General features: G+C 40.2%; 5 protein-coding genes and 2 long non-coding RNA genes across 11 annotated transcripts; 5 read left to right on the plus strand and 2 right to left on the minus strand.

Annotated features, from left to right (window-relative positions):
• The first annotated feature begins 65,895 nt into the window (after positions 1 to 65,895).
• Positions 65,896 to 98,461, plus strand: RAP1B (RAP1B, member of RAS oncogene family). 2 transcript variants are annotated; one of them, XM_064419457.1, is made up of 8 exons: positions 65,896 to 66,038; positions 84,907 to 84,991; positions 86,328 to 86,396; positions 89,099 to 89,155; positions 90,245 to 90,385; positions 92,267 to 92,410; positions 94,180 to 94,295; positions 95,717 to 98,461. In XM_064419457.1, the coding sequence occupies exons 2-7, from the start codon at positions 84,935 to 84,937 to the stop codon at positions 94,264 to 94,266; spliced, it is 555 nt and encodes a 184-aa protein (XP_064275527.1). In that variant the 5' UTR covers positions 65,896 to 66,038; positions 84,907 to 84,934; the 3' UTR covers positions 94,267 to 94,295; positions 95,717 to 98,461. The 2 variants fall into 2 exon arrangements, with proteins under 2 accessions (XP_064275527.1, XP_064275529.1); XM_064419459.1 differs by lacking the exon at positions 65,896 to 66,038 and adding an exon at positions 73,233 to 73,421.
• Positions 98,462 to 103,092: 4,631 nt separating this feature from the next.
• NUP107 (nucleoporin 107) lies at positions 103,093 to 124,846 on the plus strand. 2 transcript variants are annotated; one of them, XM_064419455.1, is made up of 28 exons: positions 103,093 to 103,226; positions 103,899 to 103,984; positions 104,944 to 105,033; positions 105,790 to 105,905; positions 106,752 to 106,887; positions 107,445 to 107,548; positions 108,031 to 108,158; positions 108,506 to 108,554; positions 109,750 to 109,821; positions 110,295 to 110,383; positions 111,151 to 111,229; positions 112,166 to 112,279; positions 113,152 to 113,242; positions 114,525 to 114,601; positions 115,125 to 115,184; positions 115,529 to 115,674; positions 115,784 to 115,832; positions 116,934 to 117,003; positions 117,451 to 117,569; positions 119,193 to 119,231; positions 119,666 to 119,816; positions 120,850 to 120,956; positions 121,853 to 121,955; positions 122,131 to 122,291; positions 122,472 to 122,597; positions 123,244 to 123,357; positions 123,638 to 123,805; positions 124,503 to 124,846. In XM_064419455.1, exons 1-28 carry the CDS (start codon positions 103,219 to 103,221, stop codon positions 124,608 to 124,610), a joined length of 2,760 nt encoding a protein of 919 aa, XP_064275525.1. In that variant the 5' UTR covers positions 103,093 to 103,218; the 3' UTR covers positions 124,611 to 124,846. The 2 variants fall into 2 exon arrangements, with proteins under 2 accessions (XP_064275525.1, XP_064275526.1); XM_064419456.1 differs by lacking the exon at positions 103,093 to 103,226 and adding an exon at positions 103,515 to 103,545.
• Positions 124,847 to 125,600: 754 nt separating this feature from the next.
• On the plus strand, positions 125,601 to 131,823 carry SLC35E3 (solute carrier family 35 member E3). Its single transcript, XM_064419464.1, has 5 exons — positions 125,601 to 126,062; positions 126,151 to 126,261; positions 127,780 to 127,938; positions 128,852 to 128,934; positions 129,332 to 131,823. The coding sequence occupies exons 1-5, from the start codon at positions 125,673 to 125,675 to the stop codon at positions 129,516 to 129,518; spliced, it is 930 nt and encodes a 309-aa protein (XP_064275534.1). The 5' UTR covers positions 125,601 to 125,672; the 3' UTR covers positions 129,519 to 131,823.
• Positions 131,824 to 138,485: 6,662 nt separating this feature from the next.
• LOC135300220 (uncharacterized) lies at positions 138,486 to 148,162 on the minus strand. Its single transcript, XR_010362091.1, has 3 exons — positions 147,882 to 148,162; positions 139,527 to 139,600; positions 138,486 to 139,389 (listed from the first exon to the last, which is right to left on the minus strand). It is a non-coding gene; the product is annotated as an uncharacterized LOC135300220 (long non-coding RNA).
• On the plus strand, positions 147,216 to 165,241 carry MDM2 (MDM2 proto-oncogene). Of its 3 annotated transcripts, none has more exons than XM_064419460.1 (11): positions 147,216 to 147,362; positions 147,888 to 147,960; positions 150,546 to 150,620; positions 150,985 to 151,118; positions 151,280 to 151,329; positions 152,572 to 152,639; positions 152,784 to 152,877; positions 155,451 to 155,611; positions 156,595 to 156,750; positions 158,087 to 158,164; positions 159,664 to 165,241. In XM_064419460.1, exons 2-11 carry the CDS (start codon positions 147,892 to 147,894, stop codon positions 160,231 to 160,233), a joined length of 1,455 nt encoding a protein of 484 aa, XP_064275530.1. In that variant the 5' UTR covers positions 147,216 to 147,362; positions 147,888 to 147,891; the 3' UTR covers positions 160,234 to 165,241. The 3 variants fall into 3 exon arrangements, with proteins under 3 accessions (XP_064275530.1, XP_064275532.1, XP_064275531.1); XM_064419462.1 differs by lacking the exon at positions 147,216 to 147,362 and adding an exon at positions 147,543 to 147,591; XM_064419461.1 differs by lacking the exon at positions 147,216 to 147,362 and adding an exon at positions 147,724 to 147,800.
• Positions 165,242 to 166,834: 1,593 nt separating this feature from the next.
• On the minus strand, positions 166,835 to 194,689 carry CPM (carboxypeptidase M). Its single transcript, XM_064419463.1, has 9 exons — positions 194,588 to 194,689; positions 194,239 to 194,407; positions 179,349 to 179,446; positions 172,038 to 172,210; positions 170,393 to 170,577; positions 169,965 to 170,135; positions 168,987 to 169,139; positions 167,811 to 167,959; positions 166,835 to 167,178 (listed from the first exon to the last, which is right to left on the minus strand). The coding sequence occupies exons 1-9, from the start codon at positions 194,603 to 194,605 to the stop codon at positions 166,939 to 166,941; spliced, it is 1,356 nt and encodes a 451-aa protein (XP_064275533.1). The 5' UTR covers positions 194,606 to 194,689; the 3' UTR covers positions 166,835 to 166,938.
• An 87-nt stretch (positions 194,690 to 194,776) lies between these two features.
• Positions 194,777 to 207,467, plus strand: LOC135300221 (uncharacterized). Its single transcript, XR_010362092.1, has 3 exons — positions 194,777 to 194,883; positions 196,682 to 205,477; positions 205,846 to 207,467. It is a non-coding gene; the product is annotated as an uncharacterized LOC135300221 (long non-coding RNA).
• The last annotated feature ends 17,512 nt before the right edge of the window (positions 207,468 to 224,979 follow it).

The following is a 224,979-nucleotide window of genomic DNA, read 5'->3' on the forward strand; positions in this document are numbered from 1 at the left end:
GTATCACTTTTCTTTCCACAGACCATATTTAAATATAGGGCCATTGGCTGATCATCTCTGCTAAGAGTTCTGAAAAGGAGTATGTCTTATAATCTTTTGTTTTCTAGTCAGTGGCTTGGCCATGTGAGTGGTGGTTTGATGTCATTCATGAGAACTATCAGTTGTCAGTTCTGGTCAAATCTGAATAGACTTTGTTGGTTTTTAATCTGGAATGGCATTTGCTGCCAGGTTTTGTGATGAAAGTTGCCATCTGCAGATGTGCTGGGTGTCATCATCATCAGTTGCAATGAGCTGTCAGAATCTAACCCTCAATGACAATATCAGGTGAAGAGGTAAAGTTGTAACTGTTGTATACTGAAAGTTCTGTTGATGTAAGGACCAACATTTCTGATGACCTCAAGAGAAGGAAAAAAATTAGCTTCTTCTGAACAGAACGATGGTGAAAGCATTAACCTAAAGAGGGGTGTCATAGTGAATTAAAACCAACAGCCATGGTACTTAGTTGTTTTTAAAGGTTACTTCAAGTAGATGTTCCATCAGTTCTACTATCATAGCCAAGTTGAAATTCTCTCAGCAGACAAAACAGTCCTTCATCCATATCAGGATGTAAAGCTGCAGGAGAGAAGCCACGTTAGCAGTAGGTAGGTTTGCAAATATCCATTTAAAATAGAAATGTGCAGGGAAAATCTCTTTCTTTTGAAGAAAAGAAACTTATGCTACAAGTTTCCGTCTGTGTTTGTATTTGCATATATAAAAAAGTAGAGTTAATATTTTCAGAATATCCCACTGGTCCTAGTGTTCAATTTTTTTTTTAATGGGTGAATATCTCTGACTACACAGTGTCCAGCATAGCAGCATGGTAAAGACAGACTGTTTGTGACTAATTAACAACCATTTGCAGAACTTCTGGGGCCACTAAGGCAAGCAGAAAACTATATCCCACCTTATATTTGAAGAAAATTTGCCTCCAGTGTGGCATTAATTTCCCACAGAGCATTTTCTCTGGTGGAAAATATCTGGACATTAAATATTCCATATGCAATCACCTGATGACAAACAAATCTAAATTTTCCAATGGAAAAGTATGAAATTTTCCAAATATTTTACATTTTTGTTGAAAAAAAAAAAAAACTAAAACCAAAACCAGGAGATTTCAGTCTGCTCTGGTCTTATCAGAAATTAAACTTTATAAAAATAATACCAGGAAGATGTCTGAGAATCATTTGGCATGTTAATTGACTACAAAGAGGATCCAAAAAGTGAATCCAGCTTGACTGCATTATCACAGCTGATACATTATTCTTAGGTTATAGAATGGTAATTTTTGAGATTTTCTCCATTTTTCAGTCTCTCCTTTAAGTGTGGGTCATGCTGGCAGCTTCTGTGAAGTTGTTGCTTTTTCAAACTTAGAAAAATTATTTGACATTTAATGTTTGATTTTTTTCCCCTCTGCTCCTTCCCATAGTCATCGTCCAATAAACAATTTGCTGTTAAAGAAGGTGTTACATTGGTTTCTGTCATAACATGCTGCATCTATCCTAACTTCAACTTTAAAATGTAATTCTAATGTAGCAGCCCTTATGCGTGATTTTCCTCCTAATTTACATCTGCATTTGCTCCACCCTCGGTGCTCACTGAACACTGAAAGCATCATATTAAGAAAGCTTAAAGAAGCCATATTTATCACAATTTTTCTGTCTATAAAATAATTAATCTTTAACAAATTATAGGTTTCTAATCCGTTTCTTACATACCTTGAGAAGCATGGCTCATGTCTCAGACATAGTTCTCATTCTGTTTTGAATTGGACTATTTAAGGAGCACCGATTAAATCCCTAAAAGCTTTTATTGGCATGCTATCATTTCTGCTACACTCAGAAGTTTTCTTTTCTTCCTGGGCACTTTGGGTAATCCCAGTGGCAGAAAGGCTTATTGGAAAAAGGATGCATGGCTGAAAACAAGACCAGGGCCCACACACCGCACAGACAGCAGGACCATCTACCGTGTTCCAGACTAAAGGTTCCATATCAGCAAGAGCTTTTATCAACGTTTCTTATCAGAAGAACTCATAGGGTACCCCACTATTATTTTGAAGGTAATCTAACTGTTTCCAGGAAATAGTGGCAGAAGCACCACATTTTTCTGTGTTCCTGGGAAGTAAAGTGATTCAGAGTTTCAGAGTTCTTCCTACCTCCTCACCAGGGCAAATCAAATCTTTAATCTCTGGGTGGGAAGAATGTAGATTTTATGGCATGACAGTTTCTCTGAAGACTTGAGTGCTGACTTTCTTTTCAATATTGGCCTGAATCCATTAAACCATACATGAATGCACAATACTAGAAAATTTCCACTGCAGTCTGTTCTGTGGCTGAATCAGTGCAGAAAGATTGAAGTCAACAATTTCTTCTGTTCTGTTTTGGTCAATAATTCTGCTGCTCCAGATTCATTCCTGATACAACTCCAACATTGCAATGTGGATAGATGCTGTATTTTTATTTTTTCCCCTGAATTAAATCGTCTAACCAAGAAGATGACAAATCTTCAAAAGTACTTTGTTTAAGCAAGGCTGAAAATATCCCTTAACAAAGACAAATTGAAGAATTTTAATTTAAAATTTAATGCAGTTTTACTGACAACTGATTGTTATGTCTATTCTGGGTTAAGACAATAATCATAAATCAAGGTGAAAGACAAGATCAGTTATTGGAAACACTTATTTTTTCTGATACACCTTCGAGGGCTTCTAGGTAATGCCTAGAATGCCTAGTCCAACAATGGTCTGTGACAACTGTATGATGATTTGGGCAGGTGAAGGAATGGCAGTGAGTGAAAACTGCCCGATTTCTCCTTTAAGTGCTCCTCTATTTTTGTGTTTTATTACTGCATTGCCTCTGGCTTCAAGAGCCAAGCAGAGCCAGCTGGAGTGGGCAGGCAAATTTACAGATGTTAACTCATGCCTTTGGCATTTTCTTTCACCAAAGTCAAGGATATCATCTGCAACATTCTAAGGGCTGATGTGGTTTGGAGATGAAATATAAAACTTACCGGAGGATCCAGTGTACTGATTAATAACCTAGGACATGGTGCTTTAGAAAGCACACTGTGATTTTTTATGTTTTCATGAAAAGATATGAAAACCACTGTCCGCGTTGCCGAAGGGACTCCACACGGTGGGACTGTCACCACTAGGTGGCAGGAACCTGATGCGGCAGAAAACATCTCAAAAAACGCTAAAGATTGGTGCTTTGCTGAACAGCGGCCACCCAGTGAGTGCAAAGGCTAGCACGGCCCCACCACCATGCCAGCCGTCAGCACAGGACTGCTCTGGTTTGCACACCAGTCTTCTGAGTAACGGGGAAAGGAGGATGTGCTTGGAGCAGAACCTCAGTGTTGCCTCCCCCCCCCAAGCAAAATGAAAATCCATTGCTAATAAGTAAGGGGGTTTTCTCTATTTCTGCAGCATTTAAAGTATTTAAAGCACAAATTTTTTTTCTCCCACTTGGAGCTGCAGTGATGTGGACAGCTAGGACCACATCATAAAAGTAAGGTTAGCTGGCTGCCATTGTGGCCCATTCCCTGTGGCTGTGGCCACACAGCTCACTCAGTGCCACCTTGTGTTTAGACCCTAAGGTTTAAAGTGAAGTATCTGAGCAGCTGTTTGCCCCCAGGTCAGCACTGACCCTGCACTGCAGCTCTGGGGAGAGAGAGCTGCTCTCATGCTGTCCTCTGAGCAGACTGTCAACCTGGAAGGCTCCAAATTATTGCTTTCCAAATAGGTATTAAAGATCCCAAGATAATTCTGTTAAAACAAGTGATCCTCAAGATTTCTTTAGGGATATGCACTCTAGCCTACTGCTGATTTCTTACTCAGATTTGCTAGTATCTAATCCATTTCTTTAAGCAGCATTTCTAGGTAAATATGGTAACTGATCTCTCCTAAAATACAGAAAAGCTGGGCTTGCTGTTTATGACAAAGGAGACTAAGAGCCACAGAAATACATTTTGGTTAGGTTTGCAAGTCTCGATTAAGCTTCTGTAACAATTTATTTCTACATTATAGAGCACTTTAAAGAGAGAGAATATCTGCTTTAAATGTGGTATCATATATGCAGAAGGCACTCAAAATAAAGATAATTAAGGCCCTTATGCTAAAGCACCTATGCTTTAAATGAGATTAAGTGCAGGATAAGATGACAATAAACAAAGGGCTGGATGAAAAGCTGGCAGTGGTGAACAGTCAGACTTAATAATATGACCATATCTTATTTCCTCCTCAGATTTTTTTAATACAGTAAATTTATTGTAATAGGATTTCTGGACAGCATCCACATGAAAGCCTGCACAGAGGTTAGCAACAGAAGACTGCAAAAAAAAAAAAAAAAATTGAGGCATGTCAAAAGATTTTAAGGAAGTCTGAGGCTGCAGGAAGAAAAAAGATCAGAGACTGTTCCTTTAAAAGTAGGTTTAACAATTCCCAGTTCTTACACAGACAGCATACTTCAATATATTACTCTGAGTTCCTGAGTCATTTGTGTCAAATGTGAATTTGGTTTGGTTTCCTGGAAGTGTGATGCTACACCCAAACATTGCAGTCAGGAGGTTATGCGTATGAAGCCAGTCAGAAACTGCGAGGGTAAGAAAGAGTCCCTTACAGGAAACTTGATTTTTTGGCAGAAAACAAATTTCTCAGTTTTGGCCAGTGAGGTAAGAAAGGGGGGAAATATGTTTTTATGTATAACATAGAGGAAAGCAAACTATTTCTGAGAAAAACCTTCATTTTGCTAAAACCTGAGTTTTCATTAGTACAAGCTTCAGTCATCAATTCTCAAACATTTCTAAAGCATTTTGTGTATTCTCACATTGCAAGTCCCTTGCCCAAGAAGTACTAAAATTTACATGCAGTTGTCAATTTTATGCCATTTAGCAACAGATTTGTTGTGGATGCTTAGAGCCCCTGAAGCTTGCACAGGGCAGGAGCTTGCTCAAGGGCCTTTGCTTGTAGCAGGATTTCAGCTCAAGCAGAGATGTTTCACCATCCTATTCCCCTGTCTGTGGAGCAGAGCTTGGTCTCACCCTATTTCCCATTGGAAGTACCCAGCCTTTGTGGGACACCCAGTGTCCCTGGTCCCATGGCAGTGCCAGGGGCAGGAAGCAGCCCAGGGAGCAGACCTTGAAACACTACCTGCAGGGTGAATTACTGGGGCTCAGTGTTTGCAAAATAAATAAAAATAAATAATAAAAAAAAAAAATAAACAACCTGCCAGTTCACATCAGGGATGCACCATCAAAACTCTGCAAATGCAAAATATCCAATAATCACACTCTTCCTTTCTAAAGAGGGGTGGGAATTTCTGCTGTTTCACAGACAATTGGTGTGTGCTATTTTTGAGATCAAAAGAGAGAGGCACTCGTTACATCCAGACCCTGGAAAGTGCAGCCCTGGACTTCCTCATAACAATCTGCTTTTCCCCTCTCCAGCCCCACCCTTCACATGCCCCAACCCAGAGTGCACAAAGATACAGCATTTCTTTTCTGCTCAGCTTTCCTGAGCAAAATGGCACGTTTGTTAGTGTTGGATCACTAACAAATCATTACATTTGGATCTGTGTTACAATGAAAGGAACTCATTTTGACCAAATCTTCCCAGGACAATCTCTGGGTTATTAGATCTTTTGTCTGTTACAGCTAAAAATCTATCTAGAGATCAGCAACTGGAAATCTGCTGTCCCAGAAGAAGGAATAGGATCATTAGTATTTTATATTCCTTAAGGAAAGTGTTTTCTTTGGTGAGAAGCTTGCATGATAGTGCTGTTTAAGGTGCTACACCAAACATCTGTACTCATTTCCATTAACTGTGAGTGCACTGGATCAGTATTCAAACACTGTAATTTGTTCTCTGTGATACCAGCAAGCATCTAAAACTGTCTGTAAAACCTGGGTGGTTAATGTGAACCAGGCATTTTTAAATAGATCAGCTGGCCCACCCATGATTGTAAGCCTGAACATAAGGCAGCATGTTTTACAAGGTCAGTTCCAATTAAAGCTCCTCTCCCAACCCAAATATCTTTAATCTCCAAAGACTACTTGTATGCATCATTTCACTTATGCAAGTCTGTTTTGTGATGACTTCCAATTACTTCCCTGCCCACGTAGCTTTCTCACCCTCCTCCGTCACGGTTGTGAGTACACACGCAGGGATGTAAGTGGCCCTTGTGTACTACAGCTGCTTTCCTCAGGTGCTCCTTTGTAAGGCAGCCTTCACAACGTGATTTAACACTTGAGAACAAGCTGGCATGTGGGGGAAGGGGAAGGAACTGCTCAGACGATGATGCTTAGTAGATCATGTTCCTGCTATTTTAGTTACTAGTTTCACTTTTTCTCTCTACAGTGTATGCACAAGTATAAAGTTGCAAAATTACTAAAAAGAGCCCAGGAGAGGGGTTTTTGATAGTAAAAATAAAATGAGATTTTAGTCTTAAACATGGATTAGTGTCAAAACTCCTGATCTATACTGGAGAAAGGCTCAAACGTCAAGGGTAGATCTTGATCTTAATTTTCTGCATGGAAATCTGAAGTAGCTCCACACTTTGTTGAATGTTTTGGTGGAAACCTCACTGAGAACACAGTGTGAATCAAAGTGCTCAATCCAGAACCAAGAAATGGAAATTTGTTCCAGCCCATTTTAATTAAAAAATAAGTTTTAAAAGTGTTAATATTTTAACATTTTTAAAACGTATTCTAACTGTAACAGCAAAGGTCAGTCAGGACACAGACCTCTGTAGTATTTGAACAGAGAATAAAGGCATCTGCCTCCAAACTCTACCACAATATACTGATTTCTTTCTTACTTTTCAACAGGCATAAGAAATGATGGGCTTCTGCAATTGTTCTATGCCAGGAAAGGGGAGTGATTCTGTCTGATTCAAAATCTGAATGCTTTGCATCAGCCCCATAGGACAAAGGAAGGTGGGAAACAGGCAGTCTCCTGACCTGACTGCCCTCTCTCTGGGGAGCTCTCGTCCAGCACCAAGCTGCCACGTACCCCTTGGTGAATCAGAAGAGGAAAGGCAGGGAGGGAACTGGCCAAGCCTGTGGTGCTCCCATCCCATCTGTCATCCAGTCCAGTGGGACAGTCACTCCTCAGGAGAGCAGAGCAAGCAGAGCAGCCTTTGGGCTATAACTGGCTTTTTTGAGACATTTCTGCTCAGCCTGGGTGTGCCCAAAAATCAGACCCAGTGGAGTTACACCAGTGTGCATGAGAGCAAATTATGACCCTGGCTTTTTAGTTTCATTGTTTTGTGTTGGTGATGCAATATGACTAATTTGTTAGGAATAATAGTGCTGCACTCAAATCTGCCCCTCTCAGAAATAGATTCCATGCAGGCTCATTAAGGGTGACTGTTTTAGAAAAACAAATGCAATTTGCCTTAGTTCCTGAGAGCAAAATAACTTTAAAGTAACAGATATTCCTTTCAAACTACACCATCTTGCTGGTGTATTAGGTGGCATCATGCCTCATTTAAATAGCGCTCCTCAAAAAAAAAATCTACAAATATATAACAAAATGGTCTCCCTTAAACAGATATTGCCTACTGAGGCCTGGAGTTTGATGGTGTGGGACTGTCAATGCAGTATTATAGAAATAATTGGGGTCTGTGTACTCCCATTTGGGACTGGGGGTGAGCTATGAAATTCCTCATCTATTTCTCTCAGACTGTTGTGTCAAGTATGTGAATTTCTGGAGAACTTTTCTGTCATTGGCATAGAAAGATGCAAATATCTGTATTAGTTCACCTCACCCGAAACACAAGAGGCCAAAAAGGTTTTACCTCTGTGTGTGTCCTCCAACAGGTTTAGTCTCCATGATTTCTACAGGTATACAAATCTAGCCTTGGATGTTAAGCATAGGTTTCCTAGGAAAGCTGGTGATTGGAAGAACATGAATAAGAGTGTCATAAAATGGCAAATTAATAAAATGGTCCATAAAATGGAACAATATTCACTTCAAGATAGAAGGAATTCCTTTGAATATGGAATTTTTTTTGGGAATGCCTAAGAAATTTTCTATTGACCTTATAGCAGTTGATCTGAAAATTCTGCCTCAATGCTTCCCATAATTTTTCAATTTGAAAATTTTGTAAGGTCATATTAAAAAAACAAGAGATACTAGTAAAGATACCTTGCTAATTTGGTATATTTATTACATATGCCTGCATAATTAATTTAGATTTTGAGGAGAAAAAGAATAAGTGTATGCATTTGAATGAAACAATACAGCATATATTTATCATCAAAATTTGCTGCATTGAGTATATTTTTTCTACTTCTTACAGAACATCTCCAAATCACATCTGATCTCTGCTGGAATTCATACAATGAGTAAATTAGCAGACAAACTGTAACTGGAGTGTTATCCCCAAAAATCACATTTTTTTGGAGACCATGTCTGTGCTTACTTTCTGCAGGAGCTGCCCATGTCCTGAGGAGTCAGAAGTTATACTTGTTATGACTAAGGTAGGCCTTTGGAGCAGATGTTTGTATTGATCTGATTTCGAGGACACACATCACTGTAGTGACCAAGTCACCTTAGGCAGCATATTTCAGGACTATGTATAAAGAATATTGATTTTTGGATGCCTGTTTCTAAATGGAGAAAATGCAACATCTGCATCTTTCTTCTCCCTGAACTTGCACCTGGTATTTCTAATTCCTTCCATGCAGACTGGCTATAAAGTATTTTCTTACATTATTCCCTCTGCATGTTTCTAGTTCTTGATCCCACAGAAGTCAACAGCACGATCGTCATGTGCACAAGATCAAACCTTGAAGATGTAGATTAAGACCTTAAGGTGAAGGAGATAATCATGCACTACTCCTGCTTCACACTTTCATACTGAAAGCCCCTTTCTGTTAGTAAACTGTGTAACTTTCTGTTAGTAAGCTTTGTCCAGATAAAATACTTTGGAAGAAGCCATGCTGTTGCAAAGGATCAGACAGAAAATATCTGTCCCTCACACATTACCCCTACAAGCTCATTCCTGATTCCCTGGGCATCATCATAGAAACAGAAAACAGAGTGAAAAAACCAAATGGTCCTGTGAGAAGAAAGAAAATGTATCACAGCCTAATCACTTAAAGATTTGTGCTGGGTATCGTTGTCACTTTGGACACTGGTATTCACTGGTATTTTCTACTGAAAATTATTTTCTTCACACATTTTTGCAAGTGCAGCTTCCAAACATGAGCATGGTATAAGCTCAGGTTTAAATTAGCAGAAAGTTGTGATCTGGAGGCTGTTGTGTGATGGTGCCCAGTGACACTTTTGAATTAAGATGGCCACTGCAAGGAGTGAACATTGCTCTGCTTCTCTAAGCAACATAGGAGTGGCCAGACTAAATAAAGTTCAAAGAGTGGGCCCAGCTCACCATACAGAGGCATATAGCATATTTAAATTTACACCTCAAATTTTTATCCAAACAGCTCATCTAAGCTATGCTGATGAATACAGGATACTTGCATTAAAATCTTCACCTCGTTGACAAATAATAGGCTATTTTAAAAGTCTTGCAATTGTAGCACTCCAGTTAGATGATGTATGACTAAGTTAGGTGATTATGGAGAGAGAATATTTATACTAGTTGATTGGTTATGTTCTCTATTAGTGTAGGAAACCCATCCATTATGCTTTAGCAAGACATATGGAAGGTTTTAAAAGTGCCTTTGGCATTGGGACCTAATATGAAATATATTGCAACATAAATTTCTTTCATAAAATCTATCCTGGTTTATCACAGCATCATTAGGAAATCAGCAGAGATTATTTTTGTGAGCAAAAGGTGCGGAATTTGGCCCAGCTTTTGATTGCCTGAAGGGATCTGTGCAATTGCTACTGCATTTAGTGCTGTTTGTGACTAAATGCAAGTTGCTTTCTATGGGAACTTGAATTGTGCCCTGTGTATTATTTACACGTGTTGAAAGAAGCATTGATGCATGACAGGAGCCAGTATAAAACTACCAGGGGAAGGCTATTAAGACACACTGAACTCATTAGGTACATTTATCTTGTATTATTTTTAGTAGAAGTCCAGATGACTGTGTATCCCCATTACATCTCCCTGAGCTTCCAAAAACATTTTAAAAGACCTAAATTATCAAATTATTTGTCTTTCAAAAACCAAGTAAGTTTCCTTGACAATCTAACATAACTCTGAGGGGCCATGGAGCTGCCTCTGTAGCTCAGTGGCTGCAGCAGTAGGAAGACCCAGACCAAATCACACTTTCAGGCTGCATATCCTGCTTTCCCAGCTGAATGCCCTTAATTAAGGCAGAGTTACTCTGTGTGTAAGGAAACCTCTGCAGCAGAAGAGGTAGTACAGTAAAATAAGTTGAAAGCTGGTCCCCTGCAGAGGATGTGTGGAGTCAAGCATCCTCAGGCAGCAGAAGATATCCAGCCTGGGTTCACCACATCTTAGGAATGTGTCTCTTCAAGAGAAAGAAAGGAAGCAGAGACGTGGCACCAAGAATTCTTGAGCAGAGACGTGTGTACCACAGCATCCCTTAGGAGGACAGACTCCCTAACTGCAGTAGCTTTTATAGCTCCACTGGCCAGGTACCTTACTGTCCCTCATCTCCATGAACTGCCATGGCTCAGAGCTGTGGCTCCAGTAGGTGACAGCTGATAATTTATGAAGCATTTCATCTTGGCCTGTAGCAGGGATTTTTCTATACTGCAGTGAAAGTCAAAACTCAGTTCTACACCATTAATATCTACACAGACATCCCAGCTGAACACAGTCCTCTGCACCAGTACTTGCTCCACTGTGGCACCACACTTCCACAGTCATCTTCCCCACCACTCGAGTGTGAAGCACCCTCAGGGTGCCAGCTAACCATCATCTTCTCCCAGCACCCTTTCCTCTTCTCAAATGCTATTTGCTACATTACATTCAAAAGCAAAACAGGCAAGAGCACCCTGACTGATTTTGCTCTATCCCACTGGCCCCTGACATCTTTTCACTTGGAAAACAATGAGATACTGGCTGTGGCTGGGGAAACTGGGACCTGCTGGGTGAGTTACACAGCAATTATATCTATTTCAGGATAATTCAGGTACACCTCATTACTCCTGGTGTATCATTGATTTTATTACAATTAAATCCTGGAGGTTTCAGGCTTGGCTGAAATGTCAAATATCAATTAAAACAAAAAAAAACAATCTCAAACATTCACAAAATAGATGTTTCCTGGAGTTAAAGCTAAAGAGGGCTTTAGCAACTCTTCTGCCCTCTCCTGCTTTTTGATCACCACCTCCAATGAACATCACACTGAAATCTGCCTCTCGTAGTATAAAAATGTCATCCAAAATGGCTGCAAATCACTAATACTTCAACCTTACCATCTAAATTTATGCACCTTAGCTATACAGAGGGAGAGATAGATATGCTGTGCCAGCACAGGTCAAGGATGACGTGCTAGGCAAAATTATAGTAGTAAAATTATAGTACATAATAGGAGGTGCTTCTCAGGAGTCAGACCAGTTTTGACACAGAGAAAAAAATAAAGTGGTGCAGCTGGTACATTTCTGTCCCTCCTTACTAGTGCTGGTGTCTGAGCTCTGTGAACTAGTTGTGTTGACTGGGGCTTGTCTGTGAATTTAATGCAAAAAGCCATGCTGGCTGATGCTAAAAGCCAGGCTCTGGGCTGGAAGATCTCATAATCCTGTTCTTACCTCCTTGACTTTTTTGTCTTGGGTGAACATGTCACCCAGACCCTTCACTGGGATCCATTTGTTGTGTCAACTGACCCAAGAAGGGCTCATTACACCAGTGCCACTATCATGCTCACACAGGAGAATCTGTTTGTTTCCAGTGCACAGATGCAATCTATTGTCCACACCCTAGGAACAGCTTCTCTCCCTTCTTCTGAGCCTCCACGGAAGAAAGAAACAGTACTTTCTTAAAAGACATGTTTAACATCACTGATTAGGCTTGAGAGATCTAGAGGGTGAACATTTAAAATACTTATCTTGTGCTCATCTTGTTAGACACTGCTTGAAAACCAAGAGTTTACTAGCTGTGTTTGTTGTGTTCTCATTTAATTAGGGACTTAGCTCAATGTTCCAGTATCAACAGAGCCAGCAAATATTTTAATGAAATTGGCATGCTCATTTCTTCATTGCTTTGCTATAGGGGGAGAAGACACTCCTGTGTCTGTCTTTCCATTTAATATTTTATAAAAAAGCAATTGAGTCAAGTTACTTAAATTGTGCATGTGTGTGTTGAAAGAGGGATGGTAGAAAGCAAGGCAACAGGAGGCTAAAACACCTTGTGTCTGCATTATATGAACACAGCTGGATTACAGCAAATTGATGTCCTAGGCAAAATATAACACAGAGTTCCCTGAGGCTTTCTCTGCTCCCCCAAGGACATGCAGCATCTCCACTGCTACAAAGAGCTGCACTGACAGGGGAGTTTTCTTCTCTGGCAGGCAGAGACTTACCTACCACCCACTTCTGGCACTATCCTAGCACCCATGGGGACATCCGACAGCATTTTCCTGGGCCAGGGCAGTGTGGCCTGAGATGTGATATTTCTCCAGCAACACCTTCCAGCAGCAGTGCAGTTACTCTTGGCTTTTAGGGTTTCCACTCTGATTTGCCTTGGGCTCGTCTTCGGGAGCCAGTGGGCTCAGGCATCATTGCATCCATTATGCACTCATCCTTCACAGATATTCCTTCTGACCATGAGATCTAGAGATATGTATGAGCTTCTGTTCAGATGCAGTCATGCAGGTCCCAGACAGGGAGACTGAGATTTAGACCCAGCAGAGCCACCACATCTGGCATGGGGGCAGCTGGGAGCATTTGGTGTGGATCCATTTCACAGAGAGTGAGATGTACCCCAGCTATGAACAGAAAGTACAGGCAGCAGCCCTGGCTGACCCTTGCAAGGCTGGGCTTCCTTCCTTCATTCCAGCATCCCCCTGGCACACTGAAAGATAGGGAATGGAAGGCTGCTTCAGATGTAGAGCATCCATTTGTATTTAATAGCTAGCATTGATTTCCAATTTCATATCTGCTGCACAGTAGCCACTGGTCACATTAAAATTCATCATCATCCTCACTGCACCTTCCAATTCAGGCTCTACCATCACCCTTAATGAATCAATCCATGTCAGCATGCAATGCATAATTTTTTAACTATTCTCAGTGACTTTATGAAGTTAAATCAGCTGGACTTTGAACAGCCTGATTTTAGTTTGGGGGCTAGGAAGATTTTAGTGGGGCTAGGAAGATTTTAATGTAAAACAAACAGTTCAATGACGTGTTCAACCTGTATTGAAAAACTTGGTATTGGATTACTTTCTGTCCTTAAACCACACATGTTTAAAGCATGATAGAATTTATCCATCATCATGAAGCTTTGTTGCTCCTTAAAGCAACATGGAAAACACCAATCATCTGTGTTATTCTTTGCCAGTGTTTAGGTGCAGCTCTCTGCATTGGTCACCCTTTCTCCGCACCATGAGCATGCACCAGCCCAGTCTGCCCAGGAGCTGGGTATTTTGGAAGGATGAAGGGATCCCAGATTTATTTGTTCCAGAAAGGGAAGCAAATATTTTATTTCATGGCTCTGTTGCTTTGCAGCCAGCATTGGGATTTGTTTCTGTGTCAGAGGCTTGCAGACTTTGCTATCCAGTGGCCCTGCTGGTAGCGTCACCAGAAACACTGGGAACATCAGTGATGCAGAAGAAGGGGGGCTGAGGCTTTTCCAGCCTGCAAAAAGAAAGGTGGATCAATAGAGGCTGCTGCTGACTTTGTTTCACATGACCTGGAACCACCCTGCTTTTTTCACCTTGTTACAGGGCAGTGCTGAGGCACGTGTCAGTGTGCGGTCTCCTCAAAGGCTTGTGCAGCCCTGTGTAAGGAAAAGGCTCAAATCTTCATTGCAAAGGATTGTGAAAGACTCTGACAACTGACAGCAGCAAACTCACTTGGTTGCTTGGTGCCACGTGTAAATGAGGTTTTTTTGTTTGCAGAAGGGCAGCTCTGCTTGTATCACGCTCTCCTTCAAGAGATTAATTCTCCCTAGACTTAATGTTAGCACAGTGAGTCCAGAGATACTACTCATCAATTAAAAATTCAATAAAAATAAGCTGTCATTACCATAATCCTTCAGACTGGGAAACGTGGAGTCGAGAGCTGTACAGTCCTGGCCCATGACAAAAGCCCCAAAGACTGCCGGCTGTGGTGTTAATTGATTGGTGTCATTTATAAGTAATCTAACAACCCTGAATAATTTATTTTGCAGTGGCATGTGAAAATATACAGCTGCACAGATATTTGCACAGCTTCAGAAGAAATAGTGCTAAACAGGGTGTAAGGCAAAGATTAAGATTCAGAGATCTCCTTAGGAGCATTTTATCACGTGCTCTGCTCTCCAGTGCTTTTATTACCGCAGTAGTATATAGATCTGACAATGGAAATGTATAGACCTGGGTGGTCAACACATACAGGCTCGATATTCTCTTTCACAGCAGATTGCCAATAATGAACTTTAAAAGCGAGGGAGGTGGATGCCAAGCAGGAAATACGCAGTGCTGAGGACAGCCCTGCCGAACCACAGTAAAAATTGACTGCTGTGTTTCCACAACAAGGATGCTGATGATGGGAAATAGTCTAACAATTTAATCTCTCTCCAGACAAAATGGAATAAAAATTCTTGCCATTGACTGAGCAGGTTTTCCAGGGGTCACCTCGTAGGGAGTGAGTCCCATCAACGCACATTGTTTTTACAACTGCATGCAAAGCCCCCGCTGACACACTTTGAAATCAAGAAGAGCCATCCCAGAGAGCCCGACGGACTGAAGAGGCTGGCAGCCAAAGCCAAATCTCTTCCCTTATGGATGCACAAATGAGAAGTTCATGTGAGCTCAGGCAAAGCTGTCTGCCACTACAGTCAAATGCTGACATCCTGGGCCTATTTCAAGTCCACATCACCCCTCATCCAGGATGAATCCTACCTCACAAGCCAAACCCTGCTCCTTTTCATTTCTCTTAAGGGCAGAAGGCTTGTCCCTAAATTCCATTCTGCTGGAATGATTAACTGCATTTCTGGGAGTTGCTTTGAAAAATTGTGTATGTGCATTGTAACTGAACCCTAATCCCATGCATGTTTGCAAAAGAACATGGAACTCAACCCCAAAACACTCATGATGAAAGGATGGGCTCCTTACAACATCATTTCTGTGCTGTTGTATCAAATTTTAAAAGCAGAGAATTTTATTCTTGAAACCAGATTCATGTGGCTTGCTTAAAATTGCATTTGTACAAAACATTTGTATTTTAACAAGTGTGGCAGGGCGGGGGATTTCTTTCTGAACATAAGCTTTTGAAGTGAAGTGTTCATCCGGAAATCCTAACTTTCATTTCACAAAGTTTTTGGTTCTTCAATCTGCTCTTGGAACGGAGCCTAAAAATACAACCAAATATAGCTAAATGCCTCAGAAAGCAGAATGGCAGGAAAAAAAGCATGTAAACTTTTATTTTAAAACTCTTTTTTCCCTTCCTCCTGACGTTGACCCTGCTTTGGGGCCCAGAGAGTGAACCTACTAACCCTGAGTACGATGAGCTCTGCCATCTCCATAAGACTTTTCCATCTGCGCTGCATTTTGAGAGCTATGCTTGTTTGAGGGGAATGCCGACTGCAGGCAGCAAATCCCATCTTGCTCCAGAGAAGTCAACAGAGAGCTCTCCCTGACTTCAGTCAAAGCTGGATAGCATCCAAAGAGAGTGAGGGCAGCAGGGAATATACTTGTTATCATTATTCATGTTGGTTGTGTAAACAGTGCTCACTTGTGACTGAGAATATGTGACTTTTTTCCTATAATTTTAAGGGCGAAAAGACATTTACCAAGAAAATAATCATTACTGCACACTGCTCATTTTTTCCATTGGTCTGCATGTAAAAGCATGCATTGGTGCAAATACAACTGATCTGGTTAAGTGTTTTAATACACCAGGCAGTAAATTGTTTGGGATGAAAGAAATTCATTATCCACAGTTTGCAGGGCTGAAAGTCTGGCTGTTTTAATATTACTGCCGAGTAAAAAATTTAAAAGTGCATGCTGTGGCAAGCTGAATATGTCTTTAGATTCTAGTCTAGTACACTAAACATATTAATTAGATTACTGTTCATTCTTTCAGTAGTGCTGAACCCCCGACATGGCTAGTAGAATAACTAAAGGTTATCAGCCAAAGAACAGCCAATTTTCCCAAGATTATTTTTCCATTAATTTAATTCACAATGGGAAAAACTCATGGTTTCCTCCTAGGATAGGGATGGGCGAAGCATAATTGGTAAAGACAGAATATCTCAGGAGGTCACAGATGAGCCAAGAGCTGATGTATTTGCACAGGAGGCAGGGAGTGTCTCGGGCTGTGGACTGCAGCTCTGTGTGTGCTCCCACTCCAGGCCAGGCAGGTTAGACCCTCTCCTCCCCTGCAAACAGAGGGCTCCTGTACACAGCAAACACAGCCAGCCTTACACAGACCTTTGGTGTTTGGACAAGAGATTCTGGGATAAAACTAAAGCACCTTCTCAACTGGGCTTTCACATCAGCTTTTTTCTATAGGACCTTTAATTTTGTCCACACTACCCTCCAACTTGTGCATGATAAAGGAGAGAGAGACATTTTATTTACTTATTTGTTTGATTTCACCCCTACTTTGGCAAAGCTTCATGATTCAAAAAACTCAGCTTGCAATATCTGAAGCAATTCCTCTTCGTTAATACCATGGGAGTAACATCTCGGGAAATTAAATGTTTCCCACCTGGGCTTCTGTATGTGGCTGCTGCCAGATCCCCTTTGAGCCCTGAGGTCAAGACATTGAAGAGAAATCATTTCCAGTTCATTTAAAAGCTTTGTGGGGTGGGATGGCCTGTGGTTAAGCATACACCTCTTTTTATAAAGTTAGTTTTGCAAATGTTCAGTTAGTTGTCTTCAAAAGAAATTAACTTCTAAGATTTTTTTTCCCCCCTTAAATAGCCCCAGTCTGTCTTTTTAGAAAAGGCTGCTGGATTATATGGTTGTAAAGCTATGGCATTGCTGTGCACAGCTTGCACTAGAGATGAGATAGAACTGTAGAATTAAGGATTTTGACTGCCTTGGAAAAATTGTATCCCTGTCAATAAGGCCCCAACACAAGAGCTCCCTCCAGCTCCCTGCCTTGTCCTCTGCCAGAATTTGCCAGCCCTGCAGCAGAGGTGTTTAGGAACCCATGGCTGCCCTGCAGCGCTCTGAGGCAGCAGGGAGGGAGCTGGCCCAGTGCTGACTGCAGGTGACACCAGCAGCCCTGAGGGGCCACAGCGGCTCGGGGCAGTGGGAGAAGCCTCAAGGGAACTGAGGCGGGAGCAGGACCCCATTGCAAGGCACGGCCTGCTGCTCAAGCAGCACAGTCACCACTCCAGCTGCCAGCATCAGTTCTGCACTGGAGGGAGCTGCTCTCATGGCTGAGAGGGTCTGCCTGGCCCTCAGCTGCCCCAGTTTGCTGGCTGCTGTGTAACACAAGCTGCAGATGAAGATAAATTAGCAGCATCGCATCCACAGCAGTACCCACAGCACCAGCCCACCTTTCTCTCCTTCCCAGGATGTCATCCTGCCTGGTTCTCCAAGCTCACCCAGGAGCAAAACTAAAATTAAGCACCCTACAAACATTCCCAGGCAGCCCCTGCAATCTTCTGTTCAGGAAAACCCTGCATTTTGTAGTGAACTCAGTGATGCTGCCCGAGCTCAGCATGTCCCTGAGTGAAGCCCTCTGCTGCCCCACAGCAGAGCTCAGGTGGGTTTGCTGTCCCTGCAGCTAAAGGCACCTTGGCAGAGATGCTGCAGGAACCTGAGGTCACTATATATTGGTGGCACTCCCTTGTGCAGCTCTAGAGTTACTGCCTGGCCCTGTGCTGGGCTGCACGTTCACATGGGGGGTTCACACCTTGTGAGTGGGACCAAGGGCTGGACAGAGAGTGTGTCTCTCATCAGTAATTGAGTTTCACATCTCTTTCACTCCCTTTCTAACTGAAGGGGCTGTTTTGCGCTTGCACAGAAAATGATAAAACCAATGAAGTGAAAAGCCATTAATTTGGATGTATCTTGTCTCAGTTTTTGGGTGCCTACACAGAGGTGCTGGACTGTGACTGATATTCATGGCCAGGAGCTGGCACCATTCCAACACGCATCAGTTTGGTGCCTCACAAACCCTATCTGGGAAAACAGGAAAGAAAACCCAAATTTAGAAACAAAATTAGGGGCACACAAATCTAGTGGTGATGGCAAAACTGAAGGAGGCTGTGTCTGCTGAGGACTGCACTGGTGCTAAGCCTGGGGCTCACAGAGATGAAAATTTTGTCATTGGCTGTTTCACTAGTCCTAGTTTGGGGGGGTCCTTGGTGAAAATCAAAAGGAAAGCCTGAAAACAAACAGGTGCAGAAGTGCTTCACATATGTGCCTCAGACAGATTTTTTTCAGACCCATCCTGAGAAACTGGGTTTGGGCAGGCAGGGGTAGAGGAAGAAGGGCGTCCTGTCCCTGCTCATGCAGTGTGTTCTCTAAGCTCTGCTCTTCTATCTGCTTCCCTGAGTGCACTCAGAAGTGCAGAAACCTCAGTAATTTTGGTGTCCTGACCTGATATCACTGCCAGTTTTATCTCCAGCCCCTTGCTCCAAAGGCTTTGGCATTTGCTATTGCCAAAGGATGACTGTCCTGTGCTCTTCTCCTGGTCTGTCCAGCTGGACAGAAGGTTGCAGGATTTGTTCCTTCATGGAGAAAACAATAAGGAGTTGAAAATGCAGTGCCTGTTTGCTCCGTTAGTGCCAGCAGTGCCCCAGGGCGATGCCATTTCACACAGGAGAGCTGTGTGAAAGCATGGCCCTGCTTCAGACTGGAGCTGCAGCCCTGGCTCTTATCAGGTATTGACTACCTACGAGGACAATAGCACAAGGAATTTTGTTTGCTGAAGTAATGACAGACTTTATTATAGAGCAACTGTACCATACCAAACATGTTTAATAATTAAGCAATGAGATATGACAAGAGGCAAATTCCGGCACAATTTTTACATGCCTTGGATTGTACGATAAGGCTGAAGGCCAAGAAATTTTAAACAGATGCTCAAACTATTTTGCATTTGAATCACCTATTCTGCCTACTTTTCCACACTCTTTAGCACAATGGTGCTATTCTGTCATAAATATTATAAGCATTAAATTTCTTATGGTCTGAGACCTTGGAATCTATTTTCCAAGTGATATATGTGTATCACTGGCATGCAGAATATGGAATGCACCCCTTTGTCCATGATTAAGTCTGGAATTGATTTTCAGACCACAGTTAACAGGTCTGAAAAATAGGTTTGCTGATGGAATTGCTGACAGATTAACTACGTCGATGCAAGGGAACATCAGTTCAGTGTCATGGTTGCTAATGCTCAAATATTTTTCCTTATGCCTTAAAAAAAAAAAAAGGTAAGAACTTGAGATTTTGAGACAATGCTTGTTCTTACATGCAACAAATTTGATAAGAGTTCTGTTTACTTCATACTTGTCTCTCTCCTTTAGAACTTGAACACATAATTATGAAATGCAATAATTTCCACAGAAGAACTACACTAATGCAGCATCAATTCTGAGAGTTCAATCCTGTAAAATCAGGCAAAGACAGACTGAAGAGTCTTACAACAAATTTAAAACAAGATCTTTGTGGTGTTTTGCAAGGACTTTCTTTATGTAGAGAACATAATACTGAGTAGTGTGACGTGCTGTACAGCAAATATTTGTTTTTAAGATAAGCATGGAGGCTTGAAATGTCTTACGAGCTAATTGAAGTAAATAAGGCTGAGCTGAAATTCAGGGTCAGATGTGTGTGGCAGAGATGGGGAAGCTGCCCAGATGTTTTGCCACTTCTTTTCTGAAGATCAAACCATTGGTTGACAAGATACTGTAGCTTCAGGCTGCTGACCCCTCCGCAGCTCTGCTTTGGGTAATTCATACCTGCTGGAATAATATAAGCCATTCCTGGCATTAATAGGTTTACTAATATTAAGAGAGTGTGTACTTCATCAGGACAATTAAAAGTAGAATCATGCTCTTTGGAATGGCCAGAATATGTTGCTCTGAGGAAAAAGTGCAAACTTAAAAACTAAATGTTGAATATTCTGTAATGTAGTGTCGTGGTTTGACCAGGAAGTGAGTTTCTGGGAAAGTTGTGGTCAAACCAAGCACAGGAAGTTCCAACTGTGTTTCCTGGGGAGGCCCATGGTGCAAGAGGGAGACTCCTCTCTCCTGGTGAACTGGGGGGAAGTTGTGTGAAGGAGGGTATTGGACTGAGAATTCAATGTTAGAGGGGATTGGGTGTTAGAGGGCTGGGGGGAGGAGGAGAGTTTTGGAGGTGTTCCATTGTGGATTGCTGTGTGTGGGGTTTTTTTTTCCTTTTTTTCGCTTTTGTCTCTATGTTGTAGATTAATAAAGTGTTGTCTTTTCCCTCCATTCCCAAGTGGGAGCCTGCTTTGTTCTGTTTCGGGGTCACATCTCACAGTAACCATTTTGGAAATATACTTTTCATGGGGGCACTGGCACTGTGCCGGGGTCAAACCATGACCATCACTCACATGTCTGTAATGCTCATTAGAGACACCAAAAAGTAATTGTGATTCCTGCCCTCAAAAGCTTCTGCTTCAGCAGAAACCTGAAGTTTGGGGTGCACTGGAAACTCATAGGAGGCAAGCTCATCTCGAGGCAGAGAGCCATCATGCAAAGACCAGCTCTGGCCATGTGGGAGGGTGGGTGGACACAGACCAAGCTGGATGCTCACCGAGTGCCGCCTCAGCACTGCTTTGAACTCAGCACAGGTGAAGATCTGATTACTATACACAGGGGCAGGGGTGAGGAATGAAGGCATCAATTAATATGTGATCATCTGACTGTGTGGTTTGTGTGGTTAGGTATTTGCACATCTTCCTGTGTGCTCAGCCAGCTGTGTGTGTATAACATCTGGAGCTGGGAGGTGGAGTACAGCTGGGACATGGCCCTTTCCTGGTTCCTGCAGATAATCAGCTTTTGCCCTGAGGCACTACACTTTGCTGAAATCTGCCTCAAATCCAATTCTAAACAGACTGTAAGATCATACTGTAACACTGCCTGGCCAGGACAGCATATAACTCAAGATATGATGTGTGCCTTGCAATGCATTTCACTGGGATAGTGAAGAAAGAAGTCAGTTACATTAAAAACAACCACAGCCATGTCTTTCTATGTGGCTATTCTTTATATTTTATTGAGATATCTAGACTCTTATCATTTTCTTGAATAAGTAAGGGCTGTTTCACAGAAGCTTCAGGAAAATGGCTGCATTTTAATACAGTCTAATTGACTTTTATGGTTATCTCTGAGGATTCCTAGTCGTAAAAGCTAATTAAATTATACTGATCTACATATTCAAGAACCATTCTATTGCTCACCCTTGAAAGAAAAAAAAAGAAAGCCAACCAAACTGGAGGCTTATACTCATGATTAGAACCCGTCAGTTTGATTTGCTCACTATTAGAGTTTATATTTAACTTTCTTGAACAAGTAACTGTCCTTACAAGTTTGAAGAATGTTGGTTAAGTGATTTCAGATCTCTCATTCTGCAAATGTAGAAAGATCTGTACACTCAATTTACAATTCTACATTCGTCTAATAATTCTCAAGAGAAAAGGTTAAAAAAAAGGCAAAATAAATCATCTGAATCTGCGTGATAGAGTCTTTATAAAGTAGACTTTTTGTATTTTCTCCATTATCTTCATTATCTTTTTTTTAGGTGTCCATTTTTAATTTTTACCTTTTAGTTCCATGCACCTCGTAAGAGATCCTGACTTATTTGTATTAACAGTTAAACAGTGTACCAATCCTAATACTGTAAAAAAATTGCTATTTTTTTATCTGAACTCCCATTATTTTTCTGCATTTATTACCGGTACATTGCCAGATTTCCAAGATATTTACAAACAAACCAGATGAGTGCTGAGTAAGATTTTATGAAGCAGGCAATATTTTTCAAAGTCTTAGTAGAAGTTTAAAACTATCTTTCAGCATGTAAATACCTTTCAAAACACAGCCTAAGGCAATAAGAAAAATTCTGCCTTAGAATTATGGCCATTTGCCCTGACAAAAATTGCAGAAACCAGTTCCTAGAGTTAGTATCCACATATTTCAACCCTTTTATTTAGAGACCTTTTGACAAAATGCACCATACTGATCTCTGTCTAAATGCCTTAATCCAGCTAAAAGCAGCACAGTGCACACTAAAGAATTTTGAAGAATTGCCCAGCAGCAGCTGAGACTCCAGCAGCTTGTACCCACCATGCCAGGGGATGTGAAATGCTCTAGACACCAGCAGTGAAGTGGCAACATCCTCATTTTGGTTTTCTGTTGTGAACTGACTGAACAGCTCTGACCATCTCTTTCACCTTCTGCCTGTCTGTCCCCACTTCCCTCAACTTCTATGGCTCCAGGTATTCAGGGGACTACTGTTACCATCTTGTTTGTGTCTGAGAATTGCCTGGCAATGCAACGCACAAGCATTGTCTTTTCTACCATTTCCCCTTTCTGCTGACCCACTCTTTTTTCCTAGCTCCAAGCAGCTTTTAAAAACACTCCTAACATGATTTTTAAAATGTTCATTTACTAAACATAGAGTAGTAAAGAGAAGACAGCAAAAAACCAATGTAATTTGCACCAATAAGTATCAGCACCATCAAATCCCTCTGCAAAGCCCCTCAGAGCTGTGGGAATAATGAACATGAAAATCTAAAGATCTCTTCCAACTAGAAAAAAAAAAAAAGAAAAAGAGGAGCCAATTTGTCAAAAAAATGGAAAAAAACCCCACCTTTTTCTACAATGTAATGCAAAAATTTACCAGTGGTTTGCAAAGCACCATGAACTTCAAAAGAAAAGAACGAGAACAAAAGGAGATAAGGCTTCTGCTGGTTTGCTAATTTAACCAAACTGTGAAAGGAAACAGTGAGGGGCCAGCCTAAAGATTAGTCTCTGCCTGTATTTCATACTGTTTAAGACCTTACTGAGCAAAAGGTGCCACTTCTTTAACAGGAGTTTTTAACCAGCTATTAGCCATGTTAGGCTGAAGAACTGGGGGTCTATGTTTCTTCAGCAAGGACAGACCAAAGCAAGAGCATTGTGAGACAAAGAATAAGGACTCCCATTGAAACATGCACCTCTCACATTCTTGTCAGCATGTACAGCACCACAGTGGCACCACAGCCACCTGCTCTGCAATGCTTTTTCTACTCTGAATTACGTAAAATGCAGGATTCTGAGCATTGTCTGAGATATTACTGGCAAAAGCAAACATTTCCAGATTCAAGAGGCACCTGTTTACAGAGATCCTGCACAGCAATGCCTCCCTGAGTGCAGCTGCAATCCAGCTGGGGACTTGCAGTCCCATGCTCCTGCCAGGGCTTCCCCAGGATGCTGCTGGGCCAGCACCTGCCAGGGGGACAGGCAGGGCAGGACTCACCCCAGGCAGGGAGCAGGGCAGCCAGGGGCAGCTGGGTTCCACCAAGAACCCAGATCACTGGCACTCTGTGGAGGAGAGGCAGGTCCAAGGGCCAGCCAGCCCAAAGGTCCTTGAGGGTCAAGAGAGTCCATGACTGGGCATAGCTGTAGGCCAGCATCACAGCTCAGATGTGTGTAAAAGCACGGGCTAAAATGGGGCCCATGGGGAGAGGTTTGGTCCCTGGAGAGGCAGGGCAGGGCCAGTGAGGCTGTTAGTGCACCCACAGTGGCTATCAGTCAGGAAACCTTGCTCACTCTGCTCTCCTTAAGGATCTGGGGCTTTTCCTGTGGTCTTCATGCCTTTCCTGTCTTCTCAGGATTTCTGTATTCTTTCTTGCTGAAGTCCTTGTAGGCACCCAGATGCACAACAGAGGTTATCTCCTGCACTGTCCTCTTGCATCAGCACACCCTTGGGCATTCCCACTCCAGCCCCAGCGTGGCTTCAGTAGGGGTGGAGGTCCTTTCCTTTCCACATGAGCTGGTGGCTTTTTTTAGGTTTATCTTGGAGGAAAAGCAGCTGATTATGCTCACAAATTTTAACCCAATCCAGAAAAATATTAACAGGGGTCAAACAGTCTCAGGTACGTATGTCTGTGTTGTATTTACGTAACAGCAAGCCCTTCAGGTTCTAATAAACAGTAACATTTCAAGGGTCGGGTTTCAGTAGTGAATTTGTGCACATAAAAAGAAAATGTATCAGCTCTGCAAGAGGTCTGGTAAGTGTTTGTTTTGACCTGGGAAATCTGACCCCCAGGTTTGTCCTCAGCAGGGCTGGGCTACAGGTGCTGCTCACAGTTGCAGCAGTGTGCGCTGTGCCTCTCCAGAGAATCTCAGTTCTGATCAGGCAGGCCAATAAATATGGCTGATAGATTTTAATTGACTCGTTTCACAGACCCATTATGTCCGTGTTCATAGATGGATCACTAGGGAAGAGATTCGCAACTTTTCTTATTAAACATGTTTGAAGATGTTTGCCACCACTTCACCATAATTCAGAAGGAAACTGCTCCAGATGGAGCTATCCCTTTTTAGCAAAGCTGCTCACCTGTGTCTGTTTGATCTAAGGACAGTTATCTTGCATTAGCACACAGGATCTGATAAAAAAGGGTGCACAATAAGATTAGAGCCCGTGGTGTTGACAGTAACATGGTCCATCCACAAAAACCTGAACAGTGCTTAGTGAGGACCCAGAGGCCATTCCCCACCGATCATACTCTGCTTTAATCTCCCACCCACCCTCACCCACAATGCTGCTTCACTGTTATGTCCTTCCCACAAGGCACCACAGTTTCTGTAACAATTGATTTTTGTGACTCGAATGCATTTCTGAATGCAAAACCGGATTGCAAAAGCACTGCTGAGGCAATGGCAGTCTCTGCTTTGGATTCCTGCACAGAAACTTCTAATGCACCCCTGAGAAGAAGGGGAAGTGTGCCCTTTTAGCACAAGGGCTGTAATAGAAAATGTTATTATTTTCTAGGAAAATGAAAGTTTTACAAGTCATCCATTTACTGTCTGATTGTACAATGTCTGAGTGACAAGAGAGTACCAGTTTTTAAAAAACAACTCATATTTTGAAACCACCCTCCTATTGGAATTGGGGTGTATTGGTCACTTAAATGGGCTTTAGGAACCTAAATGCCCTTTAGGGTCTAGTCCTTAGATACTTCTTGTCAGATAATGGCCTGCCCACAGGGATGAATGACATAGGTTTGACACTAAATTAATTAATCCTGAAACTAAGTATGAAAGTGATGGGGAGGATTCCGTGCAATCCTCCTTCATCATCCAGGTATAACAAGTACATCAAACCATGGTTCATCTCTCAGGACCTCAGTAGCCCTTATTAAAACTCTGGTACTGATCATAAGGATATTTCTATGGAGAGATCTAAATTTAAAAAAGAAAAAAAAAAAAAATATATATATATATATTGACCACTACCACAGCTGATCTGTAGTGTGCCAGAGACAAGAGGTGTTCATACCAGGAATTATGGCCTTTGCACCAGGCCTTCTTTAAGTAGCACATGAGAAAGCAGCTCTGTCTCTTAAAACCCTATAGTTTAAAGGTAGGAAAAGATGCAGCAGATAGGCAGAAGAGAAGACAAGAGAACAAGTTTCAGGAAATGAAAAGCCAAATATGTGTCAGTCTAGTAGGTCTCATGCAAACTTATGGAGATAATATGGAAAAAGGAGAGAGTTTTAAAGGAGAACTGAAGAGACATTATGAGGCAGGCATGCAGAGGTTTCAGGGAGAGCTTCTCTTGAGTGTTTGGGACAGCGTGAGACAGAGCATGCAGGCATGAGTTAGAAGAGCCAGCAGGAGGCCATGGGTATTGGCACAGCCAAAGACACAAATGGGCTCCTCAGTCCTGAAGGAGGTGGTAGGCAGGGAAGGATAAGCTGTGCTTCTCCCTGCCCCCCAGCCAGGCACAGAAGGAAGGTACCAACAGAGACACTCCCTTAGAGCATTACAAACACTGTCTGTTAACAGCAAAAAAGCCCCCCTTAGTTTTGACCTGCTGCGAGTCAAAAATAGCTGTAAAACTGAAATGGAAACAGATGGACAAATAACTGCTGAGGAAGAGGACTCCATAAAAGCAGTATAAACACAGTGTTTTCCAATGTTTCCAAACCAGCTTTTTCTCTGCCTACAATTCAATAAGAAGGTACTGGATGTACCTTCTGATGTTTGTAAAGATTTAACTACAACTTGAGAATTTTATTCCCCCATTTTTCCTTTTGTTGTTTGTTGGTACTTATTTTCACAGATCTTCCTTTCCTCCACACTGGATTTTCTAACATTCAACAGCCACTTCTTGCTTCAGCTGCACTTCTTTTATATCAGTGTAACCACCTTTGCATGGTCCCTTGGTGTTTGTTCTCTGCTTTGTTTGGATTAAAACAGAAGGACTTGCTCTTGCAATCCTGTCAATTGCTACTTGAATATTTACAGTACCTACTTGTAAATTCCTGAAAGTTTTAGTGAGTTTTGCATAATTGTTCTGATTATTATCTCTATTGTCCTTTATAAGGGAAAAGTTGTGTCAGAGTCATCGCTATTCCACATTCTTCTAGCTCCAGAAACAACCCTGAAGTCAGGCCAGAGAGATGCCTGGATTTGACCCTGTTAGTCTGATTATCCATGTGTTTGCCAGATGTCCAGGTTAAAGCACAGCCCAGATCATTGAAAGTGCAAGTAGGAGGGAACTAGAATTGCAAGGAAGAGTAAACCTCACCGTGTCACACTAGGGACACCACATTCAGCACGTGTTTTCAACACTCTTGCAGAAACAGAGATAATCATCTCCCTGACACCAAAAAGGTCTGTGTTTGCTCTGAGGAGCTGCTGTGCAGGGCTGATGTGTTGGCAGGATGCTGTCCTGAACAAAGTTCTCTTAAAGTTCAGGCACAGACAGATCAAAAAAAATTGACAGCTGTCCTGACTACACTACTACTCTCCATACAAAGATTGTCAGCAATTTTTTCTCTTAATTCTCTTTGTATTAGTGACCTTACAAGACTATTGGAACATACAAGCAAAAAAATAATCCCATATTATCATTAAAACTTGTTTCTTCATGACTCTTTTGGACTAAATGATCTCTACCATCTGTGCAGTGCAGGGATATTTTTAGCAATTGTAAACTGTAGTGATGGGCCAGAAACATGCAGTGCAGTACATTTCAGTCAGAATCTGAATTTGTGCTATTTGGGTCAACCACATGCAATGTGAGAATTTGAAATGTCACCTATATAAACGATGTGTTTGTCCTCTGCTAAAAATCATATTATGTAGATTAAAATACCACAGTTCCTTTTTAAAAAAAATGTCCTGATCCATAATTGAGGTGACATGGCCATCAGGAGGCAAGGGCAGTGTGGTAGGTCAGGAGGCTGGCTGCCACAAGCTCTGTCCCATTAGTTCACCATTAGTGGGTTGTGTGAGCTCTCTGGGAAGTGTACATACAAAGGCTCATAAAAGGAAGTCCACTCTCGTCATTGTGTGTCTAAGTACTGATGTTTAACTAATGTTGCTTCAACTACAGGAGATATTCCAAAGAGTAGTATTTAAAAATGGCTTAGTCACTTCATCGTTTTTTGACCTATTGACTATCCTTTAATGTATAACCTACAAATATGCAAGAGAAGAAAAAGCATGAGTCAAAAGTAGGTGGTGGCAAGATCCTTCATCATGTTTCAGTCCCCTTATGAAGTGTGGACAACACAGCCAAAAAAAAAAAATCCACAGAACTGGCAGCAGCAAATACTCCTTTGGGTAAAGTACAGCTGAAGACAGTGGTAAAACCTGGATACTTGTACCAATACTGTCCTAGCAGAATGCTAGGAAGGGTTCTGGTGGGGAGATGAAAAGCAAGCATGGCTCTGTCATGTTTAAGCTGCAGTACCTTTGAAAATCCAGTAAATGCCACTGAAGGTTTGCAAAAAGGTGAGCACCCCCAGGCTTCTGGAATTTATATCATATTTCTTGGAGATCCAGCACAGTATTTTATCCCAAATTTTGGAAACAACTGCCATACAATATTGACAAACAGCTGAATTATTTATTTCAAAGAATAAAGAAGAAAATTATCCAGATGGTATTGAAAGGAGACTGAGAGTCAGGAAGGCTGGGCTTTGTCCTAGTTCTGTCTTTAAATGGCTGTTTAATTTTGTAATTCTCTTAGCATATATGCACATTGCCACGTCCATCTTTTAAATTACAGTGCTCTGCTGATGAAGCTTATATCATTTCTAAGAATGTAATTCTGATACCTGGATGACAGGAGCTCTGAGCATGCATTGCATTATTGCTGCCTCATGCGGTCTGAGGAGATTGTCGCTGAAATATTAAGCAATAATCTGATTGATTCTGCTTATGACTTCTTGAACTGAACCATTACCCAAAGTAAGATGTGTTCACTGATTTGATAAGAAGCCTTGGAGAAGGTCCTAGATCTGTCTTTACTTCCAAACATCTTTAAAAGACAGATGTTTATACTTAGGGATGTACCAAACAATTCACCATTCTTCTGACTGTGAGTCAAAGAACAGATCTTTTGCTAGGCTCTTCTCAGAGCTTGTCCAAGCATTGTCCTTTCAGTTATGTTCTCACCATCTCTGTCCCTCTGTTGGCAGGCCAGGAGAGAGTCATCATTACTTCCATCTCTAAAACATAGTTCACTTCCAGAAGTGTTATCCAGTAGGCTGTCAGAGACTTTATCTGGGCCTTTCTTACAGATGATGATCTCCTGAATTTTTTATTGAAGGTCTTATTTTTAAATTTACGTATTTTATATATTATATATTTTATAATATATTTATATCTTATACCCTCCAGTGGGGTGCAGCCTTACACACAACATTTGTTTAATAGAGTGAAAGGCCCTTTTTATCACCTGCAGTATTCCTTCTTACTTCAGCAGTAATTTTACTTCAAACAAAAATCAAAATTTGCCCTGCATTTAGAGCAGGGTCTTGACTTAGCTGCTAGTAGAGGCATCATTTTTCAAACAAATATTTACATTTGTGTTTTATTTGTGGTTGATCCTATGGGAAAAAATTAAATGTGTTCTTTTCCCAATTAAATCTGAATGATTCATATTTGAGGTTAAGAGTTCATTCTGTGATTTTCACTTGCTTTGCTATATTTTTATTGCTGAATTTGCTATGTTGAAGAATTGTGTGTGTCAGAAATAGTCAGCAAGCAACTTAATTAGGCAGGAGTACACATTTCTGAATATCACATGGATGGTCCAGAAGTGTGCACAGACAGCTTCAGAAGAAAGCCAGCAGCATCAGAAATGTTCCTCTGAACAACTGGGAACTTTAGGGACAGATAAAAGGGGGTTATATTTAAAAATAACTCCTCCTAGCTAATCATTCTACCCATATGTTGAAGGGCTGCTGCTTTGTCATTTCCTTATGTTTGTTTAGTTTATGTGGTAGTATATGCAGTGGGTAGATAGACTGTGGGTTGTTTTTCTGACTTCAAAACCCTGGAGTTTCACCTAGAATTTAAAAATAGAATATTAAAGTTACTGTAAATGGGCAGTTCTACTGATCTTGAACAGTAGAGTCTTTCACACTTCTGCTCCCAAGTAAGATGATTAGACCAGACACTCTTGACATTGTGAGTTTATCGATGCTCACAGGGATCCTGTGAAGGCAGAAAACCAAAGTGCACAATCCATTTATATAAAGTTACCAAGAACAAAGTGCAGTTCAGGGAACACAGACAATCTAGGCTCCTTAACCACAGAGCTCATGACAAAATCCTGCTGGGGCAGCAGGAAAACCCTGTGTACAGAAGTGTAGCAGGTGTGGGCCGGCCTTACCTTTGTGCCACACATCACCTCTGTTTTCCCAGCTGCAGATGCTTTTGCCTCCCTGATGCTTTTATACTGAGCTATTAATATTTGTTGATATATTCTCCATTTGAAAATGTAACATTTTGTAGTTTCATTTATTTCTAGAATTCCTTACTCTTGCTACAAGAAATGTATTTGTAAATGGATATTACATTGACTGCCTAAGCAATCAGAGCTGTAATTTTGCTTTCAGTGAAGTTTCAGTTTTCCACAGATACAAGAACCTATCTGTATTCATGACTGCTTTTGATAATTAAACCAAAACAAGAATAGCTGCCATTAATGTAATGCAGTTTTCCAAATCAATATTGTGGCCTCTTCCTCCCTGATCTGCTGAAATACAATTTCAGAAATGCAGAACACATGGCTGTTCATGGGGAGGGAGGCACAGAGTTCCTAACATTCCCTTACTGTTTGGAAAAAGTAACATGCAAGTTGGTGGGCCTTAAAGGAGAGAGGCTGAGGGGAGCTGGTGGAGTTAAGCAGTTTTATAAAGCAAAGGATATCAGCTTAAGCCACAGTAGTGCCTGTACTAGCTCCATGCAGGGGGAAGGCATTATCAACCTCCTCCTTGCTTCCCCATTAGTTATTTTTGGCTCCTTCATTCCTCTTTACCAAGAATGCTGGATTTCCATCTCCATCCCAAGAAGAACAGCAGCAAAACAATGTGCATGTCTGAGAGTGCTCCAAAGAACGAAGCTCAAAGATAGAAACTGTTAGGCTATTTTAGCAGAATCAAAGGTTTCCAATTTAGCAACTGAGTTTATGTAATAAAATATTACACTGGCAAAGACATTCCTTGCAAATGTCTTTTCCAAGCTTTCCCAAAGTCAGCTCATGCTACGTGTATTTCACCTTGTCATTAGGACATCTTGCGAAGTTCAAGATGCAATATGGTTGTTTCTGAAACAGTGAGGCCTCACATTGCAAAGCACAGTGCTAGAGAAACACATAGGGGCCTAAATTCCATCAGAGCCCCAAATTCGACCAAACACTGTAAAGCTACATTGGCTTCACCTATTTCTTGGTTGTTGGGTTGTTTTTTTTAAGTAAAAGAATTATGATAAAACAAAAAATTAATAAAATATTTCAATCAAAATTTTCAGAAAATATTTTAAATGACATGGGCATGTTTTTTTCCCACAAGAATGAATCTTCCAAATTCTGTGTAAATCATATCATGCATCTGGACTTCTGGATATTTTCAGCATCCTCTAGTCCAAAAATCTCATGGATAGGTGGGGTTCTCTCAACATTAATGTCTACTTTGGGGATGCTTTCATCTGATTAGTGACCTAATATTTCCGCATAGCCAATCCCAATGGGAGAAGAAAAAAAAATCTAAAAAATTTTCTTATAAAAATAATTGTAATTTTGTCCAAACCCAGACATCTAAAACAGAAATACATCAAGCCCTTTTAAAGAACCTATGTGTTGATATTACAGATAGCCCAAGGTCCCCAGTTCAGACACAGACCTTTGTATTGTAGATGACTCAAGCTGGGTGAGATGTATTCTTCCCCATATGTCTTTTTGATTCTACAGGCTCTCTTGGAAGCAGACTAGGCAGTAGACAGTAAAAATACTGAGACATTTTTGTTCCGTATACCAGAAAGTTTGGTATTCCCCCAGCAGTTCTACTCACCATATGTCTTTACATTTGTTCTGTGTCACAAAATTGACTTCTTGTTTCTTGGTTAAATACAACATTTTTGAGAAACTGACATATGGTGGTACCACACCACTCTTCAGAACTGGGATTCTATGGAGAGCAATGGGGAATTCTGTTTAAAAGCTGGTGTTAAAATCTGTCCTCAAAAAATCTCTGCTAAATGGGGAAAAGAAGAAGGGTTTTTAATCAAAAGTACCTCTTCTTAAAATATTGGCAAATGACTTAACTACTATGAGTTATTTGTATCAGAAAATGCTTATAGCAGCTGTTGAGTATGGCACTGAAGTGGATTTGATTCTGTGCATCCAAATGCTTGAAAATTCTTTACACATAGACAGATGTTTAAGATGCAAATGTGTTAGAGCTGAACCTGTCAGATCTAAAAAAAAAATCTTGTTTGCTTGCTGTTTTCTCCCTCTTTTAAATAACATTCATTTCATTATTATTTTTATGTTCCAGGGTAAGGAGTAAATAATGTAATGGCAACCAGCTGTCTCACTGGCAGTGCTCTGCCTGCCCCCTGAGGCTTTGATGCAGTCAGTAGGTGTCCCACACTGTGAGAGCCAGCAGAAGAGAGATCTGGGGAGGGCACATTTGCACAGCTCCAAAAGGTTGAGATTATCTTATAAATGTTTTCTGGGTGTCACCATATTCCTCTGGACTAAGTAACACAGGTCAAACCGTATCACATCCAGGGGCATTTTGGTAAGAAATATCTACACATTTTCTCCGTCCTCTGGCATAATGCTACCTACATCCCAATACTTCAGATAATTAGTGTCATCTTCAGAGCCCTCCACCCGCTGCCTTAGCCACCCTCTGTCTGAGCTGAGGAGGTCTCAGCTGCAGGATTCTCCATCTGCACCGATCACACCAGACCTTGGGTTCAGAGTATCTGATCTCGTTTCACACAAGCTCCCGAAGCTCTGCTGGCATGCCAGCATTGCTGCTGAATCACCAGTGTGTCTTAGTCAGCCTGCTTAAAATGGCACAGCTCCGAATTGTCTGACTGCCTCCTCCAAGCTGCATCTGACTGTGCTGGCACCCCTCACTGGTTCCCAGCTACTGGCTGGTCCTCTTTGCTCGTTTCTAGCTACTGGCCTCACCTGTGAACTGGCACCCCCACGCTCCTTCGGACATCTGTATTCCAAAGGCCTTGCCCCTTCCCCTGGTGAGGTACCAGGGCTCTCCTGCACTCGCACAATCAGGCTGCAAACCCTTCAGGGCAAGGGCTTACTAGGTGTTAGGCACTGACCTCTCCCTGTACCACACCATGTACATTTACAACACTATCAATTATTTAAAATAGCGCTGCCTTCAGCTCAGCCACACGCTGAGTTAAGCTCCATAGCCTTTGGGTAGTTTGCGGCAATTTTGTTTTTCCTCCTCAACGTTTACAAATCTCTTGCTGCTCTGCAGCACTTGTCACTATTTGCTAAGGGAGATTATATGGTGTATTATCACTTGAGAGGAGTGTTTTTGGGGAGATAATGTAAGCTTCCTTCATAAAAATCCAGCTACACCTTCATAGCAATGGAAGCCAAGACCTTACCCCCAGAGGGGCCTTGACTTCATTAGCACTTTCATTTAGTTCAGACAAGTAATTATTAATATCAACATCCAATTCTAGCAAGTCTAGCTGGATGTGCCACAAGGTGACAAGATGTAATAAACATAAAACAAGATAGACTTAGAAGAAGGGAAAATTTTCCTTTCACTTAACAAGGGAGACAAGGCAGCAACAGCAACAAATGGCAATGCACAAGTAGCTGCTTTTTTTTTAATGTAATTTTATTCCTGTACACTAAAATATTTTTAATGTTTTTTCTCTTGAAGTGTTTGGGACAATTTTAATTATTTACTCAGGTTAATTAAGAAATTAAGTTCTGCCTCCTGAAATATAAATACCAGGATGTTATGTGACAGAAATCTATTTTTATTTAGCTCAGAAATAGCCAGAAATAAATGCAATGCCTTTCCCCCTAAGGTCTGCCAGCAGCCAGGATTGTCTCTTGGTGAACTATCAATTACCCCTTTCTGTACATGGTAAACAATGAACTTGGCTAATCATGCCATATATCACATTCAAGGTCACCAAGAGCTTCACCATCAGCCTGAGGAGGTGACTTTACAAGTAAAGACTCACTGCCAGCCTCCAGAGTCACTGCTTCTTCACAAATTCCTCACACTTTCTAAATATCCTCCCATCCATCATGTCCCTATGGGAGGCATCACAACAACAGGAGGATAATTATTGCCAGTGCTGCTCTGAGGAGCACCTACCAGCACACACAGAGGATCCTACAGCACAGGGTGTAGGGAGATGGGGAAAACTCTCACTCCTACATCTTTTTCTAGGAACAAATCTTAAAGTCCTGGAAGAGAAATTACAGCTGGAGGAGAAATTACAAATTTCTCCTGGAGAAGAAACTACAAACTTTTACACATTCATCCCAGGAATCTGACTCTGGGATGCTATGGTAAGAAGCCCAAAAGAAGAACTTAACCAAAAAACAGAGCAGAGACTGCAAATGCTGAACGAGACAGAAATAATTCTGAAATTTTTTGCTTGTCCACAAATCATATTAAAAAGCTACAGAAGCATAGACAAAATAAGGCTTCTAAAGGCAACACCATAAAACTACCCTTTTTCTGGCCCATGGCTCAGATAGGAAGCCTGAGGCTAGAAGTACATTCTGTTCTTCTCTAAGTTTTAACGAATCATCATAGTGCATTTGCCATTTTTCTTATGGCTGATCAAAAAGATCCAGTAAAAACTGCCCACATTTTTTTTTTAATTCTTTATTCACTGAAGCCAGTGTTTTACTCATGGTCCAGCAGCTCAAGAAAGGGAAGCAATAGAGGAAGAGAAGTATAAACTTATGATTTATGTAGATTGCTGGTCTCTTCCATGCATTCTCCAAATCTCTTCTGTTTGCCTATTATGCATAGTCTGGCTTCTTGCTGGCCTTCTAAAAGATGTACATTTCAACAAGGAATTTGAGCAAAGGGAACAGTGACCTTAGTGACACCTTAAGGCACCAGCTGCAATAATCTTCTCAGATGAGCAAAATATACCTGCATACAACTTGATTTATATTCTACAGGATAACACCCTGCTTTCAGAATGACCTCTTACGTGAGTAGCTGAGCATCCTCTAACACTCAAAGTGGTTTTGTGTTAAAAGCAGCTTTCAAGGCAATGAATGCTGACCTTGTAGAGGTGACAGGGCTACTGCTGTGGAACACATGCAATAGCAACAGTCACCTGAGCAAACCACCTCATGTGGGTAAGGCTGCATGCCTAAGGCTTGGTATAACCCCATAGCTGCAGCCAGCATGGAAGTTGGTTTACAACCTGTCTTTCCAACTGAGTTAATAAGCTTTTCCATTCATAAGATACCATGAATGCTTTTGTCTTTGTTATAAAATCTGAGGTAAGAATAATTTTTCTCAGAGGCATAATGTGAGGTTAGCTGTGCACTGGGAATGCTTTCCTCAAGAACAAATTCATTCTTTTCCTGATTAGGGGTCCATTAAGAAACAACTGGATTTCAGTGACTTTAAGAACAAGACAATTGCACCCCTCCTACCAAAACATTATCTACAGGAGGGTTTCTATGTGCCCCATTCCTCTTCAGACAAAGTGATTTTACAGCATCCAGACTAATGTTAACACAGTTTGCAAGTGAAGCAAAAAGTGGTGGAATGGACAAAAGACTACTCCAGGTGCCAGCCTGTGCTGTCATATCTTTACCACTGTATGAAGGATATTAAAATTAACACAGGTAGCTCATAAGTATGTCATGTCTGCCTTGAGGAAATATTTATAGCCTGTGTAGACATATCCAGTTCAAAAGCCAAAAAATATGTGGAACAAATGTCTATAAAGGCACTCTTTTGCTACTCTTTTTTCTCTTTTGCATATTAGCAAGCTAAGCTTCCTTTGTGGAAATTCTTATTATAGTCTTGCTTAGAATAGACTGGCAAGTGATGGGCTGAGTCATATTGGGTCCGATCTCCCTTATATGGCAGCAAAAAAGGAGTCACTCTGTTGAAGTTCCCTGGCATAAAACTAGGCTAAGTGGGATCAGAATTAGGCTCACCAAATTGTGCAAGGGTGTTATAGGTGCTGCTGGTGACCCATGTATTTCGGAGTTAATCCCCATTTAATTCTTCACCTTCAGAGTGACAATAACAGTCTCAGAATTGAAGAGGAGCGCAAATCCACCTGGAAAAGTGTACAACAAAATGATCTACGGCCTGGGAAACGGGTTTGCTTTAATATAGGATGTATGAGAGTCTCTCAAACACACAAGTGATATGTGCAACCCATAATGGCAATGAGACTAACAGCTCAAGAAAGAGTCACAAGATAATCCCTGGAATAATTTTACTAATGCATTACACTCTTTTTATTCTGACCCTCTAGGCTGCCATACAACTATTTAAAACTACTGGGGGATTACTTGTGATTTCTCTCTTAAGCTGGCTCATGAATCTGATGATCTGACTGGCTTAAAAGGCCAGTTGTTCCCTGACATGTAAGCAACATTATAACAATATTGAATAGCAAATAATCATTTTCAGAAAATTCCTGAGCATTTATAATTGCTTCATTTCTATGAGTTTTGTTGGCAAAGATTGTACAAACTACTTTCCGGGGTATATTCATTTCCAACCATTTTTATTGCAGTCCCTGCTGTTCTTCTTCATTATTTTTATCCTCTCTGGGCTATACACCACTTTGCTGAATCCAATGTCTTTTCTTAAAAGCCAGTTTTCCTTGCTAAGTTGTTAATTTTTTTTCCCTGCTGGCTTTGATGTCTTTCTTCAGTTTCTCAGTGCATCCTCAGAACCCCAATTCATTTCAGGCTTTTATTTCTGTTGATGACTGCTCTTTAATTTACTACTACATATGCCAGCAATTTACAACTGTCTGATTTCCTTAATTTGAATTTTTCACGCAATAATAAATAAGACACTAAGTCGATGTAGTGCTATCAACCTAAGGTGAAAAAAAAGGGGGGTGGGGGAGGGAGGACACAAACCAACATCTTCAGTTGTTTTATGATTCTAAGTCTTTGTGTCGTTTTTTGTCTTGTAATCTAAAGGTAAGGACAAAGATATGCAAATTAGAAACAACAACAACAATAACACAAGGAAAGTCCAGTGTATTTGGAAACATTAGTTGGTTTAGCAGTAAAGCTAATATACTCATACTTTTCAAAATAGATTTAAAATTTCAAGCTAAAATGCTCAAGGCCATTTGAAACTCACTTTCAAGAATGGTTTGAAGGTGAACCCAGTCCAACAATACAGCACTTGCACAGGGCAAATGTGGGAGATCACAAAATAGGGAGAAAGCATAGCAGAGAAGGAGGAGAAAAGAGTAGAATGTGAGAAAGGGAGGACAAATTACTTATAGAATTATCCCATGGCTTCTTAAGTGCCCCCAGAATATAGTGTACACCCCACCTTCCCTGTTTAGCTCACTACATGACAAAAAAACTTTTCCTTTAAGAGCTTGTTCCCCTGAAGTTAAACTTCTTGTAAGGCTCTGACATACAGAATTGTTCTGCTCAGAGCACAAGGATCAGGCTTATATTTAATGTTGATGTAAACTACAAAGGCAGTGTTTTTAGTATGTGGTTAAAACAAAGAATGGAGAATTTAGCATGTCTAAATTCACAAAGAGAAAACCGGAACATACTTCTAAGGAAAAAACATGTCGGACACCGTTCTCCTTGTCATGTTCATAAACCCATGATTTCTGTGTGATTCCTTTTAAGTTCAAAGCACTGAGTTTTTTTAGTAAATGAGACAAGGGGGAAATGGTGAAAACAGTTTCCCTGAGGAGAACTATTCCCCAGTTCTTAAAAAGTTTGAACATTTCGAAACCTTAGGGAGATAAAAGCATTTTCTAATACATTTGTGCTTTTCTTCCTGGTATTTTTTATTTTTTATTATTTTTACTGAATGCAATACAGCAAGAAGGAAGCTAAGAGCTAATTCAGATCCGTAGCTGAGCTCTTGAGTTGGCTGACACCAGTCTCCTCTCAAAATGTTTTGAAACGTTTCCCACCATTTTCAGTGGTGTGGCATCATACTTCTTGGTGTCCTCATGTTGGGCCCCCATTCAGGTGTTCCAGGGCTTTGTAGGTGTTTTGTACCTGTTGTGTGGACTATGGAAGAAAATTTGGCAAAAAAAGAGCTAAGAAGAGTAGTTCCAGTTATGTCCCAGAGTTTTTTTTAATATGTTTCCATCTGAAATATCCTGGAAATGTTTATATATAGCAATAGACTCACAGATAGCAGGCAGGAAGGGAGCTTGGGAGGTCCTCTAATCCATCCTGTTAGCTACAGCAGGATAGACCATACCTATGCCACTTCCCACATATGCTCCTCCAGCTTCCTCTTAGAAATCTGCTTCCTAGGACACATACTCCAAGATTTCATTATCCTTACCATTAAAAACCTTCACTGATGTCCAAACTGTGCAATGGATGGGTATTATCCCCCTTAGCACATTTTTTCTGGTCTTATCCAGCATGTACACAGAGGTCAGACAATTTCCTGTCCTCTCCCTGGCAGGCCTCAATGTGTCTGAAAAAAAACACATTTGAAGGCTGACATCATGTCACTGCTCCCTCTTCACTTCTCCACAGAAAATAACCTGCCTTTCCTCAGAGTCTGTGCCCTCCTTATTTCTTGAGCATTGATCATTCTTGTTGCTCTTCTCATGAAAATCTGCCATTAATTCTGCCTTTTCTGAAGTGGGATACCCCAAATGGATTCTGTATGGATGAGAAAAAGATCCCACCCTTGTCAAACGCTTCCTCTCCAATTCAATATGGAATATCAATACGGAAAATCTTCATCAGCCATGGCAGAAACAAACAGTATTTAAAGATCTATTAAGCTCAGCTTTCAGGAAATTGCAATTTGGCTTCATTGTGCCATTTGCAAGCATTAATAAGCATTAAAGCTAGTACCAGATATATTAGTATAGGTGACTACCCACCCAGAGGGAAGAAAAGTTATAGGTGCTGTTGGATCCAGACTTGTTTCCCTAAGTGCCATGTAAGGGCCTCCACCGTAGTGTCCCGCCACTAAGGGTCATTTGCATTGCAGAAAATCTGAGATGACAGGGAGAAAGTGCTGACCTGCTGTAACTCTGTTGGTGTTGGTACAAATTGATGCTGGGATAGCAGGATTCCACCTTCATTCTTTCCATCTTTTACAAATATCAATCCAGTTCACACACAATTAGCATAAAATTTTCTAGAGACTAACTTTCAGAGTTAATCTCCAGAGAGAATGGTCAGTAGCTTTATAACAGGGATCTTGTGCTTGGGCTTCTCTTGTGTAGCATTTAGGATTCCATTCAAGAGCAGTTCCCCTTTGTCTGCTGCCTTCATAAATAATGGATGCATCTTGCATTACAGATTAGCAAAGATTGTTAAGCTTCCTTTTTTGCATGTGCAGGATTTGGTAGCTTTTTAAATATTTATATAGTTGTGCAATTTGGTGTACCTATTATGTTTTTAAGAAAGAATTAAAATAAAAAAGACAAAAGAGGAAAATTATGATAGATCTAAAAAGCAGATACCTGACTCTCATAAACATCAGAAAATGTGATCCTTCCATCTTTAAATCTATTAAAAAATAGTTGCATTACTAACTTTTGTAATATTCTTTTAAGAAGACTCTACGGAGATTGCTGTAGGTTTCAAAGCAATTATGGTAGGAGGTCATGAAAAGCCTTCAGGAAATGCTGCCAAGGTACTGTACCATCTAAAAGGAAGAACACGGTGCTGGAAACTTTTCAAATCTGATTGAGGGTAGATAAAGGAAGACAAATTTTTAAAGTCCTCTTCACTCATTTCACTGATTTAATTTTTAATACATCTTTCATCTGAAAACACATGTTTAGTCTCAATATTCCTTTTTGGAAAAAATCCCCACAGGTAATTCACTGCGTGTTTTGGTGGGAACCATCTTTATCAAAACTGGTGACTTCTGTTTTTCATTTTCTGTGCATGCTACAGAGCTTAAATGTCTAAGCAGCAACATTGTGCTTGTTGTTGTGGTTCTCTGTATGCAGTGAAGTCCTATTTCCAGCTCTCAAGCCCATCCCTTCCGCATATTCCAGACAGGACTTGTAAGTACAGCTTATTACAGGGACAAGTTAACCAGTAATTTCATTGTGCTTCATGGCTAGGATCCCAAAATGCAGTCTGCCTAGCCAAAAAGGGTGGGCAAAAATTGAAAGACTGCATTAAATAGCCATAAAAGTTACAGGGTCTGATAATACATACAGTTATGGCAAAATCATTGCTTTCATGCTGTGGCCAACTTGCCAGTATCCAGAGCTGCGGGAGAGAAGAACAGGAATAAAGGCCTGAAATAACCTAGCTAATGAAAATTGCAGGCAATATGGTACAGAGCAACTTGGTGCCAAGGCATTTGAATGGTTTGCTGTGAAGTCAGCCAGGATGGCTGGTGCCACATTAGTGGTAATATGTCCTTCTGGAGCATGTTGATTCCTTCAGGACCACACAGCTGGGGCCTTTTGTCCGTGTTCCACATTGCAGAGATGCTCAGAGCTGGCTGAGAAGCACAGTGCAGTTGTAGTCAGGGCTCTGTAGGAGTTAGCTCAGCTCCAGCTGGACTTAGTACCTCAAACTTAGTGCCAGACTTGCTAAACTGAAGCTGGCTTTGTGCAAAGGCACATTGGTCCATGGGGTGCTTGGACACCCAAGTTGACTCTGTTCAGAGCAAGCTTCGTTCTGATGGGATTAAGTAGTTCAGGGTACAGAATGTACAAAATTGGCTGAACTTCTTCCGTGGCAAACTTACTTTAGGTATAGTATAGCTATCTAACTGACCAAACTACTACTGCCACTAACCAAACTACTGAGCCTGGTCACATCCAAACTGCCTCTGTAATCAAAATATGATTTATCCTGCATGGCAGGAAGCAGTCAATAGCTGCCAACTAACTCAACTGTTTCCCAAACTTTAGGTCTTAGTCCACACAACTCTGTGAAAACACGGCTAGATTTTCTGTCCTTGCTTTCACCAGATGGGGGAACAACAGGGTGAGGAACTCATAACTCATGAAAGAGAACCGAAAAAATGATGGTTTAGCGCACAAAGGGTGGAAACAACAGGTCTGAGTTAACAGGGACCGAGCTTTCGTGACCACACAGGGACACCACAAAAATGATCAAGAAAAGAGTTATGTGAAAGTTGGAAGGCAGGGGACAGGTACTCTATTCCTAAATGGATTAACTAAAGCATCACTGCCTAGAATAACATGTGCCTTTTTAATTACCCATTTAGCAGCACTAGGGAATGTGAAGAGAGCAAGCTAGATTGACCATACTGTTTTCCTTTGACTCTAAGGCAGACTGTTTGGACTGGAAGAGGATCAGAACTGGCAACAAGCTCTTCACTTTTTTAAGATTCATCAGGTTACACACAATGTATCCAAAAGTGGCTCATAGCCTCTCCCCACATCATAACTATGTTATAGACATATAACAGAAAAGTATGACAATATTTACAACTTTCTTATCTTACAATTTTTTGACCTCTATTCACCTTCCTTTCTGAGTTATCATTTGATTCCTCTCTTCTTCCCACCTTTCCTGTGAAGGAATGTGAAACAGAAATATTTCAAAACATAGAAACAGGGACACCAATTCAAGCAACATCAGCACAGCCCAGGCTCTAGCAGTGGACAGCAGTAAATGCCTAGAAAATAATTAGGAATGGAGAAAGCACATCATGTTATTCCCAGAATATCTACCAAGCACACAACAATTTGTGGTTCAGAGGACTCCTGAATCAGATATGGTGATTTTGCATTTAATAGCCCCCAATGGATTCATCTTTCATTAAGTTGTCTAGTCGCTCTGGAACCCACACTAATTTTACGCATCTACAGCATTTTGTGGTAAGGGTGAGCATTTGTTGATGTTGCACATCAACATTCTCTCTCCATGTTTTTTACTTAAGGTTCTTGGCTTTAACATATGAAGAAGATATTTCAGCAAATATTTCAAGAATTGACAAATGAATCTTTGACCTTGAGGTGGAGACAGATATGATTCCCCTTCAGAAGATCAGACAAATGCACCTCTGCCTCTACGGAAACAAAATAACACCACCATAACTAAACCCAACAGCAGTATGTTTTTTAACAGTGACAGTACCTGAATCTGGTTTCAGGTGCAAGCTTTTCATCATGCATGGTTGAATCCATTAGAAAAGTTATCAAGATGTAATCTAAACTTGGCTGCATAGTGTGCAGCTATATTGCTTTTTGATAAGTATTGAACTGAATTTATGCTGCAGTATGGCTAGACAGACTCCCATGGATTTTCATAATCAGCATTTCCTGTTTTCCACCATTCCTTCTTTCCAAAGGACACAGTTCCCTGTGTCATTCCTCATAATGTTCAAAGGAATTCACAACAGAAGCGTGAGTTCTATTGCATACCGAGAAAAACAAATCCTTTGTGCCATTAGGTAATGGAGCATATCTAAAATAATGCAGCACAAGCTTTAAGCTTAGCAAGAAAAATTCTTTTACCACTAGCTTACTGACAGAAAATGAAGCCGAAAATTTTGGCCAAGCATACTTCTGTATTTTCTTTAGGCCTGATTGTTGTGTTCAAACAAAGGCCTTCTCTTTCCTACTTCATAAAAATGCTCCTTGTTTAAATCCAGAGTTCATAACTTTAACTTTTTGCTAGGGAAATTGTTCTATTGGTGTTACTAATGCTGCTGAGAAGACCAAAAGGAAAAAAAAAAGTTTTCTAAAGCATTTAGGATTCTGTGCTATATTATTACAGACTGAACCAGGGGAAACACTGAAGCACTGAGCTGGCTTTGCACAGCCTAGCTGGCAATAGCCACTGCACTCTGCTGGCATACCCAGTTTTACCTGACAGCATCTGGGAATTGCTACAGAATGAGGGGCTGAGATTTGCACAGAAAGCTCTGGCAAAGGGATGGGAGCCCAAGATACCCACAGGGATGTCACCTGATTTTGTGTAGGTAGATGGGATTATGTTGTGTCAAAGGTAGACAGAAAGAAGGGAAGACCAGGGAGAATTTTACCATGGAATCTGTACAGTAACCTGGAAGAGGAAAAGGAGCTGGAAGGAGCAGAAAGAGAAATAGTAAAGATGGCAGACATTCAATATGATATGACCCAGCATGGGACTAACTAGGAACAGAAAGTGGCTGGAAGCAATCCAAAATCCTTTATAAATTCCAAAATGGTTTCTCTGAAGGTCTGGGTCAAGAAATATAATAATAAATGAAAGGGTCAAAGACTCATACTTCTGACTTTGCACCAGTATGCCCAAGTATCTTCCCCTTTACAAAATCCATCTCCCCAGTGTGCTGCTGTTTGCTGCAGTGGTTAATAGATTCTGCTTTTGCAGTTCAAGGAGGGCGAGATCTGCTTTCTGTTTCCTTCCAAGGACACGAAGGCTTCGGAAGCAGTGGACAGAGAACAGCACGGGTACAAGCAGGAGCGGGGACAGAATGGCTCCATACATTACTAGCCCAGCAAGCAGGATTTAGCAGGGAGGAGTGGGCGATGAGACCATAGGGCTGTTGTTCCAATGGCTGACTGCTTCTCAGCAAGAGAGGTGGGAGCTGCAAGCAGGCATAGGGCCACAGCTGTTCAGAGAGAACCAGAACATCCCATGTGATGTCTGTGAAGAAGAGAAAATGCCTGCAGTTGTCGCACCCCCAAGTATCCCACATGGGTTCCTGCACCCTCGGGTTGAGTGGTTAGAGATTTTGCACTGAGGAACAGACACAGGTTTTTCTTCAGCCACTACATCATGCTGTGCTGTTTGCTCTAAACTTACGTTCAAAACAGAGATGGACTTTTGAACTGCAGGTCCCTGGGGACATAGAGCTATGCACCATTACTAAATTTAGACGCTTCTGAAGTGGAAAATGGTAAAACGTTTTGCAAATAGCAAACTTTTCAGGATGTAACACATAACAGTTGTTCCACACAGCCTGGCTGTTACAAACAAATGATTGGAAAACAGGCAATCATTAGTCTCTTTCTGGAAAGATATAGATTCCTGAACTGTTCACAGATTACTTCAGATATATCCATAAATAAAGGCCTGATTTTTCATCCTGGCTCCAGTCGCTCTGAGCATTTCACACTGGCACTTCTGCCTAGGAATTGCTGCTCCCTGAGGAGGCATTTCAACCCTCTGCAGAAAGAGACGAGTCTATGTAAACTCTGCTGCATTTTTTTACAATATTCTTGAAGGAATTTCTTACACTATATTGTGATCTTTTTTCTTTTTTAAAGCTATATAGGTATCATCAAAACTGATAATCTACTACATCAGATAATTATGTTATTTATGGCTTTTATCACCTTCAGTTCAGTTCAGAGCGTTTAATTACATCTTGAATATGACTTTTCTGTACAATCTTCAAAGTTATAATTCCAACAGCCAAATATTTATTACTTCTTAATATTGGCATACGAAGGTTTAATTAGGATACCTTTTGACTTTATGTGTTTTGTTGTGTCTTTGTTTATAAAGATCTGTAAGAAATCTGGCTTTGGATTTCTTGAGTTTTCTGTGAGAGCTCATCCACTGCATCGCATCACAACATCTGCTTCATGTAAACTTCTTGAAGGTCACCGGGACTCAGCATAGCAAGCAGTAACGAGGGCTTAGCCTGGCCAGTGGAAGGCTCCTCTGCAGGACCTTTCTGACAAGGACTGCAGTCACTGCAAGTGATCTCTGTATTGCCATGGATATTCAAAACAGTAAATCCAAATTACTCTTGGGATCTACAAACCGGAATACATAAAGAGGAACAGAAAAGGCCCAGAGCTATGCTTCCTCCCTTAGTTTTCATTCATTGACAATAGAGAAGTCAGACGCAATGAAATAAAATGTGTGTACTTAGACCAGATTGCTTTGCTATTTAGATAATAGAGTTATTTAATAAAAAGAGGTAAAATCCTATAAAAATCAGCATTTTGTCTCTCTGATACAGATTGATGGTTCTGAGTAAAACTTGGATAATACAGCTGCATAAATTATGAGACAATGTAATTTAAGATAAAATGTAATTACGTTGCAAGACCATCTCTTGGTTTAAGTTGCACAGCAGGACAAGGGTTTCCTAAGACAAATTTGATAACCACCTGAGAGGGGTTTTTTTCTTTTTTTAGTTGCCTAGTTACAGAGTTTGTAAGTATCTATTACAAGGTTAGCCCATTTGTGAGGCATCTTAAATATGTTACATCTGAAACTATAGCCTTTGCAACATACCAGAGACCCAAAGGTTTCTTACAGTAGTCTCTGATATGCATCAGGTTCCAAAAACCCCTACAGATTAAGATAATTTTTGGCATACAAAAAGGTCTAGTCTAGGCCAGACAGACAAAGACCCAGTGTTTCTCCATGAGTTAGTCATTAAGCTTCTTTGTGATTCAATCCCCTTAATATGCAAAACAAAAGTACATTTCCCTCATTTCTATAAAGAGTTTTAAAATCTACAAATAAAAGAGTTGTACAGCACAGTATTATCCTAAGTAACTCAATTGCTGTATCTCAAATCTATGATTCATAGATTTCCTCTCTTTTTACTGGTACTTTATATGGGTTTGTACTTTTTGAACACATTTTCAATCTTTTCTGCTGACATGCTCCCGAATTTGCAAGGATTCCCTTTTTGGGACTCTGGTTTAGAGCCTGAATTGCCCTGATACCTGCTCCTGTCCTGAAGGTCACAAAGGTAACCTTGAAGCTGACAGCATCATCAACCAGGGCAGTACAGCTTTCCATGGCTGCAAATAGTCTGTGTTTAGCACAATGGCCTGCCAGATTGTACTCCAGGTGACCAGAAAGCCACGTGTGCAGGAGGCAGAACCAGGCAGAGCAAGGGCCATCTGGAAAGCTGGGACCAGACCAGTCCCAGCATGCAGCTGTTGAAGCTGCCTAGACGTGATTTCTTTCCTTTGAAAAAATTGAAGGGAAAGAAGGTGCTGAATAAACCAAGACATGTCCTGACAATCAGATCCTAACCAAATGAGAGGTGTAATATAATAAACTGTTCCTCTAATATAACTTTTATTGAGAAAAATCACCCAGTTACTTTCACTGTAAACTTCAGCAAGAGTCAGGTGTCAATTGGCCATCACTAATTATCATTATTCATCCTGCTCTTGGTAATCCCTGAGAAAAGCACAAGCCCAGGTCAGGTCTAGAGGCAGTGTGTGCCCTTCAAAGGGAACTGTTACCACCTGTAGGCATAATGCTAGCTCAGTTTTCTCTCATTGTATGTCTTTAAACCATAATTTAGATACCATATTGCTCTTCTCTTTTTTCCTCAAGCCAAGCATTGACCTCTGTCTTCCCTGCCTGCATTTTGCTAGATAATTAGCACCTGCATGAGCCATACTGATGGGATGAAGGTGGACATGGAGAACGGGGAGCAAAGATTAAGGCCTCATTCTTTCACCTCGGAAACTGCAGCTTGTTTCAGAAGAGCCCATAAGAGTTGCCATGGCACTCAGGGATTGCTTCTGTGTGTTGGGTTCCACTGTGTGGTGACTAACATAGAGCTTCTTTTAATTTCCTGACATTTTCACTGATGGGGCTAAACTATGAATTCTTAGATCCCTGAACTTTGCTCCTATTTTGTGGTTTGAGCTCATTTTATTGACTGATAATGATTTTATAATAAGAGAATTGTTTCTCATTAGCGGTCCAGTGACTGCTGAAGGTCTGTGCCTAATGTAGATTCCTTACTCCAGCATGGCCAGGTATTTAAATCAACTGAGCATTTTAGCTGTTTCAAGTGAAGGCTGTTTTACTGAACTAGTTTCCATTAATTTTCACTGCTCTCTGACAGCTGCTGCATCAGAGTTTCCTTTCTGTAATTAGTTACTGCAAATTTGTATATATGAGCAGTGTTTAAATATGAAAGGTAGCTGACACTGGTGGTCTTTGTACTAGTGCTGCCAAAGTGATTAGCCCAGTAGGACAATGAGCAGGAAGGAATATGGAAGACTCACAGACATGAACTCCTGCACTATGAAACGCCATGTGATGATTTTGATCAGAGCCACACAGCAATCACACGGTGTGCAACACAACACCTCCCAGGTGAGTAACACCATGGTACACCACAACCAACACTCCTCGGGAGCAGCTCCCTCACTCTCTCCTGGCCCCCTCCGTCACAAGGCTAGCTTTGCTGCCATACACATAGCTGTCCAGATATACCATTTTTGCAATGAGTAATTAACCTAAAGTTGCAGAGTAAGGCCACGGAGAAGTGAGGCTGCCAGGCCAGACTAGCCAGTAGAGCTCTCCCTGTTGACACATCTCCAGTGGACAAGTCATCATTGTCAGCAAGCAGCCAGCTCTTCCACTGGCAGTGACACCTTCACCAGGTCTCACCATTTCTTTTAAGCACTCATTTGTGGCTCCACAAGACTATCCCAGCAGTTCAGTGAAACTCTGTGTGGCTGCTCTGTGACCACCAGATTGAATTACCAACATGGACCAATAGGAGTTCTCCTTGATTTCCCAACATAATTCACTGTATCCCTCAACAACAGCTTCACCAGCACCAGTCATACAGCAGTGCAGAGGAGGGAGAAGTCAGGAAGACAAAAGAGCTGCAATTTAATTAAAGCCATAGCTGACAGCAAAGAAAACATCTGTGGAGTCACCACATTCATACTGACTGCAGAACAACTGAACCTCCCCTGGTACTTGTTTCTCTCTGCAAAATATTTGACAGAGCCTAGGAAACATCCTTAGGCTGAACGTCTAACTTTTGAGATGGTTAAAGTCAGATTAAAAAACCCAATCCAAAACATCACTTTGCTGTGAAGATACCACATCCTGGCATCTTGTTTGCTAACCAGGTTATCAGACGCTTCATTTCTGATCATGCATCTCTCTTGGCACCCCCTCACTAACAACTTTTATTTCCCCCTATCCTTTCAAACTGTATTTTGACCTTTTCATTTACTCTTGCTTCTATTGAACTTGTTTTCTCCTTTCTTTCATGTTTCTTGTCTTCTCTTTTTTCCCTTCCCTGGTTTCAGCTTTACATTTCCGTACTTTGTTTTCAGCCTGCTGCTGCCTCGTGGGTTGTCACAGTAACACCTCGTAATTAGCTGATGTACTCCTCATCTTCCTGTGGGGTAGAGATCTAATTGGCCTCTCAATTTCCCTACTACAGCTCCATGGCCAGACCAAAGACAATGCCTTGGCTGTCCCTTCCCCTTCGTGCCAGCAGTCACCATGGTCCTCCTGAGTCTTTCTTCTCCCTTACATCCACATGTCTTCAGTGAGGAAGGCTGGAAAGCAGCTGATGTAGCCTCAGAGCCAGCCAGCTTCCTGCTTTGGTAACTCATCAAAAATTTGCATCCTCAAAACCTAATTTGGAGCTGGCGAGTCTGAAGCCGAGCTTCAGCAGTTGTGCGCGTGCGATTCCAGGCTGGTGCCGCTGACTTCAGGGAGCTGCACACACCAGAACCACCCCTGGGCCCACAGGACCAAAACCTCTGAAAGATGGAAATAGAAATAATTCTGAGAAGTGAAATAAAGGGTGGCTGGAAAGGAGGCAGGAGGAGAAACAGACATGCCTCTCGGTGTTTGCCAAGAGACAGCTTGCTGTTCAATCTGGTTTGTAACCATTAGCCTACAAAGAGGTACTTCCCAGCTCGGCTGTGTAGCAGCACTGAGGATTCAGTGCTCCCCAAGTTGCAAAGGGTCTGTGCACAGCCTGTTGTAACCAAACAGTGTGTTTGGTTGATGATATGTTTCCTCCAGGTACTACCACACAGATAAATATCCCAGATTATTTAGCTCCATTAAAGAAAGCAATTACTGTCTTCATTCAGTTGCACTGGCAGGCCAGAACCACTGTAAAGGAAATTCATCTCCAGGATGTCTAAATGGCAGAGATGAACCCTGTACAATACAGCTTACTACAGCAGCATTACCTGCACTACCTTTTGTTACATTCTGCTTACACCATACAATATTGAGTAACTTGATATTCCTCCAAGTGACATTTAAATTTAAGCCCAGAAGAAAGCTTTGATTGTCATCTTTTATGAAAACATTACATGAGAATTTTAGGCCCCTATGTCACTTGATGTAAATCAGCTCTGTCTATAAAAAGCTTCTAAACTATCCTCAGACCTTGTAAGGGCTATGATTTTCTCATCTTTTGGGGTAATTATTGTTCAGCCATTTATGTGTGACTATGATAAACACACTTCTTTGGAATTAGTCCACTTAAAAACACATTGCCATGATCAGCTTGCCCTTTTTAGCCCTTCTCGATCCTCACTTGGTAATTTCTCCTAAGTTATTTTAATAATGTTTATCATTATAAACATTCTTAATAAGATGGTCTAGCTTTCCCTTCTCACTGCATGAAACACTGCTGCTGGAGTTTGATTTGCATGACCTAAATGATTTCTGCAATCACTGCTCTTCAGTTGTTTGTCCTGGAGGGACAGTGAAGGATTATACTCTTTTAAAAGCATTTCTATTTAGCAAATGCCTCATTTGCAATAAGATATCAGCATTTACCACATTCACAAAGCAGCTAATAAATTTCATTTCTGTTTCAATTTTCTTGCTTCACAGAAGACCAGAGAAAAAGATTGCATAATTGAGATCCCAGAGCAGGTAATAATTCCTTGCCATTAGCCCTCCAACTGCAGGGCTAATGGTAAGGACATGTAAGCCTGCTCAAAACAGTCAATCAGCAGCTTGCACTATCCATCCCGGCACAAGGACTGCACATGAGGATCTCATACCCCACAGCATAAAAATGAAGGGAAGACCACTCTACTGAAGCCTTGAACTTCTGTCCCTCATGCTACTGTTCCTTTCTGCCTCAGTTTCCCTTCATTTAGAAATAAAATAAAAATCAAACCCAGGCATTTAGCACCACAAATATTTTAAGTTTGAAGGTGATATTTCTTCTATTTGACAGACTGATCCAATCAATAGGAATCTCATTATACAATTAAACTGCTCCTAGTTCAGACCCATATTTTGGGACTGGGGAATAGAAAAAGTGTGAGGTGAGGTGAGGTGAGGTGAAGGGGTGTTGTTCAAGTCTTTTCTAATTGATCTCCCAGATGGGCAGTTTTCAGCACCACTAACTAATGGAGGTAATATTCTCTGGGCCAGGAGCTATTAACTCACTGCACAGAGGCACTGAGGAAGAGTTTGCTGAGAGGAGGAAGGGTCTGATGTTCCCTGTCAAGCTGCAGCTATTGTAATACAAGAGGCATAATTCTCCTCATAACAGTATGCTAAATGAGACTTTGAGTTGATAAATGATCATGGCAGAAAAAGAACTAGCAGTGAAACCATTTATAATTCACTGTATACCTTCCAGTACGGCAAAGGATTCTCAAATAAACTTCATAGCAGTGGTTGCTGCTAAAAAGGAGGCATTCACATTGCATTATTGACTGTTTATTCATACAGGTCTTCACAATAACCACTAAATGTCATGTCAAAAGCAACAATAATAGATTTCCACATCTTTTTGAAACTGACCGTGTCTTTCTTAAAATAGGGCATGTCTTGGCCATGTTTCTGTAATGCCTAGGACATTGATATTGGACCTATTAGACCTCATCATAGTAGAAGGCATAATTATTTTATAATCCTTATAAGTACAATATAACTGTATAAAAATTGTCTTATCTCGGCTTCCATATCTGGTGACGCAACAGCATCCAGCTCCACAGTTCCTTCATTAAACAGTTCTGTTTCTGGCAAAGAGAAGGAACTTCTTTGGAGAACATTTGTTTTTTTAATCTGTCATTGAATCCAAGAGAACCTCTCCCTCAGCACCCCCAGCAGCCTAGACTATTGCTCCTTGGAGCACAGCACACTCTCCTCCGCACTGCTGGCCTGCTTTTGCGTGGATAAAAAGGCAGCTGAGCCAGCAGACACTTCTTGCATTCTGAGCATTCTCCATCACCCACCACAAGCACTGAGAGCAGCTTGGCTGCTGGCTGCAGCAGGAGCAACACAGAAGGCCATTAAGAGAACAGCCTTTGAGGCGCCTTACAGTCACACTCACACACAAGTGCACACAAGCACACAGGAAAAGTAACAGTGGCCCAAGAGAGATAAAAGTAATTTATAATGCTTCCACCTTGCAGCATCACAGCAAATTCAAGGGCAGACAGCTTCCTAAAATGTGGCAAATGGCCATAATTGGAAGTCTCACTACTAGCAGACTGTTTCTCTGCTAAATTTGTATTAAAGAGGAAATCACAAAATCTGTTGTCAAGAAAGAAGAATCCCCTACAGAGCCAACACTCTCAGAGCAGGTGAGGTTCACAGTAAATTGATATAGCTCATGCAACATCAGGCAATATGAGGTGCCATTTACAAAAAAATATATATTTGGCAGATAACTTTGGGTCTGTTGGCTGAGGCAGGAAAAGCAATCAATACACGTTGGCAATATTTACCCACTTAGAGTGCTGCCAAATGTGAATTTGCAAGAATATATCAGCTGCTTTGAACTGATCTTCGACTTTGTCTCTTCATAGACAAATGTGAATTGAAACTAGAGTGATCCACATTACAGAAAAAGAGATATGGCAGTAATGCACAGGGTCACCCCTATTATTTGTTCTTGCTGTAAGAGTCACTGCAGAAAAAATTAGGTCAGATACAGTTTCCAAAGGGATTAAGTGAGGTAAATCAAACTGATAACAGAATATGAGTCTGAAAAAATTCAGTGTGTCAGACTAGATCACCCTCTACCTGGAAAAAAATATAGATGCTTTTTAAAATTTGAATAAAAATTTGGGATTTTACAAGAAAGAGCCCACATCTGGTGTATTATCTGCCTCCTGATCTCTCACACTCCCTTCTCCATCAAGCCATAGCTTTTAGATGCACCGCTTCCCTGCCCCCAAAATACAGACTAAGGCTTCCATTGCTGTTATGTGATGTGTTGTAAATGAAGAGTAAAAAAACACCTACAAGACAGTAAAACATCCTGTGGCAATAAAAACTGGGACAAATGTTACTTTTGGTTATTTGATTTGATTCCTGATGGTTATTACAATCCAAATGCTATGAAAATTTCACTGAAAAACAGTAATTATTCCAAATATCTGGTCCTAATTAAAAATGTCAGAAATGTCCCACCAAGTCAAACTAATGACACATCCTATTCAGTATTTTGTCTCCAATGGAAGATGTCTTCAGTGGAAGATGTTGCTCATGTTGAGCATGTGAGTCTAGACACTTTTTGCATTCCATTCTTTTACATCTCCCAACAAGAGAATTGCTGTTGTAGCACATCTGATGGTGCATTGCCTGGTGCTCTTAGCATGTTTACTGACATTTTATCTGCAAATCTGCCTCATCTCTTTTTGTCCTGCTGATATATTCCACCTTCCCAACCTCTCATATCCCTTGTGTAACACAACAAAGCCTTCCCACTCTCCATCATCTTTGCAAGGAAGGTTCAGCTGACTCGGAGACTGACCTTGGACCATGAATGACAGCATGTGGGTCCCTTCCCAGAACAATGTCTTCCTTCTTGTTCTGCAACATTTCTTCTTCCAAGAAATAGTTTGAAACTGAAGAACTGGTTTTTGTGGAAGAGTAAAGGCAGAAAAGGAAAATTAGCCATTTGCAAGTTGCCAACAGAAATGTGGCTCTCCAACGGTCATACAGAATTATTTTAAAATTAAGCCACAAGCTTGAGACATGGAATAAATCAAAGGAAAAACGAAGTTGTTCTAGGGTTTTTGCTAGCATTTTTAATTGTGGAAAGAAATGAGAAAACTCTCAAATGGAATCTCTTTGATAGGACTGCATTAAAAGATAATTTCCATTCCCCAGATGCATGATCTAACTCCTAATGAAAGGTGTGTCCTGAAGAACAGAATTTGGCCTTATGTGAATCTAATGAACCCAACATCTTTAGCAGGCCTCTCAAATACTCCTTTGTTCTGCTAAGTGTTCTACTGCACTGTTTACATGAAAGAAGCTGTACAAAAAAAATGAGTCAGATTAAATGCTGTAGGGCCAGATTTCATCTGACCTTCCCATGATACCCTAGTAAAAAATTAAAGAAAGATCTTGCACAGAGGGAGTGTTTCTTTTTACTGCATGAAGCAGCAGGTATGCTCCCTCACTGGGGAGGAAACAAGGACTCAGGTCTAACTTCCCTCTGCAAGGGAGGAGATACTGAAAAGTTGAGACCATTGACATTTTCCCCAACAACAGCAAAACTAGGAAGAATACTGTCCAAGGCATAGGCTTATCTTTCAATAATATACAGTCTATAAAAGGATTGTGGCTTTCCCTGAAACTGTGCCTGCAGGGCAGAGCTGCATGCAGAGTGTGGGGCTGAAAGACCTACAGGGGTGGTTGATATAATTGTTTAAATTGGAAACAAAATTCAATATAAAATTAACCTTTTAATAAATCACAAAGCTCTACTGTCCCACACAGATGATGAATTCTAAATAATTAACAGCTTCTCTAAATAATTAACAATTTCTCTTACAATGCAGATTTATTTTTAATTTTTCCTGCAGTTGTACTGATATCAGCTTCTACTGCATTTGCTCTTAATGCCAAATCTGTTTATGTCCCTGGAGCACTAAGCTCAAGACAAACAAAACAACAGGAGCACCTATAGGTGTCATGTAACATTCTGTAAGAGCTGCTCCTAGGTACGAGCTCTGTTCAACAGAAGGGCAAAACAGATTGGGACAATGAAGTAAAACAGACTTTGGAGGTGCTGTGTGATCCCTGAGGAATAGAAAGTATTTTAAATGTGATTTTTTATTTGTTGACAGAACCCTTTAAATGTGCATGGTAGAGAAGGAGAAAAGTTTTCAGCAGCTCAGTTAATAAATTAAAGTTCCAATTTACATGAACATTCATTATGAAGGACTGCTAACCTGTAGATATGGCCAAACTCTACTTAGTGGCAAACCTGACAGGGACTGGAGTCAGAACTCCATGGCTCCCCTCCTCCTGATCACTAACAGCCAGCTTTTAAGCAGTTTTTGAACTACTGACTCTACCCCATCTGCAGAGCAGCACAAGCACAAGGCGAGGCAGAAGGGACGGACACTGCAGCTGTAAGATCTGATCTGCCCCAGCCACCCGAGCTGGCTCACACCCCTGTGCCTGGCCTTGGCGTCCCACCCTGGGAAACTCTGCTCTGCTTTTCACTTCCGTGGGCACGGAGGAAGGCAGCCAGATGGACTGCACAGCAATGCCTCTGGATACACCTCACACATTTCCCTGACCCTCCCTGGAGAGCTCCTGCTCTGATCTCTGTCAGGACAGCAGGTGCAAGGCTCCCAACAGCCTGACCTCACAGTGAGCATAACTTTTCTACAAATGAGGGATGAACATGTGGCACTAATGCTATAAATGTACTGAGGGCATTCAGGAAAGCTTCTGTCACACTTAGGCAAATGACTGTCAAGTGACCATAATGGGCCATAGTGCCAAGCTATCTTCTGGTCCAGGTGAATCTCCTCAGCAGATCAACATCTCTGATTGCAAGAGAAAACCTTGTGAGCACAATATAGAACACACAGACTGAAGAAACACAGAAAAACTATTAGATTATTGTAACATGGCAGGAGAAAGGGATAAAGATTTCAGTACTTGAAATCCAACAGCCAGTTTCTTGCACCCATTTTGACTATCAATGTAAATATGAACATTCCTGCTGTACTCCAAAGAGTTGCTGGCTAATGTACATGCAGTTTTCATATGGGGCTTTTTCCTTAGCATTGCTGAGAATCTGTGATTCTCATACTTTACTAGCCAGTAGGATGGAGCCAGCACCATTTTACACTTGGCCCACAGGTTCCTGTGAGTAAAGAGTACTCATCATCTTCTACCATTGCACCCAGTAATTATGTTCAGGATAATTAACATCTGTATCTTAGAGACCTCCATTAACACTCTTATTTCTATTGTGAGCTATAACTATTAGGTTGGATCTCAGTCTGGTATGAACTGGCATAGCACCCTTAATTAATATCTTTTCCTCTCCATCTGAGCTGGGAAGAAGCCTTAGGAATATATGTTGTTAAGGGATACTCAAGGCAGCTGTGAGCTGTAGAAGTGAGTCTCCCAAAATGTGATTATAAATTCCTTGTGCACTCTGATCTCTGCAAGTTATAGCTTGGTTGTAAATATGTGATCAGAGCCTTGACTTGCTTAAATAGAGGACTATGTTCTGCATGGAATGAAGGTATCATTAAACTGCTAAACTTTGCACTGATAGAAACTTTTTTTTTTAAGACAGAACAAATTATTTTCAAACCTTAAAACTTCACAGACAGTATTTATGATGTAAGAATGCATGGTCTGCATCCTTCCCATTTTAATCAGTATAATTATAAGGAATTACTTTGTATCATTTTAACAAGTTCATGTATCATCATCTTGCAACCAAAATACCAGCGGCACTTCATGGATCAATGTCAGCTTGAGAACAGATGAGGTGGTTGTTGTTGTTGTTATTGTTATTCCTCTTTCTCTGTTTGTTGTAGCTATGGCCTGTTTCATGTTTGCTGCTGAAACATGACTACAGCCTACTGCAGCAGCAGATCCGTGTGCAGCCGGGGAGCTGGCAGCGGGAACGGGGAAATCAAGTTCCCACTTTCTTTTCAGCGATAAAAGCCTCAGGATAAAATGTCTGTAAAGCCGAATGCTACTGAATGAGCCATTTGGAGGAGTGGAAGCAGGCTAGGATTGAAGTCTAGTATTTATCTCTTCTTAGAGCAGATTTGTGGGTGCTTGCCCTGGAAAGAGGAGAGGCTTCAGAAGCCATCAGCGTTCACAAACCACAGAGTTAGAGCCGAAGTGTTAACGCCTTTCTGTGGTTCTGTACTGTCTTTGTAAAAAATACAGTAACTTCTCTCTGCAGATAAATGTTCACTACATCCATCTCACAGCTTGTGGGGAAGCTATTAGCAATAACAAGGAAGCTTCTGTACCTTATTTCTCTGGATTAAAGTAAGGTATGCCAATTCCAGGACAACTACTTTCTCAGGCACACATAATCCAGTTCAGCTATTTCAGTTAATTTTATCCTTGTAAATAAGCACCACTAGCAAGAGCTAGGATGTTGATACAATCCTTTTATAATATTTCTCATCACATACAATTTATACATAATTGTAATTATTATTATTACATAGCCCTGTATAATAATTGCATATGGCATAAATATGTGTAAGTATATGTATGATGTTGCTACAACAGTGTATTGTGTAACAAAATATTAATGTATATAAAGAGTTGTATAAATAAATAGTAAATATTAGTGGATATAAATATTATTTGATACATATATGCACAATGCAGTGATGGGTACTTTGACACAGAGTATCACAGTTTGAGGTACATATGAATAAAAAATTTGAGGAATAAGAAAAAGGACTTATATCAATATCCAAATTGTTAATGAAAAAGTATTTTTGATGACAAGTTAGGATAAAACTACCCAAAAAAATAAAATAGTAATCAACAATCAAGCTATATTTTCTTTTCTTTCCCCTTTAGAATGACTTTGATTTTTTTACTGTATTCAGGTAGATTCCAACATATTCAGGAACTGTCACCAGACCACTTGTCATTCATGGGGAAATATATCAGTAAATGAAACAGGACCATCTATTGCTAGTATAGTATCAGCACTTTCTATTTAATTTGGATGCAATTAATCTGGAAGGACAGCAAGGTCCCAAGAAACCAAATTTCCCTAGTTTTACACAGCAGAAATAGATGCAATTTACTGGAATAGTGGCCTCATTTATGTGGGACAGACCTTCCAGTTGGAATTTCCAAGCGCCTCAAGACTTTCATTTCACCAAGCTTCCTATAGGATATACACATATCTATTTTCTGTGCTGGGGTTACATGAGCTATGAACTGCAGGTGGAGTGACACAGCATGCACAGCCTCTGCACCTGAGCAAGGAGAACTGCAGGACATTTATGAGAAGATTGGGGTGACATATGCAGGAGGACAAGATGCTGGATGTGTAAAAAGGAACAAACACACTGAAGATACAAGAGGCAAAGAAGGTCATCTTCAAAACACTCCTTCTCAACAACATGCAGAGAGGGCAACAACAAGGTCCCAGCTCCAGTGGAGTTATCGACCAGTTTCAAATCCATGTGGTGGCTCTGAACGGCTTACAAGTTCCTCACTGCCTGGATTTGTTCTCTGTAATGACTGCAGGGACAGGGATGGTGGCTTTGAGAAGCTGCTCAACCGGAGAGTTCCTACCGGGATGCCTCTGCTGAGTGTCGCAACTTCCTAGTGCCACCCTCAGCTGCTGGCAGCTGTCGCTGGCACTAGCCAATACTCAGGCATAAATAAATGTCTCTTACTGTCTCTGCATGAGGTATTCAAACACAAAAAAGGGCAGGTAACTCCCTAGCCTATAAAGCTGCTGCGAATATATTGACATTTAACTACCATGACTTAATCAAGATTTGTAAATACATTAGAATGAGCAAGTGATACACTCAGTGTCAATTAAAACAAGAGGATGACACAGCACTGAGCTGATACTAGCCAAAGATATTTCTTGATGATCTGAAAACCACACCTATCTACTGCTGATGCTTGGGGCACATTATTTCCATAGGCTCAAACAATTAGAGATAGCCTTCTGAATGATGTTTATCTAAGGCTGCTTTCTTCACAGTAAAGACTGTTAATGCAGCAGTTGAGCAACTCCAGGAAGGCACAGTTATCCTAAGATAATCAGGAGCCTGAGGGCTCAGAGGCAGTCATCTGTGTTCTCTGCCCCAATTTCATCGGTATATTAAATTTAAAAAAACCTTCTATGTTAATACATCATGAAGGTCAAGCATTGCATTGCAAAGAAGGGTGGAAATTCAAAACTAGGATTCCCAGAGCAATTCTAACTAAATGTTTACATGTATATAGGTACAGTACATTATCCCAAATATTATTATGTTGTCACTGAAAACCCATTAGACTGCAGGAAATCATTAAGAAACTGATGTATCAAAATTACACATTTGTTTTTTTGCCTACATATATATGTTTATGAAGTGTGTGCGTAAGCAAATAAACAAATCAATTTCACTTTGAAGATGTATTTAAAATATTCTTTCATTAATTTTGTAATTTGCTTACATATTGTGCTTATATGGGAGGGGAGAATGGAGGTTCATCTGTCCATCTTCCAAATTCCATGCAACTACATGGAACCTGGTTTATGTGATACTGGTACCAAACCACAGAACACTGAGTATATAATGTTTTTAATTGTCTTTTAGGGAAATTGTAGTTTCTACATAGGTTCAGCTGGCAAGCTTTTTGCCACTGATACTCTCTGAAAGAAAATGGGGCTGAGATTTATTAGTTGTGTTTAGGATTCCTAATTATGGACCGAGCTGCCTTGGACATATACTAGCAAACCTGGAACAAGCTGTAACAAGCTGACAGGAATCTATATGACAGAATGGTTCATGACTCTGTTGTGCACAGGTAGCTTATTATAGAGCATTAAAAAATATATCCCCAGAGTGTAACTTGGACAGGCTCAGCTTTTCATCACGGGTATTGTGCATGTGGCATATGACTGAGTGCCCTCCCTACACTGTCATGTGAGAAAGCCATCTAATCACACTTGGGCTAGATTAGCAAAAAACCCTGTATGTGCAAAATTCTGAGAATTACTGGCCCTGTGAGTAGTTGACACCCAGTGATCTCTGTACATGGGTGCATGTGCCTTCACGAATAGCCTAAGCCATGCACTGAATGTTTCTGGGAACTAAAATACATTGTTATGCCTAGAACAGGGCAGATACAGGGAGAGTAGGAAATGGACTAACTTGGGAATGCCTGAAGCACCTCTGAATTTCTTCTTTAAAAGGAAGGATTACCCCCTCAGGACTCTTCCTCCATTACTGAATGCCAGAGACAGAAGAAAAATCACTTAATTGATAAAAAGCTATTCGCAAGAACTGGTTATCTACAAGGCACTGCTCTTTCTCTGAATCTGCTGTTATGTACCAGAATTGTTAAATAACAATCTAATCTAAGAGAGATTTCAGGCAAAAAAAGCTACAGTCCTCACTTTAAAACACTGAAGGAGCATTAAAAAATAGAGTAAATGCTGATCTCTGAGCATAAATTTGAGTATTGTAGTGGATGAAAGAAAATTTAAATATCATTTTGAAGTTGATTACATCACACAACTCCACCCCAGAACTAACTTGAAGTCTTTAAAATACATCTTAAAGCAAAAAGGGAGTCAAGATAAAAGATAAAGAGAAGAAGGGGGAAAGAGAAACTTGCTATTTTATAAAATAATGGGATTATGTAGAATAAAGGATAGACACAATTATAGGAATTGGAGAAAGACAGCAAGAAACCCATTACTTGAATTCATTGTGGCCTCACTGGGGTCTGAAACTCATATAATTTGATTATTTTTTTAAGGGAAGAATGGAAAAGGAAAAATGTAGAAAACAACATAAATTCGAAAAAGCGGGGAGGAAAACTAACAATTCAGGTGTCAACACTGTTTAAAAAAATAGAATTTTTATTTTATGTCACATCATTAAAATCATGGCCCTGTGTCTTCTTTAATTTGAATTGAATTTGGAAATGGCACACCATGCACACAAAGGGGCTGCACAACTGGCACAGCCCGTGGAGTATCACCTTAGCATGTGAAACACAGCACCAGGGCAACAGGAGTATCATTTTCATGGGAGGAAATGCAACACCAGGGCAACAGCTTCCATTCTGTCCCTATCTTTGGTAGTGATTCACAGGCCTCCTCTACACCAGCCTTCTCTGAATGTTAAAATCCTGTCTGGAGTTCAAATTTTATGTTGCTTGAGGTTGAAACAGAAGATTCTGTGTAGTGCAGAGGCAATTAAAAGTCTGGGGACTTCTGAATTTCTAAGAAAGGGAGAGGACAGCATTTTAATTTCAAATGCATGTTTTTATTGTTTAAAAAAATGAACATAACAAAGATATCTCATGTGAATAGGATATTATGAAATCTTCAATTTGAAGTTCAACAGAACTGCATAGCACAGCAGACGTAAAATGAAAGTATTCATAAAATAAATCTATAGCACAGATCTTCTATTCAGACTTCCAGGACAGTTAAGGAACAAGAAGGGATTTGACCCCCGAGTCCTTCTAAAGGTGACAGCAGAAAGGAACAAATAAGTCATAGGCCTTCTAGCTGATAAACCACCCTGTGGTTTAAAAGTTGGGCTAAAGTGAAGCAAACAAGCTGCAGAGTGTGATGAGAGGGAGTGAGTGAGAAGAGGCAGAGCAGGGCATCACTGCACAGATCTGATGCCATTAACTATCACTGCACTCTACCACCCCCAAAAAAATCTCAACTTTTCCAGATCAGACTGTGAACACATATAACAGCCTGTGCCAGATGTAACGTCTTATCTGGAGATGGTTTGAATATATGCACTTACTCAAAATCAACATTTTCCTGTTTTTAGACTGGTTATTTAGAGGATACAAAATTTCACTAAAATATTTTCTTCTAACTATAATATATACCATTGGATTAGTGGTAAGCACTTTAATGAAATTACTGTTTGCAATTTATGGACTTTTTAATAAAGAAGTAAACCAGAAATTTTTATCAGCTAAAAAACCCACAATACATTCATTTTGGAAAAAAACAAAAAAATAATAACAGGAAAAAAATAACCTGCTTTTTGGCTAGCTTTAAAAGGCAAGGAATATGTTTATCCCTTGGTGTAGACTTTAACTATACTCATTAAGACCTCTCTCATTTGTAGATTGTAGTTTCAGTAACAGTTTTCATGGTCAGAGGAAAGATATGAAAGAATAAGGCCACATGTACAGAGAAAGCTAAGAACAATATTATCTAGCAAAGTTATGAAATAAATTCTCCTTTCTGTGCTGTGCATTTTGTTTTCCTAACCAAACTGAGTGCCAAAATTAATGAACTACTAATGTAAATAATTATTTTCCCATGAATGCTTTCGTCCCATTGTGTTAATTAAGGCTTGATTCTGAAGTGGACAGAAACAAAAAGGAAGCAATGAAAAGTCACTTCCACATCTATGTCAGTGTAAATTGCTGTATTAATTGGGATATAATTCATCTGCTAGGGAAAGCAGGACAAAAACACTGAGTATTTTTAGGCCTGTCATTGTTAAATATATTTGTTCCTGTCTTAATATTGACATGAACCAGAAGTGAATATATATTTTAAATGCAAGTGCTACTAAATGTTGCACATCCCTCAAGGGCTGAATTTAGGTCCTGGTATAAAGCTCATTAAAATCAACAAGAACCTTTCTTGTCTCCAGCAGTCAGAATGTGGATATAAATGAGTATGCTAGAAACAAGCAGCAATGAAAAAAAAATCAAAGAACAAAAGAAGGTACAATAATTAAAATGTTGTTACTGACATTCAGTTATAATTATAAACACGTTTTTACCAAGAAAAATTCTGTACTTTCATGTTGTTATGAAGCAGAGTGAACAGTACCCACTTTCCCCATACTTGATATCACCACCACTATGGACCCAGGGTATCTTTGATCAGGCTGTTCTATTTTGCTCAATGCATTATTCTAAAATATCTGGTAATGGCGTGGAGAAGGACATTGTTGGGAATAGTGCTGAATTATAAATGAGGAAACTGTTCGTTTACAGCTTTACACTGACACATTGTGATCAGTCATCACAACGCCATTGCACCCAGCCCTTTTGTGGAAGGCTTTGAAGAACTATCCAGGTACCACAGCAGCTGGTGATTCAGAAAGCTGTAACCTCCCTTCTGCACCATGCACTGCTAGAAGTGTTCTCCTGGAAAAGCAAGGAAGTGACTTCAGAAGCTTTGAAACTGGGAAAATTTGTGTGTGATTTTCAGCTTTTTTTGAGAGAAATAGTCACCCATATCCTGGACAGATTTTCCTCCAGGTAATTACTTTTATTCTCTAGTTTGAAGTAGATACATTATTCTTAATTTACATTTTTAAAGCACTTATGTTGCTGTGACAATCTTGTTCCTTATCTGATGAGCTGGTTGTCCAAAGCAATTTGAAAAAGGATTTTCCACAGAGGATAAAATGAAGTAGGCTTTTCCTTTTACCAAATGAATCCTAATTTTTAAGAGTTTAAATTCCAGAGCTCGGGACATTTTCTTTAATTCCTCTGCAATTCAGAGTACTGTGCTTTCACAACAGCTATGTTGTGAAACAGCTATTCCTTGCTTTATCTGAAGTAACTGCAATGATATAAAAATAGTCTCCCAAAAACAGAAGAAAATAGATTAAAAAATTAGATCCCTGTAAATAAATGCTGACATTTACAGCTTAAATTGCAGTAGTGTCCATTGCCTGTTCTTCCCCAGCTTAAAAAAACAATGGCAAATTTTGCACCTCAAAGCAGTTATCACAGGGTAGGGAAGGAGACAAATCACAAGATAAAGGGAGGGCTGTATTGTATGAACAAATAATAGGATTTTGGCCAAGGATAAGGAAAAGGGCTAGTTCAGTAAGAGATTTTGGCAGATAAATTGAAGAGTCATGGAGCATCACTTAGAGATAAGAAAAAGCATTAACTCAAGATGGTTTGGAGGAGAAAGAGGAGCGAAGTGACAGAATTTTCCTCAACAATGAGGTAAATGCATGGAAAGAGAAAAAAAAGTTGAGAAAAAAGTCTTTGTATTAAGTTTCAGTCAAGCTTGTGATTAAACCAGTGTTTAAACACCTTTGATTAGCAAACAGCAATACATCAAGAAGATGCAATGAAGAGACATTAAGAAGCAGAACTGCATAATGGAAGCTATGTCTGAAGGGAAGATGATGAACAAGTAGAACTGATGATTATCAGGTGAAAAACCTCAGGCTGAAGCTGTATCAACAGATACAAAGACACAGAGAAATTGCATTGAGTCTGGAGGGGAAGACACATCCCTGAAACATCTCAAGGTTCTATCCAGACAGACAGGTATTCCTACTCTGTGTGACTAAATCTTCTGAGTATGGAAAAATAACACATGAAAATCATGTTGAAGGATACGGAATTAAAAAAAAATCTCACATATCTATGTCGCAAAATTATGTTATTTTTCTTTAGTGTTGAAGAAGTTTTCTCTTTACTGTTTTCATGATCCAAACCACATTCTAATCTCATAACCATTCTTTGCTGGACCAGCTGAGTCGTGGAGCTAAGAATTGATCCCTTTCAGCCCATTCCCCTTAAAAGATGAGAAATTTGCTTCCCCTCTGAAAGCAAAGCATCCTATTAGGATTTACCAAATGGTGTTTCTTTTTCCTTCAAGACAAATTTCTAGAAAAGCTCACAGCTCGTTGGCATGCAGCCAGCACTGTATTCCCTGGCACCACATACCCTTTTAACTTTAGAGTTTGCTGGCACAAGCCAGCTCTGCATTCTGTCCCAGAGATGGCTGTGTTTCAGCAGTAATGAAACTGCAATACACATAGTGCCACATTCTTCACTCCAACACCCATGCAGTCCCACTGAAAACAATGCAGGCAAAGTTAGGAAAATTACTTGGAGGTGACCAAAGGCTGCCCTGCCAAGCTTTTATTAAAGAATAGTTTAAAAAATATTACTTTGTTTTCCCCAAATAATCTATCGACCCCCACCTCACTCCCTCACTAATTCCACTGAACTTTTAAACAAGATTTGTCAGTATTTTCCTCCTCATCTTCCATCAGAGCGGATCTTCTATGTTCTCTTGCTCCTCACAAGAGCCATGACATTATCAGATGGCTCACTGTGTTAGTGATGAGCAGACTGAACTACCTCCAGCTAAGCACTGGTCATTGAAATAAAAGGGTTTTGAAGTACATGCAGGCAACTGGTAAATTGGGAGACAGAGGTTACAGCACAAAGGACAAGTGTTACAGTGCTTTAGAAAGGTCTATTTGATGTTAAGATTCATGTGCATAAGCAGGTCTCTTCTGCTTTTTGTCCAGTAAACAGGCAGCTGAGTATTTGACCTTCTTCTTTTAAAATTCCAGATCAATGCTGGGCACGGGCAGGCTCACTAAAGCAAGCTGATGTGTCTGTGCTCCTCCCATTCACCCCAGCAGCACTGCGGCCACATCCGCCCATTTCACCCAAACTCCTGGCTCTCTGGGGAGCTGCTCTATCACAGGGAAACCTCAGCACTTGTGCAGCTGCCTGAGTGACGATCAGTGATTAGGCAGGTAGAAACTCTGAGCAAGCTGAGCAGAACGAGCCCTGTGAAGTGCTGGGTGACTATGCCTTGTTAGCACACCAATTGCTGTTTGCCAGTCACACTGATATGAGTAAAGCTGGTTTAAGAATTGAGCTGAGGATTAGCCAGATGATTCATAGGAAAATCCAAAATTAAGAGCCCAATTTACATTCAGACTATGTGGCTGAGAGAGCTGGGCAGAGGGAACACTTGGTCTCCTGCTTAGAATGAATCCTAATTGCCTATTTCTTCTGGTTACAGTGCTCAATCTCCAAACATGTCTATATTAAGCAAACCATATGTTTATATATGTGTATATACACTTCTTGTAAAATACTAAGTTCCAGATACCTCTATATGAAGCTCAGAACACCAGGATCTGCTCACAGAGATTTACTCAAGGTGCCCAAAGGCCACCTTCCTCTTTTCTTACTGTATAGCAAAGAGGAGGATTTGCCCCAAAGCCTATAAAACACAGAACAATTAAAGGCACACTGTAAAATGCTATTACATTAATGACATGTATCTGTTCCTGGAACACACTGCAAGTTATTTGTGATTAACCTAGTTCACTGAAGAAAGTTGTGAGGGCTGAGGATATTTATCTTTGTTCTTTTCCTCTGAATATTTCTGGGTGCTGATAACAGTATCTAGTGATATAAAAAAGTAAGAACACAAGTACTTTTCTGTCTGGTGAACTAATATGCTACACAGCTCATAACTGCATGAAATGCTCTTCTGATTTTCACTTGAAAGGCTGTATTTCACCTATTCATCTCATTAATTATTTTTGTCCTGCATAGGATGCTTTGCTGATTAAGGACTGGTTTCTATGGACTTGATTTCTCACAACAAGAGCCCTCTTGCATTATCCATCATTTACAGGGATTCATTATCAAAGGAATGCACACGGGTTTAAGCTGTAAAACACCAAGAGATTTGTCTGGACTTTGGAAGATATTTTATGACATTCAGGATTTGTGAGCAACACTGTAAAAGAAAAAATATTTTTTGAAGTGCGTTGCTTTCTGGATGCCCTGTATCTCGATGAAGTCTTCCCTGCCAAGGGCAGTTCATTTCCCTGGTCATCCTCAGACCCTGTTCTGAGCTTTAGCATCTCTCACAGATTAGCTGGAACTCATATGGTCTCTCCCTTTTCTATCTCTGTCCTACAGACAGAAAGCCGCTGCTTCCTCCACACCCACTCTCCTTGCCAGAAGCCTCACTGCAACTTCCTGTCAGTTTTGTACATCTTGGGTGAGTGTGGAAGTGCCGCGGACTTCCTCAGAGCACGAGTTTCGTCTGAAAGATTAACTCTTTGCTTGCTTATGTTCCCTAGAAACATAAATGCTCATTTATTTTTTAATCTTTATCAGATAATTACGGTATTAGCTTTTCTGTTATTTTAGTCCTAAACCACGCAAATCACGTTTCCCCCCCGATGTCACCTATATTTTCCAGTTCCAAAGGGTTTATTGGCAGGCACTGGGAATCCTGCTTTGTATCGGCAAGGATAATGATAGACTCTTCACATCCAGGGGCATAACGGTCCACATAAAACCAGCAGTATGCGGCACCTCTGAAACTAGTGGATCTCAACACCTTCTTGGAAATGCAGGAAACAGTGCAGTGGCATTTACTTTTCCAGCTCTTTACGTTCTTAATTAACTTTAAACAACCGTGATGCGCTTTCGGCGCACCCTTGAGCCGTGGCTGAGCCAGGGCTCCCGCCTGGAGCGCAAAGAGCTCGGGAGAAGGCGGCGTTCCCTCAGCGCGACCCCGGCCCCGCTGCACCCGGGGTGGGGCGGGGCGGCCGCGCGCGTGCGCAGGGGGCGGCGCGCGGGGTCAGCCCTCCCCGCGCCCGCCCCTCCCTCCGCCCCCGCCGCGCCAGAGCGAGGCTGGGCGTGCGGCGTCACGGCGACGGCCCCGAGCCGCGCCCCGGCACAGGCGGCGAGCGGAGCGCAGCGGAGCCGAGCGGAGCGCAGCGGGCGCAGCGCAGCGGGATCGGCCGGCGAGGCGGCGGCGGCGCGCGGTCGGCGGGGAGCGGAGGCGCTGTCCGGTGGGTTGTGGCGGGCAGCGCGGGCCGGGCCGGGCCGCTGTGGCGGGGAGCGGCGCGGCGTCTCCGGTACAGGTGGCGGGGCGGGGTGGGGTGGGGTGGGGTGGGGGCGGCGGCGAGAGGGGGGGAGGCGGCGGCGGCGGCGACGGCGGGGAGCGGCGCGCTCCGAGGGAAGGGGCACCAGCCCGGAACATGGCGGAAGTGGAACCGGGAGCCGCCGCCTCGTCCGGCCTCAGGCGTGGTGGGACCCCGAGGGGGTGGGGGGAGCGGGGCGCTGAGGGGCAGCCGTGGCGGCCGGGCCCAGGGCCCGGCCCTGCCCTTCTCCGCCGCCCCCCGCCCGCCGGTCCCCGGAGCAGAAGTTGGAGCGGAAGCGGAAAGTTGTAACCCCGCGGGTCGGGGCCGCGACGTGGGGCCCGGGCGGCCGCGGGGAGGGGCGGGTGACGCCCGGCTCGGCCCCGCCGCGGGCGGGGAAGGGGACGGTGCCCGGCGGCCGCCGGCGTTGTCAGCGGGAAGTCCGAGGCGAGCCCCACCTAGTCCGGCCGCGGGAGAGACGCCGCTCGCCCTTTCCGGCCGGTGCGTGGGGGCGAGGCGGGGCGGTCAGGCCGGGCGCGGCCGGCCGGGCAGCCCGCGGGGCTTGTGCCTGGGCTGGCCGCGGAGTGGGACAGGCAGGCAGCGAGGGGGCCTGCAAGTTCCCTTCCTGCTTATCACAAAATGGAAAGGAAATGACAGGGATGTTCGCCTCGTCTAAACACCCCACCATCACCCGTGTCAAAGCAAATGGAAGAATTTGACTGACACTTCCTGCGCCAAGCCCGTCTAATGAGTCTGAGGTCTTCGTACCCTTCTGTGTGCGTTGGTGAAGAGGTGGTGGGAGGAGAGCAAAGTTTGCAGAGGGGAGAATAAAACCAAATCTGACTGTTCTCGCATTGGCCCTAGATTACAAAAGAGGATGACAAACCAAGGTTTTTGCAAAAGAGAATAGCATGTTTTTACTCCTGTTTCCATCTTGAAGGCATGGGTTATGCTGCTCAGGGTAAATGGAACAAAAAAAGGAAAATCTTTCTCAGTACTGCTTTGGTATACGATAGTAAGGTAGTACAGTTCCAAGACAGAGGTATGTCACAGGTGCCCAGGTTGAAAATCATGCAGGTTGTGTAAGTGTTGTTGCATTTAGGTGTTTTGATTAGTGTAATTGTAATTTTTCACATATAACAGCTACATCTTACCCTGGCATGAGATGTGTAGACAGTGTATGACAAAGGCTTCTCAGCACTCTTTCACAGTGAAGTATATGTTGAAATTACTCTTATAAGAAAAGGAGGCAAACACTCTTCCTTTCCATGAATTATAATTAAAAGGCAGTGAAGCAATCACATTGCCTTTAAGAATAACCATTCAAAAACAAGTATTTTCCTTTGGAAAGAGTCTCTTATCCCTGTGAAAAACTTGGAACATTATTTAAGGTACTACCTTTTGGGTGACTTGCCTCTATATTAAAATCACAAGTATTTGGGAGGGGAAAAAAACCCAACCAAACTTGGTGAAGTTGAGTGTTTTCATTTTTATTATTCATTGCATCTTTTTTTACTCTTGCTCAAAATCTGTCTTGTAGACTTCATTCTAGATAAAAATGAACTGAGTGCATAGTGGGGGATAGTAGTACTATTCAAATTAAAGGCTTTGCAAAAATAAACTAATTAGGTGTGATGTTTTATTCCTTTGGTACATGTATGTTTCAGGGATGCTTCTTGTAGTGTTGTGAGCTACTTCAGGTTTAACTTAGGGCTGTAGTGTAAAACTGTGTTATTATCTGTACCTAAGTAACTGAGTTTGGAATTACACTGTGCAGTGTAAGTGCCATGTGTCTTTTGTGCAGCAGAGATGATCGTACTTGGAGCACCTGTCTGCTTAGGGGTGAAATAATCTGAAAAACAGAGTTGAAAGACCAAAAAAAAAGTAAAACCAGAACTTTTATGTGGGAGGGAAAAAAACCAATCGACTTTTTACTGTTTGTACCTGTGCTCCTGTTACTATATATGTGCACCACATAAGTTTTCTGAGTGGAATTAAAATTGTGCTATTGTGTTCCAAAGCTCTCCTGTAGGACAGTTCATCAAAAATAAATCTGAAGTGAGCCATGACAGTTCTTTTTGTGCTGTGCCAGTTTTTGCAGAGTAAAACTGACTGGCTTTTTAATTGAGAGCCTTTCTGGAGCAGAGGCAAACAGATGGGAATCTAGGTGAGGGCCTACAAAAGGAGAAAGAAATTGCTTCTGTGGCTGAGGAAGGAAGTGTGCTGAAGGCTACACTGTAGCTTGTGATCTCACAGTTAGTAAATGTGACAGGGAACTAAAATAAACAGTTGTCCACCTATCATCTGGGATGTGGGAAGTGCAAGAGTCACAGAAGTACTTGAGGACTTGATGCTTACTGCTACCGTGCCAATCCTGTCATCCACAGAGCTCTGCGAGCTGCTCAGGGTTAGGTACAGAGAGGTGCTCTTAAGGATAAGAATATCTTGCTGATAAAAACAGGCACTCTTGTCCTTGGGTGTATGCTGAGAGGGTAGGCGGATCCTTTATGAACTGGCCTGTCTAAGTAATGCTTAGATGACTTTCAGATACCTAGCTGACATTTCAGAGTGTTTGTCAGGTTAGGCTCCACTTGGGAGTTTTAATCAAAATTGCTCCCTTAGTAAAACATCACTCAGCACGAGCTGCGACAGAAGTCCGTGTTCAGCTTGTGGTTGTGAATGCTGCCACTCCTTTGCCTCAGAACTGATCCAAAAGCAGACCGAAGTGCGCTGTGTGGTGTCAGTGTGCTGGATCCCTGCTGAGTTGGGGCAGGCTTCTGCTGTGTTCTGTTGCATCTAGGTCAGGTAGAGGGATATTTTAGACAGCCTCTCCTGTTCAGAGAGATGAAAGGAGTATCTACAGTAACTACACCTTCATATTTCAAGGCAAACTTTGTTTTCCTGCTCAGATGTGGTTAAGATGGTCTGTTTCTATTTTTCTTGTATAAAGCAGGGGGGAAAAAGAAGTGCTTTTGTACTTGAATGCGATTAATAGACCTGTTTTCAAGCTGAGTTTTCAAAGTTGTTTAACAGTTGAGTGTAGTAGATCTGTAGTTCCTTAGAGCATCTAATGTATGGCTTTTTTCTTAAGGCCTGTCATCCATGAGGCAGCTGGGTGAGACAGGCATAGTAGAAGTAATATTTAAATGAAGTTATGACAGTTTGCTTGTAGTAGGCAAATCCTATTTCGAGAAAGTCAAAGACCTTGTCTGCTGGTACATGCTGTTTCTTCATGAAGCAGTTAAATGTGGTTACCTTCAAAAGCAGCAGTAGGTTATGGCTACTGGAAACTGTCGTTTCTCAAGTTTTAGAATGTGTAAAGAAACACTGGACAACTAAAAGTGAAAAAATTTTTTATTTTTATGTGTGCCTGCTCATGCATGTTGTTGTGAGCTCCTGGCATACTTCATGTTCCTCCCTGTTCTAGCAGCAAGGAAGGGGAGGAAGGCTGTAAACATCAGGTTGCAAATCTGCCTGTTAGGCAATTTTTGAAATATAAAATTAATTATTTGGGGGCTCTCTAGCTATTCAGGATGCTTCTTTTTCAAGAAGAGTGTTTTAATAGTGATTTTTAGTACTGTAGCAGTAGACTGAAAGTCACTATAAGATCCTTGAGAAATGTGTGTTATAGAATTACAGAAACTTTTTAGAGGTGAACCAGGAAGAGGAGGAGGCAATTGACAATATCTTGTACACTGTCCCAGTCAGCACTCTATAGTTACTTCAAATAACATCAAGTCCTTAGATGAATAAGTCCTGGCTATGCAACTACAAAAAGAGATTGCTGAGTACATCCACATGGTTAGTTCATTCCTGACCAAGGGAGGAAGGCTAGACCATAGTGCAGGAGTAGGACAGCCTAGCCCTTCTAATGGATTGGTGTTTGCATCCTGTGGCAGACAAGCAACATCTCATGTTTCTCCCCAGCTTGAAATTCTCTTCAGGAAATCTGTACTTTCTTAGATCACTTGGTATCATTCCTGCAGCTGTTGCAACACAGGAAGCTGGCCTAAATCTGAATGGCTTGACCAGGTCTTCTGCAAAATGGATATTGTGCCCCTGTTATTCATGAAATAATTTCCAATGTATCCCTAATTGTAGAGCTGTAAGAAACCTTATATCATTAAATTTTTGGGCAGTATTGAAGACCTGGAACAGGAGAACAGTTTATTTTCATAACTGAAGACAAAGCAAGGTTCTGTCATTAATTTTTTTTTTTTATAGAAACTCAGGAGAATGTGTTCTTTGCATCAAGATTTGTTGACATTGAAGTGACTCTTACTAGCTGTAATTATAGCAGTTATTATTACCTGATTTCAGTAGGTAATCTGGATTAAAAGAAAATATGTACTTTAGCATTTCCATTAGTATGGCTTACTCTATAACTTTTTGTGAACATTGTCTTCAGTTCATCTGAAATAATTTGTCAACACAGATAGTCCTTGCAACTTGATTTTTGTTTTTCTGCATTAGTTGTTTTAGCTTTTGAGGTCTTGTCCTATTTTTCCCACTTACAGTCTCTGTTTCTGAAAGCTAACCAATTGTGCCTTCATCTTTTTTTTTATGTCTGCAGTGAAGAAACGTTTCTTAAAAGCATGCTTCATATATCAGGAGGAAGCAAAAAAGTCAGTATCACCACCTCTCTGTCAAGGATGAGCTGCAGACACTTGTGAGTTATCTGTGTGGAGTTCCAGAGGGGAGATACAGGAGATACAAGGAGAACCTGTTACTAGGAGTGGCACTTCAGCACTACACAAGTGAAAGTGTTTTTGGTAATTGCACAGGCAGACCAGCTACTTTGATTTTTTTTTTTTTCTAGAGGTTTCATGTGTGGTCAGTATTTTTTATTTGAGATGAACAGTAGTTCAACTGGATCACAACCCAGATAACAGTGATTAAGTTGTGAAACTGTACAATCCTTGCTTGCAGTTAATCTAATTTCTATAACATCTGGTCTAATATCTCCCCTAGAAGTCATTTGTTAGAAGACTAGTGGAAGGTTGCAAACCGTTTCAGAAGGGTAAACTGGAATGTGAAGTTGAAGTAATCTCCATTGAACTGGAAGTTACCTAAAAATCTTGCTCTCTGCAATACAGTGTTTAGAACTAGATTGATTTATTTATCAGGTGACATTTACTGTTGATCCGGAGTTGTGGAAATGTTCAAAGCCAGGCTGGATGGGGCCCTGAGCTGCCTTATCTAGGGGGTGGTATCCCTGTCTGTGCATGATGGAACTACATCAACTTCCTAGGTCCCTTTCTACTCAAGCCTTTCTGTGCATGTGGCTGTGTCCAGGTGTGTGGGGGAACAGCCCAACAACGTACAGGAACCTCTTTTATTCATCTTGTACACATGAAGCAGTTTTGGGGGATTGTTAGAGTTTGCAAGGTGCAGGCAGTAACCCTCATGGGATCTTTCACTGTGAAGCTACCTACAAGGTAACATTGTGAAAGCTTGATATAGGAATTGACCCATAAACGTAGCCTACTTGGCTTCATGTGACTGCCTTTTGCATAAAATATTGCTGAAGGATTTTCTTTTGGTTGGGAGAGTGTATAAATTAATACAGCTTGCAAAATCTTGACTCTTGCACTTCTGGAGTTATATTTATATAGTTAGTATGAATAAGGATATATCATAGTGTCTTTTTGTGACTCTTCTGAGTTGTTTAAAATGGAGATTTGAAGGGCAGTAGACATTCTCTAAGTCTGGTGATTTTATTCCCATTCAGGGAATGGTCCTTCTATTATATACTGTCTGTTGTTCATATTGGTAGAAGTATACAAAAAATTCAATGTTGTTTGCATGGGTTTTATGATGAGGAGTGTCAAAAATGAATTTGTTGCAAATGTGAACTCTCCTTCAGAATTCTTACAAATATAATACCAATCCATAGATTAATTTCCAAAATAATTTTGTATCAACAAGTATACAATTTGAGATGCCTTGGACTTGTGTTTTTTGTGAGCTGTTATGTTCAAAAATCTAACCCTCTACCAAGATAAGTTATTTCAGAATGTGCCATGCTTCTAGAAAGTGATGCCAAATTGTCATCAAATTGTCACTTGGTGGAATCAAAGACACTGTAGTAGTCCTGTGGCATCGAGGAGCACTGAAGAGGCAAGAATAGCTGACTGTCATGCTGGAGGATATCACTCTTCCATTTTTCTGATACATCTTTTTTGACTTAGTAGCAGATTAGATGGTAATTCACCAAAGAAGAGACACTCTGGCACTTAATCTCTGTGGGCCTTGAGTAGGTTTGGAGACGACAGAGAGAAGCTGTAATACTATAATAAGCAAGCACTTGCAGCTAGTTTTTTATCTGGATGCTTGGTCTTCAAATGTTCTTACTTTTGGTGTACAATTTCCTACTTCCTTTTAAATCTGAATACTAGAGAGAGAAGCAAGCATTTCTGAATTACAGCTATGTATACTTGTATTTACTGTATGTCCTTATTTTATTGTCACCTTTTCACTTTTCTTTATATTTGAGCTTAAATTTTTTTTGGTTATATTTTTAATGATCCTCTGGATTTTGTCCTGATTTCCCTAAACCTTTTATTTCAGGAATTGCCCAAAGCTAAACTGAGATTCAGCCAGAGATCTTGCATAGAAAACTTGTGTGGTACCTGAAATTCTGCAAAGACTGAGAAATTGAAAATGAGGTTTTACAATTAAGTGCTTTAGGCCTTTTTGTGTGTGCTTGTGTTTGGTATCCTTTTGATATGTGTGTTGCTTTCCATCAAACTCTTAAGAGTAATCTCAGAAGAAAGAGTGGTGTATTAAGTACAAATTGGAGTGAGAAAATAAAAATATTTCATGTGGAGCCTGGAAGAGAAAGATATAGTAGATTGTCTGGTTTTATGCTTGAGGAACAGAAAAGTCCTGAAGTCCTCCTTTTCTGCTAGAAATCTGGGTCCTGGTTAGCCAGGAAACAGATGAAGAAGCACCATTAAGTGCACGTTAGTTTGAATGTAAGTAAATGCAGTAACCAATATTTTGAACAGGGTGCAGTCTTGCTAACTAGTTCTGCTTCTAGCCAGAGGCAAGATCTTAATATCCAGTTTGCAAAAACATTTTTCAGAGACAAATATGTTAATTTGAAAATATTTGTATTTACAGGTAATGCTTTTGCTACTTAATTTTATTGTGAGACTACTTCTTAAATAAGCCATAAGTTTCACAGAGGAAACCTGAAGCATCTTTTCTGAGCTGAATGCTGAATCTGCTGTGGTGGAAGTGAAAACAAGGAATCATTCACAGGCTTGCCTACAGAAGGTTGAAGTCCTAGATCACAAGAACCTAAACAGAGTAAGCATTTGGTAAACTGCAGGCACCTTAAGCAACATGGGAATGAAAGAATGGTTTCCTGAAGGATAAATTTGCTTCGCTGGGACAGTCAGGGCAGACTGAAAAGTCATTTTTCTGCTTGGGCTTTGCCCCAAATACAGATTGTTTTGAGATGCTTGTATTTAATGTGCTGAAAGTAAAACTCCTCAGTGAAAGATTAAGGATGTAGTGGTGATTGTGATTGTCATAGCCTAAATAATAGATGACTCTTAGAAGACAGACATGCAGATTTTGTTTAGAAAGGTCTGCCCATCCCTAGAATCAATTTTACATTTCAGTAACCTTTGGACATCTTCTGTTACCTTATCAATGTGTTTGATGTGTTGTGGGTTGACCCTGGGTGGATGTCAGTACTCTGTCACTCCCCTCCTCAACTATATGGGTAGTGTATTGGGTTTGCATGGCCAAGGTTTGGTAGCATGTATGCTTTAGGGCCTTATCTTCTGTGAGAAGCTGCTACAAGTTTCTTCTGTGCCTGGCAGATCCAAAGATGTCCCTGGTAGCTCCAAAGATGAATGTGCCACTAGTCAAAGCTTGGCCAGTTAGAAATGGTGGTAATGCCTCTGTGATAAGATTTAGGAAGAAGAAAGGAAAAAAGAAGTTACTGAACATTTGTAATTGCAGCCAGAGAAGAACAGGGTGAGAACATGTGGGAAGCACAACTCTGCAAACACCAAGGTCAGTAGAGAAAGAGGAGCAGGAGGTGCTCCAGGTACCAAAGCTGGGATTCCTGTGCAGCCCATGGTGATGCAGCTGTGCCCCTGCAGCCCATGGAGGACCATGAGGATGCAGAGATCCACCTGCAGCCTGTGAGGACACCCACACCAGAGCAGGTGAATTCCTGAGAGGAGACTGTGAGCCCATGAGAGAACTGCACTGGAACAGGCTCCTGGCAGGCACTTGCAGACAGATGGAGAGAAGAGCCCCACACTGGAGAAGTGCCCTGGTAGGATTTGTGATCCTGTGGGGGACCAATGCAGGAGCAGCCTGTCCTTGAAGGACTGCATCCCATGGAAAAGTGATCCATGCTGCAACAGTTTGAGGGGTTCTGTTGCCCGTGGAATGGACTCCTATTGCAGCCATTCACGGAGAACTGTTGTTTGTGAGGTGGACTCACATTGGAGTAATTAATGGTGAACTGTCCTCATGGGAGGGATCCCATGTTGGAGCTGGGGAAGGACTCCTCTACCTCAGCAATGGGAGAAAGAACCTGTGATGAGCTGACCATAACCCCCATTCCCTGTGCTGCTGGGGAAGGACGTAGAGCTTAGGAAGGAGGGAGGGGTGAGGGGAAGGTATTTTAAGGTCTTACTTTACTTCTCATTATCCTGCTCTGATTTTGTTAGTAATAAATTCAGTTAATACCTCTAGTTCCAGCCTTTTTTGCTTCTGATTGGATTTGGTGAGTGATCTCTTCTGGTCCTTACCTCAATTCATGAACCTTTCATTATATTTTCTCTCCCCTGTCCGGGGTGAAGGGTAGTGATAAAGAGTCTTTGGTGGGTGCCTGACATCCAGCCAGGGTCAACTCGCTACAGATAGAAAAAATACCTCACAAGGCTTGTGGGTCAAGAGAAGGACTGGGAAGACCTCTTGCCAGTTGTTGTCATGGGGATAAAATAGACTCAGCTTGGGGAAATCAGTTTAATTTATTGCAAATCGTATGGGATGGGATAATGAGAAATAAACCCAAATCTTAGTAACACCTTCTTCCCAGGCTGAACTTAGCTCCTAAATTTCCTACTACCTCTCCCTTAGAGGCACAGTGGCTAGGGAATGGGGGCTACAATCAGTAGTGTGTACATGTTGTCTCTGCTGCTCCTTCCTCAGTGGGACTCCACACACTATTCCCCTGTTCCCATGTGGGGTCTCTCCCATGGGAGATAGGACTCCCATTGGAGAAGTTTGTGAAGGACTGTCTGGGGTACAGTCCTTCAGGAGCAGACTGCTCCACCATGCCATTCCCATAGTGTTACAGTCTCCTTCAGGCAATTGTCTGCTCTGGCCTAGGATCCTCCCTGGGCTGCCAGTGGATCTCTGCTCCACTGTGCACTTCCATGGGCTGCAGTGGGGCAGCCTCTCACCATGGGCTGCAGGGGAATCTCTGCACGGGCACTTGCAGTACCTCCTCCTTCTTCACTTCACTTTGGTGTCTGCAGAGTTGTTGCTCTTGCACGTTCTCAGTCCTTTCTCTGCTGCTAGTGTTCCCCTAGCAGTTGACCTCTCCAACCCCCTTCTTAAATATGTTGTTCCATAGTTGCTACTGTTGCTAATGGACTCAGCTTTGGCCTGCAGTGGGTCTGTCCTGGAGACCATCTGGCAGTGGCCATGGGGGAAGCTTCTGGCAGCTTCTCACAGAAGCCACCTACCTAACAAAACATTGCCATGCAAACCAAGTAAAATTTGACTTCTAGCAGAGTGAGTCTTGAGGTATGACAGGTTTCTCCAGAAAATGGCAAGCTTTGAAGATGCAGAGGAACCAGGAATTACAGTCTAAATATGAACTAGAGTGATCTTAAGAAGATTCAAATAGAATCTTGTGGAGACTTGATTAAACAAGTTTAATCCTCATTAATTTGGTAACTCTGTACTAAAGATCTAGTCCATGTAATTGCAAGTGGTGTGGGGATGAGTGTAATTCAAATTCATTTGATTAAAATTATTCAGTTTTTTGTGTAGGTGTTCTCATGGGAGAGGACATGAACTCAAGCTTGCAAGTGTGAATTGCTTACCTTTGGGGTTATGCTCTTAACTCACAGTTCTTTCACCTCTTGAAAATTTGTGTCCCATTAAGTGAGAGTTCTGGGGGTGCTAAGGTGCTTCAGCCTCTCACAGAGCAGGTATAGAGCTATGGCAGGTCACAGCTTTGCATGCAAATATTAGCTAGAACTTGTTTTTATGTGGGCTGTTGGTTTGGTTTTTGGATTGGGTTTGTTTTGTTGGTTGGGTTTTTTTTGACGGGGGACCTAGGGATGGGGAATTGTTTTAGTGGGTGGGATTTTTTCTGTGGGGGTTTAGTTGCAATTGATTGAGCATTTTTGGGGTTTTTCTTAAATACCCTCTTCTGAAGCTTGTAGCAACTTAACAGTTGCCTAAGGAACAGCAAGTTGTCTGTGCATCTCAGTATGGGCAGAGGTGTGAAGGTCAATGTCTGTAGTTGTCATCTTCTAGTTAAGGTTTGCTTGTGGGTTGGGCATTGTCTGCAGAGCAGCCATTCCTAGGTTCAAAGTGGTACTGCCTTGCTGCCAGAAAGGGAACAGGATTTTTTTTTTTGCCCAAGTTTCACCCTCTTCAGTTAAGCCTGTCAGACCTTTTAGAAACTCATGTTCATCAGTGGATTCAGCTAATGAAGTTAATTGTGGAAAGACTGAACCTCTGTCATTGCACAAGTAGCAAAACCATGTGGCAGAAAATAGTGGTTGTTGCTGGGTGTCAGTGTATGCCTTTTTCAGGTTACCCTCAGGAAGATGTCTGAAGCTGTAACAAAAGACCCATTGGTGAAAATAGGTGTAATTTGGGTGACTTTCAGTGAGGTTTGTTGCTCATGTTCAAATACCATGTTTCTATTAGGGAAGTATTAGGAAGTATTGAGAGTTAAAACAGACGAGTTACAATTACTTGGGACTTTGCTGGTATGGTTCAGTTATCATGAAAGAGATAATTTTATTCCCGTTAATGAATGCTAGTAGTGAGTAGTCTCAATTTGCATAGAATCAGTGTCTTTTCAACAGATAAAACTTCTAATCTTAATTAAAATGGCATATGGGAATTTGTAAGACTTCTCTCTGGCTACCAACCTGATTAGTAATAGAATTACTGTAAATTGTACTGCAGAAGGATACGTTGTACATAAAGGACCTATGCTAGCTAGATTTAAATGGCCAGTAACAAAACATCATATAATGATGAAGGAAATCTTTATATCTGTGCTTTGGTGATGTGTTAGTAATCTAAACAAACCTGAATAAAACCCACACTTCTTACAGTGAAGATAGTACATTGGCATGCAAACTCTTGTGTTGCCAGGGGTGTATATGATGTGTATGTTATGGAGAAAAATAGAGGAGAGACAAAAGGTGGTCCTGGAATTGCAGTTAAACCCAGCATTGGCTTAGGTCTGTGGAAGGAAACCCGATACCAGGCATTACTAGTTCAGCAGAAAGTGTCACAATCAAAGTAAAGCTAGGATTGCCAGATACTAAGCAGATACCAGATGGAATTTGAGACTAGGTCTTGCTTCTGAAAGAGAAATTAAGATGCCTTTTTCCAAAGAAGAGTATCTTAAGCCAGCTGGCAAGCTTAAAGTAACTTTCAAACTGCACTTGAAAAAGAAATATCTTAACTCGGAAAACTTCCATGCCTTACTTGTATTCCTGCTGGGTGTTACCTTATTTTGAAGCTTGAAAGATTTATTAAATTTATTATTATTATTATTTATTAAAGAAAATTGTAGTGTAACAGTTATGGGGACAAACAAATACTTACATCTGCTTTTAATCAGAAGCATGCATATCAGGTAAGGTTGTGCATACTATGATGTGGCAATCCATTAACTTGGACAAATTGTAGAGCTAAATACTGATTCTTTTCTGTAATGACAGTAGAGCCAAATTCACAGCACCAAATTGCTGGCTCAGTTCTCGGAACTTGCTTTATGGTTGAATATCTAGCTTATGCATAGCAAGATATTGTAATGTAGTAATTTGGCATTCTCTGAATTTAATATACTTGCAGTATTTTTTAAAATCTTTGTGTTGTTTCTGTTTATTGCCTGCCTGGATTTTCTTTGAAAGCATAAAAATTACTTGCAATTCAGTTTCTTCAGGAATTCCGAGGTATAATTTTAACTCTTAAGTCAGGCTGGTAGGACATTCACAAACAACTTTTCTGGGGGATGGTGACAATTTGACAGGAATAGGGAGAAAATACAAGATCATGGCAAGCATCAGCCACAAAAAATAAGAATATACCTGATAAATGTTACAAATTGCGTTTGAAACTTAAATAGCTTCTTTAGGATAGGCTTTACAAACTACTCCACATTTGAATTGACACATTAGAATTTTTGCACAAAGTTGAAACTTTAACTCAGTAAGTGTTGAAGCATAGCATATTCTTAGTAGCAGAAGAATGTTCATTACATCACTTGCTTTGAAAATGCTTTTTATATTTTGTGTGAATCTACTGCAAGTTGCACATGATTGCTAGTCTCTCACATCAGGAAGCTTTCATCTTGAGATAGCAGTGACTTTAAGCAGGCAGTTTTTACCCTTACAACATTCATTAAATTTATGTTCAAATTTAAGATCTAGGTGGGAGTTAACTTTGACTTTAAAAAAATCTGATTTTTTTCAGCTATACTAATTATAGACAGTGGAACTAGTCTCACAAGGTCAGATGCTGTTAGCTGCTGAAATGGTCCCTGTGTGCAGTATTAATCAATGTAGCTCCCTTCAGTGGAAGGAAGAAAACTTGGTTAAGCTTTCTCTGTGTAAGTGTCCCTATGAGCTGTTGAAGGAGCAGGTTAAACCTTAGTGCCGTGTTTGTGCTGCGGTAGCTTGTTCTCGGATCTCTGGCTATTTCTCAAGTGGTCAGTATGATTTCATGTCACTGAATAAGCTTAACCACCCAGACAGCTTTTTGAAAATCCTCTGAAGATTGTCTGACATCAGTTAAAATATTTGAACATGATTGAAGAGCTATTTTTGTCCAAGAAAAATTACAGTATTAGTGCCCAGAAGAACTAACTGTTCATCTGACTAAATACATTGTCAAGACCAGAAACTATCAAAAGCAGGTAAAAACTAGAAATAAAAATTGCTTCTAGCTTTGTTTACTGAACAGTTGATAACTGTACCTACAGGAATCTTGAGTATGAAAGTATTTATTAGATCCTAATCACCTTTTCAGAATTGGTTTCTGAATAATGTTTTTTATGAATTTTTATAAATTAGTCAAAGTCAGCTCTAGAGTAGTTTAATTTCTCTTTTATAAGAGGTACACTTAACCCTGTTGAGTAAGGGTTGTCTGAATTGCTTTAATTTCTAAACCCTCTACAAGTTGGTGAAAATGAACAGGCTTCCATTTTGGGCTATGTTGTCAAAGTTCAGTTTATGTGCTGAAATTATTCCAGAGGGAGGGAACCCTCCTTAGAGTTGAGAGATAAGAATTTAGGACATCTCACTTGTAAGTGTTTGGGGAATACTAAGAACAGCACACATCATCTCTTAATTAGTTGTTTACCTGAAAAGAAGGTTCTAAAAGGAGATTAAAAACCATAGTGGAATCTGGGGTGGTTTGGCTGAGACTATTCCAGTATCAGAAATGGGAAACATCTCTGAAAAACGTAATCCTCTGAGTTTGGCTGGTCCTGTGACTGAACTAGTGAAATTTTTCCAAATGTCTGACCATTGTTATCTTGTTTCATCACAGGGCTAGTATCCCCTTTCTGAGAAAAAGACTGGATTTTTTTTTTTTTCGCTTGGCTTTTTTCCCACCACTTTTAATTGTAAGCAGGTAAACCAGTCAGTTCATTTGTTTCATCTGTCAATCTAGTGTTTGACTTTTTTCTCCTGCAGTATTTGGGATTAATTTAGGGGTGCTGTTCTCAAGGTGATTCTAACAAAGTCTCTTTTCCACAGAAGTAAATGCTCTGAGGCAAAAGTATTAGGAAAATTTTAGTGAATACAGTGGAACCAAAATGTCAGGGTCTGAACAAGAATCATGGTGTCTATAAAGCGCTAAATAATCATGATCCCTTCTGAAAATGATAAGGCTTCTGGGAGGGCCAGTTTATTTAACTCCACACCTGAACACCTAGTTCATATAAGCAAGTCTTGGGGATATCTTCCCCAAGTAAGTGACTGTACTTAGTTCCTGTCTTCGGCCTGGGGCTGAGATCCACTTACAGCTTCATGTGGCGTAATGTCAATTGAAAAAATAGGATTATTAGCTTTCCCATCCCTTAAATAACAAAGTTCAGTGAGAACCCAAAATTTGAAACTGAAGGAATTGAAAGAAAACTAAATAAAAAATAAAAAACCCACCCCACTTTCACAATTATCACATCAAGCACAATTACTAATGGTGTATGAATATTCTTGAATTCTTCAGTGCATGGTTGCTTTTTAGAAAAGCTTTACAAGCAGTAAGCGTGCAGTTTTTTTTCCATTATAGTAAGGTTATTTATTCCTCAACTTCCTTAGCATCATCTTTGGTTTGCATTTTTCTGGAGACATGCTTCAAGAAACTATTGAAGAAAATGTCCAGGAGGCACTTTTTCCTGGTTTATCTGAGAAGGACAGAAACAGAAAGCAAGTTCCATGTTCACAGTCCTTGTCAGATGTGAAACTTTTGAAATGTTGCATTTTCAGTGACTGTCCTGGTTAAGCTCTCTTTCTTCTGTTCTAATAGGCTTATTCAAAGATATGCTGCTCATCCTTCAGAGAGAATCTTTATTGGGAAAAGTGTCCGTGTGCATATCAAGTGTGTGCATGTGCTCTTCTAGTTTATCAAGTACTTTATTTTAAGTATGCTATGAAGAAGTAGAATTAATCAGTTAGCTTAATACACTGCACTAATGCACTAAGTACAAAAGGTAATGTGAACAGACTCATGAGAGAGGCACAGATACAGGGATTTTATGGACAGTTGCATCTCGGGAAGTATGGCAGTTCCTGGGATATCACTGGCAGTCAATGGAGGCAGTCTAGAATTGAGCTCTGTACTTTTGAGAGATTGTATACTTAAGACAGCATTAGAATCAAGTTTGTGATAGTGCTGTTTTTTAAAGAGTAGCTTCCCTCATTTTTTCTAGCTAAATCTTACATGAGGCATCTCCACAGTTGAGTTATGTCAGATATATCTGTGCATATAAATACTCAACTCAGCTGAGAGAAGGCAGTACCTGCTCCAACTAAATGGAAAAAAAGGCCTTATTTTTTGCATGCTTCCTGTCTTCTTGCACTTTAGTGTCTGTATAGGGGCTATAGTTGACAGTATTTTCCTGCCTAAAGATAGAGGAATGGAAAAATGAAATAGCAAAGGAAAGTTGGCATTGCTCTCCCTTCTTGCAGATCAGTTACCTTGTAGATAAACAGCCTTTAAAGCAAAATTTCTCCCTTAAAATAAACTCCATTATTCAAACAAGTTACTTTTTATATTTGCTAGGAATAAGTTTAAACTTACTTCTGTTTAACTGTTGGGTGGTTAGGTAGATTCGTCTCAAGTGTCCAATAAATCTGGGCACATCTTGCTTATCTGTTGCTCCCATGTCTTAGTATCTTTATTTCTGTTATGCCTGTTCAAGTGTAATCATTTTGTATCCCCAAAGTGATCTGGGAACTACAGACAGATACTGTTGCTGGACTTGACCCTAACTTATTCTACAAATGCCAGCCAAACATGGTGTCATATGGCTGAAACCTCCTCTTTTGTCTTCTGCTTTTTCCCTCACTCATTTGTCATTAATGAGTCAAAAGGCAATCCTGTTGGCATCCAGATGAATCTGGATACATTATTAGTTCCAGAGTCAAGCATTGCATCAACTGAAAAATAAAGTTAAGAGCATGATTGAGATTTAGGATGCCAGCAGTTTCTGCAAGATCTGATATGGAAAAATAGGTTTGATCAAGAGCAGAGCCAGATCAGGTTAGCTGGGAATTGCTGGAAAGTCAAATTCAGGTAGGGTTAGGGCTGAAGCCGAGTCTAGGGCATGCATGCAGCCATCAGGCGTACTGATCAATGAAGAAGTATGTGCTAGACTTTAACAACATCAAATAGTGTGGCAGATTGCAGTGTCCTTCGTGATCCAGTGGTTTCTTGGATGAGGAGGCAAAGACCTGCAAGCAGGAAAATTTTCTTAGGAAAACTTAGCTAGGAGTTGAGGTTTTCTTTTCTGTTAGAAAGCAGTAAGAGAAAGGTGAAGTGACGGCAGTACTGTTGCTCAAAGGCAGTGGGGTGATACATGTAAGTGGCAGCAGACTATAAGCAATAAGCAGGTGCTTCTGCTGCCTGCTGTGTTAGGGATGTCCAGGTTAGCTTTCTTAAGCTGTTCTAGAGGATACATTCATTTGTGTTCTGTTCCAAGATGTAATGGCAGATGATAACATCAGTGCAGGGGTGCCAAGCTACCTCTATGCTATATAAGTGTGTGCATATATTAAATGTTACTGTGTCCTCTTGGTGAGTTAAAGAGTAACTGTACAAATTACAAAAAATTGTCATGGTGAAAAGTTAGTATTTGTATTGTCCATTGCCCAAGTTTGGAGGGAAGGTCAGAGAAATGTTTAACCTCTACTGCAGTATGGCTTTGTCCTCAGAGATCTTCAAAAGCTTTTTACTTAGGTGTTCATTGATTAAGAAGATTGCCTTACCACACTGTATTACTGTATATATATGCTTTGTGTGCCACCACTTAAAGTAGGAAAAATCAGCTCCAGAATGTTGTACAGTGATTGGATGGTTATGGTTGAACTTTCAAATTTGGATGCTGAAAGAAGCTTCAGCTTGCATTAAATTCTTGAATTGCTGTTTCAGAGCCAAAAATGAAATTGGCAGTCTCTCACTAAAATCGAGTTAGTTTGTTTCAGGATTTGGAATTGTAGATCATTGAGTAAGAAAAAGTCAGAAATAACATAAAACAGATAGGGGGTACCTGCTGCTGAAGTTCTGTTACTTTTAAACTACTGTCAGCCTTCATTATTGATATCTCCATATTTAGTTGCTAACTTCAGTCTGAGGACTGAAAAATTCATCTTAAACTTTACTTTTAAAGACAATGAAATTGCTGCAGTTCACCCAGATTACTGTACTGGGATTTCCACTACACCCGCTATGTTTTTGCCATTCTAGTAAAATCCTTATAAAAAGAAAAGGATAACTGAATGTTTGTTTTAAATAAATAGCAATAATGTAGTTAGAGGCTTAACTTGTCATGAGTTTGAGAGATGCCTTTCAGGACAGTTGGAAACAATCCTGTTTATGGAAAGACTGGACAATTTACAGATTTGTGGATCTAACAGCATTTTCAGTGGTGCAAAATAGATGAAACTTGCAGTGTGAATGGTTCTAATGATCTGTGTTTGCAAAAAATTCTGTAGGGAGGGAAAGAGTTTTTTAAGTCACAAGTGAAAAATGTCCTATTAGATGTGAAAGTCACTGAAGAGTCTCAAAATATATTGGTAATGGAAGCCTGTGTAGACATCTCTTTTGCTGGACATCAGGTAAATTATTTCTTTAAGGCTTTCTTCTCATGTTCCTTTTGTGAGAGACAGCACAAAATGGAAAGATTATGCATTTGCAAGAAGATATAGGACCTGGTCTCTTGATTTCTCTGTTTTCTGACAATTGGTAGATTTAATCAGTGATGGTAAAGGCAGGACTCTACCGTGGTGCTTTAATTTCTGTGTAAATCATCTTAGCATTTTGTGCTCAACACCTAACAGATGGTGTTTCAGAGATTTCAGAGATGCTGTCCAATTACTGCTGATGAGAAGGGTGTTTCTTACCTTACTTTCTTCCCTGCTTACCTTTTGCAAGCACCTGAGTTGGATCCTTGCACTTTCCCTTTTCCCTGGCCTGTAGATTATTCATTAGTTGGGGAGGGTTTCATCTTTCTTTGGGGGTGGAGCGGGAAGAAAACAGGTAACTCAATCTCATGAGTGCTAGAGTCCCTGCAGGAAAGGGACCAAGTCCTTCCTCAGGAATGCAGTAACAGTCCTGCTAGCTCAGTTGCCAGCTGACTGCAAGAGGTGGTGTGGGCTTTTGAGTGGTATGACCCAAAGATGTCCCAAAATCTGTGGCCTTGTTTTGGTTTGATGGGTCAGTTTCCAAGAAAGATGAGCAAACAGATCCCGTAGTTTGCTGTTGGTAGCCACACCAGCTAGTGAAGCAGATCTAGCTTTGTATAGTCTCAAAATACTATTTTAGTTGCTTCCACTTACTCATTAAAAAAGTCATAATAGGTCTAGTGGAACATTAAACAGTTTTCAGACTAGGGAAGGGATTTTTTTTTGAAAATGATTTTTGGGGTCTTGCTGTTCTTTTTTTGTTTGTTTGATGGGAAGTGTTTGTTTGCTGGGAAGGGGAGGTTTTAATTTTCTTGTAAAAGTCTTTGTGCTTCTTTGTTAAGTGCTTGATAAAATTCGTGCTATCTCCTCTTGGATAATTATTTCTTATGAATAGTAACTGTTTGCCTTAGTAGAGTAGGGTTTATTTGATATTTATGGGAGAACCAGTAATGAGGTAGAGCAAATACTCTGATGGTTTGCACCATTTTATTGTGGCTGCATTAAGAGTTGATAGTTTGAAAAGAACCTGCTGTATTAAAGAATTTGACTTAGGAACTTTTATCAAACCCTGCTTAGTGAACTGGATTGTGGTATCATTGTTGCACTTCCTGCATATAGGTCAAGTTTCAATCAGACTGGTGTTTTGTGTGTTTTAGGTATTGAGGGTGATTTATCTCTTGCATCATGCGTGAATACAAGCTAGTGGTTCTTGGTTCTGGAGGTGTTGGAAAGTCTGCTCTGGTAAGTATGAGGCAGTTCAAGTATGGCTTTTTTAGGCTTATTGTATTTTTTTCCTCTAATTCACTCTCTATACTAACATATATTTCTTTATGTAAGTGTGCACAAATAAATGTAATTGTTAGTAATGCCCAGTGAGGCATCACAATAGTAGGTAGATCCTTTACTGGGTGCATCTGCATCCATTGGTGCATTCTGACATGCTGCTGTTGTGTGGGTTTGCTTGATCAGTCTCATGCAGTGAGGTGCAGAGCTACAGCATCATGGGGGTGTCTAGCTTTGACAGATCAGCCAGCTCTCGGTCTGTGGGAAATCAAGCTCCTTTGTGAATCTCTCAAAGGCTATGAACTAGCTTGCCCATGTAAGTCCTGTCTCTAGAAAGGTCTTCAGGGTGCTATTTGCTTAGTGTTTGATAGCAGTGTCTTTAGCACTAATATTTTTATGCAGATATAAATACAGATTGGCATGTTAGTGGGAAGCTTAATGTTTTTGCTGCATATAGCTGTGGCAGGTAGATTATTAAATGCAGGAGCTTTTTTATTTACTATTAAATTATTACAGAATGGTTTAGTCTGACCTAGTCTAGAATTGAAAAAGTTCACAAAATATTAAGTTCTCAGTCCACTTAAGAACTTTGCAACTTTCCATTTAATTGTGTACCTTACTATAAAGTAAGCTCCAGAGCTTACCCACTCCCTTGAGTCAAAAGTATTCTCTTACACAGCAGTTCATAAAGAAAAACTTAAATGACAAATTATGTTAGGTTGTGAAATAATGTTTTCGTTCACCTCTGAATTCTTTATCTCACTGCAGCATTTCTGGATTTGAATGTGCCTGCTCTGACTTGACCATTGAGTCTTAAGTTCCATTTGACTTGTGCTAAAAACGTCCTTCATGCTAGGTACACAGGAACAACCTGCTGAGTGTAGTTAAGTCTAGTAAAAGCTGGCAGTTGTTTCTTGACTAATTCCTGTGCTGGCAGATAAGTAGCAGAAGATAAAGTAGTTCTAAATACAAATGTAAGCTGTGCAGCTGTATTTTATGCTGGTCAACTAGAAATTAATACTGATTCTAAGAGTTAGGCAAACCTTGAATCGATGCATGCTTTAATTCTTACCCTCCTTGTGGCAGTGGTTAAAGGAAAGTGTAGCATTGCTTCATCTAACAGTTAAATAGGCATGCACATCTAACTTTCTGTTGTTTCTTACAATTATAGTTATGACAGTTGTTTGATTTGCTTTAAAAATGTTATGGATAACACAGTATATACCTCAAACGTGTACAATGTTTACAAAATGTCACTATGCAAGAGAATCTTACGAGTACTTTTGTGTTGCAGACTGTACAGTTTGTTCAAGGAATATTTGTTGAAAAATACGATCCTACGATAGAAGACTCCTACAGAAAGGTAGATACAAAAGATGTCTCTACTGTTACAGACACTTAAAGCTGTCAAATATTTGAGTCACTGCTTGAAAATGGGTATGCCTTGTAATGCCGTACCAAACCAGATAACTTTGAAATAAAATGTTCTCCTAAAGTGTGTTTAAAAGGAATAATGCAATACTTTTAATATTCAAGCTTTTAAACATTTAAGCATAATATCTTGCTGGCTAGTCAGTAAAAAATTGTTATTTCGTTGTCAGAGTTGTGAACAGGCATTGCAAAAAAATATTTTAAAAATTACTACTTCTCAATTTTATAATGTTTCTTATTTGTTTGTGTGTTAGTATTTGCAGGTAGATTTAGTCTTGGAGGTACTATGCTGCTTTGCTACTAGAAAAATGGCTAAAAACAACTTCACACCCTTAGAACACTGGAGGCATCTATCATACTGTACTCATAACAATTTAAATGATGGCTAGGTATGCTTCCATTAGATGGGTTGTTGTTTTATTAATAAGTTAACACAAACCTGTCATAAATGAACAAGCATTTACAGCAAGTGGCCTGTTAGTTTCTTTCTTCCTGTCTTCAGCATGTCAGGCTGAAAGGTCTGATTCTGCTTGCATCATCTTGAATCTCCATATTGCTCACTCTTCAGTTTCACCTGAGACCACGATTAAGATTCCAGACTAAGATAATTTATATCCAAACTGCTAACATTAACCATTTAGTGCAAGAGTTAATTTTTCAGCTATGTCAGTTCCTTAATCTATCTGTCTTTTTTAGCTGAATTACTTTTCATATGCATTAATACTCTGATGTTGCTCATCATGTGGCCACAAAAATGTTGGTGTCTATACAAGGGAAGCAAGATGCACAAACCCTAGCTGAGAATGGGCAAACTGCAAGACCTCCTCTTTCAGCACTGAGCTGCATTTGTATGGGAACAGAGGTGGTGCATTGAGAACTGTTGGGGCCTTCAGTCACCAGAATCTTTTCTGAAGGGGAATTAGTGAGAACAAAATAATTTGAAACCTCTTTTCTTTGACCTTATATAAACTGTATGTTGGAAAAACCCAAGTTTGTCTTAAGTATGGGGGCTTTCAGCCAAAGCTAGAACTCTTATTAAGGACACAATAGCAGAACCAAATTCTATGTTGACACTTCTGTATTAGAGAAGCAGGAATTTTTGTCCAAATCTCAGTGTTTGGTACAGGACTTTGCTGGTTCCAGCCCAGTAAATGACTCCAAAGAACCTTCACAGGCTGATCTAAAGTAAAGTGTTTCCTTTGTTATATACTTACATGCCTTAGATCATAGTAGAATCATGATATTTGCTGGGTGAATTTTTCCAAAGACTCTTTTCATGGAGCCTAAAAAAGTAATGCCATTTTAAGAAATTTTAACTACATTTTTTTTGTTGTTGCGGCTAATAAAGATTTATAATATTCCTTTCAGGTTTGTTCCTGAAATAACTAGTAATAACTCTGAGTATCCTTCTTTTCAAATCAGCCAGATTGTTGAAGTCTTGCTGAAGTCTGGACAACACCTTATGTAGTAATTTTCACCTTTTCACTGTTAATTACAATTCTAACTTGCTTCTTGCCTTCAAAATGTATTAGTTTGGCTGTTAAAATTATATGGTTTTTATGTTAAATGTAGTTTTATAATATTTAAAGTTGAGAGGATGTGACTTATTCATCTAAATAATTGAGCTTGAAGTCTTGAAACTTAGTTTACTCCCCAAATATTTCTTTATAAAGTGAATAAATACAGCTAAATTAGCTGAATAACTTCAGCTACAATACCTGTTAAAATAGTGATTATTTTTAAGGAATCACAATCCATATGAGACAGGGGGGAGGCATGAGAGATGGGGAAATACTCCTCTTCCCTGTCCCCAGCTCAAAACTAGTTACAGAACTGCTGCAAATTAAACTAGTGACATTGTATAAATGGAGACAGGGTAATCTGTTAATTAGGAATTTTACATGCAAATGGAAACAGTGGAAACTTACCAATAGCTTGAAAGAAAAAAGAATTTTTTTAGAATGTGGGTAGTCTGCTTGAAACAGATTGAGGACACTTCCATGTCCTTTGCTGCCCTCAGGGCCATTTCTTTGAGGTATGTCCAGTAGATAGAGGAACTCTGGAATGAATACAGAAATTGTTCTGTCTTCTTAAGCCTTCCATTCTTTGCAAACTTTTCTAAGCTGGGTCAGTTTTCTAATTAGTGTTCCTAAAAGCTTGTTTTGGGGACACCAATTTTAGTGGTGGTTGTTTAATTGTTTGCTGTGTTCTACTTACTCTCTTGCAGATGTACATTACTCTTAAATGAGCCTTAGTAGGCCAATCCAGTTTTCTGGCTTTCACTTGTACTTTTCTTTCAATCTGTGATGATCCCTGAAACAAGTGGAAATTAGTTATGCTAGTTGCTGATAACCATCATTACAAATTTAGCAGCCTCCTTTTAAATAATCAAAAATCCCTAATCACTTTGCAAAGTAGTAGTTGGCTGCTGACACTGCATTTGAAAATGTCACTGGGGCTCTTTGAAGGGCTTCTTCCTGCTGTTTTCAAAGTGTATATCTATACAATCTTCTTAAGCCATTATGTTGCTTTATGCATTATGAATTTACTTATAAAAATCGCATAATTCCTGGTGTCTTTGGAGGGGAGAGTTGCAAGGGGAAAAATTATAACCCCATCTTTCTCTCTTGACAGCAAGTTGAAGTAGATGCACAACAGTGTATGCTTGAAATCTTAGATACTGCAGGAACGGTACGTAAAACCAACTTTGCTGAATACTGGTATACAGTGTATTTTCAAAAAACCTTGAGTATTGCAGCAGAAAATTAATTGTAAGTTTCCCGTGAGCTCATATTCTGTAACAGGGGAAAGACATAGAGTATTTAAAAAGAGATTGTGCTCTTGTTTTAAGTTTGTTGTCCAGAAAAAAATGACGACCTACTGGCCACTGAGATTTGATTTCTGTTGCTGTAGAAAATACATGCCTTCTTCTGATGTCCTTTTTCTTTTGTGTGTGAGATGTACTGTGACATTGGGATAAAAACAGTATTGCTTCCGTCAGCTTATAGGAGCTCATAGCACAAGGGTTATGCTGACCTTTTGCATACTGGTCAGGTGTTTCTCTGACTAGTTCCAAAATGACTGAAACCAGTTATTTCCTTTATTGATTCCAGTGAGTTTAAGCTCAAGATTCTTGGAGTTTAACATGTGTTCTCTGAAGTGTGGCAGTAATCTGGTACAATAATAACTTATTTAAATTCCCTATTAGATTAATACTCTGTAAATATACAGTAAGATGGAGTGGCTGTTTTCTAGCAATAAATTGCACTTTTCATCTGACATACAGCAAGGGACAGGGAGTGATTGATCAGGCACCAGATAGCCAAGTCACCAGTGTGCAAGAGGCACATGCCATTCTACAGTTGTACTGGTAAGAGTGCACCACCGAGTCTTTATATGCAATATCATAGTTGGCACTGAGGTCATGGAAATGTGACAGCTCTATTGAGTGTCTCCATCCTCTAGTCCATCTCCTTGAAAATTAATGTGGAATTTAACATAGAAAATTTCCTAGACTACAGAATTGAGTGTGAAAAGGGATGCATTCACTTTATGATCCATTTTAAGGAACTATCAGGATATGGAGAAAATGTTGGTGTGTTAGAAGAGATTCAGGAGCAGTTTAGCTTCTGTAATCTACAGATTACAGTGTACCTTCTACTGTATTTCTCTCCAGTGAAATTACTCTAGATTTTCTAAACTAGACCTAAAGTTTATAGCAGTTTGTTCAAGTGAAATGCAAATTGAATGCAACATCTGTATCTTTTTTTGTAATTACAGGAACAGTTTACAGCAATGAGAGATCTATACATGAAAAATGGACAAGGTTTTGCATTAGTATATTCCATCACAGCTCAGTCCACGTTTAATGATTTACAGGATCTCAGAGAACAGATTCTTCGAGTCAAAGACACTGATGATGTAAGATCTCTACAATTTGTAATGCTTGAAGTTTTCATTAGCATGTTGCAGTGTACACACTGTGGTCAGGTGATCTCCAAGTTTTAAATTAAAATGTGTGAACCAGTAGATGCATAGTATAGAAATGCAACTCTTAAGGTAAACTGGAAAAATGTAAATTGTCACGTGTTATATGAAGAATTGTTTAATCTTCCTTTAAAATACCTTAATTGAAACTGGGTATAAATTTATTCATTAGACTGCAGCAAGCATTTCTAAAGCAACTATTGTTGCTTAAATTACTATGAGTGAAGTTTTCTGCTCAATATCCCTACTGTTGATGGTATTTAAAAGTATAAAATTTTAAAGTTGTAACCTTAAAACTTGCATGTTGTGTAGCTTTTGTATTTTGTCTGTCTGCTCGCAATTAATTTCGGTCATCCTATTTCTATTATGCAACTCTTAGCATTATTAAAGCTATAAAGTGAGGTTAAAACATTATATTTTCTTAATTATTAAAATAATCTTACAGCAGTTGGAGGAAGTGAATGCTTGGTCGCCTAATAAAGGAAAATAAGTATTTCAAATGTGAAAACAGTAGTAAGACTGTGTTTTTAGCAGAAACACCTTGTAGATTTTAGCCTTCAGGCAGAAAAAGTACCTTCTTGAAGAAAAAAATAAGCAATGAACAGTTTGTAAGCATGAGCATATAATTTAAACGGTGTTTATGTAAATTTTGATAACTTTGATACATTCCTTAACTGCATGTATCTGCATAGGTTTCTGCTATCAGCATTTCAGTTTCAGGGAAGTGCATTTGGACTTTTTTAATACAAACCACTTTGCACATCCTTGACCATAAGCTCTTGCAGGTCTTGCCTATGTTCAACAGGTTTCTTCTTGAAGCAATTCATTACCCATTACCACATCTCAGAAGGTTAATATTAAAGTTTCCCATCCACAACCTACCAAGTTATAGCCTTCTTTACCATGATATTAGTTTTGTACAATAAAATCAAGATAAATGTGATGATATTTAAAATCTTACTTTGTGTGTTATATTTATGCTGATTAGTATCATTTTGGAGGTATTTCCTTAGAATTGTATTTTTTTAGAAGACACTGACCTGAAAGGCATTCCATAGAATCAGGAGAAAGATAGTAAGCTTCAAGTTGCAACTTCAGTTTCCATCAGAGTTTACAGAAAAAGTTTTTCTTATGCCCAAGCTTGGGCATAACTTGATTTCTTAGTGGGGGAAAATGGTCAAAATATTATAAACCTTTTTTCAACACTTGAATCTGTGAGGATTTTAGCTATGTCCTTAAATTAGTAAAAGAAAAGAAGGAGGGAAAAATAGATGATGACTTTTTTTGCTACAAAGGTCAATTCTGTAGTTGGAAATGGTGGTATGGTAGCATGTTCCTTTCTCTGTGTGCTGTAGCTTGCTAATAAGAAGTGTGTGATATGCTGAGAGTAGAGGAATGATGAAGGGAGCTTTAGCATCCTTCATCATGCTGCCCAGGACAGGACACTGTTTCCAGGATTTTGGAATTTGTAAGAATCATTTGGTAAATTCTAAAGTAGACTTCTTGATGCCTCAAACACCTAAAAATGAAATCTCATTAAGTTCTCTAAAAAAAAATACTACATTTGCTCAATTGGCAGCATACTGAATCCTAAAACCATTCCAGTTATTGCCCTCCCAAAATGAAGTCACTTTGATTTGAAGATTGAAATATCACACTGTTAAAGCTGTTAAACTTAAGTTTCAGTTATACCAGAGCTTGATTATTCTGAAAATCAGGATCCTCTAAGGAATCAGATGGCTTTTAGGTGTGTGTTTACGCTGTGCCACTATAAAATTCTAATTGTTTCTTTGCTGGTGCTGAATTGTTTTTTAGGTGCCTATGATTCTGGTTGGCAATAAGTGTGACTTGGAAGATGAAAGAGTTGTGGGAAAGGAACAAGGTCAGAACCTAGCAAGGCAATGGAATAACTGTGCATTCTTAGAGTCTTCTGCAAAATCAAAGATAAATGTTAACGAGGTAAGGCATTTTACCTGTGGTGGGGAGACGTGTTGGGGTAGAAGAATGGGACAATGTCCTGATAACTGTTTACTGTTTGTAAAGGAAAAACTAACAAAATCATTAATAATATTCACTACAATGGACAAAACTGTACTGTGCTGGTGTGAGATGTTTATATTAAGGGATATATTAGCTTTGACGTGGAATTTTTTCAAATTATATTAATTTTAGTGTAATAAGTGTAATTTTCAAATTATCTTTGTAATAATTTAGGATAAATATTTCTCTCATGTTCCATTCCTTAGTTGCTACAATCTCTTATGAATTGCAATAAGTACTCTTATTAATTGAGATCGTACTGCTAGACTTTTTTTTTAAAGACCTTTAAGAGAGTTTAGTCACTAAAACTACTTGATTTAAGTTACTTGGTGTTAACACTATGTGAGATGGTAAATGCAAAAACTATTGAATGTTTTGTTAAAATTAGCTGCTCGGTAAAGTAAAAGGGATGCAAAATCCTCTAATATATATATACTTGTTTATTTAACAGGAGCTAGACAATTAATCAAATGCGTGAATTTTGGGGATTTGCCATAATGCTTGCCTTTTCATCCAGTGGGGGCTGCCAGCATGATGAAAGGGATACAAAAATTTTAGAAAAATAAGCTGTGTTAGTATTTACATTTCTGGAACAGCTTGAATTTTATGATAAATCTTACAGTTCATTAGGTCATCTGGAAAACATTGTTGGCAGCATCAGTGAAGTTGAAAGGGCCTCTGTGCTAGACTTGGAAGTAATCAAAACAGTATGGTGGTTTTAACACAGCTGATTTTTAAAATAAGTAATGTGTGTTTAATTAGGTGGAAATTTCTGGAAGTCACTGGCTTTTTAAAAAATTTGAATTAATCACTGTAACTGTATAAAAGTCATACATTCAATAAACTAGAACTTCAAGCAAATACTATAAGCCCTTTTTGGAACATTTGCTGCTTTGCAGCCAGTGCTTAGGAAGGTGCCAGGATGGCTTTAGCGTGAGGGCTTCCTTAGTTTATGAGACGCAGAAGTAATTGGAGCAATGTCAATTATGAATGAAACAGATGCTGTTAAAACGTTCTATGTTGATTTGTTTTAAACTAGCCTTTTAAAAAAATAATGTTCTTGTTAGAATTCTAGGAGACTCAAAGTGTGAGAGTGAATGAGTTACTTTTCTAGGAAATGTTATGCTTCCGTCATGCTGTAGGTCTAGAGAGGTGGAATTAGTTCTTTAGACTTCAGTATTTTTTAAGTTTCTGGAAAAGCATGATCTCATTCAAATACAAGAGACTATTACTGAATATGTAGTGTATGTGAGTTACCATGAAAAATGTGTAGTTAAAACTTACTACAATTTTCTTTAAAAGAATATCCTAAGAGTGACTTGAGTTAGAAGAAAGCTGTGACCTGTTTCTTGACCTTACTGCTAAACTGCAAAGTAATACTATAGAGTAGTTGATCACTGTGGCATTTTTCATGTGAGTGCAGATGAGTTTGACCCAGAGATTAAATAGCTGTGGGTTATAGATGCCTTTCCAGTTTGCTTCATTGAAACTGTAGAACCCTTGGCAGACAATTATCTTAAGCAAGAAAGAAAAAAACAGCCAGTTATTAACTAAGTATACAATTTGTAGATTTGCGGTAACTAAATATTTTCTTGAGTATGTGAGTGCACTATGTGTGAAAATTCAAGGTTTAAGGTTTTAAGAGAAGCCTCCTAATATGCATAATCAACTGATTTTTATCTTTTCAGATCTTTTATGACCTTGTGCGACAAATTAACAGAAAAACTCCAGTGCCTGGAAAAGCACGCAAAAAGTCATCATGTCAGCTACTTTAATGCATAGCTGTACTGTAGCTCTGAGCCAGGTAAACATTTTAAATTTTTCTGTGCATTATGGCTATTATTCAAAACTAGCAAAATAACAACTAAAAATTGCTAAACAGCTCTGGTAGCTGTTGACGCAGAACAGGACTGAAAATTGACTTACATTATCACAGAAATGTTTAATGGTCTTCCTTTTGCCATTTCAAAGTCAGAACTACAAATATGTGCAAAACACACTGTTCACTCTAGTCTAGGCTTTTTCTCAAGCTTTAAGATTTTGGTAGAACTCAAATTAAGAGTGTTTCCTCTGATACTTCAAGGCTTTTGGAAACATTGTTTTTTCTTTTAAGCGTGATAAAATCTACTGTAAGAGCTCAGTTATCTGGAATGCAGACAGTACAATGTTGTCAGTTTGCAGGCTGGTGTCTCTTTCTGCTTTGAACTCCTGCATATGCTTGTGTGATGTCATAGGAATTTAGCTTCCTTTCTTGAGAATCTGTGGGTATTTTGGAGGCCAAATTGTAATTAGTATATGATGTGAAAGATGAAGTGATCATTGTAACATTCCAAATATTTTACCTGAAGCTGTTGGTTACTAGATCAATTTCTTACTTGTTTGCAGTTGGCTAAATTTTTACATTACTTAACATGTGCACAAAGAATGGTGCTGAAGGATAAAGCAAGCTCTTGCTCTTTAAGCAAGGCTTTCCAGAAGTTAGTCAGGAGGCATGGATTTTTTTTTCTGCAAATTTTTTGGGGCATTTATGGGCAGGTTGTTTTCCACTTTCTATTTCCAAGCCTTAGTATGAGCAGAGGTCTGTCTTGATTGACCTGACATCAAAGTTGCCTGTTACCTCCCTTTCCTTCAGTGTTATTGAACATACAGTGGTGCAGTAATTTCCGTGCTGTGGTCCATTATTTTGTCATCCAATAGGTACTGAGGGATCCTGGTAGGACATCTCACTGTCAGAAATTGTAGGCTTTTTATTAATAATCGTATAGTACCATACATAATTCTTTTGGTATATTAAAACCTCCTCAGTTTGAACAACTTAGATCAGTTAAAAGTAAAACTAAGATGGTTCCAAAAGCACTAGCTGAGGGTGGCAGAAATGGTTGTTCTCTGACCTTAACAGGACTTTTGATTCAAGAACTTTGATCCTTTAATTGTGTTTGTTTTCAAAGCCATGGGAACTGTCATGCTGTAAGCAAAACTAGTCCCATCAATTAAATATTACTTCCACAATGCAGCCTGGATTCTTCTATGTATCCTAAGCCAGTTAAGATAGCAATTGAGATAATGTGTTATTTGTATGTGTACAGTAGGAAGTGTATGATAGAGAAGTGTTACACTTGTTTTCTGTTTGTCAAGAACTTTGCTGGCTCCTGCTGTAGCTGTTTAAAGTAAAGACCAAGGACAAATCGTTGTTACTAATGCTAATCCCTTGTTTTGTTGTTACAGGTCTGAAGAACTGTTGCCCAATTCAACAGTGCCAGCATTCCAACTTTATTAAACCTACCAACATCTTAAATGGACTTTCCTGTGGTGGTACCCTTTAAGAAATGGATGAAAGCTACATCAGTTTGCACATTCTATCACTTTCCAGTGTCATGAGAGATTTTTACTTCTAAATATTCTGTGTATGCAACTGGTAAAACCAGAGCCTACATCCAGTATTACTGATAAGAGACATTGTTCATCCACCAATGTTGTACATGTATGAAAACTGTGTACTGTATACTTCAACAATCCCCACTTTCTATTGGAGAGTACAATAATGTAAATCCTAAAAGCACCACTATTTTAGCATAATAAAAGAAAGTCCAAAGAGCTCCTATATAGACTACTCCAGATAACTTTGCTTCATCGGTATTTGTAGCTTATTGTAACTTTTTTAAAGAAATACAGGATCATCATCATCATCGTATTGTACAAAAGCGCTTTGATTAACACAACGGCTATATAGTTTTTTAATTTTAGGAAAAACCTGTGGAGACAGTGACCTAGTCTTTAAGAGTCCTTTCAGTATAACGTCTGACTAAAGACATGGCCTTTAATATCTGTTGGGAAGGAAATGTCCAGACTTTTCAACCTTTTATTGTATGTTTCCTTTTCCTTGTTTACATAGGGAACAATGTTTATAGTTGTGTGTACAGTGGGGGTCTACAACAAGAAGTGTATATTTTAAAACAATTTTTTAATGATTTAACAATTTTTTGTAAATCATTTTTGGGCTTCTGCAGCTGTAGATTCTCACTGTGAATTCCCTTGCTTGCTCATGCATAAGTGTATTTGCAATACCAAATATACAGGTTTAGTACTTTTGCCTGTTAGTGATTGTTTTACATGTGTAACGTTTTGGTTGAGATGTTAAATGGTGGAAGAGTACTGTGGATGTGAATGTGGGAAGTAATTTTAATCATGTGTAATTGGTCACAGGGCCTAAGTTGCAGTAATTAACTTTTGCTGATTTATTTAACAATGCCTTGTTGCTTTGTATGCATTAACGTTTGGGTGTAAAGATTGTGTGTATATCCAACAGGGAGCCACAGTATTTAAATTGACCAACCTAATGTTACAACTGCTTTGAGGTGGCCAAATGTAAACTAAAAGCCTTAATTAAAGTGGTGCAATTTTGTATGACTTAGCATCAGTAGTTCAATAAATTTGGATTGCCATGCAAGGGCTTGCATTACAGTTATACTACTTGAATGTTTTGTGTTTTAGTAGTGCTAGTAAATACTGATTTTTACATCTCTTGCACAGTGCAGATTCATGCATCTTAGGATGAAGAGGAGCCCCTGTGTCTTTGTTTTCTGACAAATACATGCCATAGATATTTCTTCTAATCGTATCCCATGTGTTAGCGTGAATGAATTTCTGACTGAATGAAATTCCATTTATTTCTGGACTTGGAATATGCTAAGCTCTTACAAAAGGAAATATCTAAGAGAAAAATGTCTGTCTTCAAAGGTTACACTATCAATGGCTGTTTTGGAAACTTGAAAATATGTTGCCTGTTATTTTCCTTCTTTCCCAGGAGAATTAATTGTTAAAATTTACTTAGTCCAGCAAAAAAAAAAAAATTATTTTTCTGCATGATATCTGCATGAACCAAACCTTGTTTTATTTAAAGGAAATCTGCAGAAGAGCATTATTGCAGTATGAAGTGTAGAATTCTGTCAACTTGAAATACCTGTTAATAGTGTTGGACTGAGAAGTGGAATGCATGGACTGTAGATGATTTCCTGATCTTGGCCATGCTGCTGGAAATTAATGTCACACCCAGATCCTTGGTACCTCCTGTTTCTCTGGCACAGAATTATCAGAGAGCTTGTTCTAATTCATTTCTGCAAATTCAATCAGATTAGGTTAGCTAATACTGGTAAGCTTTGAGATAGTTTATGTTGCCCAAAGTGAATTAAGAAGCCCAGCTGATCCTTCCTGCTGGTAGTTTTATCAGTCATCACCATTGTTTAATGTAGGTAATATACTTCTACTGTGCAGAGACAGATTTAAGACTGAAATTCCTTTTCATTTATCATTAGAAATCTTAAGATGTGATTATCCCCCGCCTGCTTGGTCCCCAGAGTAAAGGAGACTGGAGCACTAGATGCCCTAGTTCTTTTTTCATGAGGTACCTACCTTCTTTGGTGAGCTGATGGGAATTTTTCATCCCTTCATTTCCAACCTCTGCTTTTTCAGGGCTTGTAACACTTTTATGTCCTGGCTGTCCTTTTATTGGTCTTTTTAATGTGTTTCTTTTCCAGGCAGCTGTACAGATGGCATTGGGTGGGAGTAAGAGATAATTCTTTTGAGATCATCATAGAAAGGGCCTTGGTCTGGTCTTGGTGTCCAGCCAAAGAATACTATTACAAGGAAAATCAGCCTTTGTCCTGAAAAGCTCTGTACTGAAGTATTCTTGGTTCTCTTCTTTAGCATTAGAGGTATTCAGTTGGATCAAACCCTTAAGGAAGTAAAATTTTCAGAATCCTAGGCTTTAACATCTAAAGATTGTGCTAAAGAAGGGAAATATGTTCCCCCCTGCCCTGTATTTAGAACTTATGTCAGATGTGTCAAGGCAGCACACTGTAACCCAGGTAACACCTAAACCCCAGTATTCTTGAAAATTTAGGCAAGCTTCCAGAGAGCAGTGTCCCAGTTGTTAAAGGGAAGATGCTTGGCAAAACGTTGCTAATGAAGTTATGAAGTTAAAGAAAAGCACATTAGAATTCTCTTCATGTCTAAATAATTGTGATGTGAAAAGCTGTTCCCACTGAGGAAGTGAGCACCCAGTTCCCCATGGGAATTGGAACAATGTAAGCAGTTACCAATTGTAGAAAAGAGTCCTGTCTGCTGACATTTTTGAGCAAATTGTTACGTATCTTCAAGAAAATTCCATTGTGTACCAATGCTTAAGAATTTCACACTACTTGTACAGAAACTGAACACTTCTCCTAAAGCTTTGGATGAAAAAATGCATAACTTACATTTTGAGAATTAATGCAGGCATTTTTGCAAATTTGGTGTTAATACACATGTGTAACTGCTTGTAAAGTTAGCTTATGCTTACAGTGCACACTGCTTTTTTTCCTCTCTAATCTGAAACTGATATATGTCAGTATTTAAAGTCTGAGCCTTCTATGGAAAAAGTATTTATGTCCTGAAATACAGAAGTATTATTTAAGGGAATTGCACTCTTCATATTAGGACTCTCTCCTTGCAATATAAATTTCTCTTGTATCTTACCTTATCCTAGTGCCCTTTTTCATTCTCAAAGTATTTTGTGAAATGAATGTTACCTGCCTAATTTACAAGACTATTTTGAGGCATTGCAAGATGCTTTCAGGTGTCCAAATGAATTAAGTGTAAGCTCAAACTACTATGGCTTTCCTGCATAAGAGACTTAAATTCTTGAAAAGTATTGTGGAGTTAGATATTACAGTTCTTTCATAAGACATACAGATTCTATGGTGCTAGAAATGAAAGGTGGCAGGAGTTTGAAATTGGGATTAAAATTTTTAAGTCAAATTGCAGTTCTCTTATGGGTCAACAGTAAAAATGAGAATTTTTCTTCTTTTAAAATGATGTCAACAAACTGGATGAATCAAATATAATGCATTTTTTTGCCAAGTTTTCTAATCTTTGCCAGTTTGGAAAGGAGCTGGGTTGGGAAGAAGCTTGGCCACAATACTGTACTAGTTCTAGACAGACTTCAGTTTAGACATATCAGCAGTATGAAGTTATACTAGATGTAAATGGTCAAAAATTTCTAAGTACAGCTACATAGCACTTTTTAAATTGTAATCTGATTATACAGCCAAGTGTAGACAAAAAGCTTTTTTGGTCAATTTTATACTGCTGTCCCAACAGCATTAGACTATATTTCAGTTTATTGCTTTTATTTTGCCTGTGTGTGGGGAGGAGAATAAAGACAAATAAAAAGTTTATTAAGTATATAACAAAATGCAGTCGTAAGTTGTTCTCTAAGGTAGCATTAGAGTATCGGAGTTATTAAATTAGGTTTTTATTTCTGAATCTCAAGCATGTTATGCTTTTCTTTCAGAAGCTTATGCACAATTTGAAGATTTCTAAAACCTCATCTACGATTTCCATTTTATAAAGTAAACTCTGGAATGATACTTATATTTGTGGAAAATTTTACATTCTGAGTCTTGAACTAAAAGACAAGCAAAGTTGTTTTGTAGTCTTGATTTTGTTCACAGTATTTCAATATCTGGGCTTCAAACAACATGTAAATGTGGATTTTGCTGTTTTCTGTGTTTGGGGCTTTTGGGGGGGGGTTGTTTGTTTGTTTGTTTTAAATAACCTCCAAAGCCATTTATTTTCAGAAATTTGAGTCATCAAGCAGAGAGTGACTTCCTGTTTTCAAAGAGTTGTTCTTTAGGGAGAGATTTGTGAATCGATAAAAGAATTGTCTTTGCACTTCCACCATACTCACTTCAGTCTCAAGAGATCCTAGTTCTGCTAAACAACAAACACTACAGCTACATTGTTTTAAGAAAGTTTACTACCACCAGGATTTTTTTTCTTTGAAGTTATGACTGGGGAGAACTTCATTTGAGAATCATTGTCATTTCTAATTAATTAATGTAATGTCTTTTGTTTACCGTGAACTTGGAGGCATGGGCCATTTCTGCAGTCTTGAATACTGAGTGAAATCCTAGTGGATGTTACAGTTCCTTCTTTTGTCAGTATACTTTACCTTTTCATACCAATGTGGCATTTTAATCTTCCAAATCTAGTAGGGAGGGCTCCATAGCTTCACTCCCATACTAAGTACAAAAAAATCTCTACATGTGAAATTCCAGCTCTCATCAACTGGGTTTACTGTTTGTAATGCACCCAATAGCAACAAAGACCCTTGGCAGTACTGTCATGACTTTCAGACACAAATAAAATGAGCTACAAATTTGTCTCTTTCTTTTTCCTGTTTAATAAAACAAATGGTTTTAGCTGAGTTGCCTCAATAGAAAGAGCATGAGAATCAATTTGTTTTGGTAAGAACCTTAGTAAACATTTTGAGAGTCAACATGTATTTAAATACTAAGCAATCACACAAACGCTGTACTTAAACTCGTGACATTGGTTTCTAAAAAGTTTCCATGCATTTATATAAAAAACCTAAAATTTACATACTTCCAGGAATGTGTTTCAGCTAAGAAAACATGGGCTAAAACATGAACTTTTTGCTTCTCCTATGTAAAGGCAAGGTATAGTTTAGTTTCCAGTTTCCTTTGTACTGAGTGTAGTTGTGCTGCTGTCACATATTGCACTTGAACTTTGTTGAGCTCTTGCTTTTGGTAATTCTGAATTAACAATTTTGTATATGCAGATGGCATGTATGCAGCTTAGCAGGGCATTAAAAAATTTATTTAATTTATGAGCTATCTTAAAACATATTTTGTAAAGGGTAATTGGAGTTTTAAGTTAGTTTACTTTAAAGTTTAGGATATACTAGATCAAAATTAACCTACTGTATCCCGTAGGCTCTGTTAACTTTGCAGAAAGGCACTAGGAAGCAGAGGAACCTGGCAATAAATCCACCAGGTTTCAGTGCTAGTTGTGCTGGCTCCAGGGTCATCTTTGGGTGTCCCGTCTGTGAGTAACGAGCATTGCTACCTGCCTTGATATTATGTTAACAGCTGGAGTTAAGATCAGTGTATCACATCCAAATATGTGAAACTTCAGGACAGATTTAAGAATTCTAATGATAAATTTGGAGTCCTTTATATCACTGACTAAAAAAAATGCATTTTCTTCTGCTTCTTGGAAGCATAAGATACTTTAATGAGATTTTCAGTTATTTTTTTCTTCTTCATTTCCCCCCCATTTCTGTCTTGGTAGCTAAATATTAAATGGGATGCCAGTCGAAAAGTACTGAAACACACCTCCAGTTTTTCATCCAGTTCCCCCTGGAGCCTCTAAGGTGTTTCCCCAGTCTGCACTTAGGAGAGGCTGTACATTCTAAGGCCCCAATCGTTCAGATATTTTTACAGGTTTGTTGGGTTGGGTGTTTGGTTTTTTTTTCTTTTTCCTGAAGTATGCATCCTGCCCTCTTAATTTCTCTTCAAACTTATTTCCTTTGCTTTGTTCTCATCTGTCATCGCTTTGAATAAACTTGAGACAGCACACAAAGGAAGCATCTGCTCTGTCATCATTACATTTCTCACTTGTTTACTCTCTGCCCCGAGGCAGGGCTAGCCTGAGGGTGTGAGCTGTTAGCAAAAGATTGAACCAGATACTGATTTGTGCATTACTCTGAATTTCCCACTGCACTAGAGACGATAGCGCTACACAGTTTCAGTAAGATATATTGAGAGGTAAATTCCATTAAATATATAGTACTGAACTAGGATGTAATAATTCCTTAAACACTCTTTGAGTTTTCTATCCTCCTCAAGGTTGTTGCCTTTGCTTGTGCTTTATTGATAGTCTTCAAGATAGACGGACAACCTTTTTTGGTTGGTTTTTGGGGTGTTTTTAATCCAAAAGTACATTTCCTGAGTGATTCATCTACTCTCCATAGGTCTGCTTGCTTGTGTTGCTGTATACCCAGTGTTCATCAGCTTTCTTCTTGTGAAGCCTTCTGAAGTTAGGCTCTCTGGCAGCTTCAGTGAAACCCTGTGCTTGGGCATCATGGTGTTTGATCAGTATCTCAAGCAAGCTGGAGGACTTCAGCCCATGTCTTACACTTCTGCTGCCTTTTGCAGCTGTTGTCAGGTGTATCCTTCTGTCTAATTTGCTTGAAGTACCCCATTGTAGCTATAGCCCTAAAAATACCCAAGTACTTGCAAGTGTTTTTCAGAACCTGCCTGTCTACATGAAAAGATTCAGTTTGGACACTTTTCCTTGTCTTGGAGCGCAACTAAACGAACCACAGTCAGTTGCACAGTGGTAGAAGGTAGTAACAGTGTTATTCTGTAGGTAAAAAGTAGACTGAATTCATTTAGGGAAGGAAAGGGAGAATTTCATAATTCTGTCAGGTTTGTCCAGCCTTGAAGGGTTGAGCGATCCTGTGCGGTGCTTGCTTTACCCTTTAATGCTAGTGCCAGTAGACAGAGTCACACCGGGAGAAGGAGAAACAGGCGCGTTTGCAGCGGGGTGAGAAACTCGTCACTGCCAAGGCCGGCACGGCGGCTGCTCCAGCCAAAGTATGAAACACTTGGGGCGCCTCATTAGCCCTTTTCTGTGCGCTGAGATAACCCCAACAGCCCCTGACACTTTTACACTACGGGGTTTTTTAAGCTGTGACCCTCACGGCGGGCTGACAGAGGAGAGCGCCCTGCGGCCGCCCCGCGGCTCCCGCTCCTTCCCCCGGTCATGCCGGGCGGGGCGCGGGGGCAGCGCGGGCGGAAGGCGCCCGTCTCCTTCCGGGCCGCGGCCGGCGCTGGCGGCGGCGGGAAGGCTGAGCCGGGCCGAGCCGTGCCGGGGCAGCTGCCATGGACAGGTGAGGGGCGGCGGCGGCCGCAGCCCCGGCCCGGGGCCGCGCCGGCCGTGAGACGCGCCCCGGGGCGGGCAGCGGGCGCGCACAGTGCGGGCTGCGAAACGCAGCGGGCCTGCGGCGGCTGCTGAGCGCACCGGAGGGGTTTTGTCAGCCGGCAGCTTTAAGGCTGGCTGTTGCTTCTTGAGTATATCTGTGGATTACCCGAGAACCGTGAGCTGCCCGGGGGTCGCGGGGCCGGGCCTTTCCCGGCCTGCTGAGGCGCGGCTGCCTCCACAGCCGGGGCGTGGGTGCTTCCCTTCGGCGGGACGCCCGAGCTGTCCCGGTGCGTGCTGAACGCGGCATCCCGAGGGAAAAATCGTGTCGTGAAATCATGCCGTTCTTTCAGCTTCATTTTTCAGTTCAGAGTTGGAATTTCCTACTGTTGCAGCTTCTACTAGCCTTTCTTTCTTTTTAACAGTAAAATGTTAGTTATGGTGTAGTAGGAACAAAGTTGGGTTTTCCCTGAGCTAATTAGCAGTGCTAGATTTCTGCAGGGCTTGCTGGACAAAAGTAGTAAGATTGGAGATGATTTAACGCTTTAAGTTTCTTGGTTGTGGAGTTACTTTGGCGTGACAATGAGATCTTGCATGTCCTGCTTGAATTCACTTGCTTGTTTTCTGTGTTGCTGTTTCACAGAAATGGTTTCGAAGACATGTCATCCCCCCATGATCCTGAGATGGTCAGACCTGGACGGAAGCAAGGCTCTCAGAAGAGAGTTTCTAGTATCCTTATCCTAAAGAATTTTTGTCTTTAACTGCTGTGCTCGCCAGGTGTGTATATTTTTAATACTGCTTTGATTTCCCTGAGTGTATGACCTCAGGTGGTTGTCCACCCAGAGCACTATGTGAGCTATAGCTGACTACATTTCTGAGCTTTTGGAAAAGAAGAATAAGTTTCCTTCATTATATCTTAACTTTATGGTTTTATGCTTATTTACAGGTATCTTAATTTTCCATCCACTGTCATAGCAAGAGTAGCACACAGACATAGATTTAAATTTCCATAGAAATTTTCCCCACCTGCTGTTTTATGCCCCCCACCATGTAGTTTGACAGCTAAGATAGTGGTATTTTCATGGTTGTGATAGCAAAGGAATCCAGTACATTTGCTTGTTCTTTTGGGTTTTGCATCTAAAATAATGCTAGTGAGATATTTGCCCTGATTATATTGTGCCTAAGAATCAAGATGTTTCTAAATGCTAATAGCACAAGCTACTGAAACTTTTATACAATTACTTCTTAGTAAATCATACCTGCAGCGCTGAACCTGGTTACTGATGGGAAGAAGAAAAGTAGAGCAAGAGAGCACCTGGAACTGAGAGAGGGAACAATCTAGAAATTGCATTCAGCCTCAGATTTTCTTGTTATGGTTGATGTAGCATGAAGGAGCTCCTCATGGGGCAGAAGGATTCTCTTTGACCTGAGCTGCTGGGAGTAGTCGCAGACCTGTTGTGTTCATATTGTGAACTTCATTTTGTGGTGTCCCTTTTAACCCTCCAGCTGTTAAGGTTCTGATGAAACATTTTATGAAGCTTTCTGTTTTACTCTGAAAGACAAGATGTGTAATTTTCATAACATTTGAGTTACGGCCAAATATTTTTCCTTTCCAAGTAGTCACATTCATTTAGAATAAATCCAAAAGTGTGTTTAGGAGAGTGTTTCTTAACTAGTTTATTAATCAGTTCTTACATCCCTGGATGACACTATTGGAAACATGACTCCCAAAAGCCAGTTTCTGTCCCGAACTCCTAATTCATTACTTCACCAGCCAGGTAAGACTGCTTGCTTGTTTGCTTACTATTTAGTTAAAGGTTTTTATGTGCTTGTACTTAATGATTAATGGCAATCCATAAGAATGACAGGGATGTGTTGTAATCCAGTGAAGGCCCACAAAGTTGGTTAGTGGGTTAAGTATCTGACATATGAGGAGAGACTGAGAGCTGGGACATAGGTAGGTGAAGGGCTGGGATTGTTTATCCTGGGAAAGAGGTTGGGGGATCTTGTAAATTTATATAAGTGTTTGATGGGAGGGAGTAAAAAAAGAGCCAAGTTTTTCTTGGTGCCCTGAAAAGTCAAGAGGCAATAGGCACAACAGCATATACAAGGAATTCTGTTTAAACATTAAAAAAGACCCCCTTTTTTACTCTAATGGTAGTTGAATGCTAGAACTGGTTGCCCACATAGTCTATGGAGACTCTGTTCTTGGAGATGTATAAAGCAGGACAAAGTCCTGAGCAGTCTTTTCTAGTTGACACACCTTTGGGCTGCCTTTTGCTTTAAGGATTTGGAGACCAATTTCCAAGAAAGAATGAGTGGAGATGTACTGCTCTTTATGCTCGTATGTGTTTACAATGAGCTCTAGCAACTGAAGGTACATTGCCTATTTGGTGCACATATACAGTCTACTTTCAGGCTTCTGCACTTCATAAGTACTTGAGTCCCTGTTAAAAAATTCTTTTGGAATTTCTGGGTAGAGCAGAGTAGCTTTAAATACTTTTTCTTTTCAGAAAAACCTCTTTCTCTTTCAGGTACTGCATTACATCGCAGCTCCATGAAGCCATCAGATATGTCTGCCATCCTGGGAACAGGAGGGAAATCTCCTCTCATTTTACCAACTTCTGGACTTTTTGGCAATCTGTCAATGGTAAGATAGTTAGAGCATCTTTTTCTCTTTTGTTCCTGTGAAACATAGGTCTCCAAGTTCAGTGTTTCTGTGTTGTTTGCTCCAAAGACAAACGATGAGTGGTACGAGCTTGCTAGTACTGCTGTTGCTGTTTATTGCTGGTGTTAATTATTGCTGTGTTGTTCTTTGAGATGATGCAGCCAGAAATAATAGAGGTTCACAAGGACTTTCCAAATACACCATGTGTGTTAAGCTAGTCCTCATAACATTGGTTTGTGACTACAAAAATCCTGACTGTGCTTGTTTACAAATTCTTCAAAGATAATTGTTTTATGTTAGCAAGTTAAAACTTTGGGATTTTTCTTATTTTAGCTTTCTCTAGTGTTAGGATTCACTAGAGTGTTGAAGTTTAAACTTCAAAGAACAAACTTTTCTGATGACTTTCTAGATTACATTGATTATCTCCTATTGCAATGTCTGTGTGAAAACACTGATTGGAAAAGTTATCAGTAGGGAGCTCTGAAGTATCTTATCTCCATTTATTTTTAAATTAACTCAAAAGAAGTTAAGATATTTTTCTCCGTTATTCTTTCTCTGTTATTCTCCTTTTTAGTTGTTTTTGTGATTTGATACAGGCCATTGGTTTCTTCATAAATTACCAGCTTCTGGGGCCTAGATGATCAGTGTGTATACAGAGCTCTCACTGTGTTCTGAGTGACTAAATTTGCCCTAAACCAGGACACACTGGTGACTGTTTAAGACATAGTTGCACCTTATCTAAAGGCAGTTATTTCACTATTAGTGTTTATATACCGTTCATATAGAAGGTAAAAATTTATTTTCATTATGTTCTTGTTGTGCTTTCAGTTGGATGAAAGTAGCTGGACAATGGCACTCTCACCTCAGCAGAGAGGGATGTTTGTGAATGCAGACATGTCCAGTTTGACAGAAGATGTCACTATGAGTGCTGTCTTGTTGCGTGAGGATGATCCTGGGGAAGCTGGTGAGACAATCTGAAGTTTTACTAATAATTGATCCCAGTTCTGATTTGTGGGGTGTAAATATGTGTGTCCTTTTTTTTTAATTTTCTATATTATTTTGCTGGCATTTCTTAGCCAAAAGCAGTCTGTTTTTAAAAGTTCCGAAAATTACTCTGTTCCAGTTTATTGGAGTTTTGTGAGTTTGTGCTTTCTATGGAACCCATGCTGATGGAACAAATGTGGGAAGCAAACTGGATTAGTTTTGTGGAGACATACAAATGATTTTGCTGTTGAAATTCTTGCAGGTGATGTGTTTACAGCAAAAGTTTTATAACTGACATAGCCCATAGCTTCTGTAGATTTTACTATCTTAGCTGATAAATACTTCTGACTTTGTTCAGAAATAGATCATATCATATGTTCATATTGTTCAGAGATAGTTAATTTCATTATTGTACTCATTTAAATTTGCAAAAACTACATGCCTTGTCATCAGAATGATGTTTTCATAGTCCAGTGGGAGCTTTTTTACCAAGTTGTGCCTCACTAATATGGCTGTTTCTTCTTATATCTGTCCTAGCTACTATGAGCATGTACTCAGAATTTCTGCATTCCTTTCTGAAGCACACATCAACTACCATTTTTGATCTTGTGGATGAGTATGAAAATATATGTAACAGTCAGGTAAGTAGTTACTTGTTTTTTTATTTACTTTATTTTACATTCCTTTCCCCAGGCAGTGTTGCTGTGAAGTCACAGTGCATGTTAAATACATACTTTAAATCTTCCAGCTTATGAGTTGCTGAACACTAGCATTGAGTAGCATCTCACTTTCCTCAAACACTGCTTTGGCACAGGAATACCCATGGTGTAGTTTGCTGAATTGTCATCTGGTTGCTGTTCCACTGAAAGTGTCAAGTGGCAATAAACATTAGCAGATGTATAAATGTTTTTATTAATAAGATGGATTAAAATATACTTATTTCTCTCATATGTAAATAAACAGAATCATCATATTGTTTTATAAGTAAAATCATCATTTGAAGAGATGGTAATCAAACCCATTTGTTGGAAACATTCAGGATAATAAAAAGATTGTTGTAATGGCTTAGGAAAAATTATAAAAAAAGGGAAGTATTAACTCTGTATAAATTTATTTCTCCCAGGTGAATATATTAGGGAAAATAGTTTATCGGGCAACTCCTGGGCAGCAGAAGTTTTCCAAAACTGCCAGTGTCTTGTGGCTTCTCAAGCAGGAGATGGTAACGTGGAGACTGCTGTCCTCACTTTATAGGTAATTCCTTTGAAAAGCACACTACTACATTTTTGTGCTGAGATGACTTTCTTGAACATATTTTTTAGATGTTTTCAAATATGGAGTCAAGCAATTAAGCTTAGCTGTTTATTAAGTTGTTGTTAAGTTAAGAAGCTGTTTATAGAAGTAGGTTCAGATATATATGTCCATTCATTATCTCTTTACAAAAATGAAAGTTGTAAATAGGAGCATTCTTATTACCTTTGCAACTTTTAGCATTTTTAAGAACATTTTTGTAAAGTTTTTCAAACATTTATACGTAGGCATTTTGCTAAATTTTCTCAGCTTTTGTTTTAATCTGTAATATTTTGTATTTTTATTTCTAGAGACAGAATACAGTCTGCACTGGAAGATGAAACTGCATTTGATATCACTGTAAGCATGGACTCTTGGCATTTTTTTAAGTGATAGAAGAAGCTAAATAAGCGAAATATAGGCTAAATGTATTTTACTTTTAGAATCTCAAAGTGGCAGTCACTCAAAATTCAAAAGTGAAAAATGAGACTGATTTTTATCAGACAATTATTAAATTATTTCATCTATAGTGAAAAGTAAATCTAAATATTCCGTTCTAAAGAGAGATTGCTAGTGCAAAAATTATTGCAAGCTGTTCTTTTTTTTTTTCCTTAAATATCCTGAGTTGGAAGGGATGCACAAGGATCATTGAGTCCTACTCCTGGCTCTGCACAAGGCAACCCTAAATTCACTAGAAATAACTATTTATTTATTTTTAAAAGCTGCATCAGTAGCTGTGACATTCCCATAGGTCAGAGATAATTTTGCTTTGCTTAAAAGAATAACATGTGCTCTCAAGCTGTCTAGTCTTTGCAGTCCTGATTCTGATTTACCTGAAGAGAAATCCAAATTTTCTAGCGTTCCTGTTAGAGCTGTAGTCATCTTGTCTGTGTCAATACAGTGCTTCCAGCCTTTGCTGCCAGAATATGCTTAGGAAAACAAAACAATAAGTACAGTGATGCTGCCTTTGTAAAATTTATGACTGTAGATCTTTCTTCTCAGTTATAAAATAGCTTCCTCTACAATTCCCACTGCTAAGTTGTCAGTATTAAACACTGTTGTGCCAAAAATACCCAGTTCCCTCCTACCTGTGTTTTTTAGGAAAGCACATCTTCTGTTCTCTTTTTATTGCAAGTCTAATGAAAGCTAAATTAATGCAGGAGATGCAATAGAAGGAACAGGGCTCTGGGGTTGGTATATTTTTGGTTTTCACACTTTTTGATGTTAAATGTGTATGACATTGAAAAGTTATTTTTTCTTTTAATGTAAGGTAGCAAATGGGATTTAAGATATGCAGGCAGACAAGGAATCAGTTAATGTGTGGAATATTTCTGTGGTCATATATTTGTGAATTATATTCTTATTCTCATTTTTACGATTTTTAGTGTGACTGGATGTAAATGATCAAATAAAACAATGTATAAACAGAGGGAGGGGAAATACAGCATACTGAACTTGTAGCAAATTTCTGAATTAGTTTGCATTCGAACTGATATTTCTGGTTCTGTGGAAATTTTATTTTCCATGAAGTAATAATCAGCTTTTTCTTAAATAGGCTTTAACTGCTAGTGAGAAAACTACTGTAGACAACTTGTTTCAGAAAGATTCACTTGTTCGACAAAGTCAGGTATGATGGAAAGTTTTTAATATGGAATGAAAATAGATTAAATGTTCATAATACTAATGCTCTATGCACTTTTGGGGGTCGTTTCTAATACTTTTTTTAAACATTCACTCAAGTGTGTATTAATTGTATGCATAAAAATGATGCTCCTTAGTTGCTGAAGATGAGAAAGATTTTTCAGGCTGTTCTGCAGAGAACTGTTGAGAGCTGTTCCCATTTGCAGCATCTGTTACTGTTGATGGTGATTGATAAGCTGTTAAGTAGCACTGTATTAAGCTGCAGTATCCACTGAGAAACAGAGACGAAGTGCCAACCACCTTCATACTGCATACTTAAAATGCAAGTGGAATAGTCTTCTGGATCTGTCAGCCTTTTGGTTGCTGCTTATAACAAGTGGATCCAGAGATGAGAGAAAGGTAGTAAAAATATTATTTGTTACATGTTTGTTTTTAAAATGCAATTTAATTTTATTCCAGCTGGTGGTGGATTGGCTAGAGAGCATTGCTAAGGATGAAATTGGGGACTTTTCCGATAATATTGAGTTTTATGCAAAAACAGTATATTGGTGAGTTCAGACTTTCTTTCATTATATACATTTTCCCATCAAGCATAAAATTCACAGTCACAGAATCACTCTTGAAAAGAAGTAGTCTTTTTAGAGTGTTCATTTCATTCACTTCTTTTTTTTGAATTCTTACATCTAAAATTGAGTCGTCTTACCCATCCATTGAAGTAAATTTCACAAGTCAGTTGTGCCTTTTGGGAGGCAAGGATGAAAGGAAAAACCATCAAACTATTGTAATTTAATCTTTGTCTGGCTTTAGTTTTTGCCTAAGTTCATATCACTTTATGCTATTGACCCTTCACCAGAAGCCATTATTGTCACCTTTATTATCACTGATGGGTTTTGTGGCAGGATAACCACCTTCCGTGCTAGATGCCTAGAGTAAACCTGCTTTTAATGGCTGGTGAATACAGGTTTTTGGAATTATGTCTTTATCCTCAGTTAAATTTCTGTCCTAGACTGACTTTATAGTAATGATAATGGGAAAATCTCCTTATGCAGAAGTCAGTTAATAGTTGAATACATGAACGATTGAAATAAGAGATGCTTTTGAAAGAAATCAAATATACGTGCATTAATTCTAATATTGTATTTATGAAATGTTATGTTTGTCACAACACTAGCAGAGTCCATTGATATATCAGCCAAACCAAGTGTCTGTTCTGTAAACATACTCTATGTAACAAAATATGTCATTCAATATTGGTCTTATTAAAAGATGCTTGGTAAAAAAGCCATTTTTCTGTAAAACATTTCACTGCTTTCAGGGATAACACACTACACACCCTGAAGCAGCGACAGTCGAGTACATACTTGGGAAGTTCTCGTCCTCTGGTAACAGAGTTGGTAAGTATTATATAAAAATAAGGCTTGGCTTCAAAATGGGCTAGAGAAATATGCTATCTTCACAGATTGCTACCAATTCTTAGATGTTGTGCTATCTAAAAGTAGTTGTAGTATCTAAAAATTGCTAGGCAGAGCACCTCAAAAATTCCTTTCAGGATCACTGTGGACTTGTGTTTGCTTTCAGCAATCACTTCCATACTCCCACCCCCCTGCAAAGTACTTGTGATCTATTTGGCGAAGTAATGACTTTATTATGACTAAAATAAACTCATGTTCCTAACCAGAAAAGCTTATAAAACTCTTTGGGGAGCCCTTGCAGATAAGGGAATGCTGTCTTCATGCAGTAACCACTACAATTAAACCAAGTCTAGTGCAATACTTTGAGAACTCTATAATAAAAGCTAATAGGAGAGAAGTCAAGGAGAGAAAGGGGGCTGTCCATTAGAACAAGGTGATGAGCTGCCTCAGTGACAGCAAAGCAGCCGTAGAAGATTAATTCAATTGGGGAGTGATCTGGGGTATTGATTGGCTTTAGAAAATCTCTTTGGATTACGTAGAAGCAAGTGCAGCTGTTGTGAAAAACCTCAGATAGAAAGTGAAGGAGGAGAAACAGTCTAGTAGGCAGATAGACAGAAGGGCAAAGGATGTTTGAAGGTGAGAAGAGCTGGAAGGTAAGAAATTTGGGGCAGATAAGGCAGTGGAGTAAATTAATTGCATTGACTCTGATAGGAACAGTGGCAGAAGAGGAATAAAAGAAATTAGAGTCAAAACAGAAATATCATGCTCAATATTACATGGGTTGTACAGATTGTTGTACCAACATGAAAAAGTGACTCCATATTATAAAACAGGGCAAGACATTAATGGAAGAGACATATATGTGTAGATGTGATGACATCTGTTGTGTAGATTGAGTGATGACTTTGTTCCTTGCAGGATCCAGATGCTCCTATTCGGCAGAAGCTGCCACTTGATGATTTGGACCAAGAAGACGATGCAAGGTTGTTGAAGTATCTCTTCACTCTCATCAGAGCAGGAATGACAGATGAGGTAGTGTAAGTTGTGATTAAGTTAAAGTAGATAAGCTGTGTACTAAAATGTCTGTTTAAATTTGGCTTGTAGTGATTCAGTTTTCAATTTGTTGTCAATACTGACTGCCAAATTAGCGTTTTAATCAAACTTGCTTCTAGTTAAGTTATTTTGGGTGTAGAAGAGGTATTACAGAAAAAATGTAGTTTTGGATGTTTGAGTTGTTTGACAGTATTTTTTCATGTTGTGCTTCGATACTAAATACTGCCAGGCAAACACACAGAATGCTTTAAAGAGCTTCCTAATTGTCTCTAATCATCAATGGATTATCAGGCGTGTATACATAATGACATTTGAGTAATGAGGAGGAAAGGGGATTTGAGATTCATGCCAAAGACCTTAACTGAGGGCTATGGGTACTTGCTCATATTCTGTTCCAATGTGATGCACAAATATTCATTTTCTCATGGTAGGGGAACACGAGCATACTGCTGCAGGGCAGTGGGAGTAGAGATTTGCGGTTGGGATTGGGAAGACTTAAGTGAACTGGGAAAGTAGATGACTGCATGAAGACAACAATTTAGCATCTAAGCAAAAGAGCTATGCTTTACACTAGACTTACCAGAGTGATGCATAACAGCTGTTTAGCTAACAAAGATGAGGCTGTAGCACATTCCTTACATTGCTGTAAATACTGACTGAAAGTGAAAAAATGGTGACATTTACTTCGAAGTCTTGCAGTTGTTTTGAGTTTAAGATCCTCTGTGCTTATTTTTCATGTAGTAGAATCTCTACACAAATTAACTGTTTTAATGACATTCCCATTTTTAAAGAAGAAGCTGGAGGTTTTCCTACCTTGAAGTGTGTTGCTGAGAAAATGCATTATTTTTCAGGCACAGCGCTTATGCAAACGATGTGGTCAGGCCTGGAGAGCTGCAACTTTGGAAGGCTGGAAATTGTATCATGATCCTAACATAAATGGAGGTATCTGCTCCAAAGTGCATTTGAGACAGATATAAAAATACTAAGATCTCATAGTATCTGTTTGTAGCAAATAGAAATAGCTCTTTATTTTCACCTGATGAGCCTTTTTTGATATCTGGAATATTTTGCCATGTCTGTTGAACATGTAAAAACTAGCATGAAATTATTTTAGTTGAAAGTAAGTTAACTGTATCCATCTACACATGTTAAAGCCACTTTCTTTCTTAAAGTCAGATGTAATCACTAGGAAGTAGATGTCTCAGAGTTCTTTACAGATCTTCTCCACCTCCATATAACAACATGGGTCTGTATTTTCTTAACATCTGGCTTATGCCACCTAGCACACATTTTGTGGCTTACAGACTCAAATTGGGCTATATAGCCAGCTTCAGAAAGGTGTAGTAGGACTAGAGTTCAGCAAATGTAAATGTAGGAGAAAGAGATGCTTTTAAAATACTTGAAAATTGTAAAGTACCTTGTCCTTGGTTCCTTGCCATGGTTCCCCCTTTATAACACAGTACCTTGCTTCTCTCTGTGTTCAGTGTATTGCAGGTTGTAGCAAGGAATTCAAGAATGAATCTAAGTGTTGTTTATAGCTGGGTGTGGAAAGTTTAATGCTTTCCTTCTTTTTAAATCATGATAGCCTGTTGCTTTTATCTGCCACACCACTCTCCTAGCTTTTTTTTGAGTCTGCCTGCCTAAGCTGTTGATACACAGGTATAAATGCCCATGCAGATGCATGCAAAATAGCAGCACTGAAGCAGTGACATTTTTGAGAAGCTTGATTAAGATATAAAAATTATTTTTCTTTTTTTTTCCCCCTTGACTTTGCTTTTTTACAAAAGTAGACACAGTAGCTGTGTTACAGCCAAAAGTATTATTTTTTTAAAAGCTAGATAGCAGCCAAGTTTTTAAATTACTGTAACTTATAGATGCAAATTCACCAAACTAGTCAGAAAAGCCACCTTGCAGTCCAGTCAAAAGCATCAAAATGCTTTAGGAAGGGTTCTAAATGGATTGAAATTGGGCTATGAAATGAAAATAGACTTTTTCGTTTTTTAGATGTTACTGGATTCTCTGTTTTTAATAACATTTTCTCTCTTTTTCCTTTTCCTGTATTTTTTTGATGGGGGTTTTTTGTTTGTTTGTTGTTTGGTTTGATTTTGGGTGGGATTTTGTTTTGGTTTTTTGTCATTTTGTTGGGGTTTTTTGTGGGTTTTTTTTGGTTTTGTTTTGTTTTGTGGTTTTTGGGTTTTTTTTTTTAATTATTCTTTGCATGTAGGAAAAGAGCTGGAGCCTGTTGAAGGCAATCCATACAGGTGCATTTGGAAAATAAGTTGTTGGCGCATGGCTGAAGAGGTAAGACAATGCTGCTATTTTTTCTATTAATGCATAAATTTGAACTTTTCTGAACTCTGAAATGGGATTTTAAGTAAACACACCCACTCTTGTGTTTGCTGCTTAGGGGATTCGAATTAATTCTTCTAAGAGGATTTCTGAAATACCATATTTATGCATTGTGAGAAATCTACATAATCAGCACCACTTTTTCAGGAAACGTCTGCCTTTTTTTTCTGGTTGAAAGTAAAACCACTGACTGACTTTCATCTTGACTTAATTGAATGGGAAAGAGAAAAAAACATTGCTTTTTTTCCAGGTCGATGTAAATTTTTCAGTTAGGTTACAAGGGAATTCTAGTGAAGGGAGTGTCACTTGCTCTTCTTATTTTGGCTCTTTGTGTATCCTCTGATTTTCCAGCTTTACTTGGAATCCATTAGATGGAACATTTTGCAATGGATTAATCTCTAATAAAATGTAAAGCGACTAGAAAACTTAAATGCTTTGTAATTTAAAGTTTGGGTGTTTTTACTGTTTATTTTAGGAGCAGTTTAATAGATATGAAAGAGCAATCTATGCAGCCCTGAGTGGAAACCTCAAACAGGTATGTCAAGCCCCCAAGTTAAACAGTGTTTGGTAGTTTTGCATTTCCTTTCTCATATGTGACAATGATATCATCAGAAATAATGCAGTTACTGGTTTCTGTACTTTTAAAGATCTAGTAAACAGAACAATAGCAAACATTGCTGCTTTAGTAGACGTCCTCTTTGTAGTACTGACATGTCTTAATTAAATATATAATAGACTTTTCAGTCAAGGAACAGCTGCTGTTTAAGGTGGTTACTGCTTTGGCGCCTGAAAATCTGATTGTAAATTATTGTTGCTCTGTTTGGGTTCTGGTGTTTCTCCATCTCTTGATAATTTTTACTCTGTTTTTTTCATATGTAGCTTCTTCCAGTTTGTGATACCTGGGAAGATACTGTTTGGGCATATTTCAGGGTCATGGTGGACACTCTAGTCGAGCAGGAAATACGAACCTCAGTAGTAACTGCAGAGGAGATGGAAGAGCTCCCTAGAGAATATTTAGAAACCAAGTAAGTTTCAAGTAAAATTATGCTGCTGGTACACTCAACAAAGCATCCTGTAATCAATCTGTGGAATATTCAAGGTAATTTTTTTTGTCTTTTCTCTCTTGCTTTGAAGCTGGACTTCAGAAAAAGTTTTTGAAGAACTTCAAGCAACGGACAAAAGGGTACGTAATAATTGTCATGTTTCTCCTCCCTGCTTACCATTTTTAATTATTCACTGGGTTCTACTTTTTACTGCACTCTTTAGTTAAATGCTCAAATATGCACAATGACTATTTTGTTTCATATTTTCTATCCCCAAAAATGTGTGATTTTCAAATTCAAATAGATTTTTCTTCATGCTACTACCTCCTAACAGTGAAAGTGATACAGGTTTTGTGTTGCCCTGCCCTGTATCTGCCAAACTAACTGGGTGTGCTAAAGAAATAGATGGCTGTCAAGTGTTGTCAGACATACAAAGCAGACAGACAAATAACTATTCAATCTTTCAGTAAAATGTTCAAAATCGATTACATTCCATTTTCTTCACAGGAGATTTGTGTCCATATTTCAGAACAGTCCTTTTAAAATTTAAAAACATATTTGCTTAGACTGTGATTCTTTGTTACTTTTAGCACCCAAAATACTCAGTTCCTGTCAGATGGGGATGCATAACTTACAGGTTAATTTTGCAGTGATTAAATTGAAACTACACTTACTTTTATTTGATGGAATGGACACGTAGCTTTTATCGTATTGCTAAGACAAAGACATGCAGTCAGCAGCAGATACACCCAGCTGTATCTGCCTTTGCAATATAGTGCAATCCTCACCATAAAGCAAATTTAGATTTGGATTGCATTTCATGTATTAATGTGTTGATTCCTCTGGGGAGAAGGTGGAATTTCTTCCTGAAGTAAATTTCACAGGCCTTTTCTTTAAGGATTTATACACGTTGCTTCTTCTGCGATTTTTGTAAATCTTATCTGTAACATCATTGTTTGTTCTCCTCTTCAGAGCAAAAAGCCCTTGGTGTTGGATGTCTTCCATGAAAGTATTAACTGCACAGATCTATATTCCAGTTCTTTCTTTTAGTTTGTCAATGTTCTTGTAATTTGATGCAGAGACAGCAAGTGCCTCTTCTTTTGCTCTTTATGAACAATACCCTTTGAAATAGGATAGCTTTTTTCCCCTGAGGAACCTTTGCTTTATTTATAAGTTTGTTTTCTTCATACATTATGCTAGAATATTTATTCAAAGTTTGAATTTCCTTTTTTTGTCTCCAGAGGGTTATAGAGGAGAATCAAGAACACTATCACGTGATTCAGAAATTCATTATACTTGGAGATGTGGATGGTAAGCATTTCTCTTAAGTGATTTTTTTTTTTTTGGTCAACTGACTACATTATTTTGAGGGACCTTTCTAGAAACTTCTGTGTGAATGGATTTTTAGGAGTGCACAGTAGGCAAGCTCTGCATTAAAGCTATGCTCTAGTCAAGAACTGTAGGGACAGTTTGACCTACAAGGTAGTTTTCAAAGAAGTAATGAAATCGTGTAAATGTGTCAGGATACATGCCAGACTGTAGCTATAACCTCTTCTGAGACATGATGGAATACATACAGTACATTTTTAAGCCAAACAACAACTACATCTTTCAGAAATGGTTGCTGTTCTGTTTTGTTGGACTTCTGAGACTAAATTACATTTGTTGAATAAATGCATAATTTTGAAATATTTCTTGGGTGTTTTTTTCTTTTTCTCCATGGTATGGCTAACGCATACATTTCCTTGGTGGTTACAGGTTTGATGGAAGAAGTCAGCAGGTGGCTTTCCAAGGACAGAAGCGTGCTCCCAGGACACCTCCTTCGTTTCATGACACATCTTATTCTGTTTTTCCGCACTTTGGGTATGCAGACTAAGGTCAGTTCACTTGCACTTGATTTGCTGTCATAGCATTAGCCAGTATTGGAAGCAGAAATTCTTTTGTGCAAGTACATGGACAACACAGAATGATGGTAAATTACCACCAGGCTGAGGAGGACCTGCAGGCTTAAATAGTGTATTTGTTGATCTTGGAGCCTAAAGGAGAAAAGAGCATCCTCCTCCCTTCCAGCTGAGCTTAAAAGCTGGGTTTTGAGGATAGTGGATTTTGCTCAGAAGCCCTTTGTTGAGAAGGTCCTGGGTCAAACTTCAGTGTTAGGCTTATTTGTAGCAGCCAAGTTATCTTGAATATAACCTGTTCTTATAGACAGTTGCTGGAATGGTACCTATTGCTGCTGTAAGCTCATAAATGCTTCTGCTTGAGGTAATTAGTGCCAGCTGAAACTTTCTTAGTATCTCCAAGTGTAAAGTATAGCCTACTACCTATTTGGCCTATTTATGCTAAATACACAGAGGGGTCACATAGCTCTAATTACTCATTTCTGACAATATCACAAGTAATTTGGGGCTCTCCTTTTCTACTATTTTAAAATTTAGAAGCTGTTATGTATCAAGTAAGTTTGTGAATGTAACCTCTTTTGGGAAAACACAAATGTGTGTTTTCATTAGATGATTTAAATACAGCTCTCAGTTACTGTCTATTCTTTGGAAATTTAAGCTTCCAAACAATGCTTGAATTCCTTGTGGAAACTTGAATTCCTTGTGAAGTCAGTTAACATGTAGCTAAATAAGAGGAATGTGTGTGTGTGTATATGTATACATACTAATTTTTTATCCAGACTCAAAATTTTATAGAGTAGGTGTTTAAGCTGAAGTGCAGTAGAACTAGCCATTAGCATATGTTTGACAGAGGGGACAAAAAACGTGTAATTTCCTACATGAATTCCATTGTGGGAATTTGTAACAATTGATTCTGCCTTTACAGTTTTAGAGTAGATGAATGTATTGTGTGATTACTCAATCAACCCTCAGTAGACTTCACGGGGAAGAGGCAGAAGTGCAAGCTTTTATAATGTTTATTGTATATTGATTGTATAGAGCTCATATAGATACATGCTTAGATTGAAGGTCTTCAGTTTACACATGTAAAATTAAAATGATAATTCCTGACAGCAACAAACACTTGAGTCTTGGCTAAAGCAGTTCCAGGTGCTCAAACTGTAGTGCTTGTTTAGTATAGGCTATTCCAGATGAGTCAGGTGATATTTATACCCTGTTACATTATCATTTTCTATAATAAAACAGGGCATGTAGTACACTGCAGTAGTAATCTGTGTACCTGACATTTTGTTTATTAATTAAAAAAATACGGTAAAATAGAAAGATTTAAAAATCCTGTAAAAAGTAACATTCCAGTTAGACCAAAGACTAAGTTGCTGAAAAAGAAAATCCTTGGAACACTAAACCTTTGAATCAGAAGACATGCTTTTTTAATCATGCTCCAAGAGAAACAGTTCTTCCAGTTGAGCCTGTTTGTGTAGATTACTGAAGCTGAAATAGGCAAATAACCTTGTGGCTGTTTTAATAGTGATAGCTTGTCAAGCATCATTTATTTTCCACATTATCTGATTTAAAATTGAATTTACATTTGTTTGCAATAAGGAGGAAGTTTCTGTTGAAGTCCTAAAGACCTACATTCAGGTAAGCTTTCAGAAATATTGTTTGTTTTCTCTGATGTGATTTAGATGTAAAGGAGGAAGAAAAACAGACTAAAGGTTACAGGATGATAAGAGCAATGATGCAGCTAATGCTCTTTTCTCAAGAGATACATGGAAGCTTGCCTAATACACAAATTCTCTGTCAGCAGTTCTTAAATAAGAGACAGTTTTATTGATCCTTGTTTAGAAGCTGAGTGGAATCTTCCTGTATCAGAATAAATTAATCAGAAATTCGTTACACATTTTTGGGTGTACCCAGTACATGTTGTTTTTACTTAAGTGTAAGCACTTAGGTGTTTACACTAAGGAATATAGTATGTATATCTGTTAAATATATTTATATATTAGCAGATATCTTCTGTATATTTGCTTCTTACCTATTTGCTTCATTCTGTATGTTTGGTTCACACTGTGCAGCGGTTGGTGTCTGAGAAGCACACAGATCTAATAGCATTCTATGTCAGCCACCTGCCCCCAGAGCTCGCTGTGGCTCAGTACGCTTTATTTCTTGAGGATGTCACTGAGAGTGATCAACGCCACCACTGCCTTGAATTAGCAAAGGAAGCAGGTAAGAGACCCTGATGGTCCAGTTATCATTTTATATCCTGGGTTATGTTGTCTCTCAGTAGTTTTTGCTCTAAAACCAAGCTATGAATACAACACTCTTTCCTTACCCTATTTTTTTTTCAGGTAAATAAAATTAATTTGCTGATCACTTCTTTAAGTAGGTGTACGGGTGTGTTTTCATTAACCTGGAATTGTTTAAACTAAATATCACTGTTTCTGGGTTTTGTCCAAACACACCAGGAAATAAATGTCAGCTGCCTGTCTCAAATATATGTTCTGAGGCTTGACATGATCATATTATTTCAGAGAACTAATTATATAAGATACTCATAACCTTCCTAAATCCACAAAAATATATACCTTTTTGTGGATTTAGGAGGGTTATGAATATCTTACATTTTTGTCCAAGTTATAGTGCTTTTTCTTAGCCATGGTAGATTGTTTGCATTAATTGTAAACTTACTTCCAGGCCTGTACATGAAACTAGAAGGGGATTACAATGAAGCAGGACACTGTCCATTGCTTGGCAATGCCTCTGTGCTACTCAGAATACACAGAGAAGCAGATTTCCTGCAGATTTCGTGTCTTAACTTCTCTTCAGTTATTTTTCAATCATTTTGTTTTAAACTCAGCTAAGGTTTCAAAAATAGCACATCCTGCTTAAGCATCTGTAAAAGAACTATTCTGAGCTTTTCCTGGTACATTCCTGTCAAATCATAGTCTTGCTGTCAGAATTGTAGGAATCAATGATCTTAGCAGATATATCTATATGCCATCCTCAGCACAGATTGAAAAACTAATTAGTTGTCTTATTCTCATATTTGATATTCTGTTATATCAAATCTCATTCTTGTAAAATACCTGCAATAAATGACATAGCAGAAAAGGTTATAATTTATTCTGACAATGTGTGTTTGAACAAACTGATAAGAATTACCAGTAGTAAGGAATAAGATCAACAACTGGAGTCTGAAGTACAATTTTTGTTAAGTTTGAATTCATGATAGTTCTTACACAGCTCTCTTTGAACCCAGGTCTGGATGTTGCAACCATAACAAAAACAGTTGTTGAAAACATCCGCAAGAAGGATGCTGGGGAGTTCAGCCACCACGACCACGTGCTAGACACAGGCACAACAGAGGTGAGTGCTTTGCAGAGCAGATGGTCCAGTTTGCAACCAGCTACAGAGTCTCTGACCAGGTGCGAGCCATCTTTTTCTTTCAACAATGGTGAAAACTGCCTTGAAAAACCCTATGAGGGAAATGCACTTCCCATGTGACCAAGAGAGGATATTGCACAAATCTGTGACTCTTTTCCTTGCTCTTTGGGCGTGTGCTTACCTGTATAGAAACTTTAAGTGAAGATAGGGCCCTTGAAGGGACAGCAGCACCCTGTGCTGTAGCTGGTAGGAGGGTGTTGCTGTAGCCTCTGCGGTCTATGAGGATTAGTACTTTGGCTCTCAGATATACCTTTTAAGATGCTGAAGTGGCATTTCTGGCTACAGCAGACACTGCTTTTGCTGACAGTTTCCTTGTCACTGCTGTTGAGCATTGGTTGGCTCCAACTCAGTGCTTTAGGGACAGCAAGGTAATGTTAATAGGCTCTATTTAAAGTACTATTTAGAAAGCAACTGATCGTTTGCAAATTTGTGGTAATGTTTTTGCTATTCAGTATGAAGTTTAAGGTCCCTAAGACAAAAAGGTTGGAAAGAGTTTCCAACAAGAGTTGGAAAACTGTGGTTGCAGGCTGATGACGCCCCTGAGGATTATAGCAAGAGCTCCATAAAACATGTTGATACAGTGTATTTGTATTAAAATTTGAGGAAAATGCATCATAATCTCTAAAAAATGTTGAGAGTATGCTCTGAATATCTTGGAAACACTTAGAAATTTTTTTTTAATTATTCCAGATGGCAGAGGTTTTCTAAACTATCTTGTAATGCTTTCCAGACTTGTGTGTTTCCCTGACCAGATCTAATGTATGTTGCATGAATTGTGTGCTTGAAATGGTGATGAATCTCTGTGTTGGTTTTTACAGGCAGATCAGCTGAAAATAGACGTAATTGACTGGCTCGTATTCGATCCTGCACAGAGGGCAGAAGCACTTAAGCAAAGCAATGCAATCATGAGGAAGTTCTTGGGTACTAAGCTTCGCAAATATTGTAGACTTATTTTTAAATGTTGGTTTTGTTCTCATTGGCTCTTGGCAGTACATTTGATATAACTTTGGATCTAGTCTATTAAAAAGTGTGGGTTTGCCAGCTTAAGAAGGTATGGAAATTGCAAAGCTCTGATACCCAGTTCACATTCTCATAGCATCCAAGAAACATGAAGCTGCAAAAGATGTGTTTGTGAAGATTCCCCAAGACTCTATAGCAGAAATATATAACCAGTGGGAAGAACAGGGCATGGATACTCCACTTCCAGCTGAAGATGACAATGCTATCCGGGAACACTTATGTATTCGTGCCTATTTGGTGAGTTTCAAATATGCAATATTCCAAGTTTAGAAATACTGGTGGCTTTGCCTTGGTGGTGAAACTTCAGCTTTGTCTATTTAAATTTGATTCTTTGATTCATTAAACCTGTGCATGCAATGACATTCTGGTTATTAGATGAGTCAAAAATACCCAAACGCTGTTTCCAATGCAATCCAGGAAGCCCATGAAACCTTTAATGAATGGTTTAAACACATGAACTCAGCTCCACAGAAGCCATCTTTGTTACCACAAGCAAGTTTCACTGAAAAAGTGGCCCATGAACATAAAGAAAAGAAGTATGAGGTAGGTGGAAATCCACCTTATTTACTGTAAACTTTCATGTTCTTGCTTTAGAGGCAGTCTAGTTCAATGAAAGAAAGTAGAAGACTGCTATTTCATATTATAAATTATTTTTATGTTGAGAGAGTATGAGACAACAGAATAATAAGGCAACTGCACAATAAATTCTGGGTTTTTTAATGACTCAGCTTTACATAAAATATTGTAATAGTAAATATTATCATGTGTTGATTGTCTGTTATTAATAAATGTGAGCACTTGATTTTGCTATTAATTTTATTAAGTATTATCACCTTTTGTTTTCTGAAAGATGCTGCAGTTTTGTTTTGACTGAAGTTCTTTTTGCAGGTCTGGTCAGTAAAAATATACCCTATTCAGTTAACATAAACATTTGTTTTATAAGCATGGCAGAATAGGTTGTGTAAAATTATCTTCCTCTAGTGGCTTTGTTTCTGTACAACCCGTGTGACTCTCTGGACAGGGCATTAAGCAAGGATGGAAGTAGCTGTTAGCATCAGGCTTTTAAGTTTTAGCCACTGACTGAAGATTCTAATTTGAATTGGGGCTGCACTGCCTGTTGCAGTCTGTTTTAAAATAGCCTTGGAAATTATCCTGTTCTGCAGTAGTTTATTTTTTGTTTCTTTGCCAGATGGATTATGGCATTTGGAAAGGCCTCTTGGATGCTCTTACAGCTGATGTTAAGGAGAAAATGTACAATGTGTTGCTGTTTGTCGATGGAGGATGGATGGTTGATGTCAGAGAGGTAAAATGAATTTTTGTCATGAGGCAGACCACAAAGCACAGATCACATGTAGTTGTACCTTTGTGACATTTAGTTTCATGTGTTCCTGTTCAATTGGCTCTGGCCTTGCTGTGAGCATGTCGAGCTTGCTCCCTTAGTTACCATGCAGATCACATCTGAGAGTCCACTCCAGGCTGCTTAGGCCAGTTTTCTGCCTCTCACAGTAACAACGGCGTGGTTATGCTGCCTTGCCTGTTCAAGGTAGATTTCCACGATACTGACGTGTTGTTTTGCTCTGTAGGACGCCGAGGAGGACCCTGAGCGAGCGCACCAGATGATCCTGCTGCGGAAGCTGTGCCTGCCCATGATGTGCTTTCTGCTGCACACGGTGCTGCACAGCACGGGGCAGCACCAGGAGTGCCTGCGCCTCGCTGACATGGTCGCCTCGGAGCGCCACAAGCTCTACACGGTGAGCTGGGCAGGGCTGCACAGCCTGCCTCACACCGAAAGCTCTGTGGGTTGGTGTGGAAAAAGCTTCTATACAGAGAGGAAGACACCATATGTTCCTTAACATCATAAGTTTCTTGATTGCTTCCCATTCACTGCAGTAGTAAAAGGTTTCCTTGTGTTATGACTTAAGGAATCAAAGAGTTAACTTTGGAATATTGAGGATAATGACCAGTGTTCTGACAACCAGTTCTGAGTAGTGCAGTTACTAGTTTTTGGATGGGAGCTGTTGAATTTTAACTTCATGATCTTAATGGTCTTTACCAGCCTAAATGATTCTGTGATTCTAAGTTTAGCTGTAGAATTGTAATTGATTTCTTTATTTCCATTACATTTCAAACACTACATAAGCAGGTTTTGCTTTAGAGCATTTGTTTTAGCCATGACCATCTTTGCCTCCAAAAGCCTGAAAAGCAACCCCAAAATGAGACAGAGCTATCTTGAGCCTACGTTCAGGTTTTGGATGCTGCTTCTAACCTCACGAGTCTTTACTTAGTGTCCTTCTGAAATGCCTGATGATCACACTATCTTAAATAGAAATAAATAATCAAATAGAAAAATAGTAACTTAATTAACCACCACTTTTTTTTGTATCAGTGCTATTCATTGCAAATAAATACAACTTTATGATGTTTGTTTTTTTTATTATTTATTCTCAGGTGTTTTCAAAAGAAGAGCTCCGAAAGCTACTACAGAAGCTGAGGGAATCTTCTCTGATACTTCTGGACCAGGATCTTGATCCTTTGGGATATGAAATTCAGTCATAAGTTTTCATGCAGATACTTTCAAAAACTTCTGAGCATGGACATTCTGGTTATTAACAAAACAAACAAAAGACACCAACAGAATCATTACTTGGACATGTGTTCTCTGTGGGGTGAAAAACCCCAACCTTCAGATTTCAATTTGAACTTGAAAAAGTATGACCAACTTTAGAGATGTTATTTGTTACACAACCTTTTTCATATTTTTTTCCTAATAAAAGTGCTTGAAAAAGAGAAAATGTTTGTTCATTCTAATCTCAAATGTCCTTATATAAATTTGGTGATTGTATGAATCTCCTTAGTTTATTTGCTACATGCCAAAAAGACTGCCCATAGACTGAAAGCATTACTTAGCAGTAAAATGTGCATGGGTACAGGGGGAAGGAAAGTGAGGCTACCAGAAGGTGTATGGAGAACGTAGGGGAGGAGAAAGCACACACTTGGAGAAAAGGAAAACCAAAAAGCAAAAGTGAGGGGTTACTTGCAGCCCTTCGGAAGAGAAGGCAACTTTGTCCTGTTCTCCTGCACATGAAGGAGTTGCGAGAATGGTGATGAAATCCTGAACCAGAGGAAAGATGATCATATGTTGAAACCCCCCCGTTTGAGGCTCTGCAGTTATTTTGAAAGCTTGTTCTGCCCCCGTTTACATGTGCAAACACACGTTTAGCTGCCTTTCCTTTAACAAGACGGAGCGCAGAGGACTTTGGTCCTTTCGAGTCGGTGTCTCTTGACACCCGGCAAAGAACGTGCTTCGTGCCGTACATCTGTACGCGTTTGTGGGAATGCCCAGTCCCGTTGTGGAGCGGTACCCGTGGCTTGGAGCCGAGGTGCCGGGGCTGTTGGGCAGCAGCTGGGGGCGCACACCCTCTCACCCACACCCACAGTCTCACACGGAGTGCCGGCCCCCGGCCCTCCCCGCCGCCGGCCGGGCGGGCGGAGCCGTTCGGGGCGGGCGGGGCCACCGGAAGGCGCGAGCCCACGTGTCCCGGCGGGCGGAGCGGGGCGGGGCGGGCAGGCGGCGGCGGGCCCGGCCGGTGCGCGGGCGGCCGCCGGGCTGCCTCAGCCATGGGCTGGCTGCCGGCGCAGGGCCGGCTGGCGGCGGGGCTGCTGGTCAATCTGGCCGCCTCCATCTGCATCGTCTTCCTGAACAAGTGGCTGTACGTGCGGCTGGGCTTCCCCAACCTCAGCCTCACGCTGGTGCACTTCGCCATCACCTGGCTCGGCCTTTACCTGTGCCAGGCGCTCGGCGCCTTCTCCCCCAAGAGCCTGCAGCCCGCGCAGGTGCTGCCGCTGGCCCTCAGCTTCTGCGGCTTCGTCGTCTTCACCAACCTCTCCCTGCAGAGCAACACCATCGGTACCTACCAGCTGGCCAAGGCCATGACCACGCCGGTCATCGTGGTCATCCAGAGCGTGGCTTACGGCAAGACTTTCCCTCTGCGGATCAAGCTGACCCTGGTGAGCGGGCGGCGGGGCCGAGGGGAGCGGGGAGGGGCGACCCTGAGGGCGACGAGCCTGCCTAAAACCGCCGTGTCCCCCTGCACAGGTCCCCATCACGCTGGGTGTTTTCCTCAACTCCTACTACGACGTGAAGTTCAGCGTTCTGGGGATGGCGTTCGCCACCCTGGGCGTGCTGGTGACCTCGCTGTACCAAGTGGTGGGTAACGAGCGGCGCCGGGGGCCGTGCGCTGCTTGGGCTCCCGGATGCTGCCCCTTGCTGTCATCGCCCTAAGTAGCGCCCAGCCCCCCAGGAACCCTTCCGTGCTCCCTTATTTCTTTTTTATAAGCCCCACAAAATTATGATAATCCACTGTAACTCCTGGCAAATTAGGAGACAAACTCCTGATCCTCCTTGCTGCTAAAAATTGGGGTTATATTTATCACGTTATCTTTAACGTGAGCGTTATCGCTTTAGCGGTAAAACTCCTTTTTTTCTAGAGGAAACAGATGTTCTCCTTGCTGAAGCAAGTGCCTTGCATTTTTCCCTAGAAAAGATGTTTTCCAGTCCTTCAATCCCATGGTTTATCCTTGAGCTATTTGCATTTTATCAGTTTCCTTCTTCAGTTTTGACTTTATATATTCTAAGGTGTTTTTTTAGAGGATAGATTAATGCCTAAATGCACAATACAACCTTTCTGGACAATTATGATTTCAAAAATTGATATGTCCAAGGACTGCCTCAGCCCTTTCTACTGTAACATTGTTCCAATAGCTCACCCGATTTGCTATTGACCATGACTGTAAGAGCCTCCTAAATTAGAAACTCCTGTCATGTCAATGTGATAGATTTAAACGTGAATTTCTTTCAGGAGGTGTACTGTGCCTCAGAACAACAACAAAAAAAAGTGAGGCTCTTTGACCCATAGTGTGTAAGATGATAAATAATGGTCTCTTGACCTGTTTGGAGGCAGGAGGAGGAAAGAGTTGCTGTGTAATAACATAGTGATGATTTGATTTGTGTACTGGAGAAATAATGGTACTTGGGTAAAACTATCTAGATTAAAACATGGGAGCAAGTTTATATGCCAGAATCCATGTTGCCAGTTAATGTGATTTGAGTAAGTATTAAATGTCAGTTTTCAGCACAAGAGAAAAATGTGTCCTTTTGGGTGTAACATCTGTCTTCGTAGCCATAGATAAGTAGTATTTCTTGAAAGCATGCAACCTTAAAAATTGAAGTTTGAGTCAGTTATAATCAATATTGAAATTAAATCCATTAAATCTGGAATAAACTGACAAAAGAAAAATGTGTACTGGTTTTGTTAGCTGGTATGTAGAGGAAAATGAGAAGAAAGGATCAGAATCCAATGCCTGCTTAGGAAAGGATACTCAACTCCCAACACAGGCAGGATCTGGAATTTATACAATAAAGGGGAGCTGCTATTTTCTCCACAACCTATTTGTTCTTCCTCAAGTAAGATAATTTATCCCCAGGCTATGGGAGTTGAGGCACTCTTTTCACTGCCCCTGCATACAATTTTCTCCTGGCTTTTTCACTTGAAAGAGACAAACACATGGGGCCTGCACTGAGGCACAGGTGAGGCTCAACAGCCTGTTTAAGTAGTATTGTCCACGTGAGACTCCCTCTGTGTTAGTAGCCAGTTTGCTTTTGCTCAGGTTTTTCAGTTTATGGGGTATTTTCCTCATGTTTAACAGCTTTCTCTTTTGGTTTTAGTGGGTGGGTGCTAAGCAGCATGAGTTGCAGGTAAACTCTATGCAGCTGCTGTACTATCAGGCACCAATGTCCTCTGCTATGCTGTTGTTCATCATACCCTTCTTCGAGCCAGTCTTTGGAGAAGGGGGAATTTTTGGGCCCTGGACGCTTTCTGCTGTGGTAAGGCTTTTGTTGACTTTATTTAAATAATTATCACTGATGTAGTTAAATTTGATAATAAGATCTGTTTGTTTGTGGAACAGATTTTTGTACAGCCATTGTCTGTGGTGAGATGAGAGGGACGTGCAGGACAAAAAGCTCCTTGCTGAGTCTGCCTTGCTTCCTCTGAAAGGAGCGAGTCTGTCAGTTGATTAATTTCCCTATTCTTGTTTCTATTTAGAGGGCATCTCAACAACAGGAAAATCTATCAAAATCCAGAAGCTTCCCCTAGTGTATGAAGTGCCCTATTTCTAGCTTTGTCTGTCCGCTCAGAGAAGGACACTCTCAACTTCTCTTCTGTGGAAGGATGCCAACATTGGTTGTTCTCTAGAATTAGTAGTTTATTTTCACCAAGAAGACTATAGTTTCTCTCAGTATCCTTCTGTCCAAAAAAGAGCCAGTGACATATTCTTACTCCTGCTGATTGTGCCCCTCAGTGATGGGTCATTTCTTGTAGCATTGTATTTTATGAATGGATAGCAAGTATTCACAGTAATAAAATCAGATATTTTGCTAAAATAGTTTTTACTGTGACCATAAATAAGACTGTATCTCAAAGAATACAACCTCTCTGTGAATGAGTATCCAAGTTTTCCAAATCACTCTTAAATGTTCAGCAAGAGTAAAGGAGAAAAGGCCTGTGGCTCTATCAGTGTATATTTATGAATGTCATAAATATACATGTCACTGAGCTGCTTATACACATCACCAGTGTCTGTACTGATTCAAAACTGTTTCTATTTTTGTTCTCCATATGTTTCTCTTGCCTGATATTTTGCATTTGAAAGTAAATGAAACTAAATAAATAACCTGGAATGTATCTACAAATTGCCAAAAGCAAGTCAGATTAGTGACTGTGTCCATTAATCCACAGATAATGGTACTGCTGTCTGGAATAATAGCCTTTATGGTAAACCTGTCCATTTACTGGATCATTGGAAATACGTCACCTGTCACGTATCCTTTGTAACACTGGTTCTTTCTCCTGTCTCCAGATTAATTATGCTGGAATTCATTTGGGCTGATTTATGTGGGAAAATTGTTCAATAACCTTCCTGGTTTGAGATTTGTATAGGTGATGGCTGTTCATTCGCTGACCTTCATACCTGCAAGGAATATTAACTCACACTTTGGCTGCCTTCAGGAAGTGTTGGCATGTCCATCAGACTGCAGTGAAAAGGGCTGAAAGGCTTTTGGTGGAGGTAAATACAGCCACAGAGGTTGGGAAAACTGTATGAGTTGAGTCAACACAGTGTTCCACTGCATGCTTCGGGTGGAACTGATGAAAATTCCAAGTGTTTCTTTGTACAAGAAATAATACTGGTATTGGCTATTATCCTTAACAGATGTCTAGGTATAACATGTTTGGACATTTCAAGTTCTGCATCACCCTCCTGGGAGGGTGCCTCTTATTTAAGGATCCACTGTCTGTTAACCAAGGCCTTGGGATTCTGTGCACACTGTTTGGCATCTTGGCCTACACCCACTTCAAGCTTAGTGAGCAGGAAAGCAATAAGAGTAAATTGGCCCAGCGTCCATAGAGCAAGAGTTTCTGAAGACTGTTGTGAAGGAAAACAAGTATTTAAATATGCATTGATTTTAGAATGCACAAAATCGCCTCATCCACTTAGATCTATGGTTTTAGTTTAAGTTCCAGAATTGTTATTCTGTAACTAAACCAAACGAACTGAAGGATGTAAAATTCTGGGGTTTTGCCATCTCAGTCTGTCCTATCGTTTTCATTAAATTAAAACACTAACTTAAAAGACAAAAAGGCACACTTCAAATTGCTGTGGAAATTGTATTGAAGTAATTACATTTTTTGCATACCAAATGAGATCATGATGGCTACAGTTATAGTACAGAGAGAGAGAAAGAAAAGGAATCCTGTCTCTGTGATCAAGCCAGTGTTGCCATTGTGAAGAGATTTGGAGGCACTTTTATGCAGATGTTTTGGTGTGTAGTGATGCTTTCTCATTTTTGCCCGATGAACAATGAAGAGGGAAACATACTTTGCCCAGTCATTTTAAAAAAAAGGCTGCCACACTCATTCCTATTTCTTGTGTATGCTATCTTATGTATGGCTTCAACACAGGGATAGATTTTTAGAATAAGAAAGTAGATAAAATTACAGGTGAAGAGAAAAGCAGAAAACTTAAAGCCACAGGCCAAGCTGTGGGGAAGTAGGAAATTGGATCTAAACAGTTCATCTTAATTTTTTCTTTTAATCTGTCAGGACATTAATGAAGTAATTGACGTTTTGAAAAATGTTGTTATTGCTTTATAATTTTCTCTGTGCCAAAACCAAGACTTTACGCAAGATCTTGTAAATACCTGTGAGCCTAATAAAATCTCTGGTTTTGTGATAGTAACCAAATGTTTTGCAGCCCTTGCACACAGACACCCATGGTAAAAAATATTTTCAAGAAGGCTTTGGAAAGGTCACCGTCTTAAGGGGTGTGAAGGTTGCCCAGTTCTCTTGCCTTCAGCACCACGTCCCTTGCTCCCACGCCTTTCCCCAAGAGTTACCTTGGGTGGGATCTGCAGGTTTGTCATCATTTGTCATCTCTTGTTGTCTGGGGGAGAGGCCCAGGGGCTGTCTGGACAGTGCTGGCTGTGAGGCAGCAATTCCTCAACAGACAGTCCTGGGAAATGTATCTGAATGACTGAAGAGTGCACGGTGGGACCTGCTGCTCTAACTAAAAAATGCTTTGAAAATTATTTTATGACAGTATCAGGCACTTATTTTGACAACGTGGATGGAAGAAGCTCAGTGCTGTTCTAGTTTAAAAAAGGAAAGAAAAAATAACTGCTTTCTGTAAATCTGGTGAGAACATATGTTCACTAGATTTGCAGGGTTAGAATTTAATTGCAGTATCTTAATCCTTACATGTTGGGGTTTGTTTTGTCTTCATCTACCTCTATCAGATTTAAAGAGGGCAATTGTGTGAACAAAACCAAGCATTTAAGTTGTGCAGCCACTGACAGAAGTAATATTTTGTGCCTCTAAGTTTTTTGCAATAGAGGCAAGAAGTCTTCATGTTGGAAACAATGCAACTTTTCTCAAGCTTGTTTATTTATTCTTTTACAGAGTTACTGATTTAAGAAAAAGTTACTTCTCTGTGTAACCTAAGTTTATACGGTAACAATCTATATCATTTCAGAGTTACAAATACCTGAAAAATTTTACATCTTTACCAACTCTTTCTTGGACATTGTACTGGTCCAAGAATAAATTTTTTAATACAGTTTTGTAGATCTCTATAATTAGTTTAAAAAGACAGCCTGGTCTACTGAAAGATGTGTTCAGATGGTCAAGCTCTGGATGCATATCCTTCAATATGTACGCTGAGAAAGCCATTTGCATTAATTTGTGCTGTGCACAAGTTCTTTTGAGATGTAGATAGACTGCAAAGCAACAGCTAGAAAGCAACTGAATTACATGCCTGTATGACAAAAATATTTGAGATGAGATGGATGTAAATATATATATGAAGTGGTAGAATGAACTAAACAACCATGCCTGGAAATATAAAAGACTCCTTAAGGAGAGGAGCAGATCTGCAACAGAAAGTTAACGGCATCATTTAAAAAGTACATTATAAATATAATCTGGTGCTGGAAGGTGTGTGTGAGTCATTTAAGTGATGTGATTTTTTTTTTCATGCATTCAAGAACTCTTTTGAGATTTACTTCTTGTATCTAATAAATAAACTATCTTGAATTTTGTCATATGTTTCAAAATATGAAATCCAGGATGCTTGTGTAATTGTGGGATAAATAGATCTTTGTATGTATTGTTTCTTTGGATACCATGTGTAGGGTGGGAATAAATTTTTAATCATTTGTTTGATTCCTGCTTATTGCAGAAGAGAGGAGTTGTACTTGTCTTTTTTTTCATTTTCTGTTTGAATTACATGACTTTGGGGGTCTAGGTCTATAAGACAAAATGGTACCACATGGATTTCTGTCCATATGAATACAACAGGGAGTTTGAACTTTGTGGACTCATGGCACAAATGAGGAAAAATAAGTGCTGAGGTAAAACTGGAGTCTTACAAAACTTACTGATATTTACTTGCTTATTCTGGTTTTCACTACATCACTTGAGTGTGTTTTCCTGCTAACTATGTGTGTTTCAATCAGTTTTGGCTTTTCTGAAAGAGAAATCCGAGACTTGCCTTCTTCAGCAACGTGTAGTCATCTCCCTGTGTGAGCTGTTGCAATTGAGGCTGTACCATACATGCCCTAGTGTTTGCTTTCTGCTTTTCATTTTACTTTATAGTCATACTTTGTATGACTAAACTGTGGTAAACAGGGTAGGCTTTGCTCCTTTTCTGCCATGCAGTGCTTTGCTACATTGATGTAGTTCAAATGGAACTGAAGATACCAAGATGACTTTTAAAAATGAGGGCAAGTGATTCTGGCTAAAATGTGAGTGACTGGTACTGCTACAACTGGTGGTAAGTTACCTAATCTTGTCCCCAAAAACACTTTAGAACAACATCCACAATGTTTCCCTATTTTCCCCAAAGCAGTAGAAAGTATGTCTTCATTTAAGGGATATTCAGTGTAAAGCTTTGTCTTGCCTTTAACTTTGGTAACTTGGCTCTTGTTAGACAGCTTTTGCATTGGGTTTTGTACAACTGGCTAAGTTCTCTCAGGCTCTGGGGCAGAGTGCCAGAGGAGTTTTCCTCTGGATGGGTGAACAGCTACTCTCTCAGGCTTGAGGTTGAAGGAGCGTGGTTTGCTGCTGTTACATGTATGAAAAGGAGGTTTGTCTTGCAGGAAGTGTACAACGTTCAGGACAGAACTGCAATTCAGCAGGACTGTATCCTCTCTCTGTCTCATTTCATGAAATGAATACCCAGCAATGGTCTGGGGCTAAAGGAACATTAAAACTTTGTTTAGGCTACCCTAAAAAAAGATATTTTATTAAACCTTTAAAAAAATTAGTAGTAGTCAATACTCGGTAAATATTAATGTAAAATCTCATTTTTCTAATGTCTTCTAATATAAGAGTTTCAAAAGAGTGATTTTTAACATTTCTGAGTTGAGCTAATGTCTAACCCATATCTAGTTTGTCAAATCTGCAAAATCTGTCCAAAATGCTGGGTTTGATAGCTGGCTGTATATGTCAGTACAGCTGGGCTGCTGAGGAGAGGCCTGCCCTTGAGCACTGCTGGACACTGGCACACTGTTCAGGTGTCAGCAGTGACTACAAACATCTGGCCTGAAATTCACCAGTGTACTTGGGAAAGGAAGAGGGCTCACTGATTGGTGAGAGCTTTTTAACTTCTGCTTTTTATGTTCCTGCTTTTAACAATAGGCTTGCAGGTTAAGGTAATTCAGAGAGCAGGACTTAGTCCCTCCTATCATCTTTCACACTGAGATTTTTCTTACAAGATGTCAGTTTTGCTTCCAGTTAAATAGTTATGTCTTACCTATATTATGAAACAAATAGAGTTGGATTAAAGACTTGCAGGTGTTTGTGTTAAGGGTTTTTTTCTTCAAATTTTATTTTAGGCTTTCAAAACCCAAATTCCCTGTTTAACAAGAAAACAAAAAAGAATATTATTTTAACAAATGAAAAGCTATTGTGTATATATAGTGGAAATATGTGTTATGTTTTGCAAAAGAATTTCACTCTTTTAATTTTGAAGATGCAGCTCTTTGTTTTCCTACTGTTACAATCGAGCAGCTGAGAAGAAGCATTGGCTTTTCTCCTTCATGCAAATTCACTTTCTTCCTGCAGGTGCTCTCCCTCTGATCTCAGTGTCAGTCTTCCATTTGACAGCTCAGTTGTTTCAAAGATGATTGAGGTGTCAGCTGCAGAAGGTTAAGAATACAAAGGAAAAAACTATCAGCAGGAGCTGATATAATCTTGGGTGATGAGAAATCCTACTGTAAGGCATAGAAACATCTTACCAAACAGGCCTGTGCTAAACAGCACCGAGGGGTGTGGGTTCACTCCAAGCAAATACTGCAGAGAATGCAAGAGCTAGATTGTTTGCATTCTTACTGTGCTGTAGTAGTTGACAAATTTAGTATAAAGTAATTTTTAATAATATAAATATAAAAATATCAATACCATAAAAAAAAGGTGGATTCAGACAGTATAATATTTTTGCCAAGCTTGTTCCACAGCTTGTTCCCTTGATAGAAGGGAGCTATTGTTGTTTTTCCCCTGCTCCAGTGGTGCTGGGCTTGGTGAAGGAGGGTTTGTGTTCCTGAAAGCTGCTCTGCTTTTTTTCAGCTGTATCAGCTGGTCCAATGAAAACATATCACCTCTCCCTGTAGGGCTTGTCTCACTGAAGCTGCTGTTTCTGCTTACACCCAGCTGACGTGGATCGTTCCCGTCTTCCTTCTGTGTGTAAAACTACCTGAAAGGTCTAATGGACCTAATGATTCTGCTCTGTGATTCTGTGACCCTGGGGAGTGGAACATACTCCACTGCCTTGAGTAGCTGCAGTGTCCAGTCAGCAGTAGGGAATCCAGCCCAAGGGGTTATAGTTACAATCTACAGTACAAGGACTAAAGAAGGGAAATGTGATCCCTTTTCATTGTTTTAGTTGCCACACAGTTTCTAATATTTTCCAGTTTTAATCTTTGTAATTTCTCTTTAGGAGGTGCATATGTAAGCTCCCTTTTACTGTTCCAGTCTGTCATTTCTGTATAGTTATGATCCAGTTTATGGAATTCTGGAATTGAGACAGAAATTGTATCATTGCTTACATAAATATATTGACCTCCCCCACTGTTGCTGACTTTACATAGGGGCCCTTGTCTGCCTTCCAATCCACAAAATCTTCCTTGCCTAAAATACAGGAGGAGTCAGGTTAACCTGAATTAAGAGGTAATTAGTCAGCTCGGGAATTGCACGTGCCTTCCCAGCTGCACTTGCTCAGTATCAAACAGGCACAATGTGCTGCCTTTATAATGGATAGGCAGGAACAGACATGGGCAGATTAAACATAATGTAATTAAAGTAAATTACATATTTAGAAGAAAGTAGGAGGAACAATCCAAAGGCTCCTTGGAGGACTGGCATTGCAAAGATGTTTTCTGATCTGTGGCTTCACTGGAACATGAATACAAGCCATTCATTTGAAGGCATGTGGTTATATTCGAGGAGTTCCAAGAAGTCCAGCATGGCTGTGTGGGTAACATGCACATGCAGGATGCACATGCAGGCTAGGCAGTGTGTCTGCAGAAAAGAGCAGGATTATTTTTAGAACCATAGATGGCTGTGTCTCATCCAGGAAGTGCAGGGAGGAGATCTCTGGTTGAAGCAGAGCATAAGAATGTAATTTTTAATTACCTTGGCACAAAAAACTGTTGTGTTTTCCTTTCTTACTAAGCAAAGACTGAGAAGCAAACTTGTTTAAAGGAGCTGTGTTCTGAAGCATATGGAATAATCATGGATACTGAGATCATAGAATTGAGGTGGTTGTGATTAAAAGGAAAAAAAAAGTGAGACAATGGATTAAGAAACAACTGAGAAGAGTAAACAGCACATACACATTTAGGCAGGTTTTTAAATATAAGGTCTAAATTTAGATGCTTAACTCCACAATTAGGCAGCTCAATAACAGGGCCAGATTTGTCAGTGTGAACTTCTTCCCTTTCAAGAGTATTTGATAGAGAATGGCATTCGCTCAGCACTTCCAGAAAGGAAGCTGCATAACTGTCAAGTTTGACATTTTTTTTTTGTTTCCAACTAAATTTGGTATCCTACTCAACCAAGAAACTTGAGTCCTTGTTCTGTTTCCTTACTCTGCCCACAATGTTTTTAATCCTCTTACTCTCTGGGGAAAATAAACCAATTGTGCACTTTATTTTCTAACTAGAGTGACTGAATGGGTTTTGTTTTGCAATACACCAAAGTTGTGTATTAAAAACTTGGATTCAGATCTTCTTAATCAAGCCTCTCTCTTTGAGCTGAATGGAAAAAGCCTCTCCAGCTCCTATTATGCAGCATCAACTGTTGTGAAATACATGCTTCTCTCCAGAGAGTCCAAAGCAATATTAAGGTCTGGCATCCAAAGTGGTTTACTTGTTAAGTGCATCTCTTGTGGTGGTTAGTCAGAAACTGGTTTCCTTTTTGTTAATCCAGCTGAGAGAAGAAACTGACAGTGGTGATCAAACGCCCTCCAGGAAATTATGATACATTTTTGAAAACACACAGTCTTGCTTTTCTCACTGTTAAGGTGGTCCTTCTGATCAGGATTAACAGTGTACCAATGTTTTTCAGCTAGTATCATTCTCCAGAGATGTGATAATTTTTTTTTCTCAAACAAAGCCTAAGCAAAACTTTTCCATAAAGCATTTTCCAGTTCATTAATAACTTTGTCTCTATTGCATGGACATGTAAACTTTAATTCTATACCCCTGAACCTACAGTCTCAAAGAGTTGAGCTGACAGCAGTGTGAATGGACATGTGGGAGGTTGGCACTGAGCTGGGATTGCTGAGCACCTGCACCAAGTTAGTTTTATAGAACAGATGCCAGTTTGCAGAACCAGACCATCCAGTATTTGGATGTCATTCAAACCTCATCTTGGATGCTGAAGACAAAAATGTAAATTCAGAAACTTTGAGAAATTAGCAGATATAGTTGAAGACACGCTCCTAGCACACATTATGTGAGATGGCAGCATCAGTGGAACATCATGTTCCTGCTTAAAGGCACAAGTCCCGTGTCTCCCCCTGGACCCAGCTTGGGCTTTTGCTTCGGCCCCTTGATCTGCCTGAACTGGGAAGATTCTATGGCCCTCTGCTAGGCAGAATAGCCAGGACTGGCTGCAGACCCTACCTGAGCGGGCAGGCAAGTTTTCGTGCTGGGAAAAGGGGGAAGGGTGACACCACACGGCTAGGAGCAGGATGGAGGGAAGCGGAGCAGGCGGCAGGCGCCTCTTTCCACAGCCCGGATGTCAGTCCACGCCGGACTCAGAAGGCAGGTTTTGAAGGAGGATGTGTCACACATAAAGGAAATGGTGAGAAAACACTCTTTTCATGTACAGCTACCAGCTTCTCAGATGGAAGCCCTCACAGAGGCTCTTAGCACTCAACATATTTATGAGCCTTTAAGTGGTCTTGAAGTCTGGGAAAGTGGCTCTGCAGCCTCCTGTAGACTGGCAGTTCTCTATTCCCCTTGTCCTCCGTACAAAGGGAGGATCTTTGGAACGTAAATTGGGTGTTGATCCTATTTTTCAGTGTGCTTTATTTAGCTGAACCAGTCTGTGCTGCATCATCTATTTCTGCTTCTTTGATAGCCTATGGTAATTGACTGTGTATAACACAAATCACTGGGATATTATTTATAAAGGCTGGTTAATTTTCTAATCAGTTACTTGTCCCTAAGCAAGCCAGGATTTAAATGCTTTCAAGTTAAGTATTCTTGGCATTTCCATTGAATGTAAAAGTACAATAAGCAAGTCCCCTCATCTTCGGAGCTTCCTTTTAAAAATGAATGTAAATCAGTGTATGCAAAGATGTCTGAGGAAATTATTGTATGATGTGATGTCCTTATTGTCTGATGAGATTTAAATTTGGGGTGCTAGGAATGACTGAGATGAGGAAAAACTTATGTAAAGACTTTGCTGCAAAAGTGGTTTGGCAGGATTGGATTGTAGTAGAAGCCCGAGACACTGGGCTCTAAAGAGGGACTGCTTGCATTGGAAACTGGAACCAGAACCTAGTAAAAATTGAGAGCTGATATGCATATATTAAACATAGATATAACCATATAGTTTTCTTGGTTTTAGTGCCATCATCATTTTAGTGTTGCATAAAATAATTTTACGGCTGCATGAACCAAAAGGACTCAGTCTGTGTGCAGAGGTTGCCAGTGGTGGGTACCAGTACTGCTCCCCAGCTACTTCAGGCTTCTGTTTTTCCAGAGCCGATTGGTCTTTTCCTGTCTGTGTCAGCAAAGAGGAATGTGTGCCCATGCAGTGGTTTCCCTTGGATACAATCCTTGGGGTATCAGTTTAACATGCCAGAGTGAGAAATGAGATGTGGGTAGAGATCCTGTCACCGAGACTGCAGGGGAAAAACAGAAACTCTCCAACATCTCTGCATTGTTAGAGAATCAGGGCAGTACTTTATTCTGGCCAGCTCGTTACTTTGGCCAGGATGTGCAACAGAAATTATTTCATCCACACATGCCCGAGTTATGCAGTGAAAATCATTCCATCACAAATGGTTTTTCACCACACATTTCATATATTTATACAGACTAATCCCAAAGAAATTCACCTTCATTGGTCTTAAATTACACAACTCTTAGTATTCTGTTTCCTGTTTCTTATTGATCCTTTCGCCTTCGATGCTAATTTAGTCCTCATTCTTGGGTTCCCTTAGCGATCTTTTCCCTGACCAGGTGTCCCCTACCGCAGCGGGACGGGTCATGTTCGTTAATGCTCACTTGTCTCTGTGCATCTCCTGGCTACTCCCAGTCTGCAGATGTTAAACTCGTCAGACCCACCCGGTGAACAGCACCTTTTGAAGAGAAGCTTCAGTTCCCCTCCCCCTGGGCAAAGACGAACTGACTAAAGTTACATTAAAAATGTTAGAAGTTGTATCATTTCCAACAATCCCTTCAGCATAAATTGTGTTGTAAAGGCAGTAACTTTTGTCACAAAGTCACAACAGCAGCAGAAGGAATGAGACTTGTATTTTTACATCAGCTTTCACAGAAAAGAACACTTTCAGTTTGAAATAAAGAGCAAATGTGTTATAAAACACAATGGGCCTGCAAATTACATCAGAAGTGCCTTCTTTGGTAGTATCAACACAACTCATCTTGCAAATCTTTCGACTCCTTTGCAACACAGGAAAAGCTGGCTTTGGGGAGCTAAAGGAATTATCAGTGATATAACATGCACTCTTTTCTGCTCCCTGAGTAACACCTGAGGGAAACTTCTAGGAATGTGGTCACAGTTCTAACTGGTTTATCAACCCAGGTGACTGATACAGGATACAACATTCAAAGTATGGTTAGATGATAAGGAGAAGACCACTGAATGGCTCCCTGCCTTCAGAAGGAGTTATTTCCCATTTCCATCTCCAATTCTCTGCTTCCAGCTGTGTGTCCTTGCTGTTTTCTTTATGATGTCTTATGTGTTCTTGATAAAGCAAGCTGATACAGCAGCAAATACAAGTAAATATCCTGCTGTTGAATCAGATAAATCTGTGGTCAAAGGAGCCAAAGCCAGTTCAAAGAAATACTTGGCTAGGAATGCACAGCTCCTGGCAAGGCCATTGTTTCAACAGGGCATCAGATGAGCTTGGGGCATTCTTTCAGTGAGGTATTTGATGGGCTCAGCTGTATCACCAAACAGTACAAGGAGGCTGAGGCAATCCAACACCACACTTCTTCCAAAAACATTCTCACCATCAGTTTGCAGCCCTAGGTGAGGAAACAAGGAGGAGAATGGAACACCTCCAGCAGCGGTGTGCCCTGAAATCAGCCAAGCTTAATGTAGTCTTCCTCCTCAGTAATGCTGCTAAGATAGCTGAAGCAGATCCCACCTTTTCCCTGCCTACCTGTCTGCTGCCATTCCAGTGATGTCCTGGGCCAGTTGCTGTGTAGCTGCTTGGGACTGCCTCAGGGATCTTCTCTACAGAAAAGAAAATGCATTATTCTATAAAATAGCACATTCTCAGGTGTGCTAGGTCACTGTATCCACTTTATACCATAGGTGCACAAATAACAGAAGGGGCAGCAAGAGGATGGAAGAAATGGCTGGGAACAGATATCTCTGAAGTAACATGCCACCAACCCCTTTACAAAGGGATGCATGCTGAGTCTTCATCATCTTGCCATTAAACACAACCATTTTAGTGTGGCTGTGCAGCTAAGTAAGCCCCACAACTGCTGTATTTCTAGAGCAGAGCAGATTATGTGTCTGATTGAGGATCAGAGAAATGGTAAAACACATCCAAGTCAAAGACTCCCTGCAGCTCTACATATGCCCCATCCAATAAGAAAGAGGAAATTCATTTGGGATTAGTCTGTATAAATTAGATATCCTCTGCATTGAATGAGTTAAAGATCAGGATTGGCAATAACCTGCCAAAAAGGATAGTCTATATTCCAACAGACTCTCTTCAACAGATAGGGGGGGAAATACATGTTTTTGAAATCTTTTGAAAATTGAGAAAAAATCTTTTGAAAAATTGAGAATCTTTTTGAAACTGTATTTTGGCATGAAAACCAGATCTGTACTCCCAGATGTCTCACTGCAGTGCATTTCAGGGTATGTTTGTGTGTTGCTCGTTTTGCTTATGTGAGCAAACTGTAGCCTGTCCTCTGACAGCAAAGGCATGAGGCAGGCAGTAACATCTTACATTCCCTCAACAGTGGATTTGGGATTGTTCCCTTGAGTAGCACTACATGGTATGTTTCTCTCTAGATGTCCTACCCTTTGGCCTTGGCTCATAGGTGAACAACATGTTGTTAAGATAAATAAGGTAGGTCAGAAGTCAAAGCCCAGTGCCTGCTTATCACTCCAAGTACACAAACAAATACAGAAGAAGTTGCCAAATTATTTTTAAACTACAAAGGTGATTTAAACTAACATGCTAGGATGAATATTGCAAAACCAACTGAAGGAAGGAATACTGAAAAGTCCGTGCACTTGCTTTTTGTGGAGGCAAGAGATAACCAAGATATTAATGCTTCAATGGAACCGAACAAAGCACAGAATAGTATTTTGCATGGCTTCATCATGTGCAGTCAGAGCTTAGTTTGTGTCCTGCTCTTCCAGTGGCATCAATGGGTTTGTGTAACTTTTAAGCATTAATTCCAAGAGCCTTTTTTGGGTGCTGTATATGGAAAAAAACCTTTTCTGCGCCAGATGGCGCAACCACCAGCGAAACTCCCCTAACAAACCTGCTGCCGCGGCCGGCGGGGCGGGGGCTCTGAGTCCCAAGGCTCCCAAACTGCGGCGGTGACTGTCAGACCGGCCAATGGAATCAGGGCAGCTAGCAGAAAAACGAGTTCAGTGGCACACACAGCCTTCAAAAATTCATGAACGTTTGGCTTAATACTTCCTTTCTTCAAATACAACTTCCTGATAATGGATGTTATCCTGATTCGTACTGCCCACTGGTAGCCAGAAAGAGATTTCAATTGGTAAGGCAGCTGGACTGGGGGATTTCCCTTAACTTTACTGTTTCATATGTAGTAAAAAAAAAAATTCTGGTAAAAAACCCAAGTCATGGACTTGGACAAGAACTATCTGTTACTTATTCAAATGTCTAGTGCAGATGGCCCCATCAGAGTCCTCAGGCTAATGCCACAGATTGGAAACTGCCACCAGCTGGCTTTCAGGTGGAAGTTATGAAAAATTAAAATTCTGCAACAAAAGAAGAAAAGCAGAGTATGAAATATATGGGTATTAAAACACTTTTTAAAAGGAGCAAACCCTTTTGCTATATGCTTCTTTATTGATCCAATTCTACAAACATTTTCACGTACAACTACCAAAAATCAGGACACATAAGAGTAATTGCAGAATGGTTTGTGAGCTCTTTCTATGAAACTACTTTTTATATCTCTAGAGCATGTATGTATACATATATAAAATATACTGTGGAAATATTAACAAAAACTGAAAAGCAGAAATAACATGGAGGAGAGAAGGATACAGGAATACACAAGTACTGGGTAGAAAACACTGTTGGAGGCAAAGTGGAGAAAATCAAAGGTGAACATGAAAAAAAAGCTCAAGACAGTGCTGTTCATCCCAACCAGTGTCTGGCACCTAAACTGCAGGATGCCATAAGTTCCACTTCCTTAGTGTTCCTTACTGCAGATGTGAGAATGTAAAAAATGTGTTAGAGCTTTTTGTTTTTCTTTGGGGGAAAACATGACATTTTCCCTTGATTTCTGTGACTGTTGTGTTCCAGAGCCTTGGAATCCAGCTCAGAACAAGCAGGTAAACCATTATTGCTGTTGCAGTGGAACTGTGCTGTATCTCTGTGGGTCACAAGACTCCTCCCAGGGACACCCAGTTCTACACCAGTTCTCTGCTGAGTGCTGTGCTGAGGTTTCTATTCCTTTGCTCCACAGACATAACTGTTTCTGTTTCTGTTTCAGTGTCATGATGTGCTCCTTACTTACACGCTGTTGTTTCATGTTTGTGTTTAAACAGGTACTAATTCACAGGCAGGCAACTGGGCACATATGGGAAGAAAAAAAAAACCAAACAGACTGGGTAAGCAATGTGGGTTCTCAGAAGGATGACTTTGCAAGATAAATCAGTTTATTTCAGGAGATATATGGATCTATGCCTCATTTGGGGGAACATTTAATCTCAAGGAAACTCTTCACAGTAAATCTACTTTCTAAGTGTGTTTTGGAATATACATCCAAGGTTGATAACTTAGCCCCTGTTTGTGACGGCACCCTCAGGTCCGGCTACACCAGATACTAATGCCTCTAGTAAATTCTCTGAACTACTTGTCTAGCTACTTGCACTGTTGTTTACCTGCATGTGCTACAACTGTATGCTAAAAGTTGTACTGAAGAAGCTGTACTCTCAAACATAGAAAGCCAGCAGAAAGATAACTTTGTAATTCATCAGTAAATTGACTGTATTAGGAAAGGAAGAGGGCTGAGGCTTTTGTCCGGAATGGATGGTTCATCCTCTGTCAAGTAAAATCATACAGCAGTCAGTAAGACTGCATCCACCAAACATTAAAATGTGGAGCGGACCACAAGAAGGTCTGCAAGGAGGGTTGTTGTAGATCCTGTGCCCCAAAGCAAAGCATATATTCTTTGTATAACAGGCAGCTAGAAAGAAAGTATGGAACATGCAGAGGAGATGTGGGCAACTGGGTCAGCAAGAGTGGGACAATTCTGGGAGATAAATGATCAGGCACATAGAATGGGTCTGAGTTAAGAAGCTGGATGTGTAATAAAATCCCTTCTGGGTTTTGTTGTTAGAAACAAACAGTTCAAGTAACAGCCAGACACTTAAAATAATTTTTTGTCTTTTCTTCCTCTAACCTAGACTGCAGCCTGACCTGAATAGTGCTTCAGGCCTGACCTCATCATCAGCTGTAGTTCTCTCCATGCATAGCATTCCAAACAGACTGGATTTGCATGCTCTGTTTGCTCTCAGCTTCTCCTGGATCTAGATTGTCCCTGAATATATTTCAGTTTCAGCCTAAAAGATACCTCAGGGTTTCACATGAGTCCTATTAGCCTGTGTACACCCCACACACCCTTCTGGGCCACTCCCTCGAACAGAAATGTTTTTTGTGCTGGACTGAACAGCACATTTGAATGACAAATGAGCACCGAATTAAAAGAAAAATTCTAAACTGAATTGGCATCATCCTAGTTTGATTGCATAAGGCAGATGAGCATGATTATACTGGGGGGTTTCTGATCTAATTACATACAATCAAGTATTTCTAAGAAAGGAAAGATCACTGGATTGTTTAATTCTCACAGTTTAGTAAAGCAGGATTTGGTCACAACCTAGTCACATACTTCACCCCTGCTTAAGAAGAAAAGCCTGTTTTTTCACTCAGTGATGTGCTTAACAAAAACTATTTGACAGTAAAAGGCGTCTTTTCCTGAGATTTCTCCCTTTTAGTTCTTTAGAACTGTTCCATGAGTTTCTTTCAAAAGTGAGGACTAAAAAAACTAGAGTGGGAAAAAACACCCAACTCTTTCATTCTATGTTAAATATTGAGGAGAAGTTTAAAATAATTGGTTTGTATTCTTGCCAGTTGGCTTCCCTTCAGAAGGCATACACTATTGTTTTAATTGTGCTTGTGGCTGACTGTGCTGCTAATAAATAGGAATCAGATTTGGGCAGACAGATTACCAATGTCTCCCAGATGGATGAAGGAATAAGTACACCAATTAAACAAAAGTAGAAGAGCTGTTGTTTTCTGATGTGGGATTATTCCACCTCCAGGTGGTTTTGAAGCAGCTGCAGTTAACGTGCAGACACACCTGAACTGAGTGCCTGTGGGAGGGAGGTAAGAACTCATGAACAGCTGTCAGAAAAAAAAGAAAATTGAGACCCCCTTTTCCAGTACACCTGAAGTAATTTTACATTTTTCAAAATAAACATCTGAAGTTATGGACATGTAGGAAACTGATGATCACCTATCCAAAGCACCCACATGGCACATGAGGTGTCCTGTGCAGGGCCAGGAGTTGGACTTTAATGATTCTTTTGGGTCCCCTTCCAAATCAGAATACTCTGTGATAAGACACCACAGCCCAGGGTGTGCACCCAGACGAAGCTGCAGAATGCCTGCCGTGCCACCCAGCCTGCAGAGCAACTGGGGTTGTTGGGAAGGGCAGTGCAGCCCAGGGAAGCTCAAACATGACTCCTGAACACCAGGAACACACAAGCTGGACAGCAAGGAGAGTTTAGTGCTCCTTGTTAAACGCCTGCAACAACACTGCATGTGGTTTTTGGGTTCCCACTGCTGCTGTGAGCCATGCTCTTGATTCCTGGCTGCCTGCTCAAACCTGCTCCCAGGAAGGCTGCATCTGCTTTTCACTCAGTGGAACCTGAGTAGCATTTCTAGTACAACTTTCTGGTGGAGGTGCTGACAGACCTCCCCACTGGGATAGGTGTTAGATTAGGAAATAATAATTTCCCCAAATCAAATATGCTATTACTGGCATGAGGATTTCTTATCACTGTGCTTTTTCTTACTCAATAGGCGTTTCAAGAAAGCAGCAAAATTCTTTCTCTTGTATTTGAACAGAATTGTACTGACCCACTGTCTGGCGTGAGGGGTCACAGCTGCAGCAGGCAGCCCTGCCAGAAAGCCACATCAAGCAACACACGCTCCAGCTGCATCTTTCTTCCTTTGTCCTTTTACCTTGAGGTGCCTGACAATCTGCAGCACACAACAGATCCCAGCTTAAGTCACAGTAATAGAGATGCAGCCCAAGGCTTCAGAAAGGATACATCAGCACAGTGCAAAGCCCTGGAGGGTTGCTCTGAATGTATTTCTTTTTTTGTCTGGGAGCAGTTCACAGAAAGTATGAGATGATTCTATCTGATTAGGAGCAATTGGCTTGGAGATGAGACCTGACAAACCCTGGCCACTGATCAGCATGTGGCAAGGACCATGTTGTGTATGTGCTGGGTGCTGAACAGGCAGCTGCCATGACAGAGTAAGTAGGACATGTTGGGGGGGAAAAATTAGAAATTGGAACAAATAGGAACAAAAATCAAAAATTGAAGTGTTTTAATGGTCCACCCATTCACTTGAGTTGGGAGCTTCTGCTTTTCCTCTGGCACATGTGCCTATAGGTAGACGAGATCCATCTCAGGAAATAATTTAGCTTGTAAGCATTAAACAGTAAAATGTCTACAGTTAGAATCTGAATTTATATTAAAAAGGGTTTCATAGAATATTAGTTAACCACAATGTAAAGTGAGTATCTCCAGTTAAGGCAGCTGGGCCTTAACTACTCCAGATGTTTTCTGTAGCATTATAAGTAAAGTACACAGGTGTAGTGACATCTCCTTTTCCTTTTACAACCCTCAAATAGTGGAGAAGTCAGCTCTTGTAAGTATAAAAGCTTATTACTCATCCTTCAAGTAAAACTTTTAAATTATACTTGTCCTGAATTATCAAGCACAAGAAAACAATGACATATGTTGATCACATAACAGCACTAACTGTATTAGTGACAGACAAGTGTTGCAGCACTGCATATCAGCAAAAAGCCCCTTCCTTCCCTATGCTAGCACAGACAGCATATTTTACCTACTGGCAATCTCCCTTAACTTAAGATTAGTCTGTTGGAGAAAAGAGATAAGATTGTCCTTGAAGGTTGATAAAAAATCTAGACAGAAACTGTTGGTTTTTTGGTTTTTTTTTATCCTTAGCAGTTAATGAATCAGTAAGGGAAATAATTATTTAAATAATCTCAGACTCAAAGTCATTGGTCACAAGATGCTTAGTGGTAGAGAAGTGGAAAAAGAAAGTCATAGTTATGAGTTTGGCAAGTCTTGGACTGCAGAAAATTTATTGCTAATTTTAAAAAGCTCTTTAATTTCCACACAGGCATAGCAAAATGATACTGTGATTAAGATGAGGATCAATAATGTGATAGCTTGGAGAGAACTACATGAACAGTTTGGTTTGGTTTGGTTTCAGTTCAGTAAAATACATTTTGCATTGGAATGAAATAGTTTTTGTGTAGTCTGCATGAGGACAAGATTGAGCTGATTGTAGCTGAGCTGTTTAGTAGCCATTCACTTCCATCCTGTAGCATTTGTGTGTAGATGGAGTTTTCTCCTAAGAATGAAATTAGCTAGCTAAGGATCTCAGGAACTGGTGTGCTGGGTGGAAAAGAGCAGATATCTGACTTTGCCTGCTGCAGGACATTCTTGACTCCACTGGAAAGATATTTCTGTTTGCCTTGAAATCCCAGCACTAAAAGCAGGCTTTGCAAAATTCTGCAGCTTCTTGGTTGTCCCTCACTAGACCTTGAGCTTTACGCTCTAGAGAGATAACAAGGTAATCTTGAAAATCCATCATCACACAAATCTAGATTTAAACCGTTGCTGGAATTTTTACAAGGTGCCATGGTGGCAGAGGAGCTGTATTTGGCCAGCAGACAAGTCCAGGCAGTTATCCACTGCTTGTTTGGACAAGTTTGTTGTCATGGAAAAGTAGTATTACACTCCCTCTGCTCTAGCCTATCTTTAAACACTGCAGCACTCACGTTGTCTGACAAAGCTTTTCATTATTCAAAAATAATTTCAAAATGCCACAGGCAAAGAAAAATCCTGAGAATTAGAAAAGGCAGACAGACTAAAAACTAACCACTTCGAGTTGAAGTGTAGCAACTAATATAACTGTGAAATTAACATACTTCTAAACGCCCTACATTTAAAAGATTCAGGAAATTGTAGAATGGGAGATGACAAGAACATAGGACGACAACGCCCAATTATCTTTGGACGCAGAGTGGCATGAGCGACCGCTGGAAGTGGAACTGGTATCCAGCGGCGTCGCTCGGGATGGGGCGGACGGCCCTGCCGTGTGGGGGCCAGCCCTGTGGGGTCCCAGCCGTGTGGGGGCCCAGCAGCCCCGGCCCTGCCGTGTGGGGCCCGGCCGTGTGGGGTCCCAGCCCTGTGGGCCCGGCCGTGGTGCCGGGCGCGGCGGGAGGGGCACCCTGCCACCCTGGCGGCCTCTCCGCCTCTCGGCCTCTCCCCGGGGCCGCTTCCCGCCGCTCGGGGCGCAGGGGGCGCTGCGGGCACCAAGATGGCGGCGGGCGGCGCGCGCGGCGCGGCGCGGCCGCGGTAGAGGGTCCGGCCCGGGCCCGGCGGTCCCGGCGCTCCGCCCGCCGCGGGCCCGGCAGCGGAGCGGGCGTGGCTGGCGGTGCGTGGGGATCGGTCGCGGCTCGCTCGGGGGCCGAGGGGGGTCTCGCTGGTCGCTCGGGCGGCCCTCGGTGCTGGGGGAGGGGCTCCCGCCGGGGGAGCGGAGCCAGGCCAGGCCAGGCCAGGCCAGGCCAGGCCGCGCCGGGCGGGCGGGAGGGTGGGTGGGTGCGGGAACGCCGCTGTTCCCCGGGTGTCCGTCTCTGCGCGCCGCCGGCCCCCCGCGTTCGGCGGTGAGTCAGCGCCGGGCCCGTCGCCCGCCCCCCCCGCGGTGGCTCGGCGGCGGCGCGGCGGGTCATGCTCGGGCATGTCGGGCCGGGCCGGGCCGGCGCGGAGCTAAGCCCTGACTTGCCTCCTCCTGGCAGCGCTATATAAGGCCCGGCCCGGCCCGGCCCGGCACAGACACGCCGGAGTCCAGCGGGCGGGCTGGGCAGGCACCGAGGTGAGCGGGCCTCGGCCTGCGGCTGCCGGCCGGCCGGGTTGTGTCGCGGCGTGCCGCGTTCTGAGCTTGTTCTCCCCTCACCTGCAGGCAAATGTGCAATACCAAGATGTCCTCCCTTACGGATGCCTCCTCTGTCACCGCTTCGGAGCAAGAGGCGCTGGTCAGTACTGTTGGGCGCGTGGGTTTGTTGCATGCTTTTTGCAGAGTTTTTAGCGGCTGATTCAGAGCAATCAGTGCGCTGAGGGAGCGGTGGCTGGAGAAAAGCCAGGAAGTCCAGCCAGTGATGGTGGTCTCTCTTTGGTTCTGCAGTAGGCAAATCTTCAGCACACTTGAGAGTGCAGGGTGATGGTATAGGTCTAGAATGTTTCCTGGAAACGTTTCATGTTTTTTTTGCTTTCTTTTAATAAAAAGGATTCTATGATCCGATTTGTAATGGTAAGTATTTCAGGTGGTGATTGTTAACAGATCCTATAGCTGAAGAGCTTTGGAAAATCTCCATTGTACAGAACATACTGTTGGTGAAATAATCTGGAGATTTTCGATTTTCTCCTCTATTGGAATTCGTAAGAAGAGTCTTCATTTGTGTTTATTTTATTTATCTGTGGCTTTGCATTTCCAGGCTTTCCATAATACAGTGACAACTCTGCTGTTTTGTCCTTAGTTTTCCTGAGGATTGAAGCCTTTTACACCTGAAATGCAAGTTACAAAACTGCATATGTACAGTGATTGTTGAACTGGATTATCTTGTGTAGAAGGATAAAGCTTAAAAGTGTGGATTTGATAATAGAACTTCAGAAAAGTGAAATTGCAGAACAGCAGACTGTTCAAAATTGAATTTTTTAATTTGTGTCTTCCTTTTTTTGTCATCATATTGTGATATTACTGTCTGCTGTCAGATCTGCTGCAGAACATGGAGGAGTCAGGAGGACAGGGCTGGGGAGTAAAAGTGGGCTTAGTTGTGGATTCAGTTTTGAAACTGTGCCTTGCTATGCTTAGCTGTCAGTAGGACTTTAATAAGTTACTGTTTGCTTCCTTTATGAAACTAATGTATATGCCACATGTTCTAAATAATTCAGTTCTTAGGAGGGGGTGAGTGGACAGCTCATTGTGCATGAGCTTAGTTTTTTTTTTTCATTATGTGTAATTCTTGCAACCAATGTCTTGTTAACTCACTGAAACTTATGTTGGTTTTAGTAGATCTTTGGAATGGAATGAAGGGTAGTTCCCTATCTCCACCCTTCCCTCAAACATTTATTGCTTGTCTCATGATATTTTATTCACACTTCCCTGTTTTGTTTGTTTTTTTTTTTTACTTTCCGTGTTTATTTTTTACATTTTATTTTATGTAATATATCAGGATAGCTAAATATTAGCCTGGTTTTAGGATGGTTGCAGTGTTGTTAAAGAGGTGACTCTAGAATGCACTGCTCTGGGAGCATCAGTGGCTCCGCAGGCTTTGCTGCTGTGGCAGCCCCTGCAGCTCGTTCTCATCTGCTGCACTGGTGCTGCCTCAGCTCTGTGGGATGGTGCAGTTTGTAAGTACGGGGGAAGTGATTTTTCTTGTTTAACTTTTCCTTCCTCTGCCTTGGAAATTGTCAAGGATTGACTGCAGATTAAACTGGCACAGTGACTGGGTGGGAGGCCATTGCAGAGGGGGGAGTGAGTGAAGAATGAAGGAAGGGATGGGGTGTGCTTGTCCCAGCTAAGAAAAGCCTTCACAGGAAAAGCAGCCCAGCTGGCAAATGCAAAACCAAAACCTCAGAAACTGTCACAGAAAGAGACTAAGAAAGCAGTGGACCGGTGTTTTATGATGTGCACTCTGGACCTAACAGTCACGGAGGTCTGTTTCCATCATCCCTCCCCTTTGGGAGTTGTGGTAATGGTTAAAGGAGTGAAGCCGAGTTCCCCAGGACCCAGCCCTGGACTTGGAACTAATAAACAAATTCTGTAGCTCCAGTTAAGGAGTTTGTATTTACCAATGTGTTGAGCTTTAACCCCAGCTGCCAGCTTAGGTAGCACAGAGCACCTTGTTTCCTGCCCCCTAGCCCCCACAGCGGGATGGGGGCATCATGAAAAAAAGGCAAAATCTGTTTGTTTAATAACTGAAGTCAAGTAGAAGAGTAATAGTAAAGAAAAGGGAGACTAGTTAAATCTGAGGAAGACAAATGTTGCACAATGCAATTGGTTACCACCTGCTGATGGATGCCCAGCCCATCCCCAAGCATCAGTGAGCACCTCCTGGCCAACTCCACTGTTCATAACACTGAGCCTGGCATTCTGTGATATGGAATATCCCCTTGGCCAGTTCAGGTCAGCTGTGCTGGCCATGTTCCCTCATGGCTTGTTGTTCCCTTGTGGCAGAGCGTGGGACACTGAAAAGTCCTTGATTTAGTGTAGCTACCTAGCAACAACAAAAACATCAGTCTGTTGTGAACATTAAATCAAAAACACAGCACTGTACCAGCCACTAGGAAGAAAATTAACTATCCCAGCTGAAAGGGACAATGAAAGACTGGCGTTTGAGCTAAGGTGTACAGTGTATGAGAAGTTTACTGTGAAGTTTAGTTCATATTATTTGCTTTTAAGTTTGAACTTTGCAAAGTGAAAAACTTGAATGAAGATAGGTTTTAATGCAGTTGTATGTTTGCATATCAGATTAATACAGAAGGAGGAAGACAACTGGTATAAATAAATGTTCTGTTGGTGTATAATTAGTGTATATTATTTTTCTCCTTCCACACACAGGTTAAACCAAAGCCACTGTTGCTGAAATTGTTAAAGTTAGCTGGTGCTGAAAAGGACACTTTTACTATGAAGGAGGTGAGAACTTTTAACCAGTAAAGGTAGACTACAGTGAGTACAGATAGATTGTTTTGGGTTAGGAAAATGGGGGGGGGGGGCAGTGTTTTTTATAGCTTGTCTAGAAATTGAGATAAGACAGTGTTTACTCTCCTGCTGACTCGTAGCTGGGTATTTAGCGAGTTTCTCAAAAATCTGAACAAAAGTTTCTGGTGGTCAGTAGAATAGTAGTGTTCTTCTGGAATGATAGATGAAAATCTGTTAGCTCAAAGAGAGTTTTAGACAGAGTTTGAAGAGTGAATTTCAATGTATTTAATATGCTTTGTCTCTTACACTTTAAGAAACAACCTGGATATTTAACATCTGTATTTAATTTATTTCACAGGTAATATTCTATATTGGACAATATATTATGTCTAAGCAATTATATGATGAAAAACAGCAGCATATTGTACACTGTGCAAATGATCTCCTGGGGGATTTATTTGGAGTAACAAGCTTTTCAGTAAAAGAACACAGGTAAAAAATGGGATTCTTTTCTGAGAGTCTGGTTGGGAAATAATGAAGAGCATCATGCCTATGTCCCTTTTTTAACTCTTCGCATCTTCAAAGATGGTAAGCTCTCTCTTATGGTTACATGTAGCTAACTTGTATCATCTCTTTCTTTATCCCTATTTAAGGAGGCTATATTCAATGATTTCCAGAAATCTGATAGCAATCAATCAACAAGGTAAGCTAGTTTAGGAGGGTGATTTGTTTGGGAACCAGCAGTAGGGAAAATAGAATTTACATAATGAATCTTGCAGGTAGTGGTCAGATAACAGCGAGCTCTCCATTATTAACTATTTGGCTTTGCTCACTGTAGTCCAGAGCAATCACAAATAGTGAATCAAAGCAAACACTTGTTTCTTTAGGAGGAGAAAAAAATGGAGTAATTTTATTGGACTAGAACCAGAAAAAACACTGAGGAAAAAGGCTACTAAATGACAAACTTAAATCATTTGCTTGTATTTGTTACTGATAAAGCCCTCAACAACATACAAAGTTTTAATATGAAAAATAAGCTACTTAAACTTATGCCAGCAATAAAATTAGGGCAAAGGCTCTTTTTATGTATTAAAGTTCTGGTTTAATTTTCACAGCTGAATGTGAAGTACATATAGAACTGGTCATTCTGAGCTATACTCAGCCCTGTTTTAAATGGGCTGTATACTTTTAAAAAGTATCCTTGTGGTGATGCTGTGGGTAACCAACCACTCCTTGAATGCAGAGTTGTTATACACAGTCCTGCAGTATAAAAAGTGCTCAATACAGCTGTAATTTTTGCCTAATATAGGGTCTGAAACAGAAGTTAAACAATGGAAGCCATTTTGTAAATTTGACTCTAAATCTCTATAAAGACACCCTTTGTTTCTGATTTTTCCTAAAGGCAAGTGTTCAGCTGCTGAAGATGGGAAACTTGCTCTCTTTGTCATCCCCATTGTTAAGCTTGCAAACTTAAATTTATCTTCCAGTTCTTTTTTCATGAAAGACTCTTTGTTAATTCAAGATCTGTCTGTTAGTAAGCATAAATCATTAACAACAGCTAATATTTCTTCTGTTGTACATCTTTTTAACTCAGGGTTCCCAAAAGATGAGTAGGAAAAAGCACTTTGGAGAGGAGCAAGTAATTACATTTCCTGCCTATATTCTTTCATATCTGCAGGATCACAGTTTATCCACAGACTTCTTTTGAAGCCATTTATAACAGAATTCTGAGTGCTTTCAGTTGACATTTCTTCTTTCTCCCCACATTTCCACTTCAGTAATGTTACAGGAAAGCAGCTGCACACACCTGACAAAGGAGCAGTGTGTTTTTTCCATTGTTGCAAAATGTCTGAATTTTAAGTTTTAATTACAATTTACTTTTTCAGCCTGAAATTTACTTTTTCTGCTGTATTGTATAATGGGTTTTATTTTGGTTTGGTTTCAGACTCTACCCTTGGCAACACACCTGAGGATGATGCCACATCTCAGCCTGAAGAAGACAATGTTATTAAGGTGCTATTTTCATTTGAATAAATTTTCTGATTTGTACATTCTGTTCAGTTTTGCATTATAGTGTCAGTGGTTTAATGTAGTAAGTTGATTCTTGCATTTTACCTCATACTTCTGCTCAGGCTTACTCAGTATTTCTGTTACCAGGAGTCTAGGCAGGAGGTAGAAGAGAACCAGACTTCATCAAGCATGGCTTCCCGACCAACTACATCTTCTAGGAGGAGGACACACAGTGAATCTGGTATCTGCAGATTTATGATGCAGAGCTTTCAGTAGCATGGCCACTTAGAGGGAAAAGCTACATTCTCTTGCCTTGCTGACTTGAAAGATGCTGCTGGCAAATACTACTCATGTTTCTCTGCTTATCTAAAACAAAATGTTCAGTCTGAAAGAAAAACACAATTCCTTGCATTGCTCCAGTTACAGTTTGGATGTCTAGAATTGTTAGTAAGATGATGGAATAACTTACTCCATGGCTCTGTTAAACTCTTTGACATCAGCAGGACCTTATCAGTTGTATTATCTTCATGATGAGAGCACTTTTGTTTGTAATCTACTGATACCATCAAATTCATTTCAATTTCCTCTGTAGACAGCCACAAAATTTGAAATTTTGTTTGTTCACTAAAGCCAGTTTTCTTTGGATTTCAACTGTTGGGAGGCATCAAAGGTGTGGTAGTAACACAGGATGATTTTGGATATATTCAGGTACCTCACCATTCATTTAGCACTTGTTAAAACATCTGGTGACCTAAGCATCATATTTGCCTCCCCTTTGTTTTTACTGTGGTTATTCAATAACCATGGCAAATACATTTTCAAAACACAAAATGTTTCTTTTGATAAGTAGCAATAACAATCTGGTCAGCATAAACCTGGTTTAGTTTCTCAATGGAAGTGTTCTCTGCAGTTCTATGTAAATATTATTCTGTGGAATTTCTTACCAGAAAATTACAAACAAGAAAAACATTTCTTATGTTAGTTTGTTCCATCACTTACTGTCTTGCCTCATGACTTGGTGTTTGCTCTTACCTGGGCAGTGATAAGGTTCTGTCACTGCATAGAACATACTTTTCTTCACTTGTTCTGGAGCATTTTTCAGTTCCTCAGCTTTCAAGTAGTATTTTTTGTGTCCCTCATAGGCCACTGTTACGTTAAGTCAGTCCCAAACCAGTGCTGCGTTGCTGAGCGGTTTGCACTAAATTAAAAGAACATTTTAATGTTGTAACTTAAACTGATGAAAGGATGGAAAGTCTTGGTTAAACATCACAACCTGTAATATTTAGGCATGACACAGAACACATAAGGTCCTGGGTTGTGCTTACTTATTGTAGGTTTGATTATTAACTCTTGCCTTGCATCCATTTATTAGTTTGTTACAACTTTAAAAGTTCTTTTAATATAGTGTTTTTATATACACTTTTTTTCTAATTTATAGGAAATCTTCCCTTAAAACCACTATTCTTGTTAAATTGGGATAGTAGTGGCTCCTTTGGAGCCCCTTAAATAGTGTATAGAGACCTTGTGGTGATACAGTATCAGTACAGCATGGAGCCATGACAACTAAATGAGGACAACGATGGACAGGAGCAACCTTTGGGCCTGGGGGCACCAAGTTTGGTGGGGCTCTCAGGGCGGAAAAAAGAAAAGAAAGGGGCTGAGCCAAGAAGCACCAAGGGAGAGTAAGAGAAGTCTCAAAGTATGTACAAGTGTTTTGTTCTCTTTTTTTTTTCTTATTTTTTAACAATTCAAGACTTGAAGACTTGTGGATTGTCACAGTGTGATTTTCCAGGCGAGGGAGAAGGTGGGCAACAGAGGGTGGGTGCAAGAGGCACCTGTAGGGAGGTCAGCAGGCTCATACTGAGGCCTGTTGAACCAAAAGTTGTTGACATCTTGGGAGATTTTCACTCCGCTGCAGTGACATGCTGAATTTGCAACACATTTTTATATAAAATTGTTTTTTACCAAATGCTCTAGAAGTCAATGGAGCTAAATTTTGACTTACCTACCCCTAAATTGCTGTACCCTCAGTCCTTGCACTGCTGTAGGTGATTGTTCCAAAACACGATGTATTTACAAAGCATTGTCTTTTTGCCTTCTAACCAAGCATGCTTAGTAAGCAGAGCTTGAAGCAATGCTTTCAGAGTTCAACTTTTGCATAGTATGTAATGAAGATTTTCTTGCTAGGGTGCGATAAAAGTTCTAATAGTTTGTTACAAAAATCTTGTTGGGTAAATAGAATTACATATAGTGCAACTATTCACTGATAAATATGTTGAGGTGTCTGAAACTTGAACCTGTGCTTACCTTGCTTAGCACAAGGTGTTCTGTATGCATGTGAACTGGGAGCTAATTGCTCTATCTCCCTACAAATTCTGGGATGGACTCAGAAGCCCTCTGAAAATGCCTTTCTGTCTATTGCCTGTAGAGGGAGTAAGGACAAGTAAGATTTTAACTGTATTTCTTAAAATTAGGAAGGGTTTAACATGTCATGTGTGGAGTAAAAATTCCTTCAAATTTGCAGTTGTTTTCCATGTGGAGACTGTCATTAATAAGTGTACTGATGGGACAAGGGGGGAAAGGCAGACCCTGAAATATTTGTTTCAGAAATGTTTCACACTGTATGGATATGAGTTACAGTGTCTTTTAAAGAAGTGTTAGTGCCTTTTTGCCCCATTTAAAAAAATGCTGTAATATTTTACTTTATTAGATTTCTTTGTACTAAGTTGTATTTTAAGCTTCTGTTTAGAAAATTCAAAACTGCGCATTGCATAGATGTTTTTGAATAATAAAAAAATTCTTGACTATGCCCAGAAAAAAGTCCTTCAGATGATCTGCCCAGTGACAGAAGAAAGCGACACAAGTCAGAGAACATCTCGGTGACATTTGATGAAAGTCTCTCATGGTGTGTAGTCAGTGGTCTGTGCCGTGAAAGAAGCAATAGCAGTGATTCAACAGATTCTCTTTCCATTCCTGTAAGTCAAAATAGAAAAGTAAAACATTTTTGTGGTAGAAATTCTGCAGATGCTACAAGTGCAAACATGCATGTGAAAACACAGTGTTTTTAAAAGCAGCAGTGCCTTCAGTGGTGTCTGAGGAAAGAAAAGAGGTTGAAAGAAAAGTTGGTGTGTGGGTGGAGTGGGATTTTTCATAGGTCTGCTGGCAAAGCTGAAGTGAAATTTTTTAGAATATTAATGTTGAATATTTTTTAAAAGCCAAGATCCTCACTACTTGGCACAGTATGGAAAAAAAGTCAGACATATTTTGTGTTTTAAAATAAGTATTTCTTAGAATACTAAGAGACAAAGAGAGTAATAGACATTCCATTAGTTAGGTGTTAGTTCTGGTACAGCTTTGGTGACTGTACCCAGTGGAATGGGTGCTGGGGGTGCATTGTATTAATTTGCCATGCCACTACTTGGAAGTTTTGTATTGTTTTTAGCAAACACCAGGGCAAATTTGTGGTTCAATTAAGTCATGAGGAGCTGAACTAACAGTATTCCTAGTCACCTACTGTGTTCTAAATTGACGGAACTAATACTGTATTTTCAGTCTTCCTGTTTTCTAATTGTTATGCCATAGTCTCAAATTAAACAAAGTTTATGAGAATAGAGAATTTAATTACATGCGGCCAAAATATACTGTCTTCTTGCATCTGTTCTTTCACTTTTTAGAAGGGACTTTTTGAAATAATGACTAGCCTTTCAGCTGCCTGTAGGCTGAGTGCAGTTTTTTATTACAGAGCCAGCAAAAGGCTTCCAGACCTAGCTTTATTTTTACCCACCTGTAATTTGTTTGTCTCATAAAAACTACAGTGTCTCACAGCAGCTGGTCCTTTTTCTTTTGTAGCTAATTATACTGAGTAGTACAGTTTTATCCTGAGAGTTGTTTTATCAGTAATCTTATGTATATGGACTGGTGAGGTTGAATGTGTGCTTTATTTTTTTGTTTTCTTCAGGATCTTGATGCTAGTTCATTAAGTGAAAACTCAGATTGGTTTGACCACGGTTCTGTATCAGACCAGTTCAGTGTCGAGTTTGAAGTTGAGTCTATTTATTCAGAAGATTATAGCCATAATGAAGAAGGGCAGGAGCTCACAGATGAAGATGATGAGGTACTGTCTGCTTTCCTTGTTTGACCCTGGGGGGAGGGGATGAGAAGGAAAAGGAATTTCAACATGAAAAATTCCTGTAAGTTTCCAAGGAGAGCTCTTCAGGTATATTTTCGAACTGCATGTGCTGGTGTCACAATCTGCACCCAGCTGTTCCTTAAATCAAATTAGCTGTTGGTGCCATTGGGCCACCCTTGTACAACCCACCAGCCAGTGACTGCAGTGGTGCTGAGGCTTTCTGCAGGCTCTGAAAAAGGCGGGATAGGAAAGTCTGGGTGCTTAACTTCTCCCACCAGCTGTTGAAGTCTGTGGCAGCATGTGCACTATACTCTTTCTGCATTTTTGATTATAGAAGTACATGTTAAGCTTTGACAACACTTGATACCAAAGGAAACCTTTCTGAGTAGCTCTTTCCAAATGGATATGTCCAAGTTTTTTGCCTCTGTGAATGTAAATGTTTCATAGAGATGCTAAACCAAAGTTTTGGGAGCCTTGATTAGTAGGCAGGAAGACAGAAAAATTGTGATTACTGCAATTCTCAAAAGATTTCTAGAATGTTGGGAATGAAGTGAGACTGTATGTGGCGTTTTCTTTGTGGGTTAGTTTTCTGTTATTTTAGAGAGGTTAATCAGCTCATGGCAAGATTGGGTGAGTGCCAGAGGCAGAATTCACCAGGGTCCTGCATGATTGTGGTAGCTGTGAGGCTGAATGGGACTGACTGTACTGATGTACACCAAACTGTAGCATAGTGCAGAGCTGCACCCTGAGAGAGGATGGTCATTTGCAGAAAGAAGGGCTTGAAGTGTGTTCCCTGCTCCAGACAGTAGTTTTGGGAATTGCAGAATGACTGGTGTTCCAAGGGGTCTCTGGAGGGTGTCTTACCCACCCGCCCAGGTTCTGGCAGAGCTGGTTGCCCAGGTCCATGTCCAGGTGTCTTGAATATCTCCAGGGATGGAGGCTTCCTAGATGCTCAGGGCAGCCCATGCCAGTGCTCCTTCATTCTCACAGTGAAAGGTGTCTCCTGATATTCAGAGGGAACCTCCTGTGTTTAATTTGTGCTAGTTGCTCCTTGTCCTGCCACTGGACACCACTGACAGCAGCGTGGCTCTGTGTTCTTGGTGCCATCCTTTCAGGTATTTACCCACATTTGTCAGGCACCCCTGCCCTGAGCCTTCTCCAGGCTGAACGTTCCCAGCTCTTTCAGCCTTTCCTCACATGAGAACTCCTCTAATCCATTAATAATCTTAATAGCCCATCCCTCGAGACTCTCCAGTAGCTAGCTATCTGAAAATGTTATCAGGTTAAAAATATTTGCATTTTTTTTTTCAATTTAAACCAGGTTTATCAGCTGACTATTTACCAGGATGAAGATAGTGATGCTGATTCATTTGATGAAGATCCAGAGATTTCTCTAGCTGTGAGTAAAAATTTTTCTGGTGAAGCATTGTAAGTTGGGTAAACTGGCATAGAATAGATCAAGAAGTATAGATGAGTTCTGTTGCTACCTCTGATTTTTTTTTAGAATTAAATTAACTTTTTCTGTGTTTGAAGGTTCCAATATTTTAATTACTGTGATTATTAAGGAATATGTGATTAGGAATCTTGGGGTTTTTTTAAAATGGTCAATAAACTTCCTAATCCATTTCAAAAAACCCAATCTCACACTAATTTACCGTTTCATTGACTTAGCTGAAGGAAATTATTTGGAGCCTAAATCTGACTTTCTGCACAAAATGGAAAAAAATTTAAATTTTAGTCATGTACATTTAAAAAACTCTTCCTATAATCAGAATACCTAGTTTTATTGTCCAGCTTGAATGAAGGTATCTGTAACAGAGATGTGAAGGCAAGCCTTTTTTCAGAACTGTAAGAGGCCTTTACTGTATTCTGAGAGACTGTTCTTGAGGAGTGGGAAGAAATTGACAGTCTTGAGGCAAAGTATGGAGATGTTTGTGAAAAAACACTGCATTTTAATTCTAGTGTGTGCTGTCTCCTTAATTATATTTGCTTTTCACATTCGACGCTTGAATTAAAGTTGTTTTGTGGAACTGTGAAGTGTTCCAGTCCTGTGATAGTCTGTAGGACTGAGGGACTTGGTGTGTTAAAGACAGGGCTGGCCACCTTCTGAAAACATACCCGTGTTTATGTGTGGAAAATAGAGACCTGTGCATTATTTTTAGGATTTAAAATTGGTCTTATAAGCTTTTGATGTTACTGATGTTATTCAAGTCATGTGTAAGTTTTGGGTTGGGTTTTGAGTTTGATATTTTTTTTTTTTTAGATATTATTTCCCCTGCAGCTTGCATTATTTCTAGGAAGGGTCTCTGCCCTTAAAAGCAAAGTGTATTTTTAAGGAAACAGCGGTTTATTTTCACTGTGGTCCATGGAGCTCTGAGGGCTGCGGCACCGCTCTGGTTTTGCCCCTGGTTTTCCTTCCCCCGTCCCCGGCCCGCGTTTCCCGCGGGGGGCCGTGCCCGAGCGCCCTCGCGCGGCCGCTGTGAGCAGCAGCGGCTCGGCCGGCCGCGGGGAAAGGCTCCCGCGGTCTCCCGGGGCTGCCGTGCACGAGTGCACGCGCAACAGAACAAATGACGACCTTCTTCACGAGTTTTTCATGAGGGCCTCTGAAGAGCTTTGTGGTCTGGTTTCTGCAGTTTTGTGCATGAAATAATGAATTGTTCTATTCACGAGCCTACAGCAAAACGAAGGAAAGCCAGAGTCCTTTTAAAATAAGAACCATTTTAATCTAGAATTGTAAAATGGGGCCAAAACCACTGAATGGAATTTTAAAATTGTAAACAAGTTGATAGCTCAACATAATAATTATTTTGGCAGTAATCAATTGTTTATAATGTCTGAATACTTCAGTTGTAAGTCTTCCAAATAGCTTAAGCTGTTCCAACCTTTGATTCACTAAAGGATTATTGGAAGTGTCCTGAATGTAATGAAATGAATCCTCCGCTTCCACGACACTGCCACAGATGCTGGGCCCTCCGTGAGGATTGGCTTCCAGATGAAAAGAGTGAGAAATTGGAAAAGAGCAAATTAGAAGCCTCCTTTCCTGCAGAGGCTGGAGAAGGTTTTGATGTTCCTGACTGCAAGAAAACAAAAACGATTGAAGATAAAGAACCAGCTGTGGATGAGAATGAGGATAAAGCAGTGCAGCTTTCTGAGTCCCAGGAAAGTGAAGGTTATTCCCAGCCATCAACATCAAGCAGTGTGTTCTGTAGCAGTCAGGAGGACTTCAAGGAACCTGAGAAGAGAGAAATACAAGACAAAGAGGAAAGCATGGAATCCAGTCTGCCTGTTACCAGCATAGAGCCGTGTGTCATATGTCAGAGCAGACCTAAAAATGGCTGCATAGTACACGGCAAAACGGGACACCTCATGTCGTGTTTTACCTGTGCAAAAAAGCTCAAGAAGAGGAACAAACCCTGCCCAGTGTGCAGGCAGCCCATACAGATGATTGTCCTAACTTATTTTAGTTAGACATGTGTTGACTGGAAAGCAGCAAAAGAAACTTCATAAACTGATTGAGAGAGTAAGAAATTATTTTTGTATGCTTATTGGAAAATTAATATTTTGTGTCTCTTGCTGTTCTGTGTGACAAATAATTGCTGACATAACTGCACTGGAGTTATTAAGTGGTTTGCATAATACTCTTAAGTTAACTTGGAGATTTTAAATCCCTCTCAGTAGAAGTAACCAGGTTGTCTAAACAACCTGCCTCTCCAAGTGTTTTAATGTTCCATGCAAGTTAGTAACATTTGTTTTATTGAATTGAATACATGCATTAAACACCCAAATTTAATAATTGTTGGAGGAGAGACATGTTGAAGTGTTTATTTCTGCAAATTCCTCATTTAAGAAAATATATGATTATCCAGGTTCCAATTCTTTTTGCTTGGTGAAGACATAAGGCTCAATCAGACCCCTCTGAATAAGTCAATAAAATGAATAAATAGAATCTTTGCTTAAATTCTTTCAACTAACCAAATTCTGTGGGAGATCTTACCAGGAAGTAGGGAAATATGTGGTAAAAATAATTAATACTGTGGAAACAGAAAAGGGTATTGTGTGTCTTTTATTTTTATAGTGTGAACTGTAGACTTAAGGGTTGTGTGGCCCCTGAGAAGTCATTGATCCAAGCTCAGTCATACAGTTCTCTCTCAAATGTCCTGGGAAGCTCACACTTGTGGGTTTGGAGGTCTGTGCTGCTGCTGATGATTAATTTAGCATCATGAAACAAGTCTCAGACAAGATAAATGAAGGATATGCTATGAACTGTCATGTCAGGTAGTATTAGAGGACAGTTGTTTTCTTTTCCTGCACTTGTTTCTGACTTAGCGGAATACATTCAGCTGCATTGCTACGTTCACTGTAATAAAAATAGAAAAAAATTCACCTTCATCTGCAGAAACAATTAAGCTGTGCAGTTCCAGTTCACATTCTTTAAGTGCAGTAGTCTTTCCAACTCACTGTTCTTATCTGTATCACGAGAATTCTGGAAGTCTTTTGCAAGGTGTTTGGCCAACTCAAAGTTGGTCTTGTTGGCCCTGTCCTTTATTGCTTTTAGCTCTTGTCTCCTTAATGTATTTTGTCAAAAACTCGGTGAAACTTACCAGTTCAGTGGCCAGGGAGCCTGCTGCCTCCTCAGTTCTGGGGGCTGCAGGCAAGGCAGTGTGAGTGTGGGAACCGGGATTCGGTAAAGATCGCTCAGCTGCCTTTCACATGGGGTTTCTGTACCCCATGAGTGATACTTACTCCTTTGGAAAACTCTGTTACTTGCATATTTTCAGCACATTTATTTTTGCATGTGGTTGCTGATTGTCTGACCAATAAGGAATGGCAGATAAACAGGGAGTGCCAAGAGTGGAGATGCAGTCCAAGTGCAGGAACTGTGCTGTGTTACCATCTTACAGGCCAGGGCTCAACTGCTTCCCTAACACCAGCAGTATGAGATGGCTAATGCCTGCGTGCTGGCACAGAGACTCCTACTGCTCTCCTTGACTGCAGGGCTGCAAATGCCTGGAAGTACCCAGGAAAAGGACAGAAAGACATACAGGAGAGACTCAGTAAATCCTTGGTTGTGACTTGGTTGAAAAGTAGTAACTTTATAGGTAAAGACTGAATTCTTGGGATCATTCACATTTTGTTCATACATATGAGCTATTTCATTGCCAGTAAGAGATACTGGTGTACCCAAACTTCTAACATAGTTCATTTTAAGTAAACAAAATATAAACCCCAGTTGTATTCATTCAAATTCTTACTTGCAAGTTCTTGCCTCCTGCAGTTTGTAAAGGGACATCAGGTAGCTGGAAGTTATTGGAACTCTTTTGATCAGCAGAAACCTTTCATGGTTTTACAGGATTTGGTAATCCTTCAGCCTCAGATGGAGAAGGCCTTTGGGCAGATAGCTAATTTTTTCAAATAGGGATACTAATAGAGGGCTACTTGCCTTACTTTGCACTTCCTATTAATGTTTTTTTTTTAATTTTTGATTTGATAAACTTAGGTGCTGTGAGGCTTGCAGAGGCTCTTCATTGCACCTGCAGGTGAGAGAGAACTGTAGATGTGTATATGCAGAAGCATCGATAACATGGGGACTGTACCTGAAAAGTTTCATCTTGTTCTGAAGCTTTGTCCACTGCATTGTCTCCCACATCCTCCCCTCTCTCAGCATGATGCCTTCCCTGCAGTGGCTGCCCTGCTGTGTAACTGCAGTGCTGGGGGAGAAGCTGTCCTTATCTGGTTCCTGTTGGGACAAATTGTACCAACCCTCTCTCATTTTCAGTCACATGCCTTCTGTTGCAGAGAACAGCCCTGGAAATACCTTCCACTCACTGCAACATGGAGGAAATGGGGCATTTTAATTTCTGCATCTGCAAATCACTGTGTCAAGTATTTTGGTTTGAGTTACATTTTATGGCTTAATATTACTCTTAATAACTTCTAGTGCAACTTTAATTTGTTTGGTGTGGGTGCATGCCTTCCAAGTGGAAGTGGTGGATATTGATGCCTGTTCCTGTTGGGGACACTGGCAGGCCAGTGCAAGTGCAGGCCTGTGCCTGGGGGCTGTGTCACAGTGGCTCCCGTGGTGGCTCCCGTGGGGACTCCCCCTGGCTGTGCCCCCACCCTGCCTCCCGGCCTGGCCGTGCTCCATGTGGGCATGAGCAGTGAGCACCCTGCTTGTTATGGCCCTTAAACACCTTCCTGGCCTCGGGTAGTGGCACAAATATCAGTAAAGTTTTGGTACAAAACTTTAGAGATCCTTATTTAATATCGCACACATTTTAATCTTTTAATTTATTGCTGTTTGTAAATATGCTTGTGCTCACAGTTGATGTTTTGAGCTCTAATTTATTGAATTAGTCTACTGCTACATGTGTAGTTATATAAATATACTTATTTAGTAAATCACAGGCACAAGAAGAATATTTTAAGAAATGTAGCATTAAAATTCAGAGAAATACTCGCATTATATTCAGATGGAGAAGGGCTCAGGAAGATTTATGGCTGTTTTCTTTTTTCCTTCCCTTAAAACAACTCCTGCATTGAACCTGAACAAGATTTATTGAATAGAGATGGTGCTGGTCCAACATCAGCATAGTGAAAATATTTTGGTGGTGTTTTGCTTTCCTTTGGAATGCTTTTGCATCCCTCAGTACAGGCAAGGACCTGACTGCTTCTGGGTACTGGTAACATTGGGGTGATGGTCTAGGAGATGCAGGATGATCTAGAAGAAGGTGATGTGAGGCTTTAAGGTTAATTTGCAAAGGTGGGAATGGCTTTTGCCATTGGACACATGACCTTGAAGGTTGCAGGGGAGGCCAGATGCCCATGGGATAAGTCTGTAAGTGATTTTCAGTAATTTTCTTAGTCTCTTCCTTCTTGCACATCAGGTAGACAATAGTTATGTACAAATTGTGCAAGAACTTGCATTTATTCTTTTTTAGAAAGTACAATAAACCTACTTGTTTAAATACAAATCTTTAACTATTTACCTATTTGTTAGTATTGACATTTTATTAGTATTGAAATTTGCCTCGCACCAGGAGGATTGTGGGCTGTGCCGTCCTGTGCCTCTCCCCTTAGCAGATGATTTAGAAAGCGTAAAAGTGCTTCAAAATGCTCACTGCACAGGTGAAAAGCTTACATTCCTTATAAGAGTGTGGTACGATTTTTATCAGAGTTCTGTTTGCTGTACATTTGTTCAAATGTCACTGTCTCTGAAGTGTCTGTGGGTATGAAGATTTTTTTCAGATTTTTTTCTTATTTATGACTAATATGAGGAAGAGAAAATTCCTCATTCTTACAAAGAGTGTCAACAAGAAACAATTTTCTGAAACAGTTATTCTTACAAAATGGAGATTAGAAAATTATTAAGACCCTAATGAAACTGAATAAAGCGAATAAATAGGATGAAGATAGGGGTGAAGATTTTTTTCTTCCCGATCTTAATTTAAGGCTGTTGTGTTAGGGCATAACTTTAGGTAGAGTTTATAATTTTAAAGCAGGTAATTTATTCAGCATATTAATTTGTCACACACTTGGTGGGGCAGGAGTTATCCCTTGTCCCAAGAAGCTACAGCATTTTGTTGTGCAACATTTGGCCTGAAAAGGGGCATTTGCTGTTGCGGGGCTTCCCTGTGGGGAGGGTTATCCTGGACAGTTCATGGGACTTGGGGACAGGCAGCGTGTCAGGGAGGGGCAGCCCAGCAGAGCCTTGCTGGAGCATCAGCCCTCTCCTTTCCAGGGGATTCCCTGCCCTGCCCTGCCTTTCCAGCTCCTCCACACCGGAGTCCAAGGCACATCTTGTTCTTTAAAGGTTGCACAAGCAAAGCACAAAACCCAGCCTAAGGTTTTAACAACGAATTGCACTTACTGAACATGAAAAAATTGTTGCTTTTAGCTAAAGTGTGGGGGTTTTGTTAGGGTTTTTTTTAGCACAGATGCACTGAAAGCTTCAAGTGAATGCTTCTTTAGTGGATCTATAGCTGTGTTATACATGTGAAATTTGTCAGTGATACTTAAAAGGTGGTGGCTCCCCTTTTGAGTTGAGGCTGTTTTAGCTTAACAGCCTGCTTTTAAAGGACAGTTCTTGGTCTTGAGCCACAGTAGTGGCTGTCAGGATGATGATTACTCAACATCTAATACCAATAGCTTTTCTAAAACCAGAATCTTTGTTGTCTGACTACACATAGCTGGGATGACTGTTGAATAGAGTAGTTCATAGTGAATTTAAATAACTATGCAACATGTTTTCAAGAGCTTGACCTGGTGCATTGCTTTCCAGCTACCCAGTGCATGTATGACCACAGTCAGTAACCATTAAAATGCAAGTATCCACTCCAAATGCACACAGTATAGACCCATTTATGAGAGTTTCACGTGTGTTGCTTTTATCTTTCAGTTTTCAGTTTTTCCTTTTCTGATGAAAATTGAGTACTGTGTTCCATTTAAAAGCTTTAAATAAAGATTTGTTTATATACTCCATGGTGCTCTTTTTTTTCATGTCAATTACTTGATTGTTAGAGTTCTGGTACTTTGTTTTCACACAGATTTTTACTTTTGTGAGCCAGCACACAGGCTCTTTCTGCCCCCACTCAGCTGCTGGACTGCTGACTTCTGTCAGATTTCTTCAGTTTGGGAGGTTTTAACCCAAGGAATCTCATTCTTCTTGCTGGAAGTGGCAGGAGCAGTGACAGGATTTAGTGGATAATTACTTCTCTGTGTGGTAAACAACACACAGCAGATCAGAGGGTGAGAAAAGGTAGAAAATGCAAATGGATATGAGGAAGACATTCAAAAACCAGTCTCTTGCACACACAGCCCTCATTGCTTTTGGCACTCTGTTTCAAATTCTAAGTGGATTTGCACACTGAATGTGGCTGTCTGGCAGACAAGTGGCTGATGCCCAAGCTCCACAGCCCAGCTGGTAGGGCCTGGTGTGACAGGCAGCAATGCCTCGGGGAAGATTTTAAAAGGCATTAAAGGATTAACTGAATTCCTGCATTTTTTATTTACTGTATACAGGAAAAGACTGATGTTTCCAAAGATAATCTTTGCTGGTTTACTTTTGAAATTGCTCAAGAAAATTACTGGCAGATAAAGCTTTAACATAAACACAGGAGATGGTACTAACTGGCTTTTCTTGACAATTTTTCTGTTTATTGGGCAGCTTCAAAGGGCCCTAAAAATGACTTGCAACTGGCCAGGCAAAAGGAATCTGCTAATCCTGCCTGCAGTACAGCCTGGCCAGGGGAACACTGAAAGCACCCTCTGTAACTGGAGCTGGCTGGTGCCTTGCTGATGTGCCTGCCAGCTCCTGGCAAGGGTCTTAAACAGTCCCAGCAGTGGAGCAGGGCTGTGGAGCTGTTGAAACAGTATAAAAGCCATCGCTAAAACTATTCAAAGAATTCTGAAGTGTATGTGGTTCTGTGCCACATCAAATTCAGTTAAAAATGGACACGGTATAAAGCTGTCAGTGACTCTTTCCACATTGCTTTCAGCAGCTCTGCTGTAGGAGCACAGTTTTCAGAGCCACAAATTCCTCCCTTTTCCCTTCTCCTTCCTGCAGATTATCATCCAGCTTCCACAGCATGGCCCTTTGGTAGATACTCACATTTCATTTTCATCTTCTTGTCTTAAAACATGTCTGTGTTACTGGCCTTTACCTCATTTGAGCCCTGAGCTGTCTCACCTGTCCAGGTAAGAAAGAGCATATATAAGAATGCCATTCTTCATTTATAGCAGTGGCTTTATTGTGAGAAATTAGCATTGAGCTGATGACTTACAGTTGTGTGGCACCTGAGCTGTTGGCTCAGTGAGGAACCTGAGCTTGCATGAAACATTGCAGTACAATTCTCAAGGTTTTTGAATTTGGGAAGAATCTTCAAAATGTATTTGTACTTTCTGCATCAAAATTCTACGGTTATCTCTATAGGGTGTATAAAATGTCTTCAGAGTAAAATATTTACATAGAAAAACATGACAGTCTGTTACAATTAAAAATATGTCTGTTATAAGTAAAGTAAAACATTCAGTTGTCAAACCAGTATTTTACAAAATACAGTAAACATCTGAATCTGAGAATTTGGTTTATAAAAACATACTTTCTTATGCATATACAGTTCCTTCTCTGAAAAGCCACATTTGTGCAGGAAGATTTTGCCTTTGTCATTCCTGACTTTATTTGAAGATTGCAAGCATAACGGTCACTAAAACCAAGATATGTAGGGTTGGTTTTACTGCAGCTGAAGCCCGTGTGAGCTCTTGGTAGAGGGGAGTTTTGGGACATGAAGCAACTCTTGAGCTGATCTTATCTGAGACCTCTGGGAAAGAGAAATCCTGTTTCAAAGCACTGAAGTTTCCAGTGTTGTCAGGTATTTCCACTGTCTTCAGCATCGATTTAAATCCTGGTACCGTAGCCTAGGAGCAAACACAAGAGTTCTTCCTTGGTTTGAAACATTGAGTTCAACTGTGACACAATTAATATTCACACTTTAAATGTACAGGGCAAAATGTTCTAAAGATACATTTGAGAACATGGACTGGGAAAAGAGTAAAGTTTTCATGTTATAGCAATAAGACACTTGCTGTAGAGTCAGAATCCTGCAGTGATGCTTAAGCGTAAGCCTTTGGCAGCAGGCAGAGCCTACAGTTCTTTGGACTTCCACAGAGAAACCGTTTTGACACAAGGAAATGACAGGCACCCATGGTGGTGCCAGCCCCTGCTGTGGATCCCAGGCTGCAGCCCCTCAGCAGCTCTGTGGTTTGTTTCAAACACCTCAAGCTCCTGTTGCCGTGCTCCACTCATCCCAGCTGGCTCCACTAAGGTCCAGGGAGTGCTTATCTCTGGATACTGAGGACTGTATGGAAAAACTCCCTTTCTGCTGACTAATATTTAAATACATAGTTTTTTTAAAGTCTGCTAAAGAGTCTTTACACCTCCTATCTATGACTTGAGCAGCTCAGCTCAGCCACCTCTAAGGCTGCAGGGTCACTGTGCTCAGGAACTCAATGCAATTGGAAACAATCCTTCAGTAAGGCTGCATACTCACATTGATCACATATGTCCCAGGCAAAAGGAGAAGAAAGTACTCCCCTTGTTCATTTGTTCTGTAGGGGCAGACGTGTGGCCTTCCTTTGGCTTCCACGATGGCGTTGGGAATAGGATTCCCATTCTTATCAGTAACTTGGCCTTTGACACCTATGAAAAAGGGAGAGCAGGGAAAGATCATGAACTGTAACTGGTGAGCCTCCTTCTCTGAGAAAGGCAGACTGTTCTGTTGCTGGATGCACTCAGAGGCTATTTCACCACTTTTCAGCACATCTCATATAATGACTAGACACCTCGGCCTTGCTCAAGGGAATTAAACCAGAAAATCCTTGGCTTTTGTTGTTAATAGTTTATCCTCATGTTAAGTTAGAAAGCAGCATTGTAATCTCCTCTTCCAAATCTCATTTGCTGAAGGTATCATACACACTTACTCTATGTTCTTTACTGAAGGACTTCAAGCTTCACTACAGGTTTGGCAGTTTTTGCACACAAACACAGACACATTCCCCCTTCTTTTGTGATTTAAAATAAGTCAGCCTCTTGTCTAGTATTTCCCAAAGGCAGAATACCAACAATATCTGCTTATGAAGTAGTTTCCCTTAATTCCCACACACCATCTTCAAGGCACCACAGGCAGAGATAAAATAGCAGTCAGCTATTTAGGGCAACAAAATGCAAGATAAGCAAAAGGTCTGTGCAAACCCTTCAACTCATTGCGAAGCACCACAGCTTCACTAAGCAGCAGTTCTCTTCCAAATGTGAAGTTGCATCACACCTAGAGAAGCCTTTCAAATTTACAAAATCCAAGCAGCAAAGACCTAAAGACACTAGTGCTGAGGCACATAAACACTTAGAGACCTTTGAAATTATTATTATCCCAAGGCTGCTCAGGAATACGAGGGGAGGGGGGGAGTGCATGGTCAGACAGCCCCAGGGCCAGTCCCTTGCTCCTGCCCCAGCCCATTTTGAGCCCCTTGCACACCTGTAGTAGCCCCTCACCTGACACACTGTAAGTTCTCCTGCCTTACCCATCCCTGGCTTTGTAGCACTTCCTGTTCAGAAGCTCCCAAGTTAACACCAGATGTCTCCCCTGTGAGCTGTGGCACTGACCCAGGCTGCTGAGGAGCTCCCTCTAAGCTGGCCTCAGTTCTCACTCTAGCCCCACTCACATACCCACCTAGGTGTACTTGTTTGATATATTCAATCAGAGCAACTTTGTTGTCTCTCCAGAACTTTCCCAGCTGGTCTTCTGGAGGATATTTACAGCATGACAGCTCCAGTGTAATTTCAAAACACTGTCCCCAGACATAGTTGTAATCTTGCATTCCACCTTAAAAGTGAAAGAAAAGCGTTTTCAGCTGCAAAGAAACACTAAGGTCAAACTAAAAGACAAATAAGAAAGTTAAAATGTTGGTAACTTTCATCATACCTGTAAGAAAAGTAATTCAGATAAATTATTCCTCAATGCCACACTTGTATTTACTGCCTCCTGTGAAAAACCAACTTAATTATTTACTCTAGTTACTCAAAGAGTGTTGTTTTGTAAAACATACTTCATTTTGGAAATGGTGATGATTGTGGCTGAGAAAGGGTGGGTCTTTGACTTCAATTCATTCAAGCTTTCCCAGCCAAAAAGGGACAGATAGGCTGGCATAGGATTTGCCACTGCCAAAGCCATTCCAAGACCCTTTTAAGTCTTTTAAAACAATGAAAACAACATACACAGTGCACAAGCCCCATATTCTATCTGGCTACACATAAACAATAATGAAAACTTTTATTTCAGCAATTAAACATTAAAAAATGGATGACATATGAATAGAAGATTGCTTTTCTTCCTGAAAGGAGAAGATCTTGATGCCAAGCAGTGTGTGCACATGTGTGTAATGTATACAGCTACTGCAGGCCTTAAGTAAAGGCACAGAAGCAGGCAGACAGCAGTGACTGCCTCATTCACTTGTGTAATTGCTGGCTGGAGGAGTCTGAAAACACCCAGGTCCTGCTCACAGAGTCTGCATGAATGAGTTGACTTGCTTCCCTCATCAGCCCTCTACTCTGACTAAAATCACTGCCCTTTCATCATCAGAGATGGCAGGAGAAAGTGAGAAAACATCTTACCAGGAGCAGCTGAATGAAGTATCAGTGACATTCTTACCTTCGAGCTGGTACCAAGAGTACCCGTTGGTAATGCCTTCTGGGAAGGTTTGCCTGTTGTCACACCCTGCCCCTTTGTACATGCTGGCGTGGTTGGAAGAATAGGTTTTTGCCAGGTGAATAAAGACATCATCATCTGGAGATCTGCTATAGCCTTGCAAAGAGCCAGTAACTGCAGAGTGAAGACAGCCATTGTGCAACTCTCATTACTGGTAAAACACACTGGTAAAACACAGTTTTACATGCAGGATAAATATCTCCCAGAAGGCCACATTAGGCAGTGAATTTTGATGAGATTTATCAAATTCTGCCCATCCCAGCTCAAAAGCTACAAGAACTTTGCAGGAATACTTATAAATTTTGCTTTGGTACAGCCAACGTTGCTAAACCCAGTCAGTTGTGAGAGAACAGAGTTTGCCACCAGCTTACCTGGGTTACCATTATCAAAGGTGTAACTGGCAACCAGGGCACCCCCATGCAGGTTTGCTGAGAGAACAAACGTTTCACTTTTTATCCAGTCCATTACTGCTCGAGTCTCTGGCTGAATCTTGGCACTGTTATTTTCAAAGGCATCGGGAAAATTTCTGTTCAGATCTTCTCCATTCTTGTTGTACCTTAGAAAGAGAGAAGACATTCCCATTACTGTTTTGCCTGTGGATGCTTCCACATCACCAGCCTCCCAGTTCTCCAGATGTGTGGTGTGCCAGTATCTTCAGGGAACAGGGAAGATGACCATTTTTCATTTCTCAAGCATTATGTTGATGGAGTTCAGTTTGCTTTCTGGCAGCACTGGAATCTTCATAGGCCACAACAAAACAATTCTAAGTGGAAACAGAATATTGAAATGCACATAGAATGCACACCTACTCATAAGTGAATTGGAAAAAACAGAGCCAGATCAGAAGGACTTTGTCCTCTTCCTGTATGTGTTTTTCCTGCTTGTATAGAAGACCAAGGTAACTATTGAATGGCTGTATCCCTTGGGCTCTTCTCACTCTCAACAGACAGAAAAAATTGAGTCAAACACAGGATGCATTTATTCTCCCTGAACCTTAACGCCCAGCCTGTTCAAACACTCTCTTGCTTTTTCTCTCAGAAGGTCAGTACAGGAATGAAGAGGGTATTCACTGTTGACTGTGTTAATTTTTGAGCTCAGTCTGTTAAACTCTGTCTATTTGACAACTGAGGGGATAAAAAAATATCCGCCTCCATATAAGTCCCATCTATTTGCTGAGGATTACATTTTTTCTTAATAAAAAGGATGGCCAATACTGGTCACCTAAAGAAGAACTGAACTACCTAAACTTTCTTTTCACTTGTTTCTGATGTTGCCAAGGCCAGTGATCCAAGAGAACTTCTAGCTCATAGGTTTGCTTTTTCTGCACATTCCAAATCTGCCCTTTGGGCGTTTCTTTGCATTCTCTCACAGTCTCTTTCCCTCTTCTAGCTTGTTAAGCTTTTCATCCCCTTTTTGGTCTCTGCAATAGTCACAATAAAGAATGCAAAAGTAGCACAGGATGTAATGCCAAGTTATATTTTCTTCTGTGTAGGTTTCTTTTCCTACCATCACTATTATACCCAAAGAACCTACTATAGCCAGCTCTGCTTGTGTAACTCCTCCTTCTTATTAAATCCACACTCAACATGATTTTTAAACACATGGCTAAAGTACATTCAACAACCTTAGACACACCTTTTTTCATTAAGAAGTGTTACAGGATTCTCCAATTGAAATAAATCCCTGTGGGTGGAATTTTCCTTATTTTCTTGCAGCACTCTAAAGGTGCTACAAAATAGGGAATTGTGCTTGTATTTGCAATCTGGGTCTCCTGCCTAAAAGCTGAGGTCATTACACCATTCTGACCAATATTTTCTGGCCACACCACTTATAAACACCAGTCTGACTCAGTCTTCCAGAAACTCTATGCCATAACAAGGGCACAGGCAAAAATTAGCCCTAGCACATCCTGTAGACTCTGCTCTCCACCAAGTGTGATTCAGTCTTCTGGCTAGCCACGATTACTACTCCCCACCCATTTATTTTACCTCTCCCACCCTCCTAAGCCACCCTTACCTTCCTCGTGTGTAATAACAATCAGGCACTTTGGTAGCTTCAAATCCATCAGGATTCATCGTTGGCATGATATGAATCCGGGTATTGTTGAGTAACCGGGTAATAACTGGGTCACGTCCATAGCTGGTCACCAGGAAATCTATCAAATGGAGCAGGATTTCTCTCCCAACAGTCTGTGTAAAGAAACACAGAATTTACTTTAAGTCTGATATGGAAGAAGAAGAATAAGAAAATAAACAAATAAAGATCCACCGCCTTGAACTTCAGGTTTTTCTTATGGATTTCACAGACACACAAGGCATATGAGAGCACACTGATCCACACTACTTTTTTATGCTCTCTCCTAAATATATTTAAAGCAACTGAAGAGATGAAAGGAATCACTGGAGGGTTTTCATAAGGATTTTAAACCTAGATCAACCAGACCTTTTTGTATAACGGGAAACTGACTGTGTCAGATGCAGTGCTTAAATCTTGCATGGATAAGGAACAGCTACAACAAAAAATAAAGCTGCCTGATAAAGCCACACCATGTGGGCTTGGGAACTCCACTGCATTTTCTCAGTCCCACTGCAGGGTCCCAGCTCTGAGCTGGTGCCTGAGTGACCCCGCACATGAGTGCCAGCATTGTGTGGCACCACTTGGCAGTGGAGTTTCAGAAGGAAGGGAGGACAAGTCTGCCACGTTTTCCAGGATGCCACAGAGCAGGATTTTTTTCTTGTTGATCCTCTTTTATGGGAAGTCAGTATTAATACAAGATCAAAGAGGCCACATAGGTACTTCTGCTACATTGCTTTATTTAAATGTCATGAGGATGTGCACCAAATAAATCCTTAGAAAAGGACATGGAAAGACATTTGGATACAGACTTTAGATCAAGGACAGGCAGTGGCAGAGAAAAAGCCAAACACATATTTTTGTTCATGTAAGTTTGTGTAAGTCATGAAAGCTGACATCTCCCTTTAGTCTATCAGATTTTAGGTAAAACAGTATCAAGTACAAGATCCAGAGTTAAGGACAATTCTATTGAACCCCAGAAACCACTGCTGGTGTTCACTGCACCATACTTTCCAGGGGCACTTTCCACAGCGCTGTGACCCATGCCTCAAGGGTGCTTTAGGGTTCCTAAACCCTGTCTGGAAAGGGAACAGACCAAGACTTGCAGGTAGATGAGTTCTAGAGATAACTTATCTCTACTTTATCTCCAAGAACAAAGCCTGGTCTATCACAACAGGATCTAAACCAGCACCTGAGTATGTGAAAACAGACTGCTCTGCAGGTTTGATAAATATACTCTGTGAAATTCAAGAAGGGATGCAACAGAACCTGTCTTGTACAGGCAGCTCTTGAAAAGGGTGATAGACATCTTGGGAACATTATAAGGGTGGGGAAGAAAGGAGAGGAGAGGAGAGGACAGGAGAGGAGAGAAACCAGCCAGCTCATGGCCCTGGGCATGAGAGATGAAGTTACCAGACTCAGAATCAGCAAGAATAGCTCTACCACAGAGACAGGTAAACTACAGACAAGACTGGACTGCTGCCTGGAGAACCTGGGAAAGTGCTCTTCTCCTCCTGTACTTCTCTTAAATGCCTGAGCAAAATAAGGCCCAAAAAGAAAGGGTGGAGAAGCAGGAGCAGAAAGGGGAAAAAAAAGAAAAGTAACAAAAAATGTGGTGGAAAGGAACAATGTTTACAAAGAATGAAAGATTACCTGATTTTCACAGATCATATTATTTGCAATTAAAAGTTAATCCCAGATTTACTTACATGTACAGTATTTTACAAACTATTTTATAGGATTCCTTGTACTCAGGACATTAGGCAATTCAGATTATCATAAGAGTGCTGGCACTTGGGTGATTACACTGTGAGAAAAGAATATACTTATTACCATTGTTTTGGTGTGGTAACAGAGGGGTGGTTTTGTTTTGGTCCAAAGCACCCTGCATTCCTTGGGAAAGCACATCTGGAAGTATCCGAGGGAAAGCTTTAGTTTCTGGGAAAGTTCAAGTTCAAGGTCAAGTTTTGCTCAAGCCCTTGGAAAGCATCTGCTGCTCAGTGAAGCTTTACCCTGTTACTACAGAGGTCAGGAGTGTCTCTGGATAGGAGTTATGAGTTTTATTTTAGAGCTTCAAATAAAGGATCTAGACACACTGAAGATAGGTTGCTGACAGTAAAGTCAAGGACAGCTTCAGGTTTAATATGAAGACAGAGAGAAGAGCAGGGGACAGCATATATGTGTTCTGGGGCTTTGAGAGGACATGAACATTTAGCTTTGGTTGCAGGATCCCAAAGGAGATGAGATGCCAAAGTAGATTGTGCTATAGTATTTCACACAAAGGGTGACAGAAAAGCAAAGGAAATCCCATTCTCCCACCTCTAGGGATACAATTAGACATTAAGTTTCTCTCTGTGCACTTTCAGATGTCAGCTTCCTCCTGTGCCCCAAAGGGAGAAAGTGAGCAGGAAAGGTTTTCAGTGATGCTCAGGGGAAGCCCTGAATGAAGAAGTGTGCGTGTGTCAGGACATGGATCAATGCTGTAGAAAGGGTGCAACTGCTGCTTCTCTACACAAATCCTTTAAACCTCCTGACTCTGCCTGCAGCAGGGCTGTGTCAGCACCCTGCTCAGCTGCCACAGGGATTATTCAAGAAGCCAGAGAGGCAGCCAGTTAGGAGATTAAGGTTAGGTCCAATTGCACCTGTGCTGTAACACTTTACTGCATCAGCCCCGGGTTTAGAACTGTGCTGTTACCACATGATAGAGACCTAATACCAGAGGACTATGGGTGGATGGACTCTGCCCATTTTTATTATTAAAATTCTTTCCTTAAACATGGCCTGGTTTTGAAGCTGAACGATGTTGAAAGAAAGACCCAAACCGTCAGGTAGGACCTGTTTCAGGGCAACACAGCCTTGCCTGGCTCCTTGCTCCAGCCCCGGCTGCTCCACAGGCCGGGTTCAGCATACCAGGCACAACCCCACCTAAGGAAGCACAGTGTGAGCAGTAGGCCAGCCTGGTTTCCCACTGAAATGCCACACTTGCAAGATGTTATTTTTAACACCTGTACTGCACTAATTGTCATGCACGGCTGGGACACACCCCACTGGGGCTGTCCTCCTTGGCTAGAACACACCAGCCTTGCAGTGACTGCTTGTGCCAACAGCTTGGCACACACCCCTGCACTGCTCCAGCAGCAATCTCTGTGGACATCTGAGACACAGCACATGTGTCTGTGCAGGGAAGTGCAGCTCTCTGGTTGATCACTGCAGGAAATGCTTCTGAACCAGTAACTGGACAAACTCCACTGGCTTCAGGATTTACCTGGCTGACACGTGGGCAGCTTTTTCTTCTTCCACTCAGAAGAGTGTGAAGAAAGATAAGGAAAAAAATAACTGCAGCAAGGCAGTGTTCAAATGTGCTGAAACACACCTCAGCAACGTCCAGCTTTTTTCAAAGTCTGTTGTTAGCACTGAGATTTGATTGTTTTGAATTTTGAAATCTCTGGTGCTTCTGACCTTTTTCACATCACATCAGCTAATACCGAAGCTAGGTGGAAAATAGTTCACCATGCAATAAACATTTCTTATAAATACTGGGTTTTTTTTTTTCCTAGAGTAAATACTGTTTCCCTGCATATCACTTCAATAATATATCAGACAGGACTGGGACATGGGAATATGGAATTACAATTCCTTATAGCAAGCTGTGCAGTATATGCAGTATTCTTTTTGTGCAATTGGATGATAAAAAACCAGCCTTTTTTCCCACAGTGGTATTTTGATAGTGTAAATGCAGCTTCCATTAATTTCTTAGAAATAAGAGTAAGAAATTCTACACAAGACTCATTAGTTTATTGTTTGGCATTTTTTATGACTCTATTATATTGATCACAAATAAATCTACTCCAGCCCTTATTCACTTAAGCCCTAATATTTCAGGAAACCCTACTGTGGATATGACTATGTCTATGATGACATGGGAAAGAGGGTAGAGTTGCTTTAACTTATTTCACAAGATAAGGCAGCAGATGAGCAAATCCTTTCACAGGCTAGTTCAGACCTATCAGCACAGGCTCAGTTTCACACAGTGAAAGAGGAAAAATACTACTATTTTAAATAATATTTTATATGACTACATTATTATATTATTTATATGAGTATTTTATTTATATTATTATAAAATATTGTTTATTATAAATAAGCAATTGTATTATTTAATATTATTTGCATTGTTGCTACTTTATATACCGAGAAAATAAAGTGATCAGAAAAAGAAAAGGGCTCATATCAGAACTGCCATCCTGAGAAAGAGTTTATCTTGTGATGGTCCAGTTACACTACAGCTGCAGAAAGTTAAAGCCACGTACTCAACACATGAAAGGGAGAAAACAGAAACACGCAGAAAGTTTACAGCTTGTTCAGATGTGCTTTTCCTTCAAGGGTTTCCCTGCAGTGATACACATGGTTCAGGAAGAGCTTTCCAATTAGATCCTCTTTGTTCAGTTGTACAGAATGCACTTAAGTCACTGGCACAGAGGGTCCAAATGGTTTTGCTCCATTTATGACTTAGTTATTTGGTTTGTACTAGGGGGTTTGGTTGTGGTCAATATTAAGCAGGAGGAGTTCTTCCCCAGGGAGGAATGTGTGACTTAGAAAGAGAAGGCCTTTCAAGTAAAAGCCTGGGACAAGAGAGGCTGCTGTCTAATTCAGAATGGGGGTTACCCCAGAAGATCAGGCAACCTCTCCTGCCCCTTCCCCCTGCAGACTTTATCAACATTTCACAGGTTCATGCATTTTGTGCAGTCAATTACACCATCTTGATTAAAGTTAGCTTAAATCAGTTTTAATTTGGCTCAGGTTAAACAAAAAGTACTGCTAAAATGGTGTCCAGCTTCATACAGGCAACATAAAGAATGGGAGAAGTTTTTTGTTGCCTCTCAGTGGACCTGGGGCAAAAGTTCACTCTATCTGGCAATAGTGAACACAAATTAAAATCTTTTAAATCTTGGCTGGTTATGTCTTAGAGTATCAAGAAAAATAAACTTAAAAAAAAATAAATCTTTTCAGTTCTGAAAAAAATACTCCTTTCATGGCATTGTGTACTCAGATTACTTTATTAGAACTTCCCTATTGGGCAGCTTTCCAAATAACCTAGTTTTTCTTCCAGCAGCACGTGTGAACAGCCCACACACATGTAATTCAGGTTCCACCCCAACTTTTATGTTTCTGGAGCAGTGGGCCAGCTGAGTCAAAGTTAAGTGTCATATGTGTGATCATAACAGGTTAGAAGGGCGGCATCAGCAAACTACATTTGAGAACAGAACTTCTCATTTTGTATCTTTTGGAGAAAACAGCACTGAAGCACAAAAGACCTGACTGGATCAATGAAGCCATAATCCCACAATTTCAATTTATGAAAGACTCTGGCAATGCAAGTTGAAACTTGTTGTATAATTAGTGCAAAGCTTATCTGCTTAATATGTTGTAGGAGTAGTTGAATCTATCCCCAGTGACTAGTCCAGCAGAATCTTAGATTATGGGGAAAAAACATTCAAGTTTTCATATGCTTCTCTCTATGAGGAATTAATTTCCTGCCATCTGAAATATATTTATGATCAAATTAAAAAAACCCAAACAGCAACTGTGTTTGTATGTTTGTTTCACCTGTACGTACCAAAAAACCACAAACAGCAAAAATCATCATGTGGGTCTGAAAAGGAGGAATAGCTCTATTTCTGGGATGTTCCCTAGGTGTGAGCTCGGTCTGACAAACAACTGGAATGTTGGAGGCCTTAGCCAGGCAGCTCAAGGATCAAGCCTGCTCAGACCGTCTGGCACTGCGTCTGACTTTAAAGGAAAACCTAGCCTCATTTCCTCATGAAGGCAATAAAAACTCAGATCCTAGGCAGTGATCCGAGTTGCCAATCCCCAGCAATTCCCAGCCCTGTGGATGTGCAAACAGTGTGTTCTCCTATGGTCAAAGCTCTGTGTATATCCAGCTGGGCAGTGATAATGACAGGGGAGCTTCCTTGTGGAGACTTCAGTATGTGTGGCCTTTCACAGTCCAGCAATATTGGATTTGCAAGCCAGCCCATTCTGGGTGAGATCATATCCTGCCCTCCACCTCCTCCCCATCAAAGCTGGGTGATTTACAGTCAGAGGTTTGCAATCCCCCCAGCAGTCCACAGGGACTGCAGCCTCCGTTCCTAGATACCTTGGTGACACACACCAGGTTCAAGGCTGCAAACCCTACCTTGGGCACCCAGTAACAAATGTACCCATCTGACACCATGAATCAGCTTCCTCCCACACAGAGTTAAATTCCCAAGCAGTCCAACTCCCAGCAGCGCTTTGAGCAAGGCCAGTGCTGAACAAGGTGAAACTAGTCTAACTTGGGGAAAATTCTTGGTACATAATGTCACAAGTGCCTGTAGGCGTGCCAGTGCTCACACACAGCAGTAACTCTTGACACGTTACCCTTTGCACAGGATACACTTTCTACTGTATCTATCTTTTTCTTAGTTTTGGAAACCTTGCTACTCCTGCTAAATTATTTAACCTTCACATGAAAGACTGCATACAAACATTTTGTGCAGTTTAAACTTATCCTGCAGATGACTAATATAATCAGGTAAAGGCAAAGAATAAAAGAAATGCAAAGCAAAAAAGTACTATTGAAGACAGTGAAGCTTTGATTCTTTCTGATTCAGATTCAAATACTGCATCAGGTAGGCTCATAATCATAATTTTTCCTTGATCATTAATAAGTGGGCATTCTTCCCAGAGCAAGTCTATTGTTCTGGCATTGCTTTTTCTTTTGTACTCTGTGTTATCTCAGGTGAATCTAGCTGTTCCTAGCTTAAGGTTCCCAAGATAAATTTTCTTCCTACAATAAATAATTTGATGCTTCACAGCAATTATTATTTAATCTTAGGATGTATTTGAAGAGTTCTATCAGTCATATTTCATGCCTAGGCAATAACAATGTACAAGCAAACTACTGCATCAGACTCTGCTGGGAAACTGAAAGCCTCTGGGTTTACTCACTTGGAGAAGACAAAGCTCTCTGCTTAAGAGAGGTCTTGAGTGTAGGATTGTTGGACTCTTCACCATGATGTAAAGTCTCCTAAGGTCCTTCCACCAAAACAAGGGAACTTTATTCTGAAAATTCCTCAATAAATACACCCATATTTTGTCTTCCTTGAGTTATGACATACCTCAGTAATAAGAAGCACATGCCTGAGAGAAGCTCACTCTAAACCTCTGGTAAGTGTATTTGGTATAAATGACAGTGCAAAAATTGAAACGTACCTCATCCCCATGCATATTAGCAACATACTTGAACTCTGGAATGCCAATCTTATGATGGGTTGGAAACCTTCCCAGAACAAGAACCCACAGGTCTCTACCTTTAAGAGGGGAAGGGGAAAAGACATTTTTTAAAATGAGTGTAAAATTATACAAGCCTTAGAAGAATAAAAAGAGTTGGTCATGAAGACCATTGTACAAATTCTCATATTTCATTGGTGCCCACTCAGTCCTATATACAACATATCAAAGTAGACTGTGGGGTTCTCTTACTCTATGAATATTTGCAATATTAGCTATAGGAATAAATATGCTTTGCCTTCTGCCCAAGTACAATAATAAACCCTGCAATTTCTAAAGCATTTAACCAGGACTAGAAAAGGCTTTTTTTTTTTTTTGTAATAAACACTTTTCAAATTAAATTAGCAAATAAGACCACTCTTCTCCCTCCCACCAAATTTTAAATCATAAGGCTTTTCTGAAATATATACAGAAATTTTCATTATCACAAAGAAAGAACATCTGGTTTTGTACTAAAAACAACACAAAAAAGCTAAACACATTCATGCATTACTACTCAGAAAACAGGAGGTACCAGAAAGAGTTGTATCAGAGACATATTTCAAATATATCAGCAGGGAAAGAATTAATAGCTCCAGAAAGAGTATTAATTAGAACCAGTAAAGCTGCACAAGAAGCTGAACTTTTAAGTACCAAAATAAACATACATACATTTTGGAAGTCCACATTTAAGCAGGGGGGAGAGGGAGAGGAGAGGAGATTTTTTGTTATTATTTTTAGTGATAATGTGGCATTTCAGACCTCATCTGCAAATCTGTGCTTCCCACTAGTCAGCTCAGCGAGGTGGAAAACTCAAGTTTCAGTAGATGGCAGCAATGAAACTGGACCAGTTACTTGATAATAGCAGGCTAAAGATTGCTATTGCCAGACCTCGCAAGCGTGGTAGCTGTCCCCAGCTCCACACAGGAACTGCTGGCACCCACGACCTGTCTGAGAGGAGCCCAGCCACCCCTGCAGGACAGACAGAACACAGGCACTGCTATATGCAGTACTATAAAAAGCCTTATTTCCTAAATCTTTGTGGACCATCAAATCTGCAGTAAACAAACTCCGGAGCGTATCAGCTTCCCATTCCTGAAGGCATGACCACTGTAGTCATGCACATGCCACAGCATTTTTGTTTTCTTTTCTAGCCATGCAACTGACTCACAGCAGCTATACCACAAGGTCATGACTTCAGGAATGGGAGAAAAACTTGAAGAGGACCAAAGCAACACTGCAAGATGCACTGAAACAGTTGTAAGAGAGGTAAAACTGAAGACAGTGGTTGCCAAACTAAATTCTCAGTTAACAGAATCAGAGTCTTAGGATCAAGAAGCATCAAGACAGTGCTGAGAGCTGACAGATTCAACCAAGAGTGATCTCAGTATCCCCTGATCTTACAGCTGCTCTTGAAGACATTGGTGTTCAACCCCTGTAACTGTGCCATGCACAAAGCTGTGAGATGATGCTACTGACTCTTTCATTAATGGACAATGTGAGCAAGCAATCCATACCTTTAAAATAATTTTGTGGCAACTGATTTGGTAAGGAAGCTAGTTATTTGGCCTTGTTGTATGTAGAACCACTGTTTCATAAAAAAAGAAAGTTTGACTTCTGTAAGCCTAGACAAGTTGCAGAGTGGAGAACCCAAAGATACTAGCTTTTAATCACATTCTTCTTCAAAAAGGAAAGAAAGAGAACACACAAATCATCTCACCCTAGCCCTTCTCCCTTCCAAAACCTCAAGAGGTCCCCTCAAATCTCAACCTGCAGCTCTGTGAAAATAGATGACGAGCCTTGCTGCAGTAGCATATGCTTGGAACTGAAAATAATCCTAGCAGTGAAAAAACTGTTATTCATAATTAAGTGTGGACAACAGCCTCAACTTACTTTCCAACTCTGCAGTGTGTCATTCTCTCTATAGCTGTATCCTGGGGCAACTTGCAATGAATTACCAAGGAAGTCCTTCCAGGATGCTGCTATGATTCTTTGTCCTTATGCCCTCCAAGCCCTGCTTCCCAGCTGTCATTCCCTCTATTGGAAGGCAAGTTCAGACATCTCTCCTTGGTGTCAGTGGCCATGTGGACTTCTGCACCAAGAGGAACACACCTGCCTACAGCAGCAGCTGCAGCCTTTCTGCCACAGCCCAAACCTAAAGGTGGCTACTGCAAACCTGCAACATGCAGCTCATGACACACACTCAAGTAAAGAGTCCACGTAAAGTGCCCTAGATGTTTCCATCATTTAAGATTTTCTACGAATAACAGCGTACTCTGATATCAAATTAAAAAATAATACTTCCAGTGTCTTGCCATCAGCAGTACTCGTTCCTGCTGTAGTCACTGTGGATTGCACTCATGGGAAACACAAGGAAGAGCTAAGTATAGACTAACATTAAGTACTGATGTAAATTGGCCTTTCCTGCATTAGTGTTCAGACTGTTTAGAGTTTGCGTGAGGGCCATCTACATGATAAACACTCCCATGAACTGAGATACCAATTATTTCCTGGCATTTCCAGCTTGTAAGAAGTACTAAACCTTCCATTAACAATTAAAATACATTCCTGGGTCTGCTCAGCCTGCAGTACTGGATAGTGTATCTGTGAGGGATGATGTAAGATTTCTTCCCATACGGCTGTAATTAACTGCATGTAAAAAGATTCAGCATATGGATGGTTTCCTTTAATCAGCAAAGCCTAGATAACTCTGGTTTGGTACCTGAAGGGAACAGCTAAGCTTCCTCTCATGCTTTGAAAAGCCATTTCTCATTGCCAAATTGCCAAACCAAAACTGACGTCAACTAATTAGTGAACTATATTTCAAGTGATGAATATAAACGTGTGTTTCTAACTGTGTGTCTCAGGACAAGCAACAAGACTTGTATTGGAGCAGAGCCAGACCACACAGCTCCTAGTAGAATGAGAAGCCTTTTTAACTTTTTTAAAAGTTTTCCAGCATTGCCACTAGCTTGCAACGTAGTGTCATATTCTAAACAGATGTACAAAACCTGGTAATTAAGGTGAAGAATTGAAACTGATCTCCAGATCTACTGTGAAAGAAATAAAATCAATTTGTAGATGTTAGAATCTTGATTTTGTTCCCTGGTTTTCTTCTGAATTATATTTCTGCTTGTCTTCACTTTGTTCTTTACAGCTTCACTTATGAAAACTCATAATTTCAAAGAAAGTTATGGCTAGGAAATGAAGTGAAATGACTGGGGAAAGGCTCAGACCCACTGTCAGTACCAGGCTAGGGTACTGAAAGAAAAAGCAATAGACTGACTACAGTCCTCCTGGCTTGGCTGTGAGTTGCCCTGGCTTCATGGGTAGGAATTGCAGTAATGCTGATCTGTGTTGGGGCAGCCCTGCCTAGAAAGGTGCAGGACAGAGAGATTAACTCTCATTAGAATGCAAGGTCCCAGAGCAATTCAATCATAGAACCAATCTCAGAATCATTGAACAGCCCAGGTTACAAGGAACCTCAAGAGATCATCTGGTCCAACCCTACATGGGAAAGGAAACCTAGATAACACTATTCAGCACTTTGTTCAATTGCATCCTTAAAACCTCCAGTGAGGAGGACTCTACCTCATTTCTGGGGAAGTCATTCCAGTGAATGAGTCTCATTGTATCAAAATTTCTTATATTTAGAAAAGGGCACCTCTCACAGTGCAACTTGTACCCATTGCCCCTTGCTTTTCTCCACACTGCTCCTTGCAAAGAGAGAGGAGCCACCCTCTTGATAGCCACTCTTCAAGTACTTGAATTCTGTGATAAGATTCCACCCTAAGCATTCTCTTCTCCAGGCAGATGAACCTCCTTGGGGCAACATTGTCTTCCAGCAAAACACTACCACAGCTAATGAAGGTCTTTGAGAGAAATTCCTTTTGCTAAACTACCATCAGCAGCACCCTTGCCCTGAGGTACTCTGATTTGTCATTACCAGTTCAAGCTGAAAAATCTAATGCCATTTTGGAACTTTTCTTCTGCAAGAGGACTGCCCAAAAACACACACGGCTTGATTCAGATTCTAAGAGAATTTGGAGTACCAGTACATTATCTGCATAACCAGAAATAGTTAATCAGAATGACTGATATGGCAGAAGTAGCCCTACAAACATGAACAAATACGTGATTTTAATCTAGCCAGACTGAGTAAAACACTGCCAAAATAAGCTACATACCTGAAGCTGAAATCAGACAAACATCCATAAAAAACAACTGCACATCAAATTCTTTTGTGAGCATTTATCCTTACTTTCAGGTATACTGATACAGAATGGATTAGCTAACTGAGACAGAATGGATTAGCTAAAGACCTGGCCTGTAGTAGCACTGTAGGCATTAGTAATGAACAAAGTTGATATGCCAAGAAGAGGTAGAACACTTTAAAAATCAGAAAGTCTTCAAGGTATTTTAAAGAATAAAGAGATACAGATCAATCACATACATCAACCAGGCATGTTTGGCAATATTCAGCATGGTGCTTAGATAAGCAGAAAAAAAGCCAAAAGCACCCAAGGTAACATTTGGCTACAGGTTTATCACACCACAGTCACTATGTGGGGGCTAAACTGAATACTTCTGGCCTCTTCCCACAGATCCCTTATTACAGACTTAAGGCGCTCTCTCTCGGCAAAGAGCAAATAGAAATATCAATTTCCCACTATTTAATCAGCTCCTGTCTACTCCAAGAGATTATAGCAGTCACTCTAAATTAGAGACAGCACCATATAAACAGAACTGACAGAATAAACAACGACTCTAAAATACACTAGATACTGTTTATTTGTATCCAAAGCACTTGAGAAGGGAAGGGAGTCAAAACAATTCATGGTTCACATGCTTGCTTATCTTCCTAAACGTTCAACTAAATCTTTGGTTGATTGGGATCCATTGCTGCTTTGGACACTTTCACAAGACTTGGATCTTGAGAACAGCAACCCTTTCTTTCCTATGTACATGTGAGTCATCACTGTACCATTTCCAGTTCTCAGAATCAAGTTGAACAGAACTTTTTATACAAAAAACATAAAAATTTGCCAATGCAGAGCACAGTCTCTACAATAGTACCTTACAGGTTACTTTTGAATAAAAATCAAAAAATAAAAATAAACTTGTAAAAGTCAAAGAAAAACAACCCAGAGGGAATACTGGTTTTAAATTAAGATAGACTAACCTTATTCAGTATTGCTCACTAATAAGATGAGAACAACACAGACACATTGAAATAGTCTTAGCAGGCTTTTTCTACTATTTATACTGACTGGTTTCATATTTACACCCAGAAACTAAATAGATTGTTTTTCCCTTTTCACTAACTCTTGTCCTATCACCACAGGGTTTTTAAACCTAGTTCTAAAAAGGTGTAGTTTATTTTCTGAGAAAGCTGTGAAACTGGTATGCATCTAGTAATTTTGCATCTAGAAAAGCTATTGTATACATGAAAGTAATAAATATTACCCATTCACAGCAGTACCATTGGATTATCATGAATAAAGTGATTGCTTGTAACACAAGCTGGCCATAAGGGACAGGGGTCATTTGTTTTAAAGTGCAATTTATCCGTATTCAATAATATTCAATTCCTGAAGTACCTCACCAAGAGATTTGCTACACCTATCCCACAAAAATCCTTGTCAGATCTCAGACATTGTGTTTGCCTCAAGAATAGGAAGCTCAAAACCATCCACGTCTCAACACTGACAAGCAGACTCCTACAAATCCAGACACTGAGTAGCTCCCCCCATCCCTTTAACTCAATAAAGGGGGGAAAATGGAGACTAGATTAATTTTTAAAAAATAATCCAGTCTCTGCCATTACCATCTGTTTCTGGTTTAGTTAATAAGCTACATTAGTCGGACCAGTGTTTCCAGATTCTCTCCTAAAACAGGTAAGAAAATGCCTCTGGAAACACTAGCAATTGGCCTTCAGGAAAGGTAACAAAGACACAAGGCAGCAACTAAGGATCAGGCTGTGTTAATACCTACAAGTAGAGCAATTTGGTCTTTAGTCTCTTGAACAAACACGTTATGATGGCCTTTGTTTATTCTTGGGATTTTGAGATCAGCCTAATGCAATTGTGCATCAAAGCAAGTTTTGTATTCTAGGCAAACCATGACCAGGAAAAATGCTTCATCAGAATCCTCCTGGTGGCACATGGCTTGAAGTGCATAGCAGGGAAGGCATCTGTGCCTACCTTATTCCTGTCCTTTTCTCCAGCTGCTCTTTGGAAAGCAGAATAATGGACACAGTAGGACTACATTTCTTACTGAGAACAGAATTTGCTTTTATTTTAGATTTAGGATAAATGTTACTTTTTCAGATGTGCTCAAGCTCTGTTTAAAGCCCCAGGTAACTGGAAACAATGGATGCAGAACACACAGGCTAGGGACAAACAGGAAATGTAACTCAACTGTCCTAAATCCACGGTGAGCTCAGCACGTTACGCAGCAGCTACAGTAATTTAATTAAGTGACTCTGACTGCCATGGTCTGACCTTTCCCATAACAACAAGTAAGTCCTAGATATCAAACTGCAGAATCATCTGCCTAGAAACATCCTCTACCCTCCTTCTCACATTTGTGCCACAGCACAGCTTGTAAGAGTGAACAGTTTTACGAGGAGAGTATTCTCTCAGCTGTGAGGGGAAGAAATCTACAGCAAGTCCTATGCATTATCTTTTTCTGTGTCCACTTCTTAAAATTAATCTTCTAATTAACAAAGAGTTCCAAAAGCATAACTTTCTGAAAGTTTAGAAATCACATGCACATTCAGATTTCATTTAAAAAAACCTAAAAACCCAGCCCTAAAACCTATCTAGATCTCTCTTCTACACAAAAACATGTGCAGAACAACTGTCTAATGAACAAATCCTTCATTGTAAGAAGTCTTGCAAACAATTAATTAATGCATTATAAGTAGGTTTCCATGTACTTGTGTGAACACAATATGCCATAGCTACACAGAGAAAACCTTTAATTAGGTAGCCCTGAAAATAAGCAAGACTGGTGCAAGAATCTGCAGGCAGAGGTCCTAGGCAGAAAGGCTGGGCAGAAGGGATGCAGGGCACACTGCTGCTCTTCTTTTGTGGGAAGTGAATGGAAAGCTACCAGAAACACTTTTCTACTTAAAAATGTCTCATTGTCTGGAGTGGGTAGGAGGGATGTGTTACTAAGTTCTTCTCAAGTTGAAAGGAGAATGCAGACAAATTGACCATCTGGGTAAAACTGAGGCACAAGAGTTTTATTTCTTTAAGTAAGTTTGTGATTAGGATTACATTTCATTTACAGGGCTAAAAATGTATGCAAAATGCTCCAGAATGCAGAATCCTACAACGAATGAGGGGGGGAAAAAAACCATCCATTTATGTCCATCGTGCACTATTGTTAGTACCCTGAGCTCTATATTTTAGTTAGTTTTAAAACTAACAAAACCCTCAAACATAAAATCTCTTACATATTTTACTTCCTCAACACCAGGAAAGGATATGCTAACATCACTGGTGAATTACAATATCCAGTAGTTAATTCTGCCTAATTCTAAACAAACACAGAAAGCTGCAAAGTCTTGCTGATGGGAAACAGGATAGCTGCAGCCCTAAGACTTTTACTGCTCTGAAAAAAAGTTGACAAATATATGCTGCAACCAGACAACTACAAAGCAAAAGGTAGAGAGGAAGCAGGAGAACAGCGACTTTTCTCACAAGGCTGATTCTAAATAAATGCTCCTCACGTGAATAGTGTACTACTTCTAAACAGATCAGATCTTTCCATTTTGAAGTTACAACATTAAAACTTCAGTACTAAATAACAGTTTATATATGAGAAATGTTTGATCTGTCCTTGTAGAATAGGTTCCCCTCACACTTTATTTATTTATTTAGGCTGGGACAGAAATCTCTGATCTAGCATGTTCCACAGGAAAAAAACAAATGAACAAACTTTCCTCCAAGATTTTCTGAAAGAAGTGTGTTTAAGTAGGAGAGATCATAGAAGGCAGGACAAAAATGATTGACCAATTCACAGCAAGTGTAAAGAACAGAAAATTTAAGCAAATAATTTTCTATTCACTGCAAGAGAATAGGAATGCATAGTCAGTGAATGCATCTCCAAGAGTAATGGCTAAGCTTATCAATCTTTTAAACATCTGACACTGACCAAACAACATGTTTTTTATAAATGATCCGTGTAAAAAGCATAGTTGTACTGACAGGAAAGAAAAGTTGTGTTATCATCAGATAAAATCTTAGTACTTGGCTGTTGGAGGACTGATTGCTGACAAACTACTTGTGTCGCATCACAGGAGTCAAACTGCTAGAGGATGCAGCCAGATAATATATAAATCTACATTTCAGCATTTAAATTTTTAGTTTCAGTTAGGACAAATAAAAATTAAAGCTAATATAGTAATAGTGACTTCTATTTAAATACATGATTTAGAGCAAAGCTCAGTTGGGAGCTGCAGACTTAAGAATACAAGTTAATACTTCTTGTTTCTAAAGTCATGATTTAGCTTTCACTGGATAAACCATGAAGGAGCCAGTACTCCTTCTCTGTTTTATTTCCCCTTCCCATCACAGTCACTGACATACTGTGCTGCAAATAGACTTTACAAGGCTATTAATATCCGGCCCATCTGTGAACCCAAACACCTTTTCAATAACAAAATGAACATGTAAACCTACTTAGAATCTTGTTAACCTACATTTATATGCCACACATACTGTCAAAGACAAGAACAAAGATAGTTATGAGGAAAGACATGAAAGAGAACAAGTGACCCATAACAGCCAAAAAAATTCAGAAGTGAGAAAGCATGGATAAGAATTTAGCTGTCACAATAAGTTTTAAAATGCCCATTTTCACATGGGACTCTGGACTGGAGCCAAGTAACTTTAGCAAGATTTGCATCATGGGGCCCTCCAAGTGGAAAATGTCTCATTCATTCGTGTTTCTAAAAATGAACTTTGAAAAACCTCAATGCTTTTATCATTTATACACACCAAGCTTGTATGAAGAGCCTGTAAGGAAATTTGTGGGGTGGGGATAAGGAGGAGGGAAGGGAAGAAGAAACATTATCAAGGATTGGAGACAGGAGGAAAGTCATCTGCAGCAGTCAAATGGAACAAACCTAAGGTAACAATCTTCTACACAAATATACCTCGCATAATGTAACCACAGAAAAAATAACTGCAATATATTCTTCAAAGACAACACACTTGCTATGGATTTTCATCTAGGTAATTTGTTTATTTTTAAGACAAGAAAAAATCCCTCTGTTACCTTTAATTTTTCTTCCTACTTTTAAAAACACTGGAACTAGCATTTAATAATGGGTAACACCAAGAAATTCACCTCCAAGTACAGTGGGCTGTAGAAAACCTTCTCACTCTATTTTTGTGCACTGCCAGAACCCCTGAGCCAACCCAATAATAATTCCAGTAGAATACAAACATTTTATGGGTAACGTATTTCAGCTTTGTTGTCTCCAGCAGTAAAACTTGTTTTCTAGTACTTTAAACAAAGTAAAAACATCCAGAATATAAAAGCCTGTAATGTAACTTGAATAAAATTTACGATGCACTTTACTATTGATGGTAGCAACTCAGGCTTCTTCCAAACTGTGTCACAATAAACAACTTAAAATGAGTTCCCAGCTACATACACAGACTATTTCTGTGTAGATGAGACAAGTACAATACCTGACCTTTTATTAAATATTTTCACTGAAGTGCAGTGAACCTTAAATCAGTGCTCCCCTGTTCACCATAAACGCCTAAAGGTATCAGCCACCCATAAATGCCTAAGGGTATCATATCAATCACACTATCAGAGGAGTCAGGAGGTCTCAGTTGGCCTCTGGCACACCTTGGGCACACATTCCACTGGTGCTGGTGAGGAATGATGGACAGGTAAAGTGCCTAGGTTTCTACTGACTGTGTTATCAGGCACATCTTGCATACAGCACTACCGAGTCCCAACCCCTAGCACGCCCTTTTGCTGAATCACAGCTGCTTATCAGATGGAAACCTGGGCATGCTCATTCCCTCCTGTTTTCCAAGGAGAAAAACACACAAATAGAGGCAGGAAGGAGACAAAGTGCTCCAACAGGCACCTTGTCACTGAGAAACCTGGCCTGCTGGGAGCCCTGCTGAGCACACCTTCCCTGAGGTCCATAGTACAATCCATGCACGCAGCCATGGGCAAGTCCTGCACAAACTATAAAACACAGCAACCATACACACATCCCCTGCACATCTCAGCCTCTCCTGTTTACAGAGCAGGGGTAGCAAAATGCTAATAAGCAAGACTCACTACTTAAAAACAAAACCAAAACATTTGCCCCAAAGTTAGCAAAGTGTTTAAGATTAAGGGACAGAATGTGTCTGTCCAAGGGCAACAGAGAGAGAGAGCAACTGGATATTGGTGTTTACTAAGCATCAGAATTGGATGACTAAGCCACACAGTTCTCTACCAAAGAAGCTTTCAGGACAGCTCTTTTGCAAGGTATTTCTAGTGGAACCAGAACAAAATCTGGTCTGTTTGTTTTAGTTTTTGTCTCTCCAGTCTCTCCAGATAAAATCTGCCAAAGGGATATTAATATATAAAGTCAACTTTGAAACTTCACTAGGTAAAGACAGGGGTACTTTAACCATACATAACCTTTCCCTCAGTGAGCAGAATCTGGCCTGAGGATGTTTACAACTGTCCCAAAGTTGACTGGAATTCTAAAAATGCAGACTGGCCTCCAGAAAACCTAGATGTAAACCAAGCTGTAATTAGCATGCTATCACTTTATCTCAATCCAGAGTGTATCTGAAAAGACCTTTTTAGAGTGTGGATCTACTACAAAATTTACTCCACTCTTCCAATACCTGGCTGGTTTTGTCCTCCTAAGGAGGTCATCAGTTCTGTTAGAATCCTTAAATTGGCTTCCCACCATCCTCATTTTCTTTTCAAAGAATAGCAACAGCACTGTATCCTGAACAATGAAAAGCCACAGATCAGACACATACATTGACTATTTTCCTTTTGGTAATGCACTCTAAGATTTGCTTGCTGAAGACTCAGTCTGTTTCTCACTGGGGTGGCCTTAGGCATGATGGGTTAATAAGATTACACCAAGTCCCATTCTGCCATCCCAGACTGATGCAGCTCTGCAGATTCCTCTATTACTACAGAGTGCACACACTGTTCTGAGGCTGGATATTGGATATATCAGAAAATTGAACTCCTGACAAAAAGCTTTTATAACTTTATTCAACAACACACCTGAAACAATATAAAAGAATTATTAAGGCATTTTCTGGGCCATCACACATCTCTGCCTACCTGCTGCTAAGACTGTATCAGTTTCTCACAGACCAACCTACCTACAAATCTTGAGGGATGTGAGGATACCTACTAAATTAGATCAAAAGCTAACACTCAGTTTTGTCAGCCAATGTGCTATATCTTTTAAGCTCCTTTCTCCTTTATTTAAGGACAATAGCTTAGCAGATGAGATACATAATTAAATACCATAGCTTCCAAATCAGATCTGGAGACTGAACAAGCCTTTGCCAGTCTAGAACGCATTGTTTTGAGTAATTTGGCAGAGGTGCTCCTAGTAATCTAGCAGGGGGAAATTCTGTATGGTGATGTAAACCACCACAAAACAAATTGGGAGTCTTTCCATTTGTTTTCCATTGAGAATCTTGGTACAGATTCTGCTATGCACACTGCTATTACAGTCTACATGCATCAAATAAACACTATGTAAATCTCACCTCAGATTTATCCATAACAAATCACACTTGACTTTTTGGGTTTTATGCAGAAATGACTGACTTAGTGAAAGGGAGCAAAGCACCCTATTTCTTTTGTCTTGACCTTAGCAAGGCTTTCAACAGAATCACAGATTCAGGAATTGCGTGGGACTTCTGGAGGTCATCTGGTCCAACTCCTCTCCTTAAGCAGGGCCACCTACAGCCAGCTGCCCAGGACTGTGTTCAGCCAGCTGTTGAATATCTCCAAGGATGCTCCCAGAGCAGCCTGTTCCAGTGTCTAGTCACCCTCAGGGTGTCTTTGCAAACAAGCTGGGAACATATGGATCAGAGGAATACACTACAGTAAGGTCAGAAGCTGACTGGACTGAACAACTGGTGGTTCAAGGGACAGCAAATTATTAGCAGCATTCCCCAAGGGTCAGTTCTGGGGCTGATGCTGTTTAATATCTTCATCAGGGCCAGGGCTGCCATTCAGAGGGCCCCTAGTAAGCTGAAGGAATTTCCTGAGAGCAAACTCATGGAATTTGACCAAGATAAATGCAAAACCATACATGGGGTTCTTTTGTTCCTGCACCTGGAACAAAAGAGCCCCATGTATGGATTATCAACAAGAAAATAACCCCATGCAGGTACAGACTGCAGACTGGCTGGGCTGCAGCTGTGCAGCCAAAGGGCTGCAAGGTGGCTCTTGAGAATCTGTAGAACCTCCACCCTTGCAGATATTCAGAAGTACAGTGGAGAGGGCCCTAAGCATCATAATTAACTTTCAAGTGAGCCTGGCTTTGAACAGGAGCTCAGACTAGATAGCCTCCAGACCTACATTACTTTATGATCTGCCTGGAGCAGGTGAGGCTTCTGACATGAATAGTGTTTAGATACTTCTCTTAAAGAACTACATGTGATCACTTTCTGAAGTGGTAATACACAGGTCCCTACCACCCTCCACAACTTCTAAGAGTTGGATTTTTATACCCTTGCAGAGCTCTGAATCTACATACACCAACCAAAAGTCAAGTTTTTACTTCACATTCTTCATAATCCAAGTCTAGATAGCAGTATAAAATACTAGATTATGAGATAAAATTGGAGTAAAACACAGATTAACAAATAACATGGGAACAATAGCCATTCATGATAATAGTAAAATAATGTCTGTCGATTTTATAGATGTTACTTTGATCCATGGGATATTGTATTCATCATAAAGAATTTTCATATCAGGATTATCAACCTACTACATCACATTGGTCTCAGTTTTAGAGTACTTAAATTAATTTCTGTTTCTCATTATCAAGAAGCAGATTTTGCTACCATGGTTTAGCTACTTGGCAGGAGGACAACACTAGTAAACCCATACAGCCATGTGCATGCAAAGACAGTCTTGCTTGCAGCAGCTTAACTGAGAATAGAGGAACAGAACTTCAACCCATGGACCAAAATTGAAACTTCATTTTCACCAGAATTCTATAACCACTGTTGTCATAAAACTTTCTTTTAGTATGAGGAAAAAAACCACCCAAATTAGACCCTAATTCAGTATCGTCCCCAGCCATATTCCAGGTGACTCTGAAGGCTCATTTCTCCACAAAGGTAGAAATCTCTTAACATTGAGATAAAAATGAAAGAATAGAGGAGCACTACACATTTTTCACTGCCATTCTGCTTTACATGGCACTGAGAATAGTAACGAGGAGAGCCCACACAATTCTCTTCTCAGAGTTTGGCAAAGCAGAAAGCAATATATCAAAATCTGAATGATGTTTCAGTGCATTGCTCAATCACAACCAAGAGATGATGATTTTCCAGTTTTCATGCTGATGGAACTCAGACAAGTTGAACATCTCATGTTATCAGCTTTCAGGTATCTAGATATGTAAAAGCCAAAGTTCCAATCTCTCAGGCTGGATGAAAGGTTTTTGCCTACCCGCACAAAGATAAGCTAGCTGAGTTTCTGGCAGAAAAGTCATGATCTATTCCTATCATCAGAATGTTAGCTAAGTTCTCTAAAGGTATGAAAATAAGGATGTGGATAATTGCTAGTTTGCACTGGAGGGAACTGTACTTACAGGAACTAACCTCTTGCATGGATGAATAACATAATCCAATCTAATTCTGTCTTTGATGAAACCAAAACCAACACAGCTGAAATAACTTTAAGATTCCTTGTCTACTTTGAGATACATGGTAAAACAAGTGAGAAGGCATGAAAATGTGTTCATGATCATCTATCAAGAAGAATATGGATTTTTATTTTTTTAACCACAAGCGTGGATTTGATAATAGACGCTACAAATGTCTCCTTCCAGTGGTACAAAATGGGATTAGAGGAACAGATGATGTTTCTAAAGAATGATTTTTCTATCTAGTTTTATAGCTCTTCTCAGAGTGATTTAGTTTATTGAACTGAAATCTAACAAAGCAGTTTGGGGTTTTTTAATTTGTTTGTTTTCTTAGAATTAAACAGATGTGCATTAAAGTCCATATGCAAATAAACACTAATCTTTTAAATCTCTTTTGAAAAATTAGCCGCTTCTCCCCAAATTTATGGTAAGAAAGTAGCAATCATAGAGAGATAAATTAAAATATCAATATAAGGTCAGAAAGGTGATTACTGATTTCAGTACATTTTCCTGTAACATTTGAGACTGAAATCCTATTCTTCATCTACAGCACAGGACCTTGTATCAGAAGGTATTTTTAACACAGCCACAAGTTAGGAAACATACTTCTTTAATTATAGTCCCACCCAGAACGGGCACTTGGCAAAGGGGTCCCACATATTCTACGCTCCATAAAGACAGCCCTGCTTCTGAAATTGCCACTCAGGACGTTTCCAGCTCTCAGAAACAAGAGTTGGAAGAGCTTTTACCCTGATGACACGTATGATGCTTCAGCCACAGTGTGTTATTGACGCTTAAGCAAGAGGAAGACGAAACTTCACAGAGGTTTGTTAGAGCAGCCCCGCCGCCAGCAAGCGCCCACGAAACGCCACCTTTACCCACACCTAGCCCGATTTCATGAAACAAAAAGCCTTCCCTCCCCTCGTCCAGCGCGCTCACCTTCCACGGAGCGGCCGATGCTGTGCAAGTGGCTGAGGGAGGGGTACGCGGCGTGCACCCCGCGCAGGTACCGCTCCAGCTCCTCGGCGTGGTGGTACTTAAAGTCCAGCGCGGCCGCCGCAGAAGCCAGGCAGAGGATGAGGATGGGGATGGGGATGCCCACCGCGTCCTGGGAACAAATACATGAAGCTCCCTCCGCGGGCTGCTCGCCGTGCGGTGGCGGCGCCGGGGCAGCGGCCAGCCCGCGGAGAGCCCGCTCGCCCTCCCTCCATCCCTCCCTCCTCCTGTCCCTCTGTCCCCGTCTCTCCCGCCCTGCCGTGCCGTGCTGGAGCAGGTGCTGCCGCCGTACCGTGGCCGCCGCCCTCATGCTGCCGCCGCTGCCGGCCCGCCACTGCCGCGCGGCGCCGCGCCGGGGCCGCCATCCCCCGCGGGCCGCGCCCGGCCTGAGTGACGCGGCCTCCACCCACTCAGCGCCCCCGGCCCGCCCAGGGGCCGCGGCCCCGGCCCGGCCCGGGCGGACAGCCCGCCCCTCGTCCCTCGTCCCCTCCCTCCTTCCCGCCCCGCAGGAGGGTCCCACCTGCGCGGGCACGGCTCCGCTGCTCCTCGGTCCCTGCTGGCTTTTCCTCGTCTTTCTTACCGGAGGGGGTGAGCCGTGTCTGTAGGGATTAAAAAACCCCGAACAACGAAGCGGGGAGGGGTGCGAGCGCTCACGTTTTGACTTTTGGTGTTGTTTTGATTCACAAGAGGGGTTTTGCAATAAAAACCAAGCTCCTCCTCGGCACCTGTGCGGTCGTGGCGTGTGATCAGGACGGCAGCACCCGGGGGGCCCGGAGACAAAGCCTGCTGCCCGAGCCGTGAGAGAATTTATCCGCAAATCCAACTAAATCTCCACCTAGTGCTATTTTTGCTTTGGCTTTTTTGTTTAGAGATGAGGTTTTAATTGGCTTGTGTTTGCTTACTAAAAGGACTGGATTCTATCTACAGAATTAAGTGCTTTTCTTGGTTCTGCACTAACCACATTGCCTTGGGTGTATCTTGGTCTTGGGATTCACCACAAAGGCTTTTTCATCACCTTTTGTTGTCTTGAAGATTTAAAAGAGCTAAGTGAAAGAAAGTTAAGCTGGCTTCCAGCAACAAAAATTAGGATAGTGTCTGCATTTATTTTAAAATATGAATGTGGATATAACTGAGCATTAGAATGCAGCTGCTTGTAAATTCTGTATAATTTTACTGAGAAAAAAGTTATAACTGCCAGTGGGATTTCATCTGCTTTCTTCTGAAATTTACTATGCTGGTTAATGTGAGAAAAGGAAATTAACCTATGAGCCAATCTCAAATAACAAGTCCTGTATTCCAAATAGAAGATACTGTATTGAACAAGAGTTCTTGTCAAACAAAAAGTTGCTGTTAAATTTAAAAGTACCTTTTTTCTTTTGCCAGGAAGTTTTAAGAAAAAAAGGTTGAAACTATATTTTAATGCAACTATCTGTAGTATAACAATCTAACAGAGGCACATATACCTAAAAATGCAAGATGTCCACATCCTGACCCCTCTTAGTTCATGGGAAGGACTTCTGAATCATATATAACATACAACAAGGGATGTATGCAAATTATGAGGCTACTTGATTAAAAGAGATGCATAATATTGTATTTCTGTTGGATTGGGTTCTTTCCAGTATAGTATTCTGAGGGAGGAGACAGACCCAGAGCCTTTCTCCCATACACTGACTCCACCTCATTTTAACTCTTATAACTTGACAAGACCTTCTCTCTCTTTTTCACAAAACAAAATTCTTGCAAGACTTAAATATGGATGTCTTTTACATTCTGTAATAAAGTTAATAGCTGATTTTGGTTATAGTTACCTACTATGAGAAATGAAAGAAACTATGGGGTTACACTGCAAACATGTCTCCAGAGAATCAGGAGGAAGAAGTTGAGTATGTGAGCTTCATATTTGAATTTATTTGTCTAGAATATACATATTTATAGGCTCCTTGAATGATGGTCTGGACACACCACTTGAGTCAGCAGGGAAGAAAATACACTCAGGTGGTAATCCCACATAAACATACCTGGAAACCTTCCCAAGATAATCACATGAAATCAGAGAACTCTGACTTCAAGACAGAGTAGGGTGTTGGCAACACAGTAAAAATCACAAGGGGTGTAAAAACCTCACTGAAATAACTGAAGTCACCTTTGATGTTGGGTAATCATGCAGTGTTATCTCATTTGGAAATTACACCACCCTCCAATGTAGCCAGCACAGGCATGGTTAAATGAGAGTATTACTGCATATAGGAGTGTTCAAAATGATAGATTGTTTCTGTGCCAGGTGCTTGCAAGTTAAGACAAGCCAGCCTCTTTGGCAATATTTGAGTTACATGTGACAGAATCAAAAAACTTTTTTTTTTTTTTTTTTTTTTTTTTCCCCCAGCCTGCACAAAATTCAAAGATAAACTTGAATCACTTTTCACAACGTCAGTTCAAGCCAGCCTGGGCTAGTAATATTCTAAACGCAGTTGTGGGTAGAAGTCAGTACCAAAGATCAAATCCTGCACGGAGCTGAGCCGGCAGTAAATCTCCCGTTAGCATCAGCAGCTCGGCATCGGGGACTGCGTGTCCGAAAATGACCGCAGCTGTTCTCAGAGCGGGCAGTGACCCCTGTGAGGAAGTGACACACACAGAGAAGCCACCTCCTCGTGCTTTAAGAAGCATTATCCTCCTCTCAGCGTCATTCCGGACCGTCCATTCAGAAGCATCCAACAGGTAATTATTTTGGGTAGCGCCTGAGCGTGGGATTTGCGGAGAAAATCCCGCAAGTCTCTATGCGAGCTTGGCACCCGCGGTGTCGCAGGGAGCTGGCGGGGCTCACGGCAGTGGCCCTCTAGTGACAGGCACAGAAATTCTGCCACAAGCAACAGGTACCGGCAGCTCCTCTCGCACGGAGCTCGGCAGCGCCCCAGACTGACGCTTCACCGGCGCAGGTGAGATAGGCAGCGGCAGCAAGGGGATCTTCTGGGAAATTTGGAGAGCCATTCACAGAGGAGGCCTTGGAATTTGAAATCTTAATCAGTGTTTTGTCATCTTTCATGCAGGATTCCTGCGCTTTGCAAAGATCAGTAAGAAAAAATAGGTGCATCACATTATAAGTGAAGTGTCAAAATATTTTTAGCTAGAAAGTCAAAAAGACGTCACTAACAAAGATTAAGTTTTTCAGAATCACCATTGCTATTGAAACTCTCATCTGAAATCATATCATAGGAATACAGACTACACCTGCATGTTCTTTACACTGATGTAACATTAAGGACCTGACAATCAGATTTCTCTGGGAGAAAATCTCAAGATAAAGGCTTTCTCAAGTGAGATGGACCAGAAAAGTGAGTTCAATACAAGTGATGACACAGACACATGAACTTGATAAAACAGCACAGTCCTGGATTAGCATAAACCCAGATACAAATCACCTGAATAAACATCAATGAAGACATTCTGGTGTATAATATCTGCACTGGTGAATTAAGAGGCTGATGTTAGTATGATGAAAGATAGATTGCCTGTAAGAAAGAGCACTAAAACATCAGGGATCTCTCAAACATTCACCAACTGATTAGTTGTCTCTACCACACTGACAGTTCTCAGCATATTTGGTTCATAAATCTCCTCCCCTCCATCCCAGCGTAAGAATTACCCCTGGAGAAGAAAGGGATGCCCTGCTGTGTCTCGTAATCTGCAATTAGAAAACGATCCCAAGGGGAACTATTAGCAGCTGGTACCGTTTAGAGCTGTCCAGACAGCCCTGATTCAGCTGCAGAATCTGGAACCACAACCAGCTGCCTGACAGTCCTCTCACTCATCCCATCTTGCAAACGGCACGGTCTGCATGCAGCAGAGATTTTCAGCTACTGTATGAAACGTGCTGTCATGTGCTATGGTAGAACAGGTCTGTTCTGCTCCACACGGGCTTGAAAAATGGAAACATGATCTCATTCAAGACAAAGGTCTTGAGTGTTGTGTCTTGGGAATTGTAATACAATTGTAACATTTTCCAGCTTTATCTGCCTCCTCTTAAATTGACTTATACTTTTCCTTTCAACAGTCCACACAGAATTAGATGTAATTTGAAAATAAATTATCCTTGGAATGGCAGAACCTAATTTTGCACCTGAGGCATTATATGTCCCTGGGTAGGCAAGAGCATGGTACTAAGAACAGGGAAAGCCAGAAAGGTTGAGTGGCACAGATACACCTCAGGGAAGTAAAGAAAGAGAAGGAAGATGAGGAATGTCCACAGAGGTGAGAGTGGCCTGGGAGGTGGAAGCATTACAGATACTGTGGTTGAGAAAAAGCAATTGAGAAGATTTGGCAGGTGAGTTCATATGGAAAAGGACTGAGAGCAGTCTTTCTGCTCACTAACATCTTGCTAATCTGACCTCAAGGTTACGAAATTTGAAGGATTTAAGATGTTGACATAGCATTTTGTCAGGTCTGCTAATTTGTGTATGAAATGCATTGCAGCTAATACCATGGAATTTACAGAGATTTTTCATAGCTGATTTCTTGTTGATATTAAGCAATATTTTTGAGCAATCTGAAAATTATCCCAAGAACTGGACTCATTTGAGCTATTTGGAAAATTTGTCAAGCTTTGAAATAGCATTTTGCCATTTTTGCTAATTACCTTCTAATCAAAATATGTTTTAATTGCCATTGTCAAGAACAATGCAACACTCTTACTCATAATGATGGCAAGTCTGTCTCCTAAAATCAAAATTCCTCCAGGCCATTTAGCATATCTGTTTCAAGTAAACAATAGTGCCATTTCTTGAACAGGAAATTAAGATAATTTTTAGAAAATTTCGTTGTGTAATAAAACAATCCTTTATTTCTCTGCACTGATTTATGCATAATGGGCCTCTACACAGACAACTGAGTAAACAGCGTGCACTGAAATCTCCTGTCAGTGAAAGTACATGTTACCATGTTTTGCATTAACCTCTTTCTTTTGGGAAAGAAATGAAAGGGAGCTTTCCAGATATACTATAGTTATAGATTTGCTGATTGGCAGTTTAAAAATGAATGTTTAATGGTGCAATAAACAAGATGCCACTTGTTTGACCACAGTGAAAGCAGATGGCAAGGCGTCTTGGGTTAATCTGTACTGGCTGTGCACTGGTTAGACTGTCATTTATTAAGCCATATGGCTCTGTGTAGGCACCATTTCTCTGAAGATAGGGTATGTTTTTGTTGCCAGCTTAAAGTAACCTAAAACAGAGCTGTGTCTGAGAGAGGCCACCCTGCTGCCTCCTTTTTGCCAGTGTGGGCACTGGAGCAGCCGTGGTCAGCAGGACTGGGGGGCTGGTGCCCCTGGAGGCTTACCCAGACACACACGTACACCGCTGAACGAATCCCTGTTTTCACCTGGCTCAGCTGCCCCGTCCATACAGGCACTGGCCTTTGCTGGGGGAGCAGAAGAGCCAGAGGGCTCCTGGAGAGGGAGAGTTCACTTGGAGTGACCTGCTGGCTCAGGGGAGGTACATATGGGATACTACAGGGTGAAAGAAGGTCTCTTTGGAAGAATAAGCTGAGCTTATGAGAGAGAGACTGTTGTGCTCTGCCTCTCTTCTGGCAATGGCTTGTTCCTAGAGACACATGAAGTGCTGTTGCTCTTCTCCCCCACTAATGACATGGGAATATTAATGCTGAATGTAACTATAGATTAATTAGTGCTTGTCAAACAGTCTAGTAATGCCAATTGAAATGAAATTTGAGAAAGAGAGCCCTCTAACAGGTATGGAAACCTCCGATAGCATTGCCTGTTTAGTACAGAAAATGATGATAATAGATGAATAGATCCTCCAACCACATGAGCCTTCCAAGACAACTGTCATGACATAAACCTTATTAATGCTATCTTGAGACAGACAGTATTTACAGACACAACAGCCTGCATAAAAGAGCACTGGAAATAATATCTTTTATTCACAAATGCTTCTAAGTGAAAGAAAAGCTGCTCCCATGGTGGCTATGGAAGGTAGCTAAAGAGCAGACACAACCTGTACAGCAAGGATCTTTCAATACTCAGTATTAGAAGGTAATTTATTTGAGGTCATGAATATCTTAATCAGAAAAACCAAAATCAGGATGAAGAAAATTGTTTTGCTGACAGCAAAGAATTTTTTTCCCTGCTAGTTCATCTTTTACAGAATTATTAGAAAACTATAAAAGTAGGCAAGGTTTGATATGAAGCGAGAAAGACCAGGTAAGCCTTAATTTTGTCTTGGTTCACTGAATTTGTATATAATTAAACTTCCAGTGTTATTTATTTGCAAATACTTTTAAGTGCTCTCTTGCTTTAGAATGCTTTGTACTTAAACTAGATAATGAAAAAATTTTTTTTTACAACAACTGAAAGTAATCCCTAAAAGTAACCCCTCAGCAACCTTTCCTGCCAAATCCACAGACAGAGAAGATACATAGGATAAGGTACACTTTAGCATTCTTGGCACATCTTTGGTATGTATATTTCAAAACAACATACATTGCAGCAGGCTTGAGCAGAGTCATCAGGCACCAAACCAACATCCGAGCAAGCCCCAGGCTGGAACAATTTCCTGTACCAGATACAGAAGGAGACAAATCTTCAGTCGGGTTCAGTATCTCCATTTTTATTTTGCTAGTATATGGCTGTGTAAATACAATATAAAATTCTCCACTGGGAATGAGGATTTCCAGTTTTTGAGAAAAAGTAGCCTCGTCTCATTTGCATTAGTAATCCTTGTTGGCAGTCTCACACACAGGAAGCCTGAAAATACACAAGAAAAACATCAATTCCCCAGAGACACTGAAGGAGATATCTAAATTAAGATAACTTGAAAGATATCCTCATTTCAAGGCATGTATTCAAATCCCCACAACAGATAGCAAGGCTGAATATTGCACGAACTGCATAGATTGACAAAACCTTTTTGGTAGTTGATTGTTTTTCATATAATTTTAATTATTGTTCATCCTGCAGGGTTTTTAATGGTTATCTATGGAGCCTTGATCTGCTCTCTTCATTATACTGAGAGTAGCTTTTTTGAGCCTCTCCTTTGGGTGACTGCTCCCATGCAAACCTAACTTCATGGGAGTCTGTCCTTGATATGATTGAACTGTTGAGAGAAGTATTTGATATTTAAAACTATATTGTTACTGGCTGATACTTCAAATTCCATAGTTTGTATACTACAAACATTTCCATAGATTGCCATGGATATAGACATTTGATTATTAAAAAATTTACATTTCCCATATTTGCCTTCTTTGAACATTAATTATTTCACCTTGTCCTAATCTTCATAGATCTGTTATGATTCAGGATTTGGCATTATTGCAAAGTAACCATCACATTTACAAATATATTACAATATAAGCCTAATGTGATTGCTGGTTTACAGACTTGTGGTACAGATCTTAGATTCATGGTGGCAGACAGATGTTTTGTAGGACTGGACTGGTAGCCAGTTCTCATGTGAACTGAAGAGAGTTCTTGTTTTAACTATAATTTTAAAGACTGGACTAAATTTAAAGGAGAATCTGAGTCAACAGAACTTGCATCTTCTTCTGATCCTATGATGTGAGTTATAGTAACTTAAATTCAATTTTAAAATTGTTCTTTGTTCCCTTAGATTCATAATTTTTGAGATTGGACCTTTAAATTTGGCCTTGTAGCCTAAATGTAACCAAAATATGTGGTCACTTTACCCAACTTCCGTCTTTGTCTTTAAACAAATAACTATTTCTTTTCACTGCATATGAAGTGAAAACACAAAATATATTTTTCCTTGTGTAAATTTATATCTAGGACATGTTTCCTTATAAAAGGACCAAAATTTATTTCTTCCTCTCCAGACAGTGTTGTCCTAATTACTCTTGGTAATTCTGGTACTTTTGTCTAGATCTAGAATTACAAAAGAGATTTCTATCTTTATGTGCTGTCCAGCCTTTACCCAGCTGTAAATAGAGAATCTGAGCCAGTAAATCACACAACCATATGTTCAACAGCTTTAAACTTATGCCAAGGTTGTCTTGATTTCAATCACAGTTAAGATGATGTGTACTGTCTTGTAGGAGATGGAATAGGCTTGGGAGCTTTCTTAGTTGGGGCATCTACTGTTCTGGAAATATCTGCCTTCTGTAGAGTTTACATAGCTTTCTATAAAAACAGAGATGGTCCATGGATGTAGGCATCTGTAATTTCTGTTGTGTTTTCTTTTAATGATTTGGGCTCACAATTTTGATCATCATTATTTTCTCCCATCCTCTTTTGAAGCAAAATTTTGGTGAGTTGCTAGGCCAACAGAGATTTATGAACTTTTGGTGTCTCATAGGAACATTTGATCTGATTAAAATATGATACCATAGTTTTAAAGATTTTTTTCCTTTCTTTCTTTATGTTCTATTCAGAACTGATTAACATGGAAAAAAAATCTTGGTCCAGTCTCTTTTGAGAATGAAATAACTGGGTATGATTTTTCTTTTGCTCCATTCAAGATTCTAGATTCAGTTATGCATTGTTCTATGTTGTCATTTATGTATATAGAGTAATTGAAGAATGTGCAAAAGTAATAAATCAGCATTTTTTTTGTGCATTTGGCAGTGATCTATTGATTGGGCTGCAGAGAATATGTCTACTATTATTTGGCATTCTACAAAGACCATGCCCAAGTAGTAGCTGGTGCAGTGCTGTGGTTTGGATTTAGTATGAGAATATTTTTGATTCCACAATGATGTTCTAACTGTTTCTGAGTAGTGCCTACCTTAAGTCAAGGGCTTTTCAGCTTTCCATGCTCTAGAGCCATTGAGGAGGTGCACAAGGAGCCAGAGGGAGCATGGCCAGGACAGCTGACCTGAGCTGGTCCAAGGGGCATTCCATACCACAGAATGTGTTCTTCAGAATATGGGGTGGGGGGAATTTGGACCAGCAGGGCTGATCACTGCTGGGGGACTGGCTGGGCACTGCTCAGTGGGTGCTGAGAAATTGCATTGTGCATCACTTGTCTTTCTTGGGATTTATTCCTCTCCCACTTCTTGTCTTCCTTTTCATCACCATCATCATCATCATCATCTTTTACTCCATTGCAATTGCTGAACTGTTCCATCAATGCACAAGTCTTACCTTTTTATCTATTCTCCTCTTCTTCCCACTGTGAGGGACATACTCCATGGGGGAGACACCTCCTTTCTCCTCCAGGCTAGTTACTGCAGCTCTTGCAAATTTCAAATATCTTTGGGATGTTCAAACCAGCATGGTTTTATTGCTGTGTCTTCTGACTGTGCTCCAGGTCTTGTTGAACACCTACTTAAGAAAACCACCCAGAGATCTGCACTGAGACTGGACAGCTCTGAGTGGACGGGTGTGTGGGATAGTGTGGGCAAGAGCCCAGGACAGTGGGTACCTCCAGCATTTTGGAACTTCCCCCTGAACAAGTGCAGGATCCAGAAAAACTAGGAAAATACTTGGAAAAGGGATGCCATCAGCCTGGCAATTCCAGAGACACAAATCACTGCAGCGTGCTGGGTCCTGGCCTACCGAGCCCAGTTCAACACTATTCAGGATGCTCAAGGGAAAAGAATCTCCTGGATTTGATGGCAGTGACAGGCACTGCAGCTGCTCCAACCCTGGCCCCAGGCCCTGCTGGTATCAGTCACCCCTTCTCACCAGAAGAGAAAATGGACACGAGAGCTTGTTTAGCAAAGGAGAACAAAGCAGGGCCATCACAAGAGCAGGAGGAAGAGGCGGAACAAGAAGGAACCACTCAATCCCTATCCCTGAGAGAGCTGTGGGATATGCAAAAAGATTTCAGCCACCACCCAGGTGAGCAGGTGATCACCTGACTGCTTGGATGCTGGGGAACAGGGCTAGGAGCTTGGAATTAGAGGGTAGGGAAACCAAGCAGCTGGGATCACCTTCTAGGGAAGGGGGCATTGACAAGGTGATTGCAAAGGGCCTCAGCCTTTGGGAAGTGATCCCTGTGGAGCGTGAAGGAAAACCCAGGAAAAAGCTGCATGGACACTTTAGTTTTCAATGATACTTTTTTAGTGAAGGGACTTTTAATCTAATTTTCCACATGAAAAAATCCAAAACAAGGAACAGGTATTCTGTTTTGTGAAGTGTCACCCTCTAATGACATAGTTCATGACTAATTACCTAAGCTCCTTGTTGTTACTTACTCCTTATTTGCAAAGAAAGCAGTTGGTCAAATTCAAGTTTCCATAAATGAAAGCAAGAGCCTTCAAGTTCCTGAGATATATATATAGTTATGAAAGGTCTGAAGTAAATTGAAACAGATCATAAGTTTCATAAAGGAGATACTTGGAGTAGAAAGTATTTATTTTAAATACTAGAATATAAGGAATGACTGGATGTGGAGAAATTACATTATGAGGACACTAAAATAAAAATACTTAAGTATTAGTGAAGGAAAAATATTAGAATATTAGAATCCAAGGCAAATATACTAATTTTTTTTATAAGTCATGGAATTCAGACCCTGAGGCTAAATGCTTTCTTGGAATTGGCTATCTTGACTCATCTTTTTCTCTGTAAAAAAGGAAAAACTCAATAAATTCTACTTCAAAAAGACTAAAAAAATGGAACTTTAGATTAATCTCTATTTAAAACATTCAGGCTGTGCATGATGTAAATTGACAGATTTTACAAATAATAAAGGCAGAACAAAAGAGCCTTTCATTAAAATTTCCTGTAACAAGCTCTCCTACCACAGAATGATACTGTCACTTCATTACACTTAGAAAAGACTTTAAATTGAATCATCAAATAAACTGCTTATCCTGCCAGTGCAAGGTTGCTCCAGGGCACGGAAGCAACCTTGTTTCACCTTTGGCTCTTTCAACCTGTAGATTTAAGCAAAGATCAGAATTGCTCTGTTTGCTTACAACACATGTTTTAGGAACATTTCAAAATGATCTGCCCAATGCTTTGGGAAAATGAGACACTACATTCTAATACACAAGAAGCTATGGTGACTCCGTGGTTACATCCTGCAAACAAACACAGTAAAAGACAGTATGTTTACTACAGCCCTGCATGGAGTGCTGAAAATACTGCTTTTTTGTCTAAACTGCTGTGTAGTCAATTTGGTCTTTTCTTACAGGCACTCTGAACTTTATTCTGTAATAAATGCTGTAGCTCTGCTAATGCTCCTGTAGCTCCACAAATGGCAAGGTAAGGCAAAGAAAGAAAAATGCAGACAGAGGATTTAAAATGTGTGAATATATTATTCAGGAGGATTTATTAATTTTAAAATATTGTTACAGTTGCCAAAAAGTGTTGTTAAATTGCCCAGTAGTACAGGATAAGGTCCTAACACAAAAGGTTAAGGTGGCCCTTCAAATTTCCTGCGGAACAGATTGTTGAATCCGCTTTTATGTCATGCTAAGACTGCTGAAGATAACTTGGGAACACCAGGCTCTTGCAAGCTATGGTGCAAATAATTCTGAATAATGAACACATTGAGTGAAGAGTCACACGACAGCTGTCCCTCATCAAAAAATAATCATCTCTGTCTCTGGTGGCTTGTGGGCTGCCTCAAGCTGATCCTAGGTACTGCACATCTTTGTAACGACGAGGATTCTCTAGACAGCCTTTTGGACAAATTTCCTGAGAAGACTGACACATCAGGCTCTCCTACCCTTCACTAGCAGCCTTTTCAAAATCACCCTGTTTTGCAGGGGTATTTATCTATGTTGTGAAAGATTTAATATTGCCTGTAAGCCACTAACACAGCACTATGGCCTTCTGGTACGAGCTGTTACTGTGTTAGTCCTCTGTGCTGACAGAAATAAGCTACAGTAGGGCTTTTGTCCTGGGATGTACATCACTCCAAGCCAATCTTGTCCTTTCACTGGTGCTATCTGGACTGCTCTGAGGTCTGGGACACTGCAGTTTTGTTTCCATTTCTCTGACTATATGCTTTGTGATGCTGTTTCCCACCATCACTGCCTTTCCATTCTGGTACACATGAATTTGGCCTTAGAATATTTTTTTTCAGTTGAAGGGAAATTTCTACAAAATCCATCGTGTTGCATCACAAACTTGCTGCTCAAGCAAGGTGGATCAGAGAAGTGTGTGACTCCGAGAGAAGCCACTGCAAGGACAAACCATGACACCATGGTTCATGGTCCCCTGTGTGACAGCAGGCAGTATTTCCAACATTACACACACAGTATTAGTAAGGACAACCAGAGCTTCCCCCTTCTGGTAGTCTGCAAACTGTAAGCCTTGTCACCCACAAGAAGAGAAAGGATATTGCATACATCATTTCAGATAAAAGCTTCTGATCAGGACTGAGCACAGGATCTCCTAGGAGTTATCTGCTGTCTCCTTGGTGCTGTCTTGCAGTGACAGCTACTGCCCTGTGGATGGCCCGTAATGCAGAGCCAAGGTGCACCAAAATCAGCTACTCGTCTTGCCAAGCATTTCACTTTTATCATCAAAACAACTTGCACAGTTAACAAAGTCATTATTGCAATTAAAATAAAAGAAAAACTCCATTTGAAAATGCCTGCAGCTGTGGGAAGCCAGCATTAGGAGAGATTCCAGGGATTCCCACCACAGCTGCAATATGAGTAATTTGTGATTTCTGGAAAGCTGATGAAGCCAGTAAAGGTAGGATGTTTTAGCATGTCCCTCAGTACTTGAGCAGGTACTTAAAGGCATTAGCTTAAAGTTAACAAACAACTGCCAACTGCCTTTACCTTAGAAGTTCAAAGGTAATTTCTATTGTAACTGTAATCATGATCTTTCATGGAGATTATACTACAAATACAGATATTTTTGTCACTTTTTTTGTTGCAAAGATTGACATACACTACTCATCCACTTCTAAACAATTTGTGAAGCCACATATGATCAAGTTAAAATACAAGCAATCAGCTGGCAGCTGTAGGTACGGGACTTGACAGATATTCTACACTGATTTGCAATTTAAGACAGCAATATCTGGATAGTAAAACCATCCAGAAAGTTTTCTCTTGCTCTAATTTATCTTGACAGATAAAAACCAAGGTTAAAACAGTACATATTTTGGGTTTCCACACCCTAAGTGAGCAAGTCAGTTCACAGTTGTATGACTCCAATGGCAACATACTTTTCTTCTAATATTGTTGTACATTTCTAACAACCGCTAGGCTCTTTTAGCCAAAAAAAAAAAAAAAAAAAAGAAATAAGAAACCAAACCAACCAAGCAACCAAAACCCAAAAAAACTCTCCAAAACATACAGCCTGTGTGTTTTGGCTTTGATCATATAGTTTCTTCCCATAAACATTTTAAAATATCCCCACTATTGCCCTGTACAAAGTGACTTTCTTTTCTAACCTTAATGCTGCAAAACTACACATGATGCTACACCAAGTACTTTTTACCATAATAAGCACTTCTATAATTGACTGATTCACCTTTTCTTTTTCATAGTGCTATCCCCAAGGTTCTCTCAGCTCTTAACCATTTCAGTATCAACAGCTCTTATTTGGGTTCTCATTTTCAATGTCTCTCTTTCTTTCCACTGCCTATTGTGCAGCTGATGTACACATTTCTCTCAGATCTCATTTATGCATGTATTCACACATTTAATTGAAAATATAGAAAAGATTTTCATAACACTGCTGTCATTAAGCTGGAACAATTTTTTTATTGTGATAGCTCTCAGATTTGCTTACTTTGAACCCCTCATTTTAATTGCCTAAAGTTGCTAACAACTTTTTGCTCTCTTTTTCTTCCAAAAGTTTTGGAAGCCATGTTACAGGTTCCATGAATGTGAAAATAAATCAGCAAATGAAGAGATTAAAAAAAAAAAGACCCCAATAAAAGTAAATAATTATCTTTCTTTCATCTACCTCTTTTTTTCTTTCTTTTTTTTTTCCCCCTGAGATCAGAATAGATGTATTGTATCCAGATTTCTTCATCATGCTGCTGGATAAGTCAATATCTGGCAGCTAATAATAAAAAAGATCCTAATATGCAGCAGCTTCCAAGAACTTCTTGTTCACTTTTCACCCCAAAACTCCACTAGAATGGTGAACACTTAACAGTGATTAAATTTTTACTGTGAATGCCTCAGGCAGACTCTTTGTATAAGAGTCTGTATAGATAATTCCTTTCTCTGGAGGTTTTCTTTTACATGGTCATATTTCTTCAATCTGATATAGCTTTCCATACTCCTGTTGGTAGTTTCTCACATGGTTTCTCTCTTGTGCCTTTTATTTCAAGAATAAAGAATAGAAAATTAATATTCTTGTCCTGAAAGGTCTGTGTGTTTAGTGGAAGACACAGCAGCCTGGTCAACTCAGGAGCAAGCCTGATCTTTCATATGAACAACTTGTACTGATCTGTAGCTGATTGCTACCTAGCTGTCACCTGGGAACTCAAAGTTTCTAGTTTATTCCAGCAGCAGCAAGGGCATACAAGGGAAACAGAGTTCTAAAATTCACAGTCTCCATAAATTAAGAAAGATGTATTTTTAATATATAATTGGAATGCTGAAGATCTTTTTATGTGTATATATAGCTAAAGAGATATATTTTAATTTAATCAAAACCCTCAAACCCTTATGTTTTGACTTTTGAAGCTAATTCTATCCCCATCCAGTTAAGATATTTTATTATTAATTGCCTCCCTCTCAAACTTTCAAAGACACATGCAACATTTGATACAATGCCTGGAATTTACTGGCTTGGTGAAGAACAAGGACTCACCCAGTTCAGAGCTAATGGCTTTCTCTGCTCTCTTGATAACATCTGGCATCTTCTTCCAATAAATCTTTCTCTTCTATCTTTTTGTCACAACACACACAGTTATGAGGAACATACGATATCATTTTAATTGATACATCTCCAGTTTGAAAAGTTCTGACAGCAGGCATAACTGTGAAACTGTTCCCTGGAAATAAATTTCACAGCATGAAAGTGTTCCCTGGAGATAAATTATAACTGATAAATTAATTAAGATTTCCAGTCTTACTGGTATGATGAGCAGCATTCAGGAAAAAATAAAAAAGGGATTTGCAATCAGGTTTAAAAACCAAGAACAAAGTCAGGGCCTGTTGTTGTTCAGTGAACCATTGCAGGTCTGGATTACAGCAGTTCTGCGTGTTGATGTTGGAGTCATGAGAATGCTGCCCATGCAACTTTATCCAGCCAGTCACGACTATAGGTTATTTATCCTTTTTAAATGAGACACAGATGAAATGCATTCTTAGAGAAACCAACTTGATGAAGAAGACATAAATAATTTAAATGGTCTAATGTGATGATCCTTCTGGTTTTATTTGGAAATATGCCATGAACTGTGCTTCTGTGATCACACATCTCTTTGGTTTCCAGAGCTCTTCATTCCAAAGTCACGGAGGCTGACCCACAGAGGCTGTTTCTGCTCTGCCTTACCAGCAGTACCTGGGTGGGCTTCACTTGCTTTGGTTGGTACAGGAGTTTTCCTGGTGATCTCCCTGTAGTGTACATACAGCTGTGTTATGGATACAGTCATGGTAATCTAGTTCATGGGACTTTTCCTCTGAAATGCCTGACATGACTCTGGTGGTTCATCAGCAAAACTGAGGTCAAGAGAGCTTCCTCTAAATGATAATGTATAGGAAATTATACGATCACATAGTAAAACCTGCCTTTAGGCTGCTCCTACACTTGGCAGCTGAAGAAAAATAAAGGCACCTTCTGTTCGATGTGCAGCTGGGACTCCACGTGGGCTATGTGGCCTTGAGAGACGCATTCTGCCACGGTCAGGTGTCTCTGGATACCCATTTACCTCCAGAGATTTCAGCTAAAGTCTCCAAACTAGAACAGCTGGTGCCCCAATATTTAAAAATACCATCAACAAGAAGGATGAGGAGTCAGCATTTCAAACAAGATGGCTGCCAACAAGAGCAGCAAGGCCCAGCTGAAAAAAATTACTGTAGTCACTTTGGAAATTAAAATCACAGTGTCCAACAATGCTGTTAGATGTTACTTCAATTAGTTCTTCTTGGCAACACTACTGGGACTGACGAATGAACCTCAAGGGGGATATTTGTGGTGGAAAATTAAGTACAAGAGATCCCTGCCCAGATCCAGAAAAGTCTCCAGACAGATATATCCTCTGAACTAGCCAAATCCTGCAGCCCACAAGGAAAGACAAACTCTTGAAGCTCGCCTTCCTGTTCCTTACAGAGGTGCTCAGATGCCTGTAGGTGGTGAACTTAAATCAGGAAAAGCTTTGCACCTGGCTCCAATTGCAAATACCATGTACTGATATTTACACACCTCAAATTATGAGAGCAAAAAAATACAATTCAGTCAAAAGAATTCTTTTGGAGATGCCACATTAAAAATAATAATTTCCTTTAATTTAGAAAAAAAAACATACTATGGGACTCTAATCACCCCTTTAAAAAGTAGGAAATCTGCCAGGTGGCAAGGACATAAACTTCTTAATGAAGTTTCCAGTTCAGCTCTACTTTCAGATCAGTGAGAAGCTGCATCTCTTCCAAAAGCTACTGGTTTCTAGTCTTTAACTTTCAACAGCTCACCTTCTGGAAACAGGAGAGTTACTTCTATTTTCAGTAAAACATCATGAAAAAATGTTAAATGATAGCTCCAGCAGTCGAGTGGAAGAAGAGATCAGCACATGATGATTCACACCATCTGTACAATCACCCACTAACCTATTTCTATTCTTCAAGTGCCTGAACCTTCCTACCTCCCCTTTCTTCCTCCCTTCTTTCTTCCCACATGCTCTTCCCTCCCACGGTTTCCACCACCAAGCCCTCCCTTTGATTTAATCCCTTATTCTCTAAGCTCCTTTGCTCAGTTTCAGGCACCACATGAATCCAAACCTCCCATGCATGAACCTGGAGTGAAAAGTCTGTAATAAAGAATCAATCACTGGACTTAATTGTCTGTGCTTTTTGCTGCAAAAGTTTACAATTTGTCCTAGAAGTTATATTTTTCCCCTGATAGTTGAACCTTTGCTTTGCATGGCAGAAGGAAAGAGGCTGCCTGTTTATGAGGAATGTGGAAGGAGGACTCTGATGAAGCCTCCCACCCCCCAGCACATAACATCTCACTGAGAACACAAGGATGTTGATGAGGGTATTCAGTCTAGAAAATGATAAATCACAGAGATGACATATTGGCCAGACACACCCTCAGTGTGAGAGCATGCCTGGAAAGTGTGGATGTGCTTGCACAGTGTGCTCAGCACCCTGTGGTGCAGGAAACATCCAAGGATAGCAAAATTGCTGATGGAAAGAGGGAGTGCTGCCCAGGTGGGCATCCACGTCCAGTAACTTCTCCCAGAAAGCTGTTTGTGGTTTAATCAGTGCCACAGCAAGTGGCTTTTACCAGTGCTGCCTTCTTTGATGTGCAAGACTCTGATATCCTTCCCCCCTAGCCAGCAGGTCCAGCCATGCTGTTGTGTTCGTCACAGAGAGTGCAAGGAGCAGAGGATGGGGAGGAAGGTGGGCACACTCTGATATGCTTTCTGTCTCCTTAGAGCCCCTTCCAGTTGCCTCCAATTGGCGCTGGTGCCCACCCTCCCACACCCCCTCAGTGTCCCTCTTCCCATCCTTCTCCAGCCGTCCCACTGCTGCCGGTGGCAAGTCTCAGCCACTGTCTGGAAAACAGCAGCTGGTGAGAGCTGGTCCCTCTCCAGTATCACAGGAGTTGCCTCTAGGGCAGGTTCCCTTCCCACTCTGGCCTTATTATGGCTCCTGCATTGCTCATGTGCAGCCAACAGACAGACAAGTTGCATCCTGCCCACAAAGCCAGGCTCCGTCTGGGTATTCTCTTAGGCATCAGAAATTATTAATTCTTATATTCACAGGGACACAGACTCAATAAGTCACAGATTAGTGGTTAGGCCGTCTCTAAAAGAGATGTGAAATAGGAGTTTGTTAACGCTCCCAGGCAAAGGAGAGAACTGCAACTCAACTCTGGGGCAATCCTGTGAAAAAGGGCGATGGTGTCACCATGATTTAAGTGGAAACAGTAGCCAAGACTGTGTCTACTGGTGCATGAGAGAGGAGGCTTTGAGAGCAGAGCACCAGACACAGCTCAGCACAGAAACTCTCATTTCTGAATTCTGGTGAGGCACAAGCAGTTCATGCATGAGACAGAAAACAAATTGCTGAGCCCTGTCAAAATTGAAGTGTTTCTGCAAATGCCCAGAGGCTGAACCTTCAGAACCTTTGAAAAGCCAAGGATTCAGAGACCTCCCAGCTGAGGTAATTTCTGAGCCCTGGTCTGAAGGGTAACAATTTTGGGTGCGGGAGTTTGATATTCACAGGTCCCCTGTGAATATCAAAGTTCTTCATGTGATCTGGTGATCTTCCAGCCTTAGGAACAGATGTGATCTTCAGTAGATGATGGTTCCGATTTGAAAAATCCAGGGCAAAGACAACACCATGTTGCTTTGATTTTTTGAGATTTTCCAAACCTTCTGATGTTTACATTCTTGTAATGAACTTTCTCACACTCTTTATGTAAATAACTTATTGTTTTGCATTCTTTTATGGAAGAGGAGAAATTTGATGTACTGTTGGTTTGTCCAGTGTCATTGGAGAGGTGGCACTTTCACCCTCCAATCCACTGTCACTTTTGGAAATTTATAAAGGTTGGAGTCAGAAATTAAAAAGTCCCTTTTTTACCTTAAAAGAGCAGCGTGTCCGTATCATGTTATTGCATGTCCTATAGTGACAACACCACGTTGAACTTATCTCAATTACAATTGAAAGAACATGTTCCTACCACAGAAATTAGGTACATTTTGGGACATACTTTGGCTTTGGTCCTCGGTTCTGTGTTGAAACTCTACTTCTGTGAAGAATAGTGGAATTGCTTAAGATTTTTGGACACTCTTTGGAGTGTATGGTATTTAGCAACACACAGTTGAGTAAATTAAGATGAAAACTTGAATTAGAGTTGCCTAGGTCTATAGTTAGGATTAATATAATTACAAGTAAATGGGACATGCTGATCTCTCACACAGAGTCCTTACAAACACAGTGAATATAGATGCGTAAGTGAAACACCACCACATATTTCTAGTAAAATTATTTGTTTAAAATTGCAGTGCTTGGGTATTGCAACTCAGTGATGAGCATTTCCCACATCTATACAATTTTGGAGTGTACAAAATTAAACAGCAATGTTGAATTTATGGAGTTCTATTTTCGGCACAGGCTGCCAAAGTTGCCACAATTTCCAAGGTTTAAATGCAGTACACATACGTTTACAACCTCTCCAAGAGTCTACCAAAAGTCATCAGTCACCAAATAATTTCATTCAGTTCTGAAAACCCAGTCAGTAGATGAAGAGATATAGGGTGTCTTACTGCATGGGTGTTTGGTAAGGGATTGCAAGTTAAGGGGTGTGGAAAGGTGAACTGTTTTCTAGGGAGTAATGCAGCGCACTTGGAATTTGACGGGATTTTTCTGATGACTTTCCTTTGCTCTCAGCTGCCCTTAGGAAGGCGTTCAGGAAGGACTTTTCTTCCTGAACCATTGAGACTGGCACCAACAGATCCAAACATTTGAGCATGAGTTTCTGGACACTGTTTTGCTGCCCTTTCACAAGGACAAACTAATTTGTAATATGAAAACATGATCAAAATTTTGGTGTCAGTTGCTTTCTCTAAACAAAAGATGCTAAGCAATATAGCTGAAAACTGTGCTGAACTTTTGCTCTGCTTAGAAAAAATAAGATGCTTGGATGGATGGATGGATGGATGGGTAGACAGATGCACTAAACATTTCACCCCATACTTGAAAGCTAATGAAAAACACATTTTGTGGCTTTGACAAATTAACAGAGCAGAGCAACCTAGTTTTATATCTTATTTCCTGTTTTCCTAGTGCGTTTTGGCTTGGAAAGCAAACCGACTTGTGCACAGATGAATAATGTGTTTAGATTTAGATTTGGCCAGAAAAGGAAGTCACGGAAGACCTTTTTACTTGGATGGAAATAATGTATGTTACTCTGATGTTACTCTATGGGATTCAGCTCTGTTGCTGCCTTCATAGCTGATTGCAATGTGCTAATGTGCTAGTGCCAAATCTCAAATGGCTCTGTGAAGTCAGTGGGAGTTTTGACTAAGTCAAATCTAAATGACATCTGAAGAAGGGTTTTAGGATTTGCTTTCACAAGATCTTCACTGGCACCCTAAAACTTTTACACCCTGAAAAAAAAGTATTTTGGAAGAATCCTTAACACTCTGTAACTGAGATGGTTTCTGGAGCATGGACAGGCACTCAGGAAAACAGCTGTAGGACTGGTTTCCAGTAACCCCACCAAACCACAGTGCAAAGGGCATTTCAAGGACAGACTAGAGCTGTAGCTCACAGCACTGATATCAGGCAAGCTCTCAGGGTATGCAGGGCAGCATGCAGAACACTGTCCATGTCAGACCCATCCATCTTCTCATGACTTAGGAAAGAGGGATGGTCTGTACAGCAGGATCAGTAATTCAGTGTTTCAAACAAAATCATCAGCTTTATTCTCAGCTGAGATTCCTGTTAATAAAAAGCAGAAACTCATGCCCTAGCTTTTGTGGGTTTAATTATCATCCTCCTGTAGAAGGTATTGATCTGAGGAAATAAAACTCCTGAGCCTGGCTCTTACCAGGGCTCTTTTACAGTGTCAAAACCCTGTTCATCAGTATAAAACCAACGTCATAGTTTTATGGAATTATACAATGGTCTCAGTTGCTATTCATATTATTTTTAAGTAGTTGCATTTTTCAAAATGTTTCAGGCCTATGTAGCCAGAAAATGTGAGCTATATGGATCTAAACTAGCATACCAACAAAAAGAGCTTTTACTATTTTTAATCCCTCTATTTTTAAACTACTCCCGTGAATCATCACGTTCTGGGGTCTCTGGGGTTTTGAAGGGTTGCGATTCACATCACTTCCCAGCTCCAGAGGGTAAGAACTGTTCAGTGTTCTCCACTCCTTGAAATTTCCATTAAGTATAAAGATTAGCATTAGACTGCTATGACAGCTTTGTAATCAGAACTTCCTTTCATGAGAAGCTGGCTGGAGCCACAGATGTTTCTTGTATTACATATCATAAAATACTCACCTGAATGTACACATTATAGCCTTTTTTAGACATTAATCTGATTTGGGGGTTGGCCAGCTGGACATTTTTGAGGCACTTTGTTTAACCAGCAGTCCTCTGCCTTCTCTTCATCCTTCCACAAGTATATATACTTATACACACACAGAATGGCTCAAAGACACCATTCAGGAACCCTGGTATGAATATTTTGGAGTATCCACATGAAGCCTTGTATGCTTCAGACCTTCAGTGTGTCTTTCTGAGAACAATACTGGCTCACTGGCATGCACACTGTGGTCAGTTGACCCTGACTAGGTGCCAGGTGCCCACTGAAGCCTCTCCATCCCTATCCTCCCCAGGCTAGTGGGTAGAGATAAGGGAGAGATCCTTTACTCATTACTGTCACAGGCAAAACGCTTGAATTTTTGTAATTTATTAAATTTACTAACAGTCAAATCAGAGCAGGATAATGAGAAACAGGCTGCAGATCTTTGTGAACTGTGTGTTCCCCATGGGTTCACAGCCTCCTTTGGGCATCCACTGCTCTGGTGTGGGGTCGTCCACAGGCTGCAGGTGCATCTCTGTTCCACCATGGCCCTCCCTGGGCTGCAGGGGCACAGCCTTTCTCACCAAGGGCTGCACCACAGGCTGCAGGGTGCCTGCTCTGTGCCTGGAGCACATCTTCCCCCTCCTTCTTCTCTGACCTTGGTGTCTGCAGAGCTGTTTCTCTCATGTATTCAGACTCCTCTGTGCTCTGACTAGAATGGGTCCTGTGCAGTTACTCCTTTCCCCTCCTTGGCCAGCAGTGAGTCCATCCTGGAGTGGGCTGACATTGACCCTCTTGGGCATGGAGGGAGCTTCTGGCAGTTCCTTAAAGAAATCACCCCTGTAGCCCCCCTGCTACCAAAACATTGCCTCACAAATGCCATGCACACCAGTATATGCACACACATTTTTCACTTTGGGGGAAGTCAAACAACAGAACAGATTTTCCAGAGATGCTGGGCAGTCTCCATCTTTCAAACTTTTCAAGACCCAGTGGAACAACCCCTGAGTAACCTTTCATGAACTCATGGCTCATGTTGCTTGGAGCAGCCCCTGGGCTGCAGACTTCCTGACATGTCTTCCAGTTTCAGTTATTGAGTAATCCTGGGATTCTAGGACTATGTAGTGGATAGTTACAGATATAAAATATTTCTTTTCAGCGGCCTTGGGGATAAATATTAAGTAACACTTGGGGATAAATATTAAATAACCTATGCACTGCAACATTATTAGTCCTGGTTGTGTAAACCAATGAAATCCATCCAATATCCTTGTTTTCCTTGAAGTTACAGTATTAATTTTAACTACTCCAACTAACAATGCAGAGAGTTTAAATATTTTTACAAAGTATCTTTGAAAATACACATTAAAGTTATCATTCCTCCCTACCCACCCTGGAATGCATAGGGAAAACATTCCAGTTTCTCCAGTTATCACAATTGCAAGCTCCCAGTACATAGGACTAAGAGTACTTTTAGAGTAGGGGTGTACCTGTTCACACCCAGAAGGGCAGAAGTGCAGGCTATAAACCAAAAGGAAACCTCAACAGACAAAAGAATGATGAATGCAGGAGAGGAGAACAAACATCTGGTGATATCTTCCCACATTCAGTTCAATACTGTTTGTTGTCTTGAGAGACTCTGCTGCCAGCCCTACACACAGCATACAAATCCCACTGATTCCTTTACAAAGCATTCCATGCCTCCTGGAACATGTTTGCTGTATTACCTATTGATCTCAGGTTAATAGTGCATCCTTCTTGTGCTCCTTTCCACTGCCCTACAAGGACAGGATTTTTCTAGCCCCTCAGTTTACAGCTGCTCAGGGTTCACACCCTTTTCATCCTCTCTCTCATGAGCTTTTGCAGTGCCCTTTCCAGAAAAAATAAACTTTCAGATTGCTCAGTGATTAGAGAGATTATCCACATTAAGCATTCCCCTTGTGAGCATGAGCACAACAAAAGCTCATTTGAGAAACTCAAACACTGTGCTCTAACTGGGAGAGGTATTGCCTATATCCTGCAGAAGTGGCCTTTTTATTTCCCTGTTAGATTTAATCAACCATTTGTGTCTATCATCTCACCAAGAAGCTCTTTTGCTTCCTGAGATTTGCATGAATTTCAAAAGCTGCTGCTGAATCACCAGAAGGATTGTATTAGTTTCTAGGGATTTTTTTAGATTCCCTATCTGGTTATCTCATGCTTAGCTTATTTTGAGATCCAAAAATTAAAAGCTGGCACCTAAATTTTATGTTGGTAAAGCATTACCTAAAATATCTGAAAGCAAACAGAAAGGTATGTTGTTTCTTTAGGATATTCCTCCCTGATGTTCCTCCTACTTTCATCCACACAGACACTAAAATGACACAATATAAGATAGAACCTGAAGAAATGTTCATTTATTTGGAGATTTGACTCCAGTGCAGAGAACTATGTAAGTCATAAATCTTTTTTTACATAATCACCCCCCTTTTCCAGCCAAGTTTCCTTTTGTCCCAACAAATCATCTACAGGACACAGTTTGATCCAATATTTTGTTTCTAAGATAAATATTTTGGTATTTTCTCTCCTTTCAGAAAATACAGGCAATGAGTTGTTTTCAATTAGCGATAAAGAGTTTGCTGAGGATTTAGGAGATGCTTTAGAAGTTGGGTAAAAAAACAGTTGAAAACTCTGACAGCTTTGGCACAGTACCAAGCATTAGAAAAACAAAAACCCCATGTGATCGCCCATTACTGCCATCTCCAAATGAAAGTGTTACATTGAAGCCTTTCCTCCTACTTCCTTAAGCTCTTCTGTTAAGTGAATGTGCTTCATTTGGCATATGGCTGTTAAATTCATCCTAGCAGGTGTAACATCAACATGCCTACAAGAAAACAGTAAGCTACTGAGTACTTAAATGTTGAATTTCCCATAAAAATTAAAGAAAAAATTAACAAAAAATGCCAGTAACTCCCATGTCAGTCATGCTCAATATTATCACATATCAGGTAATATGTGAAATAAAAGAATTATTATAAGATTACTATTTATGATAAGGACACTAAAAACAATATAAAACCTTAAGAATTTCTCCTACTTTACAAAAAAAATTCCTAGATTAAGAAACATCTTTGACTGCATATGAAAATATGTTCCCCATAATAGGAAAGAGAACAATTATAATTTTGATTTGTGGGTCACTTTTCTTTGATCATATAGGCAAAAATTTTCACTAAATATCAGATTATAACTGAGCCAGAGTGTACAGCAGCTCAGTACACAAATCTAACTCTTAAAAAACATTTTAAAACATGAGGCTTTAATTTTATTCCAGTTTTGCATAGGTGTTCCATTCCTGAAAAAGAAGTATAAAGGACAAATTTTTTCCAGCCTCAAATGAAGAGAAAGCTGAAGATGTAAGAGCAGAGACAGGCACTCTTTTCATTAATTTCTTTTTTAAGAAGTAAACTGTAAGTTTTAAACTGTAAGAAGTAAAATGCATGTTTTGAGGGGCTAGAAAATATATGTGCAAATAATGTGCTTAAATAGTGATATAATCAATTTAAAATTAATTTTCCCATAAGCAGAATTGTTAGTCTGAGGCACCCCAGAATCTGCAAGGGGTCAAAAGCAGAGAGTTACACTGACTACCCATATGGAGTTGGTACTGAAGAATTTTTTTCAAGTCTTTTCATAACCTCACAGGACTTGTGGAAGAAATAAAAAACTTAATATAAGTTCTGGCAAAGTAGAATCAGAGATTCAGTACATACATGGTAAGCTTGTTTTAGTTTGTAAATCTGTTATGGTCAGATGAAAAGAATAATTCTGACTAAAAAATTAATATGACCACTATTATAAAAATCAATTTTCAAGATTTTTTTTTCAATTATATATATAAATGCCTCATAGTACTCTATAAATGTTCAGAGTTAAAACAGTACCCTGGATCTAAGGATTTCTATACTTTTATTAAATACTTACAGTTTAATGATGTAACTGTACCATCTAATAAACAAGTTACATATGTAATGTTTCAGTGAAATATATTTTAAAAATTATAGCAGCCCAAGAAGAACATTCACACTGTTTGAATTAAGGCATCCATTTCAGGAGCCCCCTGTTAATGGAGTAAGGTTCCTCTGAAGGTTAATTAACCTAATCATGCTTAGAAGCCTATCACCAATAATTATACAAAGATTTTAAATATGAAGTATATGACACCTGTGAAACTACAGTGGACATATTTTCCTTCAAGATTTTCATTGCAGTTTTTTATTTTAAAATAGTCCTTGGTAACTACTCTTTTTGGAATAAAATCCATGCCTGCAGTTTGCACTTATCTAGTTTCACTCTTTTACAGTTTCAACTATTTATCTTCTCCAGGCTCTGTTGTTTACAGTGTCAAATTATGTCTCAATTATGAATAGTTGCTCATTTGAAGTTTCCTTTTGATTGTTTATGCATCAAGGTAAGAAAAAATAAATTAGTCTTAAGAAAAAAACACATTATGAATAACAGTTCTGAGGATTTTCCTTCTTTGCATGGAAGTGTGCTCTCCGCTTTCATTCTGGCAATCTGGTGTACCCCAGTGCAAATGAATCACAGAAGATTTAGCTTTTGGAAAGGCTTTGTGAGTCTTTGCCAAATTAATAGTATTCCTAAGACTGCAACATGTTGTTCTCTCTGATTTTCAGATTTAGCTGTTGTTGTCTTAAAATTCTTTTTGTTATACTAGGAAAAAACACGTCCTTGCATTACGGGAAGTACTACCAGCAGCATAATTGTTTGATGAACACAGACATACAGACGCCAACAAAATATGGTAAAAAATACTACAGTCCTTTCTGCATTTCTTTTTGAACACTAGGAAAAAAACTTACACCTCAAGATCTGGTTTTATCTTGGCTCTGTATTAGTGAAGAAACAAAGGGCCATAGAAAACTAAAATTATCTTGAAGAAAGTGATGACCCTGATGGAATGTAGTAGCTGCCACAGCTGTATTTCTGTATACACTGGACAATAAAATGATACATCATGGGAAGATTTACATCTCTTATGCTTTCTTGTGGAATTCGTCCTCTGCCCTTTGGAGAGCTTAAGCTTGCCTTTTAAATTTAATATCAAGCTAGAGAATTTATTTATTTACAGCTCTATATAGGATTTTTCTCAATACACCAGAAAAAAGTTCAGTAACAAGAAAGAGGTTTAGCAACAGCCACAAATGCCTTAGGTTGGTCTAACAATCTTTATTTTGGATATCAAACATTAAGGCTTTTCCAAAGTATATATGGCTTAACAGCAATCATCACTTTAGACTGATCCTTCATTCTGTAAAACACCTGAAAAACCTGAATAATAGTGCAAAGGAAAGTGCACTGTTGTCTTCAAATAGGATATGCAGAACCAAAATGTGCTCTATGTATATCTGAGATAAAGACACATTCCATATATAATGCAAATCTCCCCTCTAACACAGTCCCTGTGTGAATGAGGTGAAGTTATCTGGTCTCCTCTTTGATTTTCCATTCAGAAATATGAATAACTTTGCTATCCTACCTCCTGGCATATTAGGAGAGCCCAATCAGTAAACAATTTTGGGGTGCTCTAATATTAGGAATACAGAGTCAGATACAACTCTAGATCAGATAAGTCCTATTAAAGTGTAAATACCAAGTGCTTGCAGTATCTTTTCAGGATGTTATCCTCACAATTTCCAGCAAGACATGACTTTCAGTTAGTAATCACAAGATAGCAAGTTCAGCTCATCATGTTTTATGTGGCTGGTAACAGTCCAAAATTGTAACAGAAGTTAATAAAGAAAACAAGATGCATGTGTTTTCAGGTGAAATACTAAAAGTAACAAAAAACCTCTCTGAGTTGAGAAATGCAAGCAGATGGAAAAAAACTATTATGTAAATGCATGATTCAGAGTTTTCCTAAGGAAACAATTTGACCTGAAAAATCTAAAACCAGGATTCGGCCACAACAGGTGCATGCCGAAAGCCTGATCCTTACTCCTTGTTGGAGTGCTCTTTAAAATTGCTTAAAGAATACTGTTTAGAGGTTTGTGAGATCCCCAGTCCAGACGACTTACTCATTTGACTTAAGCTACAGTGCCATCTACCGTAGTAACAGACACAGAGAGTCCAGATCTATTCTAAAATTTCCCTCTCCTGAGTTAATTTTTCATTTATATTCCACTGTAACTATAATCAAATCAATCTATGAGCTTACAAGCACTCAAAGTTATAGCATATATGAATATAAATGGAAGGACATTCAGAGTTAAAAGGGCAAAGTTAGAATACAGTTTTAGGACAGACATATAAACTATAATGAAGACTTTTTGAGGGTGTGTAAATCTTGCTTCAGAGTTTAGCATGGCCAAACAGAAGGCTTTTTTTTCTGTACTCCACTGAATGTACTTTCTGCTAATCTTAAATACTTCCCTACCAAAAGAGAGGCCACAAAGTCAAATTTTGTGCCTCTCTGCCAGAGCAGGAATGCCAAGTTGTAGATTTCCATACACAGGAATCCCAGTGCTCCATACACTGAGCCTACATGAAATATCCCAGTACATTAACATTGCAATCTCATAGCCAGAACTGGGCATGGAAACCTTGTCATTTGTAGATAACTGGAACACACTGAAAGGACAGATGTTAGTCTGAGAGAGTTGCTCTGATTCAAGCAAGATAAAGGCAGAGAGAGAGCAGTTTTCAGAGATCTTTCAGGCATGTTGGTATCATGACTGGGACATAACCAGTTCTTAGGACAGGTGCAGTACACACACAGCTCATGATTTTGCTGCCCATGTTCCTTGTGCTGCTATAGTCTGGACAGCCCTGCAGAGTAATCAATGATATGCAATCATCTAATTTTTCTACATGTTTGTTAAATCAGAGGTAATTATGTTCCAGAGAATATAATTCTCTCATGCAAATGTATAAATACATCTCTTATGCAAATGTATAAATACATCACATATTAGAATGAAATAAAAGATGCTAGCACTATTTCTGTATCAGGCTTTAGTTTTCTAGATGCAAAGAAAGAAACCATGACCCTGAAAAGTGAGGTTTTGTAGGATATGATTTCTGTTCATACTCTAGACCACATCCACTAATTTACTGAACCTGTAGCCAAATGGTATTTCATATTTTCTCAACACCTTTTTCTTCCAAATAAAGTCAGGAGAATTCACATCCAAAATGCACCTGGTTGCATTACCAAACATCAAATTTAATAAAAAACTATACTGCTTTGTGTGTTACACTGATGGGGCTCCCTTCTCTCGCTCTCCACTTCTTCAAACCAGCCTACCCTTCCTGCTGATTCCTCAGACCTTTTGGCAGCTGACAGATGCACTGCAAAGGCTGCAGAAGATTTACAGCTGGTTAATTCCCTCTTTCCACTGAACTGCATTGTGCACCCTGCTCCTTTTCACTTGTATTGTGAATGTAAATGTTGGAAGTTTTACTGAGCAATGGAAAACAGACCTTAATAAAACACATGAGGCTGTAGTTCACTCAGAGGTCATCTCATATAAAGACTGATGCAAGTTGGTTGTGTCTCAGATGGGGCTTCCCCTAAGGATTTAATTCCATATCAGCTGCTTTGACACTGGGCTTTTTAATAAGGTGGTGTGAAATATGTTACTGCTTGAAGGCACTGCTGTTTGAAAGTCCTCTGTTCAACATGTTTATAGCACATACACCTGGAGCAAAAAGAAAAATAATTTTTCACTGGCTATAGCACCAGAACTTCTGAAGGAAAAAAGTAAAAAAAAAAACTTTGACAAAACAGACAAGCTAAAGTGCTAAGCAAGGCCTTATTTTCACCATTGTTTGGAACCATAAACCAGAATCACCACTGAGAGAAGTCGCCCTGCCCTTTCCAGACCCTTGTGTGTGCAGGTCCCACTACTCCCATCTAGTCACACAAAGGATCCTAAAGCCTCATGTCAGCTTTATTCTTTTTACCCTTTTGAGTCAGATCACTGCTGTGACCCAGTTCACCACGGACTACACAAGTTAGGAGTTTACTGCTAATTAAGAGAGTGCCAAGCAGTGCAGAGGGACTTGCAGCTACTTTCTTTACAGCTGGTCCCCTCCGCAGAATGTCTCCTTCCTCCCCACAAATCCCTGGCCCTTGAACAGTTCACACATAGTACCATTGTGGCCCCAAGTCATAACTGCTCTTTTGTCTGTTTTTCCTCAGTTCAAAGATGCTGAAATAATGGGATGGCCATGTTGCAGCTTACCGGGAGAGGTTTTCTACTGCATGAAACAGTGAGCATGTGTGGCACGCTCCGCGATAACATGGGCAGGGAGGGCATTGATAATGGGATCGAGGGACCCAGAATTAACAAAGTCTTATCTGTCCTACCCAGTCAGGGGTGTTCAGGATTAAACTGTATTGTGAGCCAGCCAATGCACACAGGGAAGGAGCAGGCAGAGGAGGAGGGGTTGCAGAAGGCCAGCTTCCCTTCCTCCAGTGGCAGTCTCCACTTGAGCTCTTGGAGGACTTCAGCTGCTCTTGGAAGGGAGCTGTGAATCCCATAGCAATAAACTTATCTTAAAGAAAGGGTATGTAATTCCAAGGAATTAAAAACTGCTGAGTTGGCTTTGGGAAATTAAAAGATGGGTGAGCACTGGTGAGTATCAGCTCAGAACATAAATCACTTAGTTTCAGTAAACCAGGGCTCTGTTTCCCTGCTCAGGGCAGAGCAATTGAGTCTCTGTCATAGATGAATTCCTGCCAGCTAAAAGCTGTTGCAGTTCATCTGTGCAAAATTATATGCTGGTGATACTGAATCTTTAAATGTTCAACCTTGGGGCAGAGAATATTATTTGGGGTGTGTGGCAGTAGACAGCAACCTTACTGCCTCTACTAAAAAAAATATATCTCTTCAGAGCCATTCATTTTTAGTTGCCATAGAAACAACCATTAGAGCCATTTTATATCTGGCTGACAAACCCCACATTTTCTGATAGGTCTTGCTTTATTTTCTCTTTTTTTTTTTTTTTTTAAATCTTTTCATGTCTGATTTTTAATTCAATGCAAAATGTCTGACAGAGACATAACTCCTACCTGAAACACAGATACAATTTCTTTTATATTTGTCTGTGCATTTCTCTATTGCTCCTAATATATATGTGCTCAGTTCATAATAAAATTATATATTTCTACTTGAAAATAAAGAACTGGAATAAAGACACATATAAAACAATATTACAATTATAGTTATACACTGTTTTTTTTTCTTGCAATAAAGTATCAGATTAATATTAGGATGAGATCTTTCTTGTAATAGATTCCCAAGAGTTTGCTCCTCTTCAGTTATCCTAAATGGATTCCAGACACAAACCAGGAGTTTATATTTAGTTACTTGCATTTTAAATCAGTCAAATTACACTTTTTTTGTGAATGTTATCATTGATTGATGTGTTCTTCCACTAATTCTGAAATTTTATAGGTTTTTTTTTTGCTTTAGTAATGATATCTTGTGACCTCACACCTGCAGGAAGAGAAAAACAATATTTTTTTAAATGTCCGTTGATTTTGAGCAACTCAAGTATAAAAACATGCT

Source organism: Passer domesticus, chromosome 5 (assembly GCF_036417665.1).
Source record: "Passer domesticus isolate bPasDom1 chromosome 5, bPasDom1.hap1, whole genome shotgun sequence".
Classification (NCBI taxonomy): Eukaryota; Metazoa; Chordata; class Aves; order Passeriformes; family Passeridae; genus Passer; species Passer domesticus.

What these genes read in the sequence shown, in the direction of transcription:
- RAP1B (XM_064419457.1), top strand. Translation starts at nt 84,935, where the DNA reads ATGCGTGAATACAAGCTAGTGGTTCTTGGTTCTGGAGGTGTTGGAAAG. An exon ending in GTGTTGGAAAGTCTGCTCTG is followed by an intron (nt 84,992 to 86,327) that starts GTAAGTATGAGG and finishes TTTGTGTTGCAG; the next exon opens with ACTGTACAGTTTGTTCAAGG. An exon ending in TAGAAGACTCCTACAGAAAG is followed by an intron (nt 86,397 to 89,098) that starts GTAGATACAAAA and finishes CTCTCTTGACAG; the next exon opens with CAAGTTGAAGTAGATGCACA.
- NUP107 (XM_064419455.1), top strand. An exon ending in TGAGTGGAAACCTCAAACAG is followed by an intron (nt 115,185 to 115,528) that starts GTATGTCAAGCC and finishes TTTCATATGTAG; the next exon opens with CTTCTTCCAGTTTGTGATAC. An exon ending in AATCATGAGGAAGTTCTTGG is followed by an intron (nt 121,956 to 122,130) that starts GTACTAAGCTTC and finishes ACATTCTCATAG; the next exon opens with CATCCAAGAAACATGAAGCT.
- SLC35E3 (XM_064419464.1), top strand. Translation starts at nt 125,673, where the DNA reads ATGGGCTGGCTGCCGGCGCAGGGCCGGCTGGCGGCGGGGCTGCTGGTC. An exon ending in CCTGGACGCTTTCTGCTGTG is followed by an intron (nt 127,939 to 128,851) that starts GTAAGGCTTTTG and finishes ATTAATCCACAG; the next exon opens with ATAATGGTACTGCTGTCTGG. An exon ending in GGAAATACGTCACCTGTCAC is followed by an intron (nt 128,935 to 129,331) that starts GTATCCTTTGTA and finishes ACAGATGTCTAG; the next exon opens with GTATAACATGTTTGGACATT.
- MDM2 (XM_064419460.1), top strand. Translation starts at nt 147,892, where the DNA reads ATGTGCAATACCAAGATGTCCTCCCTTACGGATGCCTCCTCTGTCACC. An exon ending in TCACAGATGAAGATGATGAG is followed by an intron (nt 156,751 to 158,086) that starts GTACTGTCTGCT and finishes AATTTAAACCAG; the next exon opens with GTTTATCAGCTGACTATTTA. An exon ending in ATCCAGAGATTTCTCTAGCT is followed by an intron (nt 158,165 to 159,663) that starts GTGAGTAAAAAT and finishes GATTCACTAAAG; the next exon opens with GATTATTGGAAGTGTCCTGA.
- CPM (XM_064419463.1), bottom strand. An exon ending in TGTTATTACACACGAGGAAG is followed by an intron (nt 170,578 to 172,037) that starts GTAAGGGTGGCT and finishes TCTCTTTCTAAG; the next exon opens with GTACAACAAGAATGGAGAAG. An exon ending in TATCAAACAAGTACACCTAG is followed by an intron (nt 167,960 to 168,986) that starts GTGGGTATGTGA and finishes CCTTTTTCATAG; the next exon opens with GTGTCAAAGGCCAAGTTACT.